The following is a 288,358-nucleotide window of genomic DNA, read 5'->3' as shown; positions in this document are numbered from 1 at the left end:
CAACCCTGGAGCATGATTTAGCCATGCTTCTGCATTAGCAGCACCGTGAACAGTCAGTCACATTTTGTTCAGATGAAGCAATGAATGAAATTCAATAATACTGTTGCCCTTGTTACATGTACTGCAAATATATGAGTATAAATCAGAATTAAAACATGTCCACAAATTAAAACCCATATTTGATGCCATCGATAGCATTTTGTTTATGTAAGATAACAGCATTTTATAAAATCAAAAGATTTTAGCTTTGAATTGGGAATAAAGTTCAGGAAAGGTTAAAGGTTAAGTTCACTTTACTTTACTTTATTTTGCAGACGCTTTTATCCAAAGCGACTTACAGGAGGAAGTTTAGAAGTTTAGAAGAATAGGCCAAGTGAATAACACGTTTGAAAGTCTTCCACATTCAACACCTTCAAATTATTCTAGGCATGTCTAAAGAAAATCAAAACCTTCACTCTGAAATTCTATCCATGGCAGATTCCATCTGTACGGTTGCGGCAATGGCCAGGAAACACTTGGTGGATAGGCACAGTATCTGAATGCCTGACCCACTCTCTAAAGGCTTCTGTGGAAAACTTGCCAATGACAAATTTTTTAAATATTGGAATACTGAGACACTTTTATGTAGGGCTGCACGATTTGGGGAAAAAGACATATTGCAATTATGGAGATCAATATTGCGACATGCAATTGCAATACAACAAAGGACGTTTGCTTGTATATTGTAGCGACGGGCCCCACGATGGGGAGAGAAGGGACGCTTGACACAGCAGAACAGCCAGTTAGCCTTTTATTAGCTAGCACCACCCAGGTATCAGCAGAAGAGGTTAACAGCAGGGCAACAGGGGAGGCATTCACCCAAGATCATTATACACCCCCTGCCTGCTCAAGTTACCCCCCACTACGAGGCAACAGCCCACTAATTCCCCCAACACTCACCCTAACGGTGGGTAAACCTTGCCTCACTAACCCCAGAGGCCCTTATGATAATAAGGTCAGCCCTATTGGCTGCCAACGCTACAATATCAATGAAAAGTCACATACAAATGACTAATAGTGAAATGTTTAATTTCAAAGTGAAACATACAAACTACTTATAACAACTTGAAATGCCCAGTGCTTTCAAAATGCAATATTCTACTAAATTAAATAATCACAAAAAACTCTTTACTTTAAAAAACATTACTGTCGAACGACAAACCCTGGTAAGGCTAAACAACTGTTTTGATTATTTTTGGCCATTATAAAATCCCGTATTATAGTTCTTACGTTTAACAAAATGTTGTTTGGAGGCTGACTTGAACACAGGGATGCATAGCTTTGCTAGCTTAGCTAAGGTTAATATTTGTAAACTGAGGTGAATTTCTTTAGGAAACCTTCAAAGTTTGAGAAAAGTTAACTAAACAGCTAAGAACAGTCTAAATAGTTAATGCCTACGTTTAGCCAAAACGTTGTTTGGAGGCTGAATTGAACACAGGAATGCATAGCTTCGCTAGCTTAGCCTAGCTTAGCTAAGGTTAAGACTTATAAAACAGGATTTTATAATGGCCAAATATATTCAAAACAATTGTCCAGCCTTACCTATGAAATGTAATCCCCCGGGATCTGGTTTGGAGCATACAGCGGTTTGTACAACCCCAAGCAGCACAAGAGTGATGTATTTTTATGTACTTCGCAATATGGCGGCGATGTTGACGTACGTGTACCCATATGTCTATGTGAGTCACAAATCTGAGGTCTCCATTGAACCGAATCGAAAGTCATGTGACCAAACACGTCACATTTAAATCGCAGCTTTTTGCGTTCATGTAATCGCACAGACTGACATCGCGATTACGATTGCGATTAGATTAATCGTGCAACACTACTTTTATGGGTTGCACCAAAAACCTCCTGAACTGCTACTATCAACATCCAACATACCAACCATCTGGAATATCTAGTGCTTGACAGATTTGCCTGGCAGGTAATCTCTACAAGATCGACTGAATATATTTAGTCACATCAGCTAACTCTTGGCTTCACGCCAATGACCAAGCTCCCTTGCCACCATCTGCAGGCAAGTGTGTGGCTCACGGATTGGTCTCTATATCCAGATGTGCAACCCTAGCCCTGACATTAACCCCAGATTGCACGCCTTTTCCTACTGGGAGCAAGCAGAGTGTGTTTATCACTCTACTTGTGGGAAAGCAGAGACCCAACAGCCTACCAGTGATGGGGAGTGATATCCCTGTGTGACATTTTTGGTAACCTCAGTTCCATTAGGGGTCAGATTTAAAAACAGGGTAAGTTTTGTGTAAGTAAAGGTTAGTCTTCTAATAAGATGCTATATTGTGCAGAATGGCCATTCCCAATGCAGACTTGTCCACCAACTTAACCCCTTATCAAGAGAACAGCTGATCAAGTACTTTGACTACAAGCATTAAGCTGCAGATTATGCGTTTTAAATGGTAAAGGATTAAGGCTCGGCACACCCATCAATGGAGTTAGTTTTTCACTAGCACTGATGAATAAAGGAGTGTCTGCCAACTACAGCAAATCGTCCAAACATTTTCCTTGGACCCCCAAAATGCGTTAAGATGGCTCTGCTGTTTCATGAGCACTTCATTTGTTGTGATTGAATACACAAAAAAGTCTGTATGTGACATTTGAGCAAACGCAAGTGTCTTAAGACATGGTAGGAAGTACCCATAATGCCACTAGCCCACCGAGCCACTCGGAAGGAACATCAGACCAGAACAAAAAACACAATAAAATTGCCATTCAAAGAACCACACACTGCGAATTCATACGCTGCCTGCCTCGTAGTTGTAAGCCATACTTTCACGACGACTGCCTGTTTGTTTGATTAAGATTCTGGATTACCCCTTCGCTGTTTGTTTGCCACTGATGATACCAAACCAACCTTCTCTTCCCGACTCTGATACCCCATCCATCCCCGAGGGAAACCAAGCTTGTCGACCCGCGGCATTCCAGTACCAGTACACTGAGATCGGTACAACTCCTCTCGGCCTGCATCACTTTCCAAGAGTGCCAAGGACAAGCCGTAGTCCACATCGCTCCTCAGAACCTGGCTGCATGCATCATCACCTCATGCCAGGTGTAAAATATATCATGCCCCTCCTGTCAGCTGCTTGTGCGCCCGATGCCCACGCTCGTGATAGACTGAGATGAAAATACCAAAGAACATTGAAGGAAAAATGGCATTGCGACAAAAATACTGCACAATTACATAATTGTTTTAAACTTCTAAATCGTTTAGTTTTGTTGGAGTTAAACATTGTGTGTATGGAACTATGCATTCATTTTGTGATAGCTGCAAGTGACTAATTGATTTTTAGTTAGAATTTGCATTTGGTTAGTGTGTCATTAAAAACGACTAAAATCAGTTCAATTCAAATTGTGAAGAATAACCTTGTCTCCCATAAGTCTGTCTGTTCCCAATTTCCACCTCAAATGCACTATGTAATATGTGTTAAGACCAATCACACATGCAACCAATCTATATGTAAATGCATGTTGTTTCTCATTGCAGCTCAATGTGCCAAATGTCAGTCACGTCCACTCTTGTCAGACCCAATGTTATTAGATGCCATGCTTCTGCTATTAGTTTCCATCCTGATGTCTCCACTTGCTGACATGCAGTGATATTAGACTAGTTTAATGTCTAACAGGAACCTTGCTTGATTTAGATCAACAGTCCTCTCTCCATCAGTACCACTATCTCAGTTTTTACCCCATATTATGTGAAGAAGTTTCTATGTATTTATGTAAAAGGTTAAATGCAATCTTCTATTGACCTAGAATTCCCCAGATTTTTAAAACAGGTAATCTTAAGACGATATTTACATAATGGAAACCAGTATACCACTGTAATAAACAGTGGTATACTGGAGCTAGTTGTTATAGTGCCACCCGTCAGTAGATAAGGATGGTAGTAGCCTAGTGGGTAACACACTCGCCTATGAACCAGAAGACCCAGGTTCAAATCCCACTAACTACCATTGTGTCCCTGAGCAAGACACTTAACCCTAAGTTGCTCCAGGGGGACTGGATAAGGGCGTCTGATAAATGTAAGGAAGCAAGTAAACATTTGTTCTTCAAGCTAACTGACAATAATTGGAAAGTGTTAGGATTTGAACACATTGGTAAAACATAGCTCACCTTTAATAGCCTCTATACACATAAATATATCAGTAGCACAGACATCCTTTTTTATTATTATTAATCATGTCACAGCATGTACCTTGATTAGGGCTCTGGGTGCGTTGGTGGGCCCTTTGAGTGGTAAGGAGTCGAGTTGATCACACTTTCAGAACTCTTTCAAATGCCACCAGAATACTGATCATCTCTGAATGAACTGCTACTCCCGAAAGTAGACAACAGTAGCACATAAAGCCCTCAATTCCACATGTCACTAGGGTTGTGTTATTTGAAGCCACATGGATGGAATATCTATTGCAGCATGTCCTTTGGCACATTGGGAATTCACCTTGAACGGGCAGAACAGTGTCACATTGCTATGGAATTTGTTCCTTCGTTGTAAACATTACGTACTGATATTGTACTAACTCTCTTCCTACACTTTCCAGTCAATCCCATAATCCCTGGCACAGACCTGCTGCTTGTCCAGACTGAAATTGGATGCATTTTGCATGCCATGTCCCAGGAAAGTCCCTGCTGTCACTCTGTGGCCAGCAACGGCCAACAAACATGACCTTCCTAATAACGATTCATTCACAATTTCCAACAGCCTAATTAATGTAGTTAATTAACTGAAGATTTGAGATGGATACTGAGCCTCAGCTGAGCCACTTTCTGAATCCAACTGTGAAGAATACAGCATGCTGTAAATTCTGTTGATGAATTTAACGTGCATCCACGATTTCCTGTTTCACTTTATATTTACAGCATTTATCAGACGCCCTTATCCAGAGCGACTTACAATCAATAGGTACAGGGACAGTCCCCCTGGAGCAACTTAGGGTTACCCACTAGGCCACTACCACAACAATTTATTTCATGTAAATGCACTCACACTGTGGGGAAATGTGGTGGACATGAAAATGAATAATTTTCATGCAATTTCATACTTTAGTTTCTAGATGTAGTGCAGAAGACTCAGAGATTAGTCTATATTCTCTGAATCTGTCTATCAATTTGCAGAAAGCAGAAAAAATATCTCCACGAGCATTAATAAATCTAAATATGAGGCTACATTAGTTGAGCCTTCATACTTTTACTCACAGACAGCAAACTCAATTTAAAATAGTTTTGGTTTTATTTCATATTAATTTAATATAATATTGAACAACTTTTTTGTGGACTTGATATTCAGCATGGGACTATGGGCATTTACTATCAGACTGAGCCAGTGGACATTTCAGAAACACTGATAAATGCCATAAATGTAAAGGCAAACACATTAGAAAGATCAAGACAATCAGATGTATTTAATCTGTTCTGCATTTATTGTTCAAAGTCATGGCCAGTCTCCCCTATAAAGCATAATTTGGCACTGTGAAGAAGACCCTTTTCACGGATAGATCTGTTTTTTATAAATGCATTTACCAAGCCATTATTAAAACAGCCCTCCCCCTGCCCTCCATGTATTAAATTATACAGCGAAACAGAGTTCATCTTTTAGTAGCTGTTCTTTTCTTGAGAAATGGATAAAAGTCACTGGTACCATATCTGCTTGCTCTGCTGTTTGTTAAATAAATGATACCCTTCTCAGCAGCCATCACTTTTGATAAAAGCGAAGCCATTTCGAGCGGAGAACGTAGTTAATGTGCACTGAGAGAAAGGGGAATTTGCAGCTCAGCCTTAAAAGCAGATTAGACGGAGACAAATAAAAAGCTTTTTTATTTTCACATGTGGAGCAGTGTGTGTGTGTGTGTGTGTGTGTGGGTATCGCTGTGATGCCAAAACAGAAAGAAAAGTTCAGCACCACATTGTTATAGTTTTTTATATTTATTAATTAAAACTCTCTTTATATAACATCCTCGTTTTATGATGAGCAAAATGACACATGTGATGCCTACGTGCCCATGGTGCCGAATCTGGCCTGGAAAGGTTCTATTCACCCACAGCTACCCCTAGTTAGGAGTGAGACTGTGGGCAGTATTCAGGGTTCGGCTATGACGATTATCCTGCGTTATTTCTTGTGAGCTTGAGTTTGGGCCATCGCACCATTTCTTTTTAAAGAAATTTTTTTCTTTTTTAATTAAACTAGCACTAATTTAAATGATGTTGAGCAGAGGCAGAGGACAGTCTCTATTCTCTGTATCTGTCCATGAATCTGCATTCATGTGACAACATGCAAGGTACACAACTATAATTTGCACTGAATTTGTTGCACCAAATTCACATTGTGAATGTGAATGTTTAAACAATTGTATCTGTTTAATTTGTTTAAAACAGACTTTGGATTGTAATAGCTATGTGTGAGTGTGTGTGTGTAATACACTAATATTCAATATATTAATTGCAATTAGATTAAAGTCGACCTGCAATTGTTATTATAGCATGTATGTGCAACCCCAACCCCAACTTGCGCACCTTTAAACACCAAATTCTATCCACTTAGCTCATTTTAAATTTGATGCTACATTTGATGCTGAAAAAGCAAGAAAGTTTGGAGAACACCTAACAACTAATTATACTGAACAAAAATACAAACAACACTGCTTAAAATTCACTTTAAACATTTGTTTCTGCATTGTGCGGTGAATAAAATATTTACACATTTGATTCTGTCATTTAATGTCTTCATTTCTTTCAAATTGAAGAACGTCACAAAAAATTTCAGTGTAAATCCCCCTGCAGTTTTTTTTCTTCAGCACTAGACAGGCTGTAATGCATGAGGGTTCATGCCGACTGATGTACTTTCTGGGCACATACATCTCAGGGTAAATAAGCACCACAACTCTCATCAAAATGGCACAAAACGTCTGTTCTTCCTGAGAACACTCAGTTTTCTGCTGCATAGAGAGTGGGACTACAAATAGTATCCTGGTGTGGTATGGCAGCAGCTTTGCAGCAGACAAGAAGGCCTTACAGAGAATCGTAAAGACCGCAAAATGCATAATAAACCAACAGCTACCTGCCTTGGGTGATGTCTACACCTTCCGCTGTCTGCAAAAGAGATAGAGCAGGATCCATCACATTCTGCCCGTCATCTGTTTGAACTGATGCCCTCTAGTAGATGTTATAGATCAATCGAAACACCACAACAAGATTCCAATCCAGTGTCTTCCCCAAAGCCACCACCACACTGAACCGAGACCTTAAATTGCATCCATCAAATGCAACATCTCATTAACAGAAAAACTGGGAATTTACAGTGGAACTGTGATGCCCAGGTGGCACCTATTCATATGAGTGTTGGACCGCCAACAATGGACACACTCCCCAATCTGCCAGCTGCGACGACCTCATTAGCCTCATGGCCTCCCATTCCAACACCTAGGTGCCACCCTCCAGTTTCAACAGAGATGACGGTAGCTGCGACAACCAGCTGGCAAAATGGGTCCCGACTCCTCCTTTCCTGACTGGGCTTGAGGAGACTCGGGACGACACCAAGGCGGCAAGTACACATTTCAGGACCATGTACAGCTTGATACTATGTCTTCAGCTTTCACTCCATGGTATTAAGCCTGTTTTGGTGGCTAGGAACATCCCCCTAGGTGCTAAAAGAGTAGAAACCTTTCAGATGGGGGGGGCAGTAAATGAGAAATGCTATAAAGAAGGTTGTCTGGAGTAGGTCTGGGGCCGGTTGTCAAATCAAATGACAGAGTGAGGCTATCACATGCCAAAGCATAGCGCGAGGGAGCATGTGGCAGAAACCATCCTGCCGACCGCAGGCTGATTGCAGCGGTAGCTGGAAACCATGGCAGCACTGTCTTGCCTGAATCCTGCTGGTTTGTCTAGAGAGCAGCATGGGGGGGCACCACAAATTCAGTGTGACCAAAAGTGTTAGTCACTGTTGGAAGCTAAATCAGTTACACCATAACGTTTCTCAACAACCTATAGCTATGTACTTTTTATGATAAAAACATTAAGCTGGCGACTTGAAGCATTATGCAGTTTTAAGGCCCGCCCACCAGAAATTAGAATTGAGCGATTTATTAAGCATAACATTTAGCAAAAATCACATTTCCCTATTTAATACACAAAAATATATGCAAATGAAAGTGAAATGATTGTCATACACAGCACAGCACACGGTGCACACAACGAAATGTGTCCTCTGTATTTAACCATCACCCTGAGTGAACAGTGGGCAGCCATGACAAGCGCCCGGGGAGCAGTGTGTGGGGACGGTGCTTTGCTCAGTGGCACCTCAGTAGCACCATGGCAGATCGGGATTCAAACCTGCAACCTTCTGATTACAGGGCCGCTTCCTTAACCGCTAGGCCACCACTGCCCCACATCTATGTTTTACTGTCATTGCATGAACCCTTTTTGGCATGGCTTGCTTTTGGTGAAGACCTTTTTTTTATTCCTTGAAACTATATACATCATAAAAGTATGGGTTACCAATTTCTTTCCTGCATGAGATTCACGATTTGTGTGTCATTACTGGTCTGTAGTTTGCAGGAAAATCATGAAGGTTCTCAGGTACATTTTATCAAATTCCTGACCTTAATTAGTTTTTGCATGCTATTCTTAATCTGTAGTCTGTATGTAGGTGGATCAATGCAGTGAAAAAGGCCTTAATTCTCATTTCACAGATCTAGATTAATGATTTAAAAAAAAAAAAAAAGGACAATAACAGAAATGATCTACTTGTTAATCCACGTTTGGTGTTCAAACCAATTTTTTGTAATTCTTCTGTTCATCTGAACAGAGAACTGCTATGCCTCTTATCATAACCGATTGTGTTCTGTCCGTTTATTTTTATAAATATATATTTTTTGTTTTTAAATACTGTAACACTGTAACATCGCGCAAAATAAAAAAAATGTATGCTTGGGCAGACATGTTCTAGTGCAGTATTTAAATTTAAACCTGGTAATTAGCTATGTCTTTAAGACTGAAGACTTTCCTGGAATACACAGTGGTGCATATCCGGTCAACATGCAACCACACAGTTCCTTCACTGAGAAATGTCAGTGATCCAATTAGCTAACGAGATGCACCCAGGATAACACAAGGAGCAGCTTGGTCTGACTCCCCATCAGATCATTTCACCAACACTAAGACAAGAGCAGCATTGAACTGTTGGTGCAGAATGTAAATGTTGTGGTATGTTATTACTGTATTACAATCTGTTAAGTAATTACTTCATATTGTATGTAACATTGATTTTCAAGGTGGTTGTATCAGGGCCACATGGTGGCAGGACAGATAGCATTGTGTCAGTTCTGGATTCAGTGGTTATGAATAGTGACTGAGTGAATAAAGCCATGCCATTTATATTATTTGTCTTAGTGATGCATCGTCAGCTATCCAGATAATGCTAAAAAGTCATTTAATCAACAGAATTAATACAAAATCGGTTTACAGTGAGTTGCATTCCACTTCAAATAATGACTTTCCTTCCTGATACATGGATTACTTTGGACTGCAGCATTAAGTCTCCAAAGCAGTTTTCAGCCAGAGGCAAGGTTAAAGAAAATGCCCATGATCCTTTTGAAGCTAGCTTGAAAATCCCTGACAAGGCACTAAACACAGCAGATCGATGAGTCTGGCAATTTGCAATTTTCTCCACAGACAGCCTGCATGTCTTTCTGTTTGTTCCTCCATCCATCTGTCTAATTGAGCAAAACTGAATTTACACATAAATCTCTGTGTGTAGCTCTCTCTCTCTCTCTATTGATCTCTCCAGCTCTAAGACATATGCATGTTCATTTAATGCAGTTTTTTTTATTACAGATGGTATGTTTCTTAAATAACGTAATCATAAGAAAATTGAAAACACTTAAAAACTAAACAAATGCGTATGGCAATTTTGATTAAACAATGTAATAAGGTATTGTTATGTTATTGTGTTGTCAAATGACTGCTGACTTGGTTGTGGCTTAAATACACTATACATGTCTTTACGCAATAGTCAGTGTCAGTGTTTGGAAGCGAAAAAAATCAAAGTGAACAGAGACAAAATGCGTCATCTGTTTTTTACCCATCACCCTTAGTGAGCTGTGGGCAGCCATGTGGGGACGGTGCTTTACTTGGTGGCACCTTGACAGTTTGGGATTCGAACCCATAACCTTCCAATAACTTTCCAATTACGGGTCTTCACCACACGCCAGGCCACCACTGCCCCAAGTTTAGTGTTTACTGTAGACAAAGATTTGAGTCTTGGCCTGAGTCTCTTTCTGCTCGAGCTGCGTTCAGATTTCATGGATACAGAGGCCATACTGGAGGGCTGGGAGTACAGGCATCAACCCAAGAAATCTTTAACCCCTCAGCAAAGTACATGACCCCACTGTGCTCCAATGTTCTTAGTACACCTGGTTCTGCTAGGATATGGAAACTAGTAACATTCATAAAATTATATTAATAAATAATACAAATCATAAATTGTTTACCTTGATCTCCATGTACTTGGAAATGGGGCAATTGGATTCAATGACCATAAAAAATCCCAAACCCTAACCTCAAACGTGTCACTCGGCTGCTGGACAAATGAACTTTAATCAAGGTGATATTTTATTCTGGTAAAGTAAGCAATATGAAATTCCTGCTTTGTATAATATGAGGCTCTAAATTTTTACATTTGCAGCATTTATCAGACGCCCTTATCCAGAGCGACTTACAATCAGTAGTTACAGGGACAGTCACCCTGGAGCAATTTAGGGTTAAGTGTCTTGCTCAGGGAGACAATGGTAGTAAGTGGGATTTGAACCTGGGACTTCTGGGTCATAGGCGAGTGTGTTACCCACTAGGCTACTACCAATTTGCATATACTCCAAAATGTTATGAGGAGTAATCAGATGAAATGCAAAACACCTCTTAGACATGAAAATGAACTTAACCCCAAAAAAACATTTCATTGTTCTTCCTGTTAACCATGGTTACCTGCAAGGTAAGTCATCATTGCATTGCATAAAAAGGGCTCAGAGGCAAGGATATTGAACCTAATTCAACCAGAGCTTGCTCAGGAATGGCAGCAGGCGGGTGTGAGGGCATCTGCACGCACAGTGAGGCTAAAGCTTTTGGAGGATGGCCTGGTGTCATGAAAGGCAGCAAAGAACCCACTTCTCTCCAAGAAAAACATCAAGGCCAGACTGATATTCTGCAATAAGTACAGGGATTGGACTGCTGAAGACTGCTGGGTTGAAGACATTTTATCAGATGAAGCCCCTTTCTTATTGTTTGGGGCATCTGGAAAAATTATTGTCCGGAGAGGAAAAGTGAGCGCCACCATCAGTCCTGTCTCGTGCCAACAGTTAAGCATTCTAAGACCATTCATGTGTGGTCTCCAAGCATGCTGCTTCTCATCCAAGGGAGTTGGCTCACTCACAATTTTGCCCCAGAACGCAGCCATGAATAAAGAACATCCTCCGACAGCAGCTTCTCCCAACCATCCAACAACTGTTTAGTGAAGAACGATGCCTTTTCCAGCATGATGGAGCTCCGTGCCATGAGGCTAAATGTGAGAACTAAGTGGTTCGGGGAACAAAACATTGAAATTTATTCTCCACGGCCAGGAAACCCCCTGGACCTTATTGAGAACCAGTGGCGGGTGGACAAACATAAAAGCCAGTTTAACTGAAACAATGAGGTGGAGCCCACAACACAGAGCATTTGTGAGACTGAGATAATTATAAAAGCATAAAGAGGAACAAGGATGAAAGTGATCGTATATACCCCCACCTCCCACTGGAGCCCTGAAATAAACATCATTGTCAGGGATTACATGAAAAGACAGAAGGGTTTGGGGAAGCCTAAACAGTCATGGAAGATCTGTGGTCAGTTCTCCAAGATGTTTGGAACAACACACCAAAAACGGTGTACCTAGAAGAATTCATTTTGAGAAAAAATTCTAACCAAGATGTTTCCAACTTTTCCTTTCCATAAATACTATCCTTTGTTGTCTGTCTATACTGTTGTGCCTCCTTGGCAGCAACATCATTCATACATCCTTGAGTTTAGGAGGTGTTAAGGACTTATCAGAACATACTTCAGTTCATGGTCCGGTCCTCCTGGCCCTGTTTGGTCTCTGGGTCGAGGACCCCCCCTGGGGCTACTACATTGTGGCTGCCACACACCTGATAGATAGATAAATAAATAAATAAATAAATAAATAGTGGTTAAGGAGGCGGCCCCGTAATCAGAAGGTTGCTGGTTCGAATCCCGATCTGCCAAGGTACCTGTCATGGCTGCCCACTGCTCACTCAGGGTGATGGGTTAAATGCAGAGGACAAATTTCACTGTGTGCACTGTGTGCTGTGCTGCTGTGTATGACGTGTGACAATCACTTCACTTTCACTTTCACTCATACAACATTCTTCAGTTCGCTTGGTCTCAGTCAGTCTAATGCCAATCAAACTCCATACTGATGCTCATGGTAACTTGGACCCATTCTTGTTGACATGGCAAACAGTGGCAGACTTGTGTTCTGCGCACATTCCAACATCATAGTCGGAATCTGACACTGGCACTGACATCTGACACTGTACAGAATGTGTTTTTCTTTTCATTTAAGGAAGGCAGCCAAACACGTAAAATGACAAGTTCTGCAAGGAATAAAGAATAGCCCATTGAATAAGGCTGACATCACTTCATGAAATTGTTACTTTTCCCGTAGTCAAACTTATCCTGTCTGTTCAGTCTTATTTCTGGCAGCATGTTGGCATATATTCCTTTGCATGCCAGTACAAAACTTGCCATTGTTCTGTCAGACTTTGGAATACCATTGAATTTCCTCATGCTTAACTCAGGTAAGGCTGAAGATTTGTAATCGGGCCGAGATGCAGATAAAGTTAAAGCGAAGTGATTGCTCTTGTGAAGCACAGCAAGCACAGCACATGGTGACACAACGAAATGTGTCCTTTGTATTTAAACATCACCCTTAGTGAGTAGTGGGCAGCCATGCCAGGCGTCCGGGGAGCAGTGTGTGGGGACAGTATTTTGCTGAGAGGCACGCTTTGGGTGTGACCTTTGATGCTGATCTTCTTTGACGGTCGTATTCAAAATATTTTCAGGACTGCATACTTGTGACGTGTACATGCCCCTGGCATTAAATCACAGGTGTGAACAGATTGTGCCAGCGGTCTGCTCTCACGATACAATCAGTGAAGAGCCCCACACATCCCGCTAGCCATGGGAGTTTGGTAAAAGTGGTAAAAGTGTTTTAACTTTTCAGTCACGATTACATGGATTCAGAACCGCCAGGTGAGACTCACAGCCAATGATGGCCTCTGACCCTGACACAGTGAGGTAAGCTGCCTCAGTCTCTGGGCCCTCCTTCATCCCCGACATGGCGAGGGAAGCCGCCTGAGTGTACGGGCACGTCTCTGTCCCTGACACAGCGAGGGATGCTGCCCACTGATCAGCCGCTGAACAGGTGTGGTTGGTTGGGTGGACATGGCTGGAGCCTGGTTGTGGGGACTTGTTGAGCTGCGACATTTTATGTGCACCGTGCAACCCATGTGTAGTGTTGTTTTCAGTTCTGGCAATCGCCAGATTTGGCAGTTCTGGCAATTTGGCCCTCGCGTCGGTTTGGATTACGTTGTTAATAAAATCCCATTTCCAGTATGTCCCGCACTCTGCACTTCCTTCCCCCTGTCACGGACGTGACAATAGGACAGAACAGTAATACACTCCTGCACTTTCAAACAACTTCTGGACTCTATCTCCCCTGTCATTTGCACAGCTTCACTTTACACATTTGCACACCTTCTCATTATGTTAAGTGTAATTTATGTTTATGTTTTTGCAAAATTGAGGTCAGTAGCAGTCGCACAAGCATTTCACTGCATATCATACCAAGTATGACAGTGTACGTGACACATAAAATTTGAATTTGACAAGGAAAGTTGAGTCTCCAGGTCCACCACCAAACCTGACATGGTGAGGGAAGCTGCTTGAGTGTACGGGCGCACCAGTAATCTTGGCCTCAGGGTTTGGCCTATTTGAGCACTGAATCACAGGTGTGCATGGGTTCTCATCACCCGCCAGTTCGGTGTGGATGATTAGAATCCAGACTGTGTGCAGCATAGGGTGTTGTGCGTTGTGGTTGTTTCAATGTTACGGCATCTTTGATGCAGAGAAATTAGCACATGCATTTAAAACATATGTAACTCTCTGGCTGCCGTGAATAAGATTCAACTTGTTCCAAACTTACATGCACACAACAGTATGAACACATTACCCTTGTATTGTCTTCACTGCATTGACTTTCAGTTAAGTACCATATTAAGTACCAGATTCTGTTTCTTAGCTATAAAGTTTTGCATGGTCATGCTCCACTATATATTGGCAACCTACTAGACCCTCAGAACCCACCATGATCACCTCATTCTCCGGAAGAGGGCCTACTTGATGTCCCGCAAAGTCACTGATAGAAACAGAGCGATACCCCAAATCTTTGGAACATCCTTCCAAGGAACATTGAGGAATCAGACACTGTTTAGGCTAAAGCCCTACTTATACAGTCAAGCATTTACCAGAACTCAATTAGTAATGCTGCAATAGTTAGTGCTGGTGGTAATATTTAGTCCTCTGCTCACTTCAGCTAATTTATCACTAACACACACTTCTCTTTTCTTTATCCATCACCATCCACAATAAATATTTCCTGGAGAGCAACCAGGTAATGACTGATCACATGGCATTGCTGATCTACCCTGCTTGACCCATACTGCCTACTGGAACTCTTAGGCACTTTGTGAGAATGTACATTGTAAAAAGTGCTGTATAAATAAAATATGATTGACTGGTTGGTAATTAGCAAACTGACTTCAATTGTTGCCATCCTTATTAAAGATTCATTAAAAACACTTTGGGTGACATACATTCACTTAACTCTTCAATGTTTGGTTGACCATTGAAAGTTTACTCCAAAGCACACCACTTAATTTATCAAGAATATTGACCACAATTTCAACTGAATGATATATTGATCATCGCTCATTGCTCTTAGTATTTTAATCAAAATCCACAAGCCTTGTCCAGGAAGTTATTGTGATGTCCTCATCAGCACATCACTTGAAGTTGAAGTACAGACATCTCAGAGATGCCTTCCGAAGGTAGTTGCATTCGTTTCTCTAACACCAGGCCTTACCTGTGATGCCAGCAGTCCCTGATGAATGAGTCCTGATCAGTCGTTCTCCAGCAACCTCAACGTCATAAACCAGGCTGCAGCAGTGGAAAGAAGAGCTGTTCTCCAACATGAAGCCCGAGGGTTCCCCATGTCTCATGTCTCCCACTGACTGGTATTTGTGACATTCAGGATCACGCTTAGCCACAAGGAGTTTCCAGGCAGTGATCTGGGACATTCTCATCAACTCTAAGGCACAAGCACTTGACAAGCCAGTTGACAAGCTGGCAGCGATGTCTTGCAGACCACAGCACCAGAGGGGACAGTCTTCAACACAAGGCGTGGTGGCTTTTTTTGCCCATACTCTTTTTATTACTCCTAATAAACTCCTTTTTCCCAACCCTCGACTGTGACCGTTACCTGACTTGGGAACACAAGGTGTCCGACAAGGCAATACCACTCTGGCTGCAACAGACTACCAACTGCTCTCACAGCAGCTCAATCTTTATTTCTGCGCATCTGCTAGTTTTTAAATATCAAAGACTATTGTTTAAACCACAAACCAGTAATGTTCCACAAGTCTTGGCCTTGTTAGATGTATACCTTTTAGTGGATTAGAATGTGTAGAATCATCTGAGCTTTAAGGGAATTTGGCCCTTACCCACCCTATACCACCTTTGTCCCAGTTGTACTTGTACAGAAGCAGGACATCCTGTCTGATTGTCCATTAAGCCAAGGCCTGGGGCGTTTTCTTTTGCTCCAGGTACAGATCATTGCTGAACATTTAATAGTTTGCATAACTGAAAGTGAGTCAGCACCACATACCTATGCTGAGAGCTTTTCAATTTTAAGACACAAACTGCAGAAGAGGACAGACCTGAAAATCGTGCAATATGACTGTATAAACACGAGCAAAGAGCTCGTCTTTTCATAAGAGCTTTACAAACCGTGTAAAATGGAAAACAAGAATATCTCCTGATCTGCTGACCCTGTGGTGATGTCCTGATAAAGCTGCACGCTGTGAGGTTAGTGTGAGTGTGCGTCTCAGTTCAGCTTAAGCGTGGAGAGATCATCCATTCCCGTCGCCTCTCAAGCCCCCAGCAGTCGCAGCACATTAGTCAGCAGCCTCAGCAGCCCCACTAAAACCATTAACCCATCTCTGCTGCCTGCCCCTGTGGTCTGTCTGCAATCTGTTTAAATATATATTAAGGATTATTTATTTTATACATGCTACAAAAATTTAATAAGAAATCCCATGAGCCTAATTTATACAGAATAATAGTATATACACTAATACCAAAATAACAGGTTACATGTAAACAGCAACTAGCATCTCATGATCACACCTTTGTATATTACACATTTTAATTCAGCACACACAATGAAGAAATAAACAAATGTTTCTCAGCTCAGCCAACAATGTTACTGTACTAGTGGTCAGGCTGTATACCCAGTATGTTTACTACTATTTAATATCATTTGGTGTATGGGTCATTTTGGACACACTATTCGGGCTGTTATGACTGAACCAGCTCCTGTGAGCCTCAAGTGCGTCAAGACGTGACGTAAAATAATCTGCACAAGAATCTAAAAGACAGCAAGTATGTAGTTTTTCCAGGTAGTATTTTCATCTGAGCTTCCTTGATTGCAGTGCATCATTGTGAGTTGATTTCAGCAGAAGTACTATACATTTTACATATCGTTGTTTTCATTTTCAGACAGACAAAAAAATCGGAATAGCATGCTAGAATGAAATTTGCAGATGCAAATATGTTTCTGAATGGTTAAAACACCATAACAGGTTGAACAATGTAAAAAAAGATGTGGTGCTGGTCACAACGAAAGAAATGGTGGCATGTTTTTTTACGTTAATCATGTAGTCATGTAAGCCATGTCACAAGATTATTCCTGGAAAGGTGCCTGTCCACATGCCAAACATAGCCTGATAGCAGGTTCTCTTAGTCTTCCTTTACATGGAAATGCTTGACCTCTGTGCTGGCAAATATTTCACTCAACAATACCTCATAACAAATGAACTCATTTGACTCAAATGGAGGATGGAAATCTTCAGCAGGTTGCTCTTCTGCAAAGATTAATTTACACAAGGATCACACCATTAAAGACATTGGCACCAAAAGTCATCTTGTGACAACTCAGTTAATTGCGTTAATGACATTAAATTCATAAAGAGACTATTGAACATGTTTGTTTTTTATGCAGGTCAGCTTGTTTTAGACCAGTGAAATGTGAATTAACATGAAATATGAGAAACAAATTATACGACCATCCCAATACTCCAGTCGTGACTAAAGTCATTACCAAATATAACTTTACATTTGTTTCTTGATTGGCTATTTCTCCATGCTAAAATGAAATTGACACATGAAAGACAAATACTGCAGGTGACGGTGTATTTTTTTGGTGCCAGATCCAAGCCCGGGTAAATGGGGAGGGTGGTGCCAGGAAGGGCATCTGGCATTGAACTTTTGCCAGGTCCACTGAGCAGACAGCCAGACAGCAACAGACTTGTTAGACTGGGGTGGGGTATAGGATATTATTTTTAATGATTAAAATGTAAAGTTTTGATTTGAAACAGAAAGTTTTCCAAACATCTTGATTGATATATGAGGCCTCATGATTGCCTCCTCAGCCTAGCGTGTGCCCACCAGGGGTGTGGTGGGCAGGTGAAGTGTCTCATTTTGGCACACAGCATCACTGAGGCCACTTTGGCATGCAGCAAAAACTGACAGATACATGTTAAGATGGTAATACTGATTTCATTTCATCCTACTATTGATTTAAAATTGATATCTGCTCCACAATATGGACAACAGTCACTGGCTGTGATGCTTGCATCAAACGTTCATCCAGGCATTCATGAAATATGGCTCTCACAGGAATGGGATATGACCCTCAAGCTTCGCTAGCTGTCTAGAATAACCACTGCATTCCCATCACAAAGACAGACCACAGCAGTTACCGATTGTGCTTTACTGAGGGTGGGTGTTTTTGGGGTGAGTGAATGTGTGACACCAAGGCAGCCCCTGGGCTAGCCAGGTGCTGCCAGTCACATGAACACAAGGGTTCTAATCACCCCCAACTTCTGCTCATTTGGAATTGGTGATTGCAACCCTTTACATGTTGTTTTTTTTCCCTCACTCCATTGTCCTGTATTGTTTCGTTTAAATGTAATATATTCTGAAATATTACTATTGAAATCATTTCTATGTCTTATGTGCACAAGAATTCTTAATACTGCCTCATGCTGGCTTAACTTAAATTTACCCCACACATAGAATTTACACAATTCTTCTCACCTTTTATGACCTCTGCACAGCTGGGAGATCACTGATGGTGTTTAATGGAAATAACTTAGCAAATCCTCATTGCACTTAGCGCAGTACATAATGTAAAGTTTAAAATATTATTACTATATTAATTTTAGGACCAGGTCTTGGGTCCATTCCTTCCAAACCAAGCAATATGAAAAGGACCTCTAACCTATATGTGATGTGATGAAGTATACCAAATTTATTTGAAATCCTTGCAACCCTAGGGTGTCCCTGGTCCACCACGTTACTTGCCATGTCTATTCCAATCAAATGTAATTATTTTCCTAATTTGCGTCCGGGGCTAGCACTATGCTGGGGCAAAATGTCTGGCCAAATTAATCAAGCTTTTTTTTTTTTGAGAAAAGAAAAAAGTTGAGAAAGAAAATAATAGATTATCCACAAACTGAATATGTACAAGATTTACTACAGTACTACAATCCACTGGAAAAGGCACAAATTAAATGACAGGTTTCGCCTCTTGTCACTCCTTCCCTCTGTGATCTGGTTTTGCGCAGATGCTCAGTCCCCTACCCACCACCTAAACATCCAATCGCTGTTAGTATGCAAATGAGCCAGTGTCTAGTTTCTCAGCTGGGCATTCACTGTGTGATTTTAGAGCCGGTTTTGCACTCGTGCTATAATTCCTCAAGTCTGGCTGAATCACTGTTTGGTCATGCAATGCACAATGAACATGGTGTACAATTACAGAATCACATTCTGGCTGGTCATAAGAATATCAAACCTGACGTTTGATATTCTTTGATATTTGCATATGCAAACACAGAACTGAAATTCAAGCAGCAGCACATGGACTCTTGGCTCGTTCCGCGGTGACAGACACGAGCAAACCTTTCTAACGTTGTCTCGCCTACATATCATGACTGGAACAACATGGAGAAAAGTTGTTTATAGAGGTAGATCAAATTCATTTTTGTGACCCACCTTCTTTCTAAAGTGTAGCCATACGTACCGCCACCTCTTTTCATTTTTCTGTACATCAAATGGCCAAAGCAGCATGTTTCGCTTTGTTCAGCATCACTACTGAAGTGGGTTCTTCTGCTTCTGATTTGCTCATATTGCTCATGTAGTGTGAACAGTCAGGTCGCATCTGACGATCACTGTCTTGTCTACCTGAATTATTCTCTCCAAATGTAATTTGTTTCCTTATTTAAGCCCATCGCTCTTGTGTCTCTATATGTCTATGTACTTTTTGACATCAGCCCATGCTAAGAGTTTCTGTTTGGCCGCTGTGCTGTTTGCTTTGTGTTCAATTATTAAAAGTCACTGTTGTATAACTGTACAAACCGTATAACTGTAGGCATGACAAGTCTACAGGTTCCTTACAGGTTGTTTTCATTTATATTTTATAAGTAAAAAGTAGATTAAATCAGAGACTTCTGCTCATATCAAAAGAGAAATTTTAATTACAAAATTGAATGCTGCATTCATTCTAGCCAAGTCAGAATATGACCATGCCAAAGATGGCGCATTATAACACAGACACTTTAAGACCATCTTGCATCGCAACAGGGTTGCATGCTTTTGGACACTGCCAACATGAAAGCAGAGGAACATCCTGTCAACTCATGGGATCACAAAGTGCAGGAGATTAACTGTCATCCCGACGCTGTTGCTGGCAAATCTCAGGAAAGGATGTAGACATGGCGGTTATCAGAATGACAGTGAGGGGGCACTGACCCAGCAGCTGGTGATCCAAGCCACCAATCCAAGCTGCCAGATCAGATTAAACTTCAAATATAAGCATGCCAGCACAAACACAGGAGGATAGTACAAAGAAGAAAGAATGAGCAATATAGTGAAATGGGAGCTGAATTGGAACCCTTGTGTGAAAGTGAAGTGACTGTCATTGTGACACTGCAGCACAACACCTCGTAGTAATCTGGCGTGATCAATCAGGACTCCATAAAGAATGAAGAGACGCCGGTGGAGGAGGCGGTTACATTAATGTGGACCCTGAACCTCACCTGATGTGTTTGATTTCAGTTCCCGGCAATTGCCACATTCCAGCCGGGTCAGTATTAGTATATCCCTGTTCCTGTTTGGCCCGCGTTTTTTAATAAATCCCAATATTCCCGATGTACCGCCTGTACGCTCCCTTCCTCCCTCAGCGCGTGGTTGTAACAGTAAATCGATCCCACAGGATCAGAATACAGCCAACTGACATAAACATTTCTCTTTTTCTCAATTAATTGTTACTCTTCAAAGCTAAATATCAAAAATATTGAACACTTCATTGATTGTAACATGAAAGCACATTGTAAGTCGCTCTAGATGAGGGCGTCTGCCATATGCCTTAAATATAAATGTCAATATTTAATTCATGCAAGATTGTTTTAAAAAAATCGCGTTGAGTCAACATAGTATTCAGTTCCTTAATACCAATTTATTGTTTAATGCCCTTCGAGATTTTCAACTGTAATGTTAACTTGATTTGTTAATGGTTTTGTGGTTAATACCATCAAGGTATTGTGTTACTGAAAAACTTATCTGGATCTAGATATACATTTCATAATTCAGCTGTATGTGGTACAATTAGCTGCAAAGTTCCTTCAATATTTTTATGAAGAGTATGAACAGACAATTTAGGCAAGCATTTTACAACCATTGTTACAGCATCTGGGGTTGCTTCACTTGGTCAGGCCTGGGTTCAGTAACAATACATTCAAGTCAGCTGACTGTCTGAATATAATGAATGACCACACTTTTCCATCAATGGATTTGTTCTTTCCTGATGCCACAGACATATTTCAAAATGATAATATCAGGATGGTGAAGGCTCCGTCATTTTCACACATGGAACAGAGCACATTCAGAATCTTTGGGATGTGCTGGAGAAGACTTTACACTGTACTTCTTCTCTTGCTTATCATGCATTTGTGTATACTTTTTAGAACCATTTGTATGGTAATGAGAAATGTTTTGAATGTTTTTGGAGAATGGGTACAGTTAATTGATACATTTATAAAAGTCTCCTGTATAGCTGGAATATTCTCTGCTAAAAATAATTGACATATTGATTTTTCAAGACAGGACTGAGGAATTAAATGTCCATTTAGAGCAAAGCAATTGTTTTCATTTGTTGGGAAAGAATCTAATTGATTGTATTCTGCAAGATCGTGGAAGTTTTATTTAGTCTAAACTCCACTGAAAATTGAGCTGTGCGTAATGTTCCAAGGTTTTAAAGAAACAAATGTAATGTAGGCTTTCTTGTCACTGTGTTTAACCTCATCAAAGCTAAGGCCCCGTCCCCAGGGGCAGCACAGCGTGCGCAATATTAACACTCATAAACATGAACCAATTCATACATATTGCATATCGTCTTAACATGGATAATCTCGACTAAAGGCACACAAAACTACCTAAATAAAACATAATTTCAACGCCATGTGCTTTGTTGTTGGTTTGGTGAATGGTGTAGATGACATTATGTCCAAGGGAATGTCTAATCAATTGTATAGGCTCAGACGATACAAATGATTTATGAACCACTCAAATAGATCAATGTGATCACAAGATAATCCTGCACATATTGTACAGAATTACAGGTAAAATGCACAACTGTGGTTTCTGTTGATTCTGAAATAAGATTGAACTATGAAAAGAACAAAAAATGTTTTTACAACTGAGGAGGTGCTGGGTATTCTGGATAGAACCTGCCGAGGGGTGACAGGATACCGCAGGATGCTGGCAGCCATAGGGTTAAAACACCCTAGAATCCCACAAATTATAACCCCCACCCACCCTGCCGGCCGCCACCTCCTGTACTTGATTTATGACAAGCAGCAGGTGCACCTCATAAATGGAGGGCACCACCATCATCCACGATGATGCAACGGGGCAACGGCTCATGTGACCCATATCAAAAAGCGCATATAGTTTATTTTTAATCAACCGTTATATTTTTAATTTTAGTATTAGACTAATTGTTATTATATGTTATTGTGTATTGACAGAGAGCGATATATACAGTACAGACACCTTCTCATTCAATGTTTTTTCTTTATTTTCATGACCATTTACATTGGTAGATTCTCACTGAAGGCATCAACCTGGCCTCCACAGTCACTGGACCTGAACCCAATCAAGATGGTTTGGGGTGAGCTGGACCGCAGAGTGAAAGGGCCAACAAGTGCTTGTCATGTTCCTAGGTCTATTTACAGTGAGCTAACAGGTACAGTGCTAAACACCTCTGGGAACTCCTTCAAGACTGTTTGAAAACCATTTCAGGTGACGACCTCTTGAAGCTCATCGAGAGAATGCCAAGAGTGTGCAAGGCAGTAATCAGAGCAAAGGGCGGCTATTTAGAAGAAACTAGAATATAAAACATGTTTTCAGTTATTTCACCTTTTTTTTGTTAAGTACATAACTCCACATGTGTTCATTCATAGTTTTGATGCCTTCAGTGAGAATCTACCAACGTAAATAAAGAAAACACATTGAATGAGAATATATTATGGGGAATTATGTGATGTGACATTTTTAAAACAATCCCAACACAGCTGTAATTAGTTGGATTTAATAACTATTGTATTCTCTAAAAATGTTTATGGTTTGGTTCCTCAAATGGCACATATTGCCAGGGGCAGTGGTGGCCTAGCGGTTAAGGAAGCGGCCCCGTAATCAGAAGGTTGCCGGTTCGAATCCCGATCCGCCAAGGTACCACTGAGGTGCCACTGAGCAAAGCACCGTCCCCACACACTGCTCCCCGGGCGCCTGTCATGGCTGCCCACTGCTCACTCAGGGTGATGGGTTAAATGCAGAGTACAAATTTCACTGTGTGCATCGTGTGCTGTGCTGCTGTGTATCACATGTGACAATCACTTCACTTCACATATGGTGTCCCCAAACGTATCCATTTGGAAATTTCTCAACTAATGCTCTCAGTACTATGGGTTACTTGAGGAATATAACTAATAAATATTATCTCAGATGGCTAAATAACTGAAAGTTTCATCTTCATTTTCTCTGACCCAGTTGACATATGTATATGCTGATTCCTACACCCTGGAGTAATTTCAGGAGCATAATAATTTAGAACAAATAACATTATGCCACTAGAATATCTCAGCAACTGCATTGTCTATGTTTAATTTTGTGTACGTCCCATCAAAAATGGGGCCAAGAGCTGATCAGGTTAAAGATGGGTGTTTGCCTCCATTTTAAAACCTTTTTACTTAGACATCAGGACTGGACATCATTCAAACGACATGATTCATGAAAGGAATTTTTCATATTGTAATAATTGCTGTCAGAGAACAAACACCTTCCATTAAATGGAACTAATGGGCACTATTAGCACATGTTACACACCATGCATGGGGGTTTTCGCTAGTGTAGGGACTTCCATAAATAAAAAAACACGGATTACAGCGGTAATCATTCTCGTGCGGTTCTCTGTAGAGATGAGTGGCTCTAGAGATGAGTTAATGTATTAGTTTTTTCGCAATCGTTATTGTTGTTAATCGATACACGCTCACTCTTGCGCTGTTGTGAAACGGGTCATAGTCAATTCCACTACGTGCGGACCGCACCTGTAGCCACTTTACAATTTGTCCTGTACTTTGGGTAATACTGTCGCGGTAGCGTCAGCCCTTGTGTGAAGACCCTCTTGGGTAAGACCTGCGACTCAGCCGACCCGTAAAACCAAAAAACTCATGTTCTTCTCCGACTTCTTTTTGCTGATCATGTCCTTCCAGAGCATTCCCGTCATTCGCTCCGGGCGCCCTTCTAGATTCAATACACACAGAACACGCAACCCACACAACCTGCGTCTTGTCACCGTGAGTACTCGTTCGGCCTGTGTAACTGTCACTCGGCGGTCAACAAAGCTGACTCCTCCTCCAGATCACCTGGTGAACTTTGTAGAGGAACTAGACACAACTCTCTCCACCATTATAGATGAGGAACTGCCCCTTGTGCTACTGGGAGACTTTCTCAACCTCCTCAAGCCGCAAACAGCTGATTTCCAATATTTCCTCTCGGAATCCAACCTCACACTTCTCAGCACGCCAGCAATGCACATCCTCTCTATTCAGGACCCTAACTGTGCCACAGACATCCTCTGCTCCACACTAACCTCTTGCCTTGAGAGACTCTGCCCTCTCACCTCAAAACCGACATGTGCAACTCCACCCTCGCCGTGGATCTCTGATGAGGTTCGCCGCCACAGGCAGTGGAAGAAATCCAAACCCCTCTACTTCTCTCTCATCTGAAGACTTTGCTACTTCTTCACAGGGAAGGTGGCTGCCGTTAGCAAACAATTCTCACCACCTAACCCCCAGACCTCATCCCGCCGTCACCTCTTAAACCAGAACACTGTCTTCCTTCACTCCGCTCTCTGAATCGGACATGTCTAAACTTCTCCAGTCAAGTCACCCCACCACCTGCTCCCTGGATCCCATCCTCTCACACCTCCTTCAGTCCATGCAGCCCACCATAGTATCTGCTCTGACACACATCTTAAACTACTCACTCACAACAGGAACATTTCCCACTGCTTTCAAACTGGTTGTCATTGCTCCGCTGCTCACAAAACCCACACTAAACCCATCTGTACTGGACAGCTACTGCCCAGTCTCCAACCTTCCTTTTCTTTCAGTCCTGACTCAACTTTCTTCATTTCTCCATGAGCATGATCTTCTTGACCCTTTTCAGGCAAATGTCAAAGACATTCGACTGAAACCTCCCTCCTGGCAATGGTGGATGACCTATACGTGCTGCAAGAGCTGCCCGCAGATCATCTGTCCTCATTTTACTTGATCTATTTGCTGCGTTTGCTTCTGTCCTCTTTAGGGTAACCACAGGGGTTCCACAAGGCTTTGTCCTTGGCTTTGTACAGTAAAGTAAAGTAAAGTAAAAATATAATATGCAAATATACCTATTTTTTTTGTTATTTTATGTATTGTAAGGCACAGGTTTATATAAGGCTTAAAATGTGCTGAAAAGCTGTCAGTCGTCTGGCTCCTCCCATTTAAATCCCATTTGTTTATGAAACATAATTAAAAAATGAGCTCTGGGTGACAGAAATAATAACGTTTCTCGTTTCTCAAATTTTTCTCTATTTATGTAAATACTAAGGATGCCACCTTACCTGATACTAGTTGACAAGAATGCTTAGCGTGAAATGGTGTGCTTACCAATGCTTAAGGCATTATTGACTGTTCAGAAAACAAGGGACCTGTGACGTTTTTTCAAAATGGGATCACACAAAAGCCCCGGTTGTGAGCCTGAGGTAATCCTGTATCTCATGAAATGTAGTCAGTCACACCTTCCTCACCTTTACATAAGAACAAAACTAACTTGAGAAGAGACATAGTCCCCCTGCTGTTTAAAGCACCACGTAATGCAAAATGCAGATGGACAAGGAGAGGAATGTGTTTTGTTGCAATAAAATCATTTTGAATACATATAAATGATATGATGTAGCTCCAGGAGGAGGATAAAGCATAATTTACTGGAGTTACATTTATAATTTGACTTGGCCATTTAAGCAGATTACTGAATGAGTATGTCACTTTTTTCCAGTTGACATATTACAACATAAACATAAGCTGAACAGTTGAATTCATGGAAAATTGGTTGAGCAGTGAAGAAGACAGTATTGCAATATTTACTTATTTTGGAACAGAGATATTCCTTGAAATTAATATGTCATCTGGAGAGGCAATAGTGGAATATGTGTAGAGAATCTAATCCAGTTTGGTTTCATCTGGTTTCAAATACATGCAGGAGCAGTTCGACTATCAATCGCATTATGTGGGTGTGTTGATTTAGTCCAATTTCAAGTACTACCTGTATAACCTGATGAGTGTATTGTGTGGTTTTTTTCAAGTACAAAATTTGGTTACATTTTCTTTTTACTGCTGTGAGTTTGTCTGTGTTTTATGAATAGTCTAAAACAACTGTGCATTCTACATGTAAGTAATCTTTTAACTGGTGAATTGCTCCTTTGCACTCACACGCAAAGTATGACTGATGTGAGGAAATGCATCAGCTGTTCAAAACCCGAGTCAAGTGTTTTCTTTTCAGACTTACTTGTGCAAACAGGAGCTAATGAATTGGTTGCATGAACATCCAGAAGTTCTCTCACCACACAGCTACACACTGAACATGAACATGTCATAGTCATACAGGCAAGGTTTTGTTTGCGCTGCTTTTGTGATTGTAATGACTGTGTTAACTCTGAGTAGCCTATCCATTCTGTAAAGTGACTTTTGTGTACTCAGCAGGGATGTACCTTTTATTCTGGTTGCAAAGATGTTTGCTCTTGTAAAGAGAAAACTTTCCATTGCCAAAAAAAATAAATTGTGGATGCACGTTTACTGCGTGTTGTTGATCTCATTTGGTCCTTGTGCAACGTTCTGGATGGGACAAACATCTGATGTTACTCCAGAGAACACGTCTTTAGAAAACCACATTTTGTTGCTGCCACAATGACTCGAGACGTTTATTTACTTTTGAAAAGTATAGCTGTGTAAGCCAGTCTTCCAGATCCACCCAGCTTACCCTGCTATTTACAGCATTTATCAGACGCCCTTATCCAGAGTGGTGACAGAGACAGTCCAACTGGAGACTTGCTCAGGGACACAATAGTATTAAGTGGGGTTGAAACCATTTTTTCTCTGATCTTCTGCTTAGTAGGCAAGCGTCTCACCCACTAGGTTACTATTATCACTCTGCTTGACATGATGATGACTTTGCTGGCAGGGATTTTGGGGTTGAATGTTGTTGGGGGTAGTTTACATGTAATATGTTGGCAGTTGGGTGCCAAGCATGCAAAAGCCATGCAAGCAAAGTGAAGTAAAACACCCAAAATTCAGTTCATTTGAAATAAATGAGAAGTCTCTCCTGCAATGTTTGTGTCTGAATCCAGCTTTATTATTTCTCTCACCAACACCAACTGATAAATCACATCAGTTAACAAACTATCAAATAAACTAACTAAATGTTTCGAAATGGATATCTTCAATACTGTTCTTATGAAGCAAACAAAAAAAAAATGTCTTTGTTTTCCATTTATTCTTTTTTTTTTTCAGCTGAATGAAGACAATTGCATACTTTTTCATTCATGTACACAGCATTCCACTGGAACTCAAGGCTAATTGTTGCTGACAGTGGGCCTGTCTACATTTAAACAGATACTCGATTCACAACCATTTTTCATTTACAACATAAACAATGTTTGGACAAGGTATTTGATCAGTGTGACATTTAATTGGCAAATCAATATTGACCACACGGATAGTGTATATCCATACAGAATGGTTTCTGGTCCCCTCTGGCTACCGTCAAGGTAACATAAACCAAAAGTAAAACAACAAACATTGCAGGTCTCTGTCTGCATTTGGACTGCTTTTAGCCATCAAAGGGCATTGTGATTATGTATAAAATAAAATATAATACAGGCGCTGTATTTCTTCAGCTTGAGTCAGACCTTAAGAAATATTGAAAATATCCTCTATTCCTGGAAACACTATTGCAACCTGCCCAAATAACCTATTAAAAAATAACAAACCAAGATTCAACGAGAGAAAAAGAAAAAATTGTTATTCTGCATCAGTGGTTATTGCTCTTATGGAGGCTGGTACAAAATATTTATTTTATTTATTTTCCTTATGAATGAGTGCACATTAAATGTCTGCTGCTTTATTGAGTTATAATTAATTATCAATTGTCCATTTTTGTTTTGGATAACTACTGGAGTTATGCAATTTAAAATATATTTCACATTGAGATAGGTTGATAGGAAAAAAGATTTATGCAGCCTCTGTCTTGCTGATGCATGTATTCAGCTGTGAAATACCCTTCATGGCCTGAGATTTTAACACACTCCCACATAAATTTATTGTGCCGGTTTAGCATTCTGAGCTGTTTGCAGTGGATCAGGAGCACACTGTTGCACAATATTCATGCAAACTTCCTGATTTACCTGTGGATAAACAAGGAGCATATTCTAAGCAATATATGTCACACAAAGCACTTGAGGTATGCCCCATGCAGGTGGCAGCATTCACAGGACATCATGTTAAAGTGGACGGAAAAATGACTATTCCAAATGTGCTAACAGCAAGAGACCCCGTGTCAGCCTGATAAAAATTATTTACCTTCCGATTCACGAACCCAAAGCAATATTCAAATGGCTACAGAAACAAGGTGGCTTTGGCTTCGTCTGTGTGTCGGTCTCTCTTGTCAAACTGATGCCGATGGACCAAATCTGCAATACAGCAAAAAGTTTTAGCGCTAAAACCATGAGAACTGCTGCCCTGATACCAGTTCCAATCAAAGAGCCCTTATGCTTATGTGACAGCAATCAGAATTTCTGTCTTTGCATTTACTTACCCATTTCAAGATAAGATGGCCAATTATTCTTTAAATGAACAGTTTTACAGCAATATGAGAAGCAAGTTCAATTGTCATTTAATTTGCTGCAAATTTGTGATTTCAAATGTCAAAAACAAGTGCATTACAATTATTAAACTCAGACCAACTTCACTTCACTTTCTTTTTCACTTCAACACAGACAAGCAAATCATTTAAAATAATAATTATTTACATTTACAGCATTTATCAGATGTCTTTCTCAGGAACACAAGTGGGATTTGAACCTGGGTCTTCTGGTTCATAGGCGAGTGTGTTACCCACTAGGCTACTACAACCCTCTTAAATGATAAAGCTTTGACAGAAAAAACAGCCAGAAGTGAGTTACAGTAGTCCAGTTTGCCAAGACAACTGAGCACAAAAAAACTAAAAACCAAAAGACATATTTAATAATATGACATACTCTTCTGAACTAGCAGCTAAAAGATACAAACAAGAAAGGATTGATTTGCTAGTTATCTGTTTCTTGAAGAGAATCTCAATCAGCCATTCCTTGTTATGATATAATCATTTTAGATATCCGGAAGATGTTTTTAGCACCATCATCTTTTGAACTGATCAGCATGTTCACTTTTTCATTTTTCACATTATGTGTCATGGTTTTGCTTCAGTAATTTCCTCATTTCAAATTTTGCAATCTGGCAACCTAATTAATCAGTTATGTGCTCCACACAGTCCTGCAGCACAGAGCAATGCATAAGTACCCACATCAACAGCAGCAAAATCACAACCATTGGCTGCTTATACTGCCCTCCCACCTTGTGCATCGCTGGCTTGGAGAATTGTCTGTTTATGCAAGGGATCCAGCATTCGTGGTCACTGAGCATTGCATTAAAATCTTAGGCTCTTTACTTAAAAAACATGTTAATAATGTATAGCAACCCCTGTTTGGAATGGATTATATGTGTTCTTTAAAAGCAACAGCAAAGTCAATTTAATTTTTCTTGAGTACATAAATTGCATACATTCTATAAATGACAATTTTATATAATGTCCCTATGTTTCACTCATAACTCTCCATGCTGAGAATGAATATGAATAAAGCAAAGCTTTTAATGTGTCAGACATGTTCAAATGTAAAGAGTAGGACATTTCAGCAACAGAAAGCCAAAATGCAGATAAAAATTTCGGACATTATTTTTGAACTCGCAGCACTGTGGACTAAGTGTTATTCACTAATTTAAACTCACACACACATGGTCAAAAGTCATACACTCACAGGCATGCAGAAATATTTTTAGCCACCACTGTATGAATACATTAAAGGCGATGAGGAGTTGTATGTATGTGCAGGAATGTGTAGGATAATCAATTTGTTGCTGTGTGTCACACAACGGATGTCAGGACAGTCCAGAAAATGAACAAACACTGTTCTCCTCTGCTTGGTTCTGCAGTGCCTCTGTCCCCAGCTCCCAGTCCTATGCCGGGGTTGGGTCAGTCAGTCCCAGTATGCTGGATATCATCCTGCCCAGGGAACCTCCACAGGCTAAACTCGATCCTGTATTCAAACACACACAGACAAAACACAATTTAAAAAAAAATCCATGACTGGACCATTGAAGATTGAAGTTCTTATTAAAAATGAGGTTAATTCTCCACAATCAGTGTAAGTTCAAAGCCATCTTCAGGATCTACGTAAATAAACAGAATGACAACATGAAAATGGTTTGCTTTCGGCAAATTCATTAAAAATACAATAATTGAGAAAACACATGCACGTAAGTATTCACAGCCTTTGCCATGAAGCTCAGGTGCCTCCTGATGTTTCTGCAGCTAAACTGGAGTCCTCCTGTGGAAAACAGTTGATTGGATGTGATTTGGAAAGCCACACGCCTGTCTATATAAGGTCCCACAACTGACAGTTCGTGTCAGGGCACAAACCAAGCATGAAATCAAAGGAATTGTCTGTAGACCTCCGAGACAGGCACAAATCTGGGGAAGGTTACAGACAAATGTCTGCTGCTTTAAAGGATCCAATGAGCACAGTGGCTTCTATCATCCATAAGTTGAAGAAGTGCAAAACCACCAGGACTGTTCCTAGAGCTGGCCAGCCACCTAAGCTCAGTAATCGCTTCCCATCCAACCTGCTGGAGCTTGAGAGGATAGGTTTGGAAAGATTGGAGAGGAAAGATTTGAGGCTGTAATTGCTGCCAAAGGTGCATCGACAAAGTATTGAGCAAAAGCTGTGAATACTTATGTAGTATATAAATTTACCAAAAAGTGAACTTTTTTTTCACATTGTCATTATGAAGTGTTGTGTGTAGAATTCTAAGGGGAAAATGCATTTAACCCTTTATGCAATAAGGCTGTAAAGTAACAACATGTGGAAAAAGTGATGCACTGTGAATACTTTCCAAATGCATTTTAAATCCCTTTGATGTAGAAAATAAGCCCCACGTGTAGCTCACAGGACCGTGCTCAGTGTTGATTCATAAAATGTGCCCTTAAATCAACCATCTAAGGAGTTTCCAATCAATCCAAACATTATGTTCTGTAATGAACAAAGACAAATTTGTACCCATCAGAAATTTCCCATTGGAGCAAAAATTCACGTTACAGGTGCAGTGTGTTCAATTTTGTATCAATTGAGCCTTTAGGAAGCAGCGTACCACTAGTGTGGCCAGGTTATGCGTTTCTGAACTCTACTTGGTGAACAAAACTTGAGCTGGCTCGATCATCATTCCCATCAACCTTCAAACTTCAAACCTCAACGCAACATTATTTCTCTGTACACTCAAGATGGGCTTCAGATATACATGACACTTCAGTAAATCATGATTGGCTCCTGTGGTACACAGTGGTTTTACTAGACAGGTACCACTGCTAGTCTCCTAATGCAAAACTCATAAAATTTCTCTGCAACATGATATATATGACACATTATATTTCTTCACATTATTTATTAGTTTCTTGAAATTAAACAAAAAATGTTACACAACATATGCAGACCCAGCATGTTTCCTCGCTAAGGTAACCTACACCATTACTCACCCAAGGGAGCGTGGCCCTCTTAATTAATTCAGCAGCACTTCATGTCATGAAAGATTAATCATTGCTGCATGTCCCTTTTGTGTGACACCCTGTCACTCTGCAATAAAGGAACAAGTGACTCACGCACTGTCACAAGTGGGATGACATATATTTTATTCAAAGAGTCTGTGTGACAGGGCCCCTGCCTCGCATTATAATCATGTGGATACACGCGGCACTTTAAAGACTTATCCCTGGGACTGTGGGAAAACGGTTTTCCATGTGGAGATGTCAGGCACACTTTGAAGTATCCAACCTGAATGTTAGCAGGGCACTTTAGGCAGAACCGCTACACGTAAACTTGTTTCCCTTTCTCATAAACTGCTTTGGCTGAATATATTTGTTTATCTGAAGACAGCCAGTTTGGAATTCAACTAGTTCCTGGAGCTCCCCTGCGGTTCTGATATTAGATTGAAATGTTCTGCTTCCGACAGATCTGTTTGAACCTGTGTGTCTCATTCGCTCTTTCACTCCACCCCAGGGCAGAAAGTAGAAAATAATTTATTCAATAAGTGTGAATAAGTTATTCTAGACCGCTCAGGCGGTCATCATAACAAGCAAGGACTAAAGTAGATTGGGTTAATTTCCTCTCACGGGAAAATAATAAAGCAAACGTGTTGCCTTAATTTTACATGAATCAACAGCAAAAGCAAAGGATGGCTGGCCTCTACTTTTCTTGCTGAAACTGTCATTGGGGAACACTTCTTAGATTTATGTGTAATAAAAACCATAAAAGGTACTTTTGCTGCGTATAATTATTATAACACTGAAAATCTAAAATGCAGATTACTATACAACCCTTTTGCCATCATCCTCGTCGCACTGATTAAGGAAACAATAAAACTGGTCTTTGTCAGACTAATCGAGTAAGGCGCATGGCGTTTTCATGGAAAATAAGGACATTTTGAAGGAATGAATGATTTCCGGTTTTAGCTCTAGGTTGTTGGTGATGTGGAAGGGGGGTTCCACTAAAATCTGAGTAAAATCTCACCTCACCTGCCATAAATGGGAAGAAGACGGGGTTTTGTGTTCAAATGCATGTCGCATGGGAGAAAAAGGAAAAATAACAAAGAGCTGTTTGTTTCTCATCTGCATATTCATTATTACCGCTTAGCCAAGAACAAAGGTAGCCCAAGGCATTTTTCTCTTCGACTTACATGAATAGAAATGAAAATGAATTGTTTTCCTACCTTCCCTTCATCTAAATTATTCAGTAACTGTGAATTTGCCTTTTAAATGCTTAAATGCGTAAATGCTTAAACGATGATCCTGCCAAACGGTTTGGATTTGAAGTGTGTGCAAGACATTTTGCAAACACGTGATATGAACTCCTGCTGTTCTCTTTAATAAGAATGTGTGCTTTGGTTCATTCCTCCTCCTGTATTTCACGGCCGCACAACAGAATCACCAATGAAAGCTGCAGAGTTGCATCAGTCCGGAGAGCGTAGGCGCTCTGAAACTTTTTCTCTTTAAGTGCACCAAAACGGGCGGGGGCCTAAGAGTTAATCTGTTCCCACACGATGGAGTCCTCAGCCCCCAACTTCAAAGACGGGCCCGGAGAGACTCTTCCAAGTCCAAGGTTCCCTAACAACTGCGTCGAGTGTCTTCCTCCATTGCTCATTCTGGATCGATCCAGCGTGTCTCGGCTTGGGCCTGGAGCCTGTGATTCTCACAGACTTTCGACAGCGTCCCTGGAGGGCTGTCCTATGCCTATCTCCACCGCAGGGACCCTTGTTTGTTGTGCGCCGCTTTGGTTCCGTGCAGCACTAATGACCGCGCTGCCTTCACTTGTTTGTTCTGTCTGTTTCCATCTCTTGAGCTCCTTCCTTCTCAGTTCCGCCGAAGTGGACAAAGATCCGACATAACAGCCACTCCCAGAGGAACGCACTTAGTCTGGCGGTGGAGATTCAATAATCCCCTCTTTAAAACACTTCTAGGGGGAGTAGGCTCTGGCTAAATTAGCACTACCCCTTTGCTGGCCTAATCCTGGCTGGGGTGTGCTAAATTTTGGAATGCATCAAAAAAGGTGTCTAAACATGGGATTAATGTATATATCACATATTATATATATATATATATATATATATATATATATATATATATATATATATATATATATATGTGTGTGTGTGTGTGTGTGTGTGTGTGTGTGTGTGTGTGTGTGTATACACACACACACACACACACACACACACATATATATATATATATCAGATATTATTACCATTGTTGCTCTCTTCGGTGGAGTCAATTTCTTTAACAATTTGGAACAATACTTGATTCAATCACTGAACTGAAATTCATCAAATCTGTAAGAAAGATTTGCTTACTGTTTTGATTTATACCCCCCGTGTCTTTTGGCCTGTGCTCCCTCTTTGTTATCTTGCACAATTTTTACACATTGCAATATGTCAAGCCCCCTCATACTTGTTGTTCATGCTTTTTGAATGTTGAATCCGTATCCTCTACGAGAATCTGTATTGTATTGTGTTCCACAAAAAACAAATCATCGGATTAAATTTGCAAATTTTTTTTCCACTCCATAGATGAGTATCAAAGATACTATAAGGTGCTAATTTTACTCCTGGGGTGCTGTCGTCACGATGAAGAAGGATTGCCCACGTTTGCATTTGCCCTAAAGGTGACCTCCCACTAATTTGGGCCTGACAGTGTGGGACCGGAGCCATTTGTTACGTTTTATGACGTACCATAAATCACAAGGCCGGCCCTTCATTAACATTCAGCTTCCATGATTCAGCTGCCGTGATGGTTATCAGCAGACGTGCAGCTACGCATCCGCTTCAGTTGTGAAATGGGGCTGCCATTGTTCATTAGCATGCTTTTGTTGCAGCTTCTTTTGTGTGCGAGTGTGTGTGACTCACACCAATTACATCACTCATGTGACTTTTTTCCATGCCTGCAAGTGATATTTCAGATATTAAGAATAAGTCGTTATTTTGATCACCTTCTCAGCCCACATCACATCACAAACTATTCAGGGCTCCATCTGAACGTTGCTCCACTCAGGAATGTTTTTGGAAAGCTTCTGTCCTGACGTGGGCACGTTTGAATAACTGCCACCTTTCATCTCTTTAGTGACGTCTTAGCACGTCACACCTAGATACACTCCTTCTTCTGTCCAAGGAGGTTTTCCTCGAACCCCCGGAATGCTGCGTGTTGTCTGCCAATCTCCATTACAAAGTTGTACAGTTGCATGTGACCAAAAAAATATTGAGTCTTGAAATTACAATGTCAAATGGGAGCTTTTTTTCAGAATTATATTAATTTTACCTTATAGCAACCTTTCACCCCAGTAATAATAATTGTCAGAATACTGACCAATATATTAATTAAAATTCCCCTTCCTTTGTCTTTAGGATTAGCTGTATTTGATATCAAGATGAGAATAATGTAATTACAAAAGGTTATATAATGACAACAACTGTCCTTGAAACAAGCTAGGCTCAGTTTGTTTGTGGAGGGGTGGTTACACAGCTCTGAGACAAAATAGTGGCTATCTCAGATAAGATTCTAGCATATTTTAAAATTAGATTTTATCAAAATAATCAGCCTGAAGTACCAGGAATCTGATTTCCCTGTTTTGCTCCTGGAATGAGGTTTACACCTATCGTGCGTCAGACCATTATTATTGATTGATCTCAAATATGAACTGCAACTAAGCTGATACTCATGAGACAACACTGTCTTGCTGTTTGCCCTTAAACAATCACAATGCAATGTATTTTTGACATTTGCTATTTAATTCATCTGGCAAAATAACATGAAACCATGCACTCTAGAATGCACTATAATGCACTATAAATGCACTATAAATTATTAAAAACGTTACAAGATATTAAAAAAAAAGAATGAAGGAAATGACAGTGTAAAAAATATTTTAAATGTATAATGGTGCAGAAAATAAATATTTGGTTAATAGCACCTGTAAGTTTAACCTTGGTTGGCAATGACTGAGGTCAAATGTTTCCTGTGGGTCTTCACCAGGTTTGCAGGCACTGTAAAGTCCCTGGCAAAAGTTATTAACCTGAATTTTAATTAATCAATTGGTGTTAGAAATAGTTCATATGAAAAGCTAAAACCCTACCAAATGATATTTAATGCATTGATATGAATTGGTTTCACTAAAAAAAGATTTATAGTTTTATCAAGACAGGAAGGCCAAATTTTGGCAAGACAGAAGTTTTGTCACTATACAGAAATTGAACAAATTTACTGTAAATACAAAAATATGTCAGCAGATTAAGTAGTGGTGCTGTGAGATCCAAATTTAATGTCTTGTATGACTTGAGCTTGAAGGACTGCATCCATGCGGTTCGGCAAGGATTCATACAATTTATTGATGAAGTCATCAGGAATAGAAAAGAAAGCAGTCTTGCATGCTTCCCAGAGTTCATCTATATTCTTTGGTTTCATCTTCCATGCTTCCTTCTCTCATCCTACCCCACACATGCTCAATGATGTTCATGTCTAGTGACTGGGCTGGCCAATCCTAGAGTATCTTGGTCTTCGCCTTGAGAAACTTTGATGTGGAGATGGAATTATGTGATGGAGCTCCATCCTGCTGCAGAATTTGGCCTCTTTTATGGTAGGGAATATAAAAAGTAGCTCTTGCGGGGTCTGCCTGACCTGGGCTTGTCAAAAACATCTCCAGTCTCTTCAGATCTTTATTTATCCTCTGTGCTTGACGGTGAGACCCGTTGAACACTTTAGTCTCAGGGTGAATGTTAGGCATGTTTGCAGAGGTCTAGTTGCAGTTCTTTTTATACACACCTCACACCTAATTGATCCATTATTAGTCACAGATGAAGCTCATATGACAAGGCGACAACACAATGGGCTTTACCAAGCTTGAAATATTATACTTTTTGACAGTTTCGTTTTGCACTGAAACATTATTACAAAAGCTGTTGGGAATAAAATGAGCCATTTCTTGTAAAAAAATATATAAATATATTTCAGTGGCACTTGAGGTCAATTTGTACACAAGCGACAAGACTTTTGTCAGGGACTTTAGCTGGTATATTGGCCCATTCATCCATGCAGATCTTCTCTAGAGCTGTCGCTGGGAACAGATTCTTTAGTGGATTGAGGTCTGGAGACTGGCTAGGCCACTCCAGAACCCTGTAATGCTTATTATGTAGCCACTCCTTCATTGCCCAGGTGGTGTTTTTGGGATCATTGTCATGCTAGATGATCCAGACACGTTTAATCTTCAGTGCTGTCACTGATGGAAGGAGGTTTTTACCCGAAAATCTCACGATAAATTGCCCCCTTGTCTTAATATGGATCAGTCGTCCTGTCCCATTTGCAGAAAAGCAGCCCCAAAGCATAATGTTTCCAGTCCCATGCTACACAATGGGTATGATGTTCTTGGGGTGCAACTCAGCATTCTTCTCCCTGAAATACAACATCTATTTTGGTCTCATCGGACCACATGACATTTTCCAAGTCCTCCTCTTGATCATCAACATGGCCTTTTTAGATGGTCCTGGGATGTGCTGGGTTAAGCAGGGCGACATTTCAAGCACTGCAGGATGACGATGTCATGGATTACCAAAATGGTTACTATTAGTAACCTTTGTTACTGAAAGTGAAGTGGTTGTCATTGTGAAATACAGCACAGCAAACAGTGACAATGAAATGTGTCCTCTGCTTTTAACCATCACCCTTGATGAGCAGTGGGCAGCCATGAAAGGATCCCGGGGAGCGGAGTGTGTGGACGATACTTTGCTCAGTGGCGGACCTTGCCAGATCAGGGGATTCGAACCACCAACCTTCTGATTACAAGGCCACTTCCTTAACTAGGCCACCACTGCCTCACTGTGGTCCCAGTTCTATTCATGTCACTGACCAGTTCCCCCCGTGTAGTTCTGGGCTGTTTCCTCACACTTCTCAAGATTCTTTTTTACTCCATGAGGTGAGATCTTGCATGGAACCCCAGGTGGACGGACACTGTCAATGATTTCATTTTCTAATAATTGCTCTCTAATAGTTGATCTCTTTTCACCAAACTGCTTGCCTATAGTAGATTGGCTCATCACAGTCTTGTGCAGGTGTACAATCTTGTCCCAGGTGCCCTTAGACCAGTGTTTCCCAATCTTGGTCCTGGAATAACATCTGCAAGGACGTTTTTGTTCCAACCCCCACATCTTCACAATTTTTGTGGGGCAGTGGTGGCCTAGCGGTTAAGGAAGCGGCCCCGTAATCAGAAGGTTGCCGGTTCGAACCCGATCTGCCAAGGTGCCACTGAGGTGCCACTGAGCAAAGCACCGTCACCACACACTGCTCCCCGGGCGCCTGTCATGGCTGCCCACTGCTCACTCAGGGTGATGGGATAAATGCAGAGGACACATTTCACTGTGTGCACCGTGTGCTGTGCTGCGGTGTATCACATGTGACAATCACTTCATTTTTATTTTTTTTTAACATTATTAGGCCATTAAGTAACACCCGAGCCTAATTAAGGTTGGGCTGGAGTGGAGACTCTTTGGCAGATGTTCCTCCAGGACCAGGGTTGGGAAACGCTGCCTTAGGCAGCGCTCCGGTCTTGGCCATGGTGAATGTTGGAGTCTGACTGTTTGAAGGTGTGGACAGTGTCGTTTATACAGGTAACGAGTTCAAACAGGTAATGAGTGAAGTAGAGAAGATCTTCATAAAGAAGAAGAATCAGAATATCTTTATTGTCCTTGTAACAAGTACAACGAAATTAGATGCAGTCTCTGAGCCAGAGAGGAATCTTAAGTTTTAAAAAGAAAGCATATACTAATATACTAGAAATTATAATACAAATATAATACAGAATATGATACAAAATGTATAAATATACATATATTAAATATATTTAAATTAAAGGATGAGATAGACACCTTATTGCACATGAAGAAACCTTGTTGCACATGAAAAAGGAATTTAGTTAGAGGTGGAGAGATGGATTAAATATTTTTGAGAGATGTTGTTTTTCCTGAGAACTCTCAGGAAATAAAGTCTCTGCTGAGTCTTCTTCACCAGCTCTGTTCAGTTCACACCCCAGGACAGGTCCTCTGTGATGTGAATGGCCAGGAAGTGGACGTCCGACACCCTCTCCACGCAGTCCCCACTGATGTAAAGTGGTTTGATGTCAGTTTTCCTTTTCCTGAAATCCACAACAGTCTCCTTGGTCTTTGCTGTGATCAGGAGCAGGTTGTTCTCTGTGCACCACACTGTCAGCCGCTCCACCTTTTGCCTGCAGGCAGACTCATCTCCTGCAGAAATGATCTGCAAATTTGACGAAGGTGTTGCTGTTGCGGGCGGTGTGTATAGTTGTGTGTGTACAGTGTGAAGAGCAGGGAGCTCAGTACACAGCCCTGAGGAGAGCCAGTGCTGACGCTGATGGCTGAGGAGATATGAGGGCCCGGCCTGACCATTTGTGTGCAGTCTGTCCGGAAGCCCTTAATCCAGAGACGGGTGGAATATGGGAGTCCCAGATTTGACAGTTTGCACACCAATCGGTGAGGGAGGATGGTGTTAAAGGCAGAGCTAGAGTACATACAGAGGAGGTGTGCGTAGTACACACAGGTAAACACAAAAGGCATTTAAATAAAGGATATTATTAGATTTTTTTAATGAAACCACGCGCAGAGGCAGTAGCACAGGATGCTCTCAATGCAACAGCAGTAGAAGGACACCAGCAGTTTTTAAGAGATGCTGTTTTGAGCTCTGTCCTCCATGGTGTGGAGTCCGATACCCCCTCCACGCTGTCCCCACTGATGTAAAATGGTTTGATGTCAGTTAGAATTTTCCTGAAATCCACGACCAATTGGTGAGGGAGGATGGTGTTAAGCTAGAGTACATAAAGAGGATGCGTTCCTGTTCCGGGTGGGACAGGAGAGCAACAGCTACAGCATCCTGTTTAGACCTGTAGACCAAACTGGTGTGCATTGAAGGTGGGAGGGATGAAGGACATGATATGACTCCGGCCCAGTCTCTCGATGCACTTCATTTGCACTGGTGTGAGAGCTACTGGCCAATAGTCATTCAGATAGATTATGGATGATTATTTTGGTAACGGGACTATGGTGGAGGATTTCAGGCAGAGTGGGAGAGAGGCCTGGGACAGTGACAGGTTGAAGATCTTTGTGAAGACCCCGGCCAGTTGCTCTGCACAGTTGCTCAGCACACGTCCAGGGACACCGTCTGGAACTGCCACCTGCCTGGAATCACCATTGATAGTCAGGAGCGAGCATCTCACTTTATGTTCCTCCACCTTAAGGGTGGGGGGGAACTACTGTTGCATTTGGAACAGCTGCCTCTGGTGGCTCCACCTCAAAGCGGGCAAAGAAATGGTCCAGTTCCTCTGCCATTGAGGCATCACCTTTAGCAGCTCAATAACTGGTTCTGTAGATAACAGGTCCTTGAGGGCTAGAGTTCTTGCTTGTTTGTAGGTGCTAAATGCTTGTTTTCTGCACCATGTACAAATAAATTCGTTAAAAAAACATGCAATGTGATTTCCTGGATTTTTTTTCTCACAGTTGAAATGTACCTGATGAAAATTAGAACTCTCTTATCTTTTTAATTGGGACAACTTGCACCAAATACATTGTTTGCACCACTGTATTATATGCCTTATATTTATATGTACTGGAAAATAATGAGCAATGATTGAATGGTGATTAAAAATATCATTGGGAGAGTAGCCTGAAATCATTGCCTACCGATAGTCCCTGGCAGCAGTGGACAACAAGTTGCCTTGTGTATTGTCACATGAAAACCTTCGCGTTTAGTTGTTCACCATTAAAAGTGCTCATCCTGCTTTACAAATTTGTCAGAGTAGAGATTCATTTCCAATGAAAACACGAGCTTCCTGGCTATATACGGAGGCATGAAAAAGTATTTCCCCCCTCTCTGATGTTTTACTTTTTTACACTCACAACTCTTACACTCACATTTAAGAGTTTCAGGTCATCAAACTAATTTAAATATTAATCAAATACAACACAAGTATAGACAAAATGCATTTAAGTGAAGGATTTTGAGGGGAAAAAAAATCCAAACCTACATGGCCCTGTATGACTAAGGGATTGTCCCTAATCGTAATAGCTGGTTGGGTCACCCTTATTAGCAACAACTGCAACCAAGCATGTGGAGGAATTTGGGCTATTCGTTGTTGCAGAATTGTTGTAGTTCAGCCTCATTGAAGGGTTTTCGAGCATGAATCGTCTATTTAAATTCATGCCACAGCATCTCAACAGGATTCAGGTCAGGACATTGACTAGACCACTCCAAACTCTACATTCTGTTTTTCTTCAGCCAATCAGAGGTGTACTTTTTGGTGTGTTTTGGATATTTGTCCTGCTGCAGAACGAAATTGGTTTCAGCTTCAGGTCACGAACCGAAGGCTGGACATTCCCCTTCAAGATTTTTTGGTAGACAGCAGAATTCATGATTCCATTTATCACAGTGAGAGGTCTTGGGGATCATCAAGATGTTTTCTGGCAAAATTGAGACAAGCCTTAATGTTATTTCTGCTCAGCAATGGTTTTTGACTTGCCAAAGGACATTTTTGACCTGTTTCTTTCTTAAGGTTGAGCCAGGAACACAGAGCTTAACAGAGGCAAGTGAGGCCTGAAGTTCTTTGGATGTTGTACTGGGGTCTTTTATGACTCTTGGATGCATCATCACTGTGCTCTTGGGGTAATTTTGGATGGCCAGCCACTCCAAGGATCTTTTTGCCATTTGTGGATAATAGCTCTCACTGTGGTTTGCTTTCATTCTTTCTCATTCATTCCTGATTTTCTTTGGCATTAAGTCTAGCTTTTTGTTTTTTAGCTAGTATCTTTTGGTCTGCATCACTTTGTCAGGCAGGTCATATTTATGTGATTTTTTTGATTGAGAACAGGTGTGGCGGTAAGAAGTCCTGGGTGTGGCTAGAGATGATGAACAACTATTAGGTTAGCTTTTATCGGGGCCTTAGCCTTTAATAAACATGATGGAAGAAGATGGAACAGGTCATGATCGGGATGTGAGGGGTCATTTCTGATATTTTGTGCACTCTTGAGGCAGCGAGAGCTGTGCAGTTTGTCCAGAGAGGGTAGAGAACAGCCAATGATTTGCTGAACAGTCTTCACAATCGACTGCAGTGATTTACTCTGCGCTGTTGTGCAGCTAGAAAACCACACGCAAAGGCAGTAGCACAAGATGCTCTCAATGCAACAGCGGTGGAAGGACACCAGCAGTTTTTGAGAGATGTTGTTTTTCCTGAGAGTTCACAGGAAATAAAGTCTCTGCTTAGTCTTCTTGACCAGCTCTGTTGAGTTCCCAAACTAAGAAAAATTTTCTTTTCCTGATATCCACAACAGTCTCCTTGCTGTGATCAGGAGCAGGTTGTTCTCTGTGCACCACACTGTCAGCCGCTCCACCTTTTGCCTGCAGGCAGATTCATCTCCTGCAGAAGTGATCCCCACCACAGTGGTGTGATCTGCAAATTTGACGAAGGTGTTGCTGTTGCGGGTGGTGTGTACAGTTGTGTGTGTACAGTGTGAAGAGCAGGGAGCTCAGTACACAGCCCTGAGGAGAGCCAGTGCTGACGCTGATGGCTGAGGAGATATGAGGGCCCGGCCTGACCATTTGTGTACAGTCTGTCCGGAAGTCCTTAATCCAGAGATGGGTGGAATATGGGAATCTGTGTGTATCACGTGTTGGAAACAGTTGTTGGAATTAATATTTTGACCAAATTTGACCAAATCATCTAATGATGATACATTAAGCAAAGGAGGGATGCGTTTAAACTGGGATGAGATAAATCTGTTTTGTTGGGGGTTTCTGCTTCTTGCAGTTGAAATATTAAAATGTAAACTTTACGAAAATATCATGGGATTAATAGTTGAACAATGTTCCTATTCCTATGCTTACTGAAAATTTTACAGCAGCATACAGTTTATGCTCAATGTCATTTCTGAAGTAAAAAAAAAAGTAAATGCCTGTATTATGGAATTTTAAGGTATTTTACAGTTATTTTACAATTCGTTGTGTGCACGGTTCTGCAGTGTTTCACAATGACAATCATTTCACTTTAATTTTATGCATTGTTTCTGACGGATGAATTTAGCATCTGTGTCATAGGTCAGCACCCAAACAGGAAGTAAACAAAAAGCAGCGTCATCAACGATTAACATATTCATTTTCTCTCAGTCACTCACGATCCTGCCGAAGCTCTTCCTGGGACCCTGTGGCAGGATGCAGTGTGCTTAGACACACCATGTACGCAGATGCACACACTAACACCAACAGTCACTATGCCTCATGTTCCACATGAGTCAGTTCATTTAGGCTGTCCCCTTGCATTATTTCAATCCGTACAAATCAAGTTCATTCAGCTTTAAGTAACAAATGCATTAAGTTGTTCAAATGTGATTTGGCATTGAATCCAAATTAAACACGCTATTCTTGATGAAATAGTCTTCTTTTAATAGTAATTTTGTTGGAAACATTCAAATATTAAGTTGAATCCATGTGATTCATTTGAGCTCATTTAAAATGGGACCCTTCCCTTTTTTTTCAGTGTACATGCCTATAAACAATGGGAGGAAACCAGAGGAAACACATCCCAGCTCACAACTACGGTGGTGTGAGGCAACCTCCATACACTCCACTTCATAAATTGAAATACTTCATAAATTGAAACTAATTTGTAAGAGAGATCGCAAACTACTTTTGAGAAATGTAACATCACGTTCTTGTGCAAAAAAACCTATTAACATTTGCTCTATGCTGTCAAGAGTGCCCACAGCAAATTGTCCATAAACAAAGCAAGTCTTATAATGGACCAAACCATTCCCAGTAATCTCTGGACCAGATTAAACAATTAAAATGTCTTTTTGATGAACAAACGGTCTCGTTTTGAGTGAGCAACCACGGTTATTTGTTACACCATAATCCCCCCCTGCTTTGTGAAAATGTGCCTACAATATTTTCTACATGACCTTGGCACGAAGAGAGAAGGATATTGCCTGAGGGCTCTAAGATACATGCTGTGGGACATTTATATTTGGTGCACACACGCACAGGCACACTTCAGCCAAAAGCAGGCATGCACAGTCATACTAAATGGAAAGATAAATGCTTCTGGATGTGTCTCAAACTTTTCAGACACACCCTTGAATGTTTGGAATGAATGACAGAGATAAAACACAGCAGCATACAGAGAATATTCAACTTGATCAAAAGCTTTAAACACTTGGTGGGGCTTATTGTCTGGAGTCTGATGAATTCAAAGGATTGTACATGTAGAAAAGCAATGTCCATTGTACATTAAAACCAAATCAGAAAAACAAATGACAACAATGATCAGATATTGTAATGCAAAGACATTTAAATATAGTGAGAAGAGCTTAAAGTGATATCAGGGAATTCATAACTCAAATTTCCATCGACTTTTTGATTCTGATCAACAACAGTGGCTGGATAATAAATACAAAGAATTTTCCACCATGCAAATTTGCATAGACTGACAGGCTGATCATGCCAAAGGCAAAATAGTTTGAACTCTTTTTGGTTCACAAAATTCCTGCATACGTGCTATAGGATCACGGAAGTCTTCAAAACAAAATAAAAAGTTCCAGTGAGTTCAACTATTGTGCCAGCCATATCTAAATGCCTCATTGTAAGTGAAACAGTCTTTAGTTCATGTTCATTTTATACCTTGTTGGAGTTGGAATCTGGATTTAGCAATGCCTCATTTTCTACGGTCCTTTTAGGATATGTCAATCCTTTTTATTCAAATTAAAGCACAGAGATTCTATTCCTCGCTATGCAGTATGCAGTTTTTTTTCACAGATCCACATCCGTACAGGGTATCACGTCAGGGTCACCATTTGTAAAAAAAAAGGTAAGAAGTCTCTACACAAAGGACTATATTAAAACCACTCCAGTCTGATGTCACCGTACAGAAAGAGCACAATAGAGGTTAAAAGAATGAACAGTTTCCAATTTATTAACACCAGTAAATTACTATTGAAGTAACATGAAAATATTGTATGTAAAAATGGTACCAATGTTACAGAAAAACCCAAAATAAAAGAAAGGAATAGAGGAAGATAGAGAACAGCCTTGAACCAAGCTTCAGAGTGGTTGCCTGGTTCAGGAGAAAAACAGGTAGAGGGAAAACCCCCCAGCTCCCGATGGAAAATGGAAGTGCCCAGTGTCCACAAGAGAAAATTCTTTTATACATTTGACTCCTAGGAAGTTGCCATAGACCAATCAGAATTTGTTGTTTCTGCCCTATCAAGCCCTTGGTGTCTCCTGTTTGGGGGGTGTCGTAGCCCGACAAAGTCAAAGCGGGGAACCCCAAACAAATGGCTGGCCTTTCACACCTCTTGCTCTGGGAAGGCCGTTTGACAAAGATATGGAGAATCCAGAGGTGATGAATCTCCACGCAAGACAAAACTGTAGAATGTGAGTGACTTCCCATCTTACGAATCTGAAGAACCAACGTGTTAATTTTATTTTTTCGGAAAAAAATGCAGACATGACTTCCTACCTGCACCAAACATTGTTGTTGGTGAACGGTGTTGATGACGTCATTTCCGCAAATGCCCCCTAATGGTGTTAATAAATTAGAAACTGTTCATCCTTTTAACTTCTATAGGCCGGTCATCTCCTCATTAGCATTTAAAGCGACAGACATTGAAATGGCACGTCCTGTGATATCTCACTGGATCAAAGTGCCTCTAATTCTGCACAACAGCTGAATTTCGGAAAGAGACTTCGGAAAGATACGGTATTAGAGGACACTCTATAAAATCAAAAATGAATTCATGTCAGAGGACCATATTAATTATCCCAATTGCTTCAATAGTCATTGGGCTACATTTTTGCATTGAGCATCATTAACAGTTGGGGTGACTCACAGCCCATGATGGACCTTATCAGGGTGACCTGCAAGGAAACAGACAACAGCACCCGCTGGCCAAATGTCCCCATTGTCAGCTCCAATAAAAAGAGGAAGGGGTGGGGTGCAAAACAAACAACAAAGGGCGGTCCTGTATCTGCATCTGCAGCAGCTCACGTGCTCTTTTCTCAAAATAGCATCTGATCTACAGGCATCGACGGCCCGCTGCCTCCTCAGCGCCGCCTGGTACAGCTCGGCGCGGAGATAACGCCCGACCGTGAGCACCGAACATTTCAAGCGCTTGCCTGCAGTCCGCGTTTAAATATTTCAGGCATGTAAATGGAGAAATAAAGGCAAATGCACTGAAAAAGAACCAAGAGCGCTCCTCTGGAGTGCAAAATGACTGTTTGCATTAATTCATTTCATAAAAATTTTGCAATATCTTGACTAAATTGTAGATATGTAATATTTCATTTGTATTACAGTACCATTGCTTTAAATTTTTTACCTTAGTTGCAATGGGCAAAATACCACCTTCACTTAAAATAAAAACAGCAAATTCATCAGGCTTTGAATATATATAAATATAGACTCCTCACATTTTTAGCAGGGCAGATTAAAAACACATTTCTTTAATGTAAAAAACATTTATTTAAACCCATAATTACTGTGGTTGTTCTGATTAGATGGGAATAGCTACACAACTAGATTTTAAATCCCAAATGCTATTGTGGTGGGAAATTTCCCATCTGGGGAGCTGCAATACCATGGCCATGGGGGGGACTCACAAGAGAACTTCCACCGTTAGTAAGTTCACAAGCATATTTATACCACTGTTGTTAATGAAGGGTAGGATCGTGCCAGCTTAGTCATCGGCGCCTGGACAAGGACTCTTGTCTGGAAAACATCTCAGCCTTGTGCATCACCAAGGTTTAAAGTGAGATACAGTTGTTTTCTGGCTGTTCCATGACCAAAGGTGAAACACGTAGAGTGTTTCTTCCCACTACACTCCCTCCTTTTGATCATTTTAATGATCACCACTATAGGCACAAAAATGTATATGACCTAAACGTAAGGTGAGGAGCACATAATTACACAAGTACATAATAACACAAAAATCCAAGAATAATAATGATAATAATAAAAAATGATTATAAGGCAAGCAGGAAAAGAATGCACAATAATGAAAACAATTACAAACAAACAATTAAAAACAAAGCAATCAAGATATAGAATTAGATGTATGCATGATTCTCATCCAAAGAGGTGTCATATTCAAAGCAGGTTTGATCACTATAAACAAGAGTTACATTATTGTCATCAGGGGTCTGTTGGGGTTCTGTTGGGAATAGAGAAGGTGAGGGACTTTCTGATCTAGGGCGGGATCAATAATCCTGATTAAGAATGACAATTCGCCTTCGTGTTCTGTGGGGAGAAGGGTCGCTAGGTGAAGAGAGGCGAATCTCTTGACTGTAACATTGAGAAGACCTTACATTATCTTGCAAAAGTTGAACAGGTCCCTGGAGTGAAAGTAATTTTTTATCCAGGAAATTTCAGAGTATTTGTGAATACTGCCACAATAAATAAAAGAATGCATGAAAAATAAGCTACAGGACGCAGCAAATCACCATGTGGTTGAGAACAGAGGTCATACAGCCATATTTTTGGAGGGCTCGGTCAAGCCTAAGTTGGGTGGGGATTGCAGGGCCTGTTTAAAGCTAAGAGGGCCTTCTCTGCATCAGGTCATAACCAGAACAATGTCAGAACAATTTAAATCATGAAAAAAATTATACTGCATCATATTGGTCATCAAAATGCTGTGGCTGCGGCAACACAATAAAATAAAACCCATTTTACAATTTTTTTACCCATTTTTTTTTTACAAGGCTGCACTACAATCAACAATGAGAAAAGAAAAAAATCACTTCTCAGTGGGAGCAGCATGTGTGGAATGTGCAGGGACTGTATGCGTGTATCAGTGTGTGTTTGGGGAGTGTGGAATGTGTGTATGTCTTTGTATTCAGCGTGAGTGTCAGTGTAGGTCAGTGTAGGTGTAATTGAACTTATTTGAAACTTGCTCCAGGCCTGCGGCCGCGCCTTCTTCTGGAGCTCCACCCGCTTCACCTTTTCAGTCCATTTGGGGATGTCCGTGGTGGATGTGTTCCCCTCTGTGTATACCTCTATCACCACCGGGAATGCCAAATCCTCTTCTTCTGTGCTTGTCGGTGCATTCTCTCGCCCAATGTCCGCTTTGGCCACAGCTGAAGCCCGCATCACACTGTTTCTTGCTATGTTAATGGTGCCGTGATGTGGAGTGGGGGTTGCAGCAGCATGAGTGAGTTTTTTTTTTTTGTCTTCCTTGACCTTCAGCCAGTCTGGCCTGGGCGTGGTGCAGAACGTCAGCGAGACGCCCTGAAGCATCTGCCCAGCGTCTGTAGCAGGACTTGAGCCAATTAGGTGGATGTCGGTGTGAATTCTCTCATGAAATCATTCATGGCTCTGGACAGGGCTGCACCCCCCCTATCCGCATTTGGGAGGTGCTTAGAAGAGTTCAGAAGATCTTCAGTCATCCATGCGGAGGGTTGTAGTTGAGGGTCCTGATTGTCCAGATGATGGTGAGGCATCCAACTCGTAAGTGGCGCCTGAACGAGTCTTGGGAGGAGAGAAGGGGTCAGCTGCTCTGGTGGTGGATTTCTCCTGTGGGGTCGAAGCAGTGACGTCATCGTGCTGTGGTGGTTTCTGTTGCTCCAGCAGGGGTCATGATGATTTTTAGGGCTTCAGATTCCGGGCGGCCTGCAGGCCCAAGAGTTCTGCAAAAGGGGGATTCAAAGACACAGGAGCAGAGGCAAACAGTGCAGCTGTTGGGAAATCTCCCTTCTTAAATCAAATAAAATAAAAACCCAGAAAAAGAACCCAAAGTGTAAATTCATTTAAAATTGCACAGTTTAGGTGTTATATACATTATATTTATATTTTTCCCAGCTTTCCACAAACTTAATTTTAAAACTCTCAGAAAGAAAAAAACTAACAAAATCCACAAAATGTAAATGAAAAATATTTTCCCATATTCCCTTTAAGGCTGAATAAAGTGGAAACCTGCTGTATATCGCCGTGCTCATGCCCAGATGGTAAAATCTATTGCTAAGAGTTCAGTCCCAAAACAAAACGAGAGAGAGAGAGAGGGAGAGCCCCCCCCCCCCACACACACACACCAGAGAGAGAGAGAGAGAGAGATAAGGTCTGCCAATGCTTGCAGACGCTCACACACACACACACACACACCAGAGAGCGAGAGAGAGAGATAAGGTCTGCCAATGCTTGCAGACGCTCACACACACACACACACACACACACACACCAGAGAGAGAGAGAGAGAGAGAGATAAGGTTTGCCAATGCTTGCAGACGCTCACACACACACACACACACACACAGAGGCTGGAGTGTCAGCAGGCTAAAACTGACGATGCAGGGTTGAGCGGAATGACGAGTATAAGACAGGAAGTTAGAGAAACGCGAACCCCGCCTCTTAACAGCGCTGCAGTCAACCCGGTGATGGAACTCCGGTCCTCCACAAAAATACACCCCTTACTCACAACTTACACGGTCTGATATTCTCTTTCTCACACGCACACATACACATCAGAGAGAGAGAGCGAGAGAGAGAGGGATAAGGTCTGCGCATGAGAGTTCTGCCCTCTCACACACACACACACACACACACACACCAGAGAGCGGGAGAGAGAAGGTCTGCCCTCTCACACACACATAGACCACCATTTATTCACAACTAGTAGGAGTGTCACTTTTCCCATTTTTATTTCCCATATTTTACTCGTCTCATTCCCACAAGCTCACGAGGTTTATTTATTTGTTTGTTTGTTTGTTTGTTTACACACACACACACACACACACACACACACACACACAGCTTTACTCGTTCTTTTTGGTCTTGCCAGGTCAACTCAAGACAACTGATTTTTATCTTTAACGATTCACAGATACCGTTCTCGTCCTAAACGACTCACGATTTGCTTCTACGTCTGATCTTGTTATAAGAGGCTCACATTTAACCGTGATCTCACTCACAGGACGTTAACCTGTTCTTGTTCACACGGCGAGTACTCTATCAACCAACACAATTAGAAAAATGACACCCATTTTCTTGGATGATCAATTCAGATGATCAATTCCTTTATTGCAGCTCCCCGGCCGGGAAATTTCCCACCACAATTGGCGTCACGAACAGGATCACGCCAGCTTCGTCACCGGCGCCTGGACAAGGACGCTTGTCTGGAAAACATCTCAGCCTTGTGCCTCACCAAGGTTTAAAGTGAGATACGGTTGTTTTCCTCAGGTTTTATAAAAGTTCTTTATGTTCAAAATGTTGTGCCACAACACCCGGTTTTGCACATTGAACAGTTCTTTAAACTTCTCAAGGCTTATAACTAATTAATGTGACTAGTTTAGCTGGCAGATTAAGCTCACCCTGTAAATGCATGTACACTGAAACAATCCAGCCGTAGCTAGCAGGTATTCGGAAGGGTGCCGGTTCGAATCCCGATCCGCCGAGGTGCCACTGAGCAAAGCACCGTCCCCACACACTGCTCCCCGGGCACCTGTCATTGGCTGCCCACTGCTCACCAAGGGTGATGGGTTAAATGCAGACGACACATTTCGTTGTGTCACCGTGTGCTGTGCTGCAGTGTTTCACAGTGACAATCGCTTCACTTCTTTTACTTTTCTTTAATTTATGCTTATGGGTGGTAGTAGCCTAGTGGGTAACACACTCGCCTATGAACCAGAAGACCCAGGTTCAAACCCCACTTACTCCCATTGTGTCCCTGAGCAAGACACTTAACCCTAAGTGGCTCGAGGGGGGGACTGTCCCTCTAACCACTGATTGTAAGTCGCTCTGGATAAGGGCGTCTGATAAATGCTGTAAATGTAAATGTAAAACATATTTAACAACTACAATGGAGCTGACAGCAGGTTTCTTTGGTTCATTCACACAGTGGGGACATTCAAATATTTGGGTTGACAGATGACTTCAATTTTTCCAAGTTCAGCCCGCGTTCACGTTTTTTTCAGTGTAGACTAGATGTCAAGTCTACTCTCTCCCTCCCTCTCTCTCTCCCTCCCTCTCTCTCTCCCCTCTCTCTCTCTCCCTCCCTCTCCCTCCCTCTCTCTCTCCCCTCTCTCTCTCTCCCTCTCTCTCTCTCGCTCGCGCGCGCGCGCGTCCACGTGGTCGCGAACAGGGACATTAAGTCGCGCAGCGGCGGTGGCGGCGGCGGCAGCAGCGAGGCGCTGAAGAGGAAGCGGCGCGTTTCTCTCCGGTCCCGACGCTGTCAGCCAAGGGCAGCGAAGCCGACATTCGTATTCGAACAGTTCTCGTTCATGTTTGCACGTCTCGTCCTATTTTCGGTCCGTCTGCTTCACGCGTCGCCGGGCTGCACAGATAGCATCTCGGCTCGTCACCTGCGCGGAATATGCGGTGAGTGACCGGTTCGAAACGTCCCTTCTTCTCCTGGTCACTGCAGCCTCGCTGCATTCAGTAAAGATTCTCTCAACGTCTACGTTTAAAAAAAAAAACAGGGAGAATTTGTAGGATGTCAGGCTGGACTATCTAACTCCATCCTTTGTGTGAAAGGAGTTCGTAAAGAAAGGACTTTGCGTTCACAACAGGTAGGCAATTACGAACAGGGTTGCCAGATCTCGGCAGTTTAAACCAGAACATCACATCAACAAAGCAAAAAAAATGTATGACAAGATACAGACAAACGTTTTTGGATTTTTTTTATTTTATTTCCATCATAATTTTCAAATGCTTATAATAAAAGTAATATTGGGGTAAAGTGGCTTCTCGTCACACCCTTGCTGCACAGCAGAAGATTATTTTAACCATGGTGTGTTTGTATAGATGTGTACTTGGATGTTGGGATTGCGCTGGCTGTCACTGCTTCAGTGTTGCTGCTATTGCATTTGGATGCCCTCTGGTCGTAAGGATCTTTCCTAAACACGTTATATACCGGTTGGCCTGTGTTATAAGGTTTTTATAAAATGGCGATCCCAAATGTAAAATATCTTCATTTGCATTACAGAGGATTGCAGATGAGTTAGTAACAGTCTGACCTTCGGTACTCTATTACTAAGCAATGTAATTAGTTGTAAGAAGCGGGGGTGGAGCCCTTCCGCCCCATCCTCTGGATTTGCGTAAGAATGGGCGGGCTGGCTCCACAGCCTCTGTGAATGGAAGGTAAGAGCGGGAGTGGAAAGGTGACATTTTTTCGGTGAAGTATTGCACACGAGCGACACCCTCTATTTAAAGCGAGTCACGCATAACAGGCGCACTCGGGAACTCCCAGCAGCCTCGCGGGGACGTGGAGCATCTGTTGTCATCGCTTTGAAGACGCAGAGGCTCAGGGCCCGGCACGGATCTGGTGTTGCGCAACCTGCTTTGCGTGTTATTGATCTGCTGTGACCAATCATATTCATTTCATCTCATGTAGGATGTTGGATAGTAAGGCAGACCAATAATCTGAGCTGTGCACACACAGTAAAGTAATACGTAGCGCGTTATTCTTGGTTTTGGCAGAGTGGGTGTTTCTGATGTTCAGTGGTCCAGACGTCTCTGCTCTGCTGAGTTCTTGCATCATTTTAGAGGTCAGTGTTGTCAAGATCATATTTGAGAGTACGAAACCTAGCCAAGAAAACAGCCCAGTGTGTGTAAGTGTGACATTTTCTATTGTAATGACATTTGGGAAGAATGAAAGACATTGAAGTGTAAATGCCTGTATGTAAACAGCTTATTTGTTTGTAAAATGTACCCTTTTTGACAAAATGTCATTTTTCTCTGTATTTGAAAGGACGTTTGGTGACAGAAGTGTTATGATTACTTGCATTTTGTGAAAGAAACTGTAGCCCAAAATGAAGGGGGCTGAATCCAATTAGGCATATTGGAGAAATTTGCTGTATTGTGTAAAGCATAAAAGTTATGGAATCAGATTTGTGGCAAAAACAAAACTATTCTTAATATCAAACCAAAATACGATGTTGAAATGTAAAATAGGAAGCAGGAATTTTGACAACATACGTTTTTGCTTACATCTCGCTCTTTGTCATTTTCACTGCTGTGTTTTCAGTCACTCCGCCCCATTTTATGTTAATGCTGCCTCAGGATTCGGTTGGACTTATTCACTTGTGTGGGGGCGGGGCTCCGCCTCATTGGCCAGCAGGTATTTGAGTGACAGCGTAACTGAAAGTCTCTTATTTTACATTTCAATGTCATATTTGTGTTTTGATATTAGGAAAGTTGTGTTTCAGAATTGACACAACTTTTCACACTATACTCTAGCATCACCCAGCCAGAGACATAAGTGTATCTACCATACACTAAAAATGTATGGTATGACACCTATTTCAAGAAATATGCTCTTTGAAACTAAATAGGTGTCATAATTGAAATAGGTGTCGTAATTGAATTAAGTTAACCCAACAAATAATTTTTTTAAGTGTATCAATCTCGGATGCAATTTGTATGCAATACAGTAAAGGAAACATTTGAAAATGTTTCCATTTGGTGTTTGGTACCGTAGTTGACACCAGAAATCACAGCCCAGCCCTTCCTGCCCCTTTTTCCATACCCATCTCCATAAGTCATAAGCAGACTCTAAAAGATTTGATTTTCCATACATGAGTTGATGTCTGGGCCCATGCATCAAATCTGAAGTGGTCTGTGTCAGAGATCCACAAAGTCAGAAGAAGCTGTAGTGGCTGACGACTTGTGATGAGCTAACATTAGCAATGGTGAATTGTTGCGTGCAGCAGGCGAGGCCTTCTGTCTCGAATAACATATTTTCTCTAAAAGTCCAATTGGTCTTGACTTGGCAGTTCTTCTCTGACTTTGTTTCTGATGGTACTTTAAATGCCACAAAACTGTTAATATTAGCAAGCCCTTCATGACATTAATAGCAAAAGGTGGCATTTTGTTTTAGTAAAATTAAGATATTTTAAGTTATTACATTTATTGAAAGGGGATGCATCTTCTGATGGAGGACCTGCAGATATTAATGTGTTTTTCTACTTTTAATCTATGCCTTAATTATTGCTTCTATTAACATAATATTGTAAAATTTGAATGTACATTGTCTGTCCCAGAAGAAGTGGCACTTGATAACAGCTACAATTCGCTGTAGAATTGTTTCGATTCGCTTCTGCAGCGTAACAGCATTTATTGTTATTGTATTCTGGGATCTTGGAAAGATGATGGGACTTTCGGACTGCTGCACAAAACATTTCGATTTCTTTATTGTTGTTGTAAGGCATACAATGAAAATTCTGTGCACTCATGAACAGGGTTAGATTTCAATTATTTTGAAGTTTCATGCATCATGCTTACATCTCTCTAACATCTCTACATCTCAAGGAAAGAAAAAGTACTATTATTATGATTATTAGTGTTTAATATTTTATGGTGTAATGCATATCGGTTTGCATGCTAAAGACACATTTGGACGAATAAAAACAGAACATAAATAGCATTATATTGTGCCACATCCTTCTGAACGCACATCCCAGGCTACAGGACAAAAGTTGAGGGTAGCAATATTGCAACAAAGTATTTTTGAAAAGACATTCATCTCAGGCTCTCACCGTGAGAATAGCGGTGGCAGTGGTGAGCAGGTGCACCCGACTCGGGCCGGAGGGGGTGCGCTAGAGTGGCAGATGGCCGCAACAGGTCGAAAAATGTGCTGTGGTGCCTTCTTTTAAACTGGCCCCGCTCCAGTCTGAGCCAGCGTTGCAAATGAAACAAGTAGGCCACCCACCCACCGCATCCAAAAAGCACATACAAACATACCGATATGACCAAGAACAAATACTCTAGCGTGGGCCCATGTGGCTTCAGCATTTATATTTTTTTAAAAATGTAATTAAAAAAACGCGTTTGTGGGCTGCCTGGAGGAAGCGGAAAGGCGAAGAATGAGGTTGCGCACTCAGCCACATGTTTTTTTTTTTTTTACATTTGCCTCCCCGTCGTTTCTCACCTGTTTTCTGCCCCCCAGTGTTCTTGGGGTGAGGCGGTGTTGAATCAAGGGGGAGGTGTACTGTCATACTCCCTGACATTTCCCAGTATTCCGGTCCCATGTTCACATTTGCCTCGTCTTGTGCTTCCTGATTCCCTTCATTGTTTTAATCTGTCATTATTTGTGTTTCATGGTATTCATGGTCGTGTCTGTGTGTGCCCTGGCAATTAATATTAGAGACTTTGGTGTTGACATTTGGTACAGAAAATTGTCACATCTCTCACAGTACCGGAGGTCCATGATATGGGCGTGTTTTGAAACACTGGGCCTTGATTCTGTAGAGAGCCGACAGATGGCTGCACTGCAGGGAAACACTACACAGCGTCTCAGGTATCCCTGATAATCGGTGCTAGTAGACAACAGAGGTGGATTTGGTGTCTGTAATCCTCGGAGGTGGAGGGATGCTGCGAGGGGGAGTCGGTTGGAGCTCTCACAAATGCACTTTCATCAGTTTTTCTGACACCTAGACCATTGTTGTCTTTCCACAAAGGATAATTGACATGTAGAGGTATAGTTGTATTGCAAAGCCCGTTGGCTTTAATTTATACTGTCAGGCCAATTGTGTGCCAAATGACAGATTTATAACAGAGATGGAACAAAATGTCAGTATATATAAATATATATCATGATTCTTCTTCTCACGATTCATTTTTTGGTGAAACATGTAACCCACACACTATATACACACACACAGGTACACACACTGTACACTGTATATAAAACCATACTCATTTATTCTTCCCATATGTATTATGTACAACAGTCCTGTCTGCACTGAGTGAGCTTTTTATATGCATGTAGTGACAATAAAAGACATTAAATTATATTCTGTTATGTACACTGAAAAGTAAACACTGGCCATACTTGAAAAATTGAAGAAATCTGTCACACCTAATATCTGAATAAGTATTTCAGTAACGTGAACAAACCAGACAAGAGCAGGTTTGGTTTATTTATATTACGTCAATTCTAAAACATTAGGTGTGAAAAATAATTTTTTTTAAGTTAAAACATTTTTCAGTGTATGTAGTGACATTAAAGTATAGATGTTCCATTGGACCCTACTGAAAACAATTTCTGCTATGAGGTAGTAATTGTTACATTACTACCTTTTTTACATTTACATTCTACAACTATTTTACATTGTAGGCACTTTTTGTGCTGGACATAGTTAAGCATGGGCACCCTGATCGGTCCAATATACAACATACTTTGTGTTCTGACAGCATTGTATCGGAATCAGAGCCATTGACCCTGTTTCTGCTGGGTTTTCTTTACATGGACCAATTTGATATGTTTTCACCATCGCAGACCAGGAACATCTCCGGAGGGGCTGCAGTTTTGTAAATGTCAAAGTTCTATATTTTCCAAATCTATTCATTTTTTTGTTCCCTTCCCTAATTCTTCTTCTCATCAGAATATCAATAGACACTGTTGTACAGGATGGATCTTCAGGTCAGGTTTTTGTTTATTGTCTTTCCTTCCATTAGTTGTTACATTAGTAATATTCAAGACAGGTAAAGAATTTTAATAACATTATTGCTTGGGTTGCCAGATGAACGCAGTGATAATGTAAAAGAATCTAGATCTTCTCTGCTCAGAATTCAACAAGCACGCTGTCTGGTTCTCTCAATTAGCAACTTCTTCTCACTAAAAAGAGGCAACCAGAGAGAGGATTTTAACTCTGTGACACTTTATGAGTGTTGTCATATGACTGCAAGCTTTTCAGGCAGCACGTCCGGGTGGGGTTTGCGATATTTTTAGATGAATGCCAAATTGTGTGAAACAAGAAAGGGAAACATGAAGCTTAAATGACAAGGGAGACGATCACGAAATGACTGGAAGTGGAGCTTGGATTTGAAACAAGCTGCCGAACATGAACCATCTGGAGTGCTGTAATTACACAGGCTATAGTTACCAGTCGTAGCTACTCATTAAAACCAGATTCGATTTAAAAACAAAGTAGGTATTTAGAAGGTTTTGAGTGACCAGTGCATCCTTTTCCTCTATTCGGAGTAATAAGATTGGATGCCTGGGTCCTATGTGGCAGGCTGCCATGGTGCTGCATGTAGCCAGACGGCGGCTGTGTGTGAAGTAGAGCTGACTTTCTGCCCTGCTCTATCTCGACGTCCCCCGCGGTGCCTTTGGAATAACTTATTCCGCATTAAATATTAACAGCAACTAAAAAGAAATCCACAGATTGTGGGAGAACAAGTCATCGTTTTGACCTCAAAAACCTCTAATCTGACCAAACGGAAGATTTTATGTCCTTGCTCTCTGATGTTAAGTAGGGGGAAGTTTGATTGATGGGTGGAAGTGGAGGAGCCTGACACTGCTTGAGATTCTTCAGGTCTTCAGATCAAGCACCCCCACCCCCTTCTGAGGATATATAGCGATGTCCCAGGAGAAAAGAACAGGACTTTTTACGCTGTCCTTTCAGATCTATGCAAATAATTTGGCATTTTTGGGATAAAATTTTTCACATAAAAGCTGCTCTTCACTGCTTACATTTAAATGCATCCAAGTCCTGAGTACACCTTACTGGTTTTTGGAGTGTTCATTTTGTTTTCTTTTTTTTTACCAGTTAAAGACCATCGTTCAGCCTTTATGGCCTTGAAACAGCCACTTTGGAGGGAAACAGGTCATCTGGAATGTGCTTCATTTTGTCCACATGCTTTTTTCCCCTATCGGCCTTTACTTTATTTTGATCATAGTACTTAAAGGACTGTCCAGAAGAGAGATCCAGTTGAGATTTGTATTCAATTTACCGCATTTATCAGATGGCCTTATCCAGACTTACAATCAGTAGCTACAGGGACAGTCCCCCTGGAGACACTCAGGGTTAAGTGTCCTGCTAATGGACACAATGGTAGTAAGTTCATTATGTTTTTATAATGAGAGCATGCTGATGATTGACTGCTCTCACCTCATTCCTCATTTTGGATAATATAAAGCCATGTCCTTGTGCAAAAAACACCCTAAGCTAGAGGACAAATATTGTTTCCCTGCTATCATCACCAACCACACTCACATATCACACATCACCTGTTCACAATATGATCACACACCCATTAAAACCCTGCACCTTCCACCACCTTGTCTGGTGTTGCATTGTCTTGCGTGACAGAGAGAAAAATCTGAAATCTGATTGGCCTTCATCCAGAAATTTTAATCAGTTTGTTAAATTAGAGTAGCCTTTAAAAACCTGAAGCCTCTTTGGGTACGTAAACAGTTGTTTGCAATATTTTGTATTTAATGAATTGCACAAGTTGACTAGAGGTGTGAACCTTCACTGGAATAGACCTGACTAGGTTTATCAATGCATACATTTTTTCAAAGGTCTCAAAGGTCTTAAGGTCTCATTTACCCGTATGGGCGCTTTGATTTGCTTCAATGAGCAGAGAAACTGTTGCCTTTCAATCCGTGCTCACCAGATGCCACAAATGCCAGAAAAATGCCTGGTTCACATGTCTGTGGCACCTAATGGGCAGTGGTGGCCTAGCGGTTAAGGAAGCCCCCCAGTAATCAGAAGGTTGCCGGTTCAAATTAGAGTAGCCTTTAAATTAGAGTAAATTAGAGTAGCCTTTAAAAACCTGAAGCCTCTTTGGGTACGTAAACAGTTGTTTGCAATATTTTGTATTTAATGAATTGCACAAGTTGACTAGAGGTGTGAACCTTCACTGGAATAGACCTGACTAGGTTTATCAATGCATACATTTTTTCAAAGGTCTCAAAGGTCTTAAGGTCTCATTTACCCGTATGGGCGCTTTGATTTGCTTCAATGAGCAGAGAAACTGTTGCCTTTCAATCCGTGCTCACCAGATGCCACAAATGCCAGAAAAATGCCTGGTTCACATGTCTGTGGCACCTAATGGGCAGTGGTGGCCTAGCGGTTAAGGAAGCCCCCCAGTAATCAGAAGGTTGCCGGTTCAAATCCGGATCAAATCACCGTCACCACACACTGCTCCCCGGGCGCCTGTCATGGCTGCCCACTGCTCACTCAGGGTGATGGGTTAAACGCAGAGGACGAATTTCACTGTGTGCACCGTGTGCTGTGTATCACATGTGACAATCACTTCACTTTCACTTTCAATTCTGCTAATTGCAGAAAATCTAAAGCCACTTATAGACCGAATGCTCATCGTGAGTTTTGCAAGTCGAGCTCAATGCACCACGCTTGCCATGGGACAAAAAAATAGGTGTGGTTCCTGGTATGATAATGTCGTGTTGTACATCATTGTACACTCAGAGGCTGATAAGATCAGCTTTTCTTTCACGCCTGCTTCAAAGGGGCAGACCAAACACTAAACCGCTTTGATTCTATTGGTCGTGCTTAGCGGTAGCCCAGTAGTGCTCTGCGCAGCATGAAACCCCTACCTCGAGTGTAACTGTACACAGATCAGGCAACCATACTCAATACCGGCACTCTTTAACAAGGATTTTTATACCGCCACCAGGAAAATTACCAAGCAATGTAATAATATGATAAAATGCAGAATTGTCCACGTCTGTATCGAGATTAATTTATGTGTCGGTTGCGAACAAAACAGCTCTCTGAAGTGGAAGATCAGAGCCGGCTCCTGCCTGGGATGGGATTTGTCAGCCACACGATACATGTCTTTACTGAGCAGGAGGGGGAGGGGCGTTGCTACAGGGTGGGTTCGGCTTGGTCTTAAGTCATCTTGCTGTCACAAGGTTTTTGTACCATGTGACATGGTGACGGGTGGGGACGTTTCGGCCAAACATGGTTGTTATGTCCAAAGGCAAGCATTAAAATTGTTTCCAGTAATCATTGCTACAGAAATGTAAGATTTAAAGTTCCTCTAAGGCAACACATTCAGAATTGTCTGGAATAAGAACTATTTTTACCCAGCCTTAACTGTGGTGGTTTACTGACCAGAAAAAAAATAAAGATTCTCACAATCACTCTACCCTCAGCACCCTGTCTGTTCTCTCCTGCCTGGCTGGCCGTGCTGGCACAAAGTGTGCAAAGATGCTGCTTCACATCACAAATGTTTATCTTTGATCAATGAGATGCAAACCTTCAGCAGGACAAGGTCATGTGACGTGACACCGGCCCTGCGTGTTGTCAGGACCACAGCAAGACCATCTGTTTTGTGATGCGTCCATTTCTCTGCCCATTTTTTTATCCCATTTTTTTTCTTGCAACTGAACCTGTCCATCTCTAAACACTTTGTACTAAACCAATATTACCTTGTCTTGCCGTCATGCATCTTGTGTTACCATCTCATGTAAAATGCAAAGCACGTGTCACCCCTTTATAAAACAATAGGCAGCATTATGTCAGCAGGATGCATTGATAATTATCAGTTGCCGTGGCCATGCTTCAATAGGAGCATAGTGCTAGTGCTATAATGCCATGTCTACAATGGCTTACTAAAGCATTTTGTTCATCTTACTTTTCACTAGCACTTCATTTCAAAATTCAATACATCTTTCTATGCATACATTAACTTTACCAAAACATTGGAAATCTGACTCAAAATGAAATGATTCTGTCAAACAATAATACATGTTTTCAGTTCACATGGTACATCCAGTCAAAGTGCAACAGATTTGAAAATGCTGGCAAGTGTTGGCATTAAAAAACCTTTAAAACTGAAACAAAGACATTTTACTTAATTGCATGCAAAACATGCAAACCACTGTTTTTACACTGTATTTCTTGGTTGGGAACTGAATGTTCTCATCTAATTTTCACATTCAAAAACATTCCATGAAAAAGCAAATTTAGTTTTTTTTTCCTCTGTGATCTTTGGGATTAGGCCACATGTTTTTGTCAACATCGCATCTGACGTCACCTGGGATAAAAGCACTTGGTATGCCTGATCCAACCTTGGCAGTCTGCAACTGCAATGTCCCTTGGGGAGGAAAAGAGAAGAAGAGTTGTGTGTCGCTGGCATAACAGTGGTAGGATAACCCATGTGAGGATGTGATCTCATGTAGAGGGAGAAAAGGAGAGGATCAAGTACTGAGCCCTGAGGACACCAGTGGAGAGTCTACATGAATCAAATGTTGACCCAAGTCACTTGCTAAGACCACTCATCAAGGAAAGACACAACCCAAGCAACACGAATTCCAAGTCTCTTAAAGATGGACAGGAGAGTCTTGTGGTTCACTGTGTCAAATGCCTCAGAGAAGTCGAGTTTTGCTGCTCTGGCCACATGTAGCTTCTCAGAAATAGCCAGAAGGGCTGTCTCTGAAGAATGACCTGCTCTGAAGCCAGACTGTTTGGAATTAAGGAGGTTGTTCTGAGACAGATGAAGTGATAGCTGATTGTAGACACAGAGCTTAAGGACTTAAGAAAGAAATGAGAGAAGAGACACTGGTCTGTAGTTGTTGATGTCTGCAGGATCAGAAGTGGGTTTCTTTAGGCTGTTTTAAAGACAGATGGTACATGACCAGATGTAATTGAACCATTTCAATGATGTCAGGAGAGATTGTTTGGAGTATTGTAGAAGGGATTGGATCCAGTGGACAGATTTCATCTGAAGTGAGTTTTTAAAATTGTTTGTTAATTATCAGCTTGTTTTTGAGCTGATATTATTCCATAAGTTCAGGTTTTATACTGTAGCTAAGGTTTGGAATGTTGTTGTTTTTATTGTGGTATGTTGTAAATAAGACAAAAAATATCCATAAAAATTATTCAAATTATCGATAAATTAAAAATTATCCAAATTATGCATAATTTTTGTGGTTGGTGAAGCACTGTAGAATTGTGTTGACTGACTTCAAATTGGGTGTGGAAACAAGATGACATTTGCAAATGGTATGGCCACAACAGGCCAATGTTGTGCACATTGTATTAGCAGTTTTGAAAATTGTGACTTTGTTGGGCAAATGCCTGTTAGCGACTGAAAAAAGCTGTAATATGTATAAAGGCACTAAATTACATTTATGAACAGATTTATAAACATATTTACAGATATACAGAATCCCAGTTATCATTATGAAAAATTAGAAAAGTTTGACTTGTCTTGGAGAAAGACAAGGAAGGTTTGAGTGTGGTGGAAAAAATTCTTATAGTGAATCTCTTCACTGAGTGTAAAAGCAAAAGGTTTTCTTTGCAATTGTACTGAAGGGGAACATCCCAGGTTTTACAATGCTTTAACCAACACTAGGTCTTTGTTTCAAACTTGCAGTGACATTCTGGACATCTTAAAAAGTATCTGAAGAATTCATTTGAATTTTTATAATTTTTTTTTCTTAGGACACGATGTGTAACATTCATAGCCTTAAATATTTCAAATATAATTTCGATGGACCTTAACATGTGAATCACATTCATATTTATAATGTTTTATATATTTATAGAGGGGTTGGAATGATTGACATGGAGGGTTGTGAAATGGAACACAGTTTATTGTAGGGATTAGTCTGGGTTAAATGTGTATTGGAATTTTTAAAAAATGCCCATTTGTGCTCACACACATTACTGTAGCATGCATACAGATTTTCATTATACTGTCAGTCTTTAAAACCTTTAAATTGCTGAAACCCCGATGGCATGCTTGAATAGTAATACATTATTTCATTTGTGTCGTATATCATTATGCCTTCTAATAGTGTTTGTTTTTCCAATTAATTCTGCTGACTTAATTACTCTTATTGTTTGCTTTCTAGGTGGGTGAGGTTACAAAAGTTACATGGTCACTGACCTCATTAAATTGCCAGAGGAAGTGGTCAGCAGCCCAGTCACACGTCAACCAGTGTGGCAGAATGCTCCTGGGTCGCCACCGCGTTGGCATTCTGCAGTACAAGAGTCCTTGCCTGCTCCCTGGATTTCTCTCAGCGTGATTCAGAACAGATTCTGTTTCATGAGCCTTGAGCGAGAGGCTTGAATTGTGAAAAACTGTTCCCAGCAGGCATTCTGCTTATTGATTTCTACTTTTTCTTGACCAGAATTTCAATCAGTAGACTGACGTTGTGACGTGGTTTAAATCAACCATCTGTGGACTGATGCAGGACAATGCAGCAGTTACAGACACTGGGCTGGTTCAGAAGATGACTGTTGGATGTTAGAAGTGTTTCCTGTCACCGCTGTCCTCTTTGTCCTCTTGTGAGTTCTCATAAAAAGCGTGCCTGTGAGTTTAGCAGCGCCACCATGTCTACGTTCAGGCTTCGGAAAGCGAAGACTCTTATTCTCTTCTCCATCACTGTCGCATTCACCATGCTATTGTGCAACTACATGCTCTTCTTCAAGAGCACGCTTAGCCTCTTAAATGACCTACACCCAAAGGAAGCATGCGCCTGCCATCGCTGTGTGGGGGAGACAGGGGGGGACACCTGGTTCGCCGAGCGCTTCAACCAGGACATATCTCCTCTTATGTCCAGGAGGAGCAGCACACTCACCAATGAGACCTACAGATGGTGGCTGGTAGGACAAATAATCTGGATGTGTTACCATTTACTATTTGTGTTACCAAGAACATTTATAGAATAAAAGTATAAAACACTAATAACAACAATGTCATAATATTGAAGTTTTAATGAAGTCCATAATAGATATAATGGATTAATATGTATTATGTATAATATGTAAGGTGCAAAATGTACAGTATTATAAGAACATTAGAATATAGATGATGTTTACTATATTGCTCTGTAAACAGAGATTCTGCATCTGCAGAGATTAAAATGTAATCATGCTTAAAAAAACACACAAGCAAGAAATGTCACTTTATGCTAACAATATTGCCACTGGTGGCAGTATAGACTGTTCAATTTTTATTTTTAATTTTATTTTTTTCGGCTTATGCAGAGGAACAAAAATTATAGTTAACAGGAATAACAGTTAACAGTTGTTATTATTTTATTAGATATTTAATTATTTAGATAACCAAAGCCAATTCTTTCTCTTGAATAAGTCAATTAAGTGTGTTGTTTCAGAAATAAGAATCAAATCATCTGGATAGTATTCCGCTTGCCTCAAATGAGAGTCAATTAAAACCTGGTTACTGTTGGGAGCTACTGTTGCTGTGTGTGTGTGTGTGTGCGTATGTGTTTCCTCTTAAAAGCAAAAATAGATCTGGCAGCTTGGCTCTTGCCATTGAGGCTGTTGGCTTGCTTGTGTCAAACTTGTTCAAATGGAGCATGCTGGAAATATTAGACTAGAAATAGCTAGATTTCATTGTCACGTTATGCATGGAGGCATCGTTAAGATGCTGCTGTCCTCTTCGGGTCCAATGAGAGACAGCAGGCTTTGTCAATGAAACAAACACCTTGATACCAATAAAAAATCACGCCTGATCACAATGCTTAACTTACATAAGTTGCTACAATCTCATTTCTACAATCTCATTTCAGAAAGCAACTGTGGTACATTTGTCTACATGACAAAAAAATATTATCAGAACAATTTCCATTATTCAAATTCTTTTACCTTTGCCAACAGTTGCTGCAGGATGAGAGTCAACCAACCGATTTTAATGAAGTGGTGGAAAAGCTATTCCAGGTCATCCCTGACAAGGAGCTCTACCGTGATGCCAAACCTGGACGCTGTCGGACCTGTTCTGTGGTGGGAAACTCTGGGAACCTCAAGAACTCTAATTACGGACCACTGATTGACCTCAGTGATTTTGTCATAAGGTATCTTGCTTAAATACGTTACATTTTTATTATTAATAATGAGTAGTGGAAATGCTATATCACACTATTGTATTGGTTTTTTTTAATAACAGTATTTATACAGACCTTATATCTGAATATGATGACCAAGATTATAATTATGGAGCAAATCTCTTGACCAGGGACAGAGGACTTGCAAGTAAGATAGATAAAATAAGATAAATCTTTATTGTCATTGTCAATTTTAAAGGAACAATGAAATTTAAGGTACAGTAGACTCAGTGTGAGGCATATAGTTAAGACAGGAAATAAGAAAAACTTAAATAACATACAAATAAATTAATAAATAGATAGTAGTAATGTATATCAAGAAAAAAAAAAAGAATTTATTAAACAAAACAAAAAGGGCAAAAAGGTCCTTTAATACACTGTAGTGGTGCAGGGTAATGCAGGGGTTGATTGATGGCACTGAAGTGAGGGTGTGATAAAAGGTGAGGGCTGACAGGATCGATGAGCTCAGGGCTTGACGATGGTAGGCAAGCCATACAGTTGACCTGTATCTTAATATTTTATATTCTTGTAAAATAATCAAATTAGAATCCAAACACTAGCTGTGTGAATTTTTTATTTATATATTGGCCAACTTGATGTGTTCAACTATCATTTGCCTGTCACACATTAACTTCAACATTTCTTTGGCACCATTGAAACTGAAAGTGTTTTCTACACAGGGAGAGCTCATTGGAGCTGCCACACAGGCCTTTTGTTATTCTGCAGTATGATGTGACAGAAAACTAAGCTGGGGATTTTTTGCATATGATTGCACCTGTAGAGAATAATAATTTGTTTACCCTCTGAGGTTTGTGGAACAAAAATACCTCCTGATACATGTGCGAAATAAACAGGACAGGGTGCTCTTTTTGCACAAATGACATTAATGTATTGCCTCTTTAACATCATCAAGATGTTAAAGATGCTGGCCAGAGCCCAACTAGTAGAGCTTTTTAAAAGGCCGAACCCGTTTACAGCCCAAAATACTGTAGTGGCGGAGGCCAATCAACCTGATTGCTTTGCTTTCAGCACTAGACTAAGAGGGAAAGAAAATGTGCAGTAAAAAAAGTGCGTTGGGTGTAAATAGATAAATGTTGCATCTCAAGATGTGTGTTACATGGGAGTTAAACACAGTTGTGAGTAGTGGAAAGGCGTAGAAAAAATAGTTTGGTAGTTACAGTAGGGTGGGGATAAACAAAAAGATTAAAAAAAAATTGGGCCCAAACTGAGAAGCACAGCTTTTTAAAATCACAAATACAAGCGCTAGACTTATTTTTCTTGGTTGTTTACTGTCATGACGTAACACCCATGACACCCAGCTCAAACTGTACAAATAAATTGCATGCATGCATGCAAAAAAAAAGCTAAAGCTCAACCAAGCGGCGATTTGGCCGGACTCGAGGAATTAATGCATGCCTAACACTTTTACCAATCACCGAAATAGGTTTGCAAGCAGCAAATCACTATAGCCCAATAATTTACCGCGCAAGCTCGACTGAAATGATCAAATCAAAGCCGAACCCGACAGCTCTAATAACTTGCACATTTATAGAATGCACATGTTTTTGTTTATATAAATAAACTATTTACAATTCAACAGCTGAGGCATATATATTAACAGTGTAGATTAAGTTAAGATTTAATTCAAATTATATATTGACTATTATAAATATGTGACTGATAAAATTCTACAGTGTATTACTCACTAGTAAAAGGAATTATTATATATGTAGCAATGGCACTCACATTTTTGCTCACCCTCTTTCACACACTTTTCCATCCAAAATGTTCAAATGCATGGTTTGCGTAAACATGCGCACATTTTGAGACCTCAGATCAGTCTGGCCCAGGTTAACAATGACCACCATCAATACTGTTAGCATACAAGATGCTAGTGGAAATTGGACTACTGTTCACCAAAGAAGAAGGAGAAGAGGAGGGCAGCGTGACAGTTGTTTTGTGTGCAGTAGGAGTGGCAAGAAAATCCCAGGTTCCCAAGTTCAAAAGACTTGCTAAGCCATTGTAGGGCATGAATGATCTGATAATTAATTGGACCCCTTCTTTTGTTTTCCCCAGAATGAACCGAGGTCCAACAAAGGGTTTTGAGAAGGACGTGGGCTCCAGAACCACCCATCACATTATGTATCCAGAAAGTGCTGTGAACTTGGACAATGAGACCAGTCTTGTGCTGATTCCCTTCAAGACCCTGGACTTGGAATGGCTCATTAGCGCCCTCACCGTTGGCCACATTAATTTGTGAGTCTGAAAACCCAGTGGTGGAGTGCAGCACAGGTTTAACAGAAGTCAACTACTCCACATGTCATTAGAAGACTCTAGCTATTCAGCAGCATATGATTTATCATACAGCTTCCTCAATATGGTGAGCTGTGAATGGTTTCTTTATTGCCATACAGCTCACATTGATCTAAAAAAATGAAGGTCTCTCGGATATTAGTGCTATTTAGCACTTTATCAGATGTCTTTAGAATGTGTAGTGTGATCCTTTATTTCATGTTGGTTTGTCTAATGCAATTACTGACAATTAGGTTGTCAGTCATTAGGTGTAAGGGCATGAGGCACAACATAAACTGGTTTTAATACATTAAACAAATAAATGGCAGGGGGTTGAACATACATAGGAAATAACTTCTTGGCAAGGTTCACACTGAATGGGAACAGTGTCCAGCCGAACATACGGGGATGCACACAAACCAAGCGAAACAAGAGTGGGACTTGTTAATGTTATTAGGTATTAGGTACATGTTGTTCAGTGCCAGTGTGCTCCTCTTAAATTCTGTTTAGACCTCATACATATTTATCTACATTGCCCATTTCAAACCACACACTTTAATATTTTGTTGAAATTCACTGATGGAATAACCTTGCCATAGAGTATACTCAAGTAGTCAGCTGACCTCATTCTTTAGAGACTTATCGTTGAACTTAACACTGAACCTCGACCTGACCAACTGCAATGGCACCGTCCCAACAGGCTTGTGTAGTAGGAACAGGGCATGATGAATGCATCACTTCATGTGCCTCTTTTCTTACCGTGATGCACCATCACTCTGGAACAGTGTAAATCTGAACTCATCAGACCACAAGACCTTCTTCCATTGCTCCAGAGTCTAATCGTTATGCTACCTAGGAAATTGAAGCCAATTAGCCTCACTGATCAGTGGTTTTAAGGCTATACAGCTGTTCCAGTTCCTTTAGGGTACCTTCACATTGCGTGTGTTGAAATGCTTATGCACTTCTCAAAAAATGACAGGGAACACTTAAACAACACAATGTAACTCCAAGTCAATCACACTTCCATGAAATCGAACTGTCCACTTAAAAAGCAACACTGATTGACAATCAATGTCACATGCTGTTGTGCAAATGGAATAGACAACAGGTGGTTGACCCCAATAAAGGCGTGGTCCTGCAGGTGGTGACCACAGACCACTTCTCAGTTCCTATGCTTTCTGGCTGATGTTTTGGTCACTTTTGAATTCTGGCCTTGCTTTCACTATTGTGGTTACATGAGACAGAGTCTACAACCCACACAAGTGGCTCAGGTAGTGCAGCTCATCCAGGATGGTACACCAATGCGAGCTGTGGCAAGAAGGTTTGCTGTGTCTGTCAGCGTAGTGTCCAGAGCATGCACGCGCTATCAGGAGCACATCATGAGATGTGGAGGAGGCCGTAGGAGGGCAACAACCCAGCAACAGGATCGCTACCTCAACCTTTGTGCAAGGAGAAACAGGAGGATCAAAATGACCTTCGACAGGCCACAAATGTGCATGTGTCTGTTTAAATGGTCAGAAACTCCATGGTCAGACTCCATGAGGGTGGTATGACTGCTTACAGCCCAACACCATGCAGCACATTTGCAGACCTTGTCCCCAGCACAGAAGAGACGGCCCGCTGCATTGTCTATCATTACCTGTCTGCCCCAATAAGCCCCTGCATTACACCACTACACCACGTGTTTAAGGACTTGGCTTAGTTAATGCCTGGGCTTCTTGTTAATGTGATTGTGTGTGTTAGTGTGTAATGCAGTCTGCTAATGAGTGAAACACATTAAACCCGTACAACCTGTTTTTTTGGTTGTTGCTTTAGTAATAGATTCCTTTGACAACACTTCAGTCCTTCGCCCCTGTCATGTGACAGTAATTGAAATAGTTACACAACTATAATATTTTAAATAGGATAGCCTGTAATTTTAACAGATTACATTTCCAAAGTTACATTTCCTAACATGGCATATCACTCAAATTGAAACTATTGACATTTGTTGATATTGAAATTAGATAATTTAATAATTCAATAATAATCTTGAAATGTTTTAAATGTGTCCTTAAGAAGCACTTTATGGAAGTTTGCTCACCTCTGCCTCATTTTGTCTTTCACAGCACTTATCTACATGTCATGCCAAGAATAAAGGCAAGCAAGGATAAGGTAAGAGCCTGTTCTGCTTGGGTAGGAGGGAAGGTTCAGAAGCTTTGTTGTGTTTTTTCATACCCCTCAGACTGTCATCAGTTGTCTTTGAGTGCTATAGAAAGATCGGTGAAAGATTGCAAGTGATTTGCCTTTGAAATGACAAGTGTTGTTTCAAACTCAACCTTTTAGGTGATTGTATACAACCCCATCTTCATGAAGTACATCTATGAGACATGGCTGGAGGGTCATGGGCTGTATCCTTCTACTGGATTCATGGCAATAATATTTGCCCTTCACATATGTGATGAAGTAAGGCTGCAGTCACACATTTCTGATCTTCATATATAGCCGTAGCCAAATAGGGCCAAAACACATCAAGATGCATCATTCTGCATAATTCTGTTTTTAATAGAAGCATAAGTAGCCTACCAGTGTGCTCCCATCTGTCGCTGTTTAAATCAAAACTTTAGACCTACCTGTGTTGGATGGCATTCGGCACTTAAAGGCATTATACCAGTTTAAAATTTTTATCTATCTAGGTTTCTAGTTCGCTTTAGCTGTTTAATTATTTTAGGTTTAATGGGTCCAACTGCTATTTCTTAACAGTCTATACTTTATTGTTTAATCTTAATGTTGCACTTAGGTGCAACCTAGGTTGTAAAAAACGCTATATGCTGTATAAATAAAAATCGATTGATTGGTTTAAGAATACTAAAACCCATGAATTTTTTTTTGTCCTCTGTTCAGGTTAATGTATATGGATTTGGAGCAGACCAGCATGGCAACTGGCACCACTACTGGGAGGACAACAAAACCGGCGGAGCCTTCCGCCAGACTGGCGTTCATGATGGGGACTACGAGCACAACCTCACTATGACTCTAGCCAGCAAACAGAAAATTGCATTCTTCACTGGAACTGGGATGGTGCAGAGAGAAGAAAAACTTGAGTTTTTGTGGAACAATTAACTACCGGCACACAAACCATCTTCAGCACAACAGACTGACCACACCCCTGCTACAATAAAGGGTGCTACAGACTCTGCATATTCAGCGGTCATGAGGGAAACTTAAGTTCATACTAGTGGACATGGCAGGCTCAATGGTTTGTTCTGTTTTGGGTCAGCCCACAGTGAATTTTTGATACTGACTGAAATTTTTAAACCCATAGAGCAGCTACGATGGACATTTCAGAATATTGAAAGATGAGAAGCTGCTATTGTTTGGGTGCACCAGTGGTTGCTGTACCACTGTCATAGTATTTGTTCACACAGCAGGCAGAGCAGGTGCTTGACATAAGCAGATTGTGGTCATCTGTGTGCATGTTAGCTCTATAGTAACCGTTTACGTGGAGTTCTATATTCCAAACTGTTACATTGTGTAGTCTTGACAGAGAACACGGTCAAGAAAATGGCCATAAGCTAGACTAAATATGGGGTGCCATATAAAAACTATAAAAAAGGCTTCCAATGTCACACAGCCTACAACCCTCTTAAAATAAGCCAGTGAGGGAGCAGTTGTCATGTTCAAAGTAAAGCAGACAGGAAGAGGAGCGATTCTCCTTTAGCAAAAGACTGCAGAAAATGGCAAACCCCTTGCCAATATAGAAAACTTTGTGACAGAAATGGAATTCAAAAAAAGTTCACCATACGTACGCATACACATAAATACATACATGTCAAACATTTCAGCCAAGATCACAATTCTATAATATTATTTACATTTTCATTATTGTTAAGCTCTACAAAGTTTCCGACCTAATGAAAACAGTGGCAGTGGTGGAGGATAACATTCCTTCTTGCATTCTTCCCTAGACGTGCACAACTATGGATGTCATTAATCCACAAAACAGAAGGCTTATCTTCATATCCATCATATCACATTGCATAAATGAGTCTTACAACTGCATTTGCATCCAATACAGCACACGAACATTAAATGCATCCCGAGATTCAAGGAGGGAATTATGTATAGGTTTGGTTTTTCATGTTCCAATTTGTAGACTTTTTGTATTTTGAAGGAGGCTGGAGATGGAAAAGGAGCCTGTAGTCTGGTTCAGCAATCAGGTAGTCACAAGACAGGAGATTTATCAGAGGGGAAATGTGGAAGTTATTAAAGGGTTTTATTTAATTTATTTATGTATGCCGGTGTTAAGACAAAAGAAGCTACTAGAGATGTTTAGTAGATTACAAACTTACCTGAAGTGCCTTATTTCACTATGATACCTTTCAAGACAAGATTGAACTGTAACTTTAATAGTCTTTACCATTTTTTAAACATTTAATAGGAGGGCTTTTAAAACACAATGGAAGTGTCTGGACTGTGAATGAAATAAAATGAATTCTTCTTTTGCATTCTGGAACAAAGAGATGTCCTGTTATATTGTATTTAACTGGATGAATTTACCCAGAATAGACCGGTGATGCTTAAAGAGGAGTCCATATAAAAAATTTGCACTAATTTGCATCAGGCATTTTTAGTTGTTAATAGGATATAAATGTAAGTTCATCAAGCTCATTCCTTTATCAGATACTTACAATAATATTTTCAAAATTATTTCATATTTATTAAAAAATATAAAATAAATATATAATATAACGTAGTTGTAATTGAACACAGATTGAAAAGGTTCACTAAGGTTTGAAAATGTTGTATAATAGTAGGTTAGTTCGGGGGGGCAGGAATGACTGTGGGGGTGTCGATTGTAGTTCAGGGGATGCATGTGGATGTAAGTGGAGCAAAACACAAAAGGACACCAGTTTGAGTATTTGGTTCTCTGCGGATTTTGTAAGTTTGCCCACTTACAAAGAAATAAACCTTCCATACATACTTCAACTTCAACATACATTAATTAGCATTTTCATGAATGAAATAAGTATTTCACCCCCCCATCAATCAGCAAGATTTCTGTCAGGTAAGGAGGTGACATTTGGAGCTTCTCAACTACAAAAGACACCAGTCCATAGATGTAATCAGTCTAGCCAGATTCCAAACTTGGCACCGTGGCCAAGACCAAAGAGCTTTCCATGGAGGTCAGGGACAAGATTGTGAACCTACACAATCTTTATAACTATTTTGAAATGCATTTAATTCTGTTTAAATAAACCTAACATAGAAATTATAGACTGATCAAGTGGTCAAACCTATTTATTTATTTGTTTGTTTGTTTGTTTGTTGTACTATAATTTTTTTCTTATTTTCTTTTGCAAGTATATCCTGTGTCTTTGCTCGTTTATCAGAGGTGTCCCAGCTTTAGACACAAGTCGTGGACCTCGACCACTCCAAATGTTTTTGTGGGGCAGCAGTCGTGAGCAGTTCAGTAATCAGTTGGCCATAATCATGAATAATGTTTTCAACAGCTAGTCTGAACAGAGGTGGTTTCCAAGCCGACAACAAAACACGAAAGGACAAGTGAGTTCAGCGACTGGGACAATTCATGCTGATTGTGACCAATAGTAGGGCACCTGAACAGTGACTGGCACTACCTGTTTGGCTGCTACTTATACTCAGATACTGATTTCACAACAGAAACTCATTGTCAAAATGAATTAATTCCGCACATCATAGGTTACATGTCATGTCAGTCATGTCTCTTAGAATTCTCCCTTCCTGGGACAATGATGTTTATTACTCTGGGAAAAAAAATTCCTTATTCAGTTTGCATTTTCAAATTTTCATTGGTCAAAGACAATTTATTCAAAACTGCTGAAATTACTGACCTTTGTATTAGATCCTGTATTATTACATACATGTGGATGAATGATGGAGTGAGAAGTGGCACTGGGATGCATTTACTGCCACCATGTGTGTGTTGAAGCATCGTCCCCCCAAAAAGGACCATAGGAGCGTCATTACGTTTACATGAAATAAAAACATTATTTAGCATATCTTACCCTGGGTGTGGACAATTTCTTGGACAACAAATAATATGAAACATAGCAAAAAAAAAAAGAAAGAAAGAAAGCTGACACTTAAATGGGAAATGTCAGTTGTACACAGACAATAAAAAATAATTCTAATTGTTATAACACGTAGGCATGACACACTAGCAAAAGACAAATGACAGGACACCTGTGATGCATTTATACCAATAAAACAGGCTGATAACAATCAGGATCATCGGGAACACAAGAAAATGTCCAGAACGTGACAGAAAGCCAAGCCACGTTTCCACAAATGCAAAATGCATTTTCATATTTTATGACAGGTAGTCAGGCAGTCGGCTGGTGTTGCTGACCAACTGGAGCAAGCCCAGATCACAACTGCTGCCATGCGCTCTTCCCTCTTTACTCTGATGGAAATAGAGCTGTGAGTTCGACTGTCCATTTTCTACTGTATGACATCACAGATGTTTAAGTGATCTGCAATCACATTACATCAAGAACGCTTTTTAATCATATTTTTTCCCACCATTATTCAAGGCTTCTTTTGCATTATTTCTGCAGTAATTTTTCAACTTTGATGATCCCACAGATCCCATGAAAAATACTTTTTGAAAATGGTTGTTTAAGATCTGTTTTAAGAATAAAACACAAGCTAGCTAAAAATAATAATCACTGCAGAACTTGACCAAATAATTTTACATTATATCTACATTTATATTATTTATATAATTTATATTATATTTACATTTACATTATACACATATTAAAAAAACAACACCTATTATTTTTAATTAAAATAACTGCAATAAACAGTTTAGGTAAATCAATATTTGAGTCGTTAAATTAACAAAATTGCCTGCAGTTTATATAAACAGTGGTTTTGTTTTCACTGGGTTTGTATTGTGTTAGATTAATTTAAATTGTATCGGCTGAAATGAAAACCACTAGTGGTGGCCTAGCGGTTAAAGAAGCGGCCCAGTAATTGTCGGTTCGAATCCCGATCTGCCAAGGTGCCACTGAGCAAAGCACCGTCCCCACACACTGCTCCCCGGGCGCCTGTCATGACTGCCCACTGCTCATTGAGGGTGATGGTTAAAAGCAGAGGACACATTTCACTGTGTGCACCGTGTGCTGTGCTGTGTATCACAAGTGACAATCACTTCACTAAATAAAATATATATATATATATATATATATTGAAAACTGTGGATGAAAATGAGTGAATTTCCATTTTGACCGACTGAGTCAACTGAATTGATCAGCGTAATCCATGACTTTAAATGAAAAGAAATGACTTCAGAGGGGAAAAAAAGCCTGATTACGCGTAACTTATGCATTTAGATGTCAAGAGTTGCCACAAAGTGAGATGCGTTGTTTTTACAGTGTGTGACTCTTTAAGATGATGACAGATGAGCCTGGCAGACCAACATGTCACCGGATGCAGCTGAAAATGTGTCACACAGCAGGGCTGCGTTTTCAAGATTGCATGCAAGCTACCGCCTGTCACCACGGCCTACCAAAAAATGAAAAGAGTCTCGGAGTCTGTGGGAGCGCTGTTTATCGCCATCGCCTGACAGTCAACATCGCACATCTGCCGAGCGGATCCTAGACGTTCTGGGCGGTGCTGGCATGGTCTAAATATGCAATCTAGGCAATCAGAGCACAGGCTGTTATTTTCAGATTTTTTTTTTATGTTATCTGGGTTATGCAATTACCACTCTCACAAGCTCATCTGCATTTCAGGCATCTTGAGCTACTTCAGGTTTTGCAAACTACACAAAAATAGAAGGGCTCCTTTGCGTGGCTGTGACTGGTTTATTTCCTTGAGTGAAAGACTTGTGTAGCCATTTCACGTGAGCATTAGTAGCTGTATTTACATTAATCCTCAAATTGTGCCTAGAAATTAGAAATACATTTACATTTACATTTACGGCATTTCGGCAGACGCCCTTATCCAGAGCGACTTACAACGTGCTTTCAAGTTACCATCGATGAAGAGATCAATTCCGGTTCACTAGGACCCCAACTATGAATACATCTATTTAATTCACTCTGTTGTAGATTCTGTACACAAAGTTTGACAAGAAAATTACAATTTAATCTAAATATTCTTTAAAGAGGAAGGTCTTGAGCTGTCGTTTGAAGGTGCTCAGTGACTGAGCTGTTCTGACCTCGAGGGGAAGTTCATTCCACCACCGAGGGGCCAAGACGGAGAAGAGTCTAGATGAATGTTTTCCTTTTACCTTCAGAGATGGAGGGACCAGGCGAGCAGTACTGGAGGCTCGGAGTAAACGAGGTGCAGTGCGAGGTGTAATAAGGGCTGTGAGGTAGGATGGTGCTGCTCCATGTTTGGCTTTGTAGGCCAGCATCAGTATTTTGAACCTGATGCGTGCAGCTACTGGGAGCCAGTGAAGGGAACGTAGCAGAGGGGTGGTATGGGAGAATTTGGGAAGGTTGAAGATCAGTCGTGCTGCTGCATTTTGTATGAGTTGAAGAGGTCGGATGGTACATAGTGGTAGACCAGCTAGAAGGGAGTTGCAGTAGTCCAGTCGTGAGATTACTAAGGACTGAACCAGTAGTTGGGTGGCCTGGGTTGACAGGTAAGGGCGGATTCGTCTGATATTGTAGAGAAGGAATCTACATGAGCGGGAAAGATTGCTGATGTGAGTTGAGAAGGAGAGTTGGTTGTCTATTGTTACGCCAAGGTTGCGGGCTGTTGCAGAAGGAGAGAGCTGCGAGTTGTCTAGGTAAATAGCAAGATCCTGATGTGGTGAAGAATCTGCTGGAATGAATATTAGTTCAGTTTTGGTGGGATTGAGTTGGAGGTGATGGGCTGCCATCCAAGACGAGATGTCTGTTAGACATGCAGAGATTTTGGAAGCAGCATGAAGATCAGAGGGAGGAAAGGAGAAGAGGAGTTGTGTGTCGTCAGCATAGCAGTGGTAGGATAATCCATGTGAGGAAATGACCTCACCAAGTGATCTCGTGTAGAGGGAGAAAAGGAGAGGACCTAGCACCGAGCCTTGAGGGACACCAGTGGAGAGTCTACGTGAGGTAGAGGTGGATCCTTTCCAAGTCACTTGGTAAGATCGCTCATCAAGGTAGAAATAGAAATGATGCACAAATTGGAAATGTGCTATTTTAAAAATAAAGGTGCAGACGGTAGTGTTTCATGACATTTGTAAAACTGCAAATAAAAAATGTTGTTTTTTTTAGCGTTGCATCACCGTTTTGGAAAAGATGGCTGTAGTTTTATGCCGCTCTGTAATTAAAACACAGCTACATTCATTTGCAGGACTGGAAAAGACTGACCAATCAGCACACAGCTGAAAATTCAGATCCATCTAATAGAAATCCTGTCCTAGCTCAAAGTTTTCACCTTGCTATGGATTACCTGGTCACCCTATCTTAGGCGTGCGTATGTATCATCGCCGTGGTCATGGGATGCATTAGCACATTAGAAATGTTCTTGTGTTCGTTTCGGGGTCGGATGCGGTGTCAAAGTAAACGCAGAAATCTTAGTCGTGGGCTGAAAAAGGTGTCGGCAACATCGGGGTCCAAACGTAAGGCAGGCAAGGGCAATCCGAGAGAACTGTCAGGAACAAGGCTGTCGCTGTGAAACAGGGTCAGTCAAGAGAAAAGCTTACACAGACGCAATGGGATTCAACGAACGAGTTTGCGTTGTCCTCTTCTAGTTCTTCCACATTTATGCTCTGCGTTACCTTGGGTGCGGTACGCCCCTGTGCCCCCAATCGCCCATGACAGTATGATGAAACAGCAATACATTGGCATTTATGGTTCTGGCCATTCAAGAGTGATTAAGAAACCCACCCAAGTCTACCCGTTAACTGGGAATTTCTTAAGCATCAAACCTTGTACTGACACATATGACACTGGGGGATGAAAGAAGGGCTCTGCTCTCTTCACCTGGTATCAGATGATGGGTTGGGGAACCTGTCTCACAACTGAGAAAATGGGCCCTGCAGTATGATACCAACGGAGAGAAATAATAAATGGCACCCGGGGTTAATCATATCAGTTGCAAAGGGGGAATAAAGCTTCTTTCGCGCAGAATCTAAAAAAAAAGCAGGCCCCAGCAAAAAGAAACTGTTAAGTTGCTCCAACTTGACGGTGATCCTGGATATTGTCTACTGGGCCAGTGATTGATATTGTCATTGTGATACACGGCACACAGCAGACAGACACAAAATGTGTCCTCTACTTTTAACCCATCAACCTTACTGAGCAGTGGTCAGCCGTGACAGGCGCCCGGGGAGCAGAGGACCTTAGTGGCACCTTGGTGGTTCTGGATTTGATTACGATTCTGCTTCCTTACTCACTAGGCCACCACTGTCCTAATTTCTAAATTCGTGTCCAAGCAGTCATCCTACACCAATGCATTCTGCAACGTCTGAAGCATGGATCCAGGTGTCAAGAAACTTGTGCTCTCAAGAAATGTAGAAGACAAGCAAAGGTTGCTGTTGTATATGTAGTTATATTATTGTTATATTAAACATATTTCCGGTGTCCATTCATGGTAACAACCTTATTGTAGTTAAATAGTTCAAAACAGGAAAGTTGATGTTTCCTCTGTCAAAGTCAAATTTAGTCAACCAGAGACGAGACTGGATTTGTAGCTTGCAAAAAGATATTGCGCAAATGGAATAACATGCAACACAAAACATGAAAAGGTGTACAGTGTATATGGTATATGACATGGGTGGAAGTAGCCTAGCGGGTAACACACTCACCTCTGAACCAGAAGACCCAGGTTCAAATCCCACTTACTACCATTGTGTACCTGAGCAAGACACTTAGTTGTCCCTGTAACTACTGATTGTAAGTTGCTCTGGATAAATGCCGTAAATGTAAATATAGTATGATAATAACGGTTATTTGACATGATATGATGATAATAATAACACATTAGTAAAGAACTGGTTAAAAAAAAAGTTCCATCTGTGTTGCTGTGTTCCATCCTCTTTCTGTCATTCCTCATCTTTTTGTCAAAGCCCATATTCCCTGTTTGTTTTATTAAAGGCCAATAAAACACAAGATAACATGTTAGAAATTTATAAGGGACAAATCTTTCATCGATATCACATTTGTTTTTAGTCTCTTGTTGTTTCATAACATTTCACAATACAGTGTTTCTCAAATGCTAAAACTCATATTACAAACGTTTCCTCCATGTTCCCCAATGTCTAAACACAACACCCTTTTCTAAAGCTACATAAACACAACCACACATTCTCACTTCAAAACTCAAATTTCACACCAAAAGAGCAGCTCGAAGCTTCCAAAAATGTAAACACTATACACATCATTACACACTACAGCAAAACAATTGAAAACACAATGCTCAGTTTGTGAGAAGGTTCTGTTTCATTACTGCCAGTGCATATTTTTAGACACTTTACAGTAACGGATGTTCTTAGGTCTCTGCAGAGAATTAGGCCTTTGGAATTGTTTCATATGTATAAATCTATAAAGAATTCTGCATGTACACTACTGTAACACAACTCAATGCAAAAACAGAATCTATTGCACACAACAGTATTCTTGAAAACATGATCAGGGTGTGAAGGTTTTTTATTTATTTTATTCACACTACAATCACTGTGCGGCATCATGTCGCTGATATGCATTGGGCCACATCACCTCATCCACATTGCAGGCTATATTGTCTCTTGCCAGGCACCGAGGGAAAAAAGCCCTGGAATGGCGAATCCATCCTTGGAAGGCCTCCACTGGGATGTCACCACAGGCCAGCTCCATTGCCCTTAGGAGGTAGTGTATGGTTGTCTGTCATAAACCTTCCATCTCCACAATGAGAAGAACTCCTCTATAGGGTTCAGGAAAGGGGAGTAGGGTGGCAGACAGACGTTTACTGTTGGTGGTGAACCACTCTCTGATTTGGTTTGTTCTGTAGGAGTGGACATTGTCCCAAAGGATCACATAAATGTGATGTGCGGGCCCAGGATGGTGTTGTTGGCAGTCCAGGAGGATGTCTTTTAGCTTCTCTAGGAAGGTGAGGAGACATTGACATCCTCCATGCCGGTGGACAAGCCTGCTCTCGAAGTTGACATTATCGGCAATGACATTGTCTCTGATCTCCTGGAGTCTGATGAGGTTGTTCTCACAAACCATATCCACAATGAGGGTTTCTTGTGCCACTGTAAATATGGCAACCCTCCCACCTCCTATGTGGCATTCTTTCAACTCTAAAGAAAGAAACATGTGTGGTAGTAGTAGCCTAGTGGGTAACACACTCACCTATGAACCAGAAGACCCGGGTTCAAATCCCACTTACTACCATAGTGTCCCTGAGCAAGACACTTAAACCTGAGTGTCTCCAGGGGGGGACTGTCCCTGTAAGTCGCTCTGGATAAGGGCGTCTGATAAATGCTGTAAATATTGTACTCGTCCGTAATGATGGTTTGAGGTTGTCTTGCTCTCCCTCCTGGACGTTCTCCTCTCCCTTGTGGGCCTCCTTCCTCCTCTGATTTGAACTCCTCTTCCTCGTTGGCCTGCTCCTCTTCTTCCATGGCCAGCTCTTCTCCTTCCTCTGACACAAATTCCTCTTCCCCTGATTCTGCCTTCATCCATTGTGTTTGGAATCTTCAGCCAACTGTGCACTCTGACCTTGCTTTTATACATGTGGTCACAGCATTAGCAACAAGTGTCTTGAATTTTGAGTCGTTGCATGTAAACTGAGCATTGTGTTTTCAATTGTTTTGCTGTAGTGTGTTCATTGTGTTCAAATATTGCTGACTGTGGCAAGCATTTTGCATCAAATTAGCAGAATTCTTGTGTTTTAGCGAGGAAAAATGTGTTTAGATTTATGAGAACGGAGGATTGTGTTTTGTGAATTGTGTCTTCATGTGAAATTGTGTTTATGATGTTGGAAAATGACGGCTAGATTTAGTAAATGTGTTTAGACAACTGGTCATTTGGTTTAGAGGATTGGCTTTTGTGTTTTAGCATTTGAGAAAAACTGTAATATGGGTTCAGGAAGCAGAACTGCATTTGTTCTAAAAATATTATAGTTAGAATAATAATCACATGCCTAAATATGACGCTTTTTATTTGTAGCTGCCAGAGCCCATCTCACAGGCAGGGGCGGTCCTAGCCCGCTTGGTGCCCTGGGCGAACACCCTCCCTGTGGTCCAAATCATACTGAATTTAACCAGGTAAACATATACGGGGCTTAGAGCTTTTTTCTTGTCCATATTCCATCTGTGTTCATTTTGCACTCCAGTATCAACACCCATCCTCCAACCCGACGACCGCCACAATGTACATGAATAGACACTTTAGTGCGCAGATTCGGTTTGCATTTCACACAACCCAGGAAAAATGAATCGTGACACAATACAATGAATGAATAAAACGTGCTTTATTTGAAAGCAGCCCGCCCCATCCCCCTTTAGACAGGTGTGAGACTCTGGCCCAGCAGCAGCAGTAAGCAGGCACACAATTTTACATGTGAAATGTCCATATTCATCATAAATCTATGTGCACATGGGACAGGGAGCAAGCCACACTGTCGTGTCTAATATTGTTTAGCAATTTTTCTCTCTGGGTCGCATTGTGGCGCAGCGGTTAGGGACAGGGCCTCGCACCTCAGAGTTTGACTCGAGGCTAATACAACATATACTACTTTTGAGATTTTTAACAAATACCTTGATAAAAAAAAAAAATAAAAAAAACAGTAGGGATTTGATTGCCGTTTGCCAGAGTTCAGAACCGGTGGAGCTGAGTGGTCAGCTTTTTCTGAAAGAGTTCATCAGCATGCTACCATCTACTGGCTGAAGTATGTATTGTAAATACCGTTAAACCTTTCTATACAGAATTTTTTTTCGAAAATGTACTGAAGAATGGGTACTCGCTACATTACTCCTCCCTTAATAAAGGTCCCTAGGCCACTAAATGAAGCATGCCAGGTACCAGTGTTGTCTGTGGGGCTGAGTAGGAGGAAGAGAGGGGTCCCCTTACATGGAACTAGTCTGTCACCTAGTGGGCATCTGAACCCAATTGGTCCACCCACTGATTGTCCAACTCTTTCCCTCCTTCCTCTGTCCTAGTCTAATTCATCAACCATACTAGATCACCAAGTCATACTAACACAAAGTACAGATATAAAATATGGTCAGTTCTGCATTAACCTTATATGGTTATAATGGTTTCAAACAAACATTGTGTATTACAAAATAACTATTTGTTTTGTCAGTATTAACACCTGCAAAATCCAGTAATGGAATATACTTTACAGATTTGTCCCTTTAAAGAAATTGGCCAAAAAAAGTGTATTTTTATTATTTGCAAACTATTTGTCAATTCAATATTTATTTACTTTAGTAAAATGTGAATATTAATAAGTGTGTCATGATCTGACTCTAGGGAGGGATATGCTGGTTCGGAGTTGTCATGTTGTTAATGTGGTGCTCCAGATTACCTTGATTGTATAATGTATGGTTATGAATGGCTATGCCTATTGGCTCGTGTCGCTGTTTTGTCATAGTCATTCTCCTGTCTGTTCATGCGCTTGTGTTTGTCATTTTTAATAGTTGCTCCAATCACTTCTCACCAAGCTGCCTGTTGTAGATTGGCTTGTCCCAATCTAGTCCCTGGTGTGCTTAAATGGAGTCTGACCATTTTTAGGCACCATTAATACAGGTAATGAGTAAAGGATAGAAGAGCTTCTTAAAGAAGTAGTAACAGGTCTACAAGGGCCAGAATTGTTGCTCGAAGGGGCTAAATACTTATTTTCTGCACCATATAGAAACAAATTATTTAAGATTTCATCATTGTTCCTTTTGTTGGGTTGATGGTGTAGGCAGGTTTGTTTTTTTTTTTTTTGATGGGGTGAAAATGCAACACACATGTAAGTGCCACAGAAATGCAAGTTAATATTCATGGGAGAGAGGAGAAGAAACCTAGTGAAAAATTTTAATAAAACACCCCTTATTTTTTAAGTCGAGGAACTTCAAGTGTTTTAACTTGGTAGTAGCGTAGTGGGTAACACACTCGCCTATGAACCAGAAGACCCAGGTTCAAACCCCACTTACCATTGTGTCCCTGAGAAAGACACTTAACCCTAAGTTGCTCCAGTGGGGGACTGTGCCTGTAACTACTGATTATAAGTCGCTCTGGATAAGGGCGTCTGATAAATGCTGTAAATGTAAATGTAAGCCATAGATGGCGGGTGCGCGCGCCGCGTGACGTCACGTGGCGCGCCCGACGCACTCGAACCAGGAAGTTCACTCGAACCAGTTCCAGCTACGTTGGGAAACCCGGGAGCAACGCCGACACGACACGTCTACAACCCGATTACTTCTTTAGATCACCTGACCGGCAACGTTTCTCGCCGCCTTACTACGCGTTATAACACAATTCGCGCTGCCTGCTGCGCGGTTGCGTTATTCCAGCGCCTTGGCGACGATACTTTCACTTTCGTTTCGTCCTTTTTTCCTGCCGAGCTTGAACGTCGGTGGCGTCGAGCGCTCACGACATACGACAAGGCGCCAACGAGCGTGTTTCTGAGTAAATAATCAGTAAAGGACGCCAGATCGAACTCTTGAGATGACGGTGACGGGGGCGTAGTGCCGCGGCTCGAGTTCGCCAGGCGGGATGGACGGTGGAAGCGCGGAGGAGCGGACCCTGGAGGTGCTCGGCGTGGCCGAGAAGACCCACGACGAGCTGCTTAAGCTGTACTTCGAGAGCAAGCGCTCCGGGGGAGACGCGGTCGCCTGTCTGCAGCGACGGGGTTCCAGGGCCACGGTGGTGTTCGAGAGTGCTGAAGGTAAAAAAAAAAATAAAATAAAACGTCCTGGTCCACTTGTTACTGCGTGTTTGGAGAGTTTCTGCTCTGAAGCTGTGTCTGCGGTGAACGCACCTTTTAAACGGAGCTACGCGAGATGATTGTGTATAATTGGCGTGTATAATTGGACCACCACGCATGTTTCCGGCGGGGGGCGGGACTTCGTGAATCCGGTTCCGCGCATGCGCGCACGTACGCAGCGTTTAGGGCCTGGCCGTAAGACAAATTTCAAATTCAAGTTTTATTTGTCACGTACACAGTCATACACGGTATGATATGCAGTGAAATGCTTTTGCGGCGGCTATAGACCTCAATATTGCAAATATTGCAAGTATTCAACTGATGAAACAATATGCAAATATTGCAAACATAACCATATATTACCATTTTTAAACATAAAATATGTGTAACAGGGAGGGCGAAGGTGTGCAAATGTGTAAAGTAAAGTGAAACCCTGGGGGGGGATTGTGTCCAGAAGTGAATGAAAGTGCTGGAGTGTATTAGAGTTCTGTCCTATGAAGTGATGTGGTTGTTGAGAGGTGGTATAGCCTGCGGGAAGAAGCTCCTCCTCATCCTCTCTTTGTTGGACTTCCTGATCGCAGCAGAGACAACAGTCCATTTTTGGGGTGGCTGAGGTCATACTAGCACCAAAACAACAAATCAGCCTGTTCAAAACGTAGTTTTATTATTTTGGTTCCGGTTCATTACGCATAATTTTTTTGTATATATATTCCAGGGGTCCACAATGTTAATTCATTTGATGTGATTTTTATGTTGAGGTCAAACGTGAAGCACTTTTATTTTACAAAAGGAAGAATGTGTAATATTGTGAAATAGTTCTTTGCATGAAATGCGCATATTATTTACATGTAGATTGTTTACAAAAGCAAAGAGTAAATGCCTAAGCACTTTGTTGAAGTTATTAAATATGATTTGTCATATTCCAGGTTATTTTTTCCCAACCACTCCATAATCACATAGTTTTTTTATGTGAATAAATATGTTTATTACAGATAAAAGAGAATTCAGAAAAATTAAGGAAATTTAGGAAAAAATAAAAACAGATTTAACTTGGCCCTAAGCATGTTGCTGTTTTGAAGCTGGACAGGATAAAACTCTTCTAGCATGGTGGGTTAGTGCAGCCGAACAATTTAGTACAAAGCTTTGCTTTAATTTTCCTTGCCTGTGGTTCACGGACTGGCGACATTCTCCTTCAGGGAAAAATAAAAGCGAATAGCTGGGGCCACATGATCAAATTTCATCTTCGGCTTTCACCTCTAGATAGTGAAACTTAGTTTCCTTCAGTTTCCACGACATATCGATTGGGTGACTTTAATATAAATGATAATGTTCATATATGACAGGTTACAAGGCAGTATTTAAGGGACAGTTCTCTTTATTTAATTAAAATAAATACTGCTGTGATGTAATACACACACACACACACACACACACACACACACACACACACACACACACACACATATATATATATATATATATATATATATATATATTAGAGGTAGGCATAGATTAATTTTCTTAATCTAGATTAATCTCACTGTAATCTTGGAATTAATCTAGATTAATCGGAAAACTCGTTCTCGCCCCCTACAGTGCAATTCGGCTAGGTATACATCCACGCTAAAATATCAAGGTGAAAGTCATCATAGTGTAGCGGTTCTTCTTCTGCGTTGTGTAACTTTTTGATTTCGTTTATTGAACCACAAATGATGAGCTGACACCCAAGAAATTTGTATTTCTTGTGTATTTGTGTATTCTGTACAAAAAGCAAGGTCGCGTCAGAACATCGCGTCTTTCTGCACCTCTCTCTACAATATACAGTATTAAAAAAACATAAAAAATATTCACAAATTAACACACATGCAAAATATTCCTAATATGTACATAAATTAAAATGAAAGAAATAACTTTTTGCACACAAACTACACGCACCTCTCACGACTCACGCCATGTGTCCAAGAGACCTGAACCGGGTCTCAAAAACAAAATATAAGTCTTTAGAAAATAAGAATATAAAAGACACAAGAAAGAAGGAATATACTTATAAATCTAGTGTAACCATTTAACTCCGGCACAATAGCTTGTATAGTATAGACCCAGCTCCCAACCCAACTTTGTGAATAGATTAACGGCGATTTTTTTTTTTTTTTTTTTTTATCGCCCGATAAGAGTCTCACGTTAACGCAGCACGTTAACGCCGATAACGGCCCACCACTAATATATATATGTATATATTATAAAGATATGCAACTTTGTGTGTATGTTTTGTGCCCAAGATGTATATTAATATATATTGCCCAATATATATTAATATATATTAATAATCATTTATATATATCCTTAACGATGAGATCACTGATATTGAATTTGAGCAGATTTTTTTGTATATCACAGCTGTATAAACATTTTTATGTGTTTTCCCAAAGTCGCTGCCAGAGTTTTGTCAAAAGACTCCCACGTCCTCAGTGGCGTTACACTAACGGTACGAAGGAAAGCTTCGAAGGATCCTCAGAGGCTTCTTCTGCACGGCCTGGACCCCGCCACCAGCGATGAACTGGTAGAAATGTATGTGGAGAATCTAATGGAGGTGGAGCCTGAAGAATATGCCCTTTATCGGTCAGCGGGAAACAACCTAACCATCATCCACTTTCACCAACCGTATTCAGGTTTGGTCTTCCTAGTCTCAGCATACTTTCATACAATATCACAAGTGTGGCACATTAACAGTAATTACTTTTTACTTCATAATATGTTTGTGTATGTTCCCCACAACTATGTACCACTGTTTAATAAGTGTCTGAACATTTCATAATCAATTATGAATATTGTTCTTACCAAAAATATATGAAACTGAAAAGGCATTATTTTCAAACTGGCACTAAGCTCAGCACCAAGATTTATCTTGAATGTTTAAAGGTCCCTACCATGAAAATGTCACTTTGTGAGATTATTTAACATTAATATGACTTCCCCTAGCCTGGCGATAGGTGTAAAGAGTGCTTCACCATTAAGAGAGTGGCAGATCAGACGGTGGAATTTCCCACCCCTCCCCTAAAAAAGGAACTCCACCGACTGTCATAGCTTCCAAACGTGCAAAGCATTACAGTTGTTCAGTTATTGGATGTAAAAATGAGCACACGTGTGTTCCATCACGAGAGCCTCTGAAGAACCAGTGGATTAATTAAATGTTTTTGGAAAAACGCTGACGTCCTGTCTGAACCAAACATTGTGGTTGGTGAATGGTGTTGATGACATCATTTCCACAAATGCCCACTCACTTCTATAGGCTGCTCTCCACCTCGTCCCGTCTCTCTCCTCCTCATTTGCATTTAGCGACAGACACCGTGACAAATCTCATTGCGGAACTGGATGAAAGTGGCTGTAATTGAGCACCACATCTAAATTTAGGAAAGATACTTCAGATGCAGTATAAGTGGATCATTAAGACCAATATAAAGGCAAAAAAATTCAGGAGACCTTTAATCATGTTGATTGGCTGAACATGACAACCGTCAACCATCAGACTCCTCCCGTTTTTAACTGTTCATAAAAACATTATCATATTGTGAAGTGAAGCGGTGGTAGTGGTCTAGTGGGTAACACACTCGCCTATGAACCAGAAGACCCGGGTTCAAATCCCACTTACTACCATTGTGTCCCTGAGCAAGACACTTAACCCTATGTTGCTCCAGGGGGACTGTCCCCTGTAACTACTGATTGTAAGTCGCTCTGGGTAAGGGCGTCTGATAAATGCTGTAAATGTAAATGAAGCGATTGTCATTGTGAAGCACAGCACACGGTGACACGGTGAAATGTGTCCTCTGCTTTTAACCCATCACCCTTGGTGAGCAGTGGGTAGCCATGACAGGTGCCCAGGGACCAGTGTGTGGGGACGGTGCTTTGCTCAGTGGCACCTTGGCGGTTCGGGCCGATTACGGGTCCATTTCCTTAATTGCTACTTCACCACTACCCCGTTTCAAGATACTGATAGCAAACAAGCCGTCCTTTCTTTATTAATGCATATCCTGAGGACAACGCCTTACATTACACACGTGAAGTCCCCCATAGATGCTTAGCCTCAGTTTTAAAATGGTGCCCTGAATGTGGATATGGATTTTTGACGTCCATAATTGTGATTCATTTTAAATATATATCCCTTTATTATACAATGGCAGATTTTCTGAAGCTTTCTCAAAACGTGGCCAGGAGAACACTGGAAGGAGCACAGCTCTTTCTGGAGCAGTTAGAGCGCACAGATGCCATCTTGGTGGAGAATGTTTCCCCCGGTGTCACTGAAGATGTGCTCAGTCAGTATTTTGAGAATTGTGGCACAGAGGTGATGGAGATCAGCATGGTGGCTGAAGGTCTTGCTAAAGTCTCATTCAAGGACTTTGAATGTAAGTGTCATCAAACCTGAAATTACATGAACAATAAAAAAACAATTAAAAAACTCATGGACAATATATCTTGGATTAAAAAATATATATACTGTGTAATCAAGTAGCTGGTTAGATATTCCTGAGAAGGTAGGAAACCTTCAGCTACGTTATATATAGCCTTATGTATTTTGAGGTAAATATTATTTTATTTCATAACAGCTGTAGATGAGATCATGAAGATGCCCCACAGATGTAGAGACTTGGAGTTACGGATTAAGCCCTATTTTGACTTTCTTCTGCCGGATACAAGCAACTTGCTGGTCAGTTGCCCGAGTGGAGCAGCAGATCCTGTTCCCATGGAGACTGAGGAAATGCCTGCATCTGTCTCCACACTTCCATCTACCATGACTGCGCTTACGGTGTCTGGAAACGCTGCCATTTCTGAAACCCCAGCATCACCCGCACACCTAAACGATGAGGTGACCTATACAGCCAGAGCAAAGGAAAAGGTCCAGTCACCTGCAGCCAGTGCCAAGCCAGCTTTCAGTCACATTGATGTCCCCGACCCACTCAAACTCCACCTGTTTGAGGCAAGTCGCCTGCCTGAGAAGCTCCGGTCTGAAAACCCTGACTTTGATCTCCATGTCACCGTAGATGGAGTAAAGGTCGTCGGCCCTGACCAGCTAGGTGTGGAGAGGGTGAAGAACTCAATACTGGAGTTCTTGAGTTCCATTGCTCAGGCGCACTTGACCTTTGACAAAATGTTCTCAGAGTTCCTGGCTAAAGAGGAAGTGAAGCAAAAGATTTTAGAAGAGTTGAAAGAACAGAATTTGCCGTCTAACTACGAGGTGTCAGGCCCTGTCGTGGTGGTGACGTCTCTGTCCCTGAGCATGGTGCACCAGGCCTGCAACTCCATCAAAGCTCTGATATCCCAGTTCAGCTTGCCTGTGGAGGAAACCTATGAATGCATGCTCTACTGCCAAGAGTGGCCTGCCTTTCTCTGCACACTGGACTTCTGCTCGGTTTTCATCACTGACATTGGCAGGAAGATCACTGTGGTGACCATGAAGGACATGGAGGAGGAGAAACAGACGGCTATCATTCAGTTCCTCACCACACCCGTCCAGAAGGACACCGTAATACTCATGGAACCAGGGATGCTGAACTACCTGCAGATTTTTTACAGCCATCTCCTGGCGGAAATGAATCAGGTCACTTTGTTACCGCTTGAGTCTGGAGATGGACTGAGTGTATGCAACCTTTCTTACTATTTAAAATTGGCTGTGCATATTGTAATTAAAAATGAATATAAATGAATATTTTCGTGATTCCTTTCACCTGGCAGATCAGCGGTAATGCTGGAGCATGTCAGACTGCAGAGGAGGTCTTGCATGGCTTGATCGACGCTGTCTGCACCAAGACCATCAGAGTCTGCCGACCTGGCATAGCTCGGTTTCTGGTTGGGGAGGAGGGGACCAGCATCTTGCATGAAATGCAGTCAAAGTTCCAGGTGCACATAAGCATGGATCAGGTTCACTGGGAAACCACGAATGAGGTAGGCATTTTTTTTTCTCTGTTGATTTTGCACAGCAACAGCACTAACGATATCCATTCCTTTGTATTTGTTTTTAGGATATTTTTGAAGGCGCGTGGAAAATTATGTCGCATCAGAACTTCCCAAGGGCTTTCAGTGATACAGGAACACCAACTGGCTTGAGTGCAACAAACCTCACTGGCGATCCTGAGAGGGGTATGTCTCCATAGATGTGATCTTTCTTCAAAAAATAAGTTTTATTTAATTTATACTTTTATTTTTTCCTCTCAGTCCATATTGAAGAAGCCAAGCAACTTTTGTCTGCCATTGACGGAGCCAAGGGACAGATGTCAGGGACTAATAGTGTATCATCCATGAGTGAAGAGGAGGACCTTTACACTGCGGACCCCAACATGCAGGCTGAGGACCCAGCCCCAACAAGCTCTCAGATTCAACATACGGCTTCCCCCTTGGTGGCCCAGGCCCTACCAGCCACAAACACGTCCAACCTGGAGGAGGATGCCCGCCTCTCTCTTGCAATTCAGTATTCCATGGAGACTAATGTGAGGTCTTTTGCTGAGGACGAGAAAGATCTGCAAGAGGCTTTGGAGCTTTCCTTGAGAGGTAGCACTGGACCTGAACTGTCCAGGGAAAATTCATTGCTGAACCAGGCAGTGGAGGCATCTCTGAAGGACTGCATTCGGATGGCCAATGTTGTTGAGATCTCAGTATTTGCTGGTTACAGCACAGACTTGATACGTGTGGACATTGCGCTGGGGAAGAAGGTGACACAGCGACAGTGTGAAGAGCAAGTGTCTCACAAAAATTTGAAGAACCTCTCAGAATATTACAAGCGGTGCTTGGACCTCATCATGAGGAAGCATGCAGTGGAGATCCGTGTGGATGGAACAACTGTGACTGTCTCTGGGTTCAAGGACTATGTTGCTGAGGCCTTACCGGATGTGAAAAACCTTTTAAAGAGGATCTCTAACACTGTATCTGACCCTGAAGTACTGACGAGTGTGCAGTGGGTGCGGAACGAACAAGGAACAATGGCAGCCACGCCATACCTACCTGAGGCAACAACTTACATCGAGAATGCATGGAAGATGAAACAGAAAAAAATTGATATTCTGTTTGATGGCCAGCCTTACAAAATTGACTTTGAGAACATGCAAGAGACCAGTGTTTTGTCCGGGAAATCTTTGACAATTGCTAGAAAACTGCTCAGTCCAGGGGACCTTTCAGCAGTTATACCAGGTACCAACATCCTGTATTATCTTATGATTTATCTATGAGATTAGTTGAGATTATTTAACATTAATACGAGTTCCCTTAGCCTGTCTATGGTCCTGCAGTGGCTAGAACTGGTGATGGGTGTAAAGCGTGCTTTGTCCATTCAGCTCTGCCGTTCATAGAGCGGCAGCTCAGATGGTCGGATCTGGAATTTGTCCCCTTATGACATCATAAGGGGAAAGGTACCTCCTGTTTCTCATGCTCTTTAAAACATGATCTCCACCGAATGTCATGGCTTCTAAACGTAAAAAGCATCGTAAAAATGAGCACAAATGTATTTTTTGTCTTTAGTTCCGTCGTGCAAAACTGTCACTGAAGAACTAGTGGGTCAACTGTATTTTTTCTGGAAAAACACCGACACGATTTACTGTTTGCACCAAACATCGTGGTTGGTGAATTGATGATGTAATTTTTCGCGAATTCCCACTCGCATAAATAGGCCGCTGTCCTCCTCATTTGCTTTTAAAGCTAAAACGTCGCTAAAATCTCATTGTGGGACTGGATCAAAGTGGCTGTAATTCTGCACCAATTTCAGAAAGAGACTTCTGATACAGTATTAGGGGACCAATAAGACCCATATAAAAGCAAAAATGCGTAGTATTGCGCATTGTTGAGCTGTTTAGCTCGATATGTCCTGATGGTCCACGCGTGTATCTTTGCCTTGTTTCTGTAGAATTATCACTGTTTAGGATATTGTGTGTAATTCCCCCTATACTCCACTCTCACTGAACTGGAATCCAGGTGGCACCAAGGGAAACCTTGACTTTTGGGAACGTTTTGTTTTGGGACTCAGCTGAAGGAAAAACTGTCCAGATTTTTGTGTAAAACAGGAAATCCTTGTGAGAGATGCTCTGACTGCTGGAATGTACCCACACCTGAAGACCAGCTCAGCTGTTCATTTAATGTGATCAAGCCTACACAGGGTTTCTGTATTAAAATGATGCAGCAGTGAGACCGATGTGGTCCTTTTCAAAGTTGAAAGTGGGTAAAACCACACTACACCTTTCTCTGCAGGTCGTGGACACCTCTGCCAGTAAAATAAATCCCAGTGAATTGTCCCTTCCCAGTCACATTGAATGAAGAGCTGTATTAGTCTGCGGGGCCAGAGCTTCTCTCACCACAATGTCCCAGTCGCTGTAAGTTCAGTAAATGCTGCAACATCCTGTCTTGCCTTTTTCTTTTCCTTCACCTGCGAGAAAACAACAGTGGATATTCACAGATGCCCTGGGTGCCACAGGCAACCGCTGCAATTTAATTCAGTGAGTGGGGGAATTGCACACAATACACAATACAATACGAATCCACCGAGTGACAGGTTCATTTTGTGATATATCCCATCTATTTTATTTATAAAGCACATTTAAAATATACAGAGATGAAGCCAAAGTGCTTTATATTTCATAAAATAAGACATAAAACAAATAAACAACATTAACCAAAACGTTTTTAAAAATAAAATAAATATGTAAAACAAAGTAATAGGTTAACGCATTGCAAAACGTGTAAACAGCTTGCTTATGTTTTTTTTACTTTAATAACACAGTAATTTTATTGTTAATATTATTATAATATTTGGAAATATACTGAATAGTACTTTGGGTATAGTAGGGTAGTAGTAGCAGCCTAGTGGGTAACAAACTTGCCTATAAACCAGAAGTTCCAGGTTCAAACCCTGAGCAAGACACTCAACTCTGAGTGTCTCCAGGGGGGAGACTGTCCCTGTAACTACTGATTATAAGTCGCTCTGGATAAGGGCGTCTGGTAAATTACGAAAATGTACTGAATATTTGAAATGGGTAAAATATTGAATCTTTCAGATACAACTTGTAGTTAAGTATGAATTATCTTAGCTGTGGAGTAGTTAAACCACCATTTTCCCTTCTGTGCAAGAACATGTATGATCTAGCGTGTGTTGGTCTTGCATTTTAAAATGAACAGCATTGACTGTCCTTTTTTTCTTTATTTTTGTGTTCTTCACCGCTGTACGCTGATGAGATTGTAATGTTGTGGTAATACCTAAAAAAAAGTAAATTTGGTACAAATACGTTTATGGTTATTCAATAATACTGTTAATCTGTGTTCTTCCAACTTGTGCATTTCTTTGATCAGACACGGAGTACAGCTTTTTGTCTGACATGCCAAATGTGTCCCATGTGGATGAGAGCTCAGATGAGTTTCAAGACGTGGTCAAGGAGTTCTACGATACCATTGAGGAATACCATAATAAAATAAGAATAATAAAGGTGAGCATTTAAACATTTCAATACACTGAAAGTAATATAAATAAATATGTATGTTTTACTTTAAAAATAAATACATTTCTCCCCAAAAACTCATAGGTAGAAAAAATCACAAATTCGCTCCTGTACAATCAATACAAGCTTAAGAAGGCCAGCATGTTGGCGAACCCCACCAGCGTGGGTGTGGAGCGCACATTGTTCCACGGCACAAATGAGAGGAGTGTGAAGGAGATCTGCGTTCACGGCTTCAACAGAAGCTTCTGCGGGAAGAACGGTACGGGCTTTTCGTGCAGGTTCATTTTGCACATATGAAAGCAGATGTGGAATAACATTCTTATTCTTTCGCAGCAACCGTGTATGGACAGGGGGTCTACTTCGCTGTAAACGCTGGCCTCTCTGTCTCCGACACGTATTCTCCACCGAACGCGGATGGACACAAGTTTGTGTTCATGGTAAAGGTTTTGACGGGGGATTACACAGTCGGGCAGCATGAGATGAAGGCAGCGCCACTAAAAGAAGACTCTGCGATTCCTCTGCGGTTCGACAGCGTCACAGACTCCATGTCAAGGCCAACGCTGTTTGTGATCTTCAACGACACCCAGGCCTACCCAGAGTACCTGATCACATGCCAGAAAATATACCGTTGAGTTGAAAGAAGAAAGAAAGGCTTTTGTCTAACTTCTCTTTTTAGTTTCTCAAAATATGTACAAGATATCAGAATATCATGGTCACCAATTTTTTTCCATTTTGAAAACTGGATTGTCAGCCCAAACAGTTTAGTTTAAAGGCCCTATCGTTTTTAGAGTTATTATGTTCCACATAATGTTTTTTTTAGGTGTATTGTTAAAAAATTATGGTGTACATTAATAAAAACTGTTACACTGGAAAAGGTGAAAAGAATGTTTTAATTTCACTATTCACAGCTTCATGAGACTTTGGGCGCAGTACACTGCAGAGTGTATTTTAAGACAACTTAAAATTTTGTTAAAATAGCAAACCATTAAGAATGAATAAAAAAAAATCTTGATAATTATTGGAAATTATGAAGAAATACTTGAAACAAATGTAACAGACTGGCTTTAATATTTGATGGCGTTCAGCGACAAATTGTTGAGCCACAAAGGCCCAAATATTTGTTGACCAGCAAGAAATATCGGACATTCACTTGACATGAATGGAAAGAACACATTTTCCACGTACGTCTGGAATCTGTGCGGCTGTAGTAAAGGGGTGGATATTTTTTCTCCCCCCTTTCTTTTTCCCGTCTATTTTGAAGAAACGCGTACATACAAGACATCTGTGGACAAGAACGTCTGCTAAATGCCGTAAATGTGAGATTTCTCAGGAAATTAACGCTCAGTTGCAATTAACGCGATTTTGTCCCGCAGCGTAATGGTTTTAATACGCGTTACATTTATGAACGACTGTACTTTCAACAGGTTTTAATGCATTTGTGTGGAGGCACCAGGAAGCTCGTGGTAGGAACCTTTGTTCATCGCCGTTTGTTGACACCCCGGACGAGATTTGCGGGTGCGCATCGGCGACAGTGCGGGTTTGTGGGGTGTGTGATGAATGGGAAAGACAACAAATGAAGAAACATCACTCTTTGGTTGCCCGAGCATGATACTTATAATCTAGCAGAAACAGAAGCGACCCGAAGACCGGACCTTTTATAATAAACAGCAGGTGAGGTGCCGATGTGTGGTGCGGCGTTTCATGTGCGTCCACGAGAGGAAATAAGCACGGCATAATTTTCACACCCTAATTTGCTCTACAAATATGGAATTTAAAAGGTTACAAAATCCTGAAAATACTTTTTTAGTCCAAGAGAATGGATATTTTGTGCTAGGCAAACTGTAGCTCTTCTTTCACGTCCCGTCAGATTGTTTCAATCGGATTTAAGTTCGCACCTGCATATCAGCGCGTTTAAAACACTTATTTTAGTAAAACAAAGTTAAATAGCCTCAACTGTGGAAAAGCCCACAAACACAAGCCCCGATCCACCCGTGTGTGCAGAGGCGGCAGGATGTACGCCGTGTACCGCCAGGCGCACTGCCCCACGGCCGTGGAGTTCTCGGTCTACTGCAGCTTCATCTCCGACGAGGAGAAGAACCTGGTCGTGGCCGGGACCTCCCAGCTCTACGTCTACAGGATCATTCACAGCGTGGAGGCGAGTCGGACGACCTTCTTGCATTTTTTCAATAGCCTGTGTACTCGTGCAACATTTCTCGCGGTAATTGCTGTAATGCTGAACGCAGGTGCCAGAGAGTTCTCGCGATATTTCATCGCGGCCCATTATTCATTATTTCTCTCTCTCTCTCTCTCTCTCTCTCTTTTTTTTTTTTTTGCTTTTCAAACGTAGAATTCGAACAAAGCAGAGAAGTCATCGGGTAAGTGTTTCCACTCCCTTGCTCGGTTTTCAAATAAAACACTAATAAGAATGAGAAGCGTGTTCTGACAGTACTGACCGTCTCTCTGACACGCAGATGTGAAGAGGAAGGAGAAGCTGGAGCAGGTTGCTTCCTTCTCGCTCTTTGGGAACGTCATGTCCATGGCCAGCGTGCAGCTGGTGGGAACCAACAGAGACGCGCTCCTCTTGAGCTTCAAAGATGCGAAGGTGTCGTGTTATGCACTTGTTCCTGTGCTTGACGAAAGCATGCTACATAGGCTGAAAATGCACCAGTGCCATGTTCTGCCTTCGTGTTCCAGCTGGCCGTGGTGGAGTATGACCCGGGGACCCATGACCTGAAGACTCTTTCACTGCATTACTTTGAGGAACCTGAGCTTCGGGTATGTATATGAATTATTTGTGGTGGAGTGTACACTCCTTATACAAATTATTAAAGGTCCCCAGACATAATTTTTTTATATTGTTCCCCTATTACTGTATCTGAAGAATCTTTCAGAAATTCAGCCGTGGTGCAGAATTACAGCCACTTTGATCCAGTCCCACAATGAGATTTCACCAATATGCGCCGGTTCTGCGTCTGTAGCTTTAAATGCAAATGAGGAGGAGAGAGGCGGGGCGAGGTGGAGTGCGACCTATAGAGGTTGAGGGTGCATTCGTGGAAGTAATCAAATGGGCAGTGGTGGTCAGAAGTTTACCGGCTCGAATCCCGAACCGCCATGGTCCCACTGAGCAAAGCACCGTCCCCACACACTGCCCCCGGGCGCCTGTCATGACGGAACGCATAACGGTCAATTCTCTGGGCGGACAAAGCATAAGAAACGGGAGGTAACCTTTCCCCTTATGACGACATAAGGGGACAAATTCCTAAACTGGTTCTCTCTGAACTCTTTACACCTATCGCCATTTCTAATCACTGCAGGACCATAGACAGGGTGGGGGAACTTTAGTTAACTAATCTCACAAAGTGGATTTTTCATAATAGGATGGATTAATCCATTCATAAAGTCATTGTTTAGTTGATTACTGTTTATCTGTTGTTCAGGACGGCTTTGTGCAAAATGTGCACATTCCTATGGTGCGGGTGGACCCTGAAAATCGCTGCGCAGTGATGCTGGTGTATGGCACTCAGCTGGTTGTGCTGCCTTTTCGCAAGGACACCTTAACTGACGAGCAGGAAGGGATTGTTGGAGAAGGGTAAGATGTGTTTTTTTTTTTACTTCATGAATGATTGCTGCTGTGTTGGTATGGAACATTTTAAAGCTGAACATGTAATGTGGCTCTGGTCTCCATGCAGGCAGAAGTCCAGTTTCCTCCCCAGCTACATCATTGATGTCCGGGAGCTGGATGAGAAGCTCTTGAACATCATTGACATGAAGTTCCTGCATGGCTACTATGAGCCCACGCTGCTCATTCTGTATGAGCCCAACCAGACGTGGCCTGGGTGAGTGTGTCCCAGTGAGCAGTAAAAACACACTATGCAGTGTGTGTGTGTGCCCAGAATGACCTAAGAACATTAATGCTCTCATTGTCATACTCATTTTAAATGCATAAAATCACAAATATTACTAGTGTTATTACTGTCAAAATAACGGCACATTATCATAAAATGTGGATATTGTTCAGGCCTGCTGATTTAGGTGGCTTAGCGGGGGCGGTTGTGGCCTTGTGGTTAAGGAAGCAACCCCGTAATCAGAAGGTTGCCGGTTCGAATCCCAATCTGCCAAGGTGTCACTGAGCAAAGCACCGTCCCCACACACTGGTCCCTGGGTGCCTGTCATGGCTGCCCACTGCTCACTAAGGGTGATGGTTAAAAGCAGAGGACACATTTTGTTGTGTGCACCGTGTGTCATGTTTCAGAATGACAATTGTGAACAATTCATAATGATTGATAATTGTGTATGTTTATGTGGATGTGTGTGTGACCCTGCTGTTGCAGACGTGTGGCAGTAAGGCAGGACACATGTAGCATTGTGGCGATCTCCCTCAACATCATGCAGAAGGTTCACCCCGTTATCTGGTCCCTCAGTAACCTGCCATTCGACTGCACGCAGGTCATGGCCGTCCCCAAACCCATCGGTGAGTCCTGGTTTCTGCCTGAGTCTTTCTTTTCTTCCTCTTGTGCTCAGTGTGCGTGTGTGTTTCTGTGTGTGTATACAGGGGGTGTTGTGGTTTTTGCTGTGAACTCCCTGCTGTATTTGAACCAGAGTGTCCCTCCATATGGCGTCTCCCTCAACAGCCAGACCAACGGCACCACCGCCTTCCCGCTGCGTGAGTGTCTCCAGCGGACGTGACTTCTGCTCTGCTGCACTAATCATCCACGCCTGCTGTTGATTGGTTGGTTGCTTCTATTCTTCAGGCGTGCAGGAAGAAGTTAAGCTAACGCTGGATTGCTCACAGGCGGCCTTCATTGCTTCTGATAAGATGGTCATTTCTCTGAAAGGGGGAGAAATGTGAGGGGGCCTTTTTTGTTTTGACAACTCACTATTATTTGATTTACAATACGCATTTTTCATTAAATTAACATGTGCATGTTTGTGCAGTTATGTGTTAACGCTCATCACAGATGGCATGAGAAGTGTTCGTTCCTTCCATTTTGACAAGGCGGCAGCAAGTGTCCTCACCACTTGTGTAAGTTTCAGTGTCTCTCTCTTCCTTATAGTCTTCTTTATTTTTCCACCTGTTATTGTTTTTTACTCATCTGTCTCTTTTTTGTGAAACAGATGATGACGATGGAGCCGGGTTACCTGTTCCTGGGCTCTCGACTGGGGAACTCTCTCCTGCTCAGGTACACAGAGAAACTGCAGGAGACGCCGCTGGACGAAGACAGGGAGAAGGACAAGGACAAGGAGAAGCAGGTGTGTTTTTTTTTTTTTTGTTTTTTTTTTTAATATTGAAGAACATTTTTATTTTATTTTAATGAGCAAGTGTTTCCTTTCCAAATTGTTATTTGCATAACTTTTATATTTTCATGTCTTTTTATTAATAAATGTTTTTTATGATTTTAGCTTGTTCAGCACTTTGGGTGTTTAATTGTGCTCTATAAATTAATGTTGACAAAAAAATAAATGTATTTTTATTACCGCACCATAAACCTCTAACCAGGGGGGGGTTAAAGAACCAAATGCCAAGTACCTGGTTTCTGAGGCTTAGGCTAGAGTCTTGTGTAGGAAAGTCTTGTTGCATAGTTTTTTTTTTTTAATACACGCAATAAGTACTCTTATTAATGTGCATGATTGTATCAGTTCAATAAAGAAACGTCTGCTTTAGATCTTTGCACTCAATGCACTCCTAATGCAGAGCAAATTGGTGATGCAACTGGTTTCTCATTTGACAGGAGGAACCTCCCAGTAAAAAGAAGCGTGTGGACTCCAGCGCTAACTGGACAGGTGTGTTTTCTTCTCATTATCCTGTTAGTGTTTTTTTTTTGTTTGTTTTTTTTTCTTTGATCGTTTTCTTAATTTTTTTAATTTTTAAAGGTGCTAAGGCTGCCCAGCTGGATGAGTTGGATGAGATTGAGGTGTATGGGAGCGAGGCCCAGTCAGGCACTCAGCTGGCCACTTACACCTTTGAGGTATCTGCACTGTCTGTATAGTTATAAGATTCTGACATTTTTTTGGTTGTTTTAGGCTTTGGTTTAAACTGGTACTGAGATTTTGTGTGTGTGTTCAGGTGTGTGACAGTATCCTGAACATTGGTCCCTGTGCTAATGCCTCAATCGGAGAGCCCGCCTTCCTGTCTGAAGAGGTGAGTTTGTTCCTTTGCTATTTTTGTCTTATGTTTCCTGTAAGTTTCATGCAAATTTCATATTAAAATTCAGATTTAATTTTTTTTATTATACAAGATTTCTTCTCAATCTGTTATATTTGTGCTCCTTCTGCTGGTACTGGCCAGGAGTCTCTTAGATAATTGTTATATTCACAGCTTTATGTGTGATTAAATTCTGTGTAGTAGTTTTTCTTAAAATACTGTTTTTTTTTTGTGTGTGTGTGTGTGTGTGTGTGTGTGTGTGTGTGTGTGTGTGTGTGTGTGTGTGTGTGTGCGTTTTTCTTCCCCCTTTAGTTTCAGAGTAACCCTGAACCTGACCTGGAGGTAGTGGTGTGCTCAGGTTATGGGAAGAATGGTGCTCTGTCTGTGCTCCAGGTTTGTATGTGTATATATATATATGTGTGTGTGTGTGTTGTCTGGTCAAACTGCACAGCACAAAGACCTGCAGTGGTGAGGCTCCGCTGTAGGGTGTGTGTGTTATGTGCTATATGAACTCTGGGTTTACCAGGGCTCCCTCAGAGCTTGTGGGAGAAGCCTTTAAAACACCCGAGAGACAGACCACTGTGTTGGCACAATCTTGTTTTATTTTGTTATGTAATGACTGCAAGCTGTACCTGTAAAGGTATGGGGGGGTAGATCTAAATTCTGTTTTCTGGAACCATGAAGTGACATCATGGACTTTTTAGATTCATGATTTCAAATCTTGATTTGTGGAATGGGTGTCTAGACCCATCATCTTATTAATGCTTTGAATCTGTTTTATTTATTCTTGCTTAATCTTGATCCCCTTCAGAGGAGCATCAGGCCTCAGGTTGTTACAACCTTTGAACTACCAGGTTGCCATGATATGTGGACGGTCATAGCCAGTGAAGAGAAGCCTGAGCAGGTAAGATCCTCTACTCCCATGGCAACCAAGGGAAGTAATGTTCCCATCAGTATTTTACATCTCTCTCTCACACTGTCTCTCAGCCATCTGCAGACACAGAGAGTGAAACCCCAGATGAAGAGAAGCTGGAAGCCACGGTAGAAGATGACAAGAACAAACATGGTTTCCTCATACTCAGCCGAGAAGACTCCACTATGGTACCTCTTACTTCTTATCCATAACTAAAATCAGTAGTTATCGGGACAGTCCCCCTGGAGACACTCAGCGACACAATGGTATTAAGTGGGGTTTCAACCTGTGACTTTGTGGTTCATAGGTGAGTGTCTTGCACAGCAGGCTTTTTTTGACCAAAGGACCACTGCTGATACGCTGCAGTTCCAGTCCTTTTATTTGTCAGGTTTCGCATGAAGTCCATTTTCAATATTTTGAAACCATACTTTTTACAGCAAACCCATGCAACCCCCATGCGTAACATATATATATAACATATGTGTTATACTCACTAATATAATAAAGCCTCGTATGTGCATGTAGATCCTGCAGACAGGCCAGGAGATCATGGAACTGGATACCAGTGGCTTTGCCACTCAAGGACCTACTGTCTTTGCCGGCAACATTGGCGAGAACAAGTACATCATCCAGGTGTCGCCCAATGGCATCCGGCTGCTGGAAGGAGGTGAGAAGCTTCATGGATCTCAGTAGCCACGAATATCTCAACTTTAATGGTTGTTGCTTGGCTGCAGAACTAATCTGTCAGAAAAGTATCTTGAATGTAATCTTGATGTGAAGTCTATATTTGTTTTTGCTAGCAATTCTGAGGCATTTATTTTGGGTGTGTCCAGTGGTATTTTTGGTCCTGCCAATTAATGAACAGTGATTTTAAGTCATGCTGCTTACTTGTTGCTTTTAATAATAACCTGCAGGATTATTTCTGGCCAAATGATTCTCAAAAACTCTCAAAAAATAAAAATAAAGATGAATAAAATAAGTTCCTGAGCATGATCAAGCCATGTCCCATTATGACCTTCATCTCTTTTTTTCCTTTCTGTTTCTTTCAGTGAGGCAGCTTCACTTCATCCCTGTGGACCTGGGCTCTCCAATAGTGCAGTGTTCGTTGTCCGACCCCTACGTGGTCATCCTGTCGGCTGAGGGCGCGGTCACCATGTTTGTGCTGAAGAACGATTCCTACATGGGAAAGACGCACAGACTGGCCGTACATAAACCGCAGATTCACACAGTCAGTCTTACTTTTCTATTCAGCTTTACATCAAATGAAGTTTGTACTGCCAGTGTAGATATTGATCAGTCTCTGTAGGGATGCCAGGGCGAGCGGGAAACCCTCTTCATCATCCTAACACAGGGGAATGTGCGGAGAGGGCCAGTTGGTACTAATAATAATAATAACGCAATTACAGAGAGGAAATAACGTCTCATCTAATTTTCGTCAATGAAAATGAAGAGACATTTTATCTTGTAAAGCGTATTTTACAAGGGTGCCCACTGCTCACTGAAGGTGATGGGTTAAATGCTGTCCTTGCTGTGCATATTCATATTCACTTTCATGTTCAGTCAACTGAATTTACCACAGAGAGACTACATTAAATTTACATTTTACAGCATTGTCCAGTCCAACCTGCTTCAGTGCTGTGTAATCCATATCTGATCTTTATACCATAATTCAACAATTGATGTTAATAACAATTCACTGTATTGATGTATTAGAATTTGAAACAGTTTTTTTTTTTTTTTACACACACTTTGATTTGTCTCCACAGCAATCACGTGTGATCACTCTGTGCGCATATAGGGATGTCAGTGGTATGTTCACTACTGAGAACAAGATTAGTTTCACTATCAGGGATGACACTGTAGTCCGGTGCCATTCGGAGACAGAGACGCTCTTTCAGGACATGAGGTACACCCCCGACACACTCACATTTCACCACCACCCCCCTCCCCCCCTCTCTGATGTCACTTTTTCTTCTGTCTCCTCAGTAACACAGTGGATGACGAGGAGGAGATGTTGTACGGAGATTCCAGCCCACTCTTCAGCCCCACCAAAGACGAGCCCAGCCACGGTGGGCTCGCCTCTGCAGCACCGTACTCGGGGAAGGTGGGGGGCCACAACAAGCAGGAGCCGACTCATTGGTGCATGGTGGTGAGGGAGAATGGGGTGATGGAGGTAAGATAGTTATGGATATCTGGATGTAAAGAACCGTCTGGCCAGGCGACTTGAATCATTTGTTTAAAAATAAAGATTTCAGTATATTTTTCAGTATATATTATTTAAGAAAAAAAGTACTTTTGTCACCTATCTGTATGCTCTGACAATCCTTTCTTTCTTTTCCTGGCTGAGAACATTTGCAACTGTTTTTACCAGATTTACCAGCTCCCAGAATGGCGCCTAGTCTTCCTGGTGAAGAACTTTCCGGTCGGTCAGAGAGTGTTGGTGGACAGCTCTGCTGGTCAGTCCGCAGCTCAGGGGGAGGGTAAAAAGGAGGAGGTAACTCGTCAGGGAGAGATCCCACTGGTCAAAGAGGTCGCCCTTGTTTCGCTGGGCTACAACCGCAGTCGCCCCTACCTGCTGGTACGTTAATCTGCACTGCTCATACGTTATCGCTCTTAGACTAAATGTAACATTTTAAAGGTCACCTATTATGACTTTCTTTTCTATCGATCTTAGTTGGTCTTCTAATACTGTATCTGAAGTTTCTTTTCGAAATTCAGCCTTGGTGCAGAATTACAGTCACTTTTATCCAGTTTTGGTGTTCGTTTCGGTGTCTGCAGCTTTAAATGCTAAGGAGGAGAGAGGCAGGACTAGGAGGAGAACGGCCTATAGAAGTTAAGGGGGCATTCGCTGAGATGACGTCAGCAACACTTCGCAGACAGGAAGTCGTGTCTGCGTTTTTTCCCGAAAAAAATCTAATTCACCCACTGATAGGGGAGATAGGGGAGGGGTGGGAAATTCTCTGGGTGGAAAAAGCATGAGAAACGGGAGGTAACCTTTCCCTGTATGACGTCATAAGGGGACAAATTCTGCCGCTCTCTGAACTATGAAGCAGAATGGCCAAGACACTATTTAGCCATTTCTAGCCACTGCAGGACCACAGACTGGCTAGGGGAACTCGTATTTATGTTAAACAATCTCACAAAGTCAATTTGTTATGATAGGGGATCTTTAATACTAATTCCATCCTTAATTTATCCTCAGGTTCATGTTGAGCAGGAGCTGCTGATTTATGAGGCCTTTCCATACGATCAGCAGCAGGCCCAGAACAACCTGAAAGTGCGCTTTAAAAAGGTAAAGGAAAGCAACCAAAAATTGTATTAATCTAATTCATTATCCAGGTGCTTGAAACTCTTGGTGGCATAATTGATGGGGAAGTCAGGTACTAACTCTGAAGCTTCTTTTTTACTTTTAATGATTGGTGGAGGATGCAGATGGTGAAGTTGTGTGGCTTCTTTAGATGAAGTAACCTGATATTTTAAATAATTTGTTTTTCTATCCATTTGGCAACAATATGCAAAGCAAGAGTACCATGATAAGACCCTATCCGAATTTACGATATAGTGATATGAAATAAGAATATCATGTATGAGCAATTTCAATTGATTTATGTTTAACTATCGTAACACCACATGTACATCCAACAGCAGCGTGTAGTGATATGCTATCCAACTTCAATGTGGTTTAGCAACTTCCCAGGAAAAAGGTTATTTTCTATAAAATCTACAAGGCCTGGTTATATGACTGGTTATATAAGGCCTGGTTTAATGACTGGTTATAGATTGTGCGTATACTCGTTTTTCAATTTAATTCGCTGGGGAGGGTGTGATCCATGTGGAACTCATTTGTTGTCAAGGCCGCCACCTTGAACTACAGAGCACTGTGGGAAACACTATCTCTGGAATGGGTTGCCTCACATATCTTAACACGTATCTATTCAAAGTCTTATAATTCTGTGTAAGTGTGGTTCTTTCTTTGTGTTTTTTTTATTGTATGTTCAGCACTGTGGTCAACTGTTGTTTGCAATGTGCCATGTAAATACGTCACATTTAAACGTAGATACCGCACAATATCAACTTCCGTGAGAAGAAACCCAAGATCTCAAAGAAGGACAAGAGGCCGGAGGGTCCCGGTGAAGACATCTTTGGAGTTAAAGGCCGGGTGGCTCGCTTTCGGTACTTTGTAGACATTTCAGGCTACTCTGGGGTAAGACACTTTTCCTGTGTTTTACTGTGCTTTGCTTGTCCATTTGCTATCTATAGATTTGTATTGTGAACATTTGGTTTCATCTGATAAAAAACGTTTTACTTAGATCAAAGATAAGAAGATCTGTGGTTTATATTGTCTTCAAACATATAACATGAATAAAGTCTGTGCATAATTGTAACATTGTATATCATTGTACATCAACTTATAATAATGTATATCATTGGTTTGTTTGAATGGCCTGGGGCCCTGTCCACATGAGAACGCTTTTCTCTAAAAATTGTTCTTGTGTCCACATGGAAATGGCATTTTCATTTTAAATCTGTTTTTTTTTTTTTTTTTTTTTTTTTGGCCCAACCTCCAGCCTGACCTATAACCCCGAGCACATCATATATACAACAATGACAGATAACATGTTTGTGGTTGTGCTACAGAAGTAGCAGAGCCTCATAAAAGCAACTACATGAAATCCTTTCTACGGTGAATATTTCTAATGAAAAGACGAAGTTGGAGAAAAATTACGTTAAGAAGTTAACAACAGTTAACTCTTAAATTATACAAGCCTGATAGCATTTTCTTTTTTCATATTAATTAAGTGGAATTAAATGAAGAAGATAAATTTTTGGAGGAGAGGCTGGATGGCGGTCTAGTCTACCACAAGCGAATGACTGTAGGCAGCTCTGGTAAAACAATATTCACGCCATTGTGGCAATCCCCCTGTCAGGTGTTCATCTGTGGTCCCTCTCCTCACTGGATGCTGGTGACGTCTCGGGGGGCAATGAGGCTACACCCGATGATTATTGACGGACCTATTGAGTCCTTCTCACCATTCCACAATGTCAACTGTCCCAAGGGCTTCCTCTACTTCAACAAGCAGGTACTTATCACTAAGGATGTCCTCATTTATATAGCCTAAACATTGGTGTTGACTGATATTTGACCTTTTTACTGCTATCAACTTGTCCACTAAAAAGATGATATTGACTGACCACACCTATTTTTGGACTATTTTGAGTCTGACCCAACTGCAGGTTTGAAGAATATCAAAGTGTTTGTGCTAGCAGACAACTGTTGGTTTTATAATAAAAAATTAGGTTTCCCTTCCTCAAAAGTGAGAATAAATATCAAACAAATGTGCAAAGAGCCAAAATGTTAATGTCAACCTCGGTTCTGATTTATAATCATTGCATCCCAGGTAATTATTGTTCCTGTTTTCTGTTGCATCTAAGAATTTAATGAAATGTCCATTTGTGTGGTCACAGGGAGAGCTGAGGATTAGTGTTTTACCCACCTACCTCTCGTATGACGCTCCATGGCCCGTTCGGAAAATTCCACTGAGATGTACAGTCCACTATGTCTCCTACCACGTGGAGTCCAAGGTTACTGCACCGCCCGCAACCCATCATATCAACCCAACTAATGACCGAGAAAATCTGATGGCTTCCTTGTTACCGGGTTGGTGTGTTACAGGTGTATGCGGTGTGCACCAGCGTAAAGGAACCGTGCACACGCATTCCCAGAATGACCGGAGAAGAGAAGGAGTTTGAGACGATAGAGAGAGGTGAAGAGTAATGCGTTCATACAGTTAGACAATTTATTGATTTGTATTACTGATTTATTATGAGTAATTACAAATGAAATTAGATTTTTAATTGATTTTAATTACTCATTTAGATGTACTAATTTAGTATAATTACTGTTTTATAATGTTATGCATTTTAAATTGTGCCTAATTACAGTTGTCCACAGGGTTAAATCTGTGGCTTTGGTTTCCTGTATAACAAGTCAGTACCTCCAGGATTTCGCTATAAACTGTATAAACTGTGATTGGTGCGAATTTGCGAGTTTTTTTTTTTTTACTTTGAAGAAGGTTGCTGTGGAACTGCTGAAGTAAATGAGATTCAGTCAGGGTGACACGTCCGCAACTCTTTGCGGTAGAAAAAGGTTTTTCCATTGACTACATTGTCTTTAAGTTTGTGTTCCACCACAACGTTGCATGCGGTACAAAACAGTTTAGCGGGAAGTGTGAGAGAGGGTGTGAGTGTTTTTGTGACGAGTCGCCAGCCTTGACTTCAAACTTGGATGTTTGCACTAGACGGTCCGTGTTCTGCACCATGCGATTTGCCAGTAAAAGCTACATGTTGTCCCTTTCCACACCGGCACGTCAACGTCAGTACGCCCGCCCGGTAAGCCCAGTGAATATCGGCACAGCCGCAGCAGCCGTTATATGGAAAATTTTACCTCCACTTTCCTGCAGAACACTTGGAAACTGTTCTTTTCATTTTGGCAGAAATGTTTTAGGGTAAATGAGCAGCGTTCCTGCCGCAGATTTCAGCATGCTCGGCAACACGGAAGTAAAACTGATTATGTTTGAGTGACACAAAAGGTCAAAAGTGCAAAACAATTGCGGTGATTCGACGGAAATGCAAAACACTAATAGTTTGTGTAAATTGTTGCAATCGCAACATAGCGATTTCCTGGAGGGACAGACAAGTTGATTTTAAACACTGACACACAACCGCATTTCCTGTGTTTAGACGAGCGCTACATCAACCCTCAGCAGGAGAAGTTCTCCATACAGCTCATCTCTCCAGTCAGCTGGGAGGCGATCCCTAACGCATGGTGAGAGAAGTATCGAAGGCTGCATTTACAGGTTGTTTTGATGCTGTTTGTAAGTGCACGGGGTGTGCACTTACTGGTCTCACAATTCGATTATGATTATAAGTGCCCATCCATTTTTCTACATTTATTCACATTATGTTTATCTACAGTACAGGCGAAAAGTTTGGACACACCTTCTCATTCAATGTATTTTCTTTATTTTCATGACCATGTACGTTGGTAGATTCTCACTGAAGGCATCAAAACTATGAATGAACACATGTGGAGTTATGTACTTAACAAAAAGTGGAGACCTGGTCTCCACAGTCACCGGACCTGAACCCAATCCAGATGGTTTGGGGTGAGCTGGACCAACAAGTGCTAAACACCTCTGGGAACTCCTTCAAGACTGTTGGAGAAGCATTTCAGGTGACGACCTCTTGAAGCTCATCGAGAGAATGCCAAGAGTGTGCAAAGCAGTAATCAGAGCAAAGAAACTAGAATATAAAACATGTTTTCAGTTATTTCACCTTTTTTGTTAAGTACATAACTCCACATGTGTTCATTCATAGTTTTGATGCCTTCAGTGAGAATCTACCAACGTAAATGGTCATGAAAATAAAGAAAACACATTGAATGAGAAGGTGTGTCCAAACGTTTAGCCTGTACTGTATACTTCAGTGGGATGAGAGTTAAGGCCTCCATCACACGGATGTCAGAACCAGGTGTTTTTCTGGTGTTTGTGGCATCAGGTGAGCATGGATGGAATGCCGACCATTTTTCTGATAATTGGAGCAAATCAAAGCGTCGACACGAGGGGTTCAGCACCAGCATTCGGTCAGAAGCACATTTGGATGACATCAAATAAGCGCTGAATACAACATTTTCTTCTTTTGTACCGAAATCCCAACGTTATGCAGCAACGAGCATTAAATGCCGGTGAAACGGCAATCGAATGCAGCTACAAAGGACAGCAAAAATGCATATGGTGTTTCGTTTCGAACGTTCGTGTGGACGAGGCCAAACTCCTGCCCGGAGCAGCGCTGTACTCCGATCAGGCTGCCCGAGTCACTTCCAACTCTACTTTTTAACTAGAAAATCGCTGAGTGACGTCATTATGATATAATCTGCTTTGATGGCGAGATTTCAACAGCTATTACATGTTATTACATTAGCAGCCACGTCCCAGCAACGTTCCTCTAAATCAGTTTTACATGATAAAATTCCATGTATTTACAATCTCTCTCTGTTTAATTAATTTCAGTATTGGTCTGGAGGAATGGGAGCATGTGACGTGTATGAAGACCGTAGCCCTGAAGAGCCAGGAGACGGTGTCTGGACTGAAAGGCTACGTTGCTGTGGGAACATGCCTCATGCAGGGGGAGGAGGTGACCTGCAGGGGCAGGGTGAGTCAGGGAAGACGTTCTCAAATTGGTGTTCATATTAATTTCAGTTCTTTAGTCATGATTAACGTCATACCTTTTTTTTCCCGGTGGTGTGTGTTATGTGTGTGGGTTTTTTTTGTGTTTTTTTTGGCAGATTCTGATCCTGGATGTGATTGAGGTGGTCCCAGAGCCTGGGCAGCCCCTCACCAAAAACAAGTTCAAGGTTGTGTATGAGAAGGAGCAGAAGGGTCCAGTCACCGCACTCTGCCACTGCAGTGGCTACCTAGTGTCTGCCATTGGACAGAAGGTAAACGCCATGGACAACCACTCACACTCCCATACAGAATGTCCTACCACACTGCAGATTTTAAAGTCGCATGAGGTCAGTTATATACACTACATATAAATACCAGTACAGAACGGTCATTCAGCCAATTAAGCATTTTGCACATTAAATCAATATTTTTCTGATTATCTGGGATTGTGCCTATTTAAAAAGTTTTATCACATGAATGTTTTTATTTGTTTGATTGGTTGTTTTTTTTTTTGCTGTCAGACGTCCTTCATAAGATTCATGAAATTTCTCATACTTCAGATTTTCCTCTGGAGCCTAAAGGACAATGATCTGACGGGCATGGCCTTCATAGACACACAGCTCTACATCCATCAGATGTTCAGCATTAAGAACTTCATCCTGGCTGCTGACGTAATGAAGAGCATCTCGTTGCTGCGCTACCAGGAGGAGAGCAAGACCCTGTCACTGGTCAGCCGGGTACGGACCTCTCTGTTCTCTTATTATTCCTTTCATGTTGTTAACCTTTTTGCCATGAATTCATTACATACACATACTATAATGCTTTATAACCAAATGCAATTACATTTATTTTAAAACTTTTTTTCCCAGGATGCAAAACCGCTAGAAGTGTACAGCATAGAGTTCATGGTGGACAACAACCAGCTGGGTTTCCTCGGTAAAGTATTTGCATAGTTCTCATGTCTTATGTAATCCACTCACAGCGCATTGTGATCAACTATTGATTATTCCACAACTCTCCTTGTTACAGTATCTGACCGAGATAAAAACCTGCTTGTCTACATGTACCTCCCAGAAGGTAATACTCTTATTACTATATGAACTAGTTGAATTTTAGTATAAGTGGTGTTTTGAGCGTGGTTATTCAGGTACGAGCAAGGTACCGTCCCCACACACTGCTCCCCGGGCGCCTTTCATGGCGGCACACTTTACATTAGCATCCCAATGTAAACCGTTATATAATAGCACAGATTGCAGTAGTCTGTAGTAACCTTTTCTCAAGATAATCAATAAGAAAATGTAATCGTATATGTGTAAAAAGAAAAGGTTTCTTTTGGCTACCATGATATGAATTAAGTGAAAGTGATTGTCATTGTGAAACACTTCAGCACAGCACAGCACAGCACACGGTGACACAATGAAATGTGTCCTCTGCTTTTAACAATCACCCTCGGTGAGCAGTGGGCAGCCATGACAGGCACCCGGGGAACAGTGTGTGGGGACGGTGCTTTGCTCAGTGGCACCTCTGCGGATCGGGATTCAATAAATAATTGCTTTGTGTTGGTTTTTACGCAGTTCATTCTAACATAGTGTTATAATATACAACTATTTCAGTTATTATAATGTTTTATTTGTATTATACTTTTAAATAGAATGAATCTCAATTTATAAACTTGTTCCATCTGTCATGTTCCACAGCAAAAGAGAGCTTTGGGGGCATGCGTCTGCTGCGCCGGGCGGACTTTAACGTTGGTGCCCACGTTAACACTTTCTGGAGGATGCCCTGCCGTGGGGCGCTGGACGCTGCCAGCAAGAAGACCTTCAGCTGGGACAACAAACACATCACCTGGTTTGGTAAGCACGGTGATTGGACACCTTGACCTACTCATCCTTGAAAGACATCAGAGTTCAACTTCGCCTTGTGCAAGTGTGTTTAGTGACTACTTACGTGAACCAAAGTTCCCAAGAGTTTACTTATGGTAGGCTTTCTCTGTATGGTGCACATGTTATGGGGAAGTCATTGAAATCTGATGAATGTCACATGAATGCATAAAGAAGTACATACAATGGGTACAGAAAGTATTCAGCCCCCCTTAAATGTTGCAGCCATTTGCTAAAATCATTTAAATTCAGATGTACACACGGCTCTTCATATTAACAGAAAAACATTTTTGAATATTCAGACCCTTTGCTCAGTATTTAGTAGAAGTGCCCTTTTGATCTATTATAGCCACGAGTCTTTGGGAAAGATGCAACAAGCTTTTCACACCTGGATTTGTGGATCCTTTCCAGTTCTGGCAGGTTGGATGGACAACCATTTTTAGTTCTCCAGAGATGCTCAATTTTATTTGTCAGGGCACTGGCTGAACCATTCAAGAGCAGTGACAGTTGTTGTGAAGCCACTTTCTCATTATTTTAGCTGTGTGCTTAGTCATTGTCTTGTTGGAAGGTAAATTGTCGGCCCAGTAAATGGTCCTGAGCAGTCTTGGGGAAGGTTTTCTTCCAGGATATCCCTGTTTTTGATTGTAACCAGTCACCCTGTCCCTGCAGCTGCAAAACACCCCACAGCATGATGCTGCCACCACCATGCTTCACTGTTGGGATTGTACTGGACAGGTGCTGAGCAGGGCCTGGTTTTCACTACACGTACCTCTTAGAATTAAGGCCAAAAAGTTCTCTTGGTCTCATCAGACCAGATAATCTTGTTTCTCGCCATCTTGGAGTCCTTCAGGTGTTTTTAAAAAACAAAATCAGTATAATCACAGCTGGAGTCAAATTAAGATGATTCTACATCTCAAGGATGATCAGAAGAATTAGACAGCACCGGAGTTAAATAGATGATTAATAAATCTGAGAACTCATAAAAATTTGTGATCTATGACCGGACCTGATCAAGCCCATTTTACTTGAGCTGCACGAATTTCAGAGAACATGGTCATAAAAATTTGCCTTAGAGATATTGAAAAGTCACTTTTGTAAAAATGTGTAAGAACCCTGGGAAAAGAAGTGTGTGTGTTTGTTGCAGCCACGTTGGATGGGGGTATTGGGCTGCTGTTGCCCATGCAGGAGAAGACGTACCGGCGTTTGCTGATGTTGCAGAACGCCCTGACCACGATGCTGCCCCACTACGCCGGCCTCAACCCGAAAGCATTCAGGTGAACGGGCATAGAAAACAAAGATCTCCTTTCTGAAGTCTGTGTTAAAGGTGCTATGTCCACTATTTTGTTACAGGTATGGGGCTTGTTCGCTAGCGTCAAAGATGTCCCCATTACTTGCGCAAATAAATGAACAAGGCTCATGCTTAGAATACAGCACTGCTTGGAGCTGGTTTGAAAATGTTTTAACCTGTTAAATGCTTTTTTTTTTTTATTCTGTGACAACAGGATGTTGCACACAGACCGGCGGACGCTCCAGAACCCCGTGCGGAACATTCTGGACGGGGAGTTGCTGAACAAGTACCTGTATCTGAGCACCATGGAGCGTAGTGAACTGGCAAAGAAGATAGGCACCACTGCTGATATCGTGAGTGGTGGACCAAACCAGTAGATCTACACGCCTGAATCCAATGAATCAAAAAACTATACGCAGATTACAAACTAGAGAGCCGGACGGGGACTGTATTGCTTGCCCCATCCCCAAAGAAAATAAAACATCCATATTGCCATGAATTTGACCAAAATCCCCAGAGACGTTTTGTCCCATTCTTACCATATAAAAACACTGGATCACAAAAAAATGATAAATCTGTATTTCATTACACACAGAGACAGGAACACATACCAAAACATGGTTGTTCCTTCCCGATTAATATATCGACGACCCTGGCATTTCAGTTACTGTTAGAATGAGTGTTTTAAGAGGCCCAAGTACCTGCATGGATGCATTTAAGATATGACATGGAGTCAAAATCTGCTAAATTTCATTAATATTGATGTTTGTGTAACTTCTTTCTTTTGTTAAAGAATACATCTGTCTAGCAAGGTTCATAGAATTCAGGCTGGTAGTTTATGTGTAATCCTTCACACAGTCGAACAGAAACTTAACGTATTTTTGATCTATTGTAATCTTTATTGCATAAAGCTGCTACATACATGTCTGTATGACAGTAAAGAGCCAGTGTGGAAATCTCTCCTTGTTTCAGATTTTGGAGGACCTGCTTGAAATCGACAGAGTCACCGCTCACTTTTGAAGAGCCGGAGCATTCAAAGCCAGCTTGGGGTGGTTCTCATCTCTGCTGTTTAAGTTTTATAAGAAACTCTTCTTTTGACATGCGTTGTGACGAATATTTGTTTCGACAAAAAAAAAAAAACACATTTGTGATACTTCATAGAATATTTTGTAAGCATAAATAATTAAAATGTTTGTCAAACATTAGATGTGGACATTCATATTTTCAACCTTTTATTGTTTAATATTGTTTTTATGAATAGAAATTCTTACCTGAAAACAGTGTATATAAGATATAGACCTTTCATGCTTGAGTTTATTTAGGCCACGCCCAGCCTGTCAGGGGAAACAATGTTCCCATGGATTTCCATTGGTGATCTCTTTATCGACTTAAGACTAGTTTAAAAAAAAAAAAGCCGGTGAGGTGGTTTAATCCTGCAAAATGCGAAATGGACATCCACCGTTTTCCTCTGATGTCAAATGTTTATTGCATCACAATAGATTAATTAAAAAGACACAATTAAAAGCTACATACAGCCACATACACCCACCTCTCTAGGATTTTTGTTTGTTCGAACATGTGCCTAATCCAAAACTAGGTTTAAAAAAAAAAAGAAAAATCTCCTTTGGAAGTATGTGAAGTCTTGAATGACATGAGCACTTCAAGTGTTCAAGTCTAACGTAGAACATTAGCACCAGTCTGGCCCTCAGGGCCCATCCATTTCTTTCAGAGAGTTCTTGTGTTCCAGATCAGCTTGAGGTAAGGTGAGTTGTGCGGGGTTGAGTTTACTTTAAGTATTGGTACACGTCCTCGTCCAGAGACACCAGGCCCAAAAATGACAGCAACTGCAGCAAAGACCGCGTCAAACTCATCTTTGCCATCTCAGACCTGGAAAGACGAGATGGAAAGTTCATGCCAGTCAGTCTAATCTGAGTCTAATCTGTCCTTAGGTGCTCGGATTCAGATGGTTCAGTGAGTCAGGGAACAATCATTGGTCTTTGTGCACTTTTACTAGTTCTCTAGTTGTTACTAGTTTACTAGTTGTTACTACATGGTAACAACTTAAACAGCAGTGCAGACAGCACTGACAAAATGTTATAGCGAGCATCCAAGGACATTACGCTCATTAATTCATAATAGACTGTTAGGAGATTAATAGGAGGTTAACCAAATCAAATCTGTCAACTACAACAGTAGTTTTTAATCATTGAATAATAGAAATATCTTGCAACAGACTGAATTGTGTTCATATTTATTAATAGAGTTCAATTCTATTTAGCCCAAAGCGTACACACATTAAATTACCTTAAAGCACATTCAAACTTGAGGCTCTCCCAGAAGGTCCAGACCCACTGGAACAGCCTGATGCTGGGAAGCACTTTGCTGTCGTCCACCTGCGTCTTGCCCCAACCCCGCACCGCACTGACAAGAACACCAAATACAGAGTGACTTCGGGCATGTTCTGAACAAACCGTACAGCAACCAAGATGACGCGAAGCTGGGGTTACCTTTTAGCCATGAGGAAGTAGCGGTCCACAGGCGCACCCAGCGTGATGTTTATGCTGCGCACGGTGTTGACGTTTCGGAATACGAGCAGCATGGGCCGCGGCATGGACTTGAGGACTTGCATAATGCCATCAAAGTGGTTAAGGGCCATACTGCGCATATATGATGTCTCCTCCCAGCTCAGGATATTCCCCAACCCTAGTTTCTGCATGTTGATTGGTCGCTGCAGGAGCATCTCACAGAACAGGAAATAGTCTGATGAGAGAAAGTGAAAATGTGTTGAATTCGAACAACAACTGAGGTCAGAAGAACCTTCCAAGCTAGTGTACTCCCTGTTTTATTTTGGAAGTGATCTTGGCTACATCTAACATGTACGTGATTGGTTGTTCAAGTGGTTTTATTGAATCCATTCAATGAGAGATTCATAGTGAGTGATACATGTTCCTGGAAAGTGATACAAAATCAAGTTGAGTTACACTATGGTCAGCTGTGGACTGACAGACATGTAGACCTTAAACATCCAGATTAGACCTGTTCTCATTGTTTGGTTGAGTCGTCCCCTTATTTTACTGAGTGACCAACGCATATACACCCATATATATACACCATATACACACCCATATATGACACGGGAAATAATGGGACCCTTCTGTGAAAAAATAGGTGACAATGTACTACTAGTTGTTTGTACAATGAACTCTGGCAAAAAAACCCTCCTGATCAGTCAGAATATGAAATTTTGGGGAGACATCAAAATCATATTGTCTGAACACGGCTAGTTTCCAATAAATTCTTGAATTATCCGACTAAAATAATTTTTTTAATTAATTAGTTTACAACACCCCCTTTGCTAAAAAGATAATTAACACAACAACAATTTATGTTTGTTTAAGAAATCTGAAATATGATTTAATGATGTAGGTTCTATACCACGTACTGTAAACAATGTACAGGCTTTGGTTGTGTATAGCTCTGCACAGTTCTTCAGGGTTCCCTCAGGTAAACCCAAACTTACTGATTTGGTCAGGTCACACAGTGCACATTTGGTTTGGAAAGTTGTATTGGAGCATGTGATTGGTGCTTACCTTTGACCCCTAGATCACTGGAGTGTCTCTTCATGGCCACTTCATCTCGTAGGATGATGGCACGCCATAGCTGGCACAGAGCCACTCGGTCACTGAGGGAGCCAGAGACAATATAATATAGTCATGTATCCTGCGTCTGCCCATTACACGTACAGGGATGTTTCTGTAACAGAGGCAGCACTGTTTAAACGGGTCGATTCAGTACGAGGGGCCATTTAGGAAACACCTCAGGCTTTCCTTACACAAACGCTTATGAAACGCGGACACCGGGGTGGTGGCCTGGAAGGTGAGTAAATGTGAGGTGATTGTCATTGTGATACCCAGCAAGCATAGTACAGAAATGTCTGTCATGGCTGCCCACTGCTCACTGCTCAGGGTGATTGTTAAATACAGAGGACACATTTCACTTACGTGAGTGTATGTGTGTTTTCAGCAGTACTCAGTACTTCAGTAGTTTTGTGTTTAAATGAGTTTCAAAAGTGTGCAACAAAAGTCTAAAATATTTCTGAAATGGCCTCTCATAATTCAGAAATTCAACACAGATCACCTGTAGGAAGCTTTTTTTTTTTTTTTTTTTTTTTTAACTTGATTAGACAGACCTTTTACTGAGGGTCTCGTATAGCCCATGATCCAGAAGCACCAGCTCTGCCTTCTTATCTGGCCCTCTTCTCACTAAGACTGAAAAATATATGTACAGCAGTTATAGAAAGAGTAGAGAAGGACTAAGAGGTATTTGATCTTGGTGCGCTCCCACAAAACACACCATTGCCTGGGTGTGGATCGGCATGAATGAATCCGGTGTAAAAGATCTGCTCAGCAAATGCACGGACAAGCTTATCAGCAGTCTGAAAGAGCAGAAAAAATTGTAAAATACAGTCTATTCCACACAGCAAATATCACTGAAAGCAGCAAAACCCTTTATAATCCATTATACAAATATGGCCAGAGGGTGAACGGAACTCACATCGCTGAGACTCAGGCCTTGTCTCTTAATCTCTTCGACATTGTTAATTTTACAGCCTTCGCAGAACTCTGCAGTTAGCACTCTCTGCACGGCACAACAACATGTACATGAATTAGCAAAAATGATAATCCTGCGTAAAGAAAGACGGGCAAAAGGACACAGGTTCATATGTACCTTACTGGTAAGGTCCCAGTAGACTTTGGGCACAACTAGAAATTTAAAGTGTTTGAGGTCCTCTGCACAGCGTTCCGAGTTCTTGCCCTCGTTCTCAAAGTCCAGCTCCTGGCCCAGCGTTCCCTTCAGGTCCTAAGATTGAACATTGATTTTTTTTTTTTTAGATGTATTAAAAATGTATGATATACTAATATGATAACTTGGTAGATGGGTTGGTAGTACTGGTAGGCATTCTATTGTTCGGCACTTATTTTGCTGCTATTTTCTCATTTGTGAATGGAAGTTCGTCTGCAACGGACCTTAAGCACCCAGCGAAATCCAAAGCTGGGGTGCATAAACTTCACAATGTCCAGCAGGATCTCTAATGTCCTGATGTCACCATCAAACCGATCCCGCAGATCAATGTACTGCACCTAGAGGACAGAGGAATGTTTAAATGAACTGCTTGTTTTTTTTAAATTAACACAAAACTGCTGCATCATATACAGATCAACAAATGCTGCAGATGATTTTTTATTTCCCTGTGATGACTACACAGTTGAAATAGCTGAGTGCAATTCATTCAGAAAAGCTACGTTCTGGAGACATATCACACTCAAGTTAATGACAAAAGGTTTAGACATGGGGCAAAGCTTATAATAAAGTAATCAGCAACTACTTATTAATTTCTCCATTGAGCTTGATGGTTGGAATTGAGCAACCACAACCTTCAATTTTAGACAGCATGTGCACTGAGCTAGTCCCAACACGTAACTCATTTACATTTATCAGACACCCTTATCCAGAGCGACTTACAATCAGTAGTTATAGGGACCGTCCCCCTCTGGAGCAACTTAGGGTTAAGTGTCTTGCTCAGGGACACAATGTTAGTAAGCGGGATTTGAACCTGCGTCTTCTGGTTCATAGGCGAGTGTGTTACCCACTAGGCTACTACCACCCTCATGTTGCTGTGGTATGTGTACGTACAAATGGAACTGCTAAGGGTGTGACCCCATTCCCAATTAAAGGGCAACAGAATGCAACTTTTTAAGGTTCTTCTCTATTGTGAATGAGCCCACAGTGTCTGGCAACAACTGCACACCTTTACGGCCACCTGTGTCCCATTATGCAGCTCTGCTTTGTGTACTTGTGCCAAGCTGGCAGCTGCCACAGGCTCGTAGTCAAACTTCCTGAACAGCTTATCAGGAGTGGTGTCAAAGTCCTCCAGGAAAAGAGCATCGACCTAAAAGCAATGAAATCAAAAACAACAGAAATCAAAATTGAGATTTCTGAAATGGTCAGGAGTGGTTTAAGGAAGCCACATTGAAGACTTTTTAAGACCTTCTTTAAGGCCACTTTAATGAGACCCTTCATCTGCGTCGATCAACTACATTTCTCCAAGGACCATAGATTTTCTCGGCAGACACTATGAAGGTTATTGGCTCTTCTAAAATACTGTATAATTTCATTTTATTATTTGACTATTAATTATAAATTTTCCTTCCACACACACACACACACACACACCACACACACACACACACACACACACACACACATATATATATATATATATATATATATGATAAATGGCACTTGCTTGCCAATAAAAAAAAAAAGTAAATCCCATAAAATTAATAACAATAAATCTTTACATCACTGCAAATATTATTTTCTCAATACTGCAGCTTAATAAAAATTAAATCAATAAGATTTTTTCCAAAAACAGGAACATTATAAGAAAGATGTACTTCATATAGTAGTATATAGGAACTGCTGGAAATAAATATGACATTTTATGGTTTAAGGTGCTGATTTGTATTGTATTTGTTGCAATTTTAACTACAAATTCACCATCGCCCGACTCCATATCCATCCCCACCTGGGCTGCTGTTGTGAAGTCACACATACGACTGAACTGTTGTACAGGGTGGGTGTGGCTTTGAATGGCAAATGAAAACTGTGCTATGACGTTTGGATAAAACTCTTGTGAAAATGAATAAGCCCCCCTGCAATAACAAAAAATCATCACTTGCCAAACAAAGTTTTATACATTTTGTGTTTGTGGCCACAATCACCTGATTTCCAACTCTCCCCTCCAGTCCCAGAACATGGCAAAAACAGTTAACAGACTGAAATGAGACTGAGCAGCCGGTCTCTTAACAAAAGTTATGAGAAAATCTCACAATATATTTTGTCGCTTCAGTCCAAGACCACATAACATTAATCGCACCAATCTGCATTCATGTAATCGCATGATCTGAAATTGTGATTGTGCACAGCTGCACTTACACATGCGCAGCGCACCATGACCGGTGGATGACTGACAGGTTGAAGGCTTGACTCGTTTGATTTCGAAAAAAATAAATGTATGAATCTACTTTTCTCTGCTCACTATTCATGATTCAATAATGTCAGAAAATGGCTAAATATAAGGAGAACACGTCCGTCGGTGAGTCCAGAATTCAGCCGTCTAACTCCATAGGCAGTTACGCTAATTCTGATCTCATACTCATACTGCAAAATACAAATTAGAAATTATTTCGAGGTTACCAGTAAATAAACTTATTGGGTCTTCTGCAGTATTTTTAAGACCTTTAACTCTGGATTTAAGTATTTTTTATGATAGTTAAGACCTCAGTTTTTGAAAATCCAATTTAAGTTTTTTTAAGGATCCACAGATTACTTATAACCACAAAATTCCAAAACCAAATATATATATAAATATAAATATAAATATACACACACACACACACACACACACACACACCCTCTGGAAAAACAAGCTACCCCAGCAACGCTTCCACACAATTTCTCCCATGATGATCAATTCTATTTTCTGTGTGAAATATAACACATATTTCCGACATCTGAATCAAAATTCTAAATGCACAAGTTTCTTAACGAAATTACTCAAAAACACAGAATAGCGTTAACAATGATGCTAAACAACTACCTGACCAACAATTGACTAATATAATATTCTAATAATAATTTAGGAAGGGTTCAATCGTCAAAGCGTGCTGAAATTGGTGAGATTTACTTGAGCTGATCATCTACTCTGTAGATCAAAAATTGAAAATAACAAGTATGCAATGGCTCCCAAAATAAATAGATTTTTTTTTTATTTGGTGGTCATTAACGATATTATTCTTTGTGGTGTGGATTATGTAATGTGCCGATAGTTTTACAGAAAGAATCCAACCACCATGGACATGTAGTATCCCTGATTGGTTAGTCCTACTCAGGGTCCATTAATTCAGAGCTGCCACTTTACCTACTGTGCATGCTTTTGGATGGCAGGAGGAAACTGGACACCCTGGAGGAAACCCATGCAACATGGGGAGAGCATGTCCATGTGATCCTGGTATGAATTGACCTCACCTCTTTATACTTGCGGTTGAGCGCCTTGTCTTCCAGCACCTGCAGACTGCGGATGTACTCTGGAGGCAGCAGGTGGTTGAAGGAACAGAGACCCTGGCCCAGTTTAATGTAGATGCCGCCATTTTGCACGGCCCCGTCCACCATGCTGTCTGCAGCCCTCTGGTGACAGGCTGACATGGCCACCACAAACTCTGGGCTGCTCTGGTAAGAGATGATGAACAACCACAAACCAGTGTGAGGTCAATGAAGTCTCTTTCCAGGAGTAAATAAAACGTTTTTCAGTCATTAAAAAGCTCATCCAAGCCCACCGTTTGGATTCCTTTGGAATTTTTTTTTTCATATAACATTTTCAATAAGCTCTTTGATTTGTAGTTGCACAAATAACATGGTCATAAATCCAGAAATCTGATAATGTCTGGTTCTTCTGCAAAAAGAAATGTTGTCTGAATTCTGAGTCATTTCTCAATGTACTTAGTTATTGTTTCAAGATTCTTTATTTGCCACATCCAGTTATTAAAGTACAATGTGCAGTGAAATGTACCCTGATCACCCAGCAGAGTTTAAATAATGGAAATATATACATAAAGAATTGATTATAAAATATGATATGATTAAATGGACATAAATGTCTGTGTATGTTGGATAAAAGTCATTACAAGTCATTCTGTATCTTTTCCCACTTGATTTAGATGAATCCCATATAGTTCTTATGTTCAGCGTTTTCTTGAGTGTATATATATTTTGTGTTTTGTGCCTGATCATCAGGAGATGAGAAGATTGCTCAAGAACAGATCATTCCGTTCCCTTGTCGCATCAGGAGAGATAAAAAACTATAAAAAGGAAGCAGAGACATGAATCTCAGAGTCTTTTTGCTGGAGACGTTTCCCAAATTCATTCGAACAGTACTTTCTGTACTGTTCCTACTTGTCTCAACGATTGTTCATCCATGAATGGAAATACCTGACAGCAAAATCATAATATATGAATTCCCCCACTTTATCTCCAAGCTGTGGCCTCCCCGTAACAAGCAAGGACAATTGCCAGGGTGCCAAAAGGCCAACAAATGGTCTGAGGTTCCATGGCTGGAAAGTCTTGTTGGGGTGGTGTGGATGACCACTGTATTCTTGTATCAGGAGTTCTGATTGGACATCAAGGGACAATATGATTGGTCTGTGCCAACCATTTTGGGAGCCACATGTCCAGTATAAAGGTGTACAGGTTATTTCCCATTCAGCTGCTGGGGGTTCCTCTACCCGAGCTTCTGGGCTCTGCCTTCATCCTGTTGTATCTTTATCACCAGGGTGCCAAAAGGCCAGCAAATGGCCTAAGGTGCCATGACTGGCGTCTTGTTGAGGGTCGATGACATCTACATGTTCTGCTTGGCCTGTTGGAACCTTTTTGAGTGTCAAATGCCAAATATAAAATAGTATCTCTTCAAGCCTGTGTTCTTCTTTTCCTCCTCCATCGTTCCCTGCCAGTTTCTGGGTCTTTCTCTCTCCCCTGGTTTCTCTCTGAAGCTTGGCTCCCTGCTTTCGCTATCTTTTCTGCAATCACTTTCAATTGTCATTAGGATTTTTCTGTAATATTGGCACCATTTTTGCATACAATATTTACATGCAATAGTAATCTGCCTGTAAACAGTTTCTAAATTATTAACATTCATCTAACTTGCGCTATGCCTTCCCAAGCCATGTTCGTACGACATCCAGCGTGGCGCCTGAATGCTATCAGCCCCGGATGCGGCTGGCAAAGAGATAAACTCAAGAACCAAGATGTAACTGATAACAAAACAGGATTTGAGACTTTTCAGGTTGCTGGTGCTACATAGAACACCATAAACTGACTAAACAACGTAAGTTCAGGGCTGCTGTAATGATCTTGCTTTGTAAGAGGCGGCTAAAGCAAAGTTAAAGCACAGTTAGAGCTTAACACCCTCAGTATTCACGTTCAGTATAGTCAACATGTTTATAGCGTAATTCCGGCATATGAGCCACAACTTTTTTCACCGGCTTTGAGAACTGCGGTGTTTACATTGATGCCGCTAATTTATGGATTTTTATAGGCTAACTACTTTCCTGCTGCCAACACATTTAACCTCGTCGTATCAGACCAATGTTTTGTCCTGTTTGTCTTTTGTTCTCTACAGAGGGGCTGTAAGTGAGAAAAACTCCACAGGCTTACAGGTTTGTGTTTTTATAAACTTGATTCTGACATAATCTGTATGGGAGTATAGAAATTTATATTTATGTGACACTTTTTTTTTTTCCCCTAAAGATGGATGGTGAATAAAAGATGGTTAAAGGGCAACAAGCCGGTATGCTGTTATGTTGGATCTCTATCAAGAAGGCAGGCTCCCTGCACATTCTGTTATAGTGAGATTATTTTTTGAAAACGTACACTTTGTGCATTGATAACTTCTGTGTTCCCTTTTTGTGGTTACTTGAGGTTACCGTGGTTACTTTTTGTGGTTAACTTGAGTACAGACCTCACAGCCCGCGGGCCACATCCCGCAAGATCATTTTAGATCTACTATTATGGCCTGGCCATATGAAGCTCTGATAACACACACATTTCAAATCCCATAATGCAGTGCTTCAGTTGCCATGCCAAACGCGATCTTTACACTGCAGCTGAACCTGAACAGGAGCAGCTTCCACGTCTATGGCAAATTCTTTTTTCATGCTTCAAAGTCACCAAAACGCTGTGTGAACTCAGTGTGTAATGTGGTCATCTTCTCAGCAAAGAGCGCGCTGTATTATGTGCAACAGAAGCACTGCATTATGGGATCTATAGTTTGTATTTTATCAGTGCTTCAGATCGCCGGACCATAATAATATAGAAAAATAATAGTAGATCAAAATGAAGTCATAGATTGCAATCCAACCTACCTCATCCATACCTCGGAGATGAACCTTGGAGGTCCACCAGTAATCTACGGAGATGACTATGCCAACATACAGACATCTGTGGGAGATATTGCAACTTTAAAAATGGACTGTGACAGAAGAAAATGTGAATAAGAACTCGGCATAAAAGAAGGAGAAAACACACACACCTACAGAAGCGACCCACGCCCTCCACCAAGATCCTCGTCTTCCTCCTCGTTCTTGGATCAGATATAGCGTAGTGAACACCCAACACCATTGGCCCGCTAATGGCCACACCCAAAAACACTTTCCTCAATAATCCCATACTCTGTGTCCCTCTGTAAAAAAAAAAAAAAAGATAAGCATTTTAAAATAAGGAGTCGACACGGGTGAGAATAAAGAGGGCACGCCCTGGCCGGAGGCTCACCTGTTAGATGTGACGGACCTCTGGAGCAGCGTGTGTGGTGGACGGTGGGAACAGAACAGGGACACATGCGGCCGACACAGGCGGAACTGCAGTAAGAACAAAAACCATCAGAACCCAGCGTTCCAATGAAGATCTAACCCCTTTTAGGACAAGGATAGTCCTATCCTACAATGTAGCCTTCAGCAATATTACATCTGTAACTGCTAATTATATACATGAAATAAAATAGAACTTGAAAATTTACATAGCAAAATAAGGTTATAACACCACAGTCCTCTGAACGACATTTTCATGAAATATCTTATAGTGTCATGTTTGGAAAGGTCACTAGATGAAGCTTAAGGACAAAGGGCAGTCCTTTTTGGACAAGAATGTTCAAATATTGGACAGATAAGAAAGGTGGTTTGAGAGAGGAGTGAGGGAAGCTTTGCATGTGCAACTCAACAAACCCTCACTCAACAGAGGTGGAGGTATCAGACACAAGCTATTTTGCTGCCCTTTCATCCATCCCCAGAAAAATTCACATGGTTGGCCAAATTTAACGACCCTCTTAATGGGGGCAGGAGGAGCTGCCAGGGTGGGGCTGTCACATCCGTTTTGTGCTTGAAGTAGAGCTGTAATTCTTGGTTTGGGCTCAACTTGTATCCTTTTAGTCGGGTCCGGTCGATCTTAAAGGATTGGTCAGCAAACATGAACTTCTGGTCTATAGTACCTTTGGTTATGATATGCTTGTAAAATTTGTTTCGGTGATTGGTAAAAGTGTTTTATTAAATGTTCAGTTTTAAATGTTAATTTGCAAATCTCAGCCACTGTCGTCAGGTGATTCGTTTTGTGGGTACACAACCTCAACTACCAGAGTTTGCCAGGAAGTATCTGTTGCATTACCCTGTAGTACTGAACGAGTTTTCAGTACTACAGGGTACCTTATTATTTAGTTATTTAATTATTAATTTTTTAGAATGCTTTAATATTTCTAATAATATTAAAGTATTGTTCAGTCATGGCATATTTTGTTTCATTTATACAAATGTTTAAGTTTATAAATGAGAACAGTGTGTTATTCACTGATGTTTGTTTAATTACTGCTTGTTATTAATAAAAATAGCTTGATAGCTATTAGCTTGAAGCTTGAAGTCATGTTTTTGTGGTTTTGCTTTGTTACCAAAATTTGGAACCAACTTCCAGAACAACAGCCAGAAGAGTTATTTATGGTGGTGAATCAAATGAACCCCCTTTCTAAAGTGTAGTGGTACGTGCCACCACTTCTGCGCACCGATTGTTCAGCATCACCACTGATGTGGGTTCTTCTTCTTCCAACGTGTACATATTGCTTGCGTAGTGTGAGCAGTCGGGTTGCATCCGAGCATCAGACCATACAGTCATTTTGAGAATGACACAAATGGAGGTTTTCACAAAGGTTGTGGTTTTCGATTACATCATTTTTATGCAAAGAGTCAATATTTGCAGTGTTGGTTCTTCTTGTTCAAGGCCTCTCCAATTCGCCCTGGCATGCTGTCAATCAACTTCTGGGCCAAATCCTGACTGATGGCGACCCATTCCTTCATACTCAGTGCTTGAAGTTAGTCAGAATTTGTGGGTTTTCAGTGTCTTAGTTCTCACTTTGGCCTTAAGGCACGGAGCTCCATCATGCTGGAAAATGCATCATTCTTCACCAAACTGTTCTTGGACGGTTGGGAGAAGTTGCTGTCGGGGACGTTTTGGTACCGTTCTTTATTCATGGCTGTGTAAGTGAGCCCCCTCCCTTGGATGAGAAGCAGCCCCACACATGAATGTTTCCTTGGAGTAACGGGGGAAGAACAATTATTTCATGCATCCAGCATCCAGTCTGCTATTCTAACTCGGTCAGCGTGTCAGAATGATCTCCAGCCCTGTGCTCCTCAACACTGAAACGATCTCAGCAGGTCCTTTTGTTTCACGGCTGAAATGCAGTGGAAATTTTTTTTTTTTAAATAAGCTAATTTTCTTGGCAAAGAGGCACTTTGCGATTTATTCATACAGTTTGAGCTGGAAACAACCAGGAACATTTTCACCATGTGTGCCCATCTGAAGGCTCGCAAAAAAAGCTGTACTTCGGGTCAGGCTCAGGTCAGATCAGCGCTCGGGCCGAAAGTCGCGCTACAGCTGTAGCTTGATGTGCGCGCCGAGAACCCTAGATGCAGCTAAGAATGGAATCGCAGCACAGGCTTCAATCTAAATCTTTATGCCGTCTGTAAATATCCAACACGGTAGGGCCCGCTGTTACTGTTCCGCTAGTACTGAACTCCAATCCTCCTGAAAACTCTGTTTTGAGATCAACAAATGTGACGACCAAGGACCAAGGCATTTTTTAGGAGGGGACAGTGACTGTCTTACAAGAATTGAGTTTCTGGTTATGACGTAGCCTAATTAGACTGTTAATCTCATTTCCTAAACCCATCTAACCACGTGTCTACTGTACAGCAATGGAGCTTTACATTTGGTAGAGTAGTTTACAGTCAGTAGTTACAGTCCCCCCCCTGGAGACACTCAGGGTTAAGTGTCCTGATCAGGGACACGATGGTAGAAAGTGGGGTTTGAACCTGGGACTTCTGGTTTATACATGCAGTCCTCTAGAGGAGCTAAATAATAAAAGAATTTGGCCCCACTGTGCGGGTAAACGGTGTTTCGGAACAAGCCGGGCGAGAGCGGCGTGGCCGTGAGTAACGGTGTATTTTCATTAGACAGCCGAGCTGGAACAGGACGTCTCCCGACCGACTCTGATTTACAGACGACGGGGCGGCCTGCGTCAAGGCCAGACCGACACCCAGCCCACCATGTCCCTAAAACCATCGCGCGCCTCTCACCCTCGAGCCTGGTAAGAAACAAACGTCACAAGGCGGCGGACGAGTGAAGAGCGGTCCAATAGAGGAAGGCGGGCAGGTCCGTCCATGCCAGGGTGGGTGGTGGTAGCCTAGTAACACACTCGCATATGAACCAGAAGTCCCAGGTTCAAACCCCACTTACTACCATCGTGTCCCTGAGCAAGACACTTAACCCTGAGTGTCTCCAGGGGGGGACTGTCCCTGTAACTACTGATTGTAAGTTGCTCTGGATAAGGGCGTCTGGTAAATGCTGGAAATGTAACAGAATTACAGATGGTGGGGACGGGGACAGTCCCCCCCCCTGGACACGCTCGGGGTTAAGTCGTCTTTCTCAGGGACACTGTGTGGTAGTAAGTGAGGTTTGAATCGCCTGGCGCAGTTTTTTGCACGCCAAGTTAGTCCGTGTTGTAGCTGCGAGCCCCACGGAAGCGCCGACAGAACGCGGTACAGTGACGTCACCGCCATTTCGGAACGTTTATGGAACATTTTGCGAGCCTTACCGCCCTGAACGCCTCGCCGGCCATCCTCCTCCTCCACTCGCTCCTCCACACGCTCCTCTCCGCGGACCCAGCCGCCTTCTGACCGCGCCGACCGCGCAGCTCGCCAGGTCGCCCGGCCGCCTCAGCCAATCAGAGGGCGCCGTGGGCTGCGTCGCCGGTCACGTGGCGCAGTGGCGCGACGACGTCACAACACCCACGACGTACACGGAGATGTCATCCTCAAAGTTGCTCCACGTTTTGTGACCCTTATAAAGGACTTGAATATTATTTCTAAATCTGTCAAATAAATCTTTAGAAAACATTTAACTTTCTTATAGACAAACTACAATAGAGTGATTACAATGATTGTAGTCTGCCAAATGCCATAAATGTAAAATAATAAAAAAAATACTGCTGTATAATGTTTAACAAACCCTGGATTGTTTGCTACGTGTAGTTATTATCGTTCGATTTATTTCGTTGTTGTGAGTACTTAATTTTTAATGAATGATTAAAATGTCTTTATACACAGGTTCTACAAAGAGAGATACGAAACATGTACTTTATGTTTTGTGATAATAGTTAACATAATAATGTTAAATTGTCATTTTGCAACAATGCTTACAAATTTGAAACCATATTGCAAGTATAAAGTTAATAAAGCCAGGTTGTTGGGGCATTAAATCCGTCATTAAAATGAGTTACTGTTAATCAAACTTAATGACCCTTGATGTCCTTGCTTGTCCCCAGAGTGTTACGGTTTATTATGCAGTTGTTGCATCAGAGATACGTCGGCAAACCAAGAGCGTCTTATTCATTCACCCGATCTGGTAGCTACCAATGCAGAAGATAAGATAAGTAACCGTGTTCGCTGAAAAGCGGACAAATGCAGCGATTAAAGAGGCGCGAATGGCTGGAGATGCTCTCCCGGAAGTAGAAAATTTGGCCGCGTCGCAATCCTGGATCTCGCGAACACTAGAACACTAGACTCGGTCGCCATTTTGAGGAGCGTTCTAAATCATCTCGCCTTCCCTGCACGGCCTCGGTGTTGCCAGACTAGGAGCGATATTAAACTCTACTTTGCGGGTACAAAATGGCTTAAAATGTGTCTTTTGCATATTTATTCAAAGGAGAAAAAAAAAACTTTATTTATCCCGCGGGACATTTTGAAGGTGCACAGGGCAAATTAGACAAGGACACAAAAAGATGCAGTGTAACAATATCTACAGTGTGTACAAATGAAAGTGAAAAGTGAGTGAAAGTTGATTGATTGTCACAGTGAAATGTGTCTTTTGCATTTAACCCATCTTCCAAGTGTGCCGTGGGCAGCCACAAAAGGTGCCCGGGGAGCAGCGTGATCTCCTTTCCACTGTACTGGTGCTGGTTCCGGCGCTCGGCCGGTGCTGAACTGGGAACCAACCATTGTCTCTTCTTTCTCAGTGCACATTTAAATGTTTGTTGGATTTCTGTGAACGTCCATATAGCTGCAAGAGCTTTCTTTTCTACAGTGTTCCATGTCGCTGGCTCTCCGCACTTTCCTCTTCTAAAGCTACCTGTCACTTGTGCCTGGTTCGGTGGAAAGGGGCGATGTGTGGGCACAGTAACTTCTTCAATGTTCGGGACTGTGGGTCTGCTTCCTTACCCGCCAGGCCACCACAGCCACTGATGGTGGGCTTGGCTATGACGGTGGGTGAGTAGTACAGTGGGTATTACACTCGCCTATGAACCAGAAATCCTGCTTACAACCATTGTGTCCCTGAGCAAGACACTTAACCCTAAGTTGCTCCGGGGGGGGGTTGGTCCCCGTAACTACTGATTGAAAGTCGCTTTGGATAAGGGTGTCTGATAAATGCTGTAAATGTAAATGTACTCATATGTAGCGGCAAACATTTAACAGCCACAAATTGTGCAATTGTTTCCAAAACACTGTTGCTTATTTGCAGCATTCAGCAACCAATTTATTGGGTTGCAAAGTTACTTCGGAGACTTCAGGACAGGCGCTCACCTGCTGTTCCAGTTTCTACTCGACATCTGGCAACACGCACCCCGAGGCTGTAGGGGCCGACACCAGAAATTGGGACGCAGGCCGAGTCCTACGCTGTTGCGCACTGTCGCGTTTCCTGTTTACGGGCGGGAAGAGCGAACCGACCCGAACCTCCGTCTGTTTTGCCGCCGTTTCCCTGCGCCCAGTGGATTGCAGGCTTTCCCACAGTTCCCCGACCGGGATTGGACAGGAATTCCCCCGTTGGCGTGTAGAAGCTGCCGAAGGGACTTCGGTTGGTGCCGATGCAGGAGCCCGCGGACTCCGGCGGCGGGGGCGGCGGCGCGGCTCCGGCGGGCCCCGCCACGCGGGTGTCGGAGATCCGCTGCCCGGCCGCGGCGGGTCCTGCGCGCCTGCTGGAGTGGAAGGTGAAGCCCGGGTCCTTCGTGAACGTGGACTCCGTCCTCGCCCTGGTCTCGCCGGAGCGGGGGGACGGGTCCGAGGCGCGGGACCAGGCCCACAAGCCGCCCGACAAGCGGGTGAAGTCGGACCGCGCCGGGGTGGTGAAGGAGCTGTGCTGTCAGCCCGGACAGCTCGTCCCGCCGGGGTGAGCAGCGCCGCCGGCGTCCTGCAGTGTCCGTCGCGGGTTTATTATAGTAATATATTTTTTTAAAAAAGATTAATATGAGCAAACCATGTTGTGCTACTCCACGGTCGATTTATTTTAGCAAAATATAAAGGAATATCTCTTCAATCTCTTTAATGGAAGTATTCCCGGGTAAGTCCACGGTGTCGATTCAGTCCCCAACTCGCTGTTCAGGATCCGACTCTCCTGGATGGTGAACGACTCAGTTCAGTTCTTTGAATTGAGTTGAGTTGAGTGAACGGACAGGGGAAATAATACGAGTAAAAACTTTTTAAAAATGTACTTTTCAGTTTTTTTTCTGGTTTAGGCCGCGCGTCAGTTTTCATTCCGAGTTCAATTCTTTAAAAAAAAATAACCGTTATCGAGATGTCACTATCATTTTGCACAAGTCAGTCAGTATTATTTATTTGTTGTTTAGGATCCCATTTATATATCATTTATTACATTTATTTATTTGCATTCGTTTTTATTCTTTGCTTTTCTGTAGTTACATTTAAATTCTGATAAAATGTTAAAATGTGACATGTTAAAATAGTTAGTAAAAAATGTAAAACAAAGTAATTGTTTTGCCAATAAAATCATTATTATAGTTTTAGCCAAAGCGTCCATCTTTTTGATTTTCAGAGCCAGGGCCCTGTTAATAGAATATTAAGATTTTAACCTTATTTCTTATATCACAAAATGTTCAATTAAATGTCATATAAAATATATATACACACAAAGACACAGAGTAGCCTGTTTTATGCTTTAATTCAGAATTTATGATCACCTTGATGGGTACAAGGCTTGCTCTGGACCACCAGGGGGCGCATTCTTGTAGCTGCAGGTTTCCATTGTCATGCCTGTGCCTTTCTTGTTAAATTGCTGACGTTGGACGAACCGTTCACAACATATAGCAACAACCGACAGCATGTTGCAACACTCCAGCAGTTCACTGAAACCGTTTATAAGCTGTAACAATAAAAAAGTGTTAAAAACACTCCAGTTTTCCCGTAGTTGGAGTTAATGACTAAATTCCCATTTGAAATTCTACTTTTGTTGTCCTTCCTACTGATCTAATTTGATCACATAATTGACAAATATGGATGTTATGATCTGTATTCTGATATCAGCCTATTTTTTTCCTCCCCTCTTTGATGTGCGTTTCTCCCTTCGTATTTCCCTTCAGGAGTGTCATTGTAACACTGGAGGAATGCAGTCATCCCATTGTGATGAAGGGCCTTTGTGCCGAGTGTGGTGAAGACCTGACACAGTAAGCATCCCCAGGCTGGTCGTAGCCTTGAACCAGAAGACCCAGGTTCAAATCCCACTTACTACCATTGTGTCCCTGAGCAAGTCACTTAACCCTGAATGTCCCCAGGGGGGACTGTCCTTGTCACTACTGACTGTATGTTGCTCTGGATAAGGGCGTCAGTAGTATTATTCAATATTCATTTATAATAAGCATAGTATCAATATTGTGGAATCCATGTCAGAACACCTGTACTTAGAGTAATGAACTATAACTAATAATATAGTTATATAACTATAACTCATTAATCATTGATCGAGTTTTTCATGCTCCTTTGGAAGTCTTTAAAACTTTTTGTAGAGTTGACTAATTGTGGAGACTGTCAGAGTCATGTCACTTTTTTTAGTCAGAAGGGAAAGTGTGTAAATGTAGGTAAGTGTGCAAGGACAGAAAGTCCATGACCGAGACCTCATCGGCATTGTGGCTTGTGTGACCGTACAGATTCCCACCCTTTCAAACATTGTAATGGATTGAATTGAATTCAGAATTTAACCCTGTACATTTTGTTCCATTTCTTAAAAAAAAAAAAAAAAATTGTTCCAGGCTTCGGAGCAAGAACGGGAAGCAGCCATCCTCCATCTCCACGGCAACTGTCTCCATGGTGCACAGTGTGCCAGAGTTGATGGTCAGCTCCGAGGTGAGGGCTGCGGCCACCCATTGGCACAGTGACCATGAGTGTGTGTGTGTGTGTGTGGTTGTAGCCGGGATGAATGTCTAGCTCTAGAAAAAGAATATAAAAAGCTCTTTAGCCAAAGCTCTACAGTGGCAAGTAAAAATATTTTTATAATTAGAAGTGGCGACATACAGACAGTAACAGCACCAGTGTTGCATTTGTAAAACATTAAATGTATTAAAAAAAAGTACATAACTCCACATGTGTTCATTCATAGTTTTGATGCCTTCAGTGAGAATCTACCAACGTAAATGGTCATGAAAATATAGAAAACACATTGAATGAGAAGGTGTCCAAACTTTTGGCCTGTACTGTGTGTGGGAAGGAATTGTGTGGGGTTGGGGGGTCTCAGTTTGTCTTGGACCCAGGAAGGGGGTAGGGCTTCAGGGAAAAAAGGTTGGGAACCACTGACTTGGACCACTGGAGAGCACAGCATCCGATTCCCACCGCAGTCTCTAAAGTGTTGCGCAGAATGTGGTGATCAAATGCTTCCTTGGGTTTAGTAGGATGAGTTCTGCAGATCATTTGTCATCCAACAAGTACTGAATCCTGAAAGAATACAGTGTTATTGTGACCATCCATGTATATGGATTGTAGGAACAATAGAAATATTCTTTTATTGTTCATAATTGTGAGTCATTGAGAATTGGTATAGAGAACTCCTCGTAGACTTCTGAAGATTTACAGCACTGAACAATCAGTCTGCATATTTGTTAAATCTGTGTGTGTGTGTGTGTGTGTGTGTGTGTGTGTGTGTGTGTGTGTGTGTGTGTGTGTGTGTTTGTTTCTCTGCGAGCAGCAGGCGGAGCAGCTCGGTCGGGAGGACCAGCAGCGACTGCACAGGAACAGGAAGCTGGTGCTGATGGTGGACCTGGACCAGACCCTGATTCACACGACAGAGCAGCACTGTCGCCGCCTGTCCAATAAGGTATCTGCCGGACACACACACACACACACACACACACACAGAGACAGACAAGACGGGAAAAAAACGTGTATCCCTGAGGCATTTGTGGGCTGAACCGGCGAAGGCAATCGACCCTTTATTCCCTCGTCTGACCATTTTGTGCGATTTGGTTTCGTGTGTGTCTGCCGCTGGGTGCTGAAGGCACACATGTTGTTTTAAAGGTTAGAAGCAGCTCGATGTCTCAGAAGGCCGCGGGCCGGGACCTCGCGTCTCTCTGCCTAAAGTGAGGATTTAAGGGCCACCGTGCCCACCTGCGTTCTCCTTCTTTTCTTTTTAATGGGAAAGCTGAGTAATTATCATTCCGGGTTCGAGTGAAGGGGACGGGGGCATGGTTTTGCAGAGAACGTTTTAGAACGTTTTAGGTTGTCTTCTCTCAAGCCTCCTCCCACTTCCTGTAACACTGACAAACTGCATTAAAAATCGAGTAGTTTATAGGTTTGCAGCATTCTGGTTTTAAAATGTTCTATTTGGTTTAAAAAGAGATACATATACAAGCTGTTCTGTTCTATCGCATTACCTCATGTGTATAGTGAAATAACAATCAATGCTATTAAAGTACATTTACAGCATTTACCAGACGCCCTTATCCAGAGCGACTTAGTCAGTAGTTACAGGGACAGTCCCCCCCTGGAGACACTCAGGGTTAAGTGTCTTGCTCAGGGACACAATGGTAGTAAGTGGGATTTGAACCTGGGTCTTCTGGTTCATAAGCGAGTGTGTTGCTGAATAATTGTAGAATATTTATGTATATCAGCCTTTCATAACAGCAGGTTTGGAAGCCATTTTTGTTTAATTAATGAACTCCTTCATATATAAAAAGAAGTGCTTCATTATTTTTAAATTAACATTGAAGGTGTTTAAAGATTTTTGATTCTTACTTTTCAGTTTGCGTCTGAGCAATTTTCATCAGGCATTGCAGCGACACACCAAGCTTGCTAGAAAACGTAAAGAGCAGGAGCGCCGTCTTTAGTGTTTCGGCTTGGGTTCGGCCTCAATTCGAATAATTTTGGCCAGGTCAGGTCGAGCTCGCGCGGCAAACGATCGGCTCTTGAGTGCGACCGTGTAACCTAACTTCTCAACGGTGGAACTAGCAAAAAATAAATAAAAATAACTCAATGCCGTTCACGCAACAAACACACATTAGGTCCACGTCGAATTTTAACACAATCGTGAAGGGCGACACCCGCCTCGGACCGGCCCTGTTCCAGATATTCCTGTACTGACCCGAGCCCGACAAGTACAGCTTTATAAAAGCCCGAACCAGACATAACTTGACTGTTTTTTTTTTTTGTTTTTTCATGATCCAAAGTAAAGTGATAGAAATGAAATGCTGTAAAAGCACAGTGCGTCTATAAAACACATTACATGCAATGATAAGTGTTCAGACCCTTAAAACTTGGCCTTTTTATTTACCTTGTTTTCAGCTCATCCGACACTCTGTTACCTTTTGTACTATTGCGCTTTAAATAAAGAACTTTATGTTAACCAGATTGTTATTTAGTCATTTACGAGTCAGTATGGCCTATATGCAAAAACGATTTAAAAGGAAGAAGAAAAGCGAACCCGTAAAACTGTGTTGAAGATTGCGATGCCAATGAAAATGAGCTTTTTTTTTTTCATTTTTATTTTTTTGCTTGCTTGTCTACCAGTGCAGAAAGTTCCGTCTAGAGCCCTGGATCGGCAAACATGAACCTCTGGCCTATAAATGTATGATTCGCTGCGTGTAAATTTGATTCGTCGTAATTATTGCGAGACCGATGTATCTATTACAGATTTAATTGCTTGACACGCGTATATTTTTAACTTCAGCGGCATGAGAAGCAAGGGGTGCAGTTTATTATTATTATTATTTATTAGTATAACTCAAATATATGATCATTTTCTTTATTCCTTTTATTTATGTATTCATTAATTTAATATCAATTTATTTGGTCATTATTTTCTTTATGTAGTATATTGTGTTCTGACTTTTTAAATATTCTAAAAATATTCCTTGTTTATGGAAAAAATTCTTAAAGAGCTCCTGTTTTTTTTTTTTTTTTCTCCCATGTAGTATGTAGAAATTTCAGTATCGTGACAAACCCAGTTTCAACCGAGGTTTGGGTTCTGATTGGATTTATTTGAAACTTGTCGTGGTTATATTTCATTATGATGCCGCCAAAGGTCACCAAAAATAATGTTAACCACGCCCTCAAAAAATGCAACCAAGTGAAATCTTAACTTTGGAGATATGCTGAATTTTGTGCGAAGCGCCAACTGAGTACTAAATGAGTAAATTCTGTGGATTGTTGATTTGAGGGCGGGGCGCCTCCACTTGGCCAACGTCCTCTTCCTGCACTTCTCTCCGCAGGGGATCTTCCACTTCCAGCTGGGTCGCGGGGAACCCATGCTGCACACCAGGTTGAGGCCGCACTGCAAGGACTTCCTGGAGAAGATCGCCAAGCTGTACGAGCTGCATGTCTTCACCTTCGGCAGCCGGCTGTATGCACACACCATCGCAGGTAGAGCACCGCTGTCCTCCAGTCTAACCTTCTCCGTTCACACCCACCATACAGCTTTTCTCACTTGGAACACTTTTGTGAAACAACGTTTGTCCACCCAGTTGTGAAGGATGGGGATTAAAGTTTTTTCGTAGCTTTGCTAGTAGTCAGCTGTGTTGGTGATTAGGGAAATTTCATGCTGTTGGTGCTAGATTACTTTATAGGGGTAAATTCAGAAAATACCACATTTTCTTCTGTCACAAGGGGGCAGCATCAGCCTGAGCTGGTAGAGCAGAGCAGAGAAGAGATTTAATGTCTTATTTGCACACTGCCTTATGTAATAAACCCCCGACCTCTCATTGTTTAAATAATTTGGTTCCTCGGTTGCATGAGACGGTGACTTTGGAAGCCTTTACATTAGAGAACGACTAAATCTAGAGATGCTAGAGGTTTCCGTCGAAAATAACAGCACAGGGAATATACATGAATAAAAATCTACCAGTGCTGCTTTCTTCTGGAATGATTGAAGCCTGGGCCTTTTTGTGTGTGTGTGTGTGTTGTGGGACAATTTAGTGCACTCAGCTGCATGAACATGTATGCATGCTTGTTGGTCTGCTTCTAAGGCAATGCCGGGATTGAGGCACAGGCATTCTGCTCACTCTCCTTGAGTTTTTAAATGAGAAACTAATCACACACACAGCAACAAGGAGAGGAAATATGCACACACTCACACCCACAATGTGAGGACAGTAATCTCATCTGTGGCTTAAAATGAAGCCATGTGAAAGTGAAATGGGAAGAGAAGTGTTGACGAAACATAGGTAGCAGATAAGGTGCCGCATGAAAAGCTGCTGGGTGAAGAATGGAGCTTTTTCTTTTGTTTGCGGCAACATGAAGCAGGAGAAGCGAGTCTTTGCTGTTCTGGCAAAACGTGGCATTCTTGGCGCTTTTATTCAACGCTTTTTTTTTTTTTTTTTTGCAGACGCCTTTTTGTGAAATTTCAAGGCCTCAATCAAAGCAGGCTTTAATTTACCGAGTCCTCCTTAAACCTTTCTTTTCTTTTCAATTCTTCCTCTCTCCCTACCTGTCTCCCTACCAAGGCTTTTTGGATCCTGAAAAGAAGCTCTTCTCTCATCGGATCCTTTCCCGCGATGAGTGCATCGACCCTTTATCCAAGACTGGCAACCTAAGGTGAGTTCACGTTTCAGCCAGGACCCGCATCAGCGCGTGCTTCCAGACTTTTTTTTTTTTTTTTTTTTTTTTTTAAGTTTTATTTTTTTGCAAGCCTTTAACTCTCTTTCAAGTTTCAGAATCTTACTGAGTCATGCGTGAAACTGCTACGACCCCAATTTATTCTGAAATGTAGAGCTGTGTGACTGCAGAGTGCCTCTGCAGGAGAAATGTGCTTGAGCGGTTCGGAGCCTTAATGATGACTTGATGTGATTTACTTTAATCCATCTGTACTGATCAGATTTGTGTCAAAAATGGGAAACAAAACTTGCCTAATATCAAACTAAAGTAAATTTTTGACAACGTTCGTCTCGCTCTTTTTCCGTCTTGCCCGTGTGACTGTCAAGTTTACTGCGAGTTTTTCAGTTTCAATGCTGGCTTTTCAGTCGCTCCGCCCCCTTTCGCGTTTACGTTGGCTGAGGATTCGGTTGCACTTATACACAGGTCTCTTCGCCTCATTCGCCAGCAGCTGGTTCCACCAAACCCTATCACACAGCAGAAACAGCCATTATCGATTGCATATGGAATGAGATTTGTCTGCGTGTTCTTGAAGCCCGTGCAGCTCGCAGCCATAGAGTTCGGTGGAAAGAAACAGTCACTCAAATCCCTTCTTTTAATTTGATACAAGGAAAGTTTGATTTCAAATGTTTTTGCTCAAATCTGATTCCGTACTTCAGCCCCAACAATACAGACATTTTACACGCATGCTGAACATATAACAGCATAAACTGCATGTAATAGTAGATTCTCTGTTTTTTCTTGATAGGCAGAATAGTCGTGTTTCTGAGTGATGTTTATTCATGTTATGTGTTGTGCTGTGGAGTACTCCAACGTAAAGCTGTGTTCATCTGATGCAGGTACCTCTTTCCTTGCGGGGACTCTATGGTCTGCATCATCGACGACCGTGAAGATGTCTGGAAATTTGCACCAAACCTCATTACCGTGAAGAAATACACCTACTTTCAGGGCACTGGAGACATCAACGCACCGCCTGGCTCACGGGAGGCACAGATGGCGCGTAAAGGTGTGATCTGAAGTAGCCTACTAGATAAGGATGACAAAAGAATCTTACAAAGAATTTTGCGGCTCCTGGTGCTTTCTCTTTGGTAAAAACAAAAAGGCTGCCAACCCCTGGTCTAGAACATGAGTCCATTTTCGTCATTTTGTATGTTGTGACCATTAACGCCACCTCAGCATTTATCGCCATGGCCTCCGTTTTGAAAGTTTTTTTTTTTTTTTCCCCCTCTCTCTCATGAGGTGTTCGACTTTTATGTGCCAGCTAACGCACTATTTTCAAACTAGCTCTAAGCACATCTTAAGCACATGCATTTTTAATGAGAGAAACTACATTTACATTTAAGGCATTTGGCAGACGCCCTTATCCAGAGTGACTTTGATGAAGTGATTAATTCTGGTTCACTAGGACCCTCAACTATGAATACAATCTTATTATTCACGCTGTTGTAGTTTCAATACATAAGTAAGACAATAAGAAAGTTACAAGTTCATCTAAATATTCTCTAAAGAGGAAGGTCTTGAGCTGCAGTTTGAAAATACTCAGTGGCTGAGCTGTTCTGACCTCGAGGGGAAGTTCATTCCACCACCGAGGGGCCAAGACAGAGAAGAGTCTAGATGAGTGTCTTCCTCGTACCTTCAGAGATAGAGGAACCAGGCGAGCAGTACTGGAGGCTCGGAGTAAACGATGTGCAGTGTGAGGTGTAATAAGGGCTGTGAGGTAGGATGGTGCTACTCCATGTTTGGCTTTGTAGGCCAGCATCAGTATTTTGAACCAGATGCGTGCAGCTACTGGGAGCCAGTGGAGGTAACGTAGCAGAGGGGTGGTGTGTGAGAATTTGGGAAGATCAGTCGTGCTGCTGCATTTTGTATGGGTTGTAGAGGTTGGATGGTACATAGTGGTAGACCAGCTAGAAGGGAGTTGCAGTAGTCCAGTCGTGAGGTTACTGAGGTTCCTGCTGCTTCCACATTCTGGATTATTTCAAGTCCCTCCTGTCAATATGGGGAAGTGGTGGCCTAGCGGTTAAGGAAGCGGCCCCTTAAACAGAAGGTTGCCGGTTCTAATACCGATCCGCCAAGGTGCCACTGAGCAAAGCACCGTCCCCGGGCGCCTGTCATGGCTGCCTACTGCTCACTCAGGGTGATGGGATAAATGCAGAGGACAAATTTCACTGTGTGCACCGTGTGCTGTGCTGCTGTGTATCACATGTGACAATCACTTCACTTCACTTTACTTTACTTTATTTTGTATGGGTTGTAGAGGTTGGATGGTACATAGTGGTAGACCAGCTAGAAGGGAGTTGCAGTAGTCCAGTCGTGAGGTTACTGAGGACTGAACCAGTATCTGGGTGGCCTATATTGACAGAAAAGGGAAAATTTTTCTTTTTTTTTACAGAGAAAGAATCTACATGAGCGGGAAAGTTTGCTGATGTGAATCGAGAAGGAGAGTTGGTTGTCTATTGTTACTCCAAGGTTGCAGGCTGTTGTAAAGAGCTGTGTTTTGTCCAGGTAAATAGCAAGATCCTGATGTGGTGAAGAATCTGCTGGAATGAATATTAGTTCAGTTTTGGTGGAATTTGAGTTTGAGATAATTGGCTGCCATCCAAGATGAGATGTCATTTAGGCATGCAGAGCAGCATGTAGATCATCGGCATAGCCATGGTAGGATAGTCAATGTGAGGAAATTACCTCACCAAGTGATCTCGTGTAGAGGGAGAAAAGGAGAGGACCGAGTACTGAGCCTTGAGGGACACCAGTGGACCATCTACGTGAGGTAAAGGTGGTTCTTTTCCAAGTCACTTGGTAAGATCGCTAATCAAGATAGGAAGCAAACCACTGCCATGCTGAGCCCCGAATTCGAAGCCTCCACTAAGGAGCTATATTGTCTGTATGCAATTATCTTAGTTACCCGGAACAGGATGATTGACAAATGTCACACATAACACTTCTTCATTTTGGAGGAAAACCGGCATTTGTCAATATGTCACATGCTCAAACATTAATAAGAAAGAAGTGCAATTCAGCCCCACAGAGCACTAGTTTAGCTGCGGTTTGAAGATGGTTCCCTTAAACTTCTGACATTTAACTCTTACCCTATTCTGATGACCACAACGCCTCAAGCTTGTACACCACCACTCAATGGTTGCTCACATAGAAACGAATAGCTTCCCATTGCTTGGAAGTCAGACAAGATAGTAGGGCAGTGGAATTTCAGTTCTAGTAAATTCTATCCAACCTCGACGAATGCTGAATGAGCGTGGCAAACTTTTGCTGCATTTTCTGTTGTTTTGGTGACTGAGTTCCGCACCCCACCCCCAAATTGTACACCATTTTCAGTGAGAGTGAACCAGTGAACTGCTGCAGGCGATAAAAATGTATTTTTTAGGGGGCGCATCATGGACGTTCAGGATTCATTAATAACAGTTTGTTGTATGTGACCTGTCTTTCTTTTGTACTCCAGTTGTTTCTTCTGGCTGTCCTCCCTCACCTTTTCCCTTTTGCAATGTTCTGATCTGATGAGCTTATTTATGATTTCCGTTCAGTCTAATTTGTCGATCACAGAACACTGTTCCCTGTCTGACATCAGGCAGTGTGTAAAATTCTTCAGTTGAAGCCCTCCTTGTGCTACTGGTTCAGACATTTGCGTCAAATAATGCAGTTTGTCTCTTCTTAGTCTGCCTGAACAGTAAAGCTGAGTGACTTTTTATTTATTTATTTATTTATTTGTTTGTGTGTGTCACTCGGGTCCATATATATATATGTGTGTGTGTGTGTGTGTGTGTGTGTGTGTGTGTGTGTGTGTGTGTGTGTGTGTGTGTGTACTTTTCAATTTGCACCCTGTGTATGCATTGTGCTCTATGGTCTAGCAATGGTTTAAAAGTTCTCTTTGTAAGTTTCCTTATCCCCTGATCCCATCTGTATTTGTGTCTCGCAGGAGGTCCAGCAGGCGGACCAGCAGACAGCACTGAAACGTCAGGTTCAGAGGAGCAGCGAAATGGCCTCAGGAAACGGGGACAGGACCGGCATGCGCCACGGCAGGATACGCCGCCACAGGCCGTGGCACCGGCAACTCAGGGATCCGCGGCCAACGAGAGGACTAACGCTGACCGGGACGGACAGGGGACGGGGGATGAGGCGTCACAGGTAATCGACAGAGTGAATGTCAAAAAGGAGGATGGGACACACCCTTCCGGCTCAACTGAGGAGTCGGGGAAAGAGCAGGGGACGGAGCGGACAAAGGCAAGTCGGACAGGAAATGACTTGGACTTTGCCCTTTCGAGCGACAGTGACAGCGAGTCGGGGAAGGCAGGACCGTTGGAGAGCGAGCGGCCAGATTCGAAAGCGGAGGAGGAAGGGGAGGCGGAGAAAGAGAAAGACTCCGAGCAGGACAGCCTGAAAGAGCTGGGAAATGGCTGCGTAGAGAAGAAGGAGGCGGAGACGGAGTCCCAGAACAGCGAGCAGTCAGGCGTCACCATGGGGGAGGAGTCGCTCGACCAAAACATGGATGACGAAGATGATGATGAAGACGAGGAGGATCGGGACCAGGACGACCACCTCATCTATCTTGAAGACGTCCTGGAACGGATTCATAGCGAGTACTACTCTCGCTACGAGGTCTACCTTCGCAAGGAGACTGAGGAGATGCCGGACATCCGCAAGATCGTCCCGGAGCTGAAGGGCCGGACGCTGGCGGGTACCAACGTAGTGTTCAGTGGGTTGTACCCCACCAACTACCCCATGGAGCGAACGCGCGAATTCTACCATGCCAACGCCCTGGGCGCAAAGATCAGCAAGAGTCTGGTGCAGAACGCCAAAGACCCCAACCACACCACCCACCTCATCGCTGCACGGGCAGGTGAGATGCTAACACACAAACCACCTGGTATCTTCAAAAGCTTGACAAAAGCAGTAGAAGACACGAACCCATGACGCTAGCAGAGATGCGTGCAAGTAGTGTCTGTTCACTGCTCGTCTTAAAGTTTAAAGTGAAGTGATTGTCATGTGATACACACCAGCACAACACACGGTGCACACAGTGAAATTTGTCCTCTGCATTTAACCATCACCCTTTGTGAGCAGTGGGCAGCCATGACAGGCGCCCGGGGAGCAGTGTGTGGGGACGGTGGCACCTTGACTGATCGGAATTCGAACCGGCAACCTTCTGATTATGGGGCCGCTTCCTTAACCGCTAGGCCACCACTGCCATTGTGTAGTCTTCTGTAGTCTAGTCTAGTTTGACCTACACATATAGTCAAGAGTTTTTATTAAGTGGTTGGAAAAAAAAGAAGGTTTTGTATTGCATTTTCCCATCTTGTTTTTATGGAGATATCTTGTTTTATGGTAACACAGTGATGTAGGGAGATGATTTTTTTTTTTATTGCTTTTGCTGCCTTGGCTCCCAGATTGACACTTTGATCCTGTCTGAATAACTCCCAGTTCAGTTAATCCAAAAACTAGTGCATAATTATTACTTTTTTTTTTGACACTGTTCCAAATATAAGCTAGAGCATGTTAATTTATTTTTCATAAATGGGTTACTGTGCACTTTTGTTCATAAATGCTCAAATAAATAGACTTCAGCAGGTTCGACTGCTATGAGTTGGTACCTGATCGGGAAAACAGTGTGGACTAGTGTCGTCTTCATCAACAAACCTTTTTGACGTGATTATGATGATGACAAGATGTAAATGCTGGTAATGTGACGATAACTCTGAAATGAAATATATCATATCATATATCATATATCAATATTGTTGACTAATAAAAACTCAGATTAAATATGGTTTACAAGATAAAACCTAGACCAAAATGTCTCTTCATCTTCGGTGACTAAAACAAGAAGATACGTTATTTCCTCGCATTTAATCGCATTATTACATTGTCTCCCATTTCTGTCACATGGATGACGTCACTTCCTCAATTCCCATTCACACATTAATTAGATTTCATGATACTTGCGGTTTACCACATGGTTGGGAGAAAATAACGAAGCATTAACGTGACCAGAGTTAAATGAGTCTGGACGTGACCAAGACTGAATATAGTGTGGACCCAACCAACAATATAGAGGCACCATGCCGGTGTGCCATATAAAGATGTGGTAGAACCGTAAATATGTTCTACAGTGGGAAGACATAAATATTTATTTCAGCATTAATTTGCCATAAAATGCGATCTGAGCTACGTCTAAGGTATTGACAAAAATAATAATAACAAAAGATATTGTGATCTTGCATGTCTTTTTTTTGAGAACAATCATAAACAACTCATATTGCTAGTAGGGAAAAGTATGTAATTTGTTGATATTCTGCAGAAAGTGCTTTTGTTATTTAACATTTACATTTGTGGCATTAATCTGATGCCTTTATACAGTGCAACTTACAATCAGTAGTTACAGGGACAGTCCCCCTGGAGACTAAGTGTCCTATTCAGGGACACGGTGGTAGTAAGTGGGGTCTCAGTCTTCTTGTTCATAGAGGAGTTTGTTACTAGGCTACTACTGGCTAAAAAGTAAGATTAGTTTACATGCATTATCCAGGAGATAATTTTACTATATTCATGTACCAGGATGTTTAACCCACCTTTCCTGCCGAGGGTCAAAGATCACTCTTATGATGCTTCGAGAGTCATGTAATTTCTCAGAAAATTAAAAATGGCCACTTCCTGCTCACATCGGCCCAAACAACCTTCATTTGAAAGAGTCTAAAAGCGGCGTGGTTAACAGGCAGTCTGAGCGTCCTGCAGTCTGCCAGCTTAGACAGGCAGGAAACGGTGCAGTTGCCATGGTGCCACAGCCACGCGAGTGCACTTGAGCAGTCTGGTTATTGGTTTGATGAGAGTGGCCTTGGGCCTGGGGAACAGGGACCCTCTCCATGTGGAGAGGACGGGGGTAGGAGTGGCAGCTTACTGTCACCCCCACGGGGCCACAGTGGGAGGGCAATTCATTTTATTGCCTTTAAAGACAGACTGATGGAAATGAATAGTGCTGCCTCGAACCCTCGGTCTTGAAAGGAAACAGCGGGTGTGTGTTGTTTGTCTGTGTCAAGCCATCAAACAGTGAGGCTGCAGGGATACAGGACTGTCCGTACACACACAAAAAAATACAGCCCACAGAGCTACGTTCATACCTGACTCTGCGTTTTATTTGTGGAACAGAGTGAAGTGATGCAGAACTTTGTGAGGCCCACCTACCCACACTAGGGCCGTGTCACATCTAGAGTTGCAGGGATTAACCGGTTTGACGATTAACCACGGTGTGACTTCCCCAAAAAAAAAATCCACTAGAGTTGAAGACCTGCATAAAACACCTCAAGGGCATCTTGACCGAAGGCCAACGAGTGAAATACTCTACCTGGAAGCGCTTGAACAGACCCCAACGATGCTAAAGGAGAAATCCAGGACTACAGGTCACCCATTTGCAGAGCTTGCAGAAATAAAAGGGGGCTAACAGGTTCTACGCTAAAGTTACCTCAAATCGCCACTAAAGAGGCGCGGTTTCTAAAAACACGTAAAGCGTTTGCAGATCACAAATATAGAGTCTCGTTTTATAAAGTGGGTGACCATACGAGCACGTGAGTGGAATTTCTCTGTGGATCGCTACGTGAACATGCTCAACTTTTTGCACTTCGACTTGAACTGACTTACAAACTGTTAAAGCTAGAAAGGTTTAACGTTTTCTTTTTATGTTGCCACTGCATTTAAATGAAGGGTAGATGTGCTACCTATAGGTATGTACAGAGATCAGTTTTATTTTTCGCATTTTTTTCCTGTCAGTTGAAATCAATTCACGTAAAATAATCGTTAAACCGGGATTATTTCTCTGACTGAAAGTGATTGTCATGAAACACTGCCTGTCCTCTGTCCTCTGCTGTCAACCATCACACTTGGTGAGCAGTGGGCAGCCATGACAGGCGCCCGAGGAGCAGCGTGTGGGGACGGTGCTTTGCTCAGTGGCACCTTGGTGGTTCGGGATTTGAACCGGCAACCTTCCACCAAAATTTTGAATCCTCGCAGCCCCAGTCACATAGCACTGCCATAAAAAAAAACCTGCCTGCAGAGCATCTTAAACACAGTAATGTGGAAATCAGGCATGACTATATTAAGTTAAGCCTGATTGAACTATTGAGAAAATAAATTAAATGTTACTTCCGTTTCATATATTGTCAGTCCGCAGGATCTGTTGTTAAAAATCCCTTTCGTCTGAGCCTAGAATTTACATTACACCTCAGTACTTAATTGCTTAACTAATACAGTTAAATGTCTCATATTTTTACTTATGATTTTCCAGGGAAATACCACCTTGTTCGCAGTAATAAATGCTGCAGCCTCCCAGCTGCAATCACTCATCAATATCTATATTGCTATAAGTATCATTATCGCAAATTCATGTAGTTTGCGCCTATATACCACCCTTTGGTGGGGAATCCTCTAGTTTCTTTAATTTTTGTAAATTAAAACTGGGGGACCTTATTTTTAAACGTATCAGGTTAATCAGGTTTTTTTTTTTTTTTTTTTTTTTTCAACCCTCATTTGCACCCCATCCCCTAAACTACTAATGCCACCATTTGGATTTACCCCACACTGAATTTGCTTTCTGTTGCTTGAATTGCATGCACTGTGCTGTTAGTTTTAGCACGTGTGTTCACTTCATGGTTCTAAATATTTTCTTGAAAGACAATCTGCCAAATTATATGTAATATGTAATTTGTAAAAATTGCATTGCTTTGAGGGCCTCTGTCCGAATGAATTGTATTGCACACTCAGCACCTCTGTTCAGATGCCAATGATTGACAGCCTCTGTGCCTGCTGCTTCCACATTCTGGATTATTTCAATTCCTCCTCTCAATATGGGGCAGTGGTGGCCTAGCAGTTAAGGAAGCGGCCCTGTAATCAGAAGGTTGCCGGTTTGAATCCTGATCCGCCAAGGTGCCACTGAGGTGCCACTGAGCAAAGCACCGTCCCCACACACTGCTCCCCGGGCGCCTTACATGGCTGCCCACTGCTCACTCAGGGAGATGGGTTAAATGCAGAGGACAAATTTCACTATGTGAACCGTGTGCTGTGCTGCTTTGTATCACAAGAGACAATCACTTCACTTCATATGTTTGGAGCTGTTTAATTATCTGCAATAAGTTCCTCCATTTTTTTTTTTAGATACCAATCGTTACAGAAATAAGAAAAACTACCTAAATTAAAGCTAAATTAAACACTGTTAGAAAAACATACATGTATGACTAGTAGCATTTGAACTGAAATAACATAACGTATTAAGCCTCCATTAGTAACGCTTAAGCCATGTTGTAGACATTCATCAATTTTATGTATCACTATTTATTGTTGTAAAGTTTTCCGACCGTGAGAAGTTTTTGAAGTGATGATTGAGCAAAACTTTAACTCTGCTGTGTGTGGAGGGGGACAATTCTGTTATAACTGTTTTAAACAAATTTTTTTGCTGCAGTCAGGCTGTTTTCTTATTTTCGATCTTACTATCCCAGCAAAAAACAGACAGTGTTGAACTCAGCGTTATGAGAAAGTAAAAGTGAAGTAGACGGGCAGACAAAATAACCCACGGTCTTCTTTTTTCCCTGAACGACTCCTTTGCTCAACCCTGTGGGTTTGCTGCTGGCTGCTTCTGACTGGCAGCAGCTTCTGTGTAATTGCCGTGGCTGGTCGACCACAGTCGCTCGGTCCGGGCCCAGTGAGAGGCGGTTGATGAGAGCGAAGAGCGGCCGTTTGATCAGGGTACTGCCGGCACTAATGAGACGGTGCCGGACGGCAGCCCTGTGGCCAGGGGCTTTCATAAACCATCAGATATCCTGAACCGGCAAATTCTTGTTCGGTTAGAGCACGAGAAAGTTATCAGGGAATCTGAAATGATAAACCTCAAAAATGATTGGCAATGAAATGCAATCGTGACTGAGTGTTGTGTTTTGTTTTTTTTGCGCGTGTGTATGCATGCGTTTCTCCCACCCAGGCACAGAGAAGGTGCGTCAGGCACTGAGCTGTAAGCACCTGTATGTGGTGAACCCCGATTGGCTCTGGGGCTGCCTGGAGCGCTGGGAGAGGGTAGAGGAGCAGCTCTTTCCCCTTAAAGAGGACTACAGCAGAACACAGAGGTGAGAGGTCACAAGCGCGCTCTCTTTCTCCATGCTGTAGCTTCAGGTTCATTTGAATGTTGCAAAACGGCAGCGTTCTGGAGCAGTTGTTCACCTACGCCATGGGACTGCTGTAGTAATTGTTGGCGTTCCACATATTTGTACAAGACCGCTTTTTCTCACTTGTCGTGTACAAAAATTCAAGTCTTCGTCGTTTTTTGACACGTTGATGATGAAAAAGTGGTTTATTTAAACTCTTTGGTACCAAATAAATCACTGTGGGTGTAGTTTAATACATGTTAAAAGTTTGTTTGCACGTTCTGTAGCACTTGACAGTGTTCAAAAGTATAGTTCCAAAAGTATAGTCATCTTTTGAGGCCCCTGCTGAATTGCTGCATATCTGCACATGAAATCGATCAGAACGAAATAAAATCCAGTGGAATTGTGAAAAGGTCCATTTTAAATTTAAAGAAGTTATTTGTTTAAAATAAGAATGCGCCAATCCTGTACAACCTACATGTGCATTCTCCATTATGTGTACACATTGCCGAGGTGTAACTTAGCATGTTTTGCTACACGGTACCTTACATACCATGCTATGTGGCTAATATCAAAATGCATTCATTATGGATGTTTAAGTTTGTGAAGTACTTAGGTTTCATGTCTTCTGAAATGTAACAGAGTAATCTCAGTCTCCTCACAGTAAGACAATTTGTTAATTGAATTTTTAGCATTTTTGCTACTGCATCAAAGGACCACCCCAGAAACGTTTTTGGAACTATACATTTGAACACTGCCAAGTGGTACAGGACATGCAAACAAACTTTTAACATGTATTAAACTACACCCATAGTGATTTATTTGGTACCAAAGATTTTTTTAAAATGTTTTCATCATCAGCTGGTCAAAAACGACAAAGGTACGCTGACTTAGCTGCTCACAGCGTGTTTTCTGACTTGAATTTTTGTACTTGACAAGTGAGAAAAAGTGGTCTTGTACAGATATGTGGAATGGAGAGGCAACAATTGTTTTAACTGTCATGTCACACGGGATATTCCTCACAGCACAGAACTGCTCAGTGGCACCTTGGCGGATCGGGATTCGAACAGACAACCTTCTGATTACGGGGCCACTTCCTTTACCACCGGGAGAATCAAAAATGTTGCTAAGCCCAGCTTTTCAGATGACACAGATTGGCCAAATTAATGTTTGGAATGACATAATTTGGAGAAAATGGGCAGTGCTTTCTTGCCTTTGGCTGATCCTGTAATTCAGCATCATCTGATGCACTCTTCCGAAAGTATTTTTGCATAGCTGTGTAACTCTTATGAATCTCTTAATTCTGCACTGAATCACATTACACACAGGGTATCTGCGTATCCTTAAATCCTAAATTAGATTTTCCAAAATTAAGGCCATGAATATCATTAAAAATGACTAGAAATCCTTAAATCCAGAGTTTAAAGGTCTTAAAAATTCTGCAGACCTAATTTAATTTATATATATATATATATATATATATATATATATACATACACACACACACACACACACACACACACAGATACACACACATATAAATAATTTGCCGACATCTATGGAGCTAAATGGCTAAATGCTGCACTTGTGTGCAGACTTGTTCTGAGAGTGGGAGTTGTTCTCATATTAAAAACTTCTCTGATATTACTGAATCAGAAATAGCCTAGATAGGAGGGAAAAGTATGTTCCTACATTTATTTATTTTTATAAATCAAATGAAACAATCCTTCAATCTGTTAGTAATCCACCAGTCACTGTGTGCTGTGCACTTGCAGCATGCGCACAGCAATGATTCACAAATAGAAACCAAAAATATTGCAGTCGCCCCCTTGCTTGCTACAGTACAGGTAATATGTGTTTGTTCAAATTTGGAAGGAAAATTAATAGATCAAATAACAATATATTACTTAAGATAAAATACAACTGATACTGTATTTTAGAAGAACATCTGGCCCTTTCAGTGTCTGCTGACAAAAACTCATTTTTGGACAATGTAGTTGATGACACCAGTGCAGAGTCTTAAATTTGTTGAAAATGACCTTAAACGTTTTAAATTTGGCTTTCTTAAACCTGCAGACACCATGTATGCAGCTTATTTCACAAATCTAGGCACATTTGTATTCTCTGTTGATTCCAGGTATTTCTAACTTTTTTCTTGTCCTTGTTACAGGAGTACCAGTCCAGCATCATTTCCTGATGTCCTGGGCTCTTTACCCACCACACCATTTAACCCAGTTCCCGTGCAGCCCAAAGCAATGCCTCTGCCACCCCCTGAGATGCGCACCTATGACCCAGTCACAGGAAAGCTCATACGAAGGGGACCACCAGCCTCCTACCAATCCTCCTACCTCCAACCTACGGGATCATCCCAACCCCTACCAGGGCATGGAGAGCAGATGTCTTTCAGGTAGAGCATTGGTGTGTTCCACACTCTGTGTACTTAAATATTTCACATTGCACATGATTCAGAAAGCAAGTCAATATATAATTTATGTTAAATTGTTTTGCAGAAACAACATCAGGGATTTTAAAGTGTTTATACATGGAATATGGGGGGAATATATATATATATGTGTGTGTGTGTGTGTGTGTGTGTGTATATATATATGTGTGTGTGTGTGTGTGTGTGTGTGTAGGTATGTATAGGCGAAAAAAAGTAGCTTAAAGATTATTGTTTATTTTTCTGTGTTTACCCAGAAAATCAGTTTGCCATAACTTTGATGTTATAATAGTATAGAAGAATAATTAAGTACATTAAATTGGCGTGACCATTGTACACACCAGCACATGAAAGAACAATCTCATTGATTGCTTCAATGAATTTTGAACTTGGACATAAAATGATTTAATATAGTTGCTAAATAAATTAAGATTGTGTGCATGCATTAATCATTTCACTCTCCTTGTCTCGCACTTTAAAAATTCCCTTAGTGATTTATTAATTCTCTGTGGGTGTAGGCCTAGACAAGATCTCAAGATCTTCTGTTGAATAAATGCGGTTTTATAAATCGATGCGACTGCGATTTTGCAGCCCCAGAATTTGCTCCATGGGTTAATGTCAGGGTTGATGCATGTGCCGACATGCTGGTTTGGCTGGACACAGTCAGTGAGGGAGAGGCTGGAGCGTTGGTGACCCCCCGGGGGGGGGTTGGGGAGGCAGGCAGAAGAGAGGCAGCTGCAGCGACGCCGCAAATTCAGCCGAATGGGCAAAGCATGGCAAACTCCCGGTAACACAATGATGTTGTGTTGAAGATCTCTGGACACTCAATGATTGATAAGATCAGTTTTTCGTTCATTCCCGGTTTTTGTGTGTGTCTCGAAGGGGAAGCACGCTTCAGCGCTTCGATTCTATTGGTTGCCAATAGAATATACGTCCCAGCGCACAGTGGTCAAAGTTCAACAAATTTCTACTTTGACCGTGCTGCTTGCCACAAGCCCGCCAAGTGGCCACAACCCTAAACGTTGCACATGCTTGCGCAGAACCAATTGGGCAAGTGGTACGGATTCCGCACTGACAGTTGCTCTTGCCCCACAATGTTATTAATGATAATAATAATAATGTTAACATAACAAAACCTTTGCTAATTGTAGAGCCACATATTTTTGCATTATTTTATTTTATGCTTGAACCGATTTTCAAAGTACAGGCTGCGCTGATTCCAGTCAGTCTGCTGTGAGTGCATTTGTGAGTGTGGGGCTACTCTCACCATCCCACTCTCATTACCACTTTGCCTCCACGCAGGCCTTCAGCCCACAGCTGCAGCCCTTTCAAACACACAGTCTGGGGAGAAAATGAGCGATAGAGAGGAGCACCGAATCGATGGCTGGAGGCAGATAACACTGCCCCATCAGCTTCCACAGCACAACACCAGCTGCACAACGCGGTTGTGCGATACACAACTGCGTATGCTGCCCTGGCTCTTGTTTTTTCAATTCCTCCCAACACCAAGAAGAATCCATCTCTGCGATAGTGCCAGTCAGCAAGAAGATCCCAAGGCCTGTAAAGCAGACTCGAGCTTGGAACAGACACCTCGGTGGTACTTATTTCTGTTATTACACCGCAGTCCGCCTTTCACAGGAGGTGAATCGCGATCAGACGTTTCCATAAATCAAAGCCAGCGAGAGAAGATTTGTTCCTGAGAACAAATTCAGTTGGTCCCTCAGAGAGTCTCCCATTTGAATGTTTTTGCCTATGTGTTTTACTATGGAAGATTTAAAGCACGTGTACTCACATTGCAATTCATATGGCAATTGGCAATGCAATATTCAATCAGAGCATGTCATTTGATATTACATTTTGCAATTGCCAATTCAATGTGCGGAGTGCTGATGTTATCATTAGAAGTTCATTTCAAAGTATTTTGAATAAAAAAATAGAATAACAATTAACTGAATTGCATTGCATTTATGCCCTGGGTTTTCTGCACACTTATTCAAATGGAAATTCAATTTGGCAATTCAATTCAAAATGTCCAAAGTGCTGATACAATCCTTTATTAATTTCAAATTTTTTTAATAATAAATAGAATAATCACAAATCGTTTTGCAAACTGTCAGACCACTCAAGGCGGGCCTTCACTAACAAGACTGGGTGAAGAGGGAGTCTGCTGCTTAACTAGCCAGCCTGAAGATAGGTGATTTAGAGTAGGTGGAACTTAGGAAGGGCCGCATGCATCCATTTATCACTCCACTAAATTAAGTGAATACTGTGTTAATCCATAATCCATTAATCCAAATATTAAATTGAGGTATCTATGACGGTTCCTCTGGTCTTTCATTTTTGTTTTGCTAATATATGAAATAGACAGAGACAGAAATTGCAACGTGGTATTAAGGAATGTTGGCATATGCTGCAAGTTTGCAAAGTGCAGTTTTGTGTATCATTGTTCTCCATTTTGAGGATTTATTTATGTTCACTCATGGTCTGTATTGCTCCACACTTTATGCCACAGCTGATTTAATGACCACAATATTTCAATAAATACATTTTTGATAGTCTGTCTAGTCTCTGGAATTTTTTTCTCATTTGTAATGTAATAAAAGTAAAATAGTGAGCAACAGTGAGCATTTCCTTGCCTTCCTCCCCCTCTCAGTGAAGTGTAGTTCATGTCCTAGATTAATAAACTGGAAAATGATTTGCCAGCATCTGTCCTTTTTTTTATTTACAGACGTATTTCATTTAGTTTTACAGCACCTTGCAGCACAGCTGTTACACCTACTCTCTAGTCCTCCTCTTGTGATATCTCGTCACACTCACTCATTCACTCACTTTATAGATGTCTGGAATTTTTCCTACTTATGCAATAAAGTTGTATACGTGTGGGTGAGACCAAGTGTGCTCACTGAGAAATTACTTAATGTGTCTCTGATTTGTCAAAAAAAAAAATATTGAAATATGTTTTTTATAAATTGCATGTTTATAGTAGATTGTGTGTGAAATTGAAAAATGTATGTTGGCTGCTAGATAGAACTCACACTTTGTTAACCTGCTTGCTTGTTTGGTGTTTTTTTAGAGGGGCCGAGAACTCCGACAGAGACGAGGAACAGCCAGGACCCTCGCGGCGCAGACGCCAGCCCAGCCTGTCGGAGTCCCTGCCGTTATACACACTGTGCAAAGAGGACCTGGACAGTATGGACAAAGAGGTAAACACTCCCTCGCTCACTCACTTACACTCTTCTACTTGCCCGTCCCGACAAGTACAGCATTTTAAAAGCTCGGCTTTCTTTGCACGGGCTTTGAGTTTTAGACTAAGAGGGAAAGGAAATGTGTGGCAGAGGCTCGGTTCCATTTCACCTCCTCATGACACATCACCGGGCAACGATAGACAGAAAGGATAGGCACTATACACCACAGAAATTTGTGTTTGCTGACCGCTCATTTTACTGACCCAACTAAAATGTAGAAATTGAGCCCGAACCCGAGCCTGAACCCGAACTTGTCACACTTGTCTCTATGTCACACAAAGACACAAACCCGAGCCCGAACCCGAACTTGTCACACTTGTCTCTATGTCACACAAAGACACAAACCCGAGCCCGAACCCGAACTTGTCACACTTGTCTCTGTCACACAAAGACACAAACCCACACCTAAATACACACAGATTTACAGCTCACATGAATAATCACCACATACATGCAGTTGGCATTATGTACAGTGACCATGTTGGGAGTTCATGCCCGCACACAACTTCTGAGAACAGGAATAAAAGAGCAAAGTCACAAATATGGAACGTTATTTCATGTATACAGTACAGGCTAACACACTTTCTCCACATCACTCCACATGTGTTCATTCATAGTTTTGATGCCTTCAGTGAGAATCTACCAATGTAAATGGTCATGAAGATAAAGAAAACACATTGAATGAGAAGGTGTGTCCGAACTTTTGGCCTGTACTGTATGTATAACAGGCTCTTTGTTTGCTGGCATATTTGTGCGTATGTACATACACTTAAGTGCATCACAAGATAACGGGTTCGTTGCTCTTTGTTGTTCCCATGCCGAGCACCTCCAGAATGTGGCCTGACAGGAATATGTTCAGATCAAGGAAACATAGCTTAAAATGTGACTTTGAAGTCTTGCCCTGTGTAAGCATCTGAACACCGCTGGTTGAGGGGGAAAACACACTTAACATGATTTTATCACTTCAGGGAGGTTTTAAACGCCCTCGGCCAAGTATGTGGAATGCTGAGTACTTTCTCACACATTTATAAACATTCTTGTACCTTTTAGTATTCATTGGTCATTAAATTTAATAAATATTTTAAGGGACATTTCTGTACAACTGTAGTGGTCAGTGCAGCATGATCAAATGCATTAATATTTATTTTATAGGACCTAGATGTTAACATCTCTTATTGTAAACAATGGCTTGTCCTCTAGGGATTCTAAACTTTGCTTATAACTATTATTTCATCTTTTTATGTAAATCCTAAAGGGCCTCTTGGATGTTACAAGCCCCACACCACTTTGAAAATACATTCTAGGTCCTTAAACGGTGTGCTTTTTTTAAAGTTCAAATACATCGCAAAAAACTTTTGCGATATAATGGTTTTGCCTCTTGAATTCAATTATAATTGTAAATCAGGTGCCTTATCTACGCTATATTGCCAAGCCCTTGGATCTGTACTCATACATTTAAAGTTTAAGGGTTTTAACACAACTTTAACAATACAACAATACCAGCATTGTAGATAGCAATGGAGCACAATAGCCTCTCACACTGCATGGTAATTACTGCACCACACCACCAGTGTCCATTTTCTTAATTGTCCTTCCTGACTGTGTTAGCCACACTCCCATAATTGGCATGTTTGTTTCTGCGTCGACTGCTCTGTTGCCTTCATTAGGAAGTTGTGTCGTGGTGAGAGGTTAATTAACAACTCTGGGAGCAGGTCACCTAACAGAAACCTCCTCTGGCTTTTAGCCACACTTTGTTTTTCAGGAACTATTCCTGTGAACGCATTGGTGCAACAGTGATTTGGTGAAATAAAGAACTGGAAATGAAATATTTTCCCATCAGTACACTTCCTCCAAATTCTGTTAAATCCCGGATGCAGAATGTGGCTCTCTCATGGTTTAGCAAGGCAATAGCCGATTCAGGGCGGGTATTGGTGCTACCAGGGATGTTCCTGATTAATGACAAATTAAAAAGAGTCCTGTCCTTTTGGGATAATTGTTAATTAAATTTCTCTTTTAGACCTTAAACTTGACTACACTAGTGGTAAATTACTCAAGCAAGAGTACAAAAGTATTTAGTGATGGGACTGCTCAAGTGCTGAGTAACTGTTTCTAAAAACTGAGATATTTCAATCAATGTAATTGGACAGAAAGAATATAAATGTGCTAATTCTGATATTTCATAATAATAATAACAACAACTACAATTTGTAGTATTTAATGGAATAAATCTGTATAGTGGTCTACTTAGCTCATGGTACCATTTAACAAAATGATTACAGTCGCTTAAAATGCATTTTGTATCTTGATACACATTATGGTACACACACAATTTCCATTCTGACATTGCTCAGGGAATGTGGTGTTGCGTATGCTTACTCTTTGCATCTTCCGTAACTGCACCTCCGCCATGCAAATCCATGCTTCAATCACTCATCATTGTTTACTTTGTGTTACATTGTGCATTGATTGGCTGTTAAGGGACGTGACACGTGACTCATAAACAAGCGTATGTCTTCGCAGCCAGATGAAAACAGAGATCTGCACCTTGTTATGCAAATGAAATAACTTTAGATTACACAACAAGAGGACACAACAAGATGTGTCCCCTTCTTTTAACCATCACCCTTGGTGAAGAGTGGGCAGCCATGACAGGCGCCCGGGGAGCAGCGTGTGGGGACAGTGCTTTTGCTCAGTGGCATCTCAGTGCTTCAGTATTCAAACCGGCAACCTTATGATTATGGGGCCACTTCCTTAACCGCTAGGCCACCACTGGCCTCAAAATGATTTTACATTTTTTGAATTATTAACATCGTACAGAGGGTAAAGCGATGGTACAAATATGATTATTGCACGTCTGGCAACACCATGTGCAGCCATGTGACTGCATAGCTACGTCTGATTGGTGAAACGTTTCAGATCTACTGGCAGATGTCTGGAAAAAATAAATGTAAATAGTGTTGCCCAATGTAGCAAAGTAAGAGTACAGTTTCTTATCCATTTCACAAAGCTACTCAAGTAAATGTAACTCGTTACAACCAACCTCTGCATTTTTTTGTGTCACCATGGGCTGTGCTTGCTCTGCGTCACAATGACTAAAAGTCATTCTCTCTTTCAAAAGGGGAATTGATTATGTTGTGCAGGGTTTTTTCCCCAATAAATTTTTACATTTTTTAAGCCCTCGTGATATTTGAAGGGATTTGCCATTTAAGGGAAGCAGCATGCGCAAGCACTGCAGCTGCAGTTTCCATTGTGGATTCTAGTTTCTGTTTATTGCATCAGCTCTGATAAAAGCATATCACCAGAGTGGAAGATAATTATTAGGTTCAAAATCATTTTTAGTGGATTGGGCACATTTGTTAATTTTGCATTAAGAATAATGACATTCATAAAAAAAAAAAAAACGTGGCCTCCCCTCCCTTTCACATCATGTTGTTATTGCTGCAGAATTAAATAATTATTCCGTGTAATTGTTGTTCCTGAGGCATTCCTCATTCGTTCATCGGAATCTGGTTTTATCCTGAACCATGGTGTCAGTAATGTGGAAGTTTTGTTGAATGTAGATTACTTTGTCCTTGCAAAAGAAGGAACGTTTCTGCGGGGGCACAGCTGTAGTCCGGCGTCAGCACACCCAAAATGTATTTTCTTCCTTTCTCTCTCTCTCTCATTCTTTATTTCCCTTTTCCAATTTATTTGCGGTAGAAGGGATTAGTCCACCTGCCCAAAAAAATTGTACATTTTCTTCTTAGACTGTGCTTTTCCGTTCCACTTTTGTAATCTTGTCATTTCCCTTATTTTTCCCTGTCTCTTAAATCTCTTTCACCCTTTCGGTATTTTCTGTCTTCGATCCCTGCCATTTCTTTTCTTTTCAGCTGGACCGTATGTGTTAACATGAAAAGCGCAGTAGCTTTGTTGTAAAAAGTACCTTTTGATTAGTAACACGACAAAAAGGCGAGTAGTCTCTGCTGGGCACCTGTTCCTTCTTGCTGCAGGTCCCGGACCGGCTTTCATAATGGAGCCCCTTTCTGCTCCTTTTTTTTTTTTTTTTTTTTTTTTTTGGCCAAGAGTGCCACATTCCATTAGTCGTAATGATCAACCTGCTGTCCTGTGCAGTCTGGGTAGGTTTTCTGGTTGTCCCCTGACAGAAGTAGCACCTGGTGCATTCTAGTGTTCCATTATTCAAGCATCCAAGTGATCAATACACAAAGGTGCGGTGTTAAACACTGCAGGCCTGCAGAGAATAGTTACTGTCGTTTCACATTCACTTGAGTTCGTTGAGTGCAGCAGCAATTCCGCAAAAAGCTGCATCTGAAATGAACAGAAACGTCACAACACAAACTCAATACTGATTTAGCCTTTACTTATCCCAATCATCTGCCAGTATACAAGGCCTATCTGTTTCTTGTGGCCTCCTGAAGATAATAATTCCAGACAACATTAAATCGAAGGCCAACTTGATGAATTGTTTTAAAATAGCAGTGCCCCAAAGAAGATCATTTATTATCTATCAATAATTTTTGGACATCGCTATTATTTTCCAAATCTTTTTTTTGCATGCTAAGGTCATCACTTTATTGTCCAGGTTTGCTGGTCTGGCTAAAAAACACACACACGCACGCACACACACACACACACACACACACACACACACACTGAATCATTCTTAAAGGTCTGGGCAAACCTCCACAGTGTGACATTGATGTGATTTGCTCCCTAGATAATGTGCATTTTCAAATGTCACCATCCATTCCTGCCTCTGTTAAAGTGCTGCTTTTGACATTATGGAACATTTTGAAAGTGGGCTATGGGCATTTTTTATATATATATATTTCTTAATTGGTTGTACTGAATGTTCTTTTATCTCATCCATTGAGGTTGGCCTCACATTTAAATGTCAGTGTTCAGCTAACACTATTTTGATAGTTGAGGTCAAACATGCACTAGAGCCCATAGCGATGTGACCCTGCTGGATTTTTCTTCTGCTAATTTTTGCCATTATTTCATTCTCTGTTCTCTTGAGCCCGAGCCAGTTTAGTGTAGCACTAGATCTCTAGAGTTTTATTCTTCATGGGATAATCAGCCAAGTACAAAGGAATGGGTCCGTTTAGGCTAAACGTTTTTTTTTTTTTTTTTTAACACGTGTTTCTTGGGTTCTTGTTACTTTTGGGTTTCTCTACCTTCTCTATGTAATACTGGGAAAATAATAGCTTTTGTAATTAAATGCAAGTCAATACCTCGTAAGGTTCTTTAGGTGGGACCTCCATGGTCTGGTCTTGGTTTTTCTAACATACCATAAATGCTTGATTGGATTGAGATATGAAGGCTATTGAGAACGAGTCAGCACCTTAAACTCATTTACCTGAAACCGTTCCTGAACACCAATGAAAGGACAATGGGAAAACATTTACCATGAGGATATGTGGCAAAACCTTTATAGTATGCCAAAGAAAAATGTTTCATCAGAACAGCCATTGCTCCATGAGCCAGAGACTGGAGAGTAAAATAATATCTCTGTATTTTCTGGTTCTTTTAAAACAACAACATTTAGACTTTTTTTTTTTTTTTTTTTATTACTATTCAAAGAATTAGTTTTTTATACCCGCTTTCCACTGCTCTGGTTCCCATACCAGTTCCCAATTTTGGAACCAGAGCTGCACTTTTCCATTTTTGCTGGGCACCGGCCCCTGAACTTTGCTGGTCTCATAGCAAAAAGTTGTGACGTGGCGGAGTGATCGGCAGCATTAGAAGAAAAAATAGAGCTCTGGTGCACTAGAAGAAAGTGTATGAAGAAATAAGGGATTAACTTTAACTCGCAGGCTTCACACGAACAGCCAAATTTGACAATAATTAAAAAAAAAAAAAAACGGAAGAAAGACACCAGTTACAAAAAGAACGTGCTGTGTAAACGTGGCAGCGGTGGAGCTCCAAAAGATTTCTGTTACGATGCAATGGATTCGATGTCGGGATTTCGGCTTAGTGGGTGTGCCGATGTATTATAATTTGGCTCGCTCTGAGCTCTTGTCTCTCTCCTGCATGATGGCGTGTTAACCACATTTTTCACTCATTGTGAGAAAAATAAGTGCAGTGGCTCAGAATAATGTTACTTTAGTAACTAATACATATATTTTTACAGCTTCATCTAGGGTTAGGGTTAGGGTTCTGGTAGAATTTCTGTTTCAGAACGTTCCCTTTTCACCACTGCTAATAACAATGGTGGTGGCTCAACATTAATTTTTTTTATATTCCATTTTATTTGAGGTTGCAAGTGATGTTTTCTAATGTCCTCATTTGGCAGGGAAAATGGTACCAAACAAAAAAAAAAGTCATGCACAGGTCACTTGTTAACCAGTGAAAAGTTGCCGTAACAACCATAACAGTGGATTATCCTCAACCACCCACGTAATTTGTGCTATGGCGTCTAATAAGATGCGTCTTGTGTGTGTGTTTTTTGCACTCTCTCTTTCGTGATTCCTTTTTTTTTTTTATATTCATCACTGTCACTTTTGGTATGGATGTTCTGAAGTTTTGAGTTTTCCTACTTTATGCAATGCCCGTCATCTTCCATAAATTCTTGTGAATAAATCATGAAAAGACAGCCAAGGAGGGTGAATTGGCTCCACTCCACAAAACTTGTCTTTCCACTGCCTGGGGCAGATCCGCTATACACTCAGACGAACGACGTGCTGGCCTTGCATCACCACTGTGACTGTTCTGTGAACTGACTCAAGGACTTGCTTGGTTGGGCTAGTCCCTTTCCGCCCGGTGTCTATCTTTCTCTAGTCCTTTCATCTTTTGTCTGTGTTTCTTTTTGTCTGCCGGTTGGTAAAATTTTCGAATTTCAGAAGTGCTTCTCCCCATGACCCTGTAGCTGCTTTTCTTTGGGATCTATATGCAACCTCCTGCTGTTCTGTGCGATTAAAATTTACTCTCACTAATCGAGTCCAGAAAAATGTTGGATCTTGACACCGGATGTATCACAAGATCTTAATCACCTCAAAGCAATGCTGTTAGTCATTAACAAAGCCTGTTTGATACGGCTTTTCATCATGTAAAGTGATGAAAGCATGCATTTTTCCTCCTAATCGAGGAATAACAGCGAGGGGAAAAGGCCAATGATAAAAGGGTTTTAATTATTTGATAATGGAGTAATTGTGTTCTTTTTAGAATGCTTTACTCTCTGTACCTGAGTCATCTCTGCAACTGTGATCATAAGATATAACAGTGGATCCTGTACTGAAAAGCACAGACAATTTTATTGTATTTTTAAATTTCATTATTATCCGGGGCTTGCCATGAGGATCCATGAAGGTATAATCAGAGTGTGAGGCTGATTAGGGACTCCCTGTGTTTGTTTGCATTTGTTGGTACCTGTTGGTACTTTGGTCCTTGTCCTGTCCAGGTCCCATCAAGTGTAGCCTGTCAAATTGTCACAAGTGCAGCACTGTGTGCCAAGCGTGAGGTTGTTTGCAGGTGTTTATTTCCGGTCTCTTTGGTATTTAAATGTCCAGTTGTCGCCTTGGGGAATCTGTGTTGTCCTTTTCACTGTGACCTCTTTGTACGTGTCACTGTAAATTTTCGTACAAACCAATAGGGCTGGGTGATATGGCCTAGAATTTCACCCGCCTCCATCTCCAATGAATGTCCCCAATAAATGGCTTTCACATATCTCTGCTGATTTGCTTCTCTGGAATGCAGATCGATGCCCCGTAAGCCACTGCAGACACTTTTTTTTCTTTTCAACTTTGACCTCTCTGTGTTCATTCTCGACCAGTTGAAACCTGAAACCAAGATGGAGGAGAGGTTGATTATTGCGCCGATTATAAGTTAATTGTAGCATTATAATTCAACCGTATCATCTTACCGAAAAATGCACATGCGCATGGGGAAAGCGAGCTGTCTACCTTGATGGGGCTGAGAATCAAACCTCGAAAGCAACGGATTTGTTGTCTGCTCTCCAACAATGTTAGGATTTATACTCTATTGCAATTACACGTTGAACACACCAAAATGCAGTATATTCGATATATATATCACCCACCCATGCAAACAAATGCCGCCATGTGTACTACTGTCTCTCTCCTTATCTCCCCTTGTCTTGATGTTATTCTGTCTTAGGAAAGGAACTAGTGAAACTTTTCAAAAGCTCTCCTGACTTTTCTCTTACAACCAAGGGGCAATCTAACAAGAATAGTGTTTCGTTAGATCTTGTCAAAGGCCAGGTCACCCACATTTGGAGTCCCTCCGTACCTTTCTTCCGGCATCCTCTCGAGGAGCGTAATAACAAGAGGGTGGCTGTGTGCTCTCAGCCCTCTCGGCCCAACAGGTCTTGCATTGATTGCTCAGAGCTTCTTTAAATGAGATGTCCACCAAATCAAATGGCCATAGGAGGAGAGAGATCTTTCCTTCTGTTTTGCGAAGCAGCTCATTCTTCCCCCTTTTAATTGTGCCAGATGTTCCTCAGCCTTGTTGGCTGGAGTAGTGGCTCTGCTTGGTTGGCACCTGCCTTTTTTTGGACTGTGCTAGCCGGCACCTGCACTGGTCTTTCCCGTTGTGTTCAGGCGCAGAAGGTTCCTGTTCATCTGTTCATCCAACTGGGGTGCCGGACCCAGATCTGGTCGGAAAAGAATGGGCCCCTGATTGTGCATTTTTGTGCCAGGGTGCAGCGAATCGTCCCCTCCGTTCATCACCGCGGCTTCGTTCGTCCTCCGTGAAAGTGGCAGATGGTGCAGAGCAGGTGTCTGGGTTTTGCTTGGTGTTTAGGGAGCTACTGTATCAGATTTTTCCATCCGCTTTCTCCACCCTATCTACCTCTTACTTTCTGTGCCTTTCCTTAATTATACTCTTTCACACACATACTTTCACTCCACTGCACTCTGATTGGAAAGATTGAAAGTCCGCGTTTGCAATTCCAGAGGATGTGATAACAATGACAACTGTGGTCACATGGGAGCTGTTACGCGTTGGAAATGCGATGCTGCCCAGCTTGAAGTCCGCTTATTGCTTCTCTTTTGGTCTCTTCAACTGATATGACTGCATTGTATTCATCATCTTTCTGCATGCAGAAGTCTGATTGACAGGTTCATTTAGTCCAGCACCTTCAGCAGGAATCACTGATTGTTTTTACCACCATTTTTCCAAACAAGAATCATTACGCTCCTCCCCGCCGAATGACCGAGCTTTTTATTTCCGAAAGGCGTAGTCCCTGTGCCTTTTAATTACCACGGCAAACACAGTCTGCAGCTCTGTTTGTCTTTAATAGAGGCTGGCTCACCGATCGTTGACTGCTGGCTCATAATGAGTGAATGAATGGACTTTGGAGAAGTCGGCCTCAAAGTCCGGGCTGCTGTTCTTATGCCCTACGGTTGGCAAACCCAATTTCGGAAGAAGCCAGGACGTTTGAAAAGTGGCAAGAGTGCCGTATGATGAAGCTAAACCACAGCAATAGATTTGAACATCACGCTACTCTGCAAAACTGTGTGAGGTCATTGTGCATCCTTGTACATTAGGAGGTACAATATTATCAAACATTATATGATCAGCAAATGATTTAACGACCAATCATAGTGTTTTTGTCTACGAAATTTATGATTAAACGTCTTCAAACTTTTTTGACGTGATCTAGAAGAGACATAAATGCCGATCATGTGACTATAACTACAATGAAATATGTCATGTAATAATGTTCACTAATAAAACAAAAACTAGACTAAACTAGATGTCATTTTTGTTGAGTAAAAGAGACGAGACGTTAATTCCTCTCCTTTAACCGTGTTATATCGCAGTTTATGTTTCCTCTCCCAGCTGGTCATGCAGATGACATCACTTTCGTAATACGCAACTGCGTCATTAATTCGATTTCAGGATACTCCTGATGAATGAGCAGATGGGTTGGGGAAAATCTTTGGGGAGACTTTTTTTTTTACATTGAAATGGACAAGAAAACAGAACATGAAACAAATCAAGAGTATAATAAGATAACCTTGTTTTAATTATGAAATGGGTTTTGACTAAATGAAAATGTTTTTGTCCTAGGTACTTGTACAATATTGACTAAAACTAAATTAAAACATGCATTGGATAATTCTGACTGACCAAAATGCTCAGACTGAAACTTGAGTCTGGACGTGACCAAGACTAATAAAGACAAAAACAGCAGCTTGATGAAAAGACAAGACTAAAACTAAAGTTAAGGCAGGCTGCCAAAAACAATATACCAATCAGGCATATTAGCATTATTTTTTACAGTTTCTTTCTCCTGTTCACATTTTATGGCATGTTGCTTGTGGGCATGACAATTTTGAAATGTCTGACATAAGTTAACATGGATGCGCCTCTAAAGACCAGCAGGTAAATGTTTAGTGGAGCTCTTTGTGGTCTGGTAAACCAGCATTTTTCATCCTGTCCAGCACTGGATGAAGCCCAAATCTGTATGTGTTGTTTCATTCCAAATCTTATTTGGATCCAGTCATTGGATCCACATAAAATTTTTGAGTTGCTTTACACTCAACTAAACTTTAGTTGAGCGCGGAGTGCAGCAAACACACACACACACACAAAAAAAAAAGAACATGTGGAGGTAGAGGAAAGATACAAGGCCATATGGGCCATAATTCGTGGTTTTACGCTAAACGCATTTACGCTGACGCTGCCAGTGGAAGCAGGCAGCAAGCAGGGGTCTGTGCACGTGCTCAGCACGACCATGCGTTACGTGGGCTTTTTTTTGTACGCACCGAAACAGACCACGCCTGACGCCTGGTCTGAGCTCGCCTTTCACACTGTGTTTCAGAAAGGGTGATGGTGACAAGCACACATTTTGTTGTGTCACCGTGTGCTGTGCTGTGTTTCACAATGACAATCACTTTGCTTCTTACCTTCTGCATCCCTGCCACACCAGCAACACCATCTGAGCGGCTGGTTTCTGCTGCAGGCAACATGGCCTCAAAGAAAAGAGCGAGACTGAGCCAGGAGCACCATTGTGTCCCTGAGCAAGACACTTAACCATAAGTTGTCCCTGTAACTACTGGTTCGAAGTCGCTCTGGATAAGGGCGTCTTCTAAATGCTGTAAATGTAATAAAAAAAATAATTGACATATTAATCAATGATTTAAAATAATCGTTAGTAGCAGCCCTACTCATTTAATTTAGCTGAAATTTTATTTCCTTCCTTCTTTTGTCTTGTCTTTGTCTGGCTTTGAAAATGAAATGAAATCTTGATTTAGTAATCAATGATTCTTCGTTTTTGTCATGTTAATAATTCTGCTTTGTCCATCTCCCACACTCGGCCATGCATTTTTCTGCCTTCCTGACCTTTTGTGTTAGGCGTACATCACATTGCATTATAGAAGAGCAGGTTTACAAAATGCCAGGCCACCACAGGACGCCTCATTCTCTTCTGAGTGCTTTCACTGGAGCCTTAACCCAAGGAATGGCATGTCCCTAACGGGACCCTAAGCTTGTCTCCTCAAATTGCTGGATATTCATTCTTAGGTCAGAGTTGTTAAAGTTCCATTCAATCGGACACTTCTTAGCCTTTCCAAAGGGCTTGTTGGAGTCAAGGCCATTTACTTGCCGGTCCTGCTCCTGGCCAAGACCTACTACAATAGTATGTTGTAATGTATTTGGACATTTTTGCAAGGTAAATTGTTGTTGAAACTGCATCATGTTTTGCATTTAATTTTTTTAGTAAAACACTATGCTGACCGTCATTTAAACATGGGCCACGTTATGCAGCATCTGCATATCCTTGGTCTCGATGTCCGTGTATAGTCACCGGAGATTGATCTGACCTCGTTTTTTTTTTAATTTTATCATCATGCATCACAGTTCCCAGGAGGACTGGCTTTGTGTTCGGTCTTTGCCCTGGCATCCGTGCCCCTGAGCGTGGACTGGCATGAATATCCTCTCCAGCGACTCCCTTGCTGGCGATGGCTGGCGATGGAATCCCATTAACCTGGCTTCCGTCAGCGCCGCTTCAGAGCGACTGGACCTGGAAGAGCGTTTTGGTCTGTCTTGCTAACTCGCTGCTTCCTTTTCCTTGTTTGAAGTGTTTATCTTTAGAGATTTACACGAGAAATGATGGATTAGACTGGTTCATATACACCAAATGGCTACTGTTGTGAGCTATGTATAAAAAATTGGCTCTTGTCTGTAAACACCTCCGAGGCGCCTGTTTGTTTCCATGATGAGAGTAAAATGAGAGCAGGCCGGTGTTCAGATGCGCCGCGGAAAGTTTTCTGCAGCCGCTCCGTGGTCGCAAATTTGTCTCAGAGACAAAATAACGGTCGCTGGAATTGTTTTTTACTTACATAAGCGTCCTCGCTTGCCGGCAGTCTCTGTGGGTGGACTGGGGTGGGGAGAACATTAATAACATCCTGCAGGTTGGTTCAGATGCGTTCCTTTTTATTTTAAATTACCTCAGACTGCGAGCCTTCATTACCTGTCCCTAAGCTTTTTATTTTGTGTGTGTGTGTGTGTGTTTAAGTGTCCGACATCCTGGCGAGAAGTGTGTGTGTCTCAGCTCTGACTCCATCACTTTGAAGATGCTCTAATGAATCTCCGGGTCTCCTGGGAGCAGTAGCCGCTGTAAAAGCAGTCGGGCATTAGGCTCTGTTAGCTTGAAGCATACGCCCTTTGATCTGGCACAAGCATCTGGCACAATGGAAAGGCCACTAATGTTCAAAGCCCCGTGGCTTCGCCTCCCTCTCCTTTTGTGCACGTCTCTCCCATCCCAAGTGGCATCTCTTCCCTGCTGGTTTTACCTCAGTCGAAGACGTCTAAAATACGGAGTTAGGGGGGAGAGCATAGGTCCGATCCCTGCTGCTGAGTGTCTGAATGATGAATGTATCGAAAAGAAGTCGTCGTGTCTGCACAAATCATTTGAGAAACACGTGACTCCGCCTGGCTGTGTAATGCACAAGTAGTGCAGGTCAAGGTTGTACTAGAAAGCTAATATGCAATGAACTTGTGCAATCAAGATAATGCACTCCAAGATGCACATTAATGGTTTTGAACACTTTGCTTAACACACACTTCATTTTTCCTCTACTTAATCATTGTCAAACCTTCCAACCACCCAAGCGAAAGTGGAAAAAGAACTATAGGACTTTATCTTACTTGGAATTAAATGTAATGGTCCATTTGGTCCTGCACTTAGTCACTATAAAAGCTAGATCACATCAGCCTCAGTCTACATCTTATAAGTAGCACTTCCTGCAGGTCCATCTTCAGAGTGAAGAACATTTTCATGTTTTTTTTTCTTTTTTGAAACACTAATCCCACTCAGGTGATCTCCAAAGGCTTTATTTAACATCAGGTGAGTGCTCAGGGTGTGGAAGTAGGCATGTATGAAGATATGTCGTGGAACATCAAGTGTCTGGAACATCTTACCTCTGTGGTGGCCAACCCGACCCTACCTTCAAACTCTGCCTGGTCAGACAGCCAGAGAAACACTAAAAAAACAACCTTTTAAAAGCCAACTTTCACATTTAATTTGCTCCAAAACACTTCAGTCAGCTTCCTTCTAGGCCCCACCAGTGGCCTGGGTGCTAGTAGCCTACTGGGTAAAACACTAGTCTATAAAGATCACAAAGTCCCAGATTCAAACCCCACTTATGTGTCCCCGAGCACTTAACCCTGAGTGTCCCCATGGGGGACTGTCCCTGTAAGGACTGATTGTAAATTGCTCTGGATAAGGGTGATAATTGCCATAAATGTAAATGCCTATATGCATATCTCTGACCATGGTGTATGACTGTGCTTCTACTCTTAACGAACTGACATTTACTCTCTAACGTTTAGCAATTGTTATAATCATTCAGAAGTTGCAATTTATTCATGTCAGCCTGTCTTCAGGAGAGGTCTGTCTTTCCAGGTTTCTGAACCTAAACCTCTCCTTGTGGCAACAGCAATAACCTTGAGCAACTAGGAATGAAGGATTAAAACAAAAACAAAAAAAATACAACACCCTACCTAGCCTCTTTTTGCTTCCTCCTTTGGCGTCTGTAGATGTAAGAGAAGATGGCTCAGTGAAAAATGTTATGTAGTTTTCTCCATTGCTCCAGAAAAACAGTTGGATTCAGCCTGAAAGGAAGGTTCTCATCTGACCTTGGCCCTTTGTGATCAGACTTGAGGCTTCAGCTCTGGTAGTGCAGGCTTCTCTCTCGGCTTTTCACTCTTCTGCGACCTATGGCTCTCACTGTCCAGATGGCAGCAGGGAGTGCTATGGATGCTGGTTATTCAATTGCCCTCCATGGATCTGATCCTGCATCGCTACAGAGTTTGCCGTCAACCCCGTCTGACTGGGTGAAGTACGCCTCTGCTGCAGCATGTTCCCTGGCATTTTACCGATAGTGTTCTAGCCTCGTTTTAATTAAAAGCAAAAGCCAGTTCCTCTAGTCACATTGGTGAGCGATTGGCGCGAGAAGCAGACCCCTTTCCGGGGATTACCGGCCTGGAGGTGCTCAATCACTGACAGCAGCATACATCAGAATTCATCATCCCGTCTGGTTAATCCCAGGACGCCGTGTCGGGACAAGTTGCTCCATCTAGCCGTCTGTGACCAACTATCTTCTAAAGCCCTCAGTGACCCTGAGACCACGTCCACATAAATACCTTTGGTACATTTGATGCTTGCCGGCAAAGTTACTCCAAAAAAATGGAAATTCTGCTCGTTCAGTTTTGAAAGCTCTGGGGTTCGGTTTAAACAGGGACGGAAGATGTCTTTCCCTGATGTGCCACAGGCCTCTCTGCATTCAGCATTTATAAAGTTGCCATTGCCTTTGTGTGCAGAAGGCAAGCTATTAAAGTGCTCATCGGGATTTCAACATAGATTGACACAAAGAAAAACGTTGCGTGCAACGTAAATTGACGTCATCTGCATGTGCAGCAGACCGAACGCTGGTGCTGAACAGTCGTGTTGACGCTTTGATTTGCTCTAATAAGCAGAAAACCGTTTTGCCGTTCAGTCCACGCTCACCCGACGCCAATGAACGGCAGAAACATGCCTGGTTCACACGTCCTTCACTCTCATCGCACTGAACTGAACTGAAGTAATGGAGAAAGTTGCTGGGATGCATTGTGACGCATTGGTCGTAACTGAAACGAATTGTGAGACAGGTGAAAGTTGACACCTGTAGGGGACACGTCATATAGGAACGGTCACACTGTCCTTGTTTGGAAGTTTTGTTCAACTCCCAGGCTGAGGACTTGTTGCAATGAGACTCGTCCAGACAAAACCAAATATGTTGTGCTTCAACGCAGCCAAATCAGTAACGGCCTGCTGCCACTTGGACACCAATTTTGTGTTTTTGCCGAATAAACCCGTTTGCATGCCCGAATGGTTTTGTCCCTTGTGTTTTTTTATTTATTTATTTATTTATTTGTTCGTTTTTTCGTATTTATTTATTTGCTTTGCCTCAGTCTGAGACTAGCCCTTTAATCTATCTGTAGAAGGATTGTCTCTTCCTAGCAGTGGTACGGGGTACATCCATGTGTATCTAATCAGTCTGACATTTGGCCGGGCATGTCTAGTTCAAGAGCTTACATTTGTTCTTTTTTTTTTTTTTTTTTAATCTTAGAACCAATATGACAAATGGAATAAGGAATGTAATGTTAAATCTGACCATCAGAATAGTCCCAGAATGTCTCCTGTGTGTAATTTGTGCTCAAATCATTCCGCCCAATGTGAATTAATCAGAGGTGAGAGACCGAGCGAGTCACACAGCGAGAGGGAGAGCGTGTGGGTGAAGATTCTTGAAATCAGGGCCACCGCATGAGGAAGCTCAGTTAGCCCAGTCGGCCTTAGCAAAACATGCAAAATCGAAATACTCGAGGGAGGCAGCAGTCTTTGGTAAGCCCCACACCCCGGTATGATGTACGAAAATACATTTACCTGGCATGAGTTTTCATGGCCCTTATGACATTAGTGTGTAAACCATTGATCACTTATTCCTACTCCGGGTTTCGAATTGATTGAGCAATAAGACCTGTGACCCCTAAGTCATGTGAAAATGCACTACACGGAAAATCAAGGAGAATTTTGTTCTGATTAGAGCTGACTAGAGGTGGGTTGTGATGCTTTTGCCACATCATTTGTTTAGTAGATTAATAGTAAAGGCGTTTTTTTGTCAATTAATCAGTGCTGTAACACAAATGAACTGCTCAACAAAGAACATAATCTAATAGCATTTCCAACTATATTGATGTGTGTGCTAATTAGATGCTTTTTGTTGGGATACATGATGGGTATGATATTGTTTCTGCTCCTATAGTCCACAATTTTGCTCTTCGAGCAATGACAGGCTATAACCCCCGAGCAGTTACTCATTCTGACCTTTAAGTGTGAATCACCCACGATTATCGGAAATGTTGGGAGAGGTTTTAATCTCGTACTCCTGCGTATGCAAATACCGGCACACCCTGTACACGTAATTCACTTAACATTTGACTTGACCTTTGAATTTGCTTCTGAATACATTTTTGTTTTAAGAAACGTTAATGACTTAACAACACAAATACTGGAATTGCGTCCTGTTAACTTTAGGATTTTGGCCAGAATGTGCTCAGTGCTGCAGGTCATGCCAGGATTATGTAATGATTTAACCCCCAGAAGGGGGTTAAATTTATCGTAATAACTGTAACTTTTCATCTGATTTTAATTTTTTTTGGAGGCTGAGTAAGCGTGCTGACAGCTCACTGACAAGTACACACTGACAAGTATTCATGGTAATAGTGATACTGGACTGTCCCCTGTTGTTGCCTGTAATCTTGTGTGTGAGCCTCCACAACTGTTGAAGGCGTGACTAGAGGAAGCGAAGCATTGGATGGGGGCATCAGAGCAATAAGAGATTTTTCCTGCTGCGACTGGCTAAAGAGTTTGGTATCAGACCAAATCCCTGATCAGGAGTGTCAACATGGCCACATATCGTCACCAAAAGTTCTAAATGATTAAGTACTTAAAATCAGAATTCATTATCTGAAATGCTCATGTCACATTATTGCTGTTAATATTATAATTATTATTTCCCTTCAGAGACCTGGAGTTTATCTCTTTGTATTCTTGGTGTTGTTTGAAACATGTCGAGTCTTAGAGTCGAGACCACATTACGCTTATCATCATTTGGCATCATAACAGCAGCTTGTGGGTTGGTTGGGTGGTAGTAGCCCAGTAGCCAGAAGACCCAGGTTCAAACCCCACTTACTACCATTGTGTCCCTGATTAAGACACTTAACCCGGAGTTGCTCCGGGGGGGACTGTCCCTGTAACTACTGATTTGTAAGTTGCTCTGGATAAGGACATATATGTAATGTAAAATGGTGCCCTATAGCAATTATGTAATTTCTAGTCTGTTTTTTTTTAAAGCACTGAAAATGTTGGTTTCTCTGTACCATTTATCTGCTCAGTAAAGCAACATGTGCTTTTTCTTTTTTTTTCAAACTTTGAAAAGGGTCACATTTATGTGAGTGCATAATTCACCCACATCCCAGGTCCACCTCACGTGTGCTGTACACTTTGTGCTCTGAGTCATGTAACTGTAGTATCCTGATTGCTTTATCACAATGTGATATTAATGTGAAATTAATCCATAGTCATATTGTTCCACACACTGCAAAGTTATAATCAGTTTTTCGTTCAGTCTGATGCAAACAACTGAAATGACATTTTAATTAGATTTCTGACAGTCTCTTCATGCTGGCAGAAAAGATGAGTGCCACAGGGCGGTCAGCAGCTTTTTAAATACACTGCTCAAAAAAATTAAGTGAACGCAAAAGCAACATATTCTTGATCTGAAATCTTAAAATGATTAAATACTTTTTTTTTTTTTAGTTATATAATTGAATGAGCTGACAACAAAATCTCCTCCCAGACCTGGACTAAAGCATCCGCCAACTCCTGGACTCCTGCATCATGGTGTTGGTGGATAGAGCGAAAAATGGTGTCCCAGATGTGCTCGATTGGATTCAGGTCCTTAACCGCCAGGCCACCACTGCCCTGGGAGGCCACCACTGCCCCGGGAAATATGCTGGAGGATGTTTCAGGCAGCAGAACGTTCCCCACGGCATCTCCAGCCTGTTGCGTCTGTCACATGTGCTCAGTGTGAACCTGCTTTCATCTGTGAAGAGCCCAGGGCACCAGCGGCGAATTTGCCAGTCTTGTTGTTCTCTGGCAAATGCAAACATGCTGCACGGTGTTTGGCTGTAAGCGCAACGCCCACCTGTGGATGTCGGGCCCTCGTACCTCCCTTTTTAGCAGTTGAGTTTTAAAAACACAAAAGTTAGATACTACTGTGAAATGAATGCTGGCAGTGGTGGCCTAGTGTTTAAGGAAGCGGCCCCATAATCAGAAGGATCCTCCAAAGTGTCACTGAGGTGCCACTGAGCCAAGCACCGTCCCCACACACTGCTCCTTTCATGGCTGCCTACTGGTGGGTGGCAGAGGACACATTTCGTTGCGTCACCGTGTGCTGTGCTGCTGTGTATCACAATGACAACCACTCTACTTCAAATGAAGGTATAGTTCTCCCACTGGTATCTAGATGTTTGAACGTATGTTTGTTTCTGTGGTTTGCAGTAGTCGGTCATTATTTGCTGAATAAATGGATGCATGAATTCAGACAGTATTTATTGAGTTAAGTGTAGCTTCGGTATGACAACAGTTCTCAGCTCCGGATCAGATAGCCCAAATCAGGTTTTCATTCGCGGTTGGGAACTCTTATCGAGTTTCGTTTCTATATATACCCTGCTGTGTTCACATGTTTGGTGGCCCAGAGCTGCCTCATGATACGAACCTGATTTAAAAAGCTGTACAGTAGCAGGCAATGATGAACTGCACTAATAAAAGGTTTAGATTTACTTTAGGCCACCTCACATCCTTTCTTTGACCCCCCCTTTCATCTCAGCTGCCTGGAGACATCATTCAGAGATGGGATTCATTTGCCATAATTTTATTTTACCGGTGAATCTGCCTTTGGGCTACTGTGTTATTACAGGATGGCTTGTTTCTCCTGAATGTCCAGGTCTCTTGGGCACAGGTCTTTTAGGAAAGACTTATCAGCTCAGTTATCAGCTCAGTCTCCAGAGACCAGGCCTGTGCCCATTAACTCCTGATTGGCAACGTGGCCAACAACGTGCCGGGATTTGCTTTTTTCCTTTCTTTTTTTTTTTCCCCCTCTCGTTTGATTTTGGTAAAAGAAATGGCCTTAATGTCTTGGAATATGGGTTATGCGGTTTAAATGTTTCATGTCATTGATAAATTCCTTACACGAATCTAAACATGGCAATCGCATTTGACTTTTTAACACTGCAATAATGTAAAACAGTTGTGATTTTTGTGGCATATATAATGTGTGTTTTATATAGATGTGTGTGTGTGTGTGTGTGTGTGTGTGTGTGTGTGTGTGTGTATATAAAGGTAATAATACATTTTGAGAGAGTCTTTGAGGAAAAAGTACAAAATGGGCCACAAGAATCAAAATGATGTGTATATATATTTTTAAATGACCAAAATTGAATAGCTCAAGTTATTTAGTGCATTAGTGCAGACTTAAGCCTTCTTCAGCCTGGCTCTATAAGATGATTACAGACTCTTATGAGTCGTAGTTTACAATGCAAGTCAGTATAGAACAGAGGTCACCAACACTGGTCCTGGAGAGCACCATACAGCTTGGATCTTTCCACCATACCTGATTCAACTCAAGAACTTGGTGGTAAGAAGTAGAGAAGCTGTGTTAAATAAACCGAAAAACGTGCTCTCAAGAACTGGGTTTGATAACACTGCGTCGAGAAGAACAAAAAAGGGCACCAGCATGCAAAAAAAAACAGGATTGATCAAGCTCTTTTTAACTCACGTTATTCTTTGTGTGTGAAACTTTTTTTTGAAGAGGCAACAGAAGAAGGACTATGTGAACTGCAAAAAAAAAAAAAAAAAATTCTTGTACTGGTATTTCTTACGGGTTTCGAGCCATATGTTTTGCCAAATCTTCATTTAATGTAGGGTTGTTGTTGACTACATTTACATTTATGGCACTTATCAGATGCCTTTCTGCAGAATGACTTACAATCAGTAGTTACAGGGAACGTTGCCCTGGAGACACTAAGGGTTAAGTGTCTTGCTGAGGAACACAATGGTAGTAAGTGGGATTTTGAACTTCTGCTTCATAGGCATTATAGCAGCTTATATAGTGTAATATTTCATATTATAATATTTAATTATATAATATATATTATATATAATATTGACCATCATTTAGTTTATTCCAGGCATTAGATAAAGTTGTGAAGAGGTCAACTTAAGCCTATGTTTATAATGACTCCAGGGTCCTGTGGGCTTTTCTGCACTTTACAGTCTATAAGAAAAGTGTAGTTTCCATCCAGTTAATGCTTTACCACTGGCGCATGTAGGAATACTTGGGGAATTTTCAGACATGCTCTCTTCTCCTTGATTATGTTCCTCTTTCTCCAGACATTTACTTTTAATTGACCGACTTTCTACTTCTTTGTTTTGTTGAAGTATCTGAACACGAGTGCAAGCTCAGACAATTAACTCCTGGTATTTATAGAAAAGTAACTCTCACTCGTATAAATGTGCACTGAAGTACATTTCCGCAGTGCCGAACGGGAGAAAATGATGTCTTATTGGGATCCCCAGAGGAGAAGAACGTAATTAAACTTACTGCAGAGGGTAATCCAGATCCGAAGTGGCGACAGATCATTTGGCTTCATGGTGTGTTAACTGCTGTCGCCACATGTCGCCCAGACCGGCGGCCCGTGTAAACGGTTAAGTAAAGGCCTTTGGGCTAATGTCACATAGAGCTTATTAACGCACATACACTGGGGTTCTCTCTTGCGCTCTCTCTCTCTCTCTCTTTCTTTATCAAAGCCAACTTGCTGAAAGGGTTTTGGGGTCACAGATGTTTGAATGCCATCAATCGATTTAGTCGTGATTATTTGGGTCAATTTAAATGAGTTGTTTTGGATTATTGAACTTTTTGCAATTTGACAATTTTCTTTAAATGTAATTAAAAATGATTTTGCGACATAAGACCAAGGGAAAATCTCTCTTGCTATTTTTATAGTTGTTGGAAGTCAGAATTTTAATCAAAATTAAAAATGGATTAATTGTCCAGCCTTACATTTTATAACAAGTTAATCCAGTCGTACCAACCCAATGTCTCAGGTGTGTATTAATCTTCTCCATGTTTTCAGAACTTCAGAACTGGGCTTGATTTTTTTTTTTTTTACCTGGGTAATTTATAAAGAATTACAGTTTATTTGCATATTAATTTATTTACTCTTATCTCATACTAGTAACTTCTCTAAATATTTCAAGACACGTAGCTGTGCTGCCTAAACCAGAATCAGTAACTACCTGGTAGAACTGAAAACAAGACCTGGGTGTAGATTTGAAGAACCCTGTTCTAGATTGAGGGGGGGGGTTGCATGGCATGGTGTGTTTTGTGTGTCAGTGTTATTTTGGGTGCTGTGCGGCTTGGTTCATGGTATGCAACATATGAATTAGTTTGTAGCATCTCAGGTTTATGTATGATGTGTCACCTGAGAATGAATAAAACATCATCCTCGTGAAGGTGATGTGTGGATGTAACACAACATGTGCTTCTGTGTGGAACTTCACTCCTCACCTTTCCTCTTCTACCAGGTGGACGACATCTTGGGTGAGGAGAGCGATAATGAGAGCGAGGGACAAGGATCGGAGGAGAGGATGGAAGAAGGGGAAGAGCCACCACAGACCAGCAGGCAGAGCGCCGCACAGGATCTCCAGCCAAGCCTGAAGGCTGTCGTCGAGGAGACCAGCCAGACGCCCTCCAGCAGCACAGGCGGCCTGTTGAGGTGAGGCTCAGATCCGTGATGTCATCAGGGGCGAGATGGATGCTGGCAATATTACTCTTTAATACCACACTTATTCTTCCTATCTCACTCTCTCCCTCTTCTCAATTTTCTGTTCATCCAACAAACACATATTAGGTTTTTGTCGTATTTTAAACCAATCAGAGCCCGCCTCTGATTGGCCGTGGTCCAGATATTTCTGTACTGACCCAGGTCCGACAAGTACAGCTTTTTAAAAGCCCAAACCCGATATTAATGCCGACCAACATGACAGCATCAACATGCTTTCCGCGTATTACGAGTCATTTTTTAACCTCATTTTTCATGGTCAAGGAAATAATACTCCATAATAATAATAATACTTGTTTTTCCGTCTCTCATGTTCGTTATCGTCCCATGAAGCCTCATCGTTCCATTCTGTGGCAATAAGTCAAAGCCCCATAGGGCGAGGAGTGTCGTATACTGTGTCCTCTCTCAATGTGTGAAAGATCTGGATTTCTGAGGGGACAGTTCTGGACCTGGACCCTTCTACAAAGCCAGTATGTAGCTTGGCAGTGTCGTGTTGGAAAACAAGGTCAGGGTGGGGAGCATATGATGCTCTAGAACCTGGAAATACCTTTCAGCATTGGTTGTGCCTTTCCAGATATGCAAGCGCCCATACTGAACTAAGCGCTGTTATCATGCTGGGTTGTTGTCCTGATGACACCGTGTCCCTGGTTTCCCGAAGAAATTTCAAAATTCGATTTGTCTGGCCACAAAACAGTTTTACACTTAGCCATAGTCCATTTTAAATGCGTTTTTGGCACAGAAGAGACATAGTCACTTCTGGATCATGTTACAAGATGACTTCTTCTTTGAATTAAATAGTTTTAACATCTACATGGATGGAACAGTGAAATGTGGAAATGTTTCTGGAAATATTTCTAACGGCTTAATGGTCACGGGCATCCATTGTCCTCCTCTTATAGTCCCAAATTTTCTGAGACTTTTCTGTCATGAGCCAATATTGAAATAGCCAAATGTCTCACTTTCAACATTTAATGTTCTTTTATGAATAAAGTAGGGGGTTATGATATTTCCATGTCATTGCATTCAGTTTGCACAATGTCCCAATTTGTTTGGACACGTGGATGTAAATTTTACCGCATATATGGCTGTGGGCTGAAAGTGTGCGTTTTTGTGTGTGCGCCCCCACCTTGTTCTTACTTCTGTCGCTCACACTCTCACCTCCTCCCATGCAATCATGGTTTAATCAGGGCAGAAAACAAACTGGAAGTATTGCACTCCCTTCTTTTCTGAAGCTGAATTTTTTTTTGTGATTTGTTGAGATCTTGAATATGCAGCAACTTTAGTGAAAAGTTGCTGTGTTTTTTTTTTCTGGGGATGGTTGCTGTGAAACTGCTGAAATAAGTGAGACTCGGTCAGGATGATTTGCCTCGGCTGGTCGCCCACGTCCGCAACTCTTTGCGGTAGAAAAAGGTTTTTCCATTGACTACATAGACATTTTTAAGTTTGTGTTCCTCCACAACGTTGCACTCGGTACAAAACAGTGTAGCGGGAAGTGTGAGAGTGGCGTTGGCGTCAGTGGCCGTCTAGTGTAAATAGTTCCCGAGAAGAGGGTGTGAGTGTTTTTTTTGTGACGAGTCGCCGGCCCTGACTTCAAACTTGAGTTCAGATGTTGGAGAATATTAAGCTCTGGATTTCTATGCTCTGAATGCAGCATCCCGAGGAGATGATGCAACATATTTTATATAAGTGGGGCGGTGGTGGCCTAGCAGTTAAGCGGCCCCGTAATCAGAAGGTTGCCGGTTTGAATCCCGATCTGCCAAGGTGCCACTGAGGTGCCACCGAGCAAAGCACCGTCCCCTGTCATGGCTGCCCACTGCTCACCGAGGGTGATGGGTTAAAAGCAGAGGACAAATTTCACTGTGTGCACCGTGTGCTGTACCATGACAATCATCACTTCACTTTCACTTTAGAAGTGCTTAAGGGCTTGTTCAGAATTGCTGTATTCTTCTGATTTTGATTTTTAAAAAAATATTTCAGATCTCAATAGTTGTCCTTCTTGTTTACATTGTCTCTAAAGCACAGACCATTGTATGGGAATAAGTCTGGTTTTGTCATCTCAAATCCAATGCTTTGGACACACGCACACAAACCTCTGACCACTGTCTGTTAAAGCCGGCAGATGCTGTATGAATGAGACGTAGATTGAAATGAAAACCTGCTGGGATGTTTGTGACATGCAGAGTCTGCTTTACAGCAAAGCTTATGTAGCAGATCTTGTTGTACGATCGTCTCTGTCCAACATCTTTCTCCATGACATGTTCACACAGAGCATTTCTGCCCCTTCATCCGGCTGCCTAAAGCTCGCCGATAGCGATGCAAATGAAATTGCTACTTCTATCTCTGTCTGCTATCTCCTTCACGCACTCACATTCTTGCATGTTTATCTGCTTCATATTCACAAATCCACCTTCTTGTTCTCTCTCTCTTTTTTTTTTTTTTTTTTCTTTTCTCATTCGGTGCAGCATATTACCCACCTGTCTTGTCGGCTGGTTTCAACATAAGAATGTATTACATTACACACCCAAATCTGCAGTGTAAGCCCCACTTGTGCCTCCCCATAGTACTCTCGGGCCTCCCAAAGCCAGTTGTCAAAAAAAGATCTTTGCTTTTCCACCAAACACCAGTCAGTTCTTGGCAGTTATCTGAAGAACAAGAGCCGCACAAAGCCTCTTAGGCTGGAAAGTTCTCAGGTTGGTGTTTCAGTGTTGTAGCCAGTGGCGGCTGTTTCTGAAAATAGTGTGAGCCTGCGAAAGCTGGGGCTCTTTCCGGCATTCAGCCGGGAGCAGAGAGCATTTTGAGACTCGTCAGACCATTAAAGCCACTTTAGGATGTGGGTGAAGCATGAAGCTGAGTACACATGACATGATGTGCTGCCACTGTTTATCACTGGACAATTTAGTAGTCCTGTCTAGGAATGGTTGATGGGGAAAACGATCAATACGAAGTATTTCATTTCACTTGATGATATTAGATAACAGGCATGTTAAATACAGTTTATGGGGTTCTACTTTTATTTAGTTTTGATAGTCTGTCCTTCTAGTGGTGATTTTCAATCTAGGAGTTAAGGTTCAAGCTTTTGTGTTGTTGCTATTGGTGATGTTTTATAGGACTAATCTTGTCTGTTGCAGTAATGTAATTGCACTTTTCCTATGCATTTTTCCGGGGCAGTCCCGGTCCAATGAACTGACAGAAGATAAAGGACAAGTCACCTACTTGTTTGGAAGCCTTTGTTGCAATCTAAAATGGCTAAATTTATGGCAACTTTGTGAATAGTTGGGACTAAACTTTTTTCTTTCTCTGGGGAAGGTTACTGCTAAAGCACGTGAGATTGTCAGGGTGATTTGCCTCGGCTTTTCGCCCACGTCTGCACGGTAGAAAAATGTTTTTCCATTGACTACTTTTGTTTGGGTGCCACCACAATGTTGCATGCCGTACCACACAGTGTAACAGGAAGCACGAGAGTGGCGTTGGCGTCACTGGCCAGACCTGGTATAAATAGGTGTGAGTGTTATGACCCTCAAACTTGAGTTCAGATGTTGGAACTAGACTGTCCGTGTTCTGCACCATGCGTTTTGCCAGTGAAAGCTACGTGTTGTCCCTTTCCACACCGGCACATCAACGTCAGCAGCCATTATAAGGAAAAGGGACACGCAACTACAGTTTACCCCCACTTTCATGCAGAACACTTGCATTTACACTTTAGGGTAAACGAGCAGCATTCCTGTCGCACATGTCTGCATGTTCGGTAACATGGACGTAAAACTGATTACGTTTGAGTGATTCAAAATGTAGAAAGTGCTGCGATACGTCAAAATTGCAGCAAAAAAAAATACGATTCGCGGTGATTCAACAAAAGTGCAAAACCCAATGGGCTGTTTTTAACTGCCTTACCCCTGGTCTGTTGTACTTGTCTCGTCCACTACCTGAACCAGTCTTAGCTCCTGCATTTCTGTATCCATTTCCTGCGTGAGCTACAAGATGTAAAAGATTCACCGCATTGGCTGCCGGCTCCATGGAAACGACCTCGTTGTCCCTTTTCTTCGATTCTCTGCTCGGGGACATTGGATTGCTCCATGAAGGTGTCCACAGCAGACTGAATGCAGAAATTAGCAAGGCTAATTTAGCATTAACCTTGGGAGAACAGAGAAACTATATAAACAGTCTCTATGTCGAAACTTAAACCATGCGATGCTTAGAGGGGGTAGCTAAATAGTTAAAATAAATGTAACATTTTAATCCTTAAATTTAAACGTCTTACCTTAAACCCCCATTTGAGTAACCAAAAACATTTGCCTTCAAACGTAAAATTTCAGGGATTTAGTAGTAGGCTCATCACCATACTGAGATTTACAATTCAATTTCTAAGGATGGTACTCGACACTATTTCTGGAGCCCATTTTTTGTGGTCTTGAAAGTCGGCAACTCTCTTCACCAGGCAAGATAACTAATTACAAGATTGTTGACCAGCTCTACGTTTCTTGTCAAACTATGACGAAACTCCTAAATCTGACACAGAATGTCGTGCATGCATGCATCGTTGTTTGTTCAGGGGGAGATATTTTGTTACATCACTACTATGGACTAAGTATCATGACATGGAAAAAAATATGCAAAATTTCTAACGCTTCTGTAAAATAACTCTGGGGTCGCTGCTTGTTTTGTAGAAATTCTGACAAATTCTTTATCGTGAGAAGCCATTGATACACAGCCATTAATACACACAGCAAAAAGGTTTTTACTTGTCATATGAATCAATGTGCCGTGTGTGTGTGTGTGTGTGTGTGTGTGTGACAGACAATATTACTGAAAAGATAGCATGAATTAGATTTACCAAGTAACGATGCTTTACAGCAACACTTTTTTTTTTTTTTTTTTCCTCTATCTCTCTACAGTTTATTTGAGTACGGTGTTTTTGGTTTTGGTCTTGCCTTTGTGTCTCTTGGTTTTGGCCTTGATACCACCCGGTCTCAGCAATGTCTTGGTCTGTTTAGGCGGTCTTGACAACAAGACTACTACAAGGGGAGATAAAACAAACACAGGATCGTTTATATATTTGTGTATATAAACGATCCTGTTTATATATTTATAAAGAAACAAATAAATAAATTGATAAAAAAATGTATAATAATAATAATAATACACAATACAAATTTACAAACTCTGTCGATATATATGTATATATTAGAGGTGGGCATAGATAATTTTCTTAATCTAGATTAATATCACTGTAATCTTGGAATTAATCTAGAGTAATCTAAATTAATCTATATTTTAGATTCATCTACATTTATCTACATTTATCTAGATTAATCTAGATTAAAATGTCTCATTTGAATTCTGCCAAAGACATTCAGAATATGTGTGCTACCCAAATAATGACTAAAAGTAAGTCTTTGAGAACGGGTTTCTCAAGCCAGGTGGCGCATTAGACCAGGGGCTCATCTCCTGTTTCCAAAATGCATCACAAACTGCTTGAGAAAGCTGTTCTACTATGAAAATTGGTGATGAAAATAAATTATGTTCAATAAGATGTACTTGTGTTTACCAACTGTTTATTCAGTTAAATAGCTGCATCCATGTTACCACGTTACGTTTGATGTGGTAATTTCACAGTTCGAAGACTCGTTCTCGCCCCCTACAGTGCAATTCGGCTAGGTATACATCTACGCTAAAATATCAAGGTGAAAGTCATCATAGTGTAGCGGTTCTTCTTCTGCGTTGTGTAACTTTTTGATTTTGTTTCTTGAACCACAAATGATGAGCTGACACCCAAGAGATTTTCTGTGCAAAGTGTATTCTGTACAAAAAGCAAGATCGCGTAAGAACATCGCGTCACACATCGTGTCTTTCTGCACCTCTCTACTCACGCCATGTGTCCAAGATAACTGAACATTAACATAAAGCATTCACAATTTACAATACTGCATTCCTGTACAAAAAGTAAGGTCGCGTCAGAACATCGCGTCTTTCTGCACCTCTCTCTACAATATACAGTATTAAAAGAACAGAAAAAAAATATTCACAAAATAGCACACATGCAAAATATTCCTAATATGTACATAAATTAAAATGAAAGAAATAACTTTTTGCACACAAACCCCACGCACCTCTCACAACTCACGCCATGTGTCCAAGAGACCTGAACCGGGTCTCAAAAACAAAATAAAAGTCTTTAGGAAATAAGAAAATAAAAGACACAAGAACGAAGAAATATTCTTATAAATCTAGTGTAACCATTTAACTCCGGCACAATATCTTGCGTAGTATAGACCCAGCTCCCAACACAACTTCATGAATAGATTATCGCCCGATAAAGAGTCTCACGTTAACACAGCATGTTAATGCCGATAACGGCCCACCACGAGTATGTGTGTGTGTGTGTGTGTGTGTGTGTGTGTGTGTGTAAATAAAATCTCTGCAGTGCCCCTGCTGAAAGTAGATAATTAAGTAGATATTAGATATAGTGTGAGACAAAAGGCGGTGAAATTCGTTCGATTGTTGGTTTTTCTGTGTTGTAGTGGATTCTGCTATCTTTCTGCCTCAGCTTTATGGACTGAGATGGTGGACTCTGCTTGTGATAGATCACTCTTTCATGTGTGGTATTAGGAAGGTTGTTTGTCCTCACAGCTGAATGGAGATACAGGAGTCCTGTGGTAAAATTTGCATGTGTGAAGATTTGAATCAAAATAGCCAGTATTTTTAGCCGTCTGATTGGTTCTGGTCCGCCTCTGGAAAGCCTCTGTGAGAGTGTGCAAAGTGCCAGGAAGTGGTTATGGAAATATTATGTGCTTTTGTTTTTTTGCATTAGAGGGTAATGAAGTGGAAGTCAATTGAGCTACTTATTCATGGTGACTGTGGCCCTCCAAAAAATATAGAACCATGAATTTTTGTTTTTGTATTCATTAATTCATTATACTTAATAAATGTAATACGACTCTAGACTTAATCAGTACTGTCTGGGTGAACTTTGTCACTTTAGCAGCATAAAAAATAAAAAAACGATACAAATGACAATATAAATTGATATGTGAAATACATATATTACAAAGTACACAAGCATGGTGTTCCACTTAAACAATGTTATAAACAATGGGGGGACTGGCAGGATGCACTATGAAGGTACCATAACAGTTGTAACGGTTGTCCTGTTGTTATATAATGGATCAGCCGCCATCTCTTATTTAATGACAGTGCCAATGAGTGGCATTTCTCATTAGGCCCAATGCCACACCACTTCATATATAATGCTTGCCACTTGTCTCTTTAGCGGGGGGGGGGGGGGGGGGGGGGGTACTGTGTAGGTGTCTGGATGGCAAATGACATCGAAAATGTCAAAAGCTTTGGGGAAGGTGCCAATACAGTGTCTTCCTAGAACTGCGGTTCCTGAAAGATTTCAGATTTTCTATTTCATCGTCCATGAGAAGAGAACTTTTTAGGTGGATTGAGAAATTGAGTGTCCTTAAATCCTGTCCTCACTCCCCTGCCTCCGTTCCACTCTTCCTCCTCATCCTCCTTTCTTATGATTGCAATCATCTACCACTCCAACACTCTCTTATGGCCTTGCTTTGGTCACAGTGGTGTTGAGTGCCCTCATCAAGTTCTTGCGGCGAGGTAGCTGGAAACTTTTCTGAGTGCAGCCTGAGCAAGTCTGTCATAAAGCTTTTGTAATGAGTGCAGTGGCAATAAATGATTCATGTATAATTACCAAATTCCCTTGAGAACAGCGGCAGCCAAGTCTGGAATTGAGTGTACTGTAACCTATGGTAATTTAACATCCAAGTCCTTTCACTGGTACGTCATTATCCTATGTCCCCTTTGGTTGTCACCTCGATTACATATCCTCAACTTGAAATCGATCATAGCTAGGCCTGTCATAATTGTAACATAATCACCTGGGAACTTCAGCGGACCATCACTTGTTCTTTGCATATTTGATATTAATTGTTCCTGTTAATTTCTATAAACAGAGAAGTGTAAAAAAATATATATTTTGACCATACAGTGACATCTTTTTGTTTTGCGCAGCGTGACTACATGAATAGGGCAGTATGGGTAAGTTAGTATCAATGCCAAACACCACTACAACACAGTGAGCGCATTTTGTTGTTAATCTAGATGAGAAAGAACAGTCTGATAAATTGGAAGATGGGGGACCTGTACAGCTCTTCAATAGTAACCATTTGTTGCTAAAACTGAAAAGTCAAAGCCGATTAGACTTATTCTAAAACACTAAATAGACAAAAGACATCGTTAATCATAATTATTTTCAAAGTCAGCTAAATTTCATGATTGTGGGTTTGTTTGCCAAATTTCATAGATTTTTCATGGTGGCTTGTCACCAAGTCCATTATAAGATCTGCGGGGAAAATCTGCACAGTTTCCAAAAAGAGTTTCATAATAGTCTCGTCTCATATTTTCGAATAATTTCAATCAAACACATTTATTTTGCCCTCATATACTCACTCCCCATCTTTTTGCATCTGAAGCAAGCAGAACAAGCCATTTTCCCATCATGCTGACATTTATGCAGTAATTACACTTGTCTATTCATTCCATTAACGTTCCTCGGCGCTGCCTCCGCCATTCCTCTCAGCCACAGATGGGCGGCTGCAGGGTTCAGGGTGCTCTGTTCTGCCCGGCAGCAGGAGTTATCCTGTTAAATTGCACATCGACACGTTTTCTCTCTGTATGTTTATGTATGAGCATGTTAATGTTGGTTGGCTCGGTGTTATACGTGGGATGGTTTGTTGTAGGGTCTAGTTGTTAGACAAGCCTCTGAGTGAAAAGGGGAGCGAGTGAAAGTTTTAGAAACTCTTGAGTCATGGTCAACTGTCACAGTCAACCGTCATGTCTTAGGACTCACAAGGTGACTGTGTGAGATGTGTGTGTGTGTGGTGTGTGTGTGTGTGTGTGTGTGTGTGTGTGTACATACATGCCTGAGCACGGTGTTATCTGTTGGGCTGCATGAAGACAACTGCATGAATTTTACTATCCCTGGTCACATGAAGGCAGAATGGTTTTCCCTGTTGGGTTTTTTTTTTTTTTTTTTCCTCCACCCGTCCCCTTCACATCCAGAGGATCTTCACTGTCTTGTCTCCCCCACCTCGCTCTCATTTTCCGTAGACTTCCTCCCTCCCTTCCCTCATTCACCCTTTGAGAAAAAGCCAGTTGTAATATAAAACGAGAGCCAGGAGAGAGCGGTAATCAATACGGGGGGTGGGGGGGGGGGGGGGGGGGGGGGGGGGCTGGAGTCTACGTGTGTAAGTGTGTCTGAGAAAGAGATTGATGTTAATACATCTACTGGGGATGCTCGTAGATTAATATGTGTGTGTAATACATAAGCACTTTTAGGAGTAAAGGATTGAATGAGGGCTGCCACGGGTGCAGATAATTGTATCAAAAGTGTGTGTTTGTGCAAGTAACGGCTCGAGGGGGTGTGTGTGTGTGTTCTGGTAAGTAATTGACAGGGTTCATATTTTATGTCTCCATGCAGAGCTAATGAAGTGTCTTCCTGAACACCATGTCCTGCTGTCATGAACTGACAGATTGCTCCTGTGTGTACTGTACACACACGCACCCACACACACACACACACACACATACACACACTTGTACACACACACACACACACACACACACACTTGTACACAGCCTGGGCGGCCGGCAATGAGTGTGGAGTGGATATGTGAGAGTGAGACAGGAGTTCATGTTTGGAGAAGGGACGTTCTGTCTTGATTCTGTATTTGGTAAAACATTGAGACACGCTGTGCAAGACGAGTCAAATCCTTGGTCAATAGCTTCGTTTTGGACCATGAGACCAATTTTGCAAGTAGATCCCAAAACTGAAATTACTGTCCACAATGTAGGGCCCAATACTGAATGCAAATGAACATTTTGACTTGCACGTTGTATTTTTTTTTACATATGAGGAGTTTAAGATTTAGACAATTGAAAATAGTACAGTGATTATTCTCAAATTATGATTTTTAATAGAAAAATTGGTACACCATTATATGCACAGTATCACAGTATCTGGTAATGTTCAGTTATGTGCATCACGTTAACTCTTGACAGTGGCGTTTCTTCCTAGCAACAACGTGGTAGTGCTGTGTCATGACCCTAATCACCCGGATCCATTAACTAACTCGTGAGTCACGAATCTGAGGTCTCCACTGAACCGAGTCCTAACTACACCATGTGTAAATTGTAAACTCATTTACATAAATACATCTTCTAATCATTAAATCATCAATTACGGCCATAAGTTGCATAACCTTTTTTTTTTTTTTTTTTTTTTTTTTTTTGTACCATCTTAATCAGAATCACTCAAGGATTGGAGTTAGCGCTACTAACCCGAGTCAGTTAGCTTCCTTCACAGCTGAAAACATGCACCCGAATTCGAATCGCTCAAATGAGCGTCACAAGGCATTTTACTTTCTGGACTCACAGCTGTCGATTTGGCAACACTGACTCAAGTGACTCGCGCCCCCGGATCACTTTACTGAGGGACTCAGAGGGAGCCGGATCCTAAGGATGATCCAAGTATTACAGCTGTACAAGCCAACTTTACCAAAGCTGTTACACCACTCATGGATGCTGACTTGTTGATGAGGGCTGTTGAACCACCAGGCAACGCAACAGTGCAAGCGTACTCATTAAACAGTCAATTTTATTTTTCTTTTTTTATCCCTCGATTCCTAGTAAGGACCCCCAGTCTCTTACAATACGCTTTTCCTGTCTTTCTGAGAATGCGAGACTGGAATCAATTAAGTGTGTTAAGTGTGTACTAGTCACGCACTATGCCAGGTTACAGCCTCTGAGTTCTCACTACTGAGTAAATCATTCAGTGAGCATGAAATGTAAACCCAACCGAGCGATGAATGAATCTTTTTTTTTTTTCTTTTCTTTGAACACAATCACACACAATGAAACACACACACCACGCCAAACAAATCCTAGAGCTGATCAACATAGAAGCTATACAGTGCAGATGCTAAAGAGGCCTAGAACTGAGGCGGCCTAAACGAATGGTCTGCCCACCTTCCGGAACGGTCCGCCTATTTACCCAATCTTGTTGGACCCAGGCTGCCGCGTGCGTGTGTTTTTATGAGGCTAATGACCATGTGGTCTGTGGCAGCTGGTGGCCTTCTCGCCACTCTTTCATTACGGATGAGGATTTTTCCAGAAGAAATCTCCCCCGTTTCCTCGCCTTTACTCGTAAATCTTGTGGTGTTGTGTTTTTGGTGTGTGGTCTTGTCTGATGACAATAGAGTGTGAGAACCCTAACCAATCTTGGTTAAAGACTGCTGTAGTGTTTTAGTGACCAAATGTATTTGAATTAAAAGAATATTGAATTGCTGCAACAGGCTTTATTTAATAATGCTTAAAGTTTCTGAAGTGAAATTTGTTAAATATTTGTAGTTGTAATTACAGCATTTAACTTTTTTTTTTTTGCTAATCTTGAATAGTCTTAAATAGTCATAAAAATACTTTGATTAGTCACTGTCATTTCAAATGGGCTTTTTCAGTTATTAATTTGGTTGTTTAATCAACTTTAAATCCGAAAATTGGAGGTTGTGTGACGAGTGAGGAGAACCAGAAGGTTCCTGTGGCACTGGGGTCATTAAGCTCAAGCCACAGTTTGGATGGACAGGTCTTGGACAGGTCCAGATAATGAAAGCCCTCCACCTCCCTGCTCCTTTATGAAATATGCACAACCATACATCCGTCCATCAGACTGTAGCAAGAGAGAGACAAATGGACAGAACAAGAGCTGTTTAAAAATCTTCTTCAATGCAAATATGAAGGGAAAAGAAGAGCTGGGTCACAAAGACAGAATTTACAGATGTGGTAAAAGTCAAGTTAAGCCTAGTTTATGCTCCCTTCATATAGGGATATAACGTCATACATATCGAACACTTCCACATACTTCGGTTTGTCAGTTGCTGTTTAGACAATGCCAAATGTCCAAGATTTCAAAAACTGCCATGGACAATACATGTGGAAGATCATGTGCTGATAATGTGTTTATTAAGAAAGAGGCAAAGGCACCAACTCAACTCTGAACAATTCTCAATGTGTAAAGTTCATAAAGTTCCATCATTTCTCTTGAAATGCAATCTAGTCACTGTTGGTTTAACAGCCTCTACCCTTTCCGGTGGTACTGCTCCGTTATCTAAGCCAACTTTCCTAAAATGTGCACAAATGCCGACAAAATGAACACAAAGGCCTTTACTAAGGAAATGATATGGTATTGATTATTTATCCATTTTAATTATTAAATTAGTTCAGTTGGCCTTCAGTCTTATTCTGTCGGTGCTATATTTTTCCAAATATATAGGCTTATGCGTAAATGTTCCCTATGTTCTCCTTTCTCTGAAAGGTTTCTATCCACATCTGTTCTTTTAGAAAAAGGCTTTGGTACGCTTATACTTTTACAGATAATAGCAGGGCTGGGCATTTAAAAGACATCAGTCACAAGTCTGCCAGTCACAAGATCCTGCAGTGATGTATAATGGCATGTAAGAGTGAGGGGAAAGTTCTGAACCTGTCAGAGCAGCAAATGGCCTTTGCTTGAACTGACAAATGCACATGGTAGAGAAGTGTAGAGTGATGAACGTCTCTGTTCAGAGCCTGACCTTTCATGAGTAAACTGTTCCCCAGATTGTTGTCACACTTCATGGTATGTATCTCCTGCAGGGTCAGCAAGATTCACCCAAAGGTCAAAATATTTCAATTGAACTATTTAAAAAAGTTTTGGTCAAGTTTTGTCAAGTTCTGTGCTAACACATCAGTGTACTTTCTGGTACTGATAGAAAACTAATTTATCATGGAAAATGTCGACCTTATTTCATAAACATGTTAAAATGAACTCAGGCCCCATCCACACAAGAACGTTTTTCTCTAAAACAGGAAATTTAGGGTTGTAGTGGCCTAGTGGGTAACACTCTCGCCTATGAACCCACTTACTACCATTGTGTCCCTGAGCAAGATACTTAACCCTGAGTGTCTCCAGGGGGACTGTAACTACTGATTGTAAGTCGCTCTGGATAAGGGCGTTTGGATAAGGGTGTTTGGCATCTAACCTTGTGTCTACACGGAAATGGCTTTTATCAGCCCAACATCCAACCTGACCTATAACCTCAAATGCGGATATAACATGTTTGTGATTGTAGTGCAGCGTGCGGGCCATTCTTTGCATCTCCGTGTGGACACCAACTTTTACCGCTCCTGTGTGTAAAAGTTTTTAGAAACAGACAACCATGCCTGTCAACTATGAGTTTATCACTCAGCTCTGCTGAATGGACCTAAAATTACAGTCTAAGCTGTTACATAACATTTTATAAAATACTGTTCTTTTTAGTAAAATTTTTTTACTCTATTTCAGTAATGTAAACAATGTAACAATAATATATTGGAGGTCCAGTTTAGTCAGCTCTGGTGGGAGTTATTGTTGATTATGATTGTTGACATTGTGATTTCATGCCTGCTGACCTGGATCTCCTCTCAGCGGAACCATTACGAGTTCCTCTGCACAGTCACACCAAAGCTGAACAGATCTGAGATCATTTGGAGCAATCCATCGGCAAGGCTTCCCGTGGGTGGTTGCTGATTTTAGCGCGACATCTGTCTGCTTGAATGATGATTGGTGGGACTCAGGGGGGTTAGTTCTTTGTGCTTTGAGAGATAGTGTTTCTGACAGTCTTTATAGTAGCCTAAGGGGACATATATTCCCCCTCTTCAAAGTCACCCATTTGTAGGGGTTGCCACATTGTGGGCTGTCCCCACAAAAACTTTTATGCCAGATGCCGTCAAAGTAACCTGGACCTTGGACCGGCACCAAGAAAGGCATGGTCTCATGCATCCCCAGTGTCTGGGTTATTCCCCCATTTAAAATAATTACGCAGACCAATCTTTTAGTTTGGAAAATCCTAGTCAGTAGGCCTATAGTTGAGTTATTGAACCTTTTCCTCACCCTCCGCTCCGCCCAAGTCTAGCTTTCTAGACTTGTTTTTTGTTACTTTCTTCTTCCCTCTCCCAGTTATGAGCTGGAGGCTCATGCTGGAATGTGTATAATGTTTGTGAATATCCTAAGTGTGATGTCATTATTGCAGAAGTGCGTGAAATGAATTACTTCAAATTCTGAGAATGGGCAGTTAAATGTGTTTCATTTCAGTTTGTTCATAATGCAAATGAAAATGTTCTATTCTTTTCCAGTTTACTAAAGCCTAAATAATCTAATAATTGATTAGAATGATATACAGCTCGTGGGAAGAATTCACAATTTTTATAAATTTGCAAAAACCTCAAGTAAACTTTTTTCATGTTATTAGGGGGTGTTGTGTGTAGAATTCTGATGAAAAAAATTAATTTAAACCATTTTGGAATAAGGCTGTAGCATGAAAAAGTGATGCGCTGTGAATACTTTCCGGATGCACTTTACAAGTATGGTTAATAGCATCTTTAACCCTGGTCCTCAAAGTGTGGTACTTTGTATTGTTATGTCAAAGTGTGGTACATTAAGACACACACACAAACACATATAAATATTTCACTTATCTGGACTACTCATCTGTTGCGTTTTTAAGTTTTGTTAATTCATTTTGATGTTTTCATTTTCTTATGAACCTTTTTTTCTAATACCTGAACAGGAATGATGGACCGTGAAAAATCCAATGTTCTGAAGTGTTCTTCTCTCAGGCTGTAATTTTATGTCTTTCCAATCAGAACACAGCTCTTTCTGTGCTACTTTTGCTTTACTTTTGCCCTGATTGAGGATATTTCCAGATGAACTGTTCTAGATTGGATCATGGCTAATGACCATTGTACGAATGAAGCTCCGTAATATTTGCCTTAATTGTGGTCGCACCATACTGAAATCAGGTTGTTCCCACAGGGGCCCATGGCTGCATAATTTCTGGTAGTGGGGGACTGCGTTTACACTCTAACCTGATTTGGGGCAGTGGTGGCCTAGCGGTTAAGGAAGCGGCCCTGTAATTCGAAGGTTGGCGGTTCAAATCCCGATTCGCCATGGTGCCACTTAGGTGCAGCTGATCTATATATGTATAAACGTAAGCCCATTGTGTCTTGTCAACGTCAGGTCTTTGTATGTACTTGCGCCTTGACTTGCTTACCATGTTCTTGTTATAAGTAAAAACCCCTGTTTCCATGAAAGTCGTTGGAATGTTTGCATTCCTTCATGCCAAGCCATGCCATTCCTGACACTCCTGCGTACCTCTTTCCTCATGGTGTCGCAGTAAGACGATATGCTTAAATTGCTATAATCATCCTCCTGTCAGTCTTGGTTTGAGGACCCACATCATTGCTTTTGTTTCTATTGGTCGTGCATCAATGTGTCACAATGCGCAGATTTAATTTCTGTTCATTCCTGCAACATCCACCCCATCCAAGCAAATATTCTCTGCTTTGGGAATATCTGCTCTTAGAATAGAGCAACCCAGACCTGAGATGTTGAAATGCTGATGTACCTTGGTATGTATAAACTGTGATTTTGAGTGAAGTATCTTTCTTGACTTTATTATTTGCCACATAAAAGAAACAACCTTATGCTAAATAGGAGCCATTTTATAATAATCCAATTTATAATCTGATTTGCCAATGACAAATCGATTATATAGGATGTCTATTCGTCTATCAAAGTAGTCGTTTGTTGCAGCTCTACAGCAATCTGCTCTACAACTCCCTACATTTGTCCATTTTTTTCCCCCATGTCTGCCATATTTTTAAGCGGACCGCTCACTTACTGCCGTACTAATGGCTCGATGGGTGCCATTGTTATTCACTTCACCTGTCAGTAGATGATCGGTGCATTGCTCCCAGAAGAAGGGGGTAATTTATGTGCCATTCTCTACAGCATTCCCCCCCCCCCCCCCCCCCCCCCCCCCCCCCCCCCGTTCCCTTTTGCTCTGTTTTGTGTGCGTGTCTGTGTGAGAGTGAGGCTGATGGACCATTAAAATGGGTGAAGACAGACGCTTGATCCATCCTATTTGAGTACGTGAGAGACAGGACATGTTATGTTATCTGGGTGTCATGAATGCGGTGCACAAAGGCGGCAGAGACAGTCCAACCCATTGAATTAAGTGGCTGTAAGGGAGGCAAACAGGCTGCTCAGCTTTTTTAACGCCACATGTGGATCCACTTCTGTCGGATCAATAGGTGTCTCAAAACCATCTAGGCTTGCCAGTGACAGGCCTGCTGAAGTCACCTCCTGTGTCTCGAACAGTCGTTCTGTACAGTTGCTGTTGCCATGGCAATCCATCACTACAGTGCAGGACGGGATCTGAAGCTGAACACCTTTCCCTGTGCCTAGCCGGGAATTGATAACAGGGTGTGCCAGGCTCGCATGATATTGATAGAGCTCTTTATACTTTCAGGTTGTTGTGGTATAAGGTGCCTGTTTTTTGAACCCGGTCATATGGTGTGTAATTATCGACTTTTTGCCTGTCCTCACACTTTGCTGAGTCTGTTTTTTTTTTTTTCCAGGTCTTTTTATATTGCTAATTTTGGACTTCTTTGCACTGACTTGAGAGTCTGCAATGATGTCATAAACCACACCTATTGCACAGATTGATTTCTAAGCAAGTCCTTGCTTCTTGCCATGGTTCTCAGATCATGGACCGGCACCAGTACAGTAGAAAGCTGGTCTACCACTATGTACCATCCGACCTCTACAACTAATACAAAATGCAGCAGCACGACTAATCTTCAACCTTCCCAAATTCTCCCACACCGCCCCTCTGCTACGCTCCCTCCACTGGCTCCCAGTAGCTGCACGCATCAGGTTCAAAATACTGATGCTGGCCTACAAAGCCAAACATGGAGCAGCACCATCCTACCTCACAGCCCTTATTACACCTCGCAGTGCACCTCGTATACTCCGAGCCTCCAGTACTGCTCGCATGGTCCCTCCATCTCTGAAGGTAAAAGGAAAACATTCATCTAGACTCTTCTCCATCTTGGCCCCTCGGAGGTTGAATGAACTTCCCCTCGAGGTCAGAACAGCTCAGTCACTGAGCACCTTCAAACGACAGCTCAAGACCTTCCTCTTTAAAGAATATTTAGATTAAATTGTAATTTTCTTGTTGTCGAACTTGTGTACAGAATCTACAACAGAGTGAATAAAATAGATGTATTCATAGTTGGGGTCCTAGTGAACCGGAATTTATCTCTTCATCGATGGTAACTTGAAAGCACGTTGTAAGTCGCTCTGGATAAGGGCGTCTGCCAAATGCCGTAAATGTAAATGTAGAAAGTAGTAAATATTGTCCTGTTGCCTGGATCTGGCAACCCAGCCGAGAGCAGGCGCATCAGTAGTGACCACCGCTTGTCTAGATGTTGTGGTGTAATGTTGTGAGCCTAGATGTTTTTTTTGTTTTTTTTTTTCTATTCTAGAAAATAAGTCTTATATGTGTCCAGTAATTAGGTGATGTGCTTTTTGATATAGCTTTTAACCAAGGCAATCCTTATCTTTCATAATGAAATTGTTCATTATATATGATCCTTAGATCCTTAAATTAAAGGGCTGAAGTTAAAAATGTGCTGTCTGTATCATCCTACTTTCTTATTCTTATATGAGTGCTGGAATTTTTTTTAGTGGTTTGGCATATCCAGACAGTCCTATTTGGCTCAATCCTACTGGCAACCAGACACCTACTCGATTGTGTTAGCACAAGGCAGCAGATGTAATCACAGCCCTTTTATTTATATGATGTGGGTGTGATGTGGTGTGATATGTCTGAGTGGATTCGGGGCTTTTCTTTGTCCACTGAGAATGAGTAATGAAGTTGCTAGGGACACAGTCAGCAGCATGAATGATTCTTAAATGTCCCCTATTATTAAATTTCACTTCATGAGATGATTTAACATTAATCCGGGTTCCCCTAGCCTGTCTAAGGTCCTGTGGTGGCTATAAAAGGCAGTAGGTCTTTGGACATTCTGCTTCACTGTTCAGAGGGCGGCAGCTCAGACGATCGGATCTGAAATGACGACATAAGGGGAAAGGTTACCTCCCATTTCTCATGCTTTTTCCGCCGAGAGAATTCCCCACCCCTCCCCTAAAACATGGTCTCCTCAGACCATCATGGCTCCCAAATGTGTGAAGCTTTGCAGTTGTTCGGTGACTGGATGTAAAAATGTATAAACTCTGTAGAACCAGTGGGGTAATCGAATTTTGTTCTGGATAAACAGCAACACGACGTCCTGTTTGTGCCAAACAGGAAGTGTTGATGACATCATTTCCGCTCACGTCTATAGGCCGCTCTTCTCCTCGTCCCGCGAGGGACACACTGAAACTGTGCGTCCTGGGAAATCTCATTGTGGGACTGGTTAAAAGTGGCTGTAATTCCGCACCAAGACTGAGTTTCGGAAAGAGACTTCAGATACAATACAGTCGACCTTTAACAGGGTTTGATTAATGGCCGCTTACCACACCAATGTGCAATTGTTCGAAGTTCTGTATATATATATATTTTTTTTTAAACTTACAGGGGTTCACTTGAGGTTTTTTTTAAAGCATCCCCATGTGATTGGGTTCTGTTTAGGGCAGTGGGATTTTTTACATCATGTGTAAATGGGCACATAACAATTGTTGAAAATGTCTGATTATTTCATGTCCTATAGAGGCCCAAATTATTTAAGGTCATGTAATGCATTCTATTCAGAAATAATACACATATAATACACAGTTCATGGAATTTGCAGGCATTGCAGCGACAGCTTCTTTCCCTGGCTACCTGGAGGACCAAATGTTTACATGAGACACACTTTGAACATAATTCAGCCGCACCAGGCTTGCTAGAAAATATAAAGAGCGAGAGCCCTGTCTGGAAATATTTCAGATATCAACCAGATGAACGGGGAACCTCAAGTTCATTTGCAAGAAATGCTTCAAAGTTGTCGCTGTCAAAGCGAGCAGGACGACAAATTTAGCAAAGCATTGACCATCACTCCGAAGTTGTCGTTCAAACGCAATATGAAAGATATAATATTTACATTCTCCATGTGAGTGCTTGGGAGCGAGTGTACTTTCCCTCAAAATGGATGTACGGGAAGTGATGAGAAATTGAAAAGCTTGACACAGGCATTTCAGTAATCATCAATTCAAAATACATTTTCAATAACTGCAGTATACAAATAATAGTGCTCAAAAATACAACATGCTTATATGCATATAGTGCTCATCATTTATGTACCCATATATCCATAGTCATCTGAGCTCCTTCACACAAGTACAGAAGTCAGACCCATTGAAACATGATTTTGAGTGAAGTATCTTTCTTGACTTTATTATTTGCCACATAAAAGAAACAAACTTATGCTAAATAGGAGCCGTTTTATAGTAGTCCAATTTATAATCTGATTTGCCAATGACAAATCTATTATATAGGATGTCTATTCATCTGTCAAAGTAGTCGTTTGTTGCAGCTCTACAGCATCGGTGCATTGCTCCCAGAAGAAGGGGGTAATTCCATGTTTTCTGTTATAAACATATTTAGTCACCTAAAAACTATGTGAATATGGAGTGGTTGGGGAAAAAATTACCTTCAAAATGACAAACCACATTTAATCACTGTTCAAAATAATGCTTGGGCATTTACTGTTTGCTTTTGTAAACTATTTACATGTAAATAATATGTGCATTTCATGCAAATAACTATTTCACAATACAGCCATTCTTTATTTTGTAAAATAAAAGTGCTTCACGTTGGACCTCAACATAACAAAATATAAAAAGATCAACATTGTGGAGACCTGGAAAAAAGTTGTCTTCACCTAAGTGTTTTTTAGGCCAAGCCTAAACATTGAGTATGTGCACGCATGCATGGAACCGATCTGGCAAGTGGTCCAGATTCGGCTCTGACAGCCTCTTCGCCATCACAAAGTTTACAAAGTCGGAAACCCGTGTGGTGGGCTGCGGCGGCCAGAAATGTTTCTTTAGCCAATTCCGTCTTAGTAGTTGGATTCCGCAATTCCGTCCACGTGGAAACCGTAGGGCCCTAGTTTAAGTGTTTGTGTGTGTGCTCAGTGAAAGTATAACCACCCAGCTGCCGTCATAAATCGTATCCTGGCTACGAATGTCCGGGTGAGTTGGCCATGTTTATGATTTGCTTCTAGCAACCCGTATTGTTGCTTGAAGCAGGTATTGTTCACCCGGCTGTGGCAGTCAGGCATCTTCTCAGGGGCATCTTCTCAGGGGCATCTTCTCAGGGGCATCTTCTCAGGGGCATCTTCTCAGGGGCATCTTCTCAGGCGCATCCTCCTAATTTACCCTCCACTTATGAGGCCTTGACGGCTTATTTTAGTTTCTTTCCACGCTTCTAAAGTCTCATTGGGCCACTACAGAATTGCCCGCAGGTGTGTGTGTGTGTGTGTGTGTGTGTGTGTGTGTGTGTGTGTGTGTGTGTGAGCTTGTTGGAAGGTCACATGAAGTTCAACTTGTGAAGGCCGCAGAAACCCACAAATATCGCAACACAATCCTACCGTATACAATCACTATGGCTTCATTTCTGGGATTGTAAACTAGATTCCCGCTGTGTAGGTAAATCGTGCTACGCTGTTTACCGTCCCTGTTCGAGTTGTACTCAGGATCTCGCCCACAAAAAAGCAGTAATGGAGACATTAGAGTGCTCTCCCTTGTGATTACTCCATCATCTAAAATGGGCCGAGAGCTCCGGACGGTTGGATGAATGCCGTCGAGGCGTCCTGATGTACCTCCAGTCCCCAGCAGACCCCTGCGCCAGCCTTTGTGTATTTTAAACTTCAATTAGCCAAGTTCATTAATAGATCGCAGCAACGCAAATCAAGCTAAACGTAGAGCTCTAAAAAGCAGGCAAATTGGAACAAGTCTCCAAAGACTCGGCTCTTAATGACAGTTTCCCCGCTAGATCGGTTCAAGCGACAAATCTATGGTTCAGGAATCCGGGCCTGAACCAAAAAAAAATAATAATAATAATGAAGCACATTGTGTGCGCGGCCCGTCCTCGGCGTAACATGCGGTTTATAATATCCAGTGTCTGTGTTCTCCTGCACGCCTGGCACGTCTGTGAAATGCAGCGTTTAATTAACCACTTGTTCCGCTTTTTAAACGCAGAAGCAACCAAAACATTTGTGTTTTTTCCTAATTGTAATTCTTAAGACGAGCTCCCGCATCAGCACGCTCATGAATCGGCGCGTTATGCAAGCGAGCCTGCCGGGCGGGGATCTGAGGGGCCGACCCAATTAATGCCGCAATATCCGCACCACGACGCGCATCCCGGGCCCACTGTGTGTTTTTCCCAGGCACGCCGCATTCCGGGCCGGAGCCAAAGTACAAACACTGCTCACGCATCCGGGGCAATTACCATAATCCCAATATTTCGCAGCGCAGAGGACCTTATTCAAATGAAGCTGCTACTGTAACCACGGGACAGGCTTATCGTGCCATGCCAAGAGGACGGTCTCTAGCCCACAGCTGTCTGTTCAGAGGATCAGAGGAATTCAGAAGTGGACACGTCTCTGCTGTTTGTTTCTCTGATGGCGGTGCGTCGTTTGGCAGCGCTCTCGGCGGACGCTTTGTGCAAATGTTAACGTTTTAGTGATGCGTACATGCTTTGGTGTGAATTTTGGGATACATGTTGAAATAATAAATAATAAACTTAGTAAATTTATGGGTGATTAACCCAGATGATAATTATGAATGGTTATGATGAGGATTATTATATAAAATTTCACACCACGTGGCAGTGGGAGGGGCTTTGTTTTTTTGCACTTAAAAATAGTCTTTTTAGTCATCTGACTAATTAAGTAATATGTCTAGTGACATTGTGACATTGCCTAAATAATAATAAATTCATTTTAATTGCATGTCACATGGAGTTATTTTCAGTAATTTAATCTTTATTTGTTCATATTTCTTGAGCAAAATCAACAGTGAAGAGACACACTTGCAAGTAAGCATGGAACCTGTTTGTAGATACTGTTGTTTTTCATTTTTTATTTCCCTGTTTTGTACGTGGAAGAATTTGATGCTCCATAATCTCCAGACAGGGAAGCTTTCCGACAGCGTTCGTGCAGCGTGAACTCCTGCCCTCAGTACCCAACCAAACTTGCACCAGCTCACATGCAGATAAATGAGCATCGACTGGCCGCGTTAAAAAAAAATTCTTATGTTGTTTCGTTTCCTCCTGTCTGCTCCGCGGGGCTCTGATTCGTACGCCGTGGGGGTTTCTCTTCTCACAGTTGAATTGTTAGAAGGCCTTCACCCCGGCTTTTCGCATCGTCAGATTTCTGCAACCGCCGCAATAATAAAGTCCATTCGTATTTATAATTTAAAGCGGAGCATGTGTGTGTTTTATGTTCTGTTTTTTTTAATGCCATTTTTGACTGATGGCACAATATGCTACTTGCGCAGTTCCAGTTGTAATGTCCATGGCAATAGGTTCTTCTTTTGTGTTTGGAATTGGATTCTGGGTTTGGCGCACTGCTGGGTGCTGCTCTTTATGACCACAGGAAGACAAAATGTCACACAGTCTCGGGAGTAGCAAAGGTCATCGGCAGGTTTAACCACACAGAAAGCATTTCACGCCCATTTGACCCATCACGCTTACTGTCTGTTCACAGCCCATCCTGATAACATGGGACCTGTACCTGTACGGTCTGCTACTAGGTAATAAGGAGAACATGTTCATTTGGGACTTTTTTTACGGCATGCTTCAAAAATAAATGTAGTCATGGTGTCATCGGTCCATCAACAAGAGTTTGTTCAAAATGTTAACTATTATCAGAGGCCCCCACGGGGCCCAATTTTCACAGCGTGGTTTTGAAGTTGTGCATTGGAAGTGTCTGATAGCCTCACATAAAGCAAATCATCAGGATTTATACAAATAAATAGAAATAACCCAGAAAGGACTAGTCGCTAGTTATTTATAGACAAACCCACATAACCATTTTAATGTTGAGTGTCATTGTTCCAGTCAGTCAGAAGATCAATTTTAATGATTTTTGTTTAAAATGGAATCTCCTTCCTGTCAATGTGTTGCATGCTTCATGGTTTATTAATGACTGGACCCACTGCCTAACACTATTTAAAATTTCTCTTATCAGTTTGATTGGATCTGACTTGGGTCTGAACCCTTGCTCTTGGGATTTTAATTTGATTAATTGATTGGTTGTTTTTTGTTGTTTTTTTTTATTCACAAAAGGATACAAATTTATTCATGAAATACAGTTTAGGCTTGCATGATTGATTCTGAAAAATAAACCTTTGACAAGTTTTTGTAGCCCTTTTAACCCAGGGAAAGTAAAGTAACAGGGAATGAAGTTACTTTACTTTACTTTATTTAGCAGACGCTTTTATCCAAAGCGACTTACAGGAGGAAGACACCAGCAATTCACAAAATGTATTATTTTGTGCAGTGCGTGTGTAACACTTGTGCGTGTGTAAGAGTTAGATTTGTCTGAAATACTTTTTGAATAAGAGGGTTTTCACCTGCTTCTTAAAGGTGGTGGTAGTCTCGGTTAGTCGTATGGAGGACAGCAGGTTGCTCCACCAGCCAGGGACAACAAAGGAGAACAGAGTTGATTGTACGTCGCTCTGGATAAGGTATTTCCAATCAGTTATAGGGACAGTCTCCCTGGAGCAACTTAAGGTTATGTGTCTTGCTCAGGGACACAATGGTAGTAAGTGGGATTTGAACCTGGGTCTCCTGGTTCACAGGCGAGTGTCTTACCCACTAGGCTACTACCACCCTACCACCCTGTGAAGAGGGAATTTTCAGTCTCATTTCATTTGCAAGATCTGAGAGGGCGTCCAGGTGTGTAGCTGGCTTGTATTGTATTGATGTAGGAGGGTGCAGTTCCATTTACAGCCCTGTAGGCAGCAAGGATTTGAACTCAATGCGAGCAGCTACCGGGAGCCAGTGGAGAGAGGTAAGAAGAGGTGTAAAATGGGTGTATTTTGGCTGATTGAAGATGAGACGCTGCCATATTTTGGATCATCTGGAGTGGTTTTATGGTGACTGCAGAGACTCCAGCCAGGAGAGAGTTACAATAGTTGAGTTTCGACGAGGAGCTGCGGCAGTGGCAGCAACGTTTGGCACAGAATGTTGTTTTAAAAAAAAAAAAATGTGCAGAACTCTCAGGTTCCCAGAGCTGCAACATGCTTTGGCCTGGGCAGCTTCCCTGGCAGTTTGAACGGGGTAGTGGAGCTCTGATCTAACACTGACAGACCCTGACTGTTGCTCCTCAGCATTAACAAGACTTCCTCCTCCTCCCCTTCCAACCTCTCTGTTTCTGAGCCACAACTCTTTTTCAGACTTGGTCCATTTAAGTTGATGGTCACTGCCGGTCTCCAGCCATTTAAAACAGGTTTGGATGTGTCTTTAAAAATTCCAGTTTTGGGTTATGGTTCTTGGCTGCATGACTACCTGTACCTCTGCGTTTCAGTAGGAGATTATTGTGGGAGGGTTATTTTGTATAATTGACCTTGAGCTGCTAATTTTCTGGGAGCTAGTGGCCACATTATCCACAGATGGGTGCTAAAGGGATAAAATTAGCATTAATGAAAGTTTGTGTTTGTCCCTCAGACAAATTGTAATGGGTTGGGTTATTGTTTTTTTCTGGAATCGGCTCTGAGGCATCCTCTCAACACTTCACAGCAATTAATTGAATGTTCAGTGATGGTAAGATATTAAACATACACGCACAATTACCCTCCAGTTGACTGACTTTTTTTCCCCTTCTTTTTTTATGAAGACTAGATTAGGTTTTCACACTCGGGAGCTGTGCAAAGTATGGAAATGACTGCCCATGATTGTGGTTGCGATCGCTCAGCTTGGCGCCAGCTCAGGATTGGCTGGTTACTTTCTCATTCAGTGGGGGAAATAATTGTTTGATCTCCTGCTGAATTTGTAAATTTGCTTGCCTAAAAAGAAATGAATAGTCTAGAATAGTCTGAAGATTTCGCTCGGCCACTATAATCTATGATCTTGCCAGGTCGCTCCATAACCATAATGTACTTCTTCATTAGCTTCTTTGTTTCCTCGGCTGAAGGCTCATGCTGGAAGGCTCATCCACTGCCCATCTCTAGTGTTCTGGCTGAGGGAAGGACGTTCTCCTGCACCTTGAGCCCAAAAGCATGGTGTTTCCACTTCCATGCTTTCCATCCCATGTTGTAGGAATGTGTGCTTTGGGTCATATTCAGTATTTCTCTTACTCCAAACACGGCAGTTGGAGTTGATGCCAATGAGTCAGTTTTTGGTCTCGTCTGACCAAACCATATTCTCCGATCCCATCTCCGAAACATCCAGATGTTCACTGGCAAAATTAAGATGGGATTGTACATGTGTTTGGCACTGCAAGTCTTCAGTCCATTATGCCGTAGTGTGTTACCAATTGTGCTCTTGGTGACTGTAGTCCCAGCTGTCTTCAGATCATTAATAAGCTCCTTAGGTGTAGCTGTTTGCAGATCCCTCACCTTTCTCATGATGCTCCTCACAAGGCACGATCTTGCATGGAGCTCCAGATCAAGGGTGATTTTTGTTCCATATCCAAAAAGTTGTCATCTTCTCATCAAAGGGGCAGTGGTGGCCTAGTGGTTAAGGAAGCGGCCCCGTAATCAGAAGGTTGGCGGCTCAAATACCGATCCACCAAGGTGCCACTGAGCAAAGCACCATCCCCACACACTGCTCCCCGGGCACCTGTCATGGCTGCCCACTACTCACCAAGGGTGATAGGATAAATGCAGAGGACAAATTTCACTGTGTGCTGTGTATCACGTGTGACAATCACTTTACTTTATATTTAAGTTTCTTACCTTGTAGTCCATTCCAGCCTTGTGCAAATGTTGTTCCGGACATCCTTTGAGAGCTGGGTGCCAACACGAGTCAGAATTCAGGTTGGATTGTAGGGAATCAAATACTTATTTCACTCCACCAAACTCAAATCAACTTGTGTAGAGTTTTTTCTGGAAATTTGGTTGATATTCTGTCTCTATCTGAAAATGATACTACTAATAAAAATTGGAGAATGTGAATAGGCAAACATACAAAAAGGGGGTAAAATAATTATTTCCCCCACTGCATGATGCAGAGTTTTGGTTCCCGTAAAGGGAGGGTGCTTTAAGATCGGCTGTCAGAAGAGTCGTGTGGATTTTCATTCTGCGGCAGCTTGCTGGTGGACTTGTTTAGCATAAAAATTAGAACCCAACATTAGAAGAACCAGTAAAAGGTATCGAAACCCAGTTTTCTATCAGATGCATGCCATTCGTTTCAAAGGATTCTCGGGTTACCAATCACAACCCAGGAGATATTTCCAATGTGTTTCAGAGACACATTAAAGCTGTTAAGACAGCTTTGTACGGGTGTGTGTGCGGTGAGTGTGGGGGGGTAGCACAGTCAGTCTCTTTTAAGAGGTCCGTGCCAGTGTCACAGCCTCATTAAAGGGCGGTCACAGAGGAGCAATTAGACCAGGCTGTAGGGCGAGGGAGATGAAAAGGTTTGTGTCCCTCTACCCTGAACCGGTGCCAGAGAGGAGACTCCGGAGGAGGAGGTGCATCAGGGGATGGAGCCGAGACCTGGTGCTGTTAATTATCACTTCTCCTCCTCCCATTCTTACTGTTTTCTTAAATGCACACTGTGCCACACGTTTTTCAGACTTTAAGTCTGGCCGGTATTTCACAACAAAATTTTATCTGACCTATCAGATGTAATATTATCGAGTAAACTTTGAGTAAAGGAACAAACTAAGAAAACTGAAAGCAGCGTCCTGGAGGAATGGGGACATAAACCCAACAAAGTGAAGCTTATTGTCACTTCTGCATGGAAATTGTGTTGTCTTGGAGATTTTGTGAATATTGAGATTAAAACCTCCCGTGCAGTTTCTAATTTCATTAATTACATTATTTTATACAGTGGGGCAGCCACTGATTGTGCAAGTTGTTCTACTTAAAAAGATAAGAGAGGTCTGTAATTTTCATTATAGGCACACTTCAACTGTGAGACAGAATGTAAAAAAAATCCTAATCAAATGTTTGCCCCACTATAATTAATGTTTTAGAAAAAAAAGTTTTTAATTATTTTTTTTATGAAAAACATGTGTGAGTGAATTCAGGCTGCTGTGTTGCCCGATGGCAGGTGGTTTTTGTCAAAATAGCACATGAAGACTACTACACTGTATCCTTGTTTTCTCCTTTCTTATCAGTTCAACATGTTTTTAAATAATAATAATAGTTTTTTTTTTAGTTATCTTTCAATATGACAACACTTTTGATGTGACGTGGTCGCATTTGTTTGACTTCTATTGTCATTGCTATTGCTTAAAAGCTCCATCAAACCCGAACATAAAGTTCCAGGAAGGGTTTTGTGCCATTCATTTGCAGTCGTGACTGGTAAGATTCAGTTGGCCACTGTGATCTGAACAAGTTTTCTCTGTTCGTGTGGAACATTTATACCTCTTGGAGCTTTTTTCTTTTTCTTTAAACATGTAGTTCTCTTTATAGTCTAGAACAGCAACGTGTCCTCTGAGACACATCACAGTGGTGGCTGCGCTATAACTAATGTTTAAGTAAGCAAGCCTGACAAGCAAAGCACAGCCTAGATGCAGAAACCAGACACCGTTTTCATCATAACATAAAAAAAAAGGGATAATGAATTCATGTGCATTTTCTCTTCTCCGCTCAGCACTGCATTAAACCCTTTAGTATATTTGTGCATTGATTTTGCCTTCACAAAGTATTTTAAATTATATTAATGATATTAAAGTGGATTTTCCCGAACTGCTTAGGATCAGAGCACAGTAACATTAGACAAGATTAGCATACAAATCACTGCTCCTACACTGAGTGTATAATCACCCAAGGTAATTGGGTCACGATGAAGAGAGCCAGTTTGCACATGTTGTAAATTGTACCGAGACAAACAATTATTAATTTAGTAGGTGTGGGCAATATGAAAGTTTTTTTTTTCCCTGATATTGCCAAACCAAACATATTAACAGTTTATTACCATATAAAACCAGGACCTTCACTGCCCTCCTCAGCTCCGTTTCCAGCTGGCTTCACACAGTCAACCTGCATGTGTCACTTCCGTATTCCAGCGCATGTCTCCCTTTAAAATTAATATAAACACACACAAAAGATGGAAATCGCAATCTAATTTGTAATTGGATTCTGGAAAAAAAGGCCACATCTGATCACCGAGATTGAGCTGGATTTTCATTGCGATCCCATCGACCGAGATCGTAAAATCGCCCAACCCTACTAAATGAGTGGACCGGGGGGGTGTGTGGCTGCTTTGTTTGCCTTGATGTGTTGGATGATTAATAAGTGGGCAAGATTTACTCCTTTCATTCGGGATGACGTCTGCAGAGCCAGGATTCATTTTAAGGCACTACCACTGATCACCGAAGGCACCCATATTACACTGTGGTGATGGAGTAGGGTATTAACTATTCTTAAAAACTTTCCCACATTACCCAGATGCTTTTTTGCTGGCAACGGTTCATTACGCCCAGAGTTACATCTATTTCCCTATTGTTGTTTGGTAAATGAATTAGCGCACTTTGGCGGAGCGTCTAATCCACTGAACCATACTCGTCCCCCTGAGCTCCCTGGCTCCTAATGAGAAGGCGGAGCATCTAACAAAAAAAACACACAATCAGCCAGCTAAGAGGAGGCATTTTCAAAGTCACTGTTTCCGCATGCAGCCGTTCCCACGTGTAGTTCAGTACGACCCATCGGCAGGATCTTCTGCTGTCCTTTAGTTCCACGGTGTATCTGTTGCAATTCAGCTCTGTAGGGTCGAGTTGTGTAAGTTTAAACCCTTTGGTGTCTGTAGTGTGACATCTTGCTTTTTAACTGTTTTCGGCACAAACAGCGTGTGGGGGCATCGCTGTGCCTGACTCATGGTTTACATTTCGATCTATTAAAAAGGTTCAATATAAGATGGCTAATTTGAGTTATTAATAGTACTGGGTAACGATTAAATAATTGAATCGCGATCAATTGCACGACGATTAATCACATAATGCTCTCTTTATTTAGTAGTAGTAGTAGTAATACTTGCACGCACACACACACACACACACTAATCGCTGAAATGGAGAGGACTGAGCCTTTGTGTTCATGCGCCTTCATTTCTGGTCTGTTTCCGCGAAAGACCCTTCATGCAAACCTGTCCCTGCAACGCAATTACTCCTCTCTTTTAAAATCTCTCACTTTAAACCGACTACATTATTTTTAATTAGTCACTTTGCAGAAACTTTGTTTAAAGTGACCCCTGTCGACTGCTAGCAGGTTCATTTAGGTTTGGCACCAATAGTGTCAAAATAGTATGTGTCTTACTGACTTAATAGTCACTTTTAACCTGTGCTGAACAAATACAACACATTTTGTGCTTAGTGTAATAATATAAAATGTTTTATTTTAAATTGCACATCTCATGGTTGCTAACCCATCCAGGGAGGAGATTACTGTTTACTAGGACCTGAGACCGAGACAAGTATATTTGAAACTAGGATCTGTATGGCTTGGAAATTAAGAAGCAGGACTGTGTCTTCTGGACGTTTCTGTGTGATTTTTGAGTCCAGCGAGGAGGGAATTACAGTATGGTCGTCAATATTCGCACAGATACCAGATGCTTTCGTGAGTAAGGGCCGTGCAGAAACACTTCAATTTCATTGGCTTGGAGTTGGAGAAAGTTATGCAGCGGGTGATTTTATGTTCTCTGCAGACCTTGCTGCTTTCTGGCACTGTAACATGGAGAAGTCGGTGTTCGCCAACGTTGACCCAGATCAGCAAGCTTCTTATCGATCATTCGTTAGTTCATTACGCCCGTGCTCTGTCTATTAAACGATTGCCTTGGTGAACAATCAATTCGCTTTATGTACGACTAAACGCGCAGTGACTAAAATGGTGATCCGCTCAAACGATGGACATTGTTCTATTTAGACACGCATCCCTTCTCTCACTCCCTCAAGTTAAAAATTCTCCCTTACTTGGTTTTCTTTTATTGTCACTGTACAACGTCTCATTGTTACAATCAAATTTTAGGTGCAGTACACCATAAACAATACACAATTATTCAAGTTAAAACAAAAAAGGCAATAAAATAAGTAGCACTCGTATGTACATCATATTCAACTTGTTCTTTATCCAATGGTAAGAGTCCTTTGTGTCTTTTTTGCTAAAATACGATCACATCCCTTCTCTCTCTTCCTGTCTCAGCCATTTATCCTCTGGTGGTTTCGTTTTCATCTGTCTGCCTCTTTTCTTCCTGTTGCTTGTGTCTGATGCGTTTGGTGAGGCACAAGCCACCTTCAGAACTGTCAGTCGCGTTTAGTCACAGCGCGTGTGTCGTGTCAAGACCTCCAGCTCCTCACAGTGTATCTCGCTCGGTCTCATAACTCGCATTCATTCATGTCCGTGGTTTTCTTCTCCCCTCGGTCGCGACAGAATCCCTCTGCGCCTGCAGGTTATGTAACGGCACAAAGGGACCGGAACAAACCAAGAGTAGCATCTCGTTCCTAGTCATGGTTTCTTTAAATTCACACTATGCTAGGCAATATCCACATTTAAGGTGATTCTAAGAGATGCTGTAAAACAGCTCACATGGTGGAGGGAAGAAAAAGCTGTTTTTTGGGGTTTGTTTTTCGTTTGATATTGGTTGGTTCAAGCTTTCCATGATTGTGCAAAAAAAAAATAGACGGAGGTGTTTAAGCTGCGCCGTTCCCTTGAAAATGGTGTAAATGCGCTGAAGAGAGGAGACTCTTAAGCCAGGAGTCGCATTTCATTCGAGTCGCATTTCAAAAAGCTGACACCTCTTGGGGGTCTTAAACTGTTGTTAGATTTATGCCGTGTTTAATGATTAGTAAGATCATATGGAAGTTGTGTAGAGTTAGCATGGCGCCGCCCCAAAACACGTCCGGCCAGAATTTCAGACACAAGTGTTTCGTTTTGGACATTTAGTTACACTTACATTCATCCTCCAAATCCTTCATTTTGCCCGGGCTACCGTCATGCACAGTCATGCACAGTCATGCACAGTCATGCACAGTCATGCACAGTCATGCACAGTCATGCACAGTCATGCACAGTCATGCACTAGTCTGCCACATGCGGTCATGTTTGAGCTATTTTGTGATGTTCTCACCTCCATTTGCTCCCGGAGGCCAGGTGATTTGGATTGTGGGGGTTCAGTGCTAATTTTCGAGGTTGCTTCCATCCCGCACCATGCTCCTCCCCCTCTTCCGCCTCCCGCAGCGCCGAAGCATTGTAGTGTAAAGCAGATTTGTAGTGTAAAGCATTCTCTGATGTCTTCTCTGTCTTCTCTCTGTTTGTCTTCATGTGGCTTCCTGTGATTAGATCTGAGCGCTCATGTCCCAATAAACCATGAAAACAACTTAGTGTGAGAAGGAGAGACAAATTGGAGAAGCAGAAGCTGTTAACATTTTAGGAGACTCTTTTTAGGCAGCATGGTAGTGAGAATGATAGGAGATAATGAGCTGGACTAAAACACACTTTCTTGCTTTCTCCTCATTAATATCAATGGGTTTGTGCTCCACACACACACATACACACATACACACACACACACCTCATTGATCTGTAGGCCTGAAAGTTGCCTGCTGTTTTTATCTCAACTCAACGTCTTTATTCCAACAAGATCCAAGTCTATTTCACCAGATTTGGGTTTGGCACCTGCTGTGCGACTTGTGAACTGTCTTGAGAACCAATTTGTAGTCCCAAAGGCTGAAGAGTAATCACATCACTGTAAACATCTGGACTAAAGTTTTGCCGTATTTTTTTTTTTTTTTTATTATACAGTTAATGAGTTCCATTCTTATATTTTACTGGTCTTGCATTAAAAAGTGGAAAACAAATGTATGCTCCTCAAATTAATACATTATTCATTAATCTTGTGTAAGCGAAGTAAGTAATTGTTGGAATAGTAATTGTTGAATAATTGAATTAGATGTGTTAAACCTGCGCCCTTTCTCCACAGGGGTAACAAAAGGAAACGAGAAGATGGGAGGGAGGAAGACGATGGTGATGAGCAGGAGACTCTCGGGCTCTCAGACAGCCAGTCAAGCAAGGACTCGAACGAGGAGGGCAGCAGCTCGGAAGCTGATGAGATGGCCGCTGCTCTGGAGGCGGAGCTTAATGACTTCATGTGAGATGGACCAGTTCACCTGACCTCTGTTCCCTCAGCCCACCCGACCCCAAAAATCAAAAAGATAATTCTCTGACAAAACAGTCTTTATATCATACAAAAGGATATGTGTGATATTTGCTGCTATGTTTGGCTAAATTTGAATTTGATAAATTTGTATTTATCTTTTTTTTTTTTTTTAATCTGAAAATTGCAACTGGTATTTTAAAGGCTAATTTTAACAGCTAATTTCACATCAAAGCAAAGGCAACATAATATTTAATCTTTTTGGTAGAGAATTACCTTCAGACACAAGACTGCACTGTCCTGAACGTCCTACTGTGGTAAAAGAGTGTACGGTGCTGTAACAGAATTTCTTTCTGTACGTGTGCGTGTGTGGCATGATGGGATTTCAAATACTTTTTACCAAACAGAATAAATTTTGGTTGGTTATAAATGAAGTGCAAAACGAACATAGGGGAGAACCAGAACCAGGCGTCCAGACCCACATTGTCCCCTTTATGTCTTCTCTATACACGACACGACGACGAGGTATGAGCTCAGACTAGTGAGATGCTGAGCTACACTCCTCAAACATGTTGGGCTCATTAGAAAAGCTGAAGAAGACCTCCTGCACGCCCATCTGCCTCCACCTCCAAGCCACCTACAGGCCTGAGATTAGTACCTGCAGAACACCATGTCTCTGTCTTTGTCTGTTTTTAGGACTTTTTTTTTTTTTTTTTTTTGTCTGTGCAGTGCACACTCACAGTTAGAGGGTTTCTGTTTTATTGTCAGAAGATGAAATCTTTTCAACTTTGCTTTTTATAGAAAATACAAAGTAATTGGTCATAAATGCCAAAGAGCCTGAGCAGCTCAACGCTTTCTGAAGACGTCCTCTCCCATTTTATTTGGCTTTTCTGATTGTTACCATCACTGACCTACCAGACCTACCAGACATCTTGTGTTTTCCAGTTCCATGTCCTACTGCTTCCGCACCATAAAACCATAGCTCCCCCCTCCTTCTCCAGGGCACCCTCAGCCTTAACTCTCAGTAGAACATCACCCTGAACACAGCTCTAACAGATGGTACGTCATGCCAAGGGCTTCACTTTGGCCTTTTTGGGCGTTTAGTTTGGAAATAGATTTAATTCTTTGTTTCCCCATGTCCTCCAGCCCCATGTCTTACGTTCATCCTCCAAATCCTTCATTTTGCCACACACCATAACCCGCCTCTCTGCCTCCAGCCCGTAACTCGTCCGCTCCGATTTCAGTTGGGGTTGTTTTGTGTCGTTCTCGCCTCCGTTTGCTCTCAGAGGTCAGGTGAATTGTGAAGGTTCAGTGCTGATCGGTTGACTGCGCCACTGTGATTTTTCGAGGTCGTTTCCAGACCGCGCCATGCTCCTCCCCCTCTTCCGTCTCCCGCAACACTGAAGCATTGTAGTGTAAAGCAGATAACGTTCTCCTGCGTTGTGTTTCTCTGATGTTCTCTCTGTCTGTTCGGGTTCTGATTTTGTGCAGTTGGTTTTATTTTTCCATGAAAAAGACAGATGTAAAGTATTTGTATATGCTATTTCATACTTGACCTTACCGATGAGGGGGGGGGGGAAGAATCTTTTCAATAAATAAAGATTTGTTTTTTCTAGATTTGACTCTTGAGTCTTAAATTGTTCCTGTAGAAAACTTTGCAATAACAGAGTGACATGCTGCAGTTTTCACTTGGAAAGAAAATGAACAGATCAGATGCCGCCTGAAATCAGCGTGCAATCCCACCTTGCATCTGCCGCAGGGAATGTGTGGATGTTGAAAAAGCCAGGCTGCCTCGCATGAATATTCTCAATTAGCATGCCAATACGCCAATCTTCATAACATGGGTAGGACCTTCAGTTGGATTAGAATGAATCTTCATGTCACCACGGCCACTGACAGCTGTTGTGTGTGGGTTTACTTCAAGAAGATGCTGCAATGCAATATTGTTAGGTAACATATCCACCAATTTTTATTGATAACGTCAAATCTGTTATAAAAGTTATAAAATATTATAACGACTTTCTCAACCTTCCATTTCTTACCATTACTGTTACTTCACTTTATTTAGCAGATGCTTTTATCCAATGCGACTTACAGGAGAAAGACACCAGCAATTCTCATTCGATTTCTATAGATTTTGAGTTTACAAAAACTAAGAGCCCTGATAAGGCCGAACTTGTCAGGAAAGAACATGCTCGGAGATTGTTAAGTGCTAGACGAAGAAAAAACTTTTTTTTTATTTTGTGTTCATTGTGTACGCATGTGTAAGTGTTAGACTCGTCTGAAATACTTTTTGAATAAGTTGGTTTTCAACTGCTTCTTACAGGAGGTAGTAGTCTCGGCTAGTGGAATGGAGGAGGTCGAATGGAGCCAGGGACAACAAAGGAGAACAGAGTTGATTGGAATCGGAGACCCCGTGAAGAGGGAATTTTCAGTCTCTTTTCATTTGCCGATCTGAGAGGGCGTGCAGGAGTGCGGCTAGGTAGTATTGTGTTGATGTAGGAGGGTGCAGTTCCATTTACAGCCCTGTAGGCAGCATCAAGGATTTGAACTCAATGCGAGCAGCTACCGGGAGCCAGTTGAGAGAGGTAAGAAGAGGTGTAACATGGGTGTACAGGCAGTGCAGAATTATTAGGCAAATGAGTATTTTGTCCACATCATACTCTTTATGCATGTTGTCTTACTCCAAGCTGTATAGGCTCGAAAGCCTACTACCAATTAAGCATATTAGGTGATGTGCATCTCTGTAATGAGAAGGGGTGTGGTCTAATTACATCAACACCCTATATCAGGTGTGCATAATTATTAGGCAACTTCCTTTCCTTTGGCAAAATGGGTCAAAAGAAGGACTTGACAGGCTCAGAAAAGTCAAAAATAGTGAGATATCTTGCAGAGGGGTGCAGCACTCTTAAAATTGCAAAGCTTCTGAAGCGTGATCATCGAACAATCAAGCGTTTCATTCAAAATAGTCAACAGGGTCGCAAGAAGCGTGTGGAAAAACCAAGGCGCAAAATAACTGCCCATGAACATAGAAAAGTCAAGCGTGCAGCTGCCAAGATGCCACTTGCCACCAGTTTGGCCATATTTCAGAGCTGCAACATCACTGGAGTGCCCAAAAGCACAAGGTGTGCAATACTCAGAGACATGGCCAAGGTAAGAAAGGCTGAAAGACGACCACCACTGAACAAGACACACAAGCTGAAACATCAAGACTGGGCCAAGAAATATCTCAAGACTGATTTTTCTAAGGTTTTATGGACTGATGAAATGAGAGTGAGTCTTGATGGGCCAGATGGATGGGCCCGTGGCTGGATTGGTAAAGGGCAGAGAGCTCCAGTCCAACTCAGACGACAGCAAGGTGGAGGTGGAGTACTGGTTTGGGCTGGTATCATCAAAGATGAGCTTGTGGGGCCTTTTCGGGTTGAGGATGGAGTCAAGCTCAACTCCCAGTCCTACTACCAGTTTCTGGAAGACACCTTCTTCAAGCAGTGGTACAGAAAGAAGTCTGCATCCTTCAAGAAAAACATGATTTTCATGCAGGACAATGCTCCATCACATGCGTCCAAGTGTCTGGGAGGCTGTGGTTGCTGCTGCATGCAATGTTGATGGTGAACAGATCAAAACACTGACAGAATCCATGGCAGGCTTTTGAGTGTCCTTGCAAAGAAAGGTGGCTATATTGGTCGCTGATTTGTTTTTGTTTTTGAATGTCAGAAATGTATATTTGTGAATGTGGAGATGTTATATTGGTTTCATTGGTAAAAATAAATAATTGAAATGGGTATATATTTGTTTTTTGTTAAGTTGCCTAATAATTATGCACAGTAATAGCCACCTGCACACACAGATATCCCCCTAAAATAGCTAAAAATAAAAACAAACTAAAAACTACTTCCAAAAACACTCAGCTTTGATATTAATTGGGTTCATTGAGAACATGGTGGTTGTTCAATAATTAAATTATTCCTCAAAAATACAACTTGCCTATTAATTCTGCACTCCCTGTATTTTGGCTGATTGAAGATGAGACGGGCTGCCGTATTTTGGATCATCTGGAATGGTTTTTATGGTGACTGCAGAGGCTCCAGCCAGGAGAGAGTTACAATAGTCGAGTTTGGAGATGACCATTACCTGGACAAGGAGCTGCGTAGCCTGTTGAGAGAGAAAAGGCCGAATCTTGCCAATGTTGTAGAGAGTGAACCTGCAGGATCTGGAGATTGCAGCAACGTGATGGTTCAGACTTAGTTTGTCGTCAATCCAAACTCCTATTAACAATCTTTACTGTGTTGGAGGCCTGTAAGATAATAGAACGGAAAATGATTAGGGAAGCAGACATTTGAGAACCATTTCTATTCTCCAGCACTCATAATTTGGCCACAACACACAATTTTATCATCTTTGTGATTAGAATCTTTAATAAAAGCACAGGGTTTGTATTGTTTATGAAAAAATGAACAAGATTATCTTCAGAATGGAACATATTTTGCAAGAATAAGTGAGTGGAAGAGATTGTATAGTTAAATGTGATTTTTTTTATTTTTAAACGTGTGTCAAACAGCTTTGAAGCTTTATCAATAAAGAGATAATAAAAAAAAAAAGATATTACAAAATGATTTGGTTTCCACAGGATTTAATGCAGCAGTTTGCCTGGTTTATCTCTGCATCTTTAATAAACACATGCCTGTTTCTTTATGGAATAAACTTCCCTGATTCCTTTCTGCCATGTCGCATTGCAGGCTGGCATCCAGAAGGAATGAGCAGTCATATCCTGGGGTAACTGTCAAATCCCCGGGGAGCAGTGTGTGGGGGCGGTGCTTATTTATTTATTTATTTATTTTAGATATACTATATATTTTTATATATTTTATTTTATATATACTATATATAATTTCCCAAAGGAAATTGCTTCTCTGCTTTTAACAATCACCCTTGGTGAGCAGTGGGCAGCCATGAACAGTGTGTGGGGACGGTGCTTTGCTCAGTGGCACCTCGGCGGACCGGGAACTGGCAACCTTCTGATTACGGGGATGCATCCTTAACCACTAGGCCACCACTGCCCCATATATGTTCCCCTTATACGTTCTGGGAATAACCTTCTGCTGGAGTAATCACTTGGCCTCACTGGATAAGCTTTAATTAGCCATAATGATTTAAAGTTCATTATTCATCATTGAAATCTGAATTTCTAGAGTTCTAAAGCCGTTTTCCATCTTCTAAGTATGTTGGTGATCATGGTGTGAGATAAATAAGTTATTCAAAATAGTAGATGCACCAAGGATTAATCTTAAACTACAGCAATATATCTAAACAGTTTGTCATTCCATAATTTCTTCACTACCAGACACACTCGACCCACTACAGTTTGCCTACCGTCCCAATCGATTTAGTACATTTTAGCTTTTAACACGACAATCCCTTCCACACTCACCACCAAGCTGGAGCACCTGGGACTCAGCTCATCTCTCTGTCAGTGGACCTCCAACTTCCTAACCGGGAGACCACAGGCAGTAAGGATGGGTGGACATGTCTCAGCCTCCATCACTCTCAGCACTGGAGCCCCCCAGGGCTGTGTTTTGAGCCCCCTGCTGTACTCCCTGTACAACCATGACTGTACAGCCACTACTAACTCCACCACCATCATCAGGTTTGCTGACGACACTGTCGTGGTGGGCCTGATCTCTGACAACGATGAGACGGCCTACCTGGAGGAGGTTGGAAATCTGGTGAACTGGTGCCAGAGGAACAATCTCCACCTGAACGTCAGCGAGACAAAGGAGCTAATAGTGGACTTCAGTACAGAGCAGGAGAGGACCTACCAGACCCCTGTCATCAACAGGAGCCCAGTGGAGAGAGTGGACAGCTTCCGTTACCTCGGTGTTAACATCACGCAGGACCTGTCATGGTCCTGTCACCTCAACACCGTGGTGAAAAAGGCCCGGCAGCGTCTCTACCACCTCAGACACCTGAGAGACTTCAGACTGCCCTCCAAGGTGCTCAGGAACTTCTACTCCTGCACCATAGAGAGCATCCTCAACCTGGTTTCTGGAACAGCACCATGCCGGTCAGGCGAACCCTACAGAGGGTGGTTCGGTCAGCTGAATGCATCATCCGTACCAAGCTCCCTGACCTTCAATCTATCTTCAGCAAGCGGTGCTGTACCAAGGCCAGGAAGATAGTGAAGGACCTCAGCCACCCCAACAATGGACTCTTCTCTCTGCTATGATCAGGGAAGTCCAGCACAGAGAGAATGAGGAGGATCTTCTTACCGCAGGCTATACGACCGCTCAACAATATCAACAATAACAACACTTCATACAACTCCAATACACTCCAGCACTTTCACTTTCACTCTCAATCACTTCTGGACTCAATTCCCTTAGAAATCCTTGCACAAACTTTTCATTTAATTTTTAACACATTGACCTTGTTACACTTTGTCACTTTATACTTCATTGACTCCACCTATTTGCACACCTTCACCCTGTTATACATATTTTATGTTTTAGGTAAAAGACATAAAAGTGTAATATTTGGTTATGTTTGCAATATTGGTTCACTGTATACTTGCAATATTTGCAATATTGAGGTCTGTATCAGTTGCTAAAAGAATTTCACTGCATATCATACTGTGTATGACTGTGTATGTGACAAATAAAATTTGAATTTGAAGTTTTCCCAACAGTATAATACAACATAACAATACTAAATAATTCAGATATTGTAATAACCAGTAAGAATATATGGTGTCTGGAACATTGTAAAAAAAATATATATACATTGCACCATTTCCTCTGTGGACATGCTGGCTGACTTACACGAGACCTTAAAGCTTCAAGCTTGTCTTCACTGACAGCCGGTTGGCAGCGGTCATGTCCTCACTGAATCGCTTCATCTTCCATCCCTTCTGTCTGCTGACAGAGTCTTTTGTCCACACTTGCTGTACACACCTGCAGTGACAGATCGACATGCCGCAGATCAATGGGTTGACTAAGTGTTTTTTTTTGGGTTTTTTTTTTACCCAAGGGATGTACTTGAAGGATGAGTGACAGGTGGAGAACACAATATTTTATAAGCCTCCAGTAGGATTTTAAATTTCAAGCTTGTTGCCCTGCCCTGGGCTTTGTGGACAGATACAAGACCAGATATAATGAGATCTACCACAGACACCGCACTTAAAGGTCAGTGTACTCTCATGACCTTTTTACCATGGAGAAGGTGCTCAAAGGTGCTAAAGCACATTGCCACGTTCGACCCAGTCGTGTCAAGCCGTTAGTGTGGGGTAGTAGTAGCCTAGTGGATAAGATGCTTGGTTATGGACCAGAAGACCACAAAGTCACAGGTTGTGTCCATGTGTCCCTGAGCAAGACAATTAACCCTGATTGTCCCCAGGGGGACTGTCCCTGTAACTACTGTAAAATGTAACATAGCTGATGATGATTGGTGCAGTTGTCTTCCAAGCACACGGATCCTCCTGACGTCAGCTTACACAAATAGACTGAAATGGCAATAATGGATACTGGTGACAAGGTATAGTGGAATAGAAAGAAACAACCAAAGTGGAACCACGCTTGAGTTCTGAAATGTGCGGAGACTGGTGTAGTTGTGCCACCACAGTTGACCCATGCAAACTCATACATCTGCTGATGCGTTTCTGCCAAAGATGATATTCCAGAGAGAGTGCTCGTCTACCTCCACCCTATTATTATGATTATGTCACCGTTTACCCTTTAAAATTTATTCATAGGACCATAAAAGCGTAATTCAGCAGTGGGTGACATAGCAACCACAATCAAGGCAAAATAAGGTGCAAAGGTTTTTATTGAGTTGTTTGTAACTCGCTGTGGTATAATAAGAAGTAATTTCCAAATTCCTTTTATGATATGATATAGTTTTCATTGTTCATTGTATGTAAAAAAAAAAAATTCTTCCCCCCCAAGGCCAACCACTCAATCTTAATAATCTTGATAATAAAATAATGAGAAGAAAAAACTTGTTGCCTAGTTCAAACCGGTTTGCAACACAGCAGCAAAAAAGCAGTTAATAAAAGGTTTAAAAAGTCTCCAGGACTGAGAATGAGAAGAAAGAAAGTCAAGGATAAAGGAGTCTCAAGGAGCACGTCTACCTTTTCACAATCATACCTATTCTTTTTTTTCTCGGGATAGAGCTGAGAATGTCAGTCAGTGCACACTGAATACGACTTGCTTCTGATGGGTGCAGTGATTGGCATAGTATCAATCAAAAGACCTTTATTTATTTTACTTTACTTAGCAGATGCTTTTATCCAAAGCAACTTACAAGAGGAAGACACCAGCAATTCTCGTTCGGTTTCTATAGATTTTCAGTTACAACACTAAGAGCCCTGATAAGGCTCAACTTCTCAAGAATAGAACATGCTAGATGATTTTTTAAAAATTTTTGTGCAGTGTGTGTGCATGTGTTCCAGTTAGACTCGCCTGAAATACTTTTAGTATTCTTCTTATTTGCAAGAAGGAGACTCGAGAGGTTTTAAGATTAGGCCTCAGGGTTTATAGATGAAACCATCCCACACACATGTCATTAAATGAAAGTTACTTATTGATTCCATATTAATATATTTTGTATTCTGTTTTGTATTTTGTGTTCTATATATTCTAAAACCTTGCCGGTAAGTTTGATGTTGGTGATGTAGGAGATGGAGGAGAGGTTGAGTATAGCAGTGATTATGAGTGGATCATAGTGATTTTATTCAACTGTATCATCTCACCGCGAGGAATGCAGTCTGCTGGAGAAAAATCTCGGATGCTACAGACCTGCCAGGTGTGTTTTACAGCGACCAGTTTTACTGGTTTTCCGGGACCGAGGTGAGAAGGGTGGAGGTAGCCAGACTGACCATAAAGTTCCTCACATTGGTCAGTATCCTTTGATGTTAATGTTATAACTGTATGATATTACAGTAAAACGAGTCTTGAGGTCTGATCTTGTGGTGTTATTTATTAAATTAATCAATTATGAGGATTATGATCAGTTGTTGTGTATATTGTGGTTTGCATATTTTTTCCCACATAAAAATTGGAACATCATACAGTCCAAATTCAAGTAATCTAAAGTATTTCCAAGTGGAAACAGGGTCACAGACAAGTCAATCGCGTCTCCTTCTTGTGATGACTGCACTAATACTGCAGCACCAGAATATGCAGGGAATTGTCTACTATGTTTCTAACAGTAATAACGTGTTTGTTTGTCTCTTTGACTTCCCGACTGATGTTTTTCCTGTTGTTCACCTTTCATCTGCAGCCCCTTTATCTCCGTCTCCACCTGACATCTCTGCTGCATGTTTCTCCAGTCTGGCTGCACGAAGCTGACAAATGGATGGAAATGTAATCTTTTGGGAAATATAGCTCGGATCAGGCGCTGTGGAGAGAGCGGAGGAATCCTGGTCTGAAGGGCCAGAAGCCCTATCTGTTCCTTTGCTGCTCGCTTGCTAATCTGAACCTGCAGCGGCTTTAGAACTCGCCCGGTCGGCCCTGCAAGGTTGTGGCTTGGTGGCCAGCGTCCTGGTCTTTAATGAACCTCGGTCAGAACAGGTATGCCGACTAATGCGTCATGCATCTCTAATCTCCAAACAAGACTTTTCGGAGGAGCTCTGCGGGCAGCCAGCCGATCTTGAATATGATTCGGCAGCTTGCGGCTGCTTTTAAAGCGGCGGAGATCTCGGTATCACGTGCTGAGAGCCCAGGAGGCAGAAATATACACGTAAAGTGCGCTCACCCTGCTGTCCTGTAATCCTGCGGACGTATTTAGCTTTATTTTAAAAGGGCACCGAGGCCTTTTAAACTGCTCGTGAAAGGTGTCGTGCTGCGCCCTTCTTCTAACTTGCTCATTCCGGGGACAGGATGACAGAAGTTCTTCTTTTTCTAGCTCGGTGACCTAATCTCAGTTATTCATCCTTCAGGAGATGACAAAATTGGCGTGGATTGTATCTGGATAGGGTCCCGATCGCTGCTCGATACAGATGGCTTTCAGTCTGCCAAGGGCCTGTCATGGTTCTCCCTTCCCTCGGATTGGCAAGAACCACCGCGAGCACGTTTTGCAGGTTGCAGTCACTCAAACGTATCCTGCCTGTTGCTGTTTAAAAAATCGAGCTTTCTGGAGAATGGTTCTGGAGAACTGGCCCTAATGGTTAGGGCCAGTAGAGCATGTTTACGGGAGATTTGCATTTGAGAGAATTTTGAGCTGCCAGGAGTGGCAAGTGGTCAGTTTATCATGCTGTTGCAGGACATGGAGAAAGGAGCCTAACTATCACCGTTCATAGCATTTATCAACCCAAATCTAATCAAATGCCTGAATACAAAGGTTCTGAAATGAAGGCTCTTGGACTATAAATTAAAAAAAAACAAAAAAGACTTCTGCTCCATGTTATAAACATTTGTAACAATCAATGTTCTGGACACATGATGAAGAACATGTCAAATATCTGCCAAAATCGGAAAATTGCTGAATGGATTTCAGTTGTCATTCACAAGACGAATGTAGGTGTTCAAGTGAGTCGATGCAGTGTGTGTCTCATCACAACTACACGATTCCACTCTGAAGGAGGCGGCTGTAGGAGGACTTGGACCGGTGTGTGTTTGGCACAGCGGGAAATTGTTTCCTTTTCCCAAACACAGTTAGATTCGAATCAAGGTCCATGAAAAAGTGGGTCCATTTTCCGCTGGGGGTTTGCAATCTCATCTAAATGGAAACCAACAAGATGCCATTAACTATAACCCTCTTCCTGTTTAAAAACAGTGGGTACACTGAAGAAAGGTGGATAATAAAATGTGCATAAACCAAATAAACCTGCTGTTAGTAACTTTATAGTAAAGTTATATATATATATATGTTTGTGTGTGTGTGTATATATATATATATAGCATAGATTAGACAGCTTACTTTAAAAGAGCAGATTAATATTTTTTAACTGCTGTAATGAGAAATATACACATTAAAAAAGGAACAGTTAAGGTTTACTTTCCATACATTGTAAAAAGTGAGCACTGGCTAAACTGTTTCTTTACATCACGTAAATAACTAGCTAGCTAGGTGCTGCTGGTCAAAGGGATACTCCCTAAATTCTGCCTGTTTGGCATGAGTGATTAATGCAGGGCAGTGGTGGCCTAGCGGTTAAGGAAGCGGCCCCGTAATCAGAAGGTTGTCTGTTCAAATCCCGATCCGCAAAGGGGCCCCTGAGCACACACTGCTCCCCGGGGGCCTGTCATGGCTGCCCACTGATCACCAAGGGTGATGGTTAAAAGCAGAGGACCCGTTGTGTCACCGTATCACAATGACTTAATATGTTTTGTTTTTTTTACCCCTCACACCCTTGTCCCGCATTGTTAATGGTAGAGCTACGTACTGTCTTTGTGTTCTGGTTTACTTTGGCCATCGTGCCACGTTTTCTTTTCATTTATTGAAATCCACTTTTTTTCCACCACCCACAAACCCATAGTTTACCATTGGCAATTAATAAAAAAAATTTAAACACTCAGCGAGAATTCTGGTTCACACATAATGGAAAATCAGCCCAACCCTAATGGCAGCTCCTGCAACTCGGTCACATGTGGCCTTGAGGGTGCCTCATGTCCACATATAAAGTGATTTTCACACTCTTCATACTCTTCATTCTCTTTATACTCTTCAATTACAATTACCTCAATTGTGTAATCTAAATCTAAAGGTGCTTCAACAAAGTTTTAGGGTGTGCACACTTATGCTGCAAGCCTATTGTACATTTTTTTTATAGGAACCGGCAGGGAGTGGAGCACAGAATGTTCTTAAAATTTTCTCAGGCATTAATCTACAGTATGGCAGAAAAAAAACACATAAAGCACTGCAACACCTTTAATGGTGTGCCATGAGATGCTGGAACCGAATGGCCATATATAATCAAGGTTAGAGGTTATTTTCCAGCCCCATGGAAAGACTGAGACTGAGAAGAAGGGATGATGATGACATGATGATGATGCTTGGATGGCATGGCACCAGCCGTGGGACATGACAGACATGTATCAGAACAATGCAGCACAGCTTGATGCTCTACTGTAAAACACCGGGTGTGGAACGCGGATGTTACTACGACACCCATCACCATTGTGAAGAACCTGCACCAGAGTTTAACGTTTGTCCTGTGTAATGTTCCCTAATCGGGTTCACCAGTGTCTAATGTATAAAGCTGCCCTGTTTGTTTCTGTTCTCCGTCGGGTCTTTGTTATGTTCCATGTTCACCTGTTGGATGTCTCCCCTGTCCTGTTCTTCACCCATTAAACCCCGGTATTGTGATGTCGTGCGAATGCGCACTTCTTCCTCGTCTTCCTCGTCATCATCTCTGTTCACCTGCCTCGTCATGCCACCATGGTTGTGACAATAACAGAGAATTTCCCCAGAAGTCAATCTGATGAAGAATCTGTGGAGTGTTCTGGAATCCAATCCATAATTCCAATCCACAGAGGTCCCCACCTCACAATTTACAGGACTAAGATACCAGACACCACAGGACACTTTCTAAGGACTCCATGGACGCCTTAATCGATCAGAGCTGTTTTGATAGCTTGAGTTGGAATGGTGCAGTATTAACCAGTTAGTTTTAGCTGTGTGCCTCACAGAATGAATAGGGCCCAGCGTGTAATGGGAATCATGGGAATCATGTGGGTTCAAATCCCGAACCGTCAAGGTACCGTCCCCACACACTGCTCCTTAGGGCGCCTTTCACAGCTGCCCACTGCTCACTTAGGGGAGTGGTTAAATACAGAGGACACATTTCGCTGTGTCACCGTGTGCTGTGCTTGCTGTGCATCACAATGACAATCGTCTCACTGTCATTTGATTCAGTTAAATCTGTCTTTGCATACATCACATCCAAACAGCGCCTGTCAGAACAACACGTTTTCTTGCCCAGAAGGAAACCAAGCCAATCCGTCTGTAAAATCTCATTTCAAATCATTTCTTTCCTTTCCCCTTCTCATCTCTCATCGCACCCTGTCCTTGTGTGTCACTCTGTCCCTGCAGGTGGTCACTCTCCCCTTATGCCATTGTCTTTAAGACGTTGCCTCCAGTCGTATCCACACAAATCACTCACGCTGTGCAATCTGTGGATTTTGCATGTCAGATCAATGCCAAAAGCCACCCTCCTCACAATGGCACTTGAGATAAGTTATCAAGATTGATGCTGTGCTAATTTTGCCGTTTCTATGGCTACTGAGGAGGAAAAAAAATTGACGTTGAATCTGGTAAGAAGAATGAATTACACTGTATAGAGCATACTGTATGTTTTTCACAGTGCAATCTGTCCAACGAAAAAAAAAAATTCATTCACACCAGAAATCGTACTTGACAGTTGTCTGTCTTTGCACGTCTGGAATGAGTGTTTGTGCCATGTCCTGCTCTTATTCAGCCCCCCAGGAGAGAAAATGGTAGCTTGTGTTGATTGGCTTTGTGTGCTTTACATCAGGTATTGGGCTGTCATAATGAAGAAAGAATACGGCGAGCGCGGCCTGAAGATTGCAGAAATTTGCACCGACGTCATCACGGCCGTGTTTAGCACGGATGCGGCCTGTCGCGAGTTAAATTACAAAAGCTTTCATTTCCGTCCCTCTTCCCGATCTTTCTACAGCCCTCTCTTCTCTCTTCTTTTTCCCTCTCTGAGCCTTCTCATAGACTACTCAAAGCTGCGGAATACATTACTGAGGCATTCACAGCATCTCGGGTCAAACAAAAGAGCCCCTAAGGAGTGGCCTCGGTTTCATTATCTCCTCCATCCTCACCACCTATTTCCATTTCATCACATCTGCAAGTCAAACAACCTCAAATATGGCTCAATCATCTCTTTTTGAAGAAGGTACTTCACTTATCTCTGCAGGAGATTTTTTTTTTTGGTCCCTCTTATCTCTAAATGTTATATTGTGAACCCTCGTGTTGTGTCTGCAGGCAGAAACTGGCACTTTAAGTACAGGGACCCTGAAGCATTCAGAAAGCGCACACTAGGCCGAACCCATCAATTCTTACTAGAACATGTCACCATACATTCTAAAACTTCTGCATTTCCCCTTCTATCTGTATGAAGGTAAAGGTAAGAGGGGCGTGCTCGTCGGTGGCCTCATATTATTACTGCTTAATATGCTTTGCCACACAGGTAAATTCATGTGGGCTTGTTTTTTTATATTAAGACACATTAATATCCTCAATTTTTTTCCCTTCCTCCTTGTGTGGTGGCCCCAGGATGAATGGTGCCCTTAGCATTTGCCTATGTTTTCTATATCATGGCCGACCCTGATCTTACATTATATGTATTCTATTCTACATTTATTGTTACAGTTTTTACTTGTATTTGGGAAAAGGACCTGTGATAAGAAGGTTGCCGGTTCAAATACCGAACTGCCGAGGTGACACTGACTAAAGCACCGTCCCCACACACTGCTCCCCGGGCGCCCGTCATGGCTGCCCACTGCTCACCAAGGGTGATGAGTTAAATACAGAGGACACATTTAGTTTGTGGCACTGTGAGCTGTGCTGCTGTGTATCACATGTGACAATCTCTTCACTATTGTCCAGTGACCCATTTTAGGAATAAGCGTTTATGGATGGTGACTGAGGGAGTTAAAGAAAACATCACCAACCAGGTACAGTCTACTGTACCAATCACTAAAGTCTAAAGTGAAGTGATTGTCACATGTGATACACAGCAGCACAGCACACAGTGCACACAGTGAAATTTGTCCACTGCATTTAACCCATCACCCTGAGTGAGCAGTGGGCAGCCATGACAGGCTACAGATGAGCGGCTTCTTCAGGGCCCGTACAGGGTGACCACTTCAAACTCCATCAGGTTTTTCGGGCCAGCTTTTGACTGGCCTGTTTCTCAGATGGAGACGGTTTCCAGGTAGCTCCATTGGTGGTACGTGCCTGATGAATAGTGACTAGTCAGTGCACAGTGAGCGAGTGATGATCACAACATCCTCCTCCTTCTGTGTGTCCCTTTAAGATGTGATCCATCTGACCGTTTTGTTATCTTGCAAAAATACAAGCAAATGAAGATTAATCACAGCCTTTTGTTGCCATTAACTGGACTGATTAATCACTTGCATACTCACACTTTTAATTTGCAAATGAGTATTTTCACACCATTTATTACTTTGTTTATGCGGAATTTCTGCCGGGCGGAGCTGTCTTTGGTGCTGATCCCTGTGGGTCAACCCCAATTTAAAACGAACCAGCACCATACATAGCTTCTCATCTTTATTGTACTACACGTGATTAATGCAGAGGTTGCGGGTTATTAAAATTGGCCGCTGTTATGTCACAGGATACTTCCTGTACATACGAGGTTCCCAAAAAAATAGGAGTAGAAACATCCCAACGTACAATAATATGCTCATTATATTCCATGTCCCGTAATTAATATAATTCCATTACTATTCCCGCAGTGCTGGCACTGCACTGGAGGATTTACATGACATGGCCATGTAAACTTCGGTGAGTAGGTCTGCAGTATTAATATTTGAATGTTTTTTTTTTTCCAACGCCCCTGTTATTGACTTCGCTACTGCACACTTGTAAGAATGTTAGGTCGCGTCACCGAGTGAATGTTTGGATAAAGTGCATGCAATGGGCACCTTTTTCAGGTTAATGGATTTAAATTAGTCTAATGTTTATCATTAAGTAATGGAATTTTATTCATTTGTTTGGAATTGTATTAATAGGGTGGTAGAAGCCTAGTGGGTAACACACTCGCCTATGAACCAGAAGACCCAGGTTCAAATCCCACTTACTACCATTGTGTCCCTGAGCAAGACACTTAACCCTAAGTTGCTCCAGGGGGGACTGTCCCTGTAACTACTGATTGTAAGTCGCTCTGGATAAGGGCGTCTGTTAAATGCCATAAATGTAAATGTAAAATGCAAATTTTATGAATTTGTTGACAGTCTTTGGAAGAGCAAATGCCAATAAAACGTTTTTTCGTCAGATTTCCAAATCGGAATCATTTCTCTGCAGTTTTAGAACGTGATTAGTCCTTTTGTCCCCCTCTCCCCTGTCCTACCACTAATTGCTGCAGTTCCTCCTCTCGAGGTTTCAACTCTTCTGCAGCTCCTGTCAGGGAGCAGGGTGAGGGACGGGATCCGACACCATGCACACACACACACACACACACACACACACACACAACCAGTCACTGCTCCCTCCAGCTCTGTTCTGCCTCCCTCCACTAGTTTTCGTGGCGCTGCTCCTCTCTCCACCCTCTCCTCACGCCGCCTTCCTGTCTTCATGCCCCGAGGAAACAAGCAAGCAAGCAAACCGAGACACAAACAAGCCCACGAGAGAGTAGAAGGTTGGTGCAGGGGAGAGATGCAGGTGATGCTCCGGTTCCTGTCGGCAGATTGAATCCCCGGAGCGGGCTGCGGGTGGGCGGAAGTAGATGACCATCCGGTGATGGTGGGCACCCAGGCTTGGATAACAAGAAGATGTTCAATTTACTGTGGTTAATGTGCTGGAAAAACAGTTGTGGTGAGAATAAAAGAACCCCCTCCCCCCAATCAGATGGAAGTGCTTTCATCTTCAAAACTTACACAGAGACTGAACTCAACAGCACGTGTTCCAGTTGAACAGGAAAACAACATCATTTTTGGTTATGCGTTCCAAATTTTGGACATCTGTATTAAAAATGTAGTGACACCTGACTCACTCCTGACATTTTTTGGTGTGCTAGGGGAGGATTGTCCTCTTAGTGGACTGGGAAAAGACACATCGTCCCTGGTATGTCAATCAGAGATGTTCTAATTGAGGGTGGAAAAACTGTTTGTGACATTGCGGATGGGACATTTTCGGCAGAGCAGCAGTAGCGACAGCTGCCACCGTCCACTCTGACTGGTGGAACTCACCAGAGACTGTTAGTTATTGGTCATGTTTGGGGAAATGTCTGAATATTCGTTTGAAACCGATTTATTAATGTACTGACAAAAAGTAACGGCATAATCCGGTGACATATGATTCATCTGAACATGACTTATGTCTGTTTTCATCAGATGGCACAGACTCAATGTGATTAATTAGGTCCTAATTTGGCTGTTGATGGCTCTGTTTGGCCAGAAGAGACTGAGTGTCTGAGTGTCTCCCTGCCTGTTGGCCACCCTCCACGTTTTTTTTTTTTCTCACGCATTCTTCGCTCTTTCCGCCCTCACCCTCTCAGCGTGATGGATTCGGAGCCGAGTGATCGCTGCGTCCTCCCGCAGTAGGGGATGAGTGATCAGGATAAACCGGTAAAAAATGGCCCAGAAGAAGGGGGAGGGAAGAGTTGGAATGTTTCTTTGTCTGCTAACTGGCGTGTGTCTCTCTGCTCAGAGGAAATTAGAAATCCGTTTGTGCAAACAGTTTTCTTTTACAGCACAAATCAGGAACGCTGGCCATCATCGGGAATGATCATTTTAAAAATGATAAGAAAGCAAGACTAAATGTCCATGGGTGCAGGGTTAGCTTACACTTTTAAAACACAAGTGTCACACGCTTCTTACACCGGTGAGTGCACATATGCACTTGCATTTCTGAAAAATAGACTGAATTTATTGTGCTACTGTTGGGTGGGGCAGTATGGGGATTTTATAACCAACATGGGTACCAGAGAACCGTATAACGGAACGAACGAGTGTGAACTAGGTTCAGATTAATATATTAAAAAACTGAATGTAAAATTGAGTTCATATTCATTTTTATGAACTGGACTTGTTCTTCATGCACAATGCTAAATTTGTGATCTGGGATGTAAACGCGCTCTCCGCCCTGTAATGCGGTAGACCAGATGGCAGACTGCCTCCCCAGACTAATGAATCAACACAAGTTCTTATAGGAAACCGGCGACTTCACAAGAGAAATTGCACAGACGTCTGTTGATGGCTGTGGTCCGTGGACTTGATCAATAAGCTCAGACTCATTTACACGGCAAAAAAAAAGCAAAGAGCTGCTGCGCTTTGATCGCATTTCTCGAAACCAAAGCCTTTCAATATGTTGCCCATTTATCTAACCCCTTCCAGGCATACAAGCAATTAGCTCCCACAGTATAAAGTACTAATCAAGTAAAATTGAATCAAGTTAAGGTCCAGTATCAAAGTCAATACAGTCCTCCTTGGCTATCGGACTGCGTCCACATCCGAGGGACTAGTCCCAAATCAATGAGAGAATTGACTGTTTAACAATGTCTATTATGATCAATGGGCCATTTTAAAAGAACCAACACGACATTATAAATGTGATTTTCATTTGTTTTTCACCTGGATGTATTATGAGTTCCATCATTTCACACTGATTGTTTAAACCAGTGGCTTTCAATCAGATCCAGGTCTTCCGCATTTTCAGTTCAGACATTTGCTTACAGGCTGGGCATTGCGTCTTTCATTTTTCAAACCACAGATTATTTCAACTATGGTGATAAATGTTACGTTTTATCGGGACTGACATGGGTAAGCTCATGCACGTGTTCCTCAAGGTTTGTCAGTCATTTGCCCTACATTTGAAAGGCCTGAATTGGTCTCTGGCTCTGCAGAATTGATCCCACCCCAAATCAATAGGCTCTACAAGTTGAAAACATCATTTGCTTTGTTTAACATTGACTGTTCTGTGTTCACAGTGACCCGTCTGCTGTGTCTGTTTAATTTGGGCGACAATAAGACCCTTTTGCAAAAGGCTTTGGTTTGCTTTTGACATTGGTGAGAACTTATATAAAAACTGACAATGATATACAAGAACAACGACCAAATGAGGCAAACATGATATACATAATGCATAATAATTAATACGTTTCTCAGTTTCTTAATGGAGTGAAGTGAAAGTGGTTGTTTTGATACACAGCAGAGCACAGACAAAAAACGAAATGTGTCCTCTGCATTTAACACATCCCCCTTGGTGAGCAGTGGGCAGCCATGACAGGCGCCCAGGGAGCAGTGTGTTCGGACGGTGCCTGACAGTTTGGAATTTGAACAAGTCCATTTCTTTAGACCTTCCCCACAATTGCAAACTGGAACCCTGGTCTACCGAGTGACAGGCTGCATCCCTGTACCTGAAATTAAATTAAACTAGAGCTGACATGCGCAATTTAAATACACACCGCTCAGTCTCCGCTGTCTCGCTCATGTTTAGCTATGTGAAAACATTTAAGGTTATATTAACATTTATTCTAATTTTATAATTTATGAATATGTTCACACTATACTTAATATGAAATTACTATCTCCAGTTAACAAAACCATCTGGGCAATACATAGGGATAAACTGTGCTCATCTTTTGGGCCTTTTTTCGGTCAACCTACATTTTTCGCATTGTCATTAGAAATATGGACATCACAAATCATTTAAACGTCACCATACATCTAACTGTTCTTAAACTGTTTTTCTCAAGAGAGGAAAATGGTGAAGTGTTCATCATGTAGCTTTTCTCTCAGACTTCATAGAAGGGGAAAAGCACCCTCAGGGTTGTGTTGGTCGGAAGTTATTTCATGAAGGTGGTACATGTAAAGTGGCTGTTATGGTTCTCATATGGGTTCTTGGGTGAAAATAAAAAGAAAATAAAACATTTTGTAATTAAAATGTTATATATAAGCAATAAAAAAACATTAATGTTTCAGTCAGACCCATTGCCACAGGTCAAGAAACAAAACATCTTGTTCTGAAGGGTAATGGGATGGATGTACTGTAACGGGGCGCCATCGTGGAATTTCATCCTTGCTGTCTACAAAGAACAGCAACTCAGCCACAGAGCAGGGTCAACCACTGCTGAGGTCTATGGTGTGTAAACGCCACCAATGCTTTGATTCCACTGATGGATCGATCTAAGCGGCCACATTAACATTAGCACGAAAACCTGGGGGCACACCAGCCCCACATCACCCAATGCACCCCAATAGCAAGTGTCAGTCGGGGTGGTATCAAGCACGCTGTAGAAGAACGTTACCTGCCTGACTGCACTGTGCCAACTGTGAGGTTACGTGGAGGAGATAAGAGTTACTTAACACTAATACTAGTGTTACATTAGTATGTTATGCTTCCATGCTTTGTGGACACAGTTTGGGGAAGCGCCTTTTCTAATCCAGCGAGACGGACTGTGTTCCAGTGGACAAAAAATGTCCATCAACACATGATTAGATGGCTTGAGAGTGGAAGAACATGACTGGTCCATCCAAAGCCATGACCTCAACCCCATCAAACAACTTTGGGATAGACTGGAACAGCCAAACCTTCACATCCAGAGAATGAATTTTAAATGACACAGGAAAATCAGTCGAATATTTTTTGCGTTAATGAAACGTGAAACATAAGAAAACCAATCAGATTAAACAATAAAAAATTATTATTATACGTTTATATACATAATTAATTGTGGAAAACCTTCTAAGAAGACTGGAAGCAAAGTGGGGGACCAACTTCTTTTTAAAGTTTTGTATTTATTTGAACATTTTTATTTCAATGCAGTGCTTTAGAGTCCCGGTTTGGTTTAACAGTCAGGCATCCCAATACGTAAGCTACTTAACCATAATAATAATTATAATCAACTTTAATATTAGTAATTTGGGAGTTAATGATGACTGGTTAAGTGAGAAATCCTTGAACACTCTGCAGTGTTAATTTAACATTGGCACATTTGCTGTCCTCCCAATTAATTCACGTCACACATAGCAATTTTTCATTATTAATCTACAGTTAATCAACAATTAATTAACCTCCTAAGTAAGTGAAGTAGTGAAGCACTGTTCTATTAAGATGTAAAAAAATAATAACTTGCTTGCAAACAGTTAATTAACAAACCCGGAGTTAAATCAACAACCTTGAATTGAATCATTTTTCCCCCTCATGTTAATAATTTATGATTTGATTAATGCAGTCTGGGACAGGTTACTGCACAGTGACATTTCTTATCAGTTTTCTTGTCACACAGCTCTCATTTTACAGTGTTTATTCAGTACGGGGTTGGATAACGAAACTGGAAATGTTTAATGGATCCCTGATAAAAAAAAAACCCTCTCGTTTAATCTCCCCCTTCTTGTGTGTGTGTGTGTGTGTGTGTGTGTGTGTGTGTGCATGCATTAAGAGAGCAGTTAGACCTTGTCTCTCCGGATGCTGTAATTCATCACTCCCTGCAGTTTCCAGGCTACTTACTTATAGTCCTCCTGTAAACATAAATCAATTTTACATTCACACTGATCTCCAGGGACAAGAAGTTCTGAATGACTGAGTACGCTTTAAGATAAACTGAAGTTGGACATTTTGGAATGTTGGGTTGTGAGGATTTCTGGCACACTGGGTTGTTATAATTCTTAAGCATTTTTTCACTGCGAGGTTGGAATCCTATTTTTTCTTCTTCATTCATTATTCCATGTTAATGTAAATGACTTAAAATATTGTCACTGTGCCTTCATTATCAAATTTGGAAACTGAGTCTTGGGAGAAGGAAGGAGAGTCAGTGCCAGATACACCTCCATCTTGTGATGCGGATGCTGCATCCAAAATCTTCCAGTCACTTAAAAAACAATTAATATCTAAGCTTTGCCCTCTATTTAATTCAACAAAACAACAGTTTAACCATAAAAATATATACTTTTGCTAAAAGACCACTAATACCCATCCACCAACCTACATGTTTTTAATTCATGTTCTTTCCCTTGTGGTTTTCATATGATTAGCTAGCTTTTTCTTATCTAATTAAACAATTAAATAAGTTAACTTACAATGGTACATCTCCTGGATAAATCTCAGGTTCATATTCAGATTATATTTGTCACGTACACCATCATACATGTTACGACATGCAGTGGAATCCTTTTTGCAATGCCCGATATTCAAAGAAAATACCGTATAAGAAAAGGAAAGAGTAAATACAATAAGTAGAAACAGTATGCTGGTAAGGATAAAGTGCAGGTGCATTATCAACACGATATACATGAATGTATGATAAACTATATGGGGAGAGAGACAGAGCCCGGATCTGCACCCGATTCAGGGCTCGAATAGCCTGAGGGGAGAAGCTGTTCCTCATTCTTTCTGGCTTTAAGGGAGGCGAAGCTTTTCCCCGTGGTCAGTGTGTACAGTGGTCTTTCAGAATCCTCCTGGCTTCAGTTCGACACTGCTTGGTGTAGGGCAGGGTGGTAGTAGCCTAGTGGGTAACACACTCGCCCATGAACCAGAAGACCCAGGTTCAAATCCCACTTACTACCATTGTGTCCCTGAGCAAGACACTTAACCCTAAGTGTCTCCAGGGGGACTACTGTTTGGAAGTTGCTCTGGATAAGGGCGTCTGATAAATGCTGCAAATGTAAATGTAAATGTGTAGATGGACTGTTGGTCAGGGAGAGTTTGTCCGACCCCACCAACTCTGTGAAGACCTTGCTTGTCCTGTTCCAGAACCAGGTGTAGATGTTTCCAGTCTTGAGAAGCGAACAATCAGGGGAACTGAACAATCATTGAACAATCCAGGGTAATGCAGTGCTGACCAGAGGAGGATGGGTTCCCCTTGGTTCTTCTCAAGGGAGTTCTTTTCCTTGACACTGTTGCCTTTGGCTGCTCACTAGTGGACCTGTTGGGCACTTTGTGATAATGTGCATAGTAATAAAGTGCTGTATAAATAAAATTGGATTGATGGATATTGTTAAGGGGACTTGGGGAACTTGGGGACATCTCCCACTGCCATCAACACTGAAATCATGGTCTCTCGTCAATCATTTTTTTTTTTTTTTTTACTGCACAATACTTGTGAACTCTGACTCCCTTCTGTTTTCTGCTTATGATAAATTTCAGTTTGTCTTTCAGAGATGGGAGGGGACAGGAAGTGCAAGTTCAAGTTGAGCTTTATTGTCATTTCAGCTACATGCGTGTTAGACAGTACATAATGAACCTGGTGCTACCTGTAACCTTACATAGACAAACCAGCTACGTGAAGTTCAAACTTGGAACACGGGCAGTGCAGTAATAACAAGAGTAACATCAAATAAAACATGTAGATAACAAAGAGGACAGAAATGGGTAATTAAGGTGCAGAGTAACGATGTGCAAATGCTGCAGTGGTAATGCCATAAATGTCAATTTTATGTGCCATGTGGTTACTTTAGGTCTGAAAGGACAGTTCTGCGTCTTACAGCAAAATAACGTTCCAGCACTTTTTGTTGGTGCGTGAATTCTTTTTTTTTTGTCACTCAGAGGAGATTAACTTCAATTACTTTTTTTTTATTAACTAAGTTTAAAAGTCCTAAGGGGAAAATACAGCTCGCACACACCCTACTTCCTCATTCTGTCTGATTTAATTCCCCCTCCCATAAATACATCTTTTTATTAGCTAGACCCTGTCCGCCAAACCAGATTCACCAACAGCCAACGCCGTTTTTACTCTTGAAGAGCGTCCACAAATATTCCTCTGAAAAGTGGCGGATCAGTTAATGCAGAATGTAGAATTGGCAAACACACAAACATTACAAAAAAGTCTTCAAACAGCAGCAGTGCTGTCAGTCCCACACTGTTCAAAAGAAATGCAGAGCTAAAAGCAAAATGCCATTGAGTACACAGGAGAAGTGACATTTAAAACAGAGTGGGAGACAGTGTGTGTGTGTGTGTGTGTGTGTGTGTGTGTGTGTGTGTGTGTAAGATGATGATGGTTAATATTGTTAAACATTTTAACCAAAAAAAAAAAAAAAAAAACACTGCTGTGCATGACTTGGCATAAGGGTCTGGTTTATAAAACCCCTGCACACACAAGCTACACACACCACTTACAACCACATGCGCCATCAAACAATCTGAGCTTTCCATCTCCAGCGTCTCGGAGTCATGGCCACCTCACGACCTTGTCCTTATGAACCTCTGCCAAGGGAAAAGGGGCTCCGGACAGGCCGCACCGAGACGAGACGTCCTGGCGCATGGAGGTGTGGACTGTCTGGAGAAGTTTGGTGTAAATATGTCCCATGGGAGTCGCAGACCTAAACATTGTAGGACATTCCTTTGAGCGAGTGCAATTCGGAACCATTTTATGAGTACTCCTGAACCACGGCACCAGAAATTTTGTTATCAAAAGGCTTTAAAATTGCTGATTGAATTTTGGAACGGTTTCATCACGCCATCTCAGATTAGTCACTAAACCTCCCGTGGGCCCAGACTGCAGAGTCAGAGCGGCCGACCTCACCTCCGCATTTAGAGGCACGCTGATCTCTGTGGAAAAGAGGAGACCCTGCTAATTGAGATGCCGACATCCTTTGTAAACACCTTTTGGCCTGTGTAGCGCCACCTGGTGGACATGCGAAGACCTTGACTCTCCCGAGCCTTACAGAATTGTCCTCTTCTCTGAGAGACAGGAAGGAACGATGCAAATATAAATTCAGTGTGAACCATTTACCATGTTCTTGTTGGTTTTCTAGTGGGCAGAAGTCAGAATAAACCATTTGACTCAGGTTCAAACCCCACTTCCTACCAAGACACCCTCAATGTCTCCAGGGGGGACTGTCCCTGTAACTACTGGATAAATGGCATAATCGTAAAGGCGCCGATTCCTGTTAACGATATAAAGGGATTTACGGTCACAGGATTGCCCATTAATTCGCAGTCAGGTTACAATGATGCGTGGACTCATATTTCCTCAAACCCTTACATCTACGCCGATGTCTGAGGTTTATATGGACAGAGACAAAGCCTTAATTTGCAGCGTGCCAGTGTTGCCAGGTCTGTTAACTAATAATACGTGTTCTTTTCACATTCCTATAAGAGAGACTAATGTAAGTTTTACATTGGAATCAAGGCTGGTTTAAAATAATTTTTTTAAACATTAAGTTCCTTCATAAAACGGGACGTTTTGAATATTTTGGTTTTATTTTGAGCCTTAATTGGGGTTTGCGCCAAATGGCAGACGAGTTGGACGCGGCGCGGTGTTGCCAGGTCTTTGAAATGACCGGTCACTAAAATAAACTCTCATCTCTATATCTAATACAATTTTACATACAGCACATACAAAATGTTTATTATATACAGATACGATATTTCCCCACCTTTAAATGTCGCTTTGGCGTCTTTATCAGCGAAGACTGATTCTGGTTCTGGTTCACGTTTGGCTTTTTGTTTCCTGAAATAATCTGACACTGGTCCGTAAGAATTGGCTCCATGTTTTTTTTTTAATCATTGACCGCCTGGGTCTCGGTGGACCCGCCGTTCCATCATTTTTTGTATGACAGTGACGACTTTTTGTTGAAAAATGCCGAACTCCGGACGTGTCGCCCGAGGGCGCAGTTCTGCCAGCACCTGGCAACACGGCGCGGCGCGGCGCACGGCTGCAGCCTCCCCATTCCAGAATTCCGGAATTCCAGAATTCCAGAAAAGACGCCGCATCTCCAGCCCGGTTTCGGGCGTTCTTGGATCGTTTCATCTGACCTGGATGCTTTTTTGTTTGTTTGTTTCACCTGGACAGAAATGCCGAACGTCGGATCGCGTCGCCTTTGCGTCGCCACTGTCCACGAAGCGTAAGTTTTCGGGAAGCTCGAAAGTTCTCCCACCTTCTCCGTGTCTGGACGGAGGGATGTGACCGTCGCGCGTCTTCGTGTGTCGCACGCCGACCGGCGACATGAACGGAAGTTTTCTAGCCCACGGTGCCGCGGGTGAGTCGCTTATTGCACGACCACGACGCCTTATAACCATGATTTTGTCATCCTTTTTTTAAAAATGCATTTCTGGTAAAGCCGGTGTCTTCCGTGTATGAAAATGTGCTGTGCATTTTATTTCAAACAGCGAAGCATGAAAACAGGTTTTTAAAAAAAATTACCCGTTCTGATCCACTGTTTTCAAATTAAATATCATTTGAATTGGCCAAAACCAGCAAAATCTTCGTGGTTTTTGTTTAGTTTGATGATTTAGATGAGATAGGTGACCAAGGGACATCTTTTCCGGACAAAACGAGGAAGGGAGACACAGAGGCTCGATACATGATAATTAGCTTAATTCATGTTTTATCGACTTTCAACACCTGCGTAGTATTTTACTTACGTCGGAAACCCATACAGACCCGACCGACACCCATCCGACTCGATTTCTGTCTTAAAAATCTGCATATAATCCAATTTTCAAAATACATTTCTATACTCGTTCTCAGTTCCCAATCAAATGTTACTACATTTAGTGCAAAGTTGTCAAAAATTGTAAAACAAAATCTACAATAGATGCCAGTGTCTTTAAACATATTAATTAAGTTGTAATTTACATATATGAATTTATAACAGTGCTATTCACAAGTGAAACAATACGTCTGTCCATATTTCCCATATACTATACTGATGTATCAATATCAGGATAGAGGCCATATGTTTCAGTTATGTAATATTCAGTGATGCTAGAAATATATTTTTATAATAAGTATTAATTAATTTTTGTTTTTCAAATATATTATATAATATATTCTACCAGTGGGAAGAAATTGTCATGGACCAGGAAGTGGACCCTGTGGTACTCCACATATCACATTTTCTTCAATGATTACCTAAGCTATCAAAGAATGTCTGTTGCGAAGGCTTATCAAATCCTACACTGACATCCAAAATGTCCAATCCAAAAATAAGAGTTACTGTGAGAAATTAAATGACCTTTTATTAGTACAGTGAAGTGTTACCATGTAATTCCTGTTATCTCTTTGTTCCCAAATATTTGGTGAAAAGAAGGAGGCTGGCAGAGCTTAGCACCTTATATGACAAGAACAGAATGCAACCCATAAATATGACTTGAGGTATTGTCAGTGGAAATCACTTGCTAACTTGGGAAAACACAGAAGGTCTGCAGCAGCCACAGGTCTGTCCTCTTTTTATTTTTAATAAGACAGATGGTATTTTAATATACCCCATGGTCTTTTGGTCTTTACCAAAATGATAAATATAAATCATCCATTTTAAATTGCTGTAATAATAGTTCTGAAATATTAGGAAAGGCAGTTTGCAATATGTGTTAATTATCATTCTACTCCGCTCAATCTCTCAGCTATAATGAGATGACTTGCCAATTCAGTATTCACACTGTTTAGGTATTTCCCCACATTCCCAAAGCTTGACAGGCGTCCTGTTCTTAGTTACGGTTGCTAGCGTAGTGTTGGACAGCGGTCAATCAAGGGAGGGGCTTAGCAAAGGGTCAGTAAAATCACAAGGGCACTGCTACAGTGTCTGGCTTGAAAACATTTAGTTGTCCTCAGTCCACATTATAACCTTCTGAGTGCTTTTTTTTTTTTTTTTTTTTACATTAGTCACATTGCTGAGTAATTATTGCACTACATAATTCAGGCTAGCAGTCACAGTCTCTTTTGTCATCACTTGCATTTTTGTTACCTCATGCTTTAAAGGTCATGACAGCTTCTAGAAGAAACCTAGTCAAGTATGTTCCAGAAATGTTGGGATAATTGTGTCCTTTTACACTTCCTCTCTTATTTATTGAATGGAAATTGACGTGATTGTCATTGTGAAACACTACAGCACAGCACATGGTGACACAACTAAATGTGTCCTCTGCTTTTGACCATCACCCTTGGTGAGCAGTGGGCAGCCATGACAGGCACCCGGGGACCAGTGTGTGGGGACGGTGCTTTGCTCAGTGGCACCTCAGTGGCACCTCAGTGGCACCATGGCGATTTGGGACTCGAACCTCAACCTTCTGATCACAGGTCCGTCTCCTTACCCACTAGGCCACCACTGCTTATGTTACGAAAAATCCTTTGTGTCTAGAAGCTCTCGATTCATAATAGACCTCCAATAGTTGCTGATGGGTCAGGGTTCCTTTGACCTGTTGGCTCTTGTTGAGGCATGGCTATTGTCAAGTTACATAAATACATTTTGCCTCTATGTGTTTGTGTAAGGAGAGGTTTCCCATGCAGTTGTACAGTAGTAAGAGAATGTGATGACCAGGAATGAGTCTCCAGGCTCCTCAGACAGTTGTTGTAATACTGTTAAATAGATTTGGGGGGGTTTAAAACAACTGCTGTAGAAATTCCGTCCCACAAAGAAACTAGTTTCTGGTGTAGAGCTGTACTGCGATAAGCAACTGTGTTAACTCTTACAGCTGTGAGGTCATATTTTATCACCAAAAAAAATGTCACAGCTCAGCATCCCACAGCCTTATTTAAACCTTCTCCCATCATTACATCGCATGAACAAAGTAGCACAAGACTATATCAGGCTCAAATTGTCCAAAACGTGCCAAAAATGCTAATTCTATCATAAATTTTAATGCATTTTTAATGTATTTATAGAAAACTGCTTTCACCGCTTAGCACACTTCTGGGTTCTGAGATATGGGCTCCTCAGCCATGGGTCATACTGCTTCAAATATGCATATTCTGTATTGAGTATTGCTGAATCATCAACTTTGGCAACATATCATAAGAGAATTGTACTCGGTGATTGCCAACCATTGTTTTCTATTAGAAGGATAATTTATTCATTGTACCAGTAGTTTTCACCCTTTATTTTTTAGCCAGCCAAGGAAGCCAGTTTTTTATTTTTTTGTTACTCTTTTGAACGTGAGCAAATCAATCTGATACTGTGACAAAGAGATTTTGTGGGTGAAATGAGCATTGGAGGATCCCATTAATAAAATGTGTGTACCAAGAGTTTAACTCTTAAAGGGAGGGCATAATGCAAGTTCTTAACTTTCCTTTTTAGGACAACGTGTGCCCGTCGGTAAAGCCAGCAGTTCCTCTGTCACTGCCAGTGAATTACGGGTGAAGTGCTGCACCGCTGAGCATTTCAGCAGTGCCATCAGTCACAAGCATGCCTGACTTGTGTGTGTTTGGCAGCAGGAGCAGCGCACACTTCCACACACGTCCACACACTGTCCTTGCAGAGCGTCTGTGCCGTCTCATGCCGATTGGTCAGCTCTGTCATGAGAGCACGTTGCATTTTCATGGTTACTGACACTATTGGTTGGTCAGACGCGTACATCTGATGGACTTGCACATGCCGTTAACTCACACTAATCATCATTCACCATCGCAGTTATGTATGTCATTTACATGCCTTCTATTGTTGGACTTGTTATTACATTTTTGTTTCCTGTGTGTAGAGAAATCATCCTTTTAGGCAACACACAGTAATAAAAACCGAGGACGAGTGAGCCTGGGCCGGAACAGCCCGGTATGAGCAGCAGGCAGGTGGTTTGCACTTCAGGCTTCTCCTGCGCTCACTTCTGAAAAAAAGCTCATGACAGCTGTTCTTTGGTAAGTTTATCATTGCTGAACAGTACGATGAGGACTGCATTAGATGAAGACAGGCATTAATGCCTAAATACTGATGGGGTGGTAGTGTCCTAGCGGGTAAGGAAGCGGACCTGTAGTCAGAAGGTTGCGGGTTCAAATCCCGAACCACCAAGGTGCCACTGAGGTTCCACTGAGCAAAGCACCGTCAGCCCCACACCCGGGCGCCTGTCATGGCTGCCCACTGCTTACTAAGTGTGATGGTTAAAAGCAGAGGACACATTTCGTGGTGTCATCATTTGCTGTGCTGTGGTGTATCACAATGACAATAACTTTTTTAAAGCTTTTTTAAAGATTTCCTCACAATCTGAAGATTTCTTTTACACAGTAAATCCCTCTAGATGCCACTGCATGTAATACAATGAACAGTCTAAAGGATCTGTAAAGGTAGGTGGTAGTATCAAAAAGGCATCTTCAATTCAGGTTTACACATTTCTTTATATTAAAAACTGGGACAGAAAGCCTCAATGTAACCTCAGAGGAAGAAAGAACCAAGCAACTCAAAAGTTTGTGTTATGCAATAGAGTGAAGTGAATATGTCAAGTGGTCAGAAGCAGTGGTGTTACATGCTGGAGAAGAAGGACCTCTTTTTACTTTTTTATCCTTTTTAAAGTTAGCAAAATGTACACCTACTCACAGTTAGATAAGTTTAAGATCCGTAGCAACTTTCAAGAAAAACGTCTGTTTGTTTAAATTGTGTGGCACATAATAAAGAGAAGAAGGATAGTTCACCAACAAAACATATTTTAATACATTTTTACCAATAACAGGTACTTTAGTAGCAGAAACCAGGAAAAATTCACTGTTTATTCATACTAAGGAATGTTAGCATTTCAACATATTCAACATTTCCCGCATATTGATCACGGCTCAGTGATGCCCGCAAATACTCCGGAAACTAGAGCAAGCAAACAAGAGTATGGACGTGTGACGGTAGCGTGTGCACCATGGGGACGCGTACACGAGAGCGAGAACCTGTGTATGTGTGGTGAGAACCGTGGTGTGTTCCCTGTTCACGTGGCCCGTTCGAGACAAAGCGCTCACAGATTATATTTAACCCCAAACAGTGCTGCATACAACAAACGACAAAACGTAACAGGAGGAACAGTACAGACACAAGCGACACAAACATATACAACAGGAGAGTACACCAGGAGGGACCAACGTAAAGCTAAATTCTCTCGCAGCAACGATTCTCCAGACACCTCCATGGGCTGAAGGCTCCAGCTGATGAGATAACTTTACAGCCCAACTTTTTGCAGGTTGGGATGTCTGTTTATTCTATTTGAAAGCAACAGCATGAGGCGGGATCGTAAGGGTCGTGGTCAGTGACGTCATTAGCCACACCTACTCATAGGGCCCTACGATTTCCACGATGTGGAAAACACCGGCAAAATCGCTGAATCCAACAAATGAAACAGATTGCGCTATGTGTGTAATTGCCGTGTTTCCGGTGGAGGCGGGACTTAACGTGCGGTCAGCGATGGCGAAGAGACCGTCAGTGCCGAATTCGGACCACCTGACTGATTGCTTCTGCGCATGTGCGCACATACGCAACGGTTAGGCTTGGCTCGCTGGAACACCAAAATTACGGAATCCGACTCTTAGTGCCAAGTTACGAGCGGAACAATCCCCCACCTCTTTTTTGTAAGAACATATGTGACGACCACTTCCATTCAATAACTCGTATCAGAAACAGAGAAAAGAAGCAAACTAGCGCAAGGCAGTCATCAGCCAATTCAAAACGTGGTTTTATTATCATGGTTCCGGTTCATTATGCATGTGGGCACAACTTTTTTTTTTTCATATTCTGAAGCACTTTTATTTTACAAATGGAAGAATGTGTAATATTGTGAAATAGTTCTTTGCATGAAATGCACATATTATTGTAGATGGTTTACAAAAGGGAACAGTAAATGCCCAAGCACTTTGTTGAACAGTGATTAACTGTAATTTGTCAAATTGCATTTGTTCTTTTTTCCCCATCCACTCTATAATCACAGTTTTTAGGAGAATAAATACATGTATAAGGGAAAGATGGAAAATGGAAAAAACTGAATTGAGGAAAAAATAAAATGGCCCTACTACTTTTTGAGCTGAACTTCGTGGCAATAATGATGCTTTTACTGGTCTGAAAGCAGAAGCACAAACTCCGTGGTGCTCGAAGTGCATGCTGCATTTGGTGTGAAACCTCCTCCGTTTAGAAATACATATAGGGACAATTATCAACAGTCAGATTCGTCCGTGACAATTTTTACTGCTGAAGACAGTTTGTTTGAGCATTTCAATCCGTTTCATGAAAAGAAAGAACAGGAAGCAGTGTTGGCCTAGCGGGTAAGGAAGTGGACCGGAAGTGGACCACTGAGCGAAGCACCGTCCCCACACGCTGCTCCCAGGCCACTGGCCATGGCGGCCCACTGCTCACCAAGGGTGATGGGTTAAATGCAGAGGACTGTGCTGTCCTGCAGTGTTTCACAATGATGATCACTTCACTTTATTTCATTTTTATTTGTATGAACTTTCATTTGTTTGAAACAAGCACAGGTTTGTCTCTATTGGACCCTGGATTGATGGCCTCAGTCACTGTGATCTGTTTGCTCTCCTTTCCATGATGCCGGCAGGATAAATGACTGATGGCTCAGAGCCCGGATGATGCATGCCGGTGATCGGGGGCCAGTTGACTGACACAGTAAGAACAGACACCATGACCGGAGGCTCTGCTTACTTCCCTCGCCCACACGGTCTTAGCATTAATAACATGAGATTCTGGGTGCTGTTCAGTTTTTTTTTCTTTTCTGTCTTATTCAGCGCTGAAGAGCTAAAGGGTTTTTACTGATGTGCAAGGGCCTGATTTGTTTAGATGTATTTGAGAATTAAAATAATCGGATAATCAGATTCCCTTGAAAATTGTCTGTCCTGATTTCCCAGTTGTGTTAAAAGCATCAATGGGATTTGTCTTATTCAATGTTAAGCACATGTAGTGATTAATTCACAGAAATCTTTCCATCCAATATGTAAATTGACATAAAATAAAGAGTAAAACATAATTTGAAAAATCTACCATGGTGATAGTGCACTGTTTGCAGAGCAAATACTGCAGTGAGAGTGGGGTGTACAGTAGTGTACGGGGAACAGATCCAATCGGAGAGACATGACAGGATCACTGGCAGAGTCGCCTTCCAAAATACACTGTCCGAGCAAGCAGGTAAACAGTAATCCAACATTGTAATCCAAGAACAAACCAGAGCAGACAGCAATCCATGGAATAGCAGCGAAAACTACGGCTCAGCGTGTTGCTACATGTTAAATCTGTTCTCAGGTTGTACAGTACAGGTCAAAAGTCTGGACCCACCTTCTCATTCAACGTGTTTTCTTTATTGACCATTTACGTTGGTAGATTCTCACTGAAGGCATCAAAACTATGAATGAACACATGTGGAGTTATGGACTTAACAAAAAAGGTGAAATAACTGAAAACATGTTTTATATTCTAGTTTCTTTGCTCTGATTACTGCTTTGCACACTCTTGGCATTCTCTCGATGAGCTTCAAGAGGTCGTCACCTGAAATGGTTTTCCAACAGTCTTGAAGGAGTTCCTAGAGGTGTTTGCCTTCACTCTGCGGTCCAGCTCACCCCAAACCATCTGGATTGGGTTCAGGTCTGGTGACAGTGGAGTCCAGGTCTCCACCCATAAGACCCAGGTTCGAACCCCAGTTACTACCATTATGTCCCTTTTGTTGGGTAGATGGTCTAGGGAGGTCTAATACCTGAGTAACCTGATTTAACCCAATGAATCAGCACCATAGACAGTCCAGACCAGGACCATAGACAGCTCCTTCTTTATCAAATAACGGCATGTTATCAGTGCAGGAATTCCATGGAACAAAGCCATGGCCACTTGCTGTTTAACCTGGAATAACATCAAAGACAGCCACAAACTATTGTGGAAATGCCTTCCAGGCAGTGATTATTTTTTCCAGTCTGAATAAATATGGATACTACAAAACAATCACCAGCTATCTGATCACAAAAACATTAAAAGCTGTATTGACTTTGCCCCAAAATAACGTTTGCTTCCATTTATGTTTCTGCTATAGATGCACAACAATGTAACAGTACCTAATATTACTTCAATTCCTGTGTAACCTGAAATAGATAAATATGCTGCTGTATTTAATGTCGGTCATTATATTATCAAAGGTGGTTCTGACAACCAATGTTTTAAGTAGATTGCTGTCTCCCTATTTCTAAATACCACGGATAAAGGGCAACACAAAGTGCAATATCCTGTGTGCTCGTATTGCATTGCGTCGTTAGTCAAGTTTCTACGTATTTTGTTCTTAGGAGAGTTAACACGCTGCTCTTTTTCACTCCTACACCACTGCTTGTTTTTTTTTTTGCTGGAATGAAGCAATATAAAAAGCACACAATCATGAATGCATTCAGCCTAAAGGCTTGTGGAAAGTACATGATGGGAATCTCACCACAAATAACCGGATTTCAGTTGTGTTATTATTCACTGTAGCCGGCCTGTTTCAGCGATCAGTGATTGGATCTTAGTAATTTGGCTACCAAAACATTTTCCAATGTCAAATTACTGCAGATTGATGAAAAAAAGAAGTCGGCAAAGCCCAAATATGAAGCCATTTTAGGGAGTCTTTAGGGGGAATATGACATCATTAACTAATAAGTTGTGGGACCTCTCAGTAGCACATAATAATCAGTTTTCTCCAGGCTTCTACCTAAACAAATGCTAATAAGATGTAGAAATTGACCCAAGACCTGAGCCTGCTCACATCCAATTTGTATTTATGGAATATCAACAAAATTATATCTGGCTTTCTGTCATTAAAAATAATTATGGCTAATGTGAAGCTTTACCTTGTGAATGAGAGCATAAAGTACCGGATGTCAAACTCAACTCCCAAAGGGCAACATCCTTACACAAAGTAAATTACAGAATAGATATTTGATTGCATGTAACATAATTCTAGAACCAGGTCTATTTGATTGTGACATGATTGTCATTGTGATACACTGCAGGACAGCTCCCGGTGCACACAACAAAATGTGTCCTCTGTGTTTAACCATCACCCTTGGTGAGCAGTGGGCAGCCATGACAGGCGCCCAGGAAGCAGTGTGTGGGGACAGTACCTTCCTCAGTGGCACCTTGGCGGTTTGGGACTTGACCCGCTAGGCCACCACTGCCCCCTGCTCTAACAAAAATGTTATTGGTCACAGAGGTAAAAATAGTCATAATATAGGCATCAGAATTCAGAGGAGAGGAGCTCATCTGTAGACTTTTTCATTTTTGATCATGTAAGCATAGAGTAAATGTGCTGGAGGAAAGTTTGCATTTCAGTACATCAGTACATGTACTGAATTGCATCTTACATTTGAGAGGTGCCACTCGCCTATGAACTAGAAAGCCACAAAGTCACAGTTTCAAACTGCACTTTGAAGGCATCTACTTAATGCTATAAATGTAAATTTAGATAGAACTGAAGCCACAATCTGAACTGCTTTTAGTATTTTAAACACACACCCACAAGAACCCACAACCTCAGGACACCTGCCTATATCCTGTTTGGATATTTTGATAGCTTATTGTTACCACAAAATCTCATAATAAGTAATATTCAAGGAATTAATGTTATAACAGCCATAAAGAAATATTAATCACAATATACTGTGAGAACCCTCAGTTGCAGCCTGACCGTATTATACGACACCATCTATTTGTGTATGACTTCCTGTACCGGCCCTAGCAGCCTCTGGCCTGTGGGCAGCCATGGCCTCCAGTTCATTTTATTTTTTTCTGGAAAAACACAGACACGACTTCCTGTCCAAATATTGTGGTTAGTTTATTGTGTTGATGACGTCATTTCCTCTGATTCCCACTGACTTTTATAGGCCGCTCTCATCCTCGTCCCGCCTCTCTCCTCCTCATTTGCATTTAAAGCTACAGACACCGAAACTGTGTGGTTTTCTAGCTTGCACTTTATGTAAAATGTGTGTAGTGGCGGGGTTTTCACATCACATGCTTTGACAAACAGCGGCCAAAAATACACCGTGCAGGTACAAGCCAAAGTGATCTACACCACAGCTGTATCAGCTGACATTTTGACATTATTTCATGGGCAAATCAGTGTCATGATTTAAATATAATAAGTTAAATCTAGCGAAAATTATTTAATAATCACCATGTTGATATAAAATCCAGAAAGGTAAGGTCATTTAACATACAAATCTTGGAATTATTTTAATATGAGTTTTGGGGATGTACTATTGTTATATAAGTACAACAGATATTATTTCTACCACATTTCAGCCCTGAAGGTTATGCTTGCTGGGGGATTTATCGAGTCTTATCGACATGATGATCAGAGTTTCTTTTGATTAATCATTCATCAAGGAGCATAAGGGCATTGTGCGACTACTTTGGTCAGTTTTCTGCAATTAATGATGTATGCTGAATTATTTATGCACTGTAACTTCCGTCATTTGAGACACATCTCAGATCCATTCTGGGGAAATTCTGTTCTGTTCAGAAGTTCAGAAATGAGATCATGTAGTTTTTTGAAAGGTCACATTAAGCTAAATAAGCAGTTTTCATTCTGCTTAATTCAATTTCATTTACAATCCAATTACATAGATTACAACAAACCAAATGGCCCATAAAGCTCACCCATGGCGCTTTATAGATTTCTAAAAGGATTATCTCGCATGGCATAGGGTCACCTGCTGAAGTCTGGTGGATGGCTGCCTGCTGGCTTTTTTTCCCCCACCAACAAACCCGATGGAGCACAAAAATAAACAGCGGCTATTCACCGCGAGAGCGCCGTCCCACTCCCCTGCCTCCCTGGGCCTTGTGAAAACTGGCCCTGAACTGCGGCGTCACAATTCTCCTCCATTGTTTCAACGCACGGGATCTAATTCAGACGCTCAGTGGCGCGTTTAAGGGGGAAACGGCATAATTAGTTCCCCTGCTTTCGGGGGGCCCTGGCTGTGCAATTTGCTGTACCGTGACATTCGACCGTAACGCTTCTCACGGAGCCCCTTGAGAAGCTATTTTGACACTGGCCTCCGCAAATCGAGAAGAAAGTCCATGGCGACAGAACTGTGCACATGCAGACGTACCAAACAGGTCAAACGGGGGGTGCTGAGGTTCGTGCGTTGTTTTTTTGGGTTTTTTTTGCGGTTTGTGCCAGATTGCTGCTGTGACTAAACAGTGACAATCGTGTGCCCCAGCCACACTAGTTTTTTATTCATCTATTATTCAACACTTCTTCTGTCACTGTGGTTGTGACTGTGGGGGGCGGCTGTGTTGCTCATGGCTTGCCCATTCTCAAGAATGCCATATAAGGGAATTTTGGAGTGAATACAAGTGTTGGCCTTGTGACGTCCCGTGGCGGACGATGCGTATGTTCTGTTTGTGTATCTGCCTCCCTCTCTCGCCCTCTCTCTCTCTCTGTAATGTTGCAGGGTGGCTTCCTGTCATGATTGGTGGGCTGTAATAGGGCAGAGGGCTTAAAATGGCATATGCTTCGGGACAAGATGAGAGGGTGTTGGTGTGAAGCGAGAAGGAAGTGGCGTGAAGTGAAGGATTGTGACCAGAAGACAAGAAAATAACATAAACTTGAATCATAACTCAACTGACCAGAACTACTTTTGTTTTGTCTGTTTATGTACCTTTGTTTGTAATAAACGGTTAACCGTAAGTGGAGTTTCTGCTCTTTGTCCCATTGGCTGACCCTAGACCAGGGACGTAACAGCCTAGCATTTAAGGAAGCGGCCCCGTAATCAGACGGTTGCAAGTTTTGAATCCCGAACCACCAAGGTGCCACTGAGCACCTTCCCCACACACTGCTCCCCGGGCACCTGTCATGGCTGCCCACTGCTCACCAAGGGTGATGGGTTAAATGTAGAGGACTTTAACCTAACATCTAAAGGGAACTTCAAAAATGCTAATAATTTTTCAAAGATTAACAGATTAGAATTTGGTGTTCAAAGTTCGGCAGTCTAGGCGTCTGTAACTTTCATGCACACAATGCGCAAAGAACACATTGAAGGAATCTTTTAATTTGAAATTATTCAAATTATTTTTGCTAAAAGGCCAGAGCCACCTTATATTAACTTGATGATTTATCAGGAATGCCTTGAGAAAATATCTGTTAATTTGGTACCAATGTACTGTATACTTCAACACAAATTACTTTTGGTGGTCAAAGGTTAGGGTCAGGGCCACACAGTTCTCTTCCCATGTTGGCAAGAGTTCCCTCCGGGTTTACTATTCCCCCAACCACCACCCAAAACCAAAACCCAGCCAAACTAGGTGGACTAAATAAGCCTTGGATAAATGTTCACTTGTTTGTGTTTGGTGGTGAAAGGTCAAGGGCATTGATGTCAGTATGGTGCTGTTGTGAGTGACAACTCACGTCGTTTCTGTTCGCCGTCAGGTCTTTGACATTATGCTCCATGTTCACCAGCGTCTCGGATGTCTCCCCTGTCCTGTGCTTCACCATTAAACCCCGGTTTCGTGATGTCATGCGATGCCGTCTTTCCTTCTTCGTCTCCTCGTCACCTCTTCATCCTCCTCTCCCTTCACCTGCCGCGTCATGCCTGCATGGTTGTGACAGTGACTGCATATAAATTTTTGCTGTCCAGTTATATTAGTCGTTATAGTATTGATATATACTGATAGTTGATATAGTATTGAAACATAATGTATAGTATTGATATATACTGTATATTACAGTTCTACTATCAGATGGAATCAGAAGAGCCAGGCAGTAAAGTAAAGTGAAGTGATTGTCATTGTGATACACAGCAGCACAGCACACGGTGCACACAGTGAAATGTGTCCTCTGCATTTAGCCATCACCCTTGGTGAGCAGTGGGCAGCCATGACAGGCGCCCAGGGAGCAGTGAGTGGGGACGGTGCTTGGTGTGTGGCACCTTGGCGGATCGGGATTCGAACAGGCAACTTTCTGATTACAGGGCTGCTTCCTGTATGAATAGGTTTTAGTCTGGTTTAAATTATAAGGAACATCTGAGAAACCAGCACAGTCCAATCTACATTCTGTTAATCCACGCGTAGCCACATTAGGAAGGACGTTGTGAGTAATCCGGTCTCTGATGTCTTTTAGACAATTTTCCAATTTAGAGGGGTGGTGAACTCCATCCAGACAGAAAGTTCTCTTTTAACTGTTTTGATTTTATTCATGTATTTAAACTTTACAATGCATATATTGTAGACCATTTTGTTGACTTAAACAGAAACATGGAACCACTGGCCACCAATTCTTGACCTAAATGATCTGTGATGTTTTCTTTGTCCTCCAGGGAATTGCTCTGGCCCTGTTCACTGACCTTTGACCTTGTTGTCCAAGAATCAGCCCTGCTGTCCTCACAAGATGTATCAAGAAGTGGCTTTCCTGGCGGGCAACACAGAGCGGAAGCTGACCACCTTCCACTTCAACCCAGTGGAGAACCCTCAGGAAGTCAGCACCAAGAAGGGGGTCTTCTACAAACGTGTGCAACTGCTGTCACCCGAGCACGAGGGAGACCCCAGACGGTCATCTCTGTCCCGCCAGAACGATGCTGCCATCATCAACGTAGGTGGGATTAAGTACCGCATCCCCTGGTCCACGCTGGAGGAGTTCCCACTCACGCGCCTGGGAAAGCTGCGAAGCTGCAACAACGCAGAGGAGCTTCTGGACGTCTGCGACGACTACGACGTCAGCCGCAACGAGTTCTTCTTCGATCGCAGCCCCTCAGCCTTCCGCTCCATTGTCACCTTCTTGGCAGCAGGTAAGCTGCGCCTGCTGCGGGAGATGTGTGCCCTCTCCTTCCAGGAGGAGCTGTTGTACTGGGGCGTGGAGGAGCAGCGGCTGGAGTGGTGTTGCATGCGCAAGCTGCGGCTGCGGCAAGAGGAGCACCGGGAGCAGCTGAGGCAGGAGGAGGAGGACGTGGAGACGGTCACCCCGCAGTCATGCGAGGAGGTGCCGAGCGGAGGAGAGCCAGAGGAGAGCCGGGCGGCCTGCTGTATGAGGAGGTTGAGGGACATGGTGGACAACCCACACTCGGGGATACCAGGGAAGATATTTGCATGCCTGTCAGTGGTGTTTGTGGCCATCACCGCGGTAACACTCTGCATCAGCACCATGCCGGACCTGAGGGAAGAGGAGGAGCGGGTGAGTGAAGAGTCTTTAGTTGGCAGTTTGCATACATACCATAAAATCTGCTACATGTAAGAGGCTTTCAGCACCAGAGGAACTTAAGGAACCAGTCATTCCACTTCCAAGTGTACTGTGATTGGCCAAAGCCAAGCTATAAGCAATAGTTTTGGGAAATAATAGATTTTTATTAGGGCTGCACGATTTGGGGAAAAAGACATATTGCGATTATTGAGATCAATATTGCGAAATGCAATTGCGATATGATAAAGGACACTTGCTTGTATATCAATGAAAAGTCGCATACAAATGACTAATAGTGAAATGTTTAATTTCAAAGTGAAACATACAAACTACTTATAACAACTTGAAATGCCCAGTGCTTTCAAAATGCAATATTCTACAAAATTAAATAAATCACAAAAAACTCTTTTACATTACTGTCGAACGACAAACCCTGGTAAGGCTAAACAACTGTTTTGATTATATTTGGCCATTATTAAATCCCGTATTATAGTTCTTACGTTTAACCAAAACGTTGTTTGGAGGCTGACTTGAACACAGTGATGCATAGCTTTGCTAGCTTAGCTAAGGTTAAGATTTGTAAACTGAGGTGAATTTTTTTAGGAAACCTTCAAAGTTTGAGAAAAGTGAACTAAACAGCTAAGAACAGTCTAAATAGTTAATGCCTCCGTTTAGCCAAAACGTTGTTTGGAGGCTGACTTGAACACAGGAATGCATAGCTTCACTAGCTTAGCCTAGCTTAGCTAGGGTTAAGACGGGATTTTATAATGGCCAAATATATTCAAAACAATTGTCCAGCCTTACCTATGAAATGTAATCCCCTGGAATCTGGTTTGGAGCGTACAGCGGTTTGTACAGCCCCAAGCAGCACAAGAGTGAGGCATTTTTATGCACTTCTCTCCATAGACATGTATATGCTTCACGCCACAGCACAGCCTATCGTCATGCGGCGTCTAACCATATGTCTCCGAATAAAAAGTCATGTGACCAAACACGTCACATCCGACTGAAGTGAGACTTCAGTCAGCTCGCAAACTTTGAGAGAATGAGAGAATGGATCGGATATATTGCCGATCCAATCCATGTACTAATGATTTAAATCACAGCTTTTTGCGTTCATGTAATCACACAGACTGACATTACGATTGCGATTAGATTAATCGTGCAGCACTAATTTTTATGATTCAAAAGCAATTCTGAATAGTATCAGAAAAAGAGAACAATTGAACAGCCTTACTTAATGTTTAATTTAATAATACATTTCATAATTAAACATAAGATAGTTAAATGCAACTTCAGAAATTGTTACAAGGGTTGTCTGTATATACTGTATATGTTTCATATACTGTAGACCAAGTACTGTTATTTAGTGTAGTGTTTTTTTTTTAGTTTTTTTTTTTTTTTAACAATTTCCATGACCTTCAAAAATACATTTTTCCGTAGACAAGACCATTTTTGGAACTGGCTTTTTCGTGTGCATAGTCACCTCACAGCTTTGGAGGCATTTGTGCACTGAAACAAAGGCATTCCAGAAGTTTTTTATATTTAGTTTTGGATTATTTTTGAGCCATACAACCATTGAGCATGCGTGCTTACCTATATATAGGTAAGCATGCATGTAACAGAGCTTAGTTTTATTATTTAAGTGTGAAAATCAATTTTCAACACCTTCTTATCACATTTGATTGTGTGCATTCTCATCATGAAAAGGCACGAGGCTCCAGTGAAAATGGTGCTTTATAGTGTAATTATTGTTATGTAATAAGACGCTCTATGTGAATCAACACTAACACCAACAAATATATATTATAGACTCTTGGCATTTACATTTACAGCATTTAGCAGACATCACTGCTGTTACTAGTGAAGCTGCATTTTCTGTAGGCAATGATAGTCAGAATCCTGTCTAAACCCTCTTTGTGAGTAGTCGTTATCTTTCAGGCCAACCCTAACAGTCCACCCCAGCGGCAGTTCATTTTCTGACTTCAGTATTCTCAGTATCCCAGCGTGCACCCTAACACACTACTACATCTAACCATCTCTGCCCTTTCCGGCAGCGCTGCGCAACACATTGGCTTTATTGGCCCCAAAAGTATGAAATATTTAAATGTTAAATTTTTCATTTTGTCTGCAAGAAGAAGAAACTTTTCATATTTTATGCCTTAGTCTACCTTTTCTTACACCGCCTTCAAATGCTTTCGAAAGACCTGTAATTCCAACAGATTTAGGGCTCAGAGCCAATAGTCCATTATGTCATCTGAGGTGAAAAGTCGTTTTGCAGTTATTGTGCAGTATATTGCATCGAGGTTTGGCGCGGCCACAATTCTGTGACCATCTCAGCGCTGTTTTTTTTTTACGATGCAAGGCACGTTAATCCGATGACCTGTGTCAGGTAGAGATGTGACATTTGTCAAAAGCTGCTTGACAATGCAACTGCAGAGAGCCGTGCACGTCTCCACACACGCTCTGATGAGCAACTTTGTGGCAGCTTGAAGTGATTAAAGAAAGCCCTGCGGTATCTTCCACTATCAAAGAGATGCTCCCCACCAGGGGAGGGTAGAGGGGGGGCATGGAGAAGTGGCTGATCTTCAAAGGCCTTTATCATTCAGAGACAGCAGGGGAAGCCCTTCCCTGAAACCCCTGTGCTGCTCATCGCCAATTAGCAAGGAGGAATGACGGTGCTGTAATGGCAGGAGCGTGGAGTCCCTAACAGGGAATGTCACAGTAGGTGGGGAGACACAGGGAGGTCGAGATCCAACCAAAAAAGAGAAGAGCATTGCTTAGTGGCAGAGATCTCTGTTCACATTTGTGTGTGTGTGTGTGTGTGTGTGTGTGTGTGTGTGTGTGTGTTAACACTTACATATTGCCTTGATTGTTGCAGTCAGTGTGCATGTTTGGTATTGGATGGTTTAACTACTTCTTTCCTATGAATGGAGTAAGATGTTATTAGGCCATTGGATGCCATTGGAGACATACCCACTGCAGTCTGTGACAAAAGTCTTGTCACTTATCTATTTTGTAGAAACAGCTGCTATTAACCTGACTTTTAATTAATCAATTGGTGTTAGAAATAGCTCATATGAAAAGTTAAAACCTACCAAATGATGTTTAATGCATTGATATGAATCAGTTTCACTGAAAAAAGGTTTATCATTTTATCAAGACAGGAAGGTCAAATTTTGGCAAGACAAAAGTTTTGTCGCCTATACAGAAATTGAACAAATTTACTGTAAATACAAAAATATGTCATGAAATTTAGTAGCGGTGCTGAGAGATCCAAATGTAATATCTTGTATGACTTCCATGAGCTTGAAGGATCAATGCGGTTTGGCAAGGATTCATACAATTTATTGATGAAGTCATCAGGAATAGAAAAGAAGGCAGTCTTGCATACCTCCCAGAGTTCATCTATATTCTTTGGTTTCATTTTACATGCTTCCTCTATCATCCTACCCCACACATGCTCAATGATGTTCATGTCTAGTGACTGGGCTGGCCAATCCTGGAGTATCTTGGTCTTCGCCTTGAGGAATTTTGATGTGGAGAGGAACTCTTTTATGGTTGGGAATATAAAAGGTAGCTAAGATTTCTTGGTATTTCAGACTATTGATGTTGCCTCCATACTGGATGTAACCCCAGACGATGATTTTTTCTCCACCAAACTTGACTGTTTTCTGGGTGAATCTCGGATCCATGAGGGCTCCAGTAAGTCTCCTGCAATATTTGGTGTAATTCAACAGAAGATTCATCTGAAAAATCCACATTCTGCCACCTTTCCAGCGTCCATCATTTTAGCAGGCTGTGGGTCTTGGCAAATGTCTTTTGTTTAGTACTGGCTTCTGGGCACTGATTCCACCATGGAGGCCATTTCAAGACAGAATTTGACAAACTGTTCTGGTTGACACAGGGACTTCAGGTGACCAGGTCTCGTGGAGCTCTGCTGCAGTGGAAAGTGGGCTGGCCTTGGATTTCTCTCCTCTCGAGCCTTGGTCCTCTCGAGCAGTTGTCTTGCGGGGTCTGCCTGACCTGGGCTTGTCAAAAACATCTCCAGTCTCTTCAAATCTTTCTGTTATCCTCTGTACTTGATGCTGAGACACATTGAAGGTGTCTGACACATCAGCAGTGGATCTGGTCTTGATAATCAACACTTTAGTCTCAGGGTGAATGTTAGGCATGTTTGCAGAGGTCTAGTTGCAGTTGATGTGAAGGTCTAGTGTTCTGGGCTTCTTTTTATACACACCTCACACCTAATTGATCCATTATTAGTCACAGGTGAAGCTCATATGACAAGGTGACAACACTTATGTCTTTTTGACTCAATGGGTTTTACCAAGCTTTGAATATTAGAATACTTTTTGACAGTTTTGTTTTGCAATGAAACATTATTACTAAAGCTGTTGGGAATAAAATGAGCCATTTCTTGTTAAAAACAAGAAAAACAATATTTCAGTGGCACTTGAGGTCAATTTGTACACAAGCGACAACACTTTTGTCAGGGACTGTATATCAGCACTATGGTGTCAGTGGTGGCCTAGAGGGTAAGGAAGCTGACTCGTAATTGAAAGGTTGCGGGTTCAAGATGTCCCCTTGAGCAAAGTATCGTCCCCACACAGTGCTCCCCGGGCGCCTTCATGGTTAAAAGCAGAGGACACATTTTCGTTGTGTCACCATGTGCTGTGCCATGTATCACAATGACAATCACTTCACTTTCACTAATTAGCAAAGATTAATTTAATTCTTTTTTGTTTGCTATGTCTTTTAGTGAAAGTGAAAAGTGAAAGTGAAGCACAGCACATGGTGACGAAATGTCACCCATCACCCTTGGTGAGCAGTGGGCAGCCATGACAGGCGCCCGGGGAGCCTAGCCTAGCTTAGCAAAGGTTAAGACTTATAAAACAGGATTTTATAATGGCCAAATATATTCAAAACAATTGTCCAGCCTTACCTATGAAATGAAATCCCCCGGGATCTGGTTTGGACCGTACAGCGGTTTGTACAGCCCCAAGCAGCACAAGAGTGAGGCATTTTTATGCACTTCTCTCCATAGACATGTATATGCTTCACGCCACAGCACAGCCTATCGCAATTTGGCGGCGACGTACGTGTACCCATATGTCTATGTGAGTCACGAATCTGAGGTCTCCATTGAACCGAATCGAAAGTCATGTGACCAAACACATCACATTTAAATCACAGCTTTTTGCGTTCATGTAATCGCACAGACTGACATCGCGATTACAATTGCGATTAGATTAATCATGCAGCACTACCCTGGAGACACTCTTGTGTTACCCAGGAACCCCTCTTCCACCCTTTATCTTTAATACAGTCTAGAATAATAAGATGTCAATGTCTAAATGAAGTTGGAGGGTTGCTGCCAAGAAATACTGCAGCCTGTAGTATTAAAACCACCAGAATATTTTATACAGACATAGCAACAGCAACATATGAATCAGAGCAAAGCAGAGGAACTATGAATTGTTCTTACTGTGTTTACTGTACTGTGGAAGCTCCTCATTTTCAAGCTCCTCCTTGAAAATGAGGAGCTCTCTCTTAAATCAAACCATGAGACTTCAGTCCCTAAAGTCTTGTTGCTTGACCTCAAGTGTCGCTGAAATATATTTCTAATCAAGATTTTTTTTTCAAGAAATGGCTCATTTTATTCCCAACAGCTTTTGTAATAATGTTTCAGTGCAAATCAACTGCAACTAGACCTCTGCAAACATGCCTAAGATTCACCCTGAGACAAAAGTGTTGATTATCAAGAGGCTGAAGACCAGATCCACTGCTGATGTGACAGACACCTTCAATGTGTCTCAGCATCAAGTACAGAGGATAAAAAAAAAGATTTGAAGAGACAATTGCCAAGACCCAGAGTCTGCTAAATGGATGGACGCTGGAAAGGAGAATTTTTCAGATGAATCTTCTCTTGATTTACACCAAGTATTGCAGGAGACCTACTTGAGCCCACATGGATCCAAGATTCACCCAGAAAACAGTGAAGTTTGGTGGCAGAAAAAAATTCATGGTCTGGGGTTACATCCAGTATGGGGGTGTGCGAGAGATCTGCAGGGTGGAAGGCAACATCAATAGTCTGAAAGACCAAGAAATCTTAACTACCTTTTATATTCCCCACCATAAAAGAGGCCAAATTCTGCAGCAGGATGGTGCTCCATCACATACCTCAATCTCCACATCAAAGTTCCTCAAAGAAGATCAAGATGCTCCAGGATTGTCCAGCCCAGTCACCAGACATGAACATCGTTGAGCATGTGTGGGGTAGGATGAAAGAGGAAGCATGGAAGACGAAACCAAAGAATATAGATGAACTCTAAAAACTCAATTTTCTAAAATCACATCTGATGAAATCATTCAGATTATTTCCACAGGCAACCCAACCACCTGTCCACTAGATCCAATACCTTCTGCAATGTTTCAAACTATCTCCCCTGACCTCATCCCTTTCATTTCTTATATCATAAACGGCTCAATCTCATCTGGCCACGTACCATCCGCCTTTAAAACCGCCAGGGTTCTTCCAATCCTAAAGAAACCCACTGCTGATCCTACAGACATTAACAATTACAGACCAGTTTCCCTCCTCTCATTTCTATCCAAAATCCTTGAGCGCTGTGTCTACAACCAGCTATCACTCCATTTATCACAGAACAACCTCCTGGATCCTAACCAGTCTGGCTTCAGAACAGCTCATTCCACCGAGACTGCCCTTTTGGCGGTTACCGAGCAGCTACATGCAGCCAGATTGGCAAAACTGTCATCAGTTCTTATTCTCCTTGACCTATCTGCTGCATTTGACACCGTTAACTGTTAACCACCGTTAACCATTTTCTCTTGTCAATCCTGAAGAGGCTTGGAATTCGGGGCTCAGCATGGCAGTGGTTTGCTTCCTACCTTGATGAGCGATCTTACCAAGTCACTTGGAAAGGATCCACCTCTACCTCACGTAGACTCTCCACTGGTGTCCCTCAAGGCTCGGTGCTAGGTCCTCTCCTTTTCTCCCTCTACACGAGATCACTTGGTGAGGTCATTTCCTCACATGGATTATCCTACCACTGCTATGCTGACGACACACAACTCCTCTTCTCCTTTCCTCCCTCTGATCTTCATGCTGCTTCCAAAATCTCTGCATGTCTAACAGACATCTCGTCTTGGATGGCAGCCCATCACCTCCAACTCAATCCCACCAAAACTGAACTAATATTCATTCCAGCAGATTCTTCACCACATCAGGATCTTGCTATTTACCTAGACAACTCGCAGCTCTCTCCTTCTGCAACAGCCCGCAACCTTGGCGTAACAATAGACAACCAACTCTCCTTCTCAACTCACATCAGCAATCTTTCCCGCTCATGTAGATTCCTTCTCTACAATATCAGACGAATCCGCCCTTACCTGTCAACCCAGGCCACCCAACTACTGGTTCAGTCCTTAGTAATCTCACGACTGGACTACTGCAACTCCCTTCTAGCTGGTCTACCACTATGTACCATCCGACCTCTACAACTCATACAAAATGCAGCAGCACGACTGATCTTCAACCTTCCCAAATTCTCCCATACCACCCCTCTGCTACGTTCCCTTCACTGGCTCCCAGTAGCTGCACGCATCAGGTTCAAAATACTGATGCTGGCCTACAAAGCCAAACATGGAGCAGCACCATCCTACCTCACAGCCCTTATTACACCCCGCACTGCACCTCGTTTACTCCGAGCCTCCAGTACTGCTCGCCTGGTCCCTCCATCTCTGAAGGTAAAAGGAAAACATTCATCTAGACTCTTCTCCGTCTTGGCCCCTCGGTGGTGGAATGAACTTCCCCTCGAGGTCAGAACAGCTCAGTCACTGAGCACCTTCAAACGACAGCTCAAGACCTTCCTCTTTAAAGAATATTTAGATTAAATTGTAATTTTCTTGTCAAACTTTGTGTACAGAATCTACAACAGAGTGAATTAAATAGATGTATTCATAGTTGGGGTCCTAGTGAACCGGAATTGATCTCTTCATCGATGGTAACTTGAAAGCACGTTGTAAGTCGCTCTGGATAAGGGCGTCTGCCAAATGCCGTAAATGTAAATGTAAATGTGAACTCTGGGAGGCATGCAAGACCGCTTTCTTTTCTATTCCTGATGACTCATAAATTGTATGAATCCTTGCCAAACCGCATGGATGCAGTCCGTCAAGCTCATGGAAGTCATACAAGACATTAAATTTGGATCTCACAGCACCACTACTTAATCTGCTGACATATTTTTGTATTTCAGTGAATTTGTTCAATTTCTGTATAGGCGACAAAGCTTTTGTCTTGCCAAAATGTGATCTTTCTGTCTTGATAAAATGATAAATCTTTTGTTCAGTGAAACTAATTCATATCAATGCATTAAACATAATTTGGTTGGTTTTAACTTTTCATATGAGCTATTTCTAACACCAATTGATTCATTAAAAGTCAGGTTAATAGCAGCTGTTTCTACAAAATAGACTTTTATAAATAGACTTTTGTCAGGAACTGTGTGTAATAATTATTATGATTACACATGATTATTATTTATTATTTTTTACAGCAACATCAAGTGTTTTTTCCTTATAGGACACTTAATATCAAGGGTTCATCTAGATTTTTTGTATAACTATTTATTTATATTCAAATATATATTGATATATCATCAGGAGTGCTTGATACTGGGCTTAATTTAAAATTCATTTATTCCTTGATGTTTGGAGCAGATGTATTTATTATAGTGAACTGAACACACACTCTTACACCGACTACAGGGACCTTTTAACTGAGACAAAAATATGTATGTGCAGTGTCACAAGAATACGTCGATTGTCCTTGTTGCTGAGTGATATGTCTGCTTCCTGGCTATGAGAGATGAAGTGACTGGTCACCGCTGGTCTAAGCCATGGAAACACGCCATGAAACGCACACCACTGTGCACCATGCCTGCCTGGACAAACCCATTCGCTTCAGGTGGCCGTCCTTCTGGGTACACTGACAGCCTCTTCTTCCATTTTTTCGAAACCTCTGTGCTTGTAATTGCTGACATTTTCTCTCAGTACGTATATTGAGAGATAACAGGACTGGCTGTGGGTTGGTGGAACTGCAGTGCGTCCACCTCATTTTCCCCACCTCTATCTTCCAGGCTCTAGTTTTCTGCTTTGTCTGTTGCAAAGATAAATAGAAAAAAAGAATGAAGAACATGCAATGTATTCATAATGATCCGGGTATCAGAAATAATTTGTTTGCTTCATACAAAGAACTAGCAGGTAAATCCTGAAGAAATACATTTCGTTAGTGAACATGGCTCTCATCTATCATGATGCAGCTTTTATCCTTAAGCCTGTTTATCTAGTGGGATGCTGGCTATATATCAGCAATCATCTGATTTCTGTGTGAAATGTGTACAAGTCCCAAGCCCAGACCAGGAGAATCTATAGTCAATACTATTATCAGTATTGGAGGTCAGAGGATTAGGGGCCTTGTGTTCATTTTTTTAAATTGAATTATTCGTTGTCGGGTGAAGTCAGTTAAACAATTCTGAAGCCATTTTCACTGGTTCAGCAACTGTACACAATGCAGGCAAAACACACACACACACACACACACACACACACACACACACACATGCATTCCCAGCTACACAACAGAAACTATAAATACACAGTAGAGATTTTTCTGGAACGAGGAAGGGACTTGTTTTCCGACATGCTGTGCAACATCATTTCTGTCATTCAGAAGCTTGGCAGGGGGGCAGCGGCAACATGTCATGTGAATAGTAACCTCGTGCAAGTATGCGAAATGTCCGCCCTTTGACTGATCTTGACTGATCCTCTTCCTCTCCTTGGCTGATGAGCTGGGGAGAGGGCGTGCCACGGCTGGAGGGCTCTGCGGGTGTAAAATTGGCTTGGTTCTGAGACACCATTCGCACATGACAGCTGGTCGAGCGGCAGTGATTCGCTCGACAGAAATCGACAGCGCCGCTCTTATCATTTCTGCGCGGGGAATCCCGTGGGCCAATCAGATACTAGCAGATACTATACTTGCCTGAGCAGACCAACAAGAATGAAAATGAACCCATAGGACAACCAGACAACTGTTGCTTATTGCTCAAATTTGCAGATAGGATGTGGTGATTGGACAAAAAGGTTGCACATAATGTACGTGCGGATTTGTGTCAATTGTAGCAAATTCTGGTCATGTTAAATCCTAAATCACATTAACTGAGTTAAATAATACATTACGATACATTAAAATAATACATTTTTGTCATTTATAAAGTTAAAGTAATTCGTTCATTTGATTTCACGGTGGTTTGAAAAAAAAAATTGATTGATATTATTTATTTAATTACAAAATTATACTTAGAAAGTTTCGGTTTTGTTTGTTTCAATAATTTCATGTAAAATTCACGTGTCCCTCAGTAACAGCAAAAAGTGCTGGTTTGACGATTATGTCCATTATCATAATCTAATGGTGAAAATAAGTACTGCGGTTTATGAAACAAAAAAAGGTCTCGCGGACCCATGGATTAGAAACGAATCCCAATGTATGAAACTTTCTGGATTCATTCATTTATTTTCTGAAGGCAATTTACTGCATTGTGTGATGAGATGAACGGCCCCCTGATTTAATTATGTTCATGTCAGGCTTCACCACACTCAGGGACACTCTGAAGGCGACTTTATTGTCTCCCGTGCTTTTTTCTTTGCTGTTTGTGTCACAGCAATTAAAATAATGTGGGGTTGCAGAGGCTTTAAAGCCATATCACATCAGCCAGCATCCATGTCCCTTCAGATGCTAATGCAGCGTATTTCCACTCGACGCCTTTTACCATCTTCAAACACACAGAGAAAAGAAAGAATCCCTGCAAAAGGTCCCCAAAATCAAATTGTATCAATTTTAATCAGTGCATACATTAGGCAGGAAAATACACAAATATGCCTGTCATTCACCATGCTGCCTTGGGGCTCTAATTCTGTTTGTGTGTGTGTGTGTGTGTGTGTGTGTGTGTCAGTTCTAAAATTCTTCTTTTAATGTGTGGTTTTGTTTTTTGTGTCTTGTAACATCAAACGGATTTTTGTCTGAATGAGTAGAAAAGAAAATATCACCCTGACATCCTTGAACTATTGCCATCCATTTATCTGGTATTGTTATACAGTATAAGCGGTAGGAATAAAGAACAGATGTTTTTTTTTTTGTCTTATGTTATTGTTGAAGAATCTCAGCCTTAACACAACTCTCACATTTTGCTTCGTCTTTCCAAGATAAAATGTCCATAGACTCCAGACTCCCTTGATAGACAGTAGATTCCGGCCTTATCATTGAGTTCACATGTCAAATCCTCCCTCTATTCCGTTGTTTTGCTTGTGTACTTGCTGATAGACATTTTTGAATGTCAAAGCAGTACAATGTAGAACAGCAAGGACGGTGTATCAATCACAATGAAGACAGTAGATACTGTAGGTTGTGGCCCAAAAGATAAGAAAGATAAGAACTAGTTTAAAGGCAACTATTCTTTTTATTCTTGGTTATTCATTACACTGATTCAGTTGCTCAAACAATCTGTCCTCCCTGTCAGTGCATGATCAATACTGAGTTGATCCTAAGGATTTTTTTTCTACGTATGCATGTCCATATTAATAAATGACACTGTAGATGTCTGTGGAGGCGTCATTTGTTTGATTCGTGCAGTTCAGTGTTCCATGTACGCAGCTGAACGCTGCCTGGTGCGGAACTGAACCTGACGCGTGCCTCCCTCTGTAATGGGTGTCACACATACCATTCACACACACACACACACACACACACACACACACACACACACACAAACACAGTTTATGAGTCACAAATCTACGTACTGTACATGCTGGGAGTGGGAAGAACCCGGAGAGCCTGGAGGGAAACTGCACCAAGGATTCAAATGTAGTGCTAAATGTCGTGCCACTGTGCCCATCTGGTTGTTGTTGTGAGCTTCTGGCCTGTAGTGTGCCTCAGGATCCTAGCGCCCACTGTCCACTTTTGCGCCTTCACAGTGTGCAATTAATGACCTTTGACCTACCGCAAGTCATGAAACATACTGTAACATCAACACTTTCTCTAGCACTTCTGCTCTGCTTCCCAAGTGGTGCCATTGGCTTTGGATCAGCGCACCGCTTGCAGCGCGACCCTCCTGCAGCTTCCTCCAGCACAGCACACGGCGACCCAATGAAATGTGTCCTCTGCTTTTATCCACCACCCTTGGTGAGCAGCGGGCAGTGATGACAGGCGCCCGGGGAGCCGTTTGTGGGGACGGTGCTTTGTTCAGTGGCACCGGTGGCACCGCCAACCTTCTGATTACGGGGGCTGCTTCCTCAACCTTATACTTGTGATGTCTGGGTGGCCCTGGTTTAGCCACGTGCCACCTAATCACACGGGTGTGCTGGGTTCAATATGTCGAGTGTTTGCGCCTCTCCCTTCACCACCCACAGTGGAATGACAATATTCCAGGAACCAGCAGCACTGCGGTGTCATTTTTCTTTTCACCAAATGGATAAACCCTTAATGGATAATTTATGACCCACCAATCTGTGGGTCTTTTGTTAACTCCACATTAACTCCATTCTGTGTGTATATGTACCAACATATGTTTTTCTGTAACAATATTTATTATTCTGTAATGACATGCAACAGCCACTTGGGAGATAATACATGGAATGGATGTGCACCATTTCACCAACCTGGCAATAAAAATAAAGACCATTTGAGTAGATCTGCAGAATGAAAGGTTACTGCTGCTGCTTGGTGTTAAATAGATGTCGTATTATGACAGGGTCAGGGCCCTGTGTGCAGTGCTACAGATAATGGATGCTACAGATAATTAGACGCATTGTGTGGAGTGTCGAAATGGTCAATGGAGTGCGAGAGAGAACGGCATTCACATCAGAGGAGAGCCCAAGCGCCTGAATGGAGCTGGACTCATGGTTGGCTTCCAAGAAAAATGACAACACGTGCGTAAATAACGCAGTGTGCACAGACATGCATTCTTGGACACGTCTAGTGAGGGTGTGTGTGTTTGCCTTTAATCATGCATTAAAGTAGAGTTGTGTAATGTTTGTAATATATATGCAATATTTTACAGTTGCTGGGGAAAATTGACTTTTTCACCACTGCCTTTTGAATATTCTGTTTTGATGTGTGCTGCAGGATGTAGGGTGATGGGTGTTGGAGGAGGGAAAAGTTGGCTGAAATAAAATAGGCAGATTAAATATTTCACATTGAGGTCTGAAATTCAACGTGAAATGCCGCGAGGGTATTTATTCGGAGAGATCAGACTCGTCATGTTGCTGTGAAAGGGGGTGACATCCTTTTCAGCCGTGCTGGCTGCTCCAGCGTTGTTCTCTCACTGCTGAATGGACTGAGCTCAGTCAGCCATCAAGCACATTAATCACCATGGTTACGTAACACCAGCGTAATTTCCCAACTTTCCTCAGGCTGTGGTTTGGAGGAATAGTGGTGTTTAATTGCTTTATTGCCCAAGTATTTATTTCCCAAGATGGACAAAGTCATTCCATTAAATCATGTGATTACAGAAACGAATGTAATATAAGCCTTTTAGAAAGCATATTTCAATTAATGTGCTTATTCCCTGCCATTGCCATATTTGTAGTCGTTTGAATTGAACATTTCCGTTTAGTGTAGGAGGTTCCGGAATTAATGAAAATAATGGTTTCTCCTGCTACAGTACAAGCATCTAATTATATTTTCAGTGCAGTTTCTTTCCACATTTCTACAGGGTGTAATAAATTACTTTCAGATGATATTTTTAAGGAAAGCCATGTATAAAAAAATTGCCGCAATATGTCAGCCTCAAGGAAGCAGAGCAATTCTTACTAGGGTGGTAGTGGCCTAGTGGGTAAGACACTCGCCTGTGAACCAGAAGACCCAGGTTCAAATCCCACTTACTACCATCGTGTGCCTGAGCAAGACACTTAACCCTGAGTGTCTCCAGGGGGTACTGTCCCTGTAACTACTGATTGTAAGTCGCTCAGGTTAAGGGCGTCTGATAAATGCCGTAAATGTAAATGTTCCTGCAGTATCTGTGGGGACTGCAGCCAACATCCATATTTTTGACTAAAACAAAATGTTACATCATTCTGACCATATTTTATTTAAGCAACTAAACATTTCTTTACAGAGCTATTCGTTTAAATGCATGGTTATGTATGCACAAAGCAGTCTCAATTTTATCATTCAGCACTTTACCAAAAATTGTGCTGTGCCTAAAATACACATGCTGCGCCAGGTGAGCTAGAACTAGAGGTGTGAACCTTCACTGGCCTCATGACTCGATTCAATTTCAATTATATCAATGCATCACCATCAATTTTTTCTACATTAGTAAACCAGGCATTTCTTTGGTTAGTGGCGTCGGGTGAGCGTGGACGGAACACCGATCGTTTTTCTGCCCATTGGAGCAAATCAAAGCGTCCACACGGGCGTTCAGCACCAGCGTTCGGTCGGCTGCACATTCGGATTTTGTCAAATTAGCATTTTTCTTGCCGTCAATTTCTTCCAAGAAAAAAAACCCAACTAGTGTTAAACAGGTAAGCAGCTACGAGCTAAACAAAACCAAACGTCCGTGTGGACGGGGCCGGTGTGGCGCTGTACTCATATCAGGCTCGAATTTTTATACACGCCTACAAAAAATCACCAAGCAATGTCCTGATTATATAATCGCTTATTCATTGATGCAGAATTGTCCTTGTCTGCACCAAGATGCATTGATTACGAGATGAAACACCCCATGGTGCAAGAATGGCCCCGATAATGCACATGGAAGGGCCAAAGCCCTAAAACCGGAGAGAAGAGGTTGCTGTATTGTGTGGGTAATTCTCTGGCCTTTTCTCTTGTCGCGCAGGGCGAGTGTTCGCAGCGCTGTTTCAACATCTTCGTGCTGGAGACGGTGTGCGTGGGCTGGTTTTCGCTGGAGTTCCTGCTGCGCTTCATCCACACGCAGAGCAAGTGCGTGTTCCTGCGCACGCCGCTCAACATCATCGACGTGGTGGCCATCCTCCCCTACTACATCACGCTCATCGTGGACTCGGTGTCCGCCGGCGAGCGGCCGGCGGGCTCGGGGAACAACTACCTGGAGAAGGTGGGCCTGGTCCTCCGCGTCCTGCGGGCGCTGCGCATCTTCTACGTCATGCGGCTGGCGAGGCACTCCCTGGGCCTCCAGACGCTGGGGCTGACGGTGCGGCGCTGCACGCGCGAGTTCGGCCTGCTCCTCCTCTTCCTCTGCGTCGCCATGGCGCTCTTCTCGCCGCTGGTCTTCCTGGCCGAGAGCGAGATGGGCGCCAAGCAGGAGTTCACCAGCATCCCCGGCAGCTACTGGTGGGCCGTGATCTCCATGACGACGGTGGGCTACGGGGACATGGTGCCGCGCAGCATTCCCGGCCAGGTGGTGGCGCTGAGCAGCATCCTGAGCGGGATCCTGCTGATGGCCTTCCCCGTCACCTCCATCTTCCACACCTTCTCGCGCTCCTACCTGGAACTGAAGGAGGAGCAGAGCCGCGCGGCGCGCCAGCGGCCCGGCTCCCACGACAGCACCAAGTCGCAGAACAGCGAGGACTCGCAGGACACGGACAGCTACTACCCGGCGGTCGCCGCCGCCGCCGAGGCTTCGGTCGCCGCCTTCCACCGGAAGTCCACCGCCGCGCCGGCGCAGCGGGCCGGAGAAGCCAGGAGGTCGGCCAAGACCTGACAATCAACCTCTGCACCTACCGCACAATCCTTTAAACAGACCCGGGGCCAGAGTTTCCTTTCCTCTTTTTTTTGCAATATGCGTGATTTACGACAACAGAAACACGTTCACCGTGACGTTGCGATGGAGAAGAGCGGCTTCCGATGTACAAACGAACTGCAAACGGAAAAAAATCGTCACTTTAAGGCAACCGGCTGCAAAGCAAGTTCCTCCAACTTCACGCCCATGTAGTTGTGAAGACCTAATCTCCTAATTTAAATCAAAAGGACTTCGGCCGGTTGCCTTACAGCTTTACCAACTTTAGTTTTATGGATGGCAGATTGCAATAAGAAAAACAAAAAAAGCAACACTTTTAATACGGAACATGTTTACACTGGTTTCTATTATTTTTTTGCTTCTAGATGCTTATTTTAATAAACCTGCTGAATGTAGTACTTTCTGTTTAATCTTTCTTTATGTCATATTGGTAGACGGATGTCAGGCAAACATTCCCATCAGAGAAATTTTGGCCTGGTGCAATCTGGTAAAAGCATGATAGTTGGCCGTGCCCTGCCTAAGCAAATAGTGTCACAATGAATCTCCCTGGTCCTCTCGGGGTTTTATAGAGTCGCATACACATAGGTGGATTATATTGGACTGGAAAACATATTTAAACGTTCAGGTTAGCTTTCAGGCGTAGGATTCCATTAACCGTTAATTCCAGGGGCCAATGCCAACATCAAATGAAGTTCATGGTACCAAATTATCTTTGTCATGCAAAACTGTATGTAAACATGTTCTCGGAAAGGTAAAATAATTCTGGCTCAAATATTTGGCACACAAATATGATAACTGTAATCAAAGTATTGATATGATCTATAAACAAGACTAAATAAAAAAAATGGAGACCATGTACTCCCTGTGTAAACTAAATTAATGATGCACAATGTAAAAAAAAAAAAGTCTTTAAAGGAGGTCCAAGCCATTTTTTGAAATGCAGCATTCCAGCATTTTTGCACAACATGATGAACAAATGCACATGTTGACCATTTTTAACTTAGGCCCTATTTTACTGGTTAAAGGGATGCGCTCTTTGAATATGTGAAAGATAGTCAGCCTTTTCTTTTGAGTGCTCAAATTAAAAACAGAGAACATGTCTGAGCACGACACTTTTTTAGTATCTAGAAAGTACAGATGATGAAGAATCTCAGTTCTGCAGACATACTGTTCACAGACTCTAAAGGGGTTTAAAAGCATGGTATTTTTACACTTTATATGTTATGCTGTAGAATTTATGTGACTTTTCAAGTCATGAACTAATTAGGTTGATTTACAATTTTTCTTTTTTTTTTTTTTTTTTTACCAATAAGCCTTCACGGTAAACCAGTTACTGATTATAATTATAATTAATTCAGTGCCACTAAAATGATTTTTTTCAGTCAGGGTGTATAACTGTTTTATAACATAGTCAGATTGTCTACAGGCTGAAAATGACACTGCACACATACAATTATTCATGTCATTGTAGCCTACGAGACTGGATGACTTGATGTTATTCCTGAAAATTCTATATTGCATGTATCCACCACACATGCATAAAACAAGCCACAGGTTGGATAAAACATTAAAGCTATTCAATTTTTTAATTTCGGTGTGTCACTTGATATCAGTGTCTTTTTTTGCGATATGAGAGCCAGCTTCATTCCCCTAAACAGCCTCAGAAGCACACGTCAGCAAGGCTTTGGTTATTATTTGACATCAGGAGTGGTAAAGGAGGAAGAACACAACATCTTCTCTTTATTCTTTACATTTGTCTGTTTTGCTTGGCTTAATGGGGTTCAATAAATTGATTTCAACATCTTGTGATATTGCAACAATTATTTATCCATCCACCCATCCATCCAATCAAGGTCAGAATGAAGCTGAATTCTTTAACAATCGATATTTATTGATGCACTTTTCCCTGGATTCATGATGTGATGTTCTGAAAGTGAAGTGATTGTCACTGTTAAACACTGCAGCACAGCACACGTTGACACAACAATTTGTCCTCTGCTTTTAACCCATCACCCTTGGTGAGCAGTGGGCAGCCATGACGGTACTTTGCTCAGTGGCACCTTGGCAGATCCATATTGGAACCGGCAACATTCTGATTACAGGGCCAGTGATCTCTTAACCGCTAGACCACTGCTGGAATATCAAACTCCCCATGGGATCTCTGAGTGTGGGATCACTCAACCAATTTGTAATGCCACGTGGGGTGAAAGGCGGAACCTGTGGGTGATTTGGACCCAGCACACGTCAATGGGCGGCCACTGGCTAACCCAGGGCTGCCTAGGCAGCACACAATTACATGGCCAAATCCCAGCTAAGCTGCATTCTATCACAGACTGGGATGCTCAGAAGAACCTCTCTACCTTTTGTGGGGTAGTTTCACCTCATTTACCACACCGAATTATAATTCTCACCCAGTTTCTGGGTTGAATCCAGTGTGGTGGGTTGGAGATACCTGCTCCGGGCAAGGCGTCTGTCCAACCTCATGCCCATTTTGCATCAGCAATTTAGGCTGCTGGAAGAAACCAGCGCACCAGCAGGAAAATTACCTCCTTGTAAAGCAGAGCTGCTACCCTCTGTGCTGCCCTACATTAAAAATTGATAGTAGCAGAGAAAAGAGGAAGCATAATTACATTCTTTTCATTCATTGAATGTGCCACGTTTTATTCGAGGCTCTAATCTGTAAAAAGTAACTACATCCAGTAAAAAGTACTTGATGGTCTTCATAAACCATTCATCACATTCTCCATATACCTATAGTGGTAGCATTTACATTAGCTATTTGTGCACTTCAATACACTTCAACGGAAATGATTTCAGATTCATTCTGTGCACGACTTCATATCTTTGGGGTTAGAGCCAGAGGGACATTTTGTTTTGTACATGTACACCAAATCAAATGATTAACACGTTACACTGCCCAACACATACATTCTCTATCGATTATTGATTTGTACACAAGCTAGGCTCTTTTTTGGTGTGGTGATGGGTTAAAAACAGAGGACACGTTCTAGGATAGCTTAGAGGATAGCTTTCTTATATTCAGGTCTTTGAGGTGTTAAGAGGTCAAAGGAATAAATTGATTTATTGTATTCGTATGTCTTGCCCATGTCTTAGTGTTATTATTAACAGTGTGGTTCCTGCGATAACAGCCCCCGAACACAGTCGAGTGTTGATCATGGACGAGGTGGATTTGACAGGGAACAGAGAGATGAGATCAGATAAGGGCGAGTCAAATAATATCTGTCAGTTCTGAAGGCCAGGTCTTTGAAGGCAGCTGAAAAGCCTCTTTCTCTCTTCAAATCTATTCATAGAGCTTTGAAATGAAGGCATTGGTGAGCAAATTCTATGATGTTACTGCTGCAATTTTTTTTTCCAGGTGGAGCGTCAAGCAAACACACCTTGTCAAAAGGTCTCGTCTCACCTAATTACATTGCATGTAATCATGGTTGTTCTAGTCACCAAGCAGTGGACCAAACAGATGGACCAATCGGAATATTAACTGGGCCATAATTTGGCAGATAAATGATCCTGCAGATGAACTGAGATTCCATCTCAGGACAGTGGAGGCAGAATATTCTATTCAAATTGTACAAATGACCCTGAGCAAAAGACGTGAAGGGACAATTTGCGGCTGCTTGTGTTTGTTTGTGTACTCAGCCGCATTGCGCGAGGAATACCAATGGCGCGCAGCAGGCCGGGGGTGCTCGCTCAAGTTCTGTTGTTGTGCAGGAACTGCGAGGACGCGGGGAGGGGGGCGCTGATTGCTTGTCATACTTCCACATTCCTGCTTTGGACCCAATTCGAGCAGGAAGACAGGCAGAGGCTCAGAACACGGCACAGATGGATGACTGGGGGGTTCGGCTTTTTCACCATCAGAAAGGGGGACACAAGAAAAGCACGTGCGGGTAAAAAGTGGTCTCTCTCCCACCTCAGATACTGCTGAAGACATCATGGAACTACAGCCTAAGGGTAGTTCTGGGCACTGAAGCAATAGCTTTAACTGGTCATTTTTTTGTACAATTATGTCTAATGTATGTGATTTATGGCCAGGGACCTATGTCTCAGGTTTTCAGGAAGTCACAAAAAAAACCTGTAGTGAGGAACCTTATCACTTCTGTTGTCCAAGTCTGGATTTAAATTGAGTTTTATTAAAGGTCCCTTATTATGATTTTTTTTTTGCCTTTATATATCAGCCTTAATGGTCCACTAATCTGTAGTGTAATCTGTAATCTTAAATCCAGCCTAGGTGCAGAATTACAGCCACTTTGATCCAGTCCCACAATGATTTCCCCCAGGACTGTGTCTGTAGCTTTAAATGCTAATGAGAAGGAGAGAGGCGGGACAAGGAGGAGAGTGGCATATAGGAGTTGAGGGGCATTTGTGGAAATTAACAGTCTCGCGTGACGGAACAAAAAAATTAATTAATTAATTCATGCTCATTTTTACATCCAATCACCAAACAACTGCAATGCTTCGCAAGTTTGGAAGCCATGACGATCGGTGGAGATAATGTATTAGGGAAGGGTTGGGAAATTATCTGGGTGGACAAAGCATGAGAAATGGGAGGTAACCTTTCCCCTTATGATGTCATAAGGGGACAAATTCCAGATCCAACCGTCTGACCTGCTGCTCTCTGTACAGTGAAGCAGAATGTCCAAAGCATTCTTCACACCTATCACCCTTTCTAGCCGCTGTTGGACCATAGACGGGCTCGTATTAATACAAGGAACTCGTATTATTGTTAAATAATCTCACAAAGTGAAATTTTCATGATTGGGTAAACTGAATTAATTTTTCTTTTGAACTATTCTACAGTTATGTGAGAAAAATGGGACACCCCATTAAATAATCAGCTCTTTATTAGGAAATGTTCACATATCAATGTCCAATCAAGTTTTTATGTATGTCTGGAAAAGAAAGTGACTTAATTACAATTAAACAACAAAAATGTACTTTATTACACATCAAAAAATAGATATGAACAAAAATGTATGTTTTAATGGGAGAAAAAGTTAGGACACCCTAATAAGTAATGTTGCCCCCTTTGGCTGATATAACTTCTGTGAGACGCCTTTGGTAGCCTTTTACCAGTCTCTGACATTGATCAGAAGAAAGTTTGCCACACTCAACACTGAATTCTTTCAGCTGCGAGATGTTTGAGGGTTTTCTTGCATGTAGAGCTTGTTTCAAGTCACCCCACAGCATCTCAATGGGATTAAGTTCAGGGCTTTGACTTGGCCATTCCAGGACTCTCCACTTCCTAGTTTTTAGCCAGTCCTTGGTGGATTTACTGGTATGCTTTGGGTCATTGTCATGTTGCAGTATCCAGTTCCGCTTTAGCTTTAAATTATTTTGCAGATGGTTTCACACGGTCTTCAAGCACCCTCTGAGACACAGTAGAATGCATGATGGATTCTATGATGTTGAGCTGGCCAGGTCCTGCTGTAGCAAAGAATCCCCAAACCAAGATACTGCCACCTCCATGCTCCATGTACAATTGGTATGAGGTTCTTTTCTTGGAAGGCTGTATTTGGTTTACACCAAACATGTCTTCTGTTCTGGTGTCCAAATAATTCAATTTTAGACTAATTTGTCCAAAGAACATTATTCCAGAAGTCATTGTCTTTGTCTACATTCGCTCTCACAAACTTCAGTCTGGCCTTAATGTTTCCTCCTTGAACACCTCCCAGGAAATTCAAACTTGTGTAGTCTCGTGCACTTTCACATTGATGGTAGCCAGGGCCTGCAGTAGTTCCTGTGATGACATTTTAGGATTTCTGATGACTTCTTTGAGCATCTTACGGATTGCTCTGGGGGTCAATTTGCTTGGACGGCCAGACCTGGGCATGGTGGCAGTTGTTTTGAATGTCCTCCACTTGTAAACTATTTTTCGGATGGTGGAATGGCTGATGTCAAATTCTTTTGAGATCTTTTAAAGTAATTTACAAGACTCATAAACGGCCACAATCTTCTTTCTGAGGGCATCAGACAGCTCTTTGGATTTTACCCTGACTTCAACTGTCAGGAGCACACCAAACTAATTTGAGGTTTGACCAGGGCAAGGCTCCTTTTCAATGCTGGGTAACAATGTACTGATCATATGCACCTGACGTGGGATTTTAACCATTTTAAGTGGGATAATATGTGGGGGTGTCCTAATTTATTCCTCACCAGAAATTACATTCTTTTTAAATAAAATTTCACAGAAAGTTTTAAAAATACTTTTCTTAATTTTTAATTGTTTAGTTATATTATTTGATATTATATTATTTAAAATTGATATTAAGTATTCACATGTCCAAATATATTTAAAATATACAGGCTTTCATAGGGTGTCCTAATTTTCTCACATGACTGTATAACATTTCTGGGATCATTATTTCATATCAAGTAATTATCACTATTCTTATCATTGTTTTCAAATCTCCCAATTTTTTTTTTACATTTCTAGTATTCCATTTTCTCCATTTTTTTAAATAATTTTTTAATAATTCTTTTACATTATTTAATCATTTCTGCTTAACCCCTTCACTGCTTCTGGTGTTTCTTCATATAAATTTATGATTGAATTTCTTCAGTTCCTGATCCTTCTGTATTTGTTGCTATGTCTTTATTGCTCATTTTATTGTAATTATTTCAAGTTTGAGTATTCTATTACTATGATTTTTATATACGCACAAAGCACATTGTTTTACATTGAGTTTGTATGAAAAGTGATACATATATAAAGTTTGATTTCTTATTTGTCACAAATATGTACTACAGGTGTATAGTTACCAGAAGTACATTATATAGCACTGTAGGCCTGAGTGGTTTGCCTGAATAGTTCTGAGGCCGTCCGAAAGGTATTTTTCATGGAACAGCCTTCCTCATTTATCTTGATAAACATAATGGATGACTTAGCAAAATAATTGTTTTCTTTTTTTTTTCCCATTTCTGCCAGAAGTCTGTAATGCTTCTTACTTAAAAGTGGAATAAAGAGCTGGGGGCTTGACAGTAGGGTGCTGTGTTTCTGTGTAACTTTAAAATATAGATAAGTTGAGCTGAGAGATGAAAAACAAACATGTTGTAAAGGAACTGGGCCAGAAGATTACACGTTTTTAAGTATGGCATAATATTTCTAGCATATTTTTCTGCCAAACCTGCACTGCAAATGAAGATTTAGGGGTTAATCAGGTGAAATATTGTAAAGTACATCTTCCAGGTCCTTGCTTTCCTCCTGATTGCTTTGGTCCTACCTCATCATTTACCTGCTTCCTTGTTCTTCACCATCTTGGGTCACTGTTACATGTACAATTTTCAGACCAATTACATACAAAACCACTTTACATTTACCTTTACAATAGTGTCTTCAGCTTTAGTGTCATCCTTGAAACTCATGTACAATGAGTTGGTTTTTTATAAAAAAAAGAAAGAAACAGAGGCAGTATTAAGTGTGGACATTGAAGAGATGGACAATATATAAGGGAGCTAGTATGTAAAGCAGTGAAGGTTTAAAGATTTTAGGTTCTGGTATGGAGGTAAAGTGCAATTTTAAGGAGCTGCTTAATCATGAGGTTAAACTACATTAATAAGGACTGTTTAAAATGCCACAGTGCTCACTGTTCTCTTGATATATAAGAAAAAATATAGGAAAAATGTAGCTAAAGCAGAAGGGGGAGGGGGGCTTTGAAGAAACAGCTACCACAGCAGTAAACTGACTTCTGCCTCAGATCTGCACTGCACTACGGCAATGAAATAAATTTAAAAGGACACCCACACAAAGAAACAATACACTCCTTTTTAATGAGTCCAGTCGTTCCATATGTCTTTCAAACATTTCTCATTGAAAATAATGAGCTGTGCAAGGAGCATTATAAAAAAAAAAAAAAAACAGGAATTTGTATATTTACTGTATACAACATGATCTGATCGTGGAATAATGACTTTAAACATACAAAGGCAGTGGAATGGCAGTGGGTACTACTACTACTACTACTAATAATGTCAGTCTAGCTGAAGTGTGCATAAGTCATAGTGTAAAAATACAATAATTCTTATAATAAGGTATAAACCAGCAATCAAAATATAAGGCCGCTTGACTCCAAACACACAAACATGAATATAACAGTAAAGGAAAATCACTGTTACAGCATAAAAAAAAAAAAAAAAAAAAAAGTTATTTTTGTGGAAAAAGAGAATGGAAATAATAATAATTATTATTATTATTATTTGTTTTCTCCCATGCACACACACACCAAATAACACAGCGGGATTTGGCCTCATAAAATAAACACGCATTGACTAAGTGCATGTGTGCAAGAAGCAACAAAAAAACATTATTATTATTATTACTACTATTATTATTGTTATTATATGCAATGGTTTTGAAAGCATGCCCATTAGACATACCATGTGCAGGAATTCAGAAGGGCAATTGAGCTGCCAAATTCCATGAAAACATCCTTGACTCAAAAGTAATGGATGTGTGAGATGGGGTTTTAACAAACAAGCCATTTAGCAATACCAAAAAGGAACGTCAAAAATACAAGGTATCAGATGCACATAAAATGTAAACATGATTCACAAGACAATCAACAAAAACAATAAAAAAAAAAACAACAATACAAATAATAAAAGGAAAAATAAGAAAATAATATATATTTTTTCAAATCACATACATATAAAGACTTGCCCATAACCAATCACATTACATTTGAGGAAATATTTATCAGTATATTTCTTCAGTGGCCACCATTTATGAGCAACTCTTTTCCAGACTCATACAGACCCCCGACTCCTTCATGTGTCTCTTCATGCCAGTACTGAACATGGTTATATGACAAAGCCAAAAACTGGTAATAATACAAAGGCTGAGCAATAGAAACACAAAATAACAAGAATGGATATAAAAAAAAAACGTAAAAATGTACTGTGATTGGAGTACCTAAAGCTAGATTTGTTCCTGAATGGGTGCCACTCACCCAAACACAATCCCTGACCTACAACCACTCAGACAAAATATCTACTGTACCTCATGTACCGATGAGTCGAACTTGTGGGGACCTGGGATTTCCCAGATAATCATTCCAACACTTTTTTTTTTTGTTTGGTTTGTTTTAATACTGGCCACTATTACCTTTTGCCTAATCACCTGTATTTCCAAACGTAACATTTAAATAAAAAAATAGTCAGTCCCATATGACACATACAGTGGAGTGTAAATTTAAAGCGAAAGAATAAATACCATAAAAACATCTTATAAACGGCAGGGTCTCCATAAAACAACAATTTTTCTGACAACAAAGTAGTCACGAAATAATAAATGTAGTACGCTGTTTGGGCATATTTTTTTCATAACTTCTAAATAGGAAAAGTTTTTGGATTTATGCCAAGGAATCTTTATACCTTTGTAAGCATTATTTGGGACATTGGCACCCAATTACTAAACTAAACTAAAACTAAAATAAAATTAATTAATAAATGTTTGCCAAATTAATGTTGGTCCAGTTTGTTCATTATTCGACGCTTTACGATATAAAATTTTAATAGTGTACATTTCACTGAGGGTTGCTGGGACAAGCTTGTGTGGACATACATTTCTTCCTCTGAAAGCGGAAGGAGCCCTTGTCAGAATGTCTCTAAGGCAAAGATTTCCACGCAACAATAGTCAGTCCTGAGCCCACATTTGTAATAACAAGTATTTTCTCTTTCATAATTACATAGAATAAGAATAGTGTTTTTGTCGAGTACTAAGACTGTTGCTGCCACCAGCTCAATAACGGATATCATTCATGCAATATGTCCTTAAAACCAGTGTGCATGCTCAGGTGCATAAATATATGCACACACATATTTATTTGATGCCCACTTTAATGCGCATTACAAATATAGATGCATGCGCAGTCCAGTAAATATCAGACTATATTCACTTGTGGCAAATATGTTTTTAAAAAAAATTATAAAAAAATAGTAACAAGTAGTCCACGAGGTCATCCTTGAGGGACAGTCCTGCTGACCTTTGACACCATTCAGGTGCAGGCGGACTGTGTGTGCCCATACCTGCTGAGCGTTGTGTGGTGTGTGTGTGTGTGTGTGTGTGTGTGTGTGCGCGCAAGTGCGTGTCAGAGAGCCTTGGCACTGGTGGGGTGTGTGGTGTGGGACACGGGCTTCTGGGGGTAGCGGCTGTAGTAGTAGACCTGGAAGAGGATGGTGACGTCCACGCACACCTGCAGCAGGCCACAGATCCAGAACTGCACGGGTGCCTGGGTCAGCAGGAAGTAGCCCGTCTTGAAGGTGTCGCCGCTTGTCCACATCAACACCATCTTTATGCTGTGGGGTCGCACAGAACGCAAGACGTCAAAAACACTGGTGCTGGCGTGTTATTCCACACAGCGGCAGAGGAGCAGGACTGGAGAAGATCTGCTCTCCTTCCTCAACACGTTTACAGCAACATAGTCAGTGACCCCCATACTCAAGATTCTTAAACGAGTGTTCAAGAAGGGATTAAAATGAAGACACACAACAATGCATGTGCAGCACAAGCCTCTCTGCCAACCACTATGGCCATAAAAAATAGTCTGCGGATCGCGCTCGTCCCCTAAGCGCATCTATTTGTATGCATATTTTACAATGGCTGTGTCAGAGCAGTTTAGCTTCCGAATTCTCTGCAAAGTGGCTCTGGCTTCTTTCACAAAAGCTCACGAGACACGGCGGAGGCCAAACCGCCCAAGGATGGAGGAGGAAATCTCTTTTACGTTGCCGCTGTGGGCAGAGGACGTGCCAGTCGGGGCGGCACTCCGAAGCGTTCTGAAACAGGCGGGATGGGGGCGGGGTTTCCTGCAGCTCCTACAGGAGCAGAAGACGGCACGCTGCCACCAAGGCGTCCGTTTCAGAGCCAGGCGTGCGGCAGGCCGCAATTTTGGAAAAATGGAGCTCGGACGCCTCTGCGCAGCCACAGCTGTCCGACGGGGAGCCTGCAGTAATATAAAACATCGCGTGCGTTCGGTTGTACAATAAACCATATTTGGCCAAGCATGAAATAACATGCTAATGGAGAACAATAAATAGTGGAGTGGAGCGGAGGCTTTTCAATGCTAATGTCCATCGGAAGACAAGCGCATAGCGGTGATTTGTACCAGAGAGATCATAAAATACCTAAATATTGATTGGTGATTGGCACAGTAATATTTTCACCAAAAACATGATTGGTTATTGGTTCAGGAACTTCTGGCCCATCTTGCAGATGAAGCTTTGTCTCTGATGAACCCTGTCTCTGCTGCACACGCCCCGCAGATGGCTGCGGTTCAGTGAGTGCTAATCCATACCCACAAGTGGTAATTCTCTGGCCAGACAGTGAGCAGTTGTCTTGACTCACCTGAGGGAAGAGCACGGGGAAGAAGGATTTTGAGTACCAGCTCATTTCAGGAAACTTTTTTTTTTTTTTTTAAATGTAAAACCAACCACATAAAATATTTAAATGCTATGCATATTATATAAAAATGGTTAAAATAATTTGTTCCAAGCAATAGATGAAAATGCCGCATAACATCCAACATTTCCCCCCCCCAAACACTTTTTGACGTCAAATTCATCTACTGTCATGTTATGAATGTTGCACAGGCCTAATTTTCAGACGAATTTATGTATTACAATGAGCTGATAAATCATTATTAGATGCTCACATCCCAAGAATTTACAGATGAAACAATATCAAATCAATCATATACAAATCATATTTTTTTGCCAAGGACTACCCAGAAACACAGAAAGGCATCGGCATCACAGGAAGCCGAAATGGTCAGCGGCTGGTAAAAAGAGCGGCAGCAAAGGCCAAGGCGTTCCTATGGATACAGTCTTGTGACACAAGGCCTTTGGCAGATGGACGTTTCTATGGCTACGTGGCTCGGCGTGTAAACAAAGTCAAACTCGCAGCCCATCTTTCCATGACACTCCGGGGCATCTGCCCAACGCAGCAAGCGGTTGCTACAGAGACCTATGCACCATGACAACCAGGAAAATCATGACAGCCAGTGATAAAAGGCTTACGTAAGGTTGGCCACGGTGGTTGTGAAGAGACGGAAGCGGCAGCCGCTGCGGTGCCCGAATTCTGGAGAGTGGGCTCTCTGGAGGTGGATGTGACAGCACAAGCACATCTCCAAAAAAAAAAAAAAAAAAAGGAAAAAATTCCCAAATTCTTTTATTGTAACCTGATTAAATGGAATATGAGAAGGTTGCTAAGAGACCGTTTTTAAGGAACACATCGAGGGCAGCTTTAGGCGTTTTACACATATAAAAGGACTTTACCTGGGAGAAGCCCAATGATTTACCGCTCTCCCACACATCACTTCCTCGTTCTGGATTAATTGAACTCGTGACCACCCCTTCAGCAATGTCTGTCTGTGTAACTTTGGTATGGAGGGTTAATTCCATGCCTTCTTCACATCACACCACCGTCGAATTTCACTTTTTCCAATTTTGCCCAGCCTCCCTGCTCTAAAATCACTGGATCGCTCTCTATGCGACTGCTCCCATTCAAACATGGAATAAATCACAGGTATAACCTTGTTTGGACCTTGACTCTGGCTAGATTATCCCAGATGTGTTTTTTGTAAACTTTCAATATTCATTTGAATTCCCATATTCATATTTGCACTCCATGAGACAGCAGGACTAAATTTACAAAAATTCACAGATACAAACAAGAAAGGACATCTTAATAGTTGTCTGCACCTCGAAGTGGTGGAACTAATGTTGCATTTAAACTCAGAAGATGAAATTCACTCAAGTTACCAGTTGGGGAAAAAAAAAATAAAAAAAATCGGGTTAACAGCCAAGAATTCCACAAGTTGGATTGGTTCCACCATCCCTGACCTCATAACCCAAGACGGCTGCCATTCTGTAATACATGTCTCTCCAAAGGAGACCTGTGATTTAAGAGTTCGTTATGTTTTGGTTGACCTCTTTTAATGGCCTAGTCATGAACATTGCCTTGTGTGCTGTGCACTGATTTAGGTAATAAAGCCTGCCGTTGGACTTGAAAGTCCTGTGTCTTTTTGCCTGACCGTTTCCCTGCCTCTCTACAAACTGACTGCCTAAACAGAAGGTCTAATGATGAACGAGGATTTGATGCAGCTGCAATTGAGAATTACAGCGCAGTACTGAAGTAATGAGCTGAAAACATGGATAAAATAATTTGTTAATTGAAATAAATAACAATTGGGCCTTATTTGGATTCTAGCAAATGCCTCCATGTTGCATCTTCACAGCAATTTGTCAGCTGAGTTGCTTGGCCTGCCAGAAGCTCCTCTCTATATCCGAAAGAAACAGTAAGCAGGGCAAACCAACGTAACACACCGACCTCTGTGACTTGCCTCAGCACAGACATGCATGTCCAATTACTGATCATTATAGCTGGATAATAAAAAAAGAGCTTGAGGTCCTACATGACCAACAATTTCTAGGATGTAAGAGCAAAACGCCACCCTACAACCTTCTATGGACATGAATATCATAACAAATGTGCATAACGAGTAAGAACTGTAATATACATGATATTACGGTACATTTACATTTAGAGCATTTATCAGATGCCCTGTATGGTACATTATGTTAACATTTACTAAATTGATAAAGTCCATCTATTATTTAAAATGACATATGCTGATCTGTATCAAACTAATTTGACGTGAATGACTCCAGCTGTACAGAGCCACACCTATTCCCTCAGCTCCTCCCACATTTATTTCGCACTGTGGGTCGATCTAAGCTCCTTTTTCTTTTTATTGTGGGGATAAAACACAATTAACTGATTGTGGTGCAGTGATGAAACGAGGACGTTCACATCACTCAAGAAGTTTAAATGTGTTACATCACACAAAAAAGAACCGAGGCCCACTTTTACTTTAGAGGACAATGGAAAAACTACATAAAAAATATTTTAAATTATTACCACATAAAAAAATAAATAAATGTAATAAATAAGCATATTTGTCAGCAAAATGTCCTTACTTTCACATTTTCCATCCAATTCTTGATACAACACACACACACACAACACAAATGCAGAACAGATCAGAGAATTTCTTCTACCAACACACACCCACACACACTTCTCTCTGCAGCACTTTAAGAGATGACATGTTGGAACACAGTGGGCACCTGTCCCCATCTCCTTTGCCTGTCACTGTCCCAGTCGCCCCAATAGCCTATGTCCCACGCATTCAGCTGGCAGGAGGGCACAGACCCACGGCAAAGGCGCGCACGCACGCACGCACGCACACACACACAGGAATTCTGCATTATCTAATGCAAGGGACATGCTCTGGCTTTATATATCCCTCATTTTGGTATATATCTAACTAACTCTTTAAAAAAAAAAAAAAAAAAAGTTATATACAATAATTAAATCAATTTTGAAAGTCAATCTTAATTATTTTCAAAACTCTGCAGTCGAATTCAATTAATTTATTTATAACCCACTACTGCAGTGCATGATATTGGACTACATTGAAATCTAGATCAATGTTCTAATCTATAGCTGGGCCCCTTCCTCCCACTGCATGCTGGGAACAACCCACAAGACCTGCTGTTCTGGAGATGGTCAAATAGAATCACAATTTGGTCAAACCTGGACATAACGATCTTCTTTCTAGCTCTAACCTGCTTGAAGAAACTTCCCGAAATGCTACCAATCAGACATAAAAACCTGACGCAAAGTTGTTTAACAACTCTCCAGCAGCAGACCAAAACTCTTCAGCCCCCAGAGGAGAGGAACTTTAATGAGGAAAAAGTGTGTGAAGTGTTTTAAAAAAAATGGGTGCGCATTTGGTATGATTGCAATCTACCATAGTATTTGGAAGCCGTGAAACCCCTGGCTTAGATCCTGCTAATTCTTTGAAGGTGCGTTTCCTAATAAATGCATGTTTTCACAGTTCCAGGTTCTGGAAGAAGCTGGATGTGACAAAGTAGCGGCAGAGGTGGAAAGGCGGCCTGCTGCTGGTTGGCCTGAGGGCAGAGGTGGATGAGTATTGGCTGTGAAAGCCCAGAGAGGGACCTGTCCTGAGAGATTACAGACACACAGTACATCAACATGGCACTACAATATTGTTTATGGCACACTGAGAAAAAATCCTATTTGGTCATCTGCGGCCTTAGCAGTGCCAGATCCCGAGAGAACGACCTGATGCTCGGACAAAAACAATATTTCACATGATATATTTAAACTTACTGCATTACAAGGGAAATTTCATGACTCAAGGAAGGGGAGACTTATGTGCCATAAATGGAAAGATGTGGAGGAGGCAATGGCCAATGGAAACATGTTTATGAAGGGGAAAAAAATTATAAATATGTTTAGAATGTCAAACGAACAAACAAAATTGCCAGAACCTAAAACTGTCAGGCAGAAATGGGTGTAAATTTAAACTACCAGTCAAAGGTTTGGACACACCTACACATTTCTACGTTATAAAACACAACTGAAGTCACAGGACTATAAAACACCACGTAAGGTTATGTAAAAATAGCAAACAAGGCAAAAAGTCTCTCTTTTGCTGTGATGGCAGCATTTCACACTCTTGTCTTCTCTCCACCCCTTAAATTGGACAACGGGGACAGTTTCCATCAGTCCTGAAGGTAAACACTTTCTTATCATTCACTCATGTTAATGAACATCTCATCAAGCTGCTTTTAATTATTACAATAGTGAACAAAGCAGCCATGAAGGTAAAAAGAGGAGACTCTGAAACAACAGATTCTAACATACTTCACTTTCTCCTGATACGACAAATACTAAATATGTTTCTTGCATTGGTATCTTCAATATGGCTTTAACTACTACATAGAGATGTATCCAAATTTTGACTTGTAGTGCATACAATCTATTGGCCCTGAATTATGAATGTACGAAGGAATCAATGCAGGTCATAATACATTAGGAGTATAAAATTAAATACAACTAAAATAATGTACACACATAATAGCAGATTACATATTAATCAAGTGCTGAGTAATGGCATAAGTTTAAAAATTACTAATTCAAAAGAGGATTAAACTAATATATCTGGCCCCCAAAATTGTATGCAAAAGCTCTGAAGTTCTGAAGCACATAACTAATGCATTGAACTAATAGCAGCACATAATAACTATGAATATTTATTACAACACAAACTTTGCATTAAATGGGTGTTAACTAATTTGTATGTTTTTAACCAAATGATTGAGCACGTCATTTAATTGAATATCTTAATTGCTTGCATAATTCGTTTTATATAATAAGGATACGGACTAGGGCTGTTGGCATTCTAATGGTAGGTGAAAAGGATAATTAAAAGAGCAGAATTAAATGAGCAGAAACGTAAAAAATGTAATACTTTCATTAACCTACTCTTAAAATCAATTCAGTTAATATTGTTCTTGGCTAATGGAAAATAAATATTCACCCCTGCGTGTTATGGGCTATATGAGAACCTCATCCTCAACCTCAGTTGACAAATCACAGCAGCGGGAGAAAAATCTATACATCTGATATGCGATACCAATATGTAAAATAAAGTAGGCAAGTATTGTGACTGTAAGGTTATCAATATATAAACATTTAAACACAATGTTGATTCATGCAATTGGCCTCCATTACCATGACACTGAAGAAGCAAGTCTTTGAAATAGATATTAATAGGCAGATATATATATGTACACAACATAATGGCATTTTTATTTCTCTGGTTAACTTTCATTAAATGAGAATTATGTGCAGTAATGATGAGAGATGAATTATTCTGGAGGTTGCTTTGTTCGATTCTATGACTGGTTCTCCAAACCTCACCTCATGCCTTCTGTGGACTTGTTCTGGTAGTTGCAGAAGAGTTGTGGTGTGCCCAGCATGGCCTCGGTGAACACAGCCAGGAAGCCCAGGCTCTCCACAAACAGGACCGAGTCCAACAGCAGGTAGGTAAGGTAGGCGGCCACCGCTGTGAAGGCCAAGACGCACTGCAGGTAGTCCACGAACCTGCTCCATGACCAGAAGTAGTTCCAGTCAAAGTCTGAGACGAGAGGGGAGAGCAAGCAATAAAAGTTACATTTCTGGTGCTAAATGGCCCATCGAAAAATAAAAGCACTGTTTAAAACCAAACCAACTTGACTTGTAATTTACACTGTCGATTTCTCTTAACATGTAAAGAGTGTTACTGGTGTGTGAGTGAATCTCATTTTTCCGACAGCTGTACTGTACTTACATCAACAGTACAGAATATGTGAAGTAATCGGTTTTGCGCGCCATGAGATTATGGGTGGAAAAAAAAAGGAAAAACTCTTGCATATTAAGAGTAAGGAACATTTACAAGAATATACAGGGTGGGCAATTTCTATGGTTACACCTTGACAATCCAACACAATGGGCAGCACATTGAACACATATTATAAGTGGTCAGAAAACTCATGAAAGAATAAAGTTACATTAAAACCATTGTTTTTCTACATTTTATGTGTCACATGACCATCTTCCTATTGAAAAAACAAAAGTTGGATCCATATAAATGGCCCACCCTGCAGAGTTGTATGGTTAATTCTTTCAGTTAAACCACACGTCAAACATTCGTGGCCCTTGGGCCACATCCCACAAGATGGGATGGTGAAACACTGACAACACACAAACTAAAGATCCCAATATGCAGTGCGCACTTTGCTAACAAACTGAGTGCCGGCACTTTGGTGACTTTGAAGCATGAAAAAAAATGTTGAGCTGCTTCATAACCCATTTGCAGTCAATGTGGAAACTGCTCATGTACAGATTCAGCTGCAGTGTAAAGATCACAGCATGGCAACTAAAGCACTGCATTATGGGATCTGTAGTTTGTGTGTTATCAGTGCTACTTATCACCGGGCCATAATAATCGATCTATATAAAATGGTCCCGCGGGATGTGGCCCGTGAGCCGCAAGCTTTACCCACCTGATGTAAACAAATGAAATTCTGACACGCTGTCACTTACTGGTCACAAGTTCCACTTTAAGTTCAGTTGAGCTTTATACTCATTTCAGCTGAATAACATTTCATGTTATTCAGTACATAGTGAAACGAAACAATGTTTCTGCTACATGTGACATTTAAACAAAGATACATACTGACAAAGTGCACATATGCAACATCGAAAACCGGCTACATAAAAAAACATGTTGACAACAAAGACAGCTAGACAGCGCAAATAAACTGAAATTGGTAATTAAGGTGCAGAGTAACAATGTGCAAATGCTGCTGGAATTCAAATGTAATAGAGATATATTCTGAACATAGGAGGCAGGTTCTACCAATCACTTGCTTGATAACTGCTACAACAGCAATAGAAACTAGTCGGTCATTCTAGTTGCTTTTTGGAGATTTGAACACACCAACCTTGAAATGTCCTTTTACACACCAAACATAGACTTCATTAAAGAACTCGGACCCGAGAATCGCTCATTCCTGAAAATATGTAATGATGTATGCAGCCCATCCAAAATATGCCCCCCCCCCAATGATAATCATTAATTTCCACAAATATGCATTCACACAGCAAACGCCTGTCAGTTGTGCAGCAAACAGACCTTCCTTCACGTCAGGTGCTCACGGCACCAGGACAGACACCCAGGCTAAACCCTGGAGTGAGGGCTGGGTTGAACCAACCTGACCCAGAATAATCCTTTCGGCCAATTAGCTTTGCTCCTTTGCGCGCAGGGCCATGACAAGTACAGGAAATAAGCCTCATCAGCCCAGTCCTTGAGTGCGGGGAAAGAGGACGAGAGACCATTAGCCCCTCGCGCAATTCAGCCGCAAACATCACGTTACATTTTTACGCAGCAGCATCAGCTTACAAAAGTTTCCAACTATTCAAATGTAAGGAACGAACATGGATGAGAGAAACCCAACCGTTGCATTTTCACAAACATTAACGCCAAAGCAAGGATCCCAGGAAGTACACATACATGATCAGGTCATAGATGGGTCACAGAACACACATGGACAATTTTACAAGAACATGGTACTCGTAAATACTTCATTAAACATAAGGCTAGAACCTACTGTAAAACAATGATTAATGTCCCTGCACAATCAAGTGGGACCCTGAGGTCACATGGTGACTGAACGGGAGACATAAATGATGCTGCATCACTTAACCACCCAAATCTATGTTTGGCCTCATTTGGACAAGAGTACCCACTGCTTACTACTACTTACCAAGGGTAATGGGTTAAATGCAGAGGGCAAATTTCACTGTGTGCACCATGTGCTGTGCTGCTGTGTATCACTTCTTCACGAGATGCTCCTTGAAGAGTGAGTGAAGGAAAGTGGTAAATGTAGGAACTCCGATTTCAAAGGAGTGTTGGGAAAAACATCCCCATTGTCTAACTTGGGGTACTGTGGTTTTTAAGCCTTAAATTTGAAACATTCATCTTAGTTTACAATTTTTGGTTTCCCCACATAACTTCATGTGTGTTATTTCATAGTTTTGTTTGTGTGAGGTTAAAAAAAAATAAATAAAAATGGTCAAAAGAAATTGCAAAAGGATACAACATGTAACAGCAAATCACCACAACTTTCTACTGTACTCGCAAAACAATTCAAATGCAAGCCGCCTGGAGCTCCTGACAACAAAGTAATTTACTTTTCATTAAAGTCTGACTTTATTATCTTTACTGATGCTTTACAGCCATTAGCGCTGTAATGCTGCTTCAAATGTTCAATATTTTAGAACTTACAGAGAGCAGGAGAGAGATGACATGCAGCTCAAAATTACATTAACGGAGAGATAATAAATGGAGCGAACACAGTCAGCACTAAAACAGAGAGGCACTGCTGCACGAAAAAAAAACAAAAAACATGACTTGTTCTCGAACTCTGAAATTATATTACTATGAGTATTAATCCACAACTCTTTTCTTTCTTAAAGACTCACCTTTCCCCCCCATACGCATTCAAAAAAACTGGATAATTGTCTTATACTTGCCCAAACTGTATATTGAATATCTCTAGCTAGTATTTTTTATTGCTCTATTCAGCATCTTCCACACTGGAAATGTGCTTTATAAACTAACCTAACCTGACCTGCAGTGTGACTGCAGCAACTGTAATATAATACGGATTTATTGAATTACTGACTGTAAATGCTACCGACATTTCAGTGGACTTCAATTAGAGTGTGTGTGCACGCATATCCAGTTATCACCCTGGAACTTGTGCTCAGATCTCACAACTCGCCTTGCAAAAACCCTCATCCTGCTGCACATACAGGACAAGATAAGATAAGACATAAGAAAGACAGAGAGGAACGTGGCTTTAAACCCGCAACGTCTGCTGTCTCCACTATCACGAACAGGGAAGCAGGGGGGAAATAAAGGCCTTCTGCTGGACCTGCGTTTGTGACAAGGCTCCCTTCACGCTGCCAGAGCCACTGAATGGCAGGTTCTCGGCAGCCAGGACCTCCTGCTGTTAAGCAATCCCTCATTTACCTCGGCCAGAACGCGAGTCGCACACGCCGGACCGGGCTAGGGGACTGCAAATCGTACCCAGGATTATGGCGGAATGGCAGCGAGTAAGTGCATCTGGCTGGGCTGTCTGCGCCAGGCCGATAACAGCTCCAGAGCATGATGGGAAGGGGGCGCCACCAGGCTGATGTGAGGCAAGGGCAGCCAGACACGGCTGCACTTTTATCAACACAAGAATGATACTTGCCATCCAAAAGACCAGCCTCTTCATTTTCACGTCAATTTCACTAAATCACACAACCAAGCAGGTCATGTGATAGGAGAAGGGAAAGGCACAAATAAGGGCGTAATAATGCCAATTCGGCATTCTCGCCCCATGCTCTTGTAAAAACACATGAAGACCATGTGGTGTTGGAGAAGAGAATAGAGAAAAAAACTCTTTCTCCCTCCACACAAAGCACTGTATTCAACCACTCCAATTTGATGTTACCTGGCAGAAAGAGGCATGGCACAATAGAGGTTAAAAATGAACAGTTTCTAATTTATTAACACGGTAGATAATTATTGTAGTTACATGTGAATATTGAATGTAAAAAGGTACCAAGGTTGCAGAGAAAATAAACATGAGAAGAAAGAGTAAAGAGGGAGAAGAGAAAAAGAGGGGGAGAGAAAGACTCAGAAACCTTCCGGTTTCCGATGGAAAACCCTCTGAGCAAGAGAGCCCAAAAGTCCCTCTTTCCACATGTGTGCAGACTTTTATACCCCTGGCCTACAGGAAGTTGTCACTGGCCTACAGGAAGTTGTCACTGACCAATCAGAACCTGTTGTTTCTGATGTCACGCCCCCCCGGTGCCTCCCATTTGGGGAAGACAAAGAGGGTGGGCGGTCCTGACGGCTGATACTTCACACGTTGATGTCGGACAAAAGGCATGTAAAAACCGGGGTGTCGAATCTTCACCCACAACCATCGACACAGGAATGTCACACTTCCCCCTGCAGACATCTGTTATGCAAGACAAAAACAGGCTCCCACGATGTCCATTCTTACACTCTCTCATCACGGACATCAGTTACAGACAGTTAATGTGAAAGGTTGTTGCAGCATAGCTGCAGATGCAGAGCTGCTTACCCTGCCTGAGGAACATCTCCCCAGATGCCAGAGATGATGATGAATTGCCCTTTTTATGCAAGTAGTACATATATTAAATGATCTTTTCTGTAATGTACAGCAAAAAACTACTTTAACTGTATAATCCATTTCAGAAATCGATTATATGTGTACAAATAAGAAAAAAAAAAAAGTACACAAAATGATAAATGTTTTATAAGCCAATGTAAAATATAACACGTTCTTTACATTCCTCACTAATCTGCTGGTCACATTTGAATCAAATATTCTAGATGACTTAATAAAAACTATTTCTGAAGTTAATCCAAATCAGAAGCTCATCATGTTGAATGTTGTTGCTACTAACAATATTAATAAGAGAGCTCTGTATAATGTTGATTACTTAATTATAAGATAAATGGAACAAAACTGAAATAAGCATTGTGCTTGTTTGCCAGTGTTTAAACCATGTATAAAAGCAGCATAAATCTCACACACACACACACACACACACACACACACACACACACACACACACAAAAAGGATAATTTGTTTCTCTTCTTTAAAATACAGATAAGTAAGATTTCTTAGTCTATTTATTAAGGTTCCAAGGTTTTAGAATCATGTTCATTTCAGACAGATGCAAAAGTGCATGGATTACCAATTTATGGCTCTTCTATAGCAATGGAGGTTGATCGAGCCTTGAAAGTTGGTGCTATCAATTCCTACAGATGTCCCACGTTATGTGGCAGTGGTGGCCTAGTGGTTAAGGAAGCGGCCACTTAATCGGAAGGGTGCCGGTTCGAATCCCAATCCGCCAAGGTGCCACTGAGCAACACACCGTCCCCACACACTGCTCCCTGGGTGCCTGTCATGGCTGCCTGCTGCAGAGGACACATTTCGCTGTGTGTCACAATGACAATCACTTCAATTTCACTGGATTTTTGTTCGCCATTCAGGCGCCCTGAAACGAAACCGCTACCAACTTCGGCAGTGACGTGAAGCATGCACCTAGCTGGTTGATTCTATAGCAAGATAATGACCAAAAACATAAATTCACAGCTATGCCAGAAGCACCTAATGAAAAAGAATAAGACGGTAAACTTAAAAACATGGAGTGGCCAGTAGGGTCTCCAGACTCCAGTCTCCAGAGGAATTTTCAAGGTATTGAAATACATATTGTGTTTTGTGACCTAGGATTAAAATATTGTGAATTTTGTGAAATACATTTTGGACATATCAGCAAAGACCTAGCTCAAGGTCTAAACTTTGCAGGTAGCATAGAAACAACCTATACATTATAAGCCTTAAGCTGCATTTATGGCATTTATCATACGGCCTTATCCAGAGCCACTAACAATCACTAGTTACGGGGACAGTCCCCCTGGGGACTCTCAGGGTTAAGTGTCCTGCTCAGTGACACAATGGTAGTAAGTGGGGTTTGAACCTGGGTCTTCTGGTTCTTAGGCGAGTGTGTTACCCCCTACCTACTCACACACACACACTCCGACAACCATTTATCCAGCCATCTCTGCCCCCCTCTCCTCTGTGATCCATTCATTCCATCCCAGTAAGCTGGGCAGCATGTGGGCACTGAGCTGGCGCGGGCTTCAAACGGGTCCTCCCCACGGCGCTGTACTCCCTGTTATTGAGCTCGCAGCAGACGTTTCCACCTCGCTACACCGCTGGCGGTGTGTAGGCCCGGGACTGGCACCGCGGCGGGTTCGGCTTTTCAGATTTCCTCGTTTGGCGTGGGCTGTTATTACACATGCTTATTTAATTGCAGGGTTGCCTTCTTGGAATATACAGATATGAAGCAAATACAGCTGGCATCCGCTGATATATTTAGGGGAAAAAAGGTTGCTGAAGGGCATAGCGCATTTCTCATCATGAGGGCAGGATGGAAGTGCGAAATATTAGGGGGGGGTGAAGGAAAGAGTTTGATCTCACTTCTGAAAAGACTAATGAACACCGACCCATCGTTCTGCCCTTGAGGTCTGTGTTCATTCTCAAGACGTTCTCATACAAAGAATTCTGTGACCACCGTGACCAATGGATTCCTGCAGCTGAGGTATGGATGGACAACCTGCTAATCTCCTTTCTCACATTTAAAGACTTCCTCGTAGCAGGTTGACACCATAAGTCAGATGATTGAGATGTTATTCAAATTCAGAAACACGCACATACACGCACACATATACAGAAAAAGGAGCTGCCTCCTGCCTTGTATCACAACTTGGAATAATAAAATGTCCTCGAACTGCAGAGCTCAAGGCAGTCGATGCAAACCATTCAAATCATTAAACTCACGGCAAAGTGGGGGGAAACAGGCTGCTATAAACTTGCGGAAGTTGCCATTTTCCAGCAATCAAAAGCTGATTGTGGCTGCCATTGGAAACCCGCGGCGATAATGTGGCATGGGCTTTTAGCTACGTGGGAGGACCCGGCCGTTTAGGTCCATTACTGCATGTCAGATGGGAAGAGAGCGGGGGCGGGGGTCTGTGGGACATCCTGTCCTGCTGGGTTGGGTCTGCCAAAAATATCGGCATGGGATTCATCATGCAGCATAAGGGAAGGGTGGAAAGCTCTCCTGTATTATTAGTGAGCAACTTGTTTTAGACGCTTGTGCAACGCAGACATTTCCGTTTTATTTGCTGAAAGGTGTCATTACCGTAATGCTTGTTGTTACGGTTTTACGTCTTTTTCTTAAGTAACAGGAGAAAATCTCCATTTTTGCGGGGGAATTATCATTTTCCAGAAGGAATAAAACCCCACTGGAAAGGGGTGATGCTTAATGATGCAAAAGTTATATCTGGAAACGCTGTAATTTTGTCCATTAAGACCAAGCCTATGAAGACCATGTCCACTAAATGAGCTGGCCCAAGGGTTATAGGCCATGAGTACTAGCCTCGTGATACTAGAGGTTATGCATAATAGTCACACTAAATAATTGTCCTCTAAGGGCTGGTACAGAATAAAGATTCATCAGCAACAATAGACCCGGAGGAACTCATTCCCAGATCCTAGATCTATTGGCAGAGGTTCACCCTAAATAAATAAATTAGTAATATCTTCAATACATTCACTGTGTTTGGTCTTGTTGGAAGGTCCAGAACCTCCAAACTGTCCTGTAGTAAATGTACTGCTTAACATCAACACCGGTAGAAATGACGAATGGAATTACGTGGATGGGACGTCATAAAATGAGCATAAATACGTCCTAACTTGTGACACACCACACATGTGACACCACGGCAAATAACCCAATGCACACAGAGAAAAGATGAGCAGTGGCACCTTGGCAGCCTTCTGATTACAGGTCTGTTTCCTTGGGCCAACTGCTATGCCAACCACTGAGCCTTCTGGGTACGGTCTTGAACCTTTACACTAGGAACTAACAGTGAAAACGAAAAAAAATCACACTTTTTTTTTTATCAAATCAAGACTATTAAAATAAGGATTATTAGTAATCTGACTGCAATATTTTCATGCTTTCAATAAAACTAATTGGTTCGACATTAAAAAAGACTGAGAATGGGAAACAAACAAACAAGTACTGTGCATACTTGCAGCGCCTTTCATGCCAACTGGACAAAACCTGTCTTCCCACACCATCTACTGTTCAAAGAGCAAACAACACTCCTATTCCACATTTTTACCAGAATTAGGTTACTGAATATAGAGAAAAAAAATATTAAATGCTAATCTATTTGCCTTATACAGCATCATTACAGGACTAGTAGTGAAACAGAAAGCCAGAGAAAATGTTGTGAGATTTCAGAAACCAGTGAATTCTAGCATTCAAATGTTAAAGTATCACCAGACCAAACTAGAAGACCATAATGTCGTGATTAGTTTCTTACATTGAAATCCTAACACATTATTTGAATGCATTTGAAAACTGTAGTTAATGCACAAATCATGAGCAACAGACTGAGCGACTAGTAAACAACAGTTGACATGAAAGATTGTTATTGAAAAGAGTCACAGTGTCACTGAAAACCATGCATTCATTTTCCATGCGCGCCCCAAAAGCCTCTTCTACTTACTGAGATGGGTCTCGGATTAGAGGATTAAAAACATCTGATGGTTCACACCAAGCAACACACAAATGTTCACTGCATAACCATTTCCATGCGATTCAACACTGTTTAACAAGTGTTGAATCCTGAACGCATGCATTCTAACAAGAACATGCATTCTCTGGATGGAAAGTAACAAAAAATAAATAAAATTATGCATGTTTCACACACAGAGAGACATGCACGGTGTGCATGAAGGGTTAGTGAAAAGCACTGGTTAGTCATCGGGGTTCTGAGCAGGACGTCTCTTTCACTCCAGTGGGATGAAGCACAGGAGGATGGATGAAGACTAAGAACAATACTGGATGCTGGCAGAAATGGTACATACCCAAAAAGAGCTTCTTAGGAATTTTGACCTCCTCATCCTTACTGTCTGAAGCTACAGACAAAAAAAATGGAAAGACAGAAGGAGGTGGGACAAAAAAAAAAAAAAAAAAAAAAAAAAAAAAAAAAGAAGAAGAGCTTGTTTTTCACATTTCCCCTCAGAGTGAACCTACAGCACAGTTATATTGGCACATTTTATGACAAACACATTTTGAAAGACCAATACATCTAATTTTAAATAGTTCAGCTGGTCATTCATTCAATGCTGTTTGGGGAAAATGACTTTGGGAAATGATATATACTAGTACTTTCTGACATTAGTCATTTAAATCACATATCTGATTCACCCCTGAATGGTCTGTTGGGTTTCAACTTTGTCATGGAATGATGAGCAAGAAGTAGCCCAGCAAAAAACAGGTCAAGAACTGGATGTCTAATCTAGACATGGCACAATAAGAGATTTGGCGCAAGTGTGAGATTCAAATTTGGGTTTAAATCGAGCAGTCTGAACTAACCTTGATTTGTACTGATCACAAGTCTAATACCTACTTACTCATTTCTCAATGTTTGATCTCTATGGCCTAAAATGGCCTTAAGATGACATTTAGACTTGATGGATGAGGATTTGAAGAATGGCATAAGTAGCAGCTATTCTAAAATCATAGGATATAAAAGAATACACCACCAGAATTGGAACTTTGTTGGAAAGTATATAATCACTCCATCTGTCAGAGAAGAGAAATTACAGAAAGGGTTGAATCCGTAATTCAGCCTGCGGACGGTCACAAAGCCCCTAAAAAAAAAAAAAAAAAAAAAACAAGCCTGAGACCGTCCGATGGACTATTATATTGTAAATATAGACACGGCTGCTGCCATAGGACGGGTGGATCTTCTCACTAGAAGTTCCTGAATGGCCAGTCACGTGAAACTCGGATGGAGGTACTGATACGCCCTGAAGCCAGATCCAATTCCAGTAACAACACAGTCTTTCCATTCAGAGTCAAACAGAAGCGTCAGGAATCAGACTCCACCATTGCTATTTCTGGAATTTTGAGGGGATGAAATAACAGTACTTAGAGCTCTTTGAGCTTGATCAGGGATGAATTTATATCACCACCTTTACAGCATTTGTAGAATGGTCAAGTTTGAACACATGGAACGACGTTTCATAGACATACCTTTCAGTTCAACATACTACCTACAAACTCATCAGTTGGGAGGCTTGAGCTCCAACACATTAGGAATGAGCTCAGCACATACTCATGTATAAACGATGCTGGAGAACTGCTGTTATTTAAAAGCACAAGGAGTGGGGGGATATACCAAAAAAAAAAAAGGCCCATTATCATATATGTCTATATAAATGTGTGGTTAAACATGATACAAATGGATATAGAGCCGGAGCGGGCATGAATGCCTGCAACAGACCTGTGAATAAGCGCCGCTTGGTGTTGATTTCCGTGGCCAGGCGGACAGTGGTGCACAGATTCAGCATGACGAGCATGGTGACGATCATGACTATGCTCTGCCATAACAGAGGAGTCTCAAAGTAGCGCCCAAACCTAGCAAGAAGAAGCACATCAATGCATTTTTTTTTCCACAAAATAAGATACAAAATTTATGATACAAAAAAATTGAGGATTTAATTTTTAAATCTTAACCGTGACCATCACGTTTAGAATGAAAGATCCACCCGATGTGCAGAAACTTCTCATCCCATAGAAGCCTTGGTGTCTACGAGCCTCACCTGAAGAGTATTCTTAAAATGTTGGCCACCAGCAGCACCAGACAGACGTAGGTGGAGAAGCCCTCTGCGTTCTGGGTCTGTCTGATGTCCCTGTACTGGGGGATGTAGGGGACCACTCCGCCGAAGATGATGGCAGTGGCGGCGATCCACGTGACCAGCAGGTTGACGAAATACGTGATTTGCTCGGAAATCTCATCTTCCATCTTCGAAACGAACGCCAAGTGTGAGTTGACTCCCGCCAAGTGTGAGTCGACTCCCGACTAAAGACCGCGTAACTTCAAGCACACAACGTCTATTTCAACTAGTTTCAGTTTTTTTTTTTTATTTTAAAGTTTTTAATTGTCCATTGACAATATACACCGCGTGTGTATGTTAATGTTAATGCTAATGTTAACAGAAATGCTTTTTGCTGCTGAACCGGACCTTTCTCCAGCTACCACCCAGATGAAAAGCAGTGGCTGCTAATGCTAGCTGCTGAACTAAGACGCATCTTGCGCTCCGTCTGTGCAGACGCATCGGCCAGCGACCGTCGAACACAAATTCCCCGTTTCTGAGTTCAAAATGTTGCTGCCATCCTTAGAATGAAGAGTAAAAGACGTTCGTGCGGTAAACCGAACTGGCAGTCATTCTAACAGCTGGCTTGGCAGCGCTTCCGCGTCGTGACGTCACATTCTTCCCGGAAAACGCCTTCCGGGTCCTAAAGCGAGCCCGGTAACTTCATGTTGAGCAAGTATCGATCGGCCTTTAAAAACAAGCCAGTGGGGTTCAGTCAACCAGACCGGATGGTCCGCTATGGTGACCCCTATATCGGCAATATATTTGAATCTGAATCAAAATATTTGAATTGCACAAAATGAATTTGAGTCGTTCAA

The 288,358-nt window shown here is 41.7% G+C and overlaps 7 protein-coding genes across 19 annotated transcripts; 5 read left to right on the top strand and 2 right to left on the bottom strand.

Annotated features, from left to right (window-relative positions):
• The first annotated feature begins 51,124 nt into the window (after window positions 1-51,124).
• LOC114770188 (CMP-N-acetylneuraminate-beta-galactosamide-alpha-2,3-sialyltransferase 1-like) lies at window positions 51,125-71,368 on the top strand. The gene is made up of 7 exons (XM_028963889.1): window positions 51,125-51,349; window positions 62,583-63,336; window positions 64,354-64,547; window positions 66,654-66,833; window positions 68,978-69,023; window positions 69,195-69,314; window positions 69,753-71,368. Exons 2-7 carry the CDS (start codon window positions 63,064-63,066, stop codon window positions 69,969-69,971), a joined length of 1,032 nt encoding a protein of 343 aa, XP_028819722.1. The 5' UTR covers window positions 51,125-51,349; window positions 62,583-63,063; the 3' UTR covers window positions 69,972-71,368.
• Window positions 71,369-82,135: 10,767 nt separating this feature from the next.
• parp10 (poly(ADP-ribose) polymerase family member 10) lies at window positions 82,136-93,071 on the top strand. Of its 3 annotated transcripts, XM_028964744.1 has the most exons (10): window positions 82,136-82,691; window positions 85,160-85,399; window positions 86,909-87,130; window positions 87,332-88,362; window positions 88,458-88,667; window positions 88,745-88,862; window positions 88,938-89,906; window positions 92,052-92,185; window positions 92,282-92,456; window positions 92,531-93,071. In XM_028964744.1, the coding sequence occupies exons 1-10, from the start codon at window positions 82,520-82,522 to the stop codon at window positions 92,827-92,829; spliced, it is 3,570 nt and encodes a 1,189-aa protein (XP_028820577.1). In that variant the 5' UTR covers window positions 82,136-82,519; the 3' UTR covers window positions 92,830-93,071. The 3 variants fall into 3 exon arrangements, 2 of the variants coding, with proteins under 2 accessions (XP_028820577.1, XP_028820578.1); XR_003743368.1 differs by lacking the exon at window positions 92,531-93,071 and having other exon boundaries at window positions 90,957-92,185; window positions 92,282-92,295; XM_028964745.1 differs by lacking the exons at window positions 92,282-92,456; window positions 92,531-93,071 and having other exon boundaries at window positions 90,957-92,187.
• A 635-nt stretch (window positions 93,072-93,706) lies between these two features.
• Window positions 93,707-111,858, top strand: cpsf1 (cleavage and polyadenylation specific factor 1). The gene is made up of 38 exons (XM_028964306.1): window positions 93,707-93,868; window positions 94,199-94,352; window positions 94,545-94,572; window positions 94,669-94,799; window positions 94,892-94,972; window positions 95,635-95,786; window positions 95,887-96,033; window positions 96,529-96,668; window positions 96,750-96,860; window positions 96,949-97,042; window positions 97,133-97,220; window positions 97,313-97,447; window positions 97,927-97,978; window positions 98,069-98,163; window positions 98,262-98,336; window positions 98,652-98,732; window positions 99,151-99,243; window positions 99,327-99,440; window positions 99,778-99,919; window positions 100,302-100,480; window positions 101,019-101,158; window positions 101,239-101,425; window positions 101,624-101,830; window positions 102,455-102,544; window positions 103,310-103,456; window positions 104,181-104,333; window positions 104,719-104,835; window positions 104,927-105,017; window positions 105,994-106,078; window positions 107,322-107,463; window positions 107,597-107,749; window positions 108,038-108,214; window positions 108,347-108,413; window positions 108,507-108,554; window positions 109,175-109,330; window positions 110,502-110,631; window positions 110,860-110,998; window positions 111,618-111,858. Exons 2-38 carry the CDS (start codon window positions 94,209-94,211, stop codon window positions 111,663-111,665), a joined length of 4,359 nt encoding a protein of 1,452 aa, XP_028820139.1. The 5' UTR covers window positions 93,707-93,868; window positions 94,199-94,208; the 3' UTR covers window positions 111,666-111,858.
• A 6-nt stretch (window positions 111,859-111,864) lies between these two features.
• On the bottom strand, window positions 111,865-125,926 carry adck5 (aarF domain containing kinase 5). Of its 5 annotated transcripts, XR_003743337.1 has the most exons (16): window positions 125,392-125,926; window positions 122,031-122,116; window positions 121,792-121,941; window positions 121,625-121,700; window positions 118,737-118,937; window positions 116,455-116,595; window positions 115,673-115,786; window positions 115,374-115,505; window positions 115,200-115,283; window positions 114,999-115,080; window positions 114,835-114,913; window positions 114,236-114,327; window positions 113,153-113,405; window positions 112,950-113,066; window positions 112,195-112,532; window positions 111,865-112,039 (listed from the first exon to the last, which is right to left on the bottom strand). XR_003743337.1 is itself a non-coding variant. In XM_028964307.1 (15 exons), exons 1-15 carry the CDS (start codon window positions 125,413-125,415, stop codon window positions 112,430-112,432), a joined length of 1,734 nt encoding a protein of 577 aa, XP_028820140.1. In that variant the 5' UTR covers window positions 125,416-125,926; the 3' UTR covers window positions 111,865-112,429. The 5 variants fall into 5 exon arrangements, 4 of the variants coding, with proteins under 4 accessions (XP_028820140.1, XP_028820141.1, XP_028820142.1 ...); XM_028964307.1 differs by having other exon boundaries at window positions 111,865-112,532; XM_028964308.1 differs by lacking the exons at window positions 122,031-122,116; window positions 125,392-125,926 and having other exon boundaries at window positions 111,865-112,532; window positions 118,737-118,932; window positions 121,636-121,700; window positions 121,792-121,926.
• A 1,572-nt stretch (window positions 125,927-127,498) lies between these two features.
• Window positions 127,499-205,239, top strand: ctdp1 (CTD (carboxy-terminal domain, RNA polymerase II, polypeptide A) phosphatase, subunit 1). Of its 4 annotated transcripts, none has more exons than XM_028964762.1 (13): window positions 127,499-127,958; window positions 129,166-129,249; window positions 129,832-129,925; window positions 130,764-130,889; window positions 133,279-133,429; window positions 134,509-134,599; window positions 135,496-135,662; window positions 138,588-139,508; window positions 144,627-144,768; window positions 146,957-147,193; window positions 150,300-150,429; window positions 172,121-172,311; window positions 204,372-205,239. In XM_028964762.1, the coding sequence occupies exons 1-13, from the start codon at window positions 127,657-127,659 to the stop codon at window positions 204,541-204,543; spliced, it is 2,808 nt and encodes a 935-aa protein (XP_028820595.1). In that variant the 5' UTR covers window positions 127,499-127,656; the 3' UTR covers window positions 204,544-205,239. The 4 variants fall into 4 exon arrangements, with proteins under 4 accessions (XP_028820595.1, XP_028820594.1, XP_028820597.1 ...); XM_028964761.1 differs by having other exon boundaries at window positions 130,761-130,889; XM_028964764.1 differs by lacking the exons at window positions 172,121-172,311; window positions 204,372-205,239 and having other exon boundaries at window positions 130,761-130,889; window positions 146,957-147,204; window positions 150,300-150,428.
• Window positions 205,240-229,851: 24,612 nt separating this feature from the next.
• kcng2 (potassium voltage-gated channel, subfamily G, member 2) lies at window positions 229,852-259,939 on the top strand. Of its 3 annotated transcripts, XM_028964807.1 has the most exons (4): window positions 229,852-230,164; window positions 233,601-233,754; window positions 243,136-243,986; window positions 258,908-259,939. In XM_028964807.1, exons 3-4 carry the CDS (start codon window positions 243,207-243,209, stop codon window positions 259,748-259,750), a joined length of 1,623 nt encoding a protein of 540 aa, XP_028820640.1. In that variant the 5' UTR covers window positions 229,852-230,164; window positions 233,601-233,754; window positions 243,136-243,206; the 3' UTR covers window positions 259,751-259,939. The 3 variants fall into 3 exon arrangements, with proteins under 3 accessions (XP_028820640.1, XP_028820641.1, XP_028820639.1); XM_028964808.1 differs by lacking the exon at window positions 233,601-233,754 and having other exon boundaries at window positions 229,852-230,029; XM_028964806.1 differs by lacking the exon at window positions 233,601-233,754.
• Window positions 259,940-267,959: 8,020 nt separating this feature from the next.
• Window positions 267,960-288,135, bottom strand: slc66a2 (solute carrier family 66 member 2). Of its 2 annotated transcripts, XM_028963996.1 has the most exons (5): window positions 287,487-288,135; window positions 287,168-287,301; window positions 285,744-285,794; window positions 276,591-276,807; window positions 267,960-270,097 (listed from the first exon to the last, which is right to left on the bottom strand). In XM_028963996.1, exons 1-5 carry the CDS (start codon window positions 287,687-287,689, stop codon window positions 269,890-269,892), a joined length of 813 nt encoding a protein of 270 aa, XP_028819829.1. In that variant the 5' UTR covers window positions 287,690-288,135; the 3' UTR covers window positions 267,960-269,889. The 2 variants fall into 2 exon arrangements, with proteins under 2 accessions (XP_028819829.1, XP_028819830.1); XM_028963997.1 differs by lacking the exon at window positions 285,744-285,794.
• Between the last annotated feature and the right edge of the window lie 223 nt (window positions 288,136-288,358).

This window comes from Denticeps clupeoides, chromosome 20 (genome assembly GCF_900700375.1).
Source record: "Denticeps clupeoides chromosome 20, fDenClu1.1, whole genome shotgun sequence".
NCBI lineage: Eukaryota > Metazoa > Chordata > Actinopteri > Clupeiformes > Denticipitidae > Denticeps > Denticeps clupeoides.
Note: the sequence above shows the minus strand (reverse complement) of the source record. Positions and strands in the feature narration are given on the sequence as shown.

What these genes read in the sequence shown, in the direction of transcription:
- ctdp1 (XM_028964761.1), top strand. Translation starts at nt 127,657, where the DNA reads ATGCAGGAGCCCGCGGACTCCGGCGGCGGGGGCGGCGGCGCGGCTCCG. An exon ending in TGTGGTGAAGACCTGACACA is followed by an intron (nt 129,250 to 129,831) that starts GTAAGCATCCCC and finishes AAATTGTTCCAG; the next exon opens with GCTTCGGAGCAAGAACGGGA. An exon ending in GTATGCACACACCATCGCAG is followed by an intron (nt 133,430 to 134,508) that starts GTAGAGCACCGC and finishes CTCCCTACCAAG; the next exon opens with GCTTTTTGGATCCTGAAAAG.
- adck5 (XM_028964307.1), bottom strand. Translation starts at nt 125,415, where the DNA reads ATGGCCGGCGAGGCGTTCAGGGCG. An exon ending in ATCTCCGAGGTATGGATGAG is followed by an intron (nt 118,938 to 121,624) that starts GTAGGTTGGATT and finishes ATCTCTTACCAG; the next exon opens with AGCAGCCCAGAGTTTGTGGT. An exon ending in AAGGCCTGAGTCTCAGCGAT is followed by an intron (nt 115,081 to 115,199) that starts GTGAGTTCCGTT and finishes CTGCTCTTTCAG; the next exon opens with ACTGCTGATAAGCTTGTCCG.
- parp10 (XM_028964744.1), top strand. Translation starts at nt 82,520, where the DNA reads ATGGACGGTGGAAGCGCGGAGGAGCGGACCCTGGAGGTGCTCGGCGTG. An exon ending in ACTGGGAAACCACGAATGAG is followed by an intron (nt 88,668 to 88,744) that starts GTAGGCATTTTT and finishes ATTTGTTTTTAG; the next exon opens with GATATTTTTGAAGGCGCGTG. An exon ending in AAGCTTCTGCGGGAAGAACG is followed by an intron (nt 92,457 to 92,530) that starts GTACGGGCTTTT and finishes ATTCTTTCGCAG; the next exon opens with CAACCGTGTATGGACAGGGG.
- cpsf1 (XM_028964306.1), top strand. Translation starts at nt 94,209, where the DNA reads ATGTACGCCGTGTACCGCCAGGCGCACTGCCCCACGGCCGTGGAGTTC. An exon ending in GGATCATTCACAGCGTGGAG is followed by an intron (nt 94,353 to 94,544) that starts GCGAGTCGGACG and finishes TTTCAAACGTAG; the next exon opens with AATTCGAACAAAGCAGAGAA. An exon ending in TCCTCTACTTCAACAAGCAG is followed by an intron (nt 104,334 to 104,718) that starts GTACTTATCACT and finishes GTGTGGTCACAG; the next exon opens with GGAGAGCTGAGGATTAGTGT.
- slc66a2 (XM_028963996.1), bottom strand. Translation starts at nt 287,689, where the DNA reads ATGGAAGATGAGATTTCCGAGCAAATCACGTATTTCGTCAACCTGCTG. An exon ending in ATTTTAAGAATACTCTTCAG is followed by an intron (nt 287,302 to 287,486) that starts GTGAGGCTCGTA and finishes TCTTCTTGCTAG; the next exon opens with GTTTGGGCGCTACTTTGAGA. An exon ending in CAAGCGGCGCTTATTCACAG is followed by an intron (nt 285,795 to 287,167) that starts GTCTGTTGCAGG and finishes TTTTGTCTGTAG; the next exon opens with CTTCAGACAGTAAGGATGAG.
- kcng2 (XM_028964808.1), top strand. Translation starts at nt 243,207, where the DNA reads ATGTATCAAGAAGTGGCTTTCCTGGCGGGCAACACAGAGCGGAAGCTG. An exon ending in TGAGGGAAGAGGAGGAGCGG is followed by an intron (nt 243,987 to 258,907) that starts GTGAGTGAAGAG and finishes CTTGTCGCGCAG; the next exon opens with GGCGAGTGTTCGCAGCGCTG.
- LOC114770188 (XM_028963889.1), top strand. Translation starts at nt 63,064, where the DNA reads ATGTCTACGTTCAGGCTTCGGAAAGCGAAGACTCTTATTCTCTTCTCC. An exon ending in TAAAGGCAAGCAAGGATAAG is followed by an intron (nt 69,024 to 69,194) that starts GTAAGAGCCTGT and finishes TCAACCTTTTAG; the next exon opens with GTGATTGTATACAACCCCAT. An exon ending in CCCTTCACATATGTGATGAA is followed by an intron (nt 69,315 to 69,752) that starts GTAAGGCTGCAG and finishes TCCTCTGTTCAG; the next exon opens with GTTAATGTATATGGATTTGG.